Raw genomic sequence first — 288,358 nt, 5'->3', positions numbered from 1 at the left:
ACATATCGTCAAAACCAATTGCCTTTATGACGATATCCATTTTTCGACACCCAAGTCCTGTGAGGCAATGACACGACACATCTTGTCGACTAATCCTGGTGGAACTGTCGATGAACTCATGTCGACAACCAGGCGCTAAACCATCTCAATTGAGTGCCATGAAACCATAACATTACCTGTACAACCTGATCCATGACCAACATTGTCGAAGCTAAATTGAATTGACGATGACACTGAATACTGATGACGACACTTGAATACCGATGCAATGAATCAACGAAATCCTCCTGGATCACTAGTGTATGGCATTGTCAATATCTGGTCACCAGGTGCGGATAATGGCTTTCAAAGTAACTAAAAAGAAATAAAATAATTATTACTTATTTCTCTAAAGTATAAACTAATGGATGGGATACTGATACTTCCAAGGGTTAAAAGGTGACCCTGTCAAGGCTATGGACGCCTGCTGGTAGCAGCGGCACCACCTATGACATTCGAATATATCTTTAAGTTGAACTCATAAAAAACTTTGTTTTCTTTAGTTTAAGCTAACATCTATACATAGTTGTCTAAAATATGATTATACTCTTACATATAATATAAGAGATTTTATGCAAGTGTTGAATTCTAAATGGTTTTTACATAGATATTTTTTAAAGGAAAGGTTGAGTCCTAGCATCTTATCTTTATTCCTTTTTCTTTGAAATTCCTTGGTATTTTCCCAAAGATAATTGTTTTTCCAAGTGTGTCGCCAATTGTTGTAGTACCCAAAAACCCCCCATTTAGTTTTTATTTTAGCCATATAATACAATTATGAGGACCCTTTTTGCATTGCATGTAGGCTTTGAGTGTGTTTACTTCATTTCAAGTCTAATGTGCCTTTTATTTACATTTGTTTTATTTTTATAGTTTGCCTAATTTTGATTAAGTTTGTTTGTTAATAGAATTTGTAAAAAAAAAATGTTTTAAACATCTTAATTATTTAGATTAATGAATAAAACATATCCCCGGAGACCAAGCTTTTGTTACAACATGTGGCAATGACTCTCTACTAAACAAATAGCTGAACTTTAAGTTACTAGAGTATTCTTTTGGAAACCTTTATAATCAAAGTTTGGTGATATATATTATAAAGTGGTTGTAGTTTATATGAGAGAATTCCTTATCAGAGTTTTGTTATGTGTCACCATTCAAAACCTTTGATCTCTGATATGCGATGAGCATTAAACTCCAAACTCCAATATCATATTTCCCCGATTTCCACTTCCTATGGTTGGCGATATCCTCAAAGGCCTCCAATTTGTGATAATCCAATTACCTTAGATCTCCCATAGGCCTTCGCTCCAACCTTCGATACGCTCCAATCTCCGATATTCGGACCCGATTTGATTTAAATTTTTGATTAATTATAATATCATATTCGCTCCCATATCAGAACTTTTGAAGTGACATGTTATCACAAAATCAGGTACTGAAGGCTGCCTATCAGTAAGATAATGTGTAACTATTTCAAACCTAGCTTTGGACTAAGGCTTAGCCTCCTTAGTCTGAGAGGGCTCTCTCACAGATTATGAATGTTAATCACTAACAAGGAAAGATGGCTAACTCTTTAACAAACACATGAAAATAAGCTGGTTGGACAAATATCAGATTGATTCCCATTGGGCTTATGGAGTCTCACGCATCTCAGCAAACCAAAATACTATTTTTCATGGAAGTCAGGGCTCTTTACATCTATGCTCAAACATAACTAACATAAAACACAGTCTGCCATAACATACAGGAAGTCAGAGCATGTGGGCATGAGTTCTGAGTGATTATGCAATAACATAACTGTAAAAGAACACTAAAATAACAAGCCACCATACATTTGAACAATGAGATCTATTGAGAATCCTGAGGGAAAAACAACAGTCATTTGTATTCCTGAAACATGCTTTACATAAACCCAAAATAGACTTGTTCTCTATCAAAGTATCCAACCCCTATTACATCCAAGTTTAATCCATATATAGGAATACATGCTTAACCACCTCGAGCTTCCTCCTCCAGCATGAGGGGAGCATCGAAGGTTGCTATTAACTATCCTTATCTACTGTATAACTAATTCATTAATTACATGATTGCTGAACTGTAATTACAAATGGTCTTAATTTACTCAAAACTCAAAACCTGTCCTCCTCGTAGCATGATGCTTTTCTGACTCTTGACACATGTCCTCTATCTGTTTTGGTTGAGGTATCTTGGAGGAGAATACACTGAACGAGCTGACTTTGGATTCTAGTTGCGCAGATGGCTCATTAATTAACCAAGAGAAGTGCTCTGTTTTTACGGTCCCTGTTTCCCATCATTCTTCATCACTTAAAGAACATGTCCCCTGCTCTCTAATTCTTCATAAACAACGCATATCACCATACTCTCCAATGAGCTGGAAGCCTTGTGAGCTGAACAAGTGTACAAACAAAAATCTCCGATAACCTTAACAGGAACCCTAACAATTCGGTCATAAAGTACCTTTAACGAGACTTGAGCTAGAAACAAAATATTTCACCTTTTCCAAAATGCACATCTGTCATTCTCTGAATAGCTAGGAGAGTCTTTTAAGGTTTCCCTTATGTCTTTGAGGCTTTTCCTTCAAAAATTTGCTGACCTCATCATTAAACTCCTTGTTTTTCTTATAAAACAGAACCTACAGCAGTTTCGTAGCGTGCTACGAAACTGCTGTTTTTGCTAAAACATAATGCATTTGCACTAAAGCTTCCTTTGCTTGAACTTTTGACTTTTCAAACTTCCTCTACAGGTGTCAAAGACTTAGATGACTTCAAAATAGTGGAACTCAAACAAAATTGACCAAAACTGAAAATATCACCTTTTCCTCAAATCAATGAGCTAGCTGACCTAGCAGTATCTTCAAATTTGAAATCTCCTTCTTTAAAGCTTTGTTTTTAGCTCTCAGGGTCAGGTTCATTTTTCTGAGGAGTTTAGCTTGCTTGAGGGCTGGGACCGTCCAGGTATATACATTAGCCACGGAATCTGTCTGACCCACTAGGTTTTTGCTGCCCTTTAACACAGCTCTTTTATAGTTGGCATACCTAACTGCACGCTCCTTAATCACATTTTTGGCTTTGACAATTTCTTCTTTGGTTGCTCCCACCTGATCTTTTATGGCTGTTTCCACTTGACTCTTTATGGAAATCACATTTCCTCCTTGGGTGATGATGACCTTCTTATTCTTGTCTTTATGTTTGACTGCCTCCACTGTTTTTGTCAATACTTCAATTACCTCTGTTCTGAGTGACTTTACAGCTTTCTTTGCTTTATGCACTTTCTCCTTTACAGCTTCTTCTCCTTTATGCACTTTCTCAGCCTCTTTAATTTGTTTCCTTGTAACTGGCCTTCTTGGCTTGAACATAAACTCCTCACTAGGCTCATCAAACCTTAATCTTTTCGAAGCTTTTGATTTCTTAGTGCTCTCAAGAGAAGATTGGGTCAAATCAATATGCATGGGTTCAAGATGCACTGGTTCTTCCTGCTCAAATTCAATAGCCTCAAGTAGGTCACTTAGGCTGGCCTTTGAAATTGGACTTTCTTCCACAGCTACTGATTTACCTTTCTCCTTGCTTAGTTGACCCCTAGTTTTAACTCTTGATGCTTTTTCAGATTCAGCTGATCCATGAACATCCTTCTTTTGCTTGACCTTTTCCTTTGATGATGACTGTGGTGGCTGTGGTGGCTCTTTAATAACCAAGGGTTTGACTGGTTTGTTCAACTGAGATTTAACCTTCTTTTTCTCCCTAGCCTCCTTTCTAAGCTCAGCAATAGTAGGTTCCTCCATTAATTCTTCTCTTCCTCTAAGTGGCTGTGGGGTGAGGCCTGTCTTACTCTGGAAACCGGCCATATAGATGAAAGAATCCCAATCCCTACCAATCTTCTACAAACCATCCATCACTAACAGTTTAACTAGGCCATGATGAAACAGTGATGACTCACAATCATCCTTCCTCAATTGAATTTTATCACACATCTTACTGAGGCTTCGAAACAAGTAAAATGGGAGATCTATAGATGCTTTACCCGTGAAATGCAGCAACAACTTGAAATGATATGAATAAACTTTGTTATATCTGCCCTCACAAGTTAAATATTTTTTAATACAAGTAAGAAGCATAGCATAACTCTCCTTAACATAACTTCTAGGTACAGCCTTGGTTAAATCTTCATTCACATAGGCTTCCTTCAAGAATACTTTACAGGGGCTCATATCAAATTTGAAATTTTTGAACCACTCCTACCCTCCTCTAGGAATCTCAGTTACCCTAGCAATAACCTCTGGAGATACTGGGAATTCTAACATAGATACCTTGGAATTTAAGCCTGTAAAATTCAAGGCAAATTCTTTTGTTACCTGAGTGTGTCCTCCCTTCAGCTTTTCACAAAAACTCCAGCAACCAGCGTCTTTGAAGGCCTTTTTAACACCTTCCTCCCTTAATGCCAAGTCCAATCCTTCGGGCTCTGCCCTTTGACACCTTCCGGACCGATGCTCCTTCTTCTCCATTACACCTTGAAAACTTTTGCACAGAGAAACACCGGCAGCTTCAACTCGAAAAGCAAATTCAAACTTTAGAACACAGGCTCGCTTGCAATGCAGCTCTCTTGAAGAAGAAACTCGGGCTTATTTCAATTCAAATATCTTAACATATAAGCTGGCCACTTCATGTAATAATAACAGAACATCATGACACAACCATGTATGACAAAAACATTTGAATGAACTTAATGTGCATGACTATGAACCTATTGGTGGAATGATGTCTCGTAAGTGCTTGGAAGGTACATTAACTAACAACAACCGACCGGACACAATGACTCATCCCCGGACATGACATTTCAAAGATCTGTGCTGCAAAATCACCGAATCCGCGATTTCGTAGCGCAGACAGTTATAACTTAGCGACATGTGCTGCGAAATGGCTGGCGCTACGAAAAGGCTAAAACATTATTGTGCATCAAAATCAGCCAATCAAACTGCGCTACGAAACTGCGAAAAGGAAAATGACATATACGAGATAAGACATGTCTTAATCAATCACGATGGAGGATGACTAACGGTTTTGAAAATGATTCTCATCAATATCATTGAAAAACATGACCCCTAAGTAGTAAACATAGGATAACAACCATTTGACATCCATTTTTAACAATGAAATTTTGGACTCAACTTATATACATGTGACTGCAGTTCTCAGTGATAACATGACACATCGATATGACTTAACCCTTCAATCATTGATTTAGTTATAGATCTGATAGTTATTAAAACGAATTAATTATGATTTTGCATTCGCTACATATCAAAGCTATCCATATCGCAAATATTTCGTGTTGTCTCATTTTAAAAGTTGCGATGAGCTTACCTCGGATTCCACTTAAACATTGACATGTGTCACTATTTGGTATGGTTGTAATGTTTTAATAAATAAAATAAAATAACCATTTAATTTTTTTAATTCGGTCTCACGGCTCATATTTTTTATTTTATAGTTTGCTTATATTTTTTCTTGTTTTTCTTCCCGATTTAGACTAATTTTGGTCTGTATTGGCAGAGAAGCTTCTAGGATGAAATATACTAAAATATCCAACAAATGATCCCTAAAATAACTCCTCCATGTGGCAAAGTCGATCTAAAATGGGCAGAAAATTGCTATCATTGTGGAAGCAATTGAATGTGGTATTATTCGACCATGAGCTAAATTTTGCATCTCCTCAAGCCATAGCCATTCATATTCTGCCTAAATTTGGTCTAAAGGAATAATTCAACTCTATTTTACCTTTTCCTGCTCAATGTGTTGAGAAAATCAAGGAAGACTAGTAGTATTCCCATCATGTATAAATACCATATTTGGGCTCTGTAATAGGGGATTTGAATCATGAAAAAAATGCCTTCTCTACTTTGCAATTCAAAATTCTAAAAGCACTACTGTAATAGGGATTTAGGGTTGTAGAGGAGAGGAGAGTTTAATCTCAGATATGAGGAATAAAAAGATTTATCTTTTGTATATTTGAACTGTGTATGTTGACAAGAGCTTGCACTATTCCAGCGCTTATTTCATCAAAAGAGTTTATGTGTTGTAGAGGACTGTTGGAGATCAGAGAAAGGGAATTGGACTCAATAAATTGGTATTCAAGATACTATTGTTTTAAATACTAGTTTCATTTTATAATAACATATACTTGTGATTTTCAATCATATTTGTGCACTATTATCTATGTGAGTGATTTATTGCAATCATTTGTTGTTTATCTCTCCTCTTATGTGTTGAACTATGATTTTTGAGTAACTACTTACTCAGAGATCAACCTTTTAATTATGTCTTAACAAACAATAATATTATGTGAACTATTTTCTTGTATTATTGTTTAATCATTCAAATTGTTGGATTACTAATCATCAACATTTTTTTGAACTACTTCCTAAATGTTGTTGATTAGTAATTTTGGTTAAAGGATCTCTGAACAGGATATGTTTGGTAATCATAATATCAACTAATTGAACTTATTCGTTAACTTGATATTCACTCTAAGCCAGACATATTTAAATCTCAATTCAATTAGTTATCTTTCTCTCGATTGGATTAGATCTACATCTTCCTAATTGAGATAGCTTTAGGTTTTCTATCCTTTTTCTTGTATTCTAGTATTAGCATTTAGATTCAATTCTACATTCCTAGAAGTCCTCTTATCAAAGAGGAAAACTTTAGCTTTGGCTTAGTTGAGCCCCAGATCAGCTTAAGGATCACTTTATTGCCTAATCACCAAGAGGGTTGATCTGATGTCTCTTCTCTATTGGTAGGTGAATGTCATATTTTAAGACAGTGGAGATAGAGAGAAGGTAACTGGACCTAGTTTAGCCAGTAGGAACCACCATTTTAATGAAAAATGAGTTGCTCTAAGTTCTCGGCGAGGTGGTCTCCCTTATAATTTTGTAGACAGAGATTTTCGAGCTTTCAACACTACCCTAACTCGATAAGGAGCAAAGGCAAAATATTGATACCTAGTCAACTTTTGGAAATCGGAACATGAGGTAGTCGAAACAACTATAGATAAGGCTACTAGTTTAGCCAAGAAAATGTGGGCCTTTTCTACAAAGCTAATAGAGGAATGGATTACCTCCAACCCAAAGAGGATTTCCCCAATGTCACCCCCATCAAGCTAAACTTGAAGATATCACCAAGGCCCAGAAATCCATGGTTATGGAGATTGAACAGATTTCAATGGTAAATGATGATTCAGTGGACAAATTCATCATTGTTCCCATCAAAGTGCCAATCCAACTTGTCTGCTACACCATCGGCGTGAAGAAATACATTGAAAGGTTAGCCAACCAATTATTAAAGGACGAGTGATAGTTACAGAAGATGGAAAGTTCCTGAGCATCTGAAATCTTGAATATTCATATAGCCTAGAAGACATATCAGCAAGATATACCATTAAACAATATTTAACGCCATATTGGTAATGAAGGAGTTACCAGTATATTGAATTTTGCAACTATAACATAATGTATAAAAAAGGAAGCTCCTTGTAACAAGGGAGGGCGGATGAAAGCTAAAAGGTTGAATATTCCTTACTTGGACTCTTTTTTGCAATATTTTGTAAAAAAATGTTCTACCTACCAATTAATGCAATTAACTATTTCCACAAGACATATGTGTCTTTTTTGCAAGTTAACTAGTCATGTCAATGGTTTATGAATCTTATATATTTGCATAAATTTATGAAAATACTATGATTCTATTATTGTTGATTCATCAATCTTATTGTAAATACACTTATAATGGTTGTATATCAGTCAATATGTTGATAAATGTGCAATTATTTAATGCTTTTAGTTATTAAATAAAAGTAATCCTTATACAACAATTTACCTTCATCCATATTAGTAGTTGACTCCCATAACTCTAAAGAATTAATATTCAACATATCAAAATTAGAGTAGGTAGATACATGTGTAAGGATTGGAACCTAGCTAGAAAGGAGTAGTACTATCCATAAGTCGTAATTTACAACTTTAAAAAATTAAAAATAAAATTAAAATTAAAAAATCCTTACCCTCTGAGTGGTAACTAGACCTACATTATAGTCGAAAACTTCCACACCAAACAAGAGCAAGTCTAGTTAGGACTTGTTTCCCTCATTTACAATTTCCCCATCAGTATACCCATAAAGAGTGTTAACAAAACTAGTGCTAGAAGGAGGGAAACCTCCAATAAATTTTGAAGTAATATTCCGACTCTTTAAGTGAGGTGATAGCACAATCAGATTTTGAAAGCATGATTTTAAGAGATATTAATGGCTTGTAAAGAAGTATTAACACCTATAACGCCAGTTTCAACTTCTTCTCCACATATGCAAACCCATTTCTTTCTTGAGATTCAAGTTCAAGAACCGTTGAATTCTCTAGTGATTCTTGCTCAAACCCTAACCAAAATTGTATTAGAAATTTTTCATGGTCATGCTACTAGACCTAGTAACCATAAAATTTCTAATTTACACCAAATTAATAGACCAGTCACCCATGCCATCGCACGTGATATGGGAATAATACCATTAGAATACACCTAGAGGGCTAGACAAATGAGATAGAACTTATTTGTTAGCTCAATTTAGTCAATATATTTTTAATCATTGACAATGAGAGTGTCAGCGTTTGTAATAAACAGATTTAAAGTGTTGACAACTAGAGTAGTAGTGCATTTTTGTACAAACAGTTAGTTAAAACTCTGTTTTTTCTTGTAAAATATAGTAAATTTTGGCATTGTTTCTGAACAGATGGAAATGGAGTTTTGAAAACCCAAAGAGGTTTTATTTGAAAACAGGTCCATTAATAAATACCTCTTTCATTTTTTTCACAACTATCACAGTTTGATATATTCTAATTTATATCTCAAGCCTATTTTTCAAGAAGTCGCTAGAATTAGTTTTTTCTATCTTTAGAAAAAACACCTTATCAACTTCGAATTAGACGCCACCTCGTCAAATTCGATTTGGGGATCCTTAGCCTCAACCATGGCTCCATTAAAAACATGATATTTAGATACATAATATTATTTCTTTTGTTTTACAATTAAAATATGTAATGTATTTAGTTTTTAATTAGAGAATTGCTCATCTAGTTTTAGACTTTGTAATTAAATCTTTGCTGGAAACTTGTTTACAGTGTGTGAGTATTCTATAAAGATGGAGACTTTGTAATTGAAAATGGTTGGAATATTTTGAAAGAAATCCTCTTCATGTACTATGCATGTATGTAATCAGTCAATATTACAACAGTTTATGTGAGCAGTTTGTATAAATTATTGTGTTTTCAATTTCCTGTTTGTTTCTAAGTTTCATATCTTCTTCAATATTTGAATACCAGGTTGTTGAATTGGAATTCATATCTTTGTGCTCCAAATTCTTTTATTCATATATTTATTACTTGTTTTCCACCTAAAGATCACACTAATTTCTTTACTATTCTTTGATTTCCTAAACTTGTCAAAAGAGTTGTTACTATCTTGGTTTTGTGATATTTTCTCACTAAACTTGTGGTATATATAAAATTGATTGGGTTAGACTCCATGCCCAATGGTTAAGTTTTCCTACAGACCAACCAACCTTAGTTTCTTTCTCAATTAATATGTCCATAGAACATATTACAAACCTTCTACCATTGTGACCTTAGGTAGTTGATTTTATGGAGAGATCCCTCTCCAGGTTGAAGGGCCAACTTTCAGCCTCAAATCGGTTGAGGTTACCTTAGATTTTTTTTTCCCACATCCAAGGTTTTCTCTAAGTGATAACATTATATATAGGATCTAAAACCCCAGAGAATGACACCTTGAATTACTCTTTAGTGAGTCCCCAAAGAGTACTGAAAACTATATCAACGAACGATTGGTAAACCATTTGGCAAGTGGCTCAAGACCACCAGCTCAATACCACCAAACTCACCACCTTGTTCTATGCATGATTATTTGCACTCACAATCTATAAACCCTGTCAAATCATGCTCTTCTTCAAAGGAATCATCACCTCAAACTTCAACACATCATCAATGAAATCTTGTGAACTTAAACATGCCAAATAGACTATGGCTAGCCCAGGATGTCGTTTCAGTGCCCAAAGATATTCATCCTTTGTCTAAGCACCATGATAGATTTCTCCCAAAGTTTTATCCCAATAAGAAAGATGCACTTGAAATAATATAAATAAATTCATGTTAGTTGTGGGGCTCATGAACGTGGAACACAAAGATGTGGTTTGTTGGTTATTCCCATATACATGAGAGGAGAATGCTTCCTCATGGTGCTTCTACTTAGCTCCTGGGTCGATTGCAAATTGGGGTAATATTGAAACCATGTTCCTTAAAATTTTTGGAGAAGATAGAACTCCTACAAGCCTTCTTCAAGAGTTATCCCAGATGAAAATGGACCCCAAGGAAAGAGTTAAAGATTTCAATAAAAAAAAAATTGTTGCATAGAAAAAAATCCTTCAAGCTTCTTAGCCTACAAATGAAGTAGCAATTGAATTTTACACCTCTGGTTTTCCACCATCCATAGCCATGTTCATGAAACGAGCTAAGAAAATCACCATACAGGAAAATTTTCAAGAGGTCATTAAATTTGAAAAATATTTATTAAGTGTTCATTGGAAAATGAGTGTTGATGAGGATATACCATTAAATTTTGCTAGGAAGTAGGGAAATGAAACAAGTAATAGCACCTATCTAAAGGATTCAACTTTTCCCGACCTTTCAAACATGACCAGACTTATAAAAAAATTGACAAACAAGGTCATTGATCTAAAAAGTGAAATGGTAGAAGCTCAACTCAAGTACAAAAATAAACCCTTTTTTAATAAAATATAATCTTTTGATGAGTAAAACATGCACTCCTCCTAAGGTAACACAATTACAGCATATATTGACACTCTAAAATCCCTAGAGATTATCCTGAATTATAGATAAAAAAGTCACAAAGGGAATGAATTAGGTATGAAAAAGAAGAATATCAACAAGGAAAGCAAAAACATTCATCAATAAAGGGATTATGGGACAACATGCTTGCCCCAAGTCAAATAATAATACCTAAAATAAGGGCCTTATCCCGATATATAAATCTATTTCGTCCATCACTACAACCCAAACTATCAAATATTCCCTTTCGAAAGCAAAGACATATATCCCTTAAAGCATTCCCTCATATATATATATATATATATATATATATATATAATTTTATTTATGATCTTAATATGTCCAAAGTTAACATATCATTGTACAATTCACTCACTTTGAACAAACTTGAACTATTGAAAGTAATTGAAAACATTGTCAAGGCCTCTGAACTAATTGATTCATCTAATAAAGACTCCCAGGATGTCATCCCTCTCATCAATGAATTAATAATCAATAATTTCGCTCTAAAAAGATAAAGGTCCACTTTCAAATATCCTCCCTATATCTTGACCTTTGAAATTTTCAATAAAAATGTCCAGAGTGTATGCTTGATTCAGGAGCTTCGGCAAACGTTATGCCCCTAGCAGCTACAAAAAATATTAATGCTCAGCCTCAAAAATGTGATACTAAGATTGTAGAGTTATAGAAACCTAGAGTTTCAGTGCTAGGAATCCTCTTAAAAGTTCTCATCAGGCTAGCCTCCAATCCTAAGGTTTTGTAAACCATTGATATATTCATAGTAGATATCCATGATCATTATGGTTTATTACTCAGTTGTAACTGGTCATCAAAATTAAATAGATATTTTGCTATTTTTGGGTTTCATCTATGGTCACTGTATAAAGGGAAAGAGAATAAGATACAAGTAGATCGAGAGAGATATATGAAGCCTGTGGCGTTGATTTGGAAGCCCGCAATGTTCTTGTATTTTTTAGTGACACCATACTCAAAAAAAAAATGTGTGGACACTTTTTTTGGGAGACTTTCAACCTAGTTTCTCCTCATATGCAAATTCATTGAGACAGTCGGAAATGATCGACTGTATTGAAGTCTAAAGCTCAGAGTATCCCACACCAGATTCAAATGTTGTTGATATAAAATCATATGTTGCTTTATGGTCCTTATTTTTTGTGGCTTTGAATATAAACATGGTGGGGGTGTTGGTTGCATTCTCAAAGATACGAAAGGAAATAAAATTCTCATCGCTTGGAGTTTTGTTGCATGAACAACATCGTTGAATATGAGGCCTTGATACAAGGACTAAAGAAAGTATTTGATATTAATGTAAAATTCCTTAAGGTATTTGGTGACTTTGACATTGTGGTAAAACAAGTACGCAATTCAATACATTGTGTTTCGAGTCATTTAAAGAATTACCAGCATGAGGTATGGAACCTGAATAATCATTTTTTTGCATTTAATATTTGTTTCATTCCTCATTTTCAAAAAAATTATGCAGACATATTAGCTAGTTACCTCCAGATTAATTCGCTCTAAAAGTTTCTTCACTAACTCATTCTATGTGAAATTGATGTGGCAGGCCCATGGTCCTTGATAACATCACGAGTTGGAAAGTTTTTTATGATGATGACCATGTCCAAAATTTCTTCCATAGGGAGGAAACTTTCAAATATTCAATTATTGATGAAGAATTATATGAGTAATCTGTAAAAAACTAATCATCTCATTTAGTGAAGATATCAGAAAATGCGATACCAATGTCAATAACCAGATTAGAAAAGTTGTATGACTTCCAAGACCAATTCAAGAAGGTGAATAATTATAAGACGAACAACCCAACCATGATATATGATGTCATAAATATAGGGACCAAATAGTATCCAATGAATGTAAATTTGGAAATAAGTTGTACCCATACTAAAAGATCAACTTTTATCCAATTATTCAAAGAATACAATGATATCTTTGCATGGACCTATGACGATTTTAAAACATTGAATACAAGGATCACCAAGCATGTGATACCAATGAAGAATGGTGTTAAACTAGTTCAACAAATGTTGTGGAAAATGCATCCTTCCCTAAAACTAACATTTAAGAAAGAATTAAGGGCTGGCTGTGAAAATAATTTTTCCCATTAGGCACACTGAATGGGTCACTAATATGGTTCCAATCAAAATAAATAACGAAACTATCCAACTAAATGTAGATTTTAGGAACCTAAATAGAGCTTTATTTAAAGATAACTATCTAGTCCCAACTATGGAGCATATCCTTTAATTTGTAGCCAATTCTGAAATGATTTCCCTACTAGATGGTTTTTGAGATATAATCAAATTTTGGTGTCACACCTTTATCGACTCAAGACTATGTTCAAAACGAAGTGAGGAATGTACGCATATTGAAAGATTCATTTTGGCCTCATTAATGGAGAAGCTAGATTCCAAAGGGCTATGGACATATAATTTAGAGGAATGATCAACCAAACATTGGTTCTGTATCTCGATTATGTAACAATCTATTCCAAGAAAAGGGATGACCATTTGTCTAACATAAAATAGATATTTTATAGATGTTGAAAGTATGGGATTTTCTTAAACCCCAAAAATCCATTTTTGTAGTCACTGAAGGCAAACTCCTGGGATTTATCATGTCTAAATCATGAATGATGATCAATCCCAAGAGAATTGAAGCAATAGCCAAGCTAGAACTTTGGTGTAGTAAGAAGGTGATGCAGTGTTTTCTAGGAAATATCATCTTTGTTGGGATATTTATCCCCAATTTTGCAGAAATAGTAAATCCCTTGTAATAAATGGTTAATAAATATGTGGAACTCAAGGGGAATCCTAAACAAAGAGAGGACTTTTCAAAAATAAAAGAGGCAATAGTTGAAGCATCAACCGTTTTGACCCTAGAATATAACCAAGATTTCATTCTCTACACTTTTACTTGGGAATAATCATACGTTGCAATCCTAACCCAAAAGGATCAGGAAGGCATTGAATTCCTAATCGCTTTTATGATTTTAGAAATCTGAGGGGTAGAACTTAGGTATTCAAAGGTTGATAGACGGGCCTTCACAATCTTAAAATAAGTAAATCATTTTAGGCCTTATCTTCTCAAATAAAAAATCAAAGTGATTGTTACCTACCCAATAATCAGGAATTTGCTTATCCAAAAGGACCTAGGGGAGCAAAGGGCGCATTGGATGATGTCATTAAAATAGTATGATCTGGAGATAAAACCTTCCAAAAATTGTTAGAGGAAAAGGCTTGTGTAAACTAGTGATGTAAAATCAAAATGTCGATGAAAGATGGGAAATGAAGCATCTCATGTTGAAGAAGGAAAATTCTACACTCTCCCTAACCGGTTCTTGGTATTATGAGCTTAAGTATTATCTTACTCATGATTCTTCTCCTACTCACCTTACTCCTACACAACAAAGGGCCCTTAGACTCAAAGTCGCTTCATATCAACTTTTCAATGGAATAATGTTTCATTGTAATTATAATGATGTCCACCTTATATGCTTAAAGAAGTCAGGTTCAAAAAATATTCTAAAGGAGCTACATGAAATACCTACTAAATGACATTTCGGAGGAGATAATATAGCTCATAATATTCTTCATTCCAGTTACTACAGGCCTACCTTGTTCAAAGATGCACATGATTATGTTCATAAATGTGAAATGTGTCAGAAGGCCACAGGATGAGAAAAAAAACATGTACTCCCTCTCCATATAATAGAATTGAAAAGGTCCTTTCAACAGTAGAGATTGGATATAATTGGGGAAATAATAAAAAATTCCTTGCAACAACATAAATACATCTTTACAGTGATAGAATACTTCATGAAATGGATTGAAATTGTGCCTCTTAAAAAAATGAAAATCAGGTGATCTCCTTCCTCATGTAGAACATTGTCACTAGGTTTGGGGTCCTTGACTCATTAGTTTTTGAGAATGCTACATATTTCTCTTCTTTAAAGCTCACTTAATTTGCAAATCAAATAAATATTAAGTACTTAACCAATTATTACCCACAAGGGAATGGTCTAGTTGAGTCATCAAACAAGAATTTAATTACTATTCTTAAAAATATTGTAGCACAATATCAAAGAAACTGACATAATATCCTTCCCTATGCCCTTTGGGAAAACAGAGTCACCCCCAAAGATTTCATACATAACTCCCCATTTTTCTTGTTTTATGCTCAATAATCCATCCGACCTTCAAAAATCTTCCTACCATCTCTACAATTGTCTCAATATGTCTTGGAGATCAAATTCCTTGTCATGAAACAATGCATCAACACATTTCTTAAATTATAAGAAGGACATCAAAGGTGGCAAGCATTGGTTCCATGAAAACCAAACCATTGTAAAGCATTGGTTTGATAAGAAGTTTGTATATAGTAAAAGGTTTCAAGTAGGAGACCTAGTCCTAAAGTGGGATAATGATAAAGAGCCAAAAGGAAAACACACCAAATTCCAAAGACTCTAGCATGGACCATTTTATATTGAGAAAACTCTCTATCCCAACACTTTAAAACTCAAGTCTCTAGATAAAAGGTTAAAAGATCTCCCAATCAACGGAAAAATATTAAAACATTACTTCACCTTACCACTGGTGTGGTCTTGAAGTTTTTTATATAATAGATTATCCTTTTTTCTCCCTTTTACTATAAATATAGAATCTTTCTTAAGAGTTGATACCACTAAGTCAACCAGTTTTTGTTTTTCCACGATACTAAAGTCTATCATAGAATCTTAAATCACTAATTCTACCAATCCAATTATCACAACATGACTATTTTTCATAGTGGAATAATATACAACAGTAAATATACTAGTGCACAAAATATATACAACTTTTTACAAATTTATACAACAACCCAACTTTGTTATATTAATCAAACTGATAATACAATAGTCTAGGGTTCTCGTACCAGGGATAATGGCCCTCATACATCCACTAGTACAAGAATACAAGATACAAGATACATTGATGGTTTGGCTAATGTAGCATGCAATCACATGCTTTGTCATATCCTGTACACTGCAAGTCCTTCGCTTCCATTCTACAACATTGCCTCTATCAATGCACCAAATTTTTCAGGCCACTAAACTTTGTCTCTACAATCTGCCATCTATCTTATCACAAGTCCATATAAAACCAGCACATAGGGTCTTCACACTGACTAGTTGTGTCTTAGTCCATCAAGGACACAACACTTTGAGACTTCTTACCCATTGTTGCTCTGCATCTACTCAGGGACTTCTTCCCACTATAATCTTCTTACGTTACTCCAATGAAGAATAACTTAGGGCGAGAGGGTTGCCACCTATCACTGTCAAATTTAATTTCTCCAGCAATGAACATGTGATATACCAAACTACTCCTAGTTGGCCAAACCTTGAGCTCCACTTCTTTTCCTCTACTAACAGCCACCTTATTCCATCAAGATGTTGCACTCCAACTGACCACAAATGCCTAAACAAATTAGTCCAACCCGGACACTACATCCATCTAACAACAAATGAACTTGAGGACATACCATTTATCAAATTTGGGATGATGTATATTATTGTAGGTGTTGTTGTCTGGTTAGGGCTTCCAATAATGCTTGGTAGTCCTCTCCTTATGCTCCCAAACACCTCTTCTCAGCTTCTATAAATATCAAACATCATCTTACCTTCCCTTATTTCCTTGTAGAGCTAATTTTCACCCCCATTAAACCTCTTGGCCCCCTGATCTAGGGAGGTACAAGTCTTGTGGTCCTTTTACTCAAGAAATTCAAAAAAGTGGCCTTATTCCTCAAGTTTGTTCCACACAAAATAAGCACCAAAAACTGCCCATCACTCTTCAATACAAATCGGTCTACATAGAAAATACTCACAGCCTCCAAACAGCCACAATAGAACACAAGAATGGCTCCTCTTCCCTTCGTTGAAGTTTCCTCTAATCTGCGACCCCCCTAAAGATGTCCTTCTTGTAATTTCTTGCACTTCAAATGTGCTCAAATGCCTCCAACAAACCTTATATTTATACCTTTCCTCAAGGGCTTCAATGACTACCTTTGTGGGATTCTACAAGCTGTCGTAAGGCCTCCTAACAACTAGATGACTTGATCTGTCCTTGTGCAAGCCCAACAATCACATACAAAAATTGATATCTCGAGTTTTAGAGATCAGAGTTGAGTGATTTTCACTACCCCTTTCTCCTATAAGGGTCCTATAACACCTCCATGTGTCAAATCACTCAAACACCTCACGGTTTCACACCCACCATCTTGGGTACAAAACCCACACCTTGAGTTCCAAGCACACGAATCAATTTTGTTGTGCTCCAACCTCCAAACCTCAAACCCTAGGGCTTGGAGTCCTGAGCTACCGAATATCAACAATAGACACATTTTTCTCTAAGATGATCCTTGGAACTCAAAGGTTCTCTTACTGGTGGAACACATCATACAATCCTAATTATTCTTTCAAATAATACCAAAAGGGAAAATATTCAACTATTGAAACCAGTCCTTGAAATTTCTCCTCATTTAGCGGAATGTCACCTACCGCTAGAGTTAGAGCATTGAAAAATATTGATATACTATCAGAACCCTTCCATTCTTATCTGATAATATCCTCCACATTACACTTATAAAAAAAATAAGTCCAACCATTCACTCTAATAGTTTTCACACAAGCATAATGCATAGGCCAGAGCACCTGCAAATCAAAGAACTCCAAAATACTAGCCATCTGGTGCCTTTAAGGGTCTTCTTGATATACCTCACCTCCCAACCAACTCACTAGGTGGTCTCCCTCAATAGATCATAAAACCTTTAAAAAAATGGATATATATATATATATATATATATATATATATATATATATATATATATATATATATATATATATATATATATATATATATATATATATATATATATATATATATATATATATATATATATATATATATATATATATATATATATAGATATATATATATATATACACAATATTTTTTTCTTGAAAAATACCACATATAGTGACTGGGACATGGGTGAAAAGGGTTTAAGAAGCAACCCTATTTGGGGAAATGTATGCCTATGGGTAAGAGGGCTATACTTGTGGCAATTTGGATACAAGGAACACAGATCATTTTCCTCACTTAAAAGTGATATGATTTCTCTGTGGGGTCAAGCCTAGGATTATTACGTGTCAACCTAAATAAGAAGAAATAAATATCATATCCTAGTTCATGGATCATGCCTAAAGGGTCTACCTACATAAATTAGGATTGTAGTTCAAAATATTTTTAAAAATAAATATATGGTGATGCAATACATAAATACAAGAAAAATTGAACTAGTTAAATCTTACCTTCATCTCGAAAAGGGTACTGAATCAAAAGGCTAAATTGAAGTGATGGAAAAAATAACTAGTGTTCCCTAGTAAGTCATGACTTTTTATTCCCAACAACCTCACAATTAGTAAAGATCCAACAATCGTGGTAGGGGGCCTCCATATTTTTCTCTCTATAAGGTTAAAAGTTGCTATCAAACCATCTCTAGGAGAATCCTCGATTAGGTTCTAAGGTTTCATCGATATATTATCGTGTTCCTTTAATATGCCTTGTATTGAAAGTCGAAAAGTAAACCATTATATCAATCGTCAACCATTTCCTTTTTCGACTCCTCGATACCAGAAATGTATTGATACATTCTCCCATCCCCTTGTTACTCCATGTATCAAAATTTGAATATCTGTAATCAAATTATTATGGCACTATGAAATCTATATTTCCCCCTACTTTCTAGTGCCGGCGATGTATCAGAAAGATTTTTCCTACCCTCAAGGTCACCTATATCAGGCATCGGAGGATAGAAAGAATTCGTTGTAGTAAATTTTTAAAATTCTTACTCATTCCAATTTCCTGACGTCGATGCCATAGTGGTAAGCCTTAGATTAGAATAGTCCTTATATTCATCTAGGTGTTCACCCCAATCAAGCATTCTCAATAATGACTCTTACACATTTTGCACATCGATTTTGGTCTTCCATTAACAACCATTCCCTCTATAGGACGTTTCCCATCAAACACTTTTACAAGGGGGGAATAGCTCATTATTTCTTTGAAGCCTTTCTGATGGACTCCCCTTGATTTACCATCAATGTACTAAAATCCATTGGCATGATATCATTGTGCTAATAGTGGGATTGTTGGATCACAATCTCTTGATCCCCACATGAACTAGACTTTATGATGAAAATTAGTGTGTCAGCTTTGTTGGGTTGCATTAAGACCTTCTTGTAGTTACCATCAATTTTTATACAAGAAGACTTCAAACCCTACCCTCACTCATTTTGAGATGTGTGTTTGTGTAATTTCTCTTTAGCTCTTCCTCCTTATCGTAACAAAGCTACCCTCCTAGCTCAAAGTTGATCGGTTCTAGTCTGATTTTGTCAGAGTAAGAATCTCTATTTGCATATGATTTTAATGAGGAATAGGTTACATGTCTTGAAACTCATATATTTATTGCTTGCAGGTGCCAAAGAAACATTAATTTAGAAATATGTCAAAGACACGCAAAGGAAAGGGGAAAAATACAGATATTGTGGAATCCATTATAGTGGACCTACCTATGAGTGAAACCCACTTCATAGATACTGGAGTCTTCGATGAAGCCGATGTGTACCCAAATTGGGGGGAATTTACAAGGCATATTTCAACTTGCAATTTACTGTAGATGATGAGGATTTTTGGGAAATGTGTAATGTAAGGAAGTTTGAGATATACTTTATATCTACAAGACCACCCATTGTGCCATAAAACGACATGACCAGATGGGTAGTGTTGCATGTTGATTTATAGAAATAATCCTTGGTCAACAGCATAGGGGAAGTCATGGACTCCCTGAAGGTTGAGACTTTCAACAAAATTTATCATCTACAGCCTCTAGAAATCAAGTTGAATAAGCAGTTATTGGACAATTTCTTCACCAATCATATGAAATTCATCAATTTTTTTAAGGAATGGTGGTGGGATAGTGACTCATTCAAAGAGTGCGTTAACAATAAGTATCCTACTCAGCGCTTATAGAAACCATTTTTCCATCTCATAATTATGATCAGCAGGTTATATGGTGAGTTTAGCACCCATCACTTTAAATTTAAATGTTTTCCATTAGCGATAGAAATAGTTTCTACTGGTCGCATATTCAATTTGTCAAACATTTTCTCAACAAGCTTAGTAAAGGCTCTTTTAAATGTAAAGGAAGCCATAATGAATCATAGCCCCTCTTTTTATATCCCATCCTATATAATAGATGTTTTAAGTGTTGCCAAATAGTTCCCTGGTATGAATTGGAAATGGACACCCAAAATGCCACCCATCCATATATATTTTCAAGAGTTGTGGGCTTACCACTATCCCAAGTTATTTTATGAGATTTGTGACCATTTCCTAGCCCGAATGCACCACATTCATTTCATTTCTCCGACTCCTAGAATATCTAAATAAACCAAAAAAATCCCTCAAAGGATTGGGGAATTGGTAGTGCAAAGAAAACTACACATATATCCGACTGTATGGTTGTTCTAAAACCCCTCACCTAATGACACAACTAGTCCTCGGTTGATTAATGATTAGGGAGATTGATTTTCAAACTATTAAAGCTAGGATAAAATTGGTTTCAACCAAGAATTAAAATAGGTAAGGCCAAGATTTCCTATTAGAATTAGTTGTTATCCACTAACCAAATTCCCATAGGAAAATAAGGTAGAAGATAGTCTTAAGGAGATTAAGCTCCCGACTGGTATTTTTAGGAGACACGACACTCACAATAATCAAATAACATTGCAGATTAACGAATATTTCACAAACCTATGAACATGACTCCCTTCCTGATGACTCATTGTTTCAAGATGTATTAACATATGAGGAGGTAAAGTAGTGGATGGAAGAAAGAGAAAAAGTAGACTTGTCACCAACCTAATATCTTGAAGAAGGCTATAGAGAAAAGGAAAGAGAACAATGCTCTTTAGAGATAAAGCCAATCCAAAAATCCAAGGATGAGGAGGGAAAGGATAAAATCAAGGCCTTAAAAATAAGTAGCTTTAAGTCAAAGCTAGAAGAGAATAGAAAAGTTTGGCCCATGCTAAAGCCAATACAAGAAAATAGATTGATATTGTCGAAAAATAACTACAAGGAGAATTGGACATGTTGAAGAAGGAGGTTATTAAGTGAAGGGAGATAGAGCATTCCTCTAAATTATCCCAACAAGGCAAGGCCCCTGAGGCAATAAATCTAAGAAGCACCCCAATACAAAGCTCCATCATTTCTCATAAGCATATCTCTTTTATTCCTTTGATCCCTAGGAAAATAGGAATTATATCTATTATTGATAATCTCAAGGATATCAACAATTAATCAATTTAACTAGGGGACTATTATTATAGAAAATATAGAAAAGTCATCATTTGCAATGTTCCCAAATGGAGAAAAATAAGAAAGACGAAGGAAGAGGCGGTTATTTTGGAAGGCCCCGAACAAAAGATAGCATGGAGTATCATTGGTCAAAGCAATCAAAAGGCCATCGTAGACAATGCCTTTAATTTAGGATCCCTCACCATGACAAACAAGGTAACGACTCAAAGCATATCCATGGATGTGGAATAGTTAACCCAAGTGGTCGCAACACTATATGAACAAATAAAAGGGAAAAAGTAGAAAATGGATATCAAGCACCAAGGCATGCTAGAAGAACATTGCATCACACTTTTGGAGTCCTTTGAGGCTCAATATGAGCAACAAGTAGCACATTTGAAATAATCTCACACCACTAAGCTAAAGTTATTAAAGGAGAATCATAGGAAATAAATTAACATTAAGATTGAACAAGCCTAGAAATCCCAAGCCCACATTTAGATGCTTATAATGTAGGCTTCTTAAAATGAACACCAACCTTCAGAAGGCTCAATTTGGGAGAAATCCAAGACTATTATGGACAATTATATTTGATAAACAATGAGAACAATGCCCAATCAGAAGCCCAGAATACAACTAGAAAGGCTCTATACCAAGGTATTGAATAGAAAAAGAAACACTTGGATGCTCCAGATTCACTACCCCGAGTTGATAAGAAGCAAAAGGCAAAAGACCAATCCTTGGTCACTATATGGAAATCGCAATGTGAGGTAGTCAAAACAATTGTGGATGAGGTTACTAGTTTTGCCATGAAAATGTGGGTTTCCACCATAGAGTTGATAGAGGAACATGACCTCGAGCCCATGGAGGATTTCCCCATCTTTTCCCCCATCAAACTAAAACTTGAAGAGATCACCAAGGCCCAGATAGGTGTGGTTACAGAGATTGAACATATTTCATAGGTAGATGATGAATCAATGGACAAACTCATCATTGTTACCATCAAATTGGCGGTCCAACTCGACTGTTACACCACTCGAATGAAGAAATAAATTAAAAGGTTAACTGACCAAACATTAAAAGAGAAGCGATGATTACTGAAGATGGAAAGTCCCTAAGCATTTGAAATCCTAGATATTCGTACAAAATTGAAGACATATCGGCAATAGTTACCATTAAAGAAGCTTTAGCACCACAATGGTAATGAAGGAGTTACGAACATATTGAATTTTATAATTGTAAGAGAATGTATAAATAGGGAATCTCCTCATAACGAGGGAGGGGGTGAAAGTTTAAAGGTCGGATGTTCCTTGCTTAGACTCCTTTTTGCAATATTTTGTAAAAAAACCTTTGCCTACTAATTAATGCAATTAATTGTTTTGGAAGACAGATGTGTCTTTTTTGCATGGTAATTAGTCATGTTAATGTTTTATGAATCTTGTATATTGTCATAAGTTTATGAACATACCATAATTCTACTATTATCAATTGATTAGTCTTAGTGTAACTATGCTTATAATAGTTGTATTGTAAGTTAATATGTTTATAAATTCGCAATCAGTTTTTTTTTTTTGTAAGTAAGCATTTCTAAATTATATGAATTGAGCTAGATTTACAAGATGTACAATCCTGAGTTTCTTCTCTACCTCGGAGTGAGGAAACTAGAGAGATGAGACAAGAGTTCTCTGCTCCTAAAAGGGGAAACCAGAATTAACATTGTTTACATTGTTTTTCAAAAATATAAAACCATAGAAACTACAGAGGAGGGTGAGGCCTTGTAGTGCGTGGATAGTGGACTAGTAAAAAATGACAGTTTCACAATGAGGCAGAGCCAGAAGGTCCTTAGTCTCCAAATTGGTACTCTTTGGCCAAGCAGAAACTATGGTATTGAGATGGAAATTTTTGAAGCAAAAAGGTATTCCAAAATCCGTAGATAAAAAGAAAAAGAGAAACCAACCTAGGTATGATCAGGAATTTGGTAGGTGATGAGAACTACTATGAAGCTAGATAGAGGCCAAGCTGGAGCCATCTTGCGCTTGAGAAGTGCCATGTGCCGCCCTCCTCTGGGATATCCTCCAGAATGTAACAATTGTAAGGGAAATTCTTGGGTGGGCAAGAAGATGGAACATTGGGTGCGGTGGGAGGCAAGGGAGATCTACGATGTGGAGGGGGGGGGGAGCAAGAAAGAGGGGAGTATGTGGGAGACCCAGTCGGTGAAGGAATAATGGGGGGTTAATCAATGTGAATGTCCCCCTAGGAAGGTCGCTTCAAGGTGGTGGACGAGTGACTAAGGAGCATCGAGAGCTCTGCAATTCGATGCGTTGCTTTATCCTTGGTATCTTCCTAATATTTTAGCTTTTGAGCCAGAAGGTTGCACAGATCCTAGAGGTCTAAGCATCCATGGCACATTTACTCTTCCTCCATGGCCACAACTTTCTTGCGGATGCTCTCACAGATGGAATGATCGAACATGGTAGCGATTGAGTGGTCATCTAAGGTGGTAAGGGGTCTCCCTCTGTCGTGGCCTCAACCAGGGTGACATCCCTGTCCTCTATTCCCGCTCATGGTTGGGGTACAAAAACTAGTGGGCAAAGTGGTGTTGGGAAAAAGGGTGAGCATCCAAAGGAGGGATGGCATGGAGTTTAGATCAAGGCAAGTGAAATAGACTAGAGAAGACACAATGTTGTCCTTGCAAATCGAGGCAAAGGGGTGCATGGAGTAAATGTGTTGGGTTGGATCCATATGAAGCCAAATTATGTCTATGTTCCACAATTTGTTAGTTGGATGGGGCGATCACCACCTAGTCACCCATATCTAGAGAGTGGAGATCTCGCTAAGCCAACTTTGAGAATTGAACAAACCAGTTTAGGAGGTTCTCCACTATGGGTGACCAAAATTCTAGTTTTTTTTTATCTTCGATGCCTTTGTTGGAAACAAATTTCACGAGGGTGTTGGATTTGTGCTTGACATGTGATAATATGATAGTTTTGACAGTTCTGGACTCACCAACATTCAGGGGATCTCCCCTATATGAAGTCCCAACTAGACCTCACACCATTTGGTGTAGGAGTCTCATCCTGTACAATGGCCTGATTGCCATTATCTTAAAGATATTCCTTAGCTATTGCTTATCAACACATGCGAGTGGTATACTTAGACTTCAAACAGTGAGGTTCGTGTGCCTAGTGAGTGCTTAGTGTCGCTTGTGTCAAAAGTCTTTCACTGTAGAGGGAGAGGTGAGAGTGAGTCTCAAGTCAAAAGGGAATAATCCCAACTCAATTAAAGACTCACAACACAACAGGATATGCACAGCTTCTGGAGGATTAGTCCACACGGATGCGGCAGTGACAATACAAAGTGAACAAATAGCATGTACAACACCTAGCAGAGTAGTCCACATGAGTGTGACAATTGTTATAACAAGTTTACAAGAATGAATTTGTCTAGTGTCCAGCGGAGTAGTCCACACGAGCGAGACATTGGTAACAATTGATACAACACATTTCCAAAAACATATGTGATGAGGTCCAATATTGTATCAATAATGCTGCAACTCCCGGGGCTTCCTTCTTTACTTTTATCAACCCAGCAGTTCGTAACAAACTTGGAAGCGATGGTGTTGTATGCACAAGTACTAGCTTTTACTGCAGGTTGTCACTTGATCAGCTAGCGCAAGTTTTCTAGGAGCTTAAGCCAACTTCTATGAGTTCTTAGAAGAAGCTTTAACTATGATGAAAGGAAACTAACTCTACAGGGGCTATTCTACTTGCAGAAAGAGAATGAAAACTGAAATGAAATGCAAACCCTAGCAAACCCTAGTTTACCCACTAACCCTATTTTTGCAAGAAAAGAGATGGAAAATAATGAAGCGAGTTCCATTGACTACTGAAAAGGTAAATTTCATTTATTCAAGCTACTTCTGAGGAGAAATGAGAAGAAATCATCTTTTTGTACTTTTGAGTATTTTTATGTGGAATTATTATGCTTGTGATTTGACTGGTTGTGACTGTGCAGAGGTTTGGTGGCAAAGGAAGATGGAGTTGGCTTTTGCAAATGGTGAGGAAGGTTTGGAGAGGTCCTAAAAATCCCCTAGTACCCTTCTGAAGACTTCCATTGTGATCAGACTTCAAAAAATCACTCACAGGAAATTCTACAGGAGGCTAAAAGAGGTTCTACAGGAGGAGGCGGAAAGTGGTTTTTGGAGGTTTGAAGGTGGAAAAAATGATGGGAAATGGGAAATGAAGGTTGAATGAAGGTGTTGAGGGGTCTATAAATTGTCAATGAGGATCAGGGACGAAGGAGATGGTTGGATTTGCTCAAATGGAAAGAAAGCAGCTTTATGGAAGAACAACGCAGAAATTAGGGCAGATTGGCGAAATGTGGCGAATGAGCTGGGAGAACTACAAGAAGTGAGCTAGTGCTGACTATTTTATGGAGGAATGATGAGTTGGGATGTCCTACAAGAGATCTGCACACTCACTTCTCGAAATTGACCAAAGCAAGAACTAAAAACAGAGTTTTGTCTAGCTTAACCTAATTTCTAACCTAAAAACAGAAAAATGTTGAACAGTACCTTATGAAAAGAAAAGCATGTGAGATAAATATGGTGAAAGGACATAAAATGATCTAAGAAATTAAATCTAAACCAATATCAACTTTTCCAAATCAAAGTATCACACTAGCAGTTGCATGGAAGAGCAAAAACAGTGTTTTTGGTGGCAGCAACAGTGCCTTCACCTCAAATCATAGTCCCAGGAAGGGAGAAAGGAGATCAAGACCTGTTGTTAGCCTTTTTGGATCTTTTTTTGTCACTAAAACAACTTACTTAAGCAACTTGAAGCAAAAACAACTATTCTAACCATCAAAAGCAACCTAATATAGTGAAGTAAAATGAGTATATGCAACAGAAATTAACTCATGAATGGAAAAAAAAAATATATAAGTACACAAAGGAGGTGTTGGGCAGCTTGGGTTGGGCCCTAACCCAAGAGCTTCAGCCCTCTGAAAAAGATCAGTGCTAGTTCAAAACTTGGTTCATCTTCATTATCAAAAATAGCAGTTACATCACATCAGTTGTTCTCAAAAGGAGCTCGAAAAGAAGTTGAGTACAATGTTGCACAAAAGTGCGAAAATATACCAAGAACTGGCTAAACTACTAAGGCTCGAAGCCTTCTTATTTATGCAAATGGGGACTCCCAACAGTCCTCCTATAATTAAGGAACTCAGCTTCCTAGAACTGAAGATAACAGCAGTCCTACTTGACTTGCTCAGCTGCCCCTTGGAATCATCAATGTGGGCCTTTGTACTCCGAGTTGCTGATGGAGGATTTGAGGAAAGGGGTCATTAATGAAGGAGACACCCCTCCTACAAGTCCTCTTCCTTGTTTTCCTCGATTTTGGCTACCATTTGCTCATAAACTCCTTTCCTTTGTCCAAAATTGTCCAAAAAATCTGCAATAAACATTCATTAGACTACATGGCAAAGTGACTAACTCAATTCACTCTATTGAAATAAATATATTCAAAAACATGCACAAAAATATTGATAATGGTGGATTAAAACGAATGGGTTGCTCATCCTCTGAGCAACTAATCTAGCTCTTCATCTTTAATAGCTCTAACAGATTCCCTGACATCCCAAGCCTCTGATGTGATGTCTTCCTTTCTATCATGGAAACCCGCTTTCATGTCCACTTCCTCCCATTGTTTCTGTTCTTCCTCCTCTTTAACTCCTTCCAACAGTCCTAATAGCAGTGGAGGACTGAATTTAAGACCAATCCAGTTGGATTTCAAGTTTTGCATTGAGTGTTTATATAGGGGCACCCTCCTCATGGCCTCCCTCATTCTGTTTAGGGAGTGATACTCCCTAATCCTTAAGCTATGTGGCAATGTATTCCACCTTCTCATGCAGGCATGAAGGCAGTCATCGCCAAACAATCTCTCCATATCTTCAAAATGAGTAATGGCCTATGCTTGCTTGTCAACATAGTCAGGGAGAAATTAAGGATTGGATGCAAGGTGTTAATGGGCATAGATGATAGCCAATGGTTCTGCTAGTTCTGCCCTTATCATCAGGGGCTCACTTAGCTCTTTTGCCATTATTTTATGAATTTCAACTGCTTTATTTTCTTCATGGCTCATCCAAGAAGCCATAGCCATTAGCTATAAGTCCCCCAAAGCAGCATTTGGATCCCATAAATTCATATCAGGAAGTGCCATGTTGTGTAGGTAAAATTCTGCTAGCTTTGCTTTATCCTCGGCTGAACTATGATCACATAAATGCATGAACTGACCATAATCTTGAAATGGGATTGTGCCCCTCTAGGCTAATGTCTTAATATGGAATTGGAGCCACTGATCTTTGAGATACAATGCATAGGATTTAGCTGATTGTCTACACTACAATGCCTCCATTACCCAGCTGGCCATGCAGGCTAACTCGGCTTCTTTTTCCTGCAGCTGCCTTTTCAAAATCAACACTTTAGTTGTTGCATGAGATTCTCTTTCTTGTTGTTGTTTCATCAGTGTCTCACTATCTGTCTATGGTTCTTCTTGTTTTTGTTTCTCTGCTGCCGCACTATCTGCCTGGGATCCCTCTTTTTTTTGTTGTCCTTCCAAGATTGGCATCTTACTTCCTCCTTGAGGTTCCCTTTCTTGTAGCTACTTTTTCAACAGTTCATTTTCTTCCTGTAGTTGAGCTCTTTTGATGCTCTCTGTGCCTTACCATGCTTAACTCCTTGCTCATCTCTCTCAACTTATTTTCCATGTGCCCTATATCTTTGACTCCTTTAGATTTTGCAATCTGCATCCAAGTGTGGGTCCTGGCTCTTTCCTTTTCTAGTTCGAAGAAAATAGGTACTGCGAATTTTTGTAGGATGATCTTCCCACCCTCCAAAAGATTGTAATAGAAGCCTAAGTTAGGCTGAGGTCCAGGCTTTGGTATTTCTTTTGCCTTACCTTCCTCTTGGGACTGTTCATCTACCTTCCTTTCTAGTTTTTTAGTTTCTTTGAGCTTGGCCAGTGTCTCTTGTAGAGAGTTTTGTGCCTCCGATAGGACTGCTTTAGAGTCCATCAATTTGATCATTTCCTTCAAGGTGGAGGTCTTAGAACTCCCTCTCTCATAGGTGATGGAGATTTTGGAGGGAGATTCCTCCCTTGTCGCAATAGGTGCATCCTCAATGATAATGGGTTCTTTTGGTGGTGACTGGGGCTTGCCCACCTTGATTTTGGTGCACCTCTGGGTTTTGAAATACATCGATGTCTATCTTTTTCTTTTCCCCTTTTTCTTAGCTGGAGTGCTCAACGCAGCAAGAACAGTTGCTGCTTCCCTTGCTAGTGTCTCAGGGGACACTTCCTCCTGCTGCTTTTCTTCTTCACCCTCTGTAGTTTTGCTTGTGTCTGTTGTTTCCGTTTTAATTTCTACTATCTCTAGTGGTGTTTTCTCCTTTTCTTGTCGAGTTTCTGCCTTTCTAGTGGCAATCTTTTTCTGAGCTGTCTTGGTCTTCTTTTTCTCAGCTTTTGTCCTCTTCCTCTTCTCTGCTTTTGATGTTGTTTCCTTCTCTGCCTTAGGTTCAATTGTGGTTGTGTCATTTTTCTCTTCTTCTCTCTGTTTTTCCTCTTTTTCTTCTTCTACTTGAATATTTTGTGCCTCCTCATGGATTTCCTTTTCAAGTTCCTCTTTCTGCTCCTCGTCTTCACTGCCAGATGGACTAAGGTCATCCGTGAGAGTTTTTATGTCATCTTCCCTAGTCATATTCCTGAAAATTTCCTAGGCTATAGGGATGGTGTATGTATGGAGGGCATCCTCTACCAACAACTTAATGAGCCCATGGTGGGCCAGTTGGTCTGGAACCCCTGCATTCAATTTGGTGCCACTCTATCAAAGACTGGAGGAGAAAATATGGAAGACTGAGTTTTCTAGATGCAGGTAGGTCCATTCCATATCTTAATTCATGCAATAATCTGAAGTGATAACCATAGACTATACTGTATCTTCCTTCACAGGAGATATATTTCATGATCTGGTAGCTGACCTCCCCCCATGTATGAGGTATTCTTGTCCTTCTGATCCCATTCTTATCCTCTACAGGATGTTCATCAGGCTAAAAAAATGTCTTTTTAGCAACCTGTCCTAGTGGTTTTTCTTCTTTGCTCCAAGGGAGCCCAAGTGGGAGACCTGTGATTCTGTTGTTAAATTTTGGTGTAAGCTCTACGGTTAGACCCCTGAAACTGACTATAGCGTGTGTTTTTTAATGGGGTCTTAAGGACATTAAGAATTCCTCTGTCATTTCCTCATCATACCCATGAATTCTCTCAAAGAAAGGCATCCAGTTTGCCTTGGTGAAGAGGGCTACCACTTCTGGGTGTTCATGCAATTTGTTGGAGTTCAAAGGCTCCTTTCTCATAAAACCTCCTGTCATGGTTTTTAGTGACTGCTAGGAATGCTCAGGTGAGGAGGAAGGTAACAAACTTTTCAAAACCAGAAACAGAGGAATAGCTGAGGTTTGTCTTTCTGGAACCAGAGAGGGAATTTTTCGTGTTCTTATTTTTTCACAACATCAATTTGCAATTTTTCCCTCCCTTCAAACCCTGTTTCCAACCTGAATTTACTTCTCGGGTTTTTGGAGGAAATCAATATCTTGACAGAACAGAGAGTATATAAAACAATGTTTTTCTTTCTCACAGAATAAACAGACTTCCTAATGCAAATTCGTTTTTTTTTCACAGGCTTGATTTTCTATGGTTGCATCCCTTTTTTTTACAGGAGAATACGGGGAAGAAAAAGACAGACTTTTAGTGTAGAGAAGAAAATGGAGAGACTGTATAGAATTCAGAAAAACATAGGCAGACTTTTGTGCTCACGTTCCTTTCTTTTTTCAACCCAATACTTGGCTTCTACTCCCACCACCTTGTATAGATATATCACATGTAGAGTGGGTTTCTGATCCTACCTCTTTTCGAGCTCGAGTTTGGCAAAAAATTCAAATTTTTCCTCTACAGAGTTGCTCTCTCGCCTTCCTGTAGAAAGGCTCATGTAGACGGTGTTCCTGCTCCTATAGAATGCGATAATGCTCCTGTAGAGCCCGATAAGCAGGAGGGTTTTGAAAATTGATAGAGAACGACTGGTTCAATGTTCTGAAGGTGGTAGGTGAGTTGCTGCAGTTGAGAACTCATTGATGCAAATGAAAACAAAAGGTGGTGGAGGCTTCGACCGCAGTGTACTTAAGCTGATGGCGTGATCTGCAGTGACGAGGTGAGGTGGCAAGATGGGTACGTTATCCCCATCCGGACCGTTGGTCCTACTCCAGTGCCATTATGGTATTTCATGTTGCCTGCCCACCATCACTTCCATTATTCCCGTTATACGATGCCACTACTACCGGTTCTGAGTTTTTCTTCCCGAGTTGATGGACCACACGTGCTGACTGTGTCTTCTGAACTGCTGTTTGAATTGGACGAAGCTTGTTTGAACTCAACGAGGGTGGTTTGAACTGAATGAGGGTGGCTAGTTAGCTGGCCACCGATTTCATTTGATCGCGACCATCTCAATGGTTCATGCAATTCCTAAATAATATTCATGCAATAGAGGAACAAGTTTAGCCACTTACCTGTTAGTCGCTACCGTGCTCTGCATGCTCAGACTTTGGCACTTTGTTTTTTATTGCTGCTACTGCTAGTGCTCGTGGCCTCTGAACTGGTGGCTTATGCTGGTGATTTTCGATCAGGCACCGCTCCTTGTACGTTGCATACATCTTGGCTGCACTGACCCTGCCTCTGGAGCTTGTTTTTTTAAAGGGATCAGTTGTTACAGGAATCCTGCAGGATTTCCTGTAGCTGCTTCTCCCTCTAAAATTTCTAGCTGATGCTTGAGCAGGGACTGAAGAGACAGCTGCAAAAGGTTCTGAAGGAAAGGAGTAATAGCTGGAATACATCAGGTAAGAAACAAGTGAAGAATGTTGTTGTTTTATTCATCATATTTTTTTTGTTTAAAAACGAAAGAAACAGAATTTCTGTGTTTTCTGTGCAGGGAAGGAAAAGCGAGTGGAAATGTGGGTGTGCAGGGATGGAATGGAGAATTAGGAGGATGAATGGTGACAGGGAGGTCCATAGGCCTTCTGGAAAATTTGTAGCCCTCAGATTCTTCTCTAAACTTGATTTTGGGTTCTTTGTAGTTTCTCTAGGAGCCTCCTGTAGAATGCACATAGTTCCTGTAGGATGCAAAATTTTCAGAACAAACGAGACCAAGGCCTAGGAAAAGAAAATGGTGATGGAGGAATGAGCTATCAAGGGTGTATGCAGCCTGGCCATGTCTTTTTTCTCTTGTGTGACCCTCCTACAATCTGCAATGCATTCAAAAGAAGTTAGTTTTTTCTGTTTTTCTTTTTTCTTTTTCTTTTTTTTTCTTTTTTTATGAGACAGCTGGGGTGCCTCCAAGAGGTTTTCACCCTCACTGCCTGCCCTGGGCACCTCCAAGAGGTTTTCACCCAGGGATATTTTATTCGTTTTCTGTTTTTCCTTTTTTTTCTTTTGTTTTTTTTGTTTTTGTTTTAGCTCAAGGTGTGGGTGGAGTGGAGGCAGAGACCTGCTCCACTACCAACACTGTTTTACTCAGATTCTCAATGAATTCCTGCTTGGAAAGGGGCTTCCTATAGATCTTCAACCTATGCCCATTGACGAGCATAGGGATGGCTTCTTCATCGATGGTCTGATCAGGACTGAACCATTTTCATTACATTTTTCTACTATGTATGGTCCCAGCCATCTTGTCCTCAATTTCCCCTTGAAATCTTTATATCTTGAATCATACAGCAACGCCCAATCTCCTTCTTGGAATTGTTTTTCTTTGAGGTGTCTGTCATGCCATATTTTTCTTTGAAGTTGGACTACCTTTGAGTGGAGAAGGGCCTGCAATCTCTGCTCATCCAATCCATTTAGCTGAAGTAACCTTTCCTTTTGTGCATGGCTGAGATCTAGGTCCAGTTGAGTTTCTATCCTTAATGTGTTATATTCAAATTCTATTGACAGCAAAGCCTTCTTCTCGTGGACCAGCTCATAGGGTGTGAACCCTGTAGTGGTTTTCCATGTGGTGTGATAGGCCCAGGTGGCCTCAACCAATCGATCTGCCCAATATTTTATGTTTTTGCTCACTACCTTAGTCAAAATCCATTCCAAAGCTCTGTTAGTGACTTCCACTATCCATTTTCTTGCAGATGATAAGGGGTGGAAGTTTTGTGCTTAATCTTGTGATGTGTTAGGTCTTCAATCAGATTGGAGGTAAACTAACTCCCTTGATCTGTGACTAATTCTCTTGGATAGCCAAACTTGTAAAAGATATTTTCCCTCAAAAACTCAGCTACTTTTTCTTCTGTTGTTGCCTTGATTGCCTTTGTTTCTACCCATTTTTTCAAATAATCAGTACACACAATGATGTAATATTTCTGTTTTGAAGGAGGGTTGATGGGACCCACAAAGTCCATGCCCCACTTCTCAAATGGCTCGAAAGTCACTTGAGGTTGCAGGGGCATCTCATCCCTTGGAGTAGGTTTCCCCATCCTTTGACATCGGTCACATTGGCTGATATATCTTCTGACATCTTGATGAAGAGTGGGCCAATAGTAACCTGCTTGTAGAATTTTGAAGGTAGTCCTTTTTGCTGCAAAATGGCCCCCACAAGGCCCATCATGATAGGTTAGGAGAATGTCAAAAACTTCCTCCTTCCTGACACATCACCTCAAAATCTGATATGGGCCAAGTTTAAAAAGATTTCCCCCAATCCAGATAAATGGGGCACTTTTCCTCACGATCTTGCTCTTCTCTTTGGAGGACATGTGTGGTGGAAACTGTGTTGAAACCAGGTAATTTGCTATATTAGCAAACCATGGAGAGAGTACTGAAATAGAAAATAGGTGTTCATCTGGCATTTGATCATCCACCATTCCTTATTCACCTGTAGGTAGATCTAATCTAGATAGAAAATCAACCACAACATTTTCCTTACCCAACTTATCAACAATGGTCAAATCAAACTGCTGCAATAAAAGTAACCATCTAATAATATGAGCATGTACATCTGGTTTATTCATCAAATACATAATTGCATCATGATCGGTGTGTACGAATGTTTGATAGCCGGTGATGTAGTGTCTCAACTTATTTAGGGAATGGACTACAACTAGGAGCTCCTTTTCAGTTACAATGTAGTTTAGTTCTGCCTTGGACAGGTTCTTACTGACAAAATATATGGCATAAAGCAGCTTCTCATCAACTTGCCCTAAGGTTGCTCCTATTGCTTTGTTCGAGGCATCTGTGTGAATGTGGAAAGGTAGGGCCCAGTTTGGACCTCTCAAAATTGGGGCAGTTACCAGTTTACCTTTCAAGGTATCCATAGCCTATTGACACTTGTTAGTCCATATGAACTCAGCATCTTTTCCCAAAAGACCAAACAATGGAGAGGCTAGCTTACTAAAATCCTTAATGAATCTTCTATAATACCCTGCTAAGCGTAGGAAACTCTGGACATCTCTTACCTTTTGAGGAGGTGGGACCCTTTGGATGATTGCAATTTTATTGGGATCCACCTGTAATCCTTGCTGAGAAATTGTATGACCTAGCACGGTCCCTTCAGTCATCAAGAATTCGCATTTTTTAGGACTGAGGGACAGGTTCATTTCGATGCACGTGGCTAAAACTTTTCCCAGGTTAGTCAAAGCTTCCTGGAAGTTAGAACCATGAGGGATAAATTCATCCATATATATTTCCACTGAATCATGAACCAGTTCAACAAATATGCTCAGTATTGCTCTCTAGAAAGTGGCGGGAGCATTGCACAACCCAAAAGGAAGGACCTGGTATGCAAAAGTACCCCAAGGACAAGTGAAAGTGGTCTTATCTTGGTCTTCCAGGCTGATTTGGATCTGATTGTACCCGCTAAACCCATATAGGAAGGAGAATAACTTCTTCCCTGCCATGCCATCTAACACTTGATCTATGAAAGGCAAAGGGAAATGGTCCTTCTTGGTGGCCTTGTTTAGTTCCCGATAGTCTACACAGATTCTCCAATTCCCATTTTTCTTTGGCACTAGCACCAAAGGAGAGACCCATTCGCTGTCAGAGATGGGGTAGATGAATCCTGCATCCAGCAACTTTTACAGTTCTTCTTTGACAATGTCCTTAAGGGTTGTATTCATCCTCCTTTGAGGCTACCTGACTGTTTTACAATCTTCTTTAATGCAAATGTGATGAGTACAGACTAAAGGGTGGACTCCCTTCATCTCCTTATAGCTCCAAGCAAAAGCATCCATGTGGTTTTCCAATAAGTTACACAGTTCTTTCTCCTAAGAGATGAACAAGGATGAGTTGATCTTCAGGGTCCTTTCTGGGTTGAATTCCACATTCTTCACTCGGAGAGAGGTCGGGTCCGCCCCACAGAGATCAACTGCAGGATTGACCTGGGTTTCTTCCACCAACTCTTCTAATGGCAACACACCGGGGGGTGGATTCTGAATCAAGTTTTCAATAAGGTCATCCTCGGTTTGTGGGCCCCCCATGGTAGCCTCTACTGTACATAATGGTGTGGAATAGACTTCATCCTCATCTTCCTCCTCCAACTAGAGAGGTAAATCATGTTCTAACAGAGGTTGGAGAGGAGGATATAGGACTAGCTGCTTGGACATATGCCCATTCTTGATTGTCATGTTCCCAGCTCGACAACTGATGTAGGCATCTGCAATAGCCAACCAAGGTCTTCCCAGGATGAGAGGATACCCGGTGAGCTTTGCCTTTGGCTGGAGAACCAGGAAATCAACAGGGTACTCCCAGGAGTCAATAGAGACCATTACATCTTCCATAATCCCCTCAGGGGTCACGGTGGAGCGGTCTACTAACTACAAGACTGTTGTGGTCTTTCTCAGGGAACCCTGAAAGTTGAGTTTGAGCATAGTGTCCCTGGTCATCACATTAATGGTAGCCCCTAGGTCAATCAAGGTATGGGGGATTATGGTGCCATTGATGTGGATATTGACTACAGGACACCCAGGCTCTAGATATTTAAAAAAGATTACCTGCCCCAACATCAGGTAGGACAATTGTCCAATGACATTGATAGTTGGAGCATCTCTCTTGCGCCTGCCTGGGTGCCTAAAGCACTTCTCCTTGATCATCTTGTTGCATATGGGCACATCCTTTATGGCTCGGAGAAGTGGTATCTTTACACATAATTGTTTTAATTCTCCCAGAAGTTCAATTTCTTCTCGGGTTGGTTGTGTGGTTTCAGTTAGTCTCTCAGGAAAGGGTGGAATGACTTTTGACTCACTTTCCTGTTTTTCTTCCTCATCCTCCTTAGGAGGGGGTTGGCTATCTAGGAGAACCTTCCCAAATCGCAGGTTAATCTCCTGAATCTCCACAGCATAGGTTGGACATGATGTTTCTCCACTATATACCTGCTGGGCCTGTCTGTTATTGGGGTTCAGGTTCGGTTGAGCAAGTATTTGGGGTTGTCTTGGTGGAGCAGGAGGCAATGGTTGAGGTTGAGTAGGTGGTGGAGGCAAAAGAGCGGGAGGATAGTTATACTGGGGCCTCCACCCCTTATGAGGTGCATTCCACTAAGGTCGTTGCTGAGCATAAGAGTGAAACGAATGAGCAATTGGTAGAACCTGGTATTGAGGAGGATACAACCAAGGAGGGGGTGTGGACCAGGAAGGATGAGCAAGGGGACCCCAAGAAGGCATGGAAGTGGCTTGATTGGGATTGTAATAAGTTTGGGACGTTCCTTGCATTCCCTGCTGGTAAGGTTTGGGTCCATGTGGCCTCCTTTAGTTCATGAAATAGAGTGGTTTAGTGGCTCCTTCGACCCCTTGATATGCAGCTTTAATTCTGGGCAAGGAAGGGCACTTGTCTGTGGAATAATTTTCTTCATAGAATGAACAAACCTCTATAGATTTCAAAGGGCATTCATTCCTAGGATGCCTCCTGGTGCATCTAGGGCAAAAAATGGACAAAGCCCTCTCTACTTCCTCTTGTTTTCTTTTGATATGCATGGCAAGAATCTGCCTCATTTCTCTCTTGAAATCTTCCAGCTAATTCTCAAATTCACTTCTAAGAGATTAGTTGGAAGACAAGGTGTTGCTCCCAACGTTTCTGCTTTCAGCCATTGGCTCCAGAGGAATGGGTTTCTTCTTCTTCTTCCCCTATAGGTTCTTCAAATATGTTTGGTTGTTACCTAAGGGTGTTTCTTGATTGCAGCCATTGAAGAAGAGAGAAGGCTGGCTGTGTGAAGTAGTAGGGGTGTTGGGCAAACATTTTTTTGAATTATCTTTGTTCCTACAAGGCATGAAAGGAAATCTCTTTTTGGGTGATTTTTGTTTTTTCTACTTGTAATTGAAAAACTGAAATGGATCGAACAACAAATTGTGACTAACTAAAATGAACTTGCTGAAATGAAATTGCAGAATTGAAATGAAATCAAGGAAATGACTAATCTACGCTTGCTAAAATTAAATTGCAGAATTGAAATGAAAACAGGAAATGACTAATCTACGTTTTCTAAAATGGAAATTGTAGAATTGAAATGAAAGCAGGAAATGCCTAATCTACGCTTGCTGAAATGGAAATCACAGAATCTAAATGAAAGCAGGAAATGCATGATCTACTTTTGCATAATTGAAATGAAACAACTACCCTAATTTTGCTGAAATAAACTACTTAGCACAATGTTGCAGTAGAAAATAGAAGAAAGCAGTAATCACAAAATACTCTGACGCTTCCTGGCAACGGCGCCAAAAAGAGTGGTGAGCTCCAGTATTGCAGCAATAATGTTGCAACTCCTGGGGATTCCTTCTTTACTTTTATCAACCCGATAGTTCGTAACAAACTTGGAAGCGATGGTGTTGTATGCACAAGTACTAGTTTTTAGTGCAGGCTGTCACTTGATCAGCTAGCACAAGTTCGCTAGGAGCTTAAGCCAACTTCTATGAGTTCTCAGAAGAATATTTAATTGTGATGAAAGGAAACTAACTCTATAGGGGCTATTCTACTTGCAGAAAGAGAATGAAAACTGAAATGAAACGCAAACCCTAGCAAACCCTAGTTTACCCACTAACCCTATTTTTGTAAGAAAAGAGATGGAAACTAATGAAGCAAGTTCCATTGACTACTGAAAAGGTACATTGCATTTATTCAAGCTACTTCTAAGGAGAAATGAGAAGAAATCATGTTTTTGTACTTTTGAGTATTTTTATGTGGAATTATTATGCTTGTGATTTGACTGGTTGTGATTGTGCAGAGGTTTGGTGGCAAAGGAAGATGGAATTGGATTTTTCAAATGGTGAGGAAGGTGTGGAAAGGTCCTAAGAAGCCCCTAGTACCCTTCTAAAGACTTCCTTTTCAATCAGACTTCGAAAAATCACTCACAGGAAATTCTACAAGAGGCTACATAAGGTTCTATAGGAGGATCTACAGGGGAGGCCGAAAGTGGTTTTTGGAGGTTTGAAGGTGGAAAAAATGATGTGAAATGGGAAATGAAGGTAGGATGAAGGTGTTGAGGGGTCTATAACTTGTCAAGGAGGAACAGGGACAAAGGAGATGGTTGGATTTGCTCAAATGGCAAAGAAAGCAACTTTATGGAAGAACAACGCAGAAATTAGGGCAGATTGGCGAAATGTGGCGAATGAGCTGGGGGATCTACAAGAAGTGAGCTGGTGCTAGCTATTTTATGGAGGAATGATGAGCTGGGATGTCCTGCAAGAGATCTGCACACTTACTTCTTGAAACTGACCAAAGCAAGAACTAAAAACAAAGTTTTGTCTAGCTTAACCTAATTTCTGACCTAAAAACAGAAAAATGTTGAACAGTACCTTATGAACAGAAAATCATGTGAGAGAACTATGGTGAAAGGACATAAAATGATCTAAGCAATTAAATCTGAACCAATATCAACTTTTCCAAATCAAAGTATCACACTAGCAGTTGCATGGAAGAGCAAAAATGGTGTTTTTGGTGGCAGCAACAATACCTTGACCTCAAATCATAGTCCCAAGAAGGGAGAAAGGAGATCAAGACCTATTTTTAGCCTTTCTAGATCTTTTTATGTCACTGCAACAACTTACTTAAGCAACTTGAAGCAAAAACAACTATTCTAACCATCAAAAGCAACCTAATCTAATGAAGTAAAATGAGTATATGCAGCAGAAATTAACTCATGAATGGAAACAAAAACATATAAGTACACAAAGGAGGTGTTAGGCAGCTTGGGTTGGGCCCTAACCCAAGAGCTTCAACCCTCTGAAAAGGATTAGTGCTAGTTCAAAACTTGGTTCATCTTCATTATCAAAAATAGCAGTTACATCACATCAATTGTTCTCAAAAGGAGCTCGAAAAGGAGTTGAGTACAATGCTGCACAAAAGTGTGAAAATATACTAAGAACTGGCTAAACTACTGAGGTTCGAAGCCTTCTTATTTATACAAATGGGGACTCCCAACAATCGTCCTGTAATTAAGGAACTCGACTTCCTAGTACTGAAGATAATAGCAGTCCTACTTGACTTGCTCGGCTGCCCCTTGGAATCATCAATGTGGGCCTTTATACTCCGAGTTGTTGATGGAGGATTCGAGGAAAGGGGTCATTAATGAAGGAGACACCCCTCATACAAGTCCTCTTCCCTGTTTTTCTCAAGTTTGGCTGCCATTTGCTCATAAATCCCTTGTCTTTGTCCAAAATTGTCCAAAAAATCTGCAATAAACATTCATTAGACTACATGGCAAAGTGACTAACCCAATTCACTCTATTGACATAAATATATTCAAAACATTCAAAAAACTATTGATAATGGTGGATTAAATCGAAATAATAGCCAAAATTAGCCCATATAGTTACCCATTTCTGGGGCTCATCAATATGCACTAAAGCAACCAAAATAGTTGAATTATCTTAATACAAGTTAAAGAAACATGCATTACAAGCGTCCAAAATATATTCTTACAAACGAATACAATACATGTGTGAAAACATGTTGGCCTGTGACAGGCTTCTGGATTAAGTGAAAGTTCCAAGACACTATGTACACCATACATCAATAACCCCAATAATGGAGTGTTGGAGCCACTTCTCACTCCTCAAAGAAAATATTACTGACCCTCAAAGCTATGTGGGAGGAGCCAAGTTGAAAAGTCTCTTTCACGTACAAATGGGGGGTATATATGTCCAAGGGTGAAACTGGCCCTTGTGACTCTTCAACTTCCATCATGATTGTTTGACTTACATGACTCTTTAACTTCCTCTGTGGATCTCTTGGACATCCATGTTACATTACATTGATTACACAAGTATGACCCAAAGTAGTGATGTGGTTGAGGGGACTCATTACACAACTCAACATGACACAAATGGTATGCACATGTTGGTCGTGTTGTTCGTATCAAGTTGTTGTGTTGTTGAGTGATGAGTGTGCTCGTGGTGTACCATAGCTTCACCTATGCATGGCAAAGTGTGTGGAATCTTCAATGGTCTAGGTGTTTTCTTGATGTTTCATGCATGTGCACGTGTCTCCTTCGCTTGCTACTTGGTATGCTTCGTGTTTTCGTCCAATCGCGAGCAAGTCTTCTAGCATGTGCTCCTTATTCATCTCATTCGTCGCCGCACCGTGTCTCATCCATGTACCTGTTTCTGCAATCACTCATGATGGGATGACATCAAATCTAGAAATCCCCTAGTCTACCATGATGCATTGTCTTTCGTTTTTAGGTACAGGTGACCAGGAGAAAGGATAAGGCTTTGAAACAACACAGAGTACATGTCAGGTTGGGATGCGAGGCTCTGGGACACTATCGAGAAAAATTACGCAAAGGTCACTGGGAGGCTGGGTTGAGCAATCCGGGACAGTAGTGACATTTGTGGGAACTGGATCAACTGGAAGGAAGAATTACACAGTTTTTTCGGGGAAGGCAGTGTGGGTAGTAGGAGGCACTAGCAGTGAAAACTACATAGAATTCCAAAGGAGGTTGGGATTGAGCTCCGAGAGCTTGCTGGTCAGAACTACGTAGATATGGGAGGCAGTCAAACAAGTTGATGTTTGCATAGTTTCTGGGCTGAATGGGGTGTCATGAAAAAAGGTGGAATTCTTGAAAAAACTAATTAATTTTCAGGAGGAGTGGCAAGCAGGTTGGCAGGGGGGATGCCTAACAAAACTGCACAATTTCCTAGGGCAGTGCAGTGACAGGAAGTGGGTGCCTGTCCCTCATGTTTGTGTAATTTCTTTAGGCAATGCAAGCAGACAAGCTAATAGGGTTTGCTCATTTTTGGGGATGATTGCATCCCTGGGTCACTACTTAAGTCAAATTCTTTGGTTGACTAGCGATAGGCTTGATAGATAGGCTTGTAGGAAGCACAAACTGAGATGGATTCTTAGGAAAATTCTACATTGTTATGGGTGACAGTTAGCCAAGTTGATTCCATGATTGTACAATGCAGACTTCTTGGAGGGAAGCCTTAAACTATGTGCAGTTCTGGGAAACAATGCTTGGTCACTAAGGGGTGAGACTGCATAGTGCAGCTCAGTGGAGGTTTGACTGATGGAGGGTGGTCTAGTCGATAGATTTTTAGAAAAACGGTTAAGTGTGTAAGCGAGTGAACACCTGTATACATGACCTTGTGAGCACACACTCAACATGACTTGATGACATGACACCTCAAATAACAAGACAATGTATGCTTAGTGTGACTGACTGCAGGACTGTCTAATGGTGAAAGCGACAAGTCTGACACTTCGGATAGACCTTCAAGCAACCGTGAAGACACTTGCACGACAGTGCTTACAACAATGTGTGTGAGTGCAATGGGTGTTTACATAGTCGATACAACTCATGCACACGAACACAAATCTTCGATATCACCATAACAAGGTCGCAAGCATGACATGGCAATCAACATGTCGGAGACGATAGTTACTCAAATAAGTGAAAAGGAAGCAAGATATGTAAAAAACACATTAAATGACTTTTTTGTGTGTTCACGCATGCATGTTACTCAGGACAGGATGATACAGGATGATATGACACTGGCAAGCAGACCTGCAAACTCAACTAAGAGGTGTACTTCGAAAGGTGTTCTTTACTTATAATACTTACCCTCGAGATGATTATGCATCTGACAGAGTGTGCATGTGGTCTTGATATTTTTCCATCACTTGGTTCCTTGGTCCTTCTCCTCAAGTCCTTGGGAGTGATCTTAGCATGTCACCTTTTCCTGTAGTCAGTGAGAGATAGATCAGTGCAACTTCAGCGGGAAGTGACTTCTGCTAGTATGAGGTCCTGGGAGGCCCCTCTATGTAATTTCTGAGTGTAGTGCAGCCCAAGCAGCTGAGAGTCAATACTACATAGTTTATGGATGCAATGCACTGCTACGAGATGGGTCTTGGGAGGACTCATCTGCATAGTTTCAGGTTACAAGGTAGACTAAGCAGCTGAGGGACAATACTGCACAATTTCTAGAGACAGTGGGTTCCGGCTGGGGAAAAGACACTAGAGGAAACCACTGCACAATTTTGGATGCCAAGGGGTGTTGGGGTCTCTGTGCACTGCGGAGTTCCATCAGGAAAGGGAGGAAGATTGATGGTTGCAGAAGCAAAGTGCACAATTCTGGGAGGTTGATTGAGGCTAAGTTTCTTGGGAAATTGGTTAAGTGTGAGATCAATGAAACATATGTAAATGGTGATCAAACTTGACTATGATCACACATGAACACATAGTGATACAAAGTAGACCATCCAGGATGTATAAAACATACTCTTCTTGATGCAACAACCTTTATGACAAGAGTGTGTGAAGTGAGTGTGAAACATGTCTATGTGATGATGACAAATCATGCACGCATGCTTTCCCTTGAAGCAAAACAACATTTCCCTTTGCATGAAAAACAACAACCCCTATGCCCAAATATGACACATGCTACATAAAGATCAGAACATGAAAAACTCTTAAGATCAAGGAGGGGAAGCTTGATATCATCAGCTTACCAACCAGTAACCAAGTACGATCAATCACAGGATCCAAGGTAGGCTCCAAAATTTGCATGCGAGCCAAAATTTTGGAGGGTGGTTGTAGCTGCTACAACATTGACGACACACTGGTAGAACTCCATCTCTTTGTATGGACCTTGTTTTGTGAAAAGTGAGTCTAACCCTTCCAGAAGTATTGTTCGATTCTTTGATCATGATGGCTTCCACACTAGCTTGTGTCAAAGATGTAGTCCCTACTATTCTCTTGATCGGTTAGCACACATTCCAAGCCAAGTCAAATTAGTTGCTTCAATTAGGGATGAGGGGTATATTGATGCACAAGTAATATAACTATCAGAGTTTAAGTTTCATCTCTGGTGTTGCTCCGCTGCCAACAGGCCTAGATAGTACCCCGACAGAGTCACGTAGGAGCACAAGCATCACTCTGCTGCCAGCGAGCCTGGTCAGTACCTCGGCAGAGTTACTTGTATCATCTCTCTGCACAGGAAAACTTCCTCTACTTTCGCCTTATTCATTTTCCATTTTTATTTTTATTTTTTATTTTTATTTTTATTTTAAAGAACTGTGCATAGGCACTTATTTATTTCAGAGGCGGAAGATGGATCCCGTCTTATTGAGAGTAGAAGAGGTTGTTCCTTCAGAGAAGTATATTATATATACCTTTGACATATTTTTTAAGGTTTTCCCCCCACCTTACTCTACTTGACTGAGCTAACAAGGGTTAACCCAAAAGAACCGATTAGATTAGGCGATACTTGTTAACAGTGGAAGTGTTGTGTTTTCACCAAGATTGACTCTGAATAGAAGGTATTTTCGATTAAGGCGTCGTCGACTGAAGACAACAATCTCTTGATAAAGAGAGAGGACAACAAATAACCAGATGTTGATAGTTGTACAAGTCCTCTTAGATTTTCTCGTCTTGTCTCAAGAGCAAAACACGATTTCATGTAAGGCTAACCTACAAACATGAGTAAGCAAAGAAGGAAAAAAGCAGAAGTAAAGTGAAAGCAAAAAAAGTAAGAAAAAAAACAAGAAAGCAAACCAAACCAAGTAAGCAAGAAAAGAAAACATGAAAACTAGGAAGCAAAGCAAAACAAGAAAACGAACACTACTCCTACTCCTACGCTAAATAGTGCATGGGCCTACTCACGTGAAGTGATATTTCTAATGTAGCCACCGGCGCATTGGTTGGCCCATTTAGTGAAGACACGGTGAACAAGAAAGGTATGCATGTAAACCAGTGAACAAGAAAGATAGATCAACGAAGACCAACATGCTCCAAGTTCTAAAGCATCCATAGAAATGAAAAGAGTGAATGCACAAAACAAACATTCTACAAACGTACCATGTTGTTGCAACATACTGCATGCAGATGGTAAGCATACACATCTTTGGACTGTGATATACGAGCGAACATGATAAAGAAAAACAGCTTATGCTTTGCAAGCGTGCTTGTTATGTAAGATTCATTCAAGGCACGAGCGATGGGATCATGTGATTCGAGTGGAGGAAGTAAACTCTGCACATTAGATTGATCTTCAATGCGAAGCAGAGAGTGATGAGGAGCCTTGGGTGTTTCAAAAATTTTCTGATCGAAAGTGGAACTATCCTCAGGACAGCAAGGGCCTAACATAACCATCAGCTTAGGGTGAAGTGCCTTGACAGCCTGCGGGGTTTCCACTTCGTCAATAGATAGATCATTGGAGACCAGTGGCTTAGAAAGATTAATAGCGAGTGAATCTACATCGTGATCAAATGAAGAAGTGTAAAGATCATGAAAACCACGATAAAAAAATTCGAGATATTCGTTGGCATCCTCATGATTTGATGAATCATGCAGAGGGGTTAATGAGAAACAACGAAGTTCACCCTCTGTCAAAAATGGAAAGTGACAGATGGGACAGATTTTCAGAGGAAGATGTGCCCTTTTTGCAATGTAATGACAGGCTAACATCTAGTGTTTCCTGTGAATGATTGGAAATAGAAACATCTGGAGATGAGTTTTCACAAGTAAAATCAAAAGTGGAAGAATCACAAGAGGTTTCAAGATAGAGCAGATGAGGCACAGATGGAAGGAAGTCATCCTTCACTGTAGGTTCTTCTTCAGACTCTCGCACAGACTCATCATGAATAATAGCGTAGGTTGGCCGCACAACACCAACTTCGTCGATAGCTTGATCCTCGTTCACAACAAGTGTGGAGTCCAGAATGGAAGAACACAAGATAGTACAATCCAGAGGATCAGCAGAACGTGGGGATGGAGGTTGATGTAACAAGTCCACATGAAAACCAGCAGGCTTGTAAGCCAAATCTATGCAGATATCAAGAGTAGGTAGGGTAGGAGGATGTGACAGTTCAATAGATGTATGTGCACCTTCTCCCACCTCGCACTTTGGAGCTAGACTTGTTTGATGAGAAGAAGATGGACAGTCACTTGTGACAATGACCTTGTCCATCTTAGATTTGGTAGCTCTAACACCGAGGTATGTTGGGAGGGGTTCGAATGATTCTAAGAATTGCAGATTTTCGGATATGTAAAGAAGATACTTAAATATTCCATCGAAGAATTCCCAATCAATTTCATCTTCAGGAAATCAATATGCAAGATTACGAAAGTGCATGTGAAATTGTTCAGTGGATTCATTAGGTGCTTTTCGTAATTTCATAATTTCTTTATTGAGTGCTTTATGGTCAAAATGATGCAAAGCACGGGTTATCTCTGCGAGCAAATGATGGAAAGAGTGAATAGATTTTTCGGGCAGCGTGGCACACCATAGTAGTGGGTGTGATCGAAGCGTGTATGTGAACAGCACGCAGGTCATGTAATCTTCATAGATTTCATGCCTTTCATAGGAACCTACAATGCCAACTGCATGTCTAAGCAAGGTTGCTTCACCTTCACTATATATGTGTTATGTGACAATTCATTCCAAAGCTCTTCCAAGATTTTAAAGTCGCTTCCATAAGACATACACTCCGGAAGAGAAATTTTCTAGTTAGTCATGATAAGTATGCGAAGATTCAAAACAAATTGCGAGGACTCGGCTTGTCATTTGGCCCTCCTTCTAGTGCCAGAAATGTTGAGGGTGTTGGACCCACCAACATTCAAGGAATCTCCTCGATATGAAGTCCCAACTATACCTCACACCGTTTGGTGTAGGAGTCCCATCTGGTACGATGGCTTGATTTCCATTATCTTAAATATATGTCTTAGCTCTTGCTTGTCAACACATGAGAGTTGTATACTTAGTCTTCAAACAGCGAGGTTTGTGTGCCTAGTGAGTGCTTAGTATCGCTTGTGTCAAAGTTCTGTCACTGCAGACGGAGAGGGTGAGAGTGAGTATCAAGTCTAAAGGGAATAGTCCCAAATTAGTTAGATACACACAACACAGCAAGATCTGCACAGATTCTGGTGGAGTAGTCCACACGGATGCAGCAGTCACAACACAAAGTGAACAGATAACATGTACAACACCCAGAAAAATAGTCCACACGACTATGACAATCATTATAACAAGTTTACAAGAATGAATATGTCTAGTGTCCAGCGAAGTAGTCCACACAGGTGAGACAATGATAACAACTGATACAACACATTTCCAACAACATATGCACTAAAACAATCGAAATAGTTCAACTATCTTAGTACAAGTTAAAGCAACATGCATTACAAGCGTCCAAAGAATAGTCTTACAAACGAATACAATACATGTGTGAAAATGTGCTGGTCTGTGACAAGCTTCTAAGTTAAGCAGATGTTCTGAGACACATCCGTACACCATACATCACTAACCCCAATAGTGGATCATTGGAGCCACTAATCACTCCTCAAAGAAAATATTACAGACTCTCAAGGCTATGTGGTAGGAGCCAAGCTGAAAATTCTTTTACATGTACAAATGAGGGGTACATATAGCCAAGGGTGAAACTTTCCCTTATGACTCTTCAACTTCCCTCATGACTATTCGACTTACATGACACATTAACTTCCTCTGTGGGTCTCTTGGACTTCCATGTTACATTACATTGATTACACAAGTATGACCCAAAGTAGTGATGTGGTCAAGGCTACTCATGACACTGTTGGTATGCACATGTTGGCCCTGATGTTTGTGTCAAGTTGTTGTGTTGTTGAGTGATGAGTGTGCTCGTGGTGTACCATAGCTTCACTTTCACATGGCAAAGTGCATGGAATCTTCAATGGTCTTGGCGTTTTCTTTATCGTTCATGCATGTGCACGTGTCTCCTTCGCTTGCTACTTTGTATCCTTCGTGTGTTTGTCCAATCGCAAGCAAGTCTTCTAGCATGCGCTCCTTGTTCATCTTGTTTGTCATCACACCATGTCTCATCCATGTACTTGTTTCTACAATCACTCATGTCGAGACGACATCCAATCCAGAAATCACCTAGTCTACCATGATGCATTGTCTTTTGTTTCTGGGTACAGGTGACCAGGAGAAAGGACAAGGCTCTAAAATAGCATAGAGCACATGTCAAGTCAGGATGCGAGGCTCTGGGACATTGTCGAGAAAAACTGCCCAGAGGTCACTAGGAGGCTGGGTTGAGCAATCTTGGATAGCAGTGACATCTATGGGATCTAGCTTAGCTAGGAGGAAGAATTGCACAGTTTTTCCAGGGAAGGCAATGCGGGTAGCAAGAGGTACTCGTAGTGAAAACTTTGTAGAATTATAGAGGAGGTTAGGATCGGGCTGCGGGAGCCTGCTCGTCAGAACTGCATAGATCTAGGAGGCAGTCAAATAGGTTGATGTCTGTACAGTTTCTAGGCTAAACAAGGTGTCAGGCAGCAGGTGGACTGCCTGACAAAACTGTGTAATTTTTAGGAGGAGTGGCAAGCAGGCCGAGAGGGGTACCACCTGGAAAAATTGTGCAATTTCCTGGGACAGTTCAGTGAAAAGCAGTGGGTGCCTATCCGTATGTCTGTGTAATTTCTTCAGGAAATGCAAGCAGGCAGGCTGATAGCTTGTGCATAGTTTTGGGGATGAGTGAAGCCCTGGGTCACTACTTAAGTCAAATTCTATGGTTGACTAGCGAGAGGCTTGATATATAGGCTTGTAGGAAGTGCAGACTGAGATGACTTCTTGGGCAACTTCTATGTTGTTATGGGTGAAATTCAGCCAGGTTGATTCCAAGATTATGTAGTTCAGACTACCTAGAGGGCAACCTCAAGCTCTGTGCAATTCTAGGCAACAATGCTTGGTCACTGAGGGCTGATACTGCACAGTGCAGCTCAGTGGAGGTTAGACTAATGGAGGGTGGTCCAGTCAATAGATTTTCAGAAGAAATGGCTAAGTGTGTGAGCGAGTGAAATCGTGTATACATGACCTTGTGAACACACACTCAACATGACTCGATGACAGGACACCTCAAATCACAAGAAAATGTATGCTTAGTGTGACTGACTGCGGGACTATCTAATGGTGAAAGCGACAATTGTGACACTTCAGATAGACCTTTAGGCGACGTGTGTGAGTGCAATGGGTTTTTACATATTTGATACAACTCATTCACATGAAGACAAACCTTAGATATCACTAATAACAAGGTCGCAAGCATTACATGGCAATCAACATACTAAAGATGATAGTTGGTCAAGCAAGCGAAAAGGAAGCAAGACATGTAGAGGAAACACATGAAATGACTTTTTTGTGTTTTCACACATGCATGTTACTAAAGATAGAATGATGTGAAAATGGAAAGCATTCCTACAAACTTAACTAAGAGGTGTACTTCAAAAATTTTTCTTTACTTACCATACTTACCCTCAGGATGATCATGCATACAAAAGAGTGTGCATCCAGTCCTGATCTTTTTCCATCACTTGGCTCCTTGGTCCTTCTCCTCAACTCCTTGGTCCTTCTCCTCAACTCCTTGGGAGTGATCTCAGCATGTCACATTTTCCTGTAGTCACTGAGAGATCAATCAGCGTAGCTGCAGCAGGCAGTGACTGTTACTGGGATGAGGCCCTGGGAGGCCCCTCTATGCAGTGTCTGAGTGCAGTGCATCCCCAAAATCTAAGAGGCAATACTGCGTAGTTTATGGATGCAAGGCATTGCTGCGGGATGGGTTTTGGGAGGACACATCTCTGTAGTTTCAGGTTGCAAGGCGAACTGAGCAGTTAAGAGACAATATTGCGCAATTTTTGGAGACAACGGGTTCCAATTGGGGGAAAGACACTATATGAAACTGCTACACACTTTTGGATGCTAAGGGGTGCTTGGGTCTCTGTGCACTGCGGAGTTCCAGCATGCAAGGGAGGAAGCTTGATGGTTGCATAAGCAAAGTGCACAATTCCGAGAAGCTAAATGAGGCTAAGTTGCTTGGGAAATTGGCTAAGTGTGATATCAGTGAAACATATGTAAACGGTGATCAAACTCGACTATGATCACACATGAACACATAGTGATACAACGTATCTAGTATGTATAAAACATACTTTGATTGATGCAACAACCTTTGTGACAAGAGTGTGTGAAGTAAGTGTGAAACATGTCTGTGTGATGATGACAACTCATGTGTGCATGCTTTCCCTTGAAGCAAAACAACATTCCCCTTTGCATGAAAAACATCAATCCCTATGCCCAAAGATGACACATGCGGCATAAAGATGAGAACATAAACAACTCTTAAGATCAAGGAGGGGAAGCTTGATATCATCAGCTTACCAATAAGTGACCAAGGACAATCAATCGCAGGATCTAAGGTAGGCTCTGAAATTTGCATGCGAGCCAAAATTTTGGAGGGTGGTTGTAGTTGCTACAACAAATGGCTTCATTGTTATTCAAAATGTGTGATAGGTTTTGAACGGGATATTAGATCCCCCAGCCTAGAGCCTGCTTTGTGGGCAATGAGCCATTCATAATTCAGTTGGTCGTGTTGATGATGATTTGAGAGTCTCCTTCGGTGATGAGTGGCAGAAGGTGATTATTATGAGAAATTTGGATTCCTGCTATGAGCACCTTGATCTCACTTACATTGTTTCTTTCAAACCCAACATCCATCCTGAACTTCCCAGAAGTTGTCAGCCCGAATCATATGCTTATTTTGATTTTCTAGCTGACATATCAGAGAGTCTGTAGATGAGTGAGATGAAAAAATCATATCACATTGAGGGAGGTCACCTGCATATTTTTAGTTCCATAGCTTGGACCAAGGTTCATGTTTGTACTTTATCCATTTCCACCAAATTTTAGAACCGGTGAATTTTTTAACCTTTTCCGGATCACGGATTCTCAACCCACCAAAACCTTTCAGAAGGCATATGGTGTCCCATTTGACAAGCACCCATTTTTTCTTGAGTTCTGCCCCTCCCCATAAGAAGGATCCATGAAATATTTTGATTGCTTTGAGGACCCATTTAGAAGTGGCTAGAATGGAGAAGAGATAGAGAGGCATGACTTGAAGAATCGATTTTAGGAGAATGAGCCTGTTGGGAAAGTTGAGATCTTTGTGTGTCCAGCAATTAAGTTTGGAGGAAACCTTGTCTAGAAGGTCCCACCAGGAGGAGTGCTTCACTACAGAGGAAGTGAGCGGGGCACCAAGATATTTTGATAGGAAGGAGGCAATGGGGAAACCGAGAATGCGCTAGATATTTCTTTGCATGATGGGAGGGGTGTTAAAGAAGAAGATTTGGGATTTATTAAGGTTAATGTTTGTACCCGAGGCCTAAGAGAAAAGGGTGAGGATGGCATTTAGCTCTCTTGCTTCTTGCACAGAGGGATGGTTCATGATAAGCGTGTCATAAACAAATTATAGATGCTAGTGAGCAGATTCATTGTGAAGCATGAGCCCTCGTAGGGAGCCAATGACCTTGGCAGCATGAATTGTGTGACCTAGACCTTCAGCCATGAGGATGAAGAGAAACAGGGAGAGGGGATCACCTTGCCTGATGCATATAGATGGGAGGAAGGTGTTGGAGGGGGTGTCATTGAAAATAATGGAGAATAAGGGTGACGTTAAGAAAGACACTATCCATTGGTTCCAATGAGTGCATATTCCAAAGGCCATGAGGGTGCTTTCAATATAATTCTAGTTTAATTTGTCAAAATATTTGGAAATGTCCAACTTCAATAACATGCCTAGTTTTTTAAGAGACTTGACAGAGTGAATCATCTCATGGGCTAAAATGATGATGTACATGATTTTTCTTTCTTCAACATAATAGGATTTCTCAGGGGAGATGAGGAGGGGGAGGAGAGGTTTAAGCATATTGGTGATGACTTTGGAAGTAATTTTAAAGATAACATTGCATAAGGTTATGGATATGTATTTATCAGGTGTGGAAACTATGTCCTCCTTAGGGATAAGGGTGAGGAAAATGGCATTGAGGGCTTGGAGAATGGATTTGGTGGTTATGGACTCTTCCACTACGTCATGGATCTCATTATCAAGAAAGTGCCAACATATTTTGAAAAATAACATTGTAAAGCCATCAGGTCTAGGGACCTTATTATCCACCATTTCGAAAAGGGCATCATGGATCTCAGATTATGAGATTGGCCTCATAACGGTTGCATTGTTATCCTTAATTATAAGCTTGGGGATGTTGGCTATAATTTTAGAAATTTTTCCCTTCTTTGGATGGGAGGCTCATGGAGCACACTAAAAAATTGATTAACCAACTCCTGCTCAATCTCCTCTTGAGTTTCCACCATGGTTCTCAATTATTTTCTCAGAAGGGAGATCTGGTTGCTAGCTTTGTGTTGGATGGTATATTTTTGGAAAAAGGAGGTGTTATGTTCTCCTTCTTTAAGATAGAGGGCTCTAGATTTTTGCTTCTAGAAAATATCTTCCTGCTTATGTTGTTCCTCAATTTGTTGGGAGAGGCGAGCCTCTTGTGCATTAGTGGTTTTAGATCTACCATGGAGTATTTTTTCTTGTTGTAGAAGTGTCATTTCTTTCTTCATGGCTTCTTTTTCCTGAAATATGTGCCCAAATTCCTCTTTGTTCCACTTCCTAATTTGGAGCTTGATTTTCTTAAGGTTTTGTTGGAAGACAAACATTTTGGAGCCTTGGAAGTGACTCATAACTTTCCACTCGCCTTCAATTCTAGGGATAAGTTTAGGGTCAGAGAGGCAGCACTGTGTGAATTTGAAGGGTTTCTTCATAGGTTTTATGTAAGTTCCCTAAGAGAGGGCTAGTGTCCAGAGGTCTTAGCCAATAGAAGGGAGGATGACAACAAATAGATTATGACCAGTGACCATGAGGTCCTCAGAGACTAGGAAACTATCAAGATGAGTGGAAATTTGGGCAGGCCCTCCTCACTTGTTGTTCTAGGTGTATAAACCATTGGTAGTTTTAACATCAAAAAGTTTGGAGTCCTCAATGAAGGCAACAAAGATGTGAGATTATGGGTCAAGTTGTCTTCACCCTCCTTTCTTCTCCTGTAGTGAGGTGATTATGTTGAAGTCTCCCCCAAGGATCTAGTTGGTGGGGGAAAGTGTTAAAAATAGCAACAATAAATCCTAATTTAATTTGTCCTTGAATTAAATCGAAATTCTATTCACATAGCAACTTTTAATAGTCAACTAAGTTAATTTGACTTAGTTGGCTCAGTAAATTCAAGTTGGAAGTCTATCTAGATTCATGTAGAGTGATTCCTAAATTTTAGGGGTCCAGGTTGAGTTCTTTTGAGTTGTAATTAATTAACTCAGTTTAACTGAGTTATAGTCAGTTAAACTAGTTCAAATTGTTGGAGGAACTAGTAGGAGGTCTAGTATTGGGGATCAGCTTCAGTGCAGCTTCACTACTCCATCGGTTAATTGAATATTCACTCATAAAGAATTCATGCATATAAGTTCAAAGGAAGACCCAGTTGAGATTAGAGTTCAGGGATAGTGTACTATCAGTTGTATAATTTTCCGAGTTGTATATATGGTGCATGCAATCAGTAGAAGGCCTATGATGGATTGTGCAGTTATGAGTGGGGAATTTCCCAATTAAATATGGGCTAGTTCTCTCAAGAATTGTGCAAGGAAGTAGGGGCTTGGCAGGAAGCAAAATTGGCTGTGTTGGGTTGAGCTAGTTTTTGAAGCAGAGAGTGAGATTGTACTTGTGAAATAATTGTTCAGGTTGAACAAGAATTGTATTTTCTTCTCATATATTTTGGCTAATGAAATATAGTTAGTCGGGGTTTTGATCAGTTTCTTTCCCCAGAGAAATAGTATATTTTGTGCAATTGAAATTGTTCCTTTTTGAGCAAAACTATGTACTTTATGCTCAAACTGCTCATTCAATTCCAAGTATTTGTGGGATTTTTACAAATCATTACCCATTTATGTCTTCCAAAAGTGGTATCCCACAATATTGCACCTCCAATTGGAGGAAAGAAGGAAAATGGCTATGCGGTTGATTTCTCATGCGAAGGTATGTGAGAAGTTAGGTTTCGGTTAAGAAACGACCGCAGAAAGTAGCAGAGGCAGCCGGCAGTCAAGGTGGTTGTGGAGGAGTGCATGGGTACTGAATCAACCTTTATTTCCCACTTTAGGTGGAGGGCTCGCTACCCGGGTTGATTTTTTCTTACAGCTATTTTGATGTCTGATTCGCATCAAGGTCCCTTTGCTAAGATGAAGGAGGAATTGGTAGATTTTTCCTCTCACTCCTTAGATTCCTTGTCAATATGGACTGAAGATCCACCTCAGAATGTCATTATGGAGACACCAAGTAATGACGAGGAACCGGTTGTTCAAGTATCATCTTATAACCCTAACCTGGACGTCGGGGAGATATCACTTTCTTCATTAGGACTTGAGCCCATTGTGAAAAACATTGGCACTGTAGTTAGGTGGGTTTCTTTATCGGAACCATTTCTAGTAGAACCTCACTCACAACTAATCCTTTCTATACCATCTCCATCATAGCTCCATCCATGGGAGCATGATCAGTGTCTGTTGTGAGCAATGGGATTTGGTGAGTCCTCAGTACATCAATCTGGAGTGTTAGGGTTAAAGGAGTATAGATTCGTCTCAGAATTAACTCGAGCGGAGGTGATTGGGCAGTCAAGGTCACATTTTTGGCACAAGCTGAGAAGGCTCCCCTCTCGGTCAAAACCTCTGGTTACTTTGAAGGACCATCCAATATTAGCCCAGAAGCTTCACAAGACAGACCTAGGGTATCAGAGGCAGAGGATAGCCTAGAGCATGGTATAGGCTTGCGGGAGGTGGGCTTCCAGAAGAAATCTAGCAAAAAATCAAAAACTACCAAGGTAAGGGAGTGGGGTCACCTGTTAGTCTTTAGAGAAGGTATTGAAATGGCACAGGTCTTGGATACTACAAACATTGTTCTAGTTGGGAGGGTATGAGGCCAGATCTATACTGCAGCGCGACTCAAAAAATGGGTGGCAGGAATTTGGGGGCAGGCTCTAGATCCCTTTCCCTCCATCATGACCATGACAAGGTGATCGTTTGCCCTGACCTTCACTCAGTCAGATCAGGCTACTTTGGTTTTATCAAAATTCTAGCATATTAAGATGTTTCCAGTCATTCTAAAGAGATGTTCACCATTTTCGACCTCGATAAGGAAAAACTGAGTGTTGGTCCTATTTAGTGAGAATTCCTGGCCTCCCTCTCCATTTTTAGTCTGAGGACGTATTCTGATGTATTGGAAATGACTTGGGGATCTATCTAGACCACAACATATCCTTTTCTGAGACTGGAAAGATGACTTTTTCACGTATCCTCATTCATATGGACACTAGGGATGGGCTGGTAGAGAGCTTGAGACTCCAATTCAGAGGACAAACCAAATTGCATATTTTGGACTATGAGGGGGTACCATTTAGGTGCACACGGTATCATGAGGTTGGCCATTAGTACAAAGAATGTCCGTTGATCGCAAAAGAGTATTGGACTGGATGTCTGATGGATGGAAAGGATGGGACACAATTGAGGGCAGTAGGAAAGAATGATAGTACCCATACCTGTCACCTGGGATCATAGGTTCCAATGAACGGCACCATAAAAGGCTCACAGGCGTTGCTAGAATATTCATCATCGATAAAGGTTACTTGCACTTACACCTCTACATCTGGTCCTCTGTCGGGTCCTACACTCTCTCTCCCTTCCTTGGATTCTCATTATATAAATTCTCTTTTGGTTAATTCATCTGCATCTCCACCTTTATCTGGAGTGGCTCTATCATTGTGTGATCTAAACCCCATTACCTGCCCCTTGACATCGGCCCTTGCATGTTGCCAGTCACCCCCATCACTGACTGCACCCTCCATTCTGACCTCCAATTGTGTGGACGAGCCATCGGATAGTCACAATAGCCATAGATACAAATTTCGTTCACATACCCTGGCCAAGACCACCCCACAGCTGCGTTGCAGCATCGGACCATCTTCCCCTCCCAAGGGCTCAAAGGCATCAAGGGGTCATCAATCTAATATCTCCAAAGTCATTCATAAGATAGGGGTGGAAGTGGCCTCCTAGAGAAAAATCCCTATTGATCGGGTTCTTAGAGAAAATAGCAACCCCCCCATGGTTTCCAAATGAAGTGGTTATCCTTTAATTGCAGGGGTATAGCTAGCCCCGATAGAAAATTAGCCCTGAAGAGATTGTTGGATTTGGAGAAGTTGGATATTATATTCTTACAGGAGACCTTGGGGGCAAGTGACATCATCACCAAACAATTGAATACTCTGATTTCTAATTGGAATTTCTATGCACTGGATGCTCGGGGTAGCAGGGCAGATCCGGTGGTTGTGCGACTAGAATTAATAATAGAACTATGAGATCTAAGGCTATGTGGGGGAGAGAAGGGGCATTATCTATTGATGTCTTCTCGAAGGAATTAGGAATTTTCATTAGGCGAACAACATTTATGGTCCCTGCCACAATAGAATTTATTTCTGGGAGTCACTATTGCATGCCTCTGTAATGTAGAATGACGATATAATCTTGGGGGAGACTTAAACTTCTCACTAGGACATGCTGAATCTTGGGGAAGTCATGCACAAGTTGATTCCCTGACTAAATTCTTTGAACATCTATTGGAACATTGAAATCTCCTTAACATTGAGTCGCCCCGAGTTCAGCCCACTTAGAGGAATAGAAGGATGGGCGATGCTTATCTTGCCAAAAGGTTGGAGTGATTCCTCATTAAGGCACTGCTTCTAGAAAGGATCGAGAGGATTAGGGAATGGGTAGGCTCAGGGGGTATATTGGACCATTCCCCTATATACCTAGAATTCTCGGGAACATATCACAAGCCTAAGTCGTCATTCAAATTTAACTCAAGTTGGTTAAAGGAGGAGGTTTTTCACCATATTGTTAAGGATACATGGATCCATACTCACCAGTTGGGCAACAGAAATATAGCAGAAGTCATTTCTAGTAATCTATGGACACTCAAACAACGAACGATAGATTGGGTTAAGGAGAAAAAAAGGAAGGATGACGAACAACTACGTAAGATTGAAGCCGAGATTGCAGGCCTGGTGGACACTAGAAATAGGGGTTTTTTATCTGTAGATCGCAAATCTCACCTCAATCGGCTCAAAGGAGAGCATCTCAAAATATTAAGATAAAAGGAGGAGGCCTAGAGATTGAGGAGCCAAGCCATTTTTCTACAAGACGGTGATGATAATACCAAACTATTTTAGCACTTCGTTAAAGTAAGAAAGGCCATAAACACAATCTGGTCTCTTAAGGATGAGGGGGGCCAAGAAGTACATTCCTTTCACAAGCTTGTTGATATGGGAATTTGACATTTTGGACAGCTGTATAGTGCCCCTCGTGAAGCCACTATTTTCGAGATACTCAGATTGGCTAGGAATTTCCCCTATTTTGTCGATGAAGAGGAGCTTGAAAATCTGAATAAACCTGTTACTTTGGGAGAGTTGGAGGTTGTGCTAAAATGGTTCAAGAAGGATAAGAGCCTGGGTCCGGACGGATGGCCTATTGAACTTTATTTGAACATTTTCGAGTTGATTGGCCATGGCCTATTATTGGCCATTAAAGATTGTAGGACCACTGGCAAGATGTATGAAGCCTTCAACTCTACCTTCATCACCCTAATCCCCAAATCTGACAATCCTCACTCTTTCGATGACTATAGGCCCATCTCACTGTGAAATTGTATTTACAAGATCATCTCCAAAATTATAGCCAATCACATCAAACCCATCTTATCCCAGCATATATCCAAGGAACAATTTGCTTTCCTAAACCATAGACAGATCCACGAAGTTGTTGGCACTGCCCAGGAAGGTCTACACTTCATTAAAATAAAGAATCTGAAAAGCATTATTCTCAAAATCGACCTCTCCAAAGCCTTTGACAGAGTTAATTGGATATATATCAGGTTGATTTTGACCCATATAGGTTTCCCCCACAACTTCATAAACGGGGTGGTGTGTTGTATAACCTCAGCCTCCTATAGCATTTTGATTAATGGAGTTGCATCAAAGTTTTTCCATGCTGAACGAGGCCTCTGAGAGGGGTGTTCATTATCACCCCTACTATTTCTCCTTGTTATGGAAGGACTGAGTCAACTTATATCTGAAAATAGATCCAATGGCAACCTTAGACGGGTACTACTAGCTGACTCCACCACCATATCTCATCTACTATTTGTTAACGATGTCCTCATTTTTCTCAATGCTAAACTTTGTGATTTGGTGTGTTTTCATAATATCCTTTCATATTTTGGAAGGCAACAGGTATGCAATCCAATCACAACAAATCCACCATTATAGTGGAAAATTTCTCACAATAGGAGCTCGATTTAGCATAACAGAAATTTCCCTTTAGGAAGTTGGCATTGGAAGAAGGGCTCAAATATCTAGGATTCCGGCTCAAGCCCAACAAATACCTAATTTCATATTGGATATGGCTAGTGGCCAATATTGAGGCCAAAATTAACACTTGGTACAATTGTTGGCTTTCTATAGTAGGGAGGCTAGTGCTCATCAAGTCAGTTTTGGAAGCCATCCCAGTGTATTGGATGGCTTTAGCATGGATCCCAAAAGGCATCATGAGGAGAATTCAACATATTTGTTGCAGATTCTTGTGGCGTGGGAACAGAGAGGGCAAGACATTCGCATGGATTAACTGGGATCAAATTCCCAGGCCCAGGAAATGGGGTGGATGGAGGATGAAAAATATTATATACTTCTCTAAAGCTCTTGCTGCCAAACTAAGATGGTAGTTACTCAATACAATATTTTGTGGAAAGATGTGGTATATGGCAAAATATATCTACCCCCTCTCCATATTGGATTGGTTTCACAACCCGATCAGAACTAGAACAAATATCTCTACCTTCTGGAGGGTTGTCTTAAATTCCATATCCATCATTAAACAAGGTCTAACCTAGCATATTGGATCAGGTGAGTTGGTACGCATCGGCAAGGATGCATGGTCAGGGTCCATCAATGCCCACACCCTTCCACAAGGACTTACATAGTTTATAGACTCAGTGGGCATCTGTTTTCTCTCACAAGTGAGAAATCCTGACAAATAATCAATATTCAGACAATCATGGAGATCAGCACATGACTTATTGATCTTGAATCAATGGGGACAGGATTGGATTTCATATATAAATGCACTCACAGAATCTCATGTTAGTATCTTTGATCGGGAGGATGAGCTGATTTGGGCCATATCATCTCATGGTAGATACACTCCCAAGGAAGGATACCTCTTCATATATTCGGATCATGAGCGGGAACACAAGCAGTGGTGGTGGGGATTACTATGGAAGCTCCATGCTCCAGCAAAATCAATGTTATTTATGTGGTGTATGTTATGTAACAAGGTGCCAACTGAGGACAACCTTTAGTGGAGAGCACAATATGGCCCTTCCAGATGTTGTCTATGCAAGAACAATACTAAATCTGTGGATCATATTTTCTTATTATGTCATGTAGTACATCACATATGGAACCAAATCTATTTGTCTTTAAATTTCAACATTAGGTGGCACGGTGAAAATCTCCCCAAGGCTTGGGAATCATGGTGGCACTCTGCACACCCTCTGAAACTTCGCAATATTCCGTTGTTGGTATGTTGGGGAATCTGACTAGGACGGAATAAATATATTTTCCAAGACACAACATCTGACTGGAATATCTCTTGTGCACACATCCATGCGTTATACAACTTAATTCTGGAGGATGATTAGCCACTTCACGCTCGCAATATATCCCCTAAATTTATTGATAAATCAATCCCTTGGACCTATTTTAACGGTTCGACACAAAATAATGGTTGTGGTGGTGGAACCATATTGTACCTCACAGAGAACCATTTTTTCAAACTTAAGATGGGCCTTGGCATAGGAAAAAACAAATTTTCAGAACTCAGTAGTATGAGACTTCTTATTTTTTCAATAGAAAAGCAATGTCGTCAAATTCAGATTTTCAAAGGTTCAAAACTTGTCATTAATTGGTTCAACTTGCAGTCACAATTCCACGTGCACACGCTCAGGAATCTAGTGGATGAGATCATCTCATTAAAGGCTCAATTTGACTCCATTGTTTGTAATCACATTTACAGGGAAAGGAACCAAATTTCTGACAGTCTTTCCAAAGAAGCAACGCAGCAGCCTCGTGGGCAATGGATGATACTGGAGCATCAGGGTCAGGATATTTTTCAATACTACCACAGGTCATTTATTGAGCTTCATCAAAATGATTTCGAGTCTCCATGATTTTATTTTTTCCAGTTTAGGACAGAACTCTACAGCCTCTCATGTTGTCGTAGAGAGATACTATTTTTCTCGTATTAGTTATACATTTATGTTTTAAACTGATGAACACTTGTATTTTTGTATGACTTAATCAGATAGTGATATGACCACATTTTGGAATCTGACGCATATGCAGCTATTACAGCATGTAATTTTCAATATATATATAATGGAAATTACGAATTTTTTCCTCGAAAAAGTAAATTCTTCCTTTTTTGCTTAGCGTTTTCATCGATCAATTTTGGTTTTCATTGATGAGTAGAGTAGATTCTTTTCTTTTGTTTTAGCATATCACATAAGTCGTTGAATCTACAAGTAAAAATCTTCATGGTATCAGAGTTGGAGACATTATAGAAGAGGAGAATACAAGTTTGTTGTGCAGGTGAAATCGAATTTGCAGGTTCATAATTCAGAGTCAACAGGATGTCATTCTATAGTTTGAAACTTGAGTATACCCTGGAGGGCACCTCGGATTACATATTTTGGAAGGACAGGATGGAGGTAGTGTTGGAATACAACGGGCTGAAGGAATTCATAGATCATGATATTTTGAAGCCTCCAACATCTGATGCTAAATATCTGGATGAATGGAGAAAGTGTGTGGAAAATGTGAGAAGGATTATCCTAGAAGGAGTTCAAGATCATATTGTCTCAAATCTCCACGTTAAGGAAACTCCATTTGCAATGTGGATGGAATTGATAGAACTGTTTCAAAATAGCAGTGAACATAGGAAGCTAGAACTGAGGGACAAACTCAAAAAGATCAAGATGCAGAAGGGTGACTCAATTCCGAAGTACTTGACCAATTTCACCCAATGTTGGGATGAGCTTGGAAGTGTCGGGATTATTGTTGCCAAATACGATCTGGTGAGCCTAACACTTCTAGGACTTCCCAAGAGCTGGCACGGTTACCATGACTTAGTTAATGGGAGGGAGAAGCTACCAGAGTGGGAGCGATTTTGGTCCAACTTGGTATAGGAAGAGATTTGGGAAACACCAGAGACGAATCCTCATCAAAGCATGATGATGATGAGAATTGTGCCTTATCTAATGAGGAAAATAAAGGGAAGGGGAATTCATACCATTCCAAATCATATTCTTGTCAGGGCGACAAGAAGAAGGACATCTCGAAAATCAAGTGTTTTCACTGTCATGAGCTGAGACACTTTGCCACAAAATGTCTGCACAAGAAAGTCGGTAAGATGCCCTCACGAGGAGCAGCAGGTGAAGCTCTTGCTTCACAGTTCAAACTGGACTTTACCCTCATCGCTTGTGTGGTGCCATCGATGATGGGTAGTGTGTGGTACCTAGAAAATGGAGCTTCATTCCATATGACCAATACAAAGAGCTCTTCAGTAACTTGGAGGAGAAGGATCTCCAAATGCATATCAAGATGGGTGATGATGGGAGGTAAAGCGCAACTTGCATTGGTACAGTTACCTTTTAGAGGGAGTCTGGTTCTCCCCTCACTTTGTGAGATGTTATGTATGTTCTGGATTTGAAGAAGAAATTGGTTTTGTTGCGATGTTGGAGGATAGAGACTATGACGTGATATTTACTAATGGAAAGGAATTCCTTCGTCACATAGCCACAAGACAGGTGAAGTGGATAGGGGTTCGAGTGAAGAACATCTACAAATGGGAGGTAGAAGATTGTGTTGCATTGAGCACTAAAACAGAGAAGGTGCGGAGCTGAGACATTGGTGAGTTGGGGCACAGGATATTGGGTCACTTGCATCACGACACTTTGAAGATATTGCAACAAATTTCTACAAGGCTTCCCAAGGGTACACTAGAGAAGAGAGACACATGCAAAGGGTGTACATTGGGGAAGTACACCAAAGCTTCATTTCATGAAAAATATAGTCGAGCACAAGCGATTCTTGATTGAGTTCGCTTAAATGTGTGAGGACTGTTCTTGAAAACATCCACATCCAAGCACAGTTATCATGTAATATTTTTGATGATTTTTCTCGTAAGTGTTGGATTTTCTTCATGCAGAAGAAAGATCAGATGTTCGCAAAGTTTTGTGAATTTAAATCACTTGTCGAGAAAGATATTGGTAGGAAAGTTAAAGCTCTGATCCAGGTGGATATTGGTGGCCACCTGCCTATTCCACTTGGACCCCCACCATTGTTCTGTCAATTTTTTTCAGTTTCCTTAATTGTAGCATAGTTTACTATTTTTGGCATTTTTTTCAGGTCCTGAACTTCCGGAGACGTTTTGAGGCCCTAAACGATGTTTTTTTGGCAATATTACTTTGGGTTATTTCATTGCAATTGCATTTTTAGTTTTATTCCTTGGAGATATCTTTCCAACGAGGTATCATGCGCGTCAAATGGAGATAATATGACCAAGTTATGATCCTGGGAAGTTGGTTGCCCAACTAACCCCAACGGGGCCCATAAACTCTTGGTGTTAAATCTCCTCGGTTTAGGGTTTTGGTTGTTTAGAGTTTTCTCTTATTGTTCAATAATAAAAATTCCCTTGAACCTCATTGTAACTTAGTTCAGAGGCATGTAGCCCTCGCATCTCTTCTCAGAGATAAGCTACCATCGCCCGAGCTAGTCTCATTTCCATTATGTTTGTAAGCATATTTCATTATTTGATATTAATGAAAGGAAGTGTTATTTCTGTTGCATCTCTGTATTTATGGTTATATCTGTAATTTGTTGTGCTCCTGTTTAAATTCAGATCAGTGGTATCATAGTGGTTTGCTCTTTCTTTCTTTTTCTTTGCATGTCCCCAACGAGGTTGGGATATAAGGAGTTAGGGCTCAAACTAGTTGAACCTTTGCAGCACCAACCTCATAAACCCCGACGGCCTCCCATGGGGGAAGAAAAGAAAGACAAGGGAGCAGGAGATCCTATCAAAATATTGCTTGAGGAGGCCCTCAAGAAACAAAGGAACGCGATGATGGATAATTTTGCCCAAATCATTCAATGGTTGCCCAACTAGGGCACATCCACATCCAACAAACACTCTGGAGGCTCCACACCTTTTAAGGTACAAGTAAACTTTGACATTCCCATATTTGAGGGCCAAATAGATGTAGACGTCATAGATAAATGGTTGAATCTGCTAGAAGGATATTGTTATGTTCAGGATTTTTCCAGCCGAGACAATATTACTTTTTCTCTTCTCAAAGTTTCCCCCCACATCAAGGATTGGTGGGAAACCTATTGTTAGCATAAGGATGAAAGTATGACCTCATTATTTTCAGTAGCTCCCACTTGGAATTCATTCTGAGACGCCATCAAGGAGCAATAATACCCTGTTGGAACCTACGAGGACAAATACATAAAGTGGACCACGCTGCAGCAGGGAAGGGACAAAGATGTGCTGGAGTTTACCAACATTTTTCATACCCTTCGTACAAAGTTCAGTATAAAGGATTCTGAGAATAATATGGCACTCAAGTATCACAGATGCCTACATAGATACATCTCGGATGAGATGGATTTTTTGGACATCTCCTCACTTGGCATGGCATATTGATACGCCGTCAAGATCGAGCAGAAGTTTAAATAAAATAAGCGAGACTTTGGATATCTGAATCCAAAGCAAGGGAAAGGTGCCCCCAAACCGCAGAACAAAGGAAAAATCCAATGCGGGATGGCCAAGGACAACCCTTCAAGGCCACAAGCAAAGGACAACACTGCGAAGCCAAAGAAGGACATGGGAAAGTGGTGTGAGTTCCATAAGAGATCCACCCACAACACAAGTGAGTGTCGGACCAAGCAGTCACTGGTGGCTAAGCTGAAGGCTTCAGAATCAGATGCATTTTCCGACTCTGAGTCAGAACCCGACAAGGGGAATGACAAATGGAAGAAGATTATTGATGCAGAGCCCAATGCCATCGTCACCACCACAAAGATCCAAAAGGAGGAACCCAAAGACCCAGAGGAGGAGGATTGTCTCTTCCATTCCCAAATGTGGGTAAAGGGTTCCCCGCTACATTTCATTGTCGACAATGAGAGCCAAAAGAACCTCATTAAAGCATAGGTAATGAAGTGGTTGGGCTTATCGAACACAACACACCCACAACCATACACCATCGGGTGGCTTCACCAAGGACGGGATCTGCACGTGAGCCAACAATGTCACCTTCAATATAGCATCAAGCCCTTCACAGATGAGGTATTATGTGACGTTGATCCCCTTGATGTTTTTTATGTATTATTAAGCCAACCATACTTGTGGAAGAGATATGATTTGTATGAGTCAAGGCCTCGCGATGTTATTGTTACATTGGGAATTAAGATGTACAAGATATTGGAGGTAGCACCACCTACCGCCATCTCTCTGTTTACTGCAATCATTTCAAAAACTAGGAAATTTGTTTTCCTGATGATACGCCCTCAAGGAAAGAAGAAGACAATGGCCATGACCTCCAAATAGGGCTGCTCCGCACGACAAAAACATATTGACAAGGTCGTGGAGGAGTACGAGGACATCTTCAACTCCCCGTAGGGGTTCCTCTGCACTGTCAGGTCAAGAACTCCATCGATCTGACCCCAGGTGCATCATTACCCAATGGACCAATCTATCGACACTCTATTCTAGAGAACAATGAAATCAAGAGGCAAATTATGGAGCTGCTGTAGAAAGGTCACATTCAGCCGAGTTCATCACCCTATGGGAGCCTGATTGTGTTAGTACAGAAGAAGGATGGGACTTGGAGACTATGTATTGACTATCGGGTGTTGAACAGGATCATTGTCTAGATTAGGTACCCGATCCCACGGATTGAAGACCTTTTGGACCAACTCAAGGGGGGGGAATATTTCAACAAGATCAACTTGAAGTCTAGATATCACCAGGTACCAATCGAACCCTCCAATGTGTGGAAGTCTACCTTCAAAGCCAAGGAGGGCCTTTTCGAATGGTTGGTTATGCCTTTCAGGTTAACAAATGCTCCTACAACCTTCATGAGGTTGAGGGATGTCATCTTGCGGCCATTCCCCAACTCCTTTGTAGTGGTATACTTGGATGACATCCTGATATTTAGCCATAGTTGGGAAGAGCACCTCAACCACATCCGACAGGTTCTCCAAACATTGTGGCAACACAAGATGTGTGCCAATTTGGAGAAATGCACTTTTGGCATGACCCAGGTTCAGTGTCTGGGATACATTATTGATGAACACGAGGTGCATGTGGATCCAGCCAAGATCCAAGTCATTCGGGATTGGCCAGTCCCAACCACTCTAACAGATCTCCGTAGCTTTCTCGGTCTTGCCAATTTCTACCACAGGTTTGTGTTGGGGTTTTCTCATATCACTTGGCCCTTAAGTCAAGTCACTAAAGGAGGAGTGAAAGAAAAATTATTTTGGTTTGAATCTCAACAAAGGAATTCGCAGAGTTGAAACACCACCTTTGCTCTGCACCAGTTCTCACATTACCATACTTGAAACAATCATTTGAGATCGAGACAGATGCCTCTGCCTATGCTATTGGGGTAGTTCTTATTCAATAGGGGCATCCAATGGCATATCACAGTGAGACACTTTCAGACACAGTCCGGAAGTATCCCACTTATGACAAAGAGATGTATTCCATTGTGCAGGCCTACTGACAATGGAAGCATTACATTTTGCGGAAGGAAACAGTCATCCACACAGACCACCGACCCCTGTAGTTCATACAGATGCAAGGGAAGTTGCAGAATGATCGCTGTCAAAACTGGTCCACATACCTGCAATATTTCTGTTTGAATATCAAGTACAAGAAGGGCAGCACAAATAATGTTGCAAACTGCCTCATCCGACCACTAATCATGGCATTAACCACCGTGCTCAACTCTTATGGGAATGAGACTTCTGATTGGCCACTTCTCTACAAAAGAAACCTAGAATTCATCCTTACATACCATATTCTCTTGGAGGGTCAGCAAGTTCCATATTTTCACCTCCAGGATGCTCTGTTATGCCATCTAGGGCACCTATGTTCCTTCAAGCAAGCATGCGAAGATGATTTGGGAAGCGCACTACAGTCGGGCCACTGGGCATTTCGGCATCGAGAAAAAGGTGGCAATACTGCAGAAGTATTTCTATTGAACGAATCTTCAACAGGATGTCAAGAAGTACATCAGATCCTACACTGTATGTGTCATTGCCAAACCGACCATCAAGAAGCAAGGTCTCTATACTGCCTACCCCTAGTCGGCCTTAGGAATCCATCTCCATGGATTACATGTCAGACCTTCCTTCTACTAAACATGGAAATGACAGTTTTTTTGTGGTTGTCAACAAATTTTCGAAGATGGCCATTATGGCAGCTTGTAAGAAGAGTATCACAACAGAAGCCACTGTTAAACTCTTCTTTGAACTAGTGTGGGTACACTTTGGGATCCCATAGTCTATCCTTTTAGATCGGGACAGTAGGTTCCTCAATACATTTTGGTCCAGTCTCTGGTCAATGTTGGACACCAAGCTCACTAAGTCCACAGCTTTCCATCCCCAAACTGATGGCCAGACAGAGGTCGTCAATAGGATGATCGTACACATTCTGCACATGTACAACTGAAAGCATCCACGCACATGGGATGAGAGCCTCCCCTATGTCCAAAAAAACTACAACTAATCTCTTCACAGCTCGAATGGCCACAGCCTTTTCAAGTGGGCTTGGGATTCCAGCCATTGTGTCCCATTGATGTGGCCATACCATTTGTAGCGACTTAGGCAGATTCGGCTCATGTCCAGTCTGAAGCCAACAAGGAAAATAGCCTCATTGATCACATTCAACACATCTGCCAACAGTTCCATGACATATTGGACAAATAAAATGCTAAGTACAAGCAGCAGCATGATCAGCATTGGGTGCCACACAAGTTCTAGGTGGGCGACAAAGTTTGGCTACATTTGCAGAAGGAATGCCTCGTTGGGACCCACCACAAGATTCGCTTGCTTTGATATGGGCCATACACCATCACCAAGGTTGTGGGAGATAATTATTTTAAGATCAACATTCCCCCATTCCTTGGCCTGCACCCAGTGTTCAATGTGGATTGTCTTTAGCCATACTTTCCATCATTATTGGACACATCTAACATTGCAGAACAGCTCACACCAATAGAGTTAAATCCAGAATGCATGGAACAAGCTGTAGCTGATCTGATCATGGACACACAGATCAAGAACACTCGCCAGCAAAAGATCCAACTGTATCGAGTTGTCAAATCCAGCCAACTCTTGCACCAAGGAAAATGGCTCACTAGGGACCAAGTTCAGCAGAAGTTTCCTCATCTCATGGAGGAATTCAACATAATGGATACCATTGCTTCCTAGGGGGGAGGAATGATCTAGGTGGATATTGGTGGGCACTCGCCTATTCCACTTGGACCCCCACCATTTTTCTATTAGTTTTTTCAGTTTCCTTAATTGTAGCACAGTTTACTATTTTTGGCAGTTTTTTTCGGGTCCTGAAATTCTGGAGCCGTTTTGAGGCCCTAAATGATGTTTTTTTAGCAATATTACTCTAGGTGATTTCAACGAAATCACATTTTTAGTTGTATTCCTCAGAGATATATTTCCAATGAGGTATCATGCGCGTCAAATGGAGATAATATGACCAAGTTATGACCCCGGGAAGTTGGTTGCCCAACTAACCACAACAGGGCCCATAAACTCTTCGTGTTACATCTCCTCAGGTTAGGGTTTTGGTTGTTTAGGGTTTTCCCTTATTTTTCAATAATAAAAATTCCCTTGAGCCTCATTGTAACTCAGTTCAGAAGCATGTAGTCACTGCATCTCTTCTCAAAGATAAGCTACCATTTCCCAAGCTAGTCTCAATTCCATTATGTTTGTAAGCATATTTCATTATTTGATATTAATGAAAGGAAGTGTTATTTCTGCTACATCTATGTATTTATGGTTATATCTATAGTTTTTTGTGTTCCTGTTTAAATTCAGATCAAGCTCTCAGAAGTGATAATGGTGGAGAGTATGTATCGAATGAGTTCAAAAAATTATGTGCATCAAAAGCATTCGACGGGAGATGATAGCACCTCATAACCCACAGAAGAATGGGGTGGCTGAAAGGAAGAACAAAAGTATTGTGGGAGTGGCACAGGCAATGTTGCATGATCAGGGCCTACCATTACATTTGTGGGTTGAAGCATGCAACACAGTTGTTTATTTGCATAACAGAAGCCCTCATCGAATTCTCGAGATGAGTACACCAAAAGATGATTTTTCAGGGAAGAAACCAGATGTGGCACACTTTAGGATCTTTGGTTCATCAGTCTACTTCCATGTTACCAAAGATGCACGGAAAAATCTAGAGCCAACAGTTGAGTTGGGCATATTTGTGGGGTACACTAATACACCTCACAATTATCAGGTGTACCTACCAACCAATAGGATGACAGTGGTTTGCAGAGATGTGAAGTTCGAAGAAGAGAAGGCCATGAGATGTTCTCTTGAGAGGTAGCTTCAGTTACATGTGCTTGAGGAGATTTTAGCTCCAAAGGAGGAACCTAGTGATGATGTGGAGCAACCAAATGCAGAGGAGCGGGGAGCGGAAACACCCACTCATGTAGAGTCTTCCAGAGATGGGATAAAGTGCACCAGAGAGGCTAACAGGTTATTTCATGATGCTATAGATAATGTGGGAGCACCAACATCATAGCATGGGCAGAGGAGGTCACCAGAGAGGTACACTAGCTACATGGCTCTGATGAGCGAGAGTGTATAGATTGATCCATCCTGTTTTGAGGAAGCAGTGCAACAACCAATTTGGGTTGATGCCATGGTTGAGGAGTATGAATCCATTATTAGGAACAGTGTTTGGGAAGTGGTCCCAAGACCGGAAAACAAGTCAGTGGTGAGTTCCAGATGGCTTTACAAGGTAAAGCATGTAGTTGATGGTAGTGTGGACAAACACAAGGCTAGGTTTGTGGCCAAAGGGTTCTCTCAAGTGGAGGGGATTGATTACGATGAGACTTTTTCTCCTATAGCAAGGTGCTCATCAATCATATCCATTGTAGCATTGTCAGTGTAGATGGGATGGAAGATACATTAGATGGATGTACATACAACATTCCTCAACGACGTGATTAAGGAAGAGGTGTATATTGAGCAGCTTGAAGAATTTGAGACCTTCAACAGAAAGTCGCATGTGTGCAGACTCAAATGAGCGTTGTATGGATTGAAATAAGCACCCTTTGCTTGGTACACCAGGATCGATAGCTATTTCACTAGGTTGGGCTTCACCAAAAGTGAAGTAGATGCGAACCTTTACCATATTGTGGTTGAAGGTAAATTTTTGATTATTGTTTTATATGTCGACAATTTGATTCTGGAATGTGATGATAAATTGATCAAGTCTTGCAAAGAGGATCTTGCAAGAGAGTTTGAAATGAAGGACTTGGGTCTCATGCACTACTTTCTAGGGATGGAAGTATGGCAAGGAGATAAGGAATTGTTTGTCTCTCAAGGAAAGTATGCCAACAAGATATTGAATAAGCTCCACATGAAGAGCAGTAAACCCATGGAGACTCCTCTAGCTAGTAACTGGAGGAAAGAGTATGCTACTTCATGTGAAGTAGTGGAGGATACTATTTATAGACATCTTGTGGGTTCACTCATGTATTTAGTGAACACACGACCGGACATGTGTTATGCATTTAACCAATTTAGTCAAGATATGGTTAAGCTGACAAAATTGTATTGGAAGGTAGCCAAATATGTGTTGAGATGCCTCAGAGGCACCACTCAGTTTGGTCTTTGGTATAGACGGACAGAGGGAGTGAAGCTTCAAGGCTTCACCGATGTAGATTGGGCAGGGAATCCATCCGACAGGAAGAAAACATCAGGTGGGATCTTCAGTATTGGGTCAGCAGTTGTTTCTTAGTACAACAGGAAACAGATATTAGTTGCACTTAGTTCAACAAAAGAAGAGTACATGGCTGCTATTCAAGCAGCTTGTGAGGCTATCTGAATGAGGAAGATTCTTTTTGGTTTGTTTGGTCAGCAGATGGATCCAACTGTGATTTACTTTGACAATCAGAGTTATATCAAACTCTCTAAGAATCTAGTTTTTCATGATTTTTCCAAGCATATTGATATATGGTATCATCATCTTTGTGATTATGTGCAGAGGAGAATCATGTTGCTAGAGTACATTCCCACATAGGAGCAGGATGAAAATATTTTTACCAAGGCCTTGTCAAGATGAAAATTAGAGTTTCACAGAGGCAGGATTGGGGTAGCAGATAATCCCTTTCTTGTTGAGAGGGAGTGTTAAAAGTAGCAACAAGAAATCCTAATTTAATTTGTCCTTGAATTAAATTAGGAATTAAATCAAAATTATATTCTCATAGCAACTTGTAATAGTTAACTAACTTAATTTGACTTATTCATCTCAATAAATTTGAGTTGGAAGTCTATCTAGAGCCATGTAGAGTGATTCCTAATTTGTTAGGGTTCGAGGTTGATTTCTTTTGAGTTGTAATTAATTAACTCAGTCTAACTGAGTTATAGTCAGTTAAACTAGTTCAAACTATTAGACGAACTAGTAGGAAGTCTAGTAGTTGGGATTAGCTTTAGTTCAACTTCACTGCTCCACCAATTAATTGAAGATTCACTCATAAATAACTTATGCATGTCATTTCAAAGGAAGACCCAGTTGAGATTAGAGTTCAGGGACAATGTACTATCAATTGCATAATTTTCTGAGTTGTACAGATGGTGAATGGAATCGATAGAATGCCTATGATGGATTGCACAGTTATGAGTGGGGCGTTTCCAAATTAAATATGGGTTAATTCTCTCAAGAATTTCATAATGAAGTAGTGGCTTGGTAGCCAACAGAATTGGCTAAGTGTTGGCTTAAGATGGTTTGCGAAGTAGAGAGTGAGATTGTACGTGTGCAGGAATTGTTTGGGTTGAACAAGCATTGTATTTTCTTCTTAGATCTTTTTGTTAATGCAATATAGATAGTTGGGGTTTTGAGCAGTTGCTTTACCCGGAGAAATATTGTGTTGTGCGGTTGAAATTCTTCCTTTCTTGCTTAGTGTTTTCATCGATCAATTATGGTTTCCGCTGAAGAGTAGAGTAGATTCTTATCTTTTATTTTAGCATATCACATAAGTTTTTGAATCTACAAGTAAAAATCTATAGCAAGATGGGTTTTCAAGGTGGATAGGTATTCCAGCATCTCATGTTTTTTAGAAGGTGCTTGAGGTTCATAAACATTAGAGATTGTGCCTCGAAGGTTGGTGCCTAGGAGGTGGAAAGATAAGGTAAGAACATCAGGGTGAGAAGAGAGGGGTTCCATACCTATAATGGAGGGTTTCCTTGTGATGCTAAGTCCACCTAAAGCTCCATCTGCATCCACTACAAGGCTTTTTTCTTACCTCCAAATCTTGGAGAGTATAGAAGCTAATTGTATGTTGGAACACTTTGTTTCTCGAATGAGTAGGATTGTAGAAAGTTCCTACTAGATATTCATACAAAGAAGATGGTTCTTTAAGGGTTTTTTCAGACCACTTATATTCCAAGAGATGATCTTCATGAGGAAAGTTTTGTTTGAGTGGTACACATCATTTTCTCACCATTAGGCAAATGACCACCAATCTGGATCTTTCACTATCCGTTAAAGTATTCCAAAGCATTCCCCTACAATGTTAGAAGCAAAACAATCACAAAGACAATAAGCATTTTGGATTACATGGTACAAAAACCCACTTTTTAGCACTTGTGCGGTTCCCTATCCATATTTTGTGCAGACGCAAATCTTACCATTATGGCCAGCGCAAATTTGCACTGTCTTCCACTATGATCTACGCAAATAACTTAACGTAAATAAAAATAAAAAGTGATTTCTAGAAGCTTTGTTTGAGGAATATTTCCCAACTGAAAGCTTTGATCTTCTACATAATTAGGCATCATCCCTTTGTTCATGGAGAAAACTCCCTCTCTTTTTGGAACCCTGGTCCATCCTTTTGAGGATCTCATTCCTTGAGAAGAGGATCCCAAACCTCCTCCTCTTGACCTATAAATTCAACATAGACCAGAGGGCTAAGAAGGACTTCTAAATGTAAACTTATGTTTTTGGAATAAGGTTGTAAAGCTTGTCATCTAACAATAGGATTGGATACCATTAAGAAGAGGCATACATCATCAAGGAAAAGGTTGTAATGCTTCTTTTTGTTTAATATTTAATAAAATAAATGTTCTTTCCTACTTGCATCTCTTCCAATGCTCTTTACAAAGCTGCTTGATCCTTTGCATGGTTTATAATTGAATATTAGTTTAATTTGGTGATTTACACTATATTGTGATCTCTATTCATGATGTGTTTTACCTTCATATACTTTGTGCTTTTATGCCTTGTTTTTTTTATGTTCAAGCATATCTTCCTTTGAAGCAGCAAGGAAATGCTTTTGAAAGCATCGAAAGGACTTTCACAATCATTTTGTAGAAAAGGTAAGAGGCTCTTACATACATCACACTTCATTCTTCAGTTATGAATTAAGAAATGGTAGCAGTCATTTGTCTATTTGTTACTAGATCTCGTCTAAGTCTAGGGAGATCGCTCTTGTCCGCAAGAGTGATTTTCCCACCATAAGAAATTGGTGACCATAATGGGGATCGATTTGTTCTTCATTATATTCTCCTGTAAAATTTGATTGCTTTTTGTAACCTGATATGATTGTGGTTTGGAACTTGAAAGATTAAGCTTCTAGATTTTGGGCCTTATTTTTTATTTTTCTTAAGTTTTCTTGGTTTGTGCATTTCCCCTTTAGCAACAGAGCGTATTTTTGCACACTTTTTCTTTAGCAACAATGCGGTTGCACACTAAACTGAACTAATTACCTACGCAAGTCTTTGGAATTTTTTTAAAATTAGGGTTTTTTATTATTGAATCCAAAAAAAAAATATTTATGTGCTCTATTGGATCTGTTTACATTCCTGGAAGTTTATTTCTCTTCAATTGGATGTTGTAGACTGTCTTTTTGAAAAATTCTTCATCTTTGCAAATTAGGGTTTGAAGTTGATCTAGTAGTTTATTGATTTATCAAAAGAGAGATTGGTAGTTGTTGAGATAGTTTTTGCATGTCTTCCTTCTCTTAAAGAAATTAGATTCAGCATTTGTTTTGCTTGTTTGTAAAATATCATTATGATAATGAAATATAGTGTTTTTCAAAGTTAAGTATGTTTCGCTTGTAAAATTGCTTCCTTTGGTGAAATTGAAATCAACAGTTGTTATTCTTACTAGTAGTGAAGCATTTCATCATCATATTTTGGAAAGATGGTAGTCTTATGTTTATAGCATTCATTTAAAAATATTCATTTTAAGTTTTTGTTGTTTTTTGTTCCTGTATTTTGAACAAGTTTGGGTGTTGTATATTAAAAGAATTTTGAGTTTTTGGGTGAATTGGTATTCAAAGTTAAATTTCTATATTTGGGTCAATCTGAAAGTGAAAAGTTTTGCATTCTTGAAAGGAAATATGGTGAAATTAGGAGTTTTTCATTTTGCTTGAATATTGGAAAGACTCTCTCTTTACCATAGCCAGAAATTCATTGAAGCGAAAGATTCATTTCTGCATATTTCTTGCATTAGAATTAGAGGAAAAAACTGATATCATTTACACCACATTTATTGAAATGAATTTAATCAAAAAGGAGTTGTAAAATCAATCAAATTTTTAATTAACCAAAGATAGTGGTTCTAAGTTAGAAGACCTATTATGGCGTCCATAAACATAGCAGTTATCATTTCTTGTGTGTTATACATTATGCGGGTAGTCAGTATTCCACGTACATAAGTATATGGGAACGTTCTCCATGTTCCTTTGGGTATATCGGATGGCATTCCACGTATGAAAAGTATATGGGGATGCTTCCTATCATACAAGCTCACATTAGATAGTGCTAACACAGGTTGTACCTCCACGTACCTCGAGTATATTTTGGAGGCCCCCTTCTAGGTTGCATACCATCCATAAGTAATCGAGTCGACCACTTTTTCATTTTTGATACACTGAACACAACATTCGGGTAGATTGCATGCCCATACGTAATTCCTTGGTTTACCAAGGCAGTATATTGCAGTTCACAGTGGATTAGTAATCCTTGATAACTAGTTACCCCTTTTCTTTTATTTTATTTATTTGATTAAATAAAATTGGAATACACCTTAAATAAAATTCATCATGGTTGATTTACCAAGGCATTCACGTAGAATGTAGGGTTTACCCCCTAAGTACACAATCAATTAGAGAAGATAAAAGCAAAGAGATCGAAATCGACAGCATCTAGAACCTCGGATCAACCTAAGACATCTGGAATAGTAGAATCAGAAACAATAGAAACTTAATGGATTCAACCACACACAAGTGAATCAAGTATAGTTCATTCTAGACCTAAACTTACTGAGATTATTGAAGGATAATTTGATACCAGAGAAATTTAAAATAGAGAACTAACTGAACCAAACATTGAGGAACCTGAATCTGATATTTCTAATCCTAAATCACCTTCATCTTTTATAGCCCCTACTCCTGCATTGATTTCACCTCGATGGAAGACTATAATTACAGCTAGTTTACCTCTTGGCCTTATAGGTATTGAAGAGATCTTTGAAGGAGAGGAGAAAGAATCACCACATACTCTTGTTATTGTTGGCGATCCACCAGTTTTTCTAGGAGTTCCTTTTGATCCTTTTCAACCAGATCCTTGGTATTTTATCCCCATGAATTATTTAGGTCAACATCTTCCTTGTTTATGCACCCCTTTCGTATTTTTCACCTAGACCAAATATGTCAAAAAATATTATAGGCCAAGCTACTAAAACTTATATGTATGAATGATCTCCAGAGTATTTACTATATGGTGGTCCTTCAGTTCCCACTGCGTACCAGTCACTTTCTGGAACTTTTTCGAGAGCTACTCCTTCTCCTCAAGTTTCTACTTGGCCATCTAATTTATCTACCTCTCATCTATAGAATACTTCTCAAGGCATGATTTCTATGCTGAAATACCCTTGGAATTAGACCAATATGTTAATATGATATCTAGTAATACAGATAATCCTCAAGTAACCCCAACTGGTACTTACTATCCACCTGGGGACCAACCATCTTTTCCTCCACCTAAAGGAAAACTTGTTGTCATAATGTATCCTACAGTTTCAGGACAACCTCTTGTCAGAACTTATACAAATTTTGGTTAGACACCTCAGGTTGGTCCAAGTCATCCTGTCATATCTCAACCTTTGTTTGGTGCTCCTTATCCCGAAATGAATACTTTTTGGAACTCGTCTTATATTCAACAGTATGTTCAAGTTGCTCCACAAATTCTTGTTTATCAACCTATTCATCCTACTCAAAGATCCATGCCACAAATTCCTTTTCAAGGTATTTCACAAACACTTGTCCAACATCCTATCCAGGGAATTCCGAAAACACCTATCTAGTATCCTGACCAGGGAATTCCGTAAACACTTGTCCAACAGCCTCTCCAAGGAATTCCGCAAACTTTTGTTCAAGGAACTCCACAAGTGTCTGTTCAGCAGCTTGTTTAGAGTAGTCCTCAAACATTTTTTCAGCCTATTGTTCAAACGATTGTTCAATAGTCGGTTCTAAGTATACTTCAAATGCATGTCCAATCTATACCATAAATGAATTTGCAAGATACACATCAAATATTGGTTCAACAACCTACGCAAATTATACCTCAAGCATTTGCTTATCAAATTGGTCCTACTTTTCAATCTACAACACAGATACATTTTGGACAACCCAGCATAGCATTGTTTCAAACACTGTATCAAAGTCAACATTTTTAAGGACAATCTATTCAAGGGAAAAATGTCCCTGGACAGCCTTTTCAAGGTCGACCTGTGCAAGGTCAACTTTATCTAATTCAGATGGTACATGGTCAATCATATCATAATCAACCTTTACAAATTCAAACATACCCTGGTCATACTTTTCAACTTCCATGTCAACCTCAACCCAGTATCTCTTACCATAGTTACCCGAGAGTACTAACCACTCAAGCTATTCCAGGATATCTTGAATATCCTCCTCTAGGAGTTAGACTTAACCCACAAGGCTATTGATATCCACAAAAAGACTTTACCTGGCAGTTACCTTTTATAGCAACTTTAGACTTATCAAATTTGTCCCGACTTACGAATGGTCTTATCTATTATTATACATTTTGTCGGCAAATCCTACCAAGATGCCAAGTGATATACCAAATTTTGAAGGAAAATCAGGAGAGGATCCATCAAATCATGTCATGACATATAATTATGGTGTTCTTCAAATTCATTAATTGATGATTATATAAGACTACGCCTTTTCCAATGAACTTTAACAGGTTAGGCATCAAAATGGTACATTGAGTTACCACGTGCATCTTTCCATAATTTCAACTCTTTAGCAACAACATTTTTGAAGACATTTTCAGTTTCCCATTCGATATGACACTGGTACCAAACTTTTGAATTCACTGAAACAATCTAAGTCTACCTATATTTCTGATCATAAACATGAATGGAGGCGTAGACGAAATCTGGTCAAAGTTTATATTCTAGACCAAATATTAGCATAATGGTTCACAAAGTCCTTACTTCCTGATATTACAGAAGATGTTTCCAAATGAGGCGTTGTAATGGAAGAGAAGGTGATTTCTTGTGCTCGGTATTTAGACCTTGTCTATTTACAATTTGGCACTTTGTACAAGAAAATACCAAATTTACCTTGCCCAGCAATTTCAGATCAATCAGATTTAACTCCTACAAGATCCCATGTCGTTGATGGTGTAATAGGTTTTGTCATTCAACAGTCAAAGAGTAAATCATCTAAGAAAATTATAAGAATTCTCAGACTTTGGCTATACAAGATTCACCCAGTGAAGATATTTCTCTTGAAATTACTTCCAAATTTAATGTAGTAGAATCATCTACTGGTAAAGCTCATCAACCTGGAAGTAAGAAAAAGGGGAAAGGGAAAGCAAAGAAAAATCCCAATCAGAAAGAAAAACTTGTGAAAAATGAACCTTCTGACGAGAAAAGGAAACCTCTTTATCCTTGCCTGATCTGTAATAAAGATCATTATATGAAGGAATGCCCACATCAAGAAGAGGTTAGTAAATTCTTTAAAGGTTCTTGTACACCTGTTGTTTTGAAGGATCTTTTCCCTTCTCAAGACAGTAACATGGTTGCACATAATCCATCCTCTTCATCCAAATTGGCAGATATCATGATGATGTTTTCACAAGTTGCATTAGTAACCAGATCTAAAGATTATGGATCAAAAACTCCTTTAAATGAAAGTGATTCTAGTCAATCCAATCAACCTTCAACATCAATCCCACCTTCTGAACATTTACAGGTTGAGAAACCAACTCTTGACATGGTGATTCGTCTGCCTCCCAAATATTTTCTTTGAAAGTTAGCTTTTTAACCCACATGCTAGTGTGACTCAAAATTACAACATCATTGAAGACTTAGCTCAGTTGCCTTCAGCAATGTGATCTCTTGAAGTGTTGCAAACATGTCCAACACAAAGGAATTTACTAGTGTCGGCTATTGGGGCGATTGATGCTCAGGATTCTAATCTCATTTTCTTTCATCTAGAAATCCATATGCCTAAACTCCCTCATTAACTGGCATTCCAAATACCAGTTTTCGTTAAAACCAAACGAGTTTTTCGTACAATAATTGGTGAAGGAGCCTCTATGTTAATCATTTTTATTGCTTGTTGGAAAGCTTTAGGTTCTTCAACTATCAATCAGCCACCTACTACTCTTAAAGCCTTTGATGGAAGAGGATTTCGACCTTATGGTATCCTGAATGACCTACCAATAGAATTAGAAGGTAAAATAGTTGCAATTGAGGTAGAAGTTGTTGATTCCCAACTCAATTACAAGATTTTACTGGGACGAAGTTGGAGTTATGCCATGAGAGCAGTGGTCTCCTCACTTTTCTGAATGACATTGTTTCCTCATCAAGGAAGGAAAGTGCAGGTAGACCAATTGTCTTATTATACTTATAACCCTAATTCCATTGGTAGTGTCCCTTTTGTGGGAAAAAATATTACCCCTTATTAAGATATTGGTGTTTGTTTGCTTAAATATTCATCATTTATGGGAACTTTTGCAATCCCTCTGTCTAATATTTCTTCTAATGTTTCCCAAGTCAATATGATCTCATCAAGCACTTCTAAATCATATGATCCTTAGATTGTTCCTTGAGAATTTGATTTGACAACATGTGGTGACCAAATACCTCTAATTCCATTTGAATTATCTTATCAGGTAGTCCAATCATTTTTAGAACCACTACCCTTTGAGAATGATCGATTGAATGTGATTGTTGATGAATATTCTTAATCTTCTTGGCTAGAACCAATATCATTTCATGATCCTTTCGATAATGTGTTTCCAATAGATGAAATAATCATGGAAGTTATGCCTGTAGTTGAAATGCCTTTGGGTGACTATCACCACCGTTCATCTTTTCTTCTCAATTTTACAAATCTTTAGAATGAATTTTCTATAATGTTTTCGCCTATTATAGATAACCCTAAATCCCCTATATCGATTTTTGAAGCTAAATCTGAAAAGAATTTGGGGAATACATCTACAACCATTCGGGTTAATATCTTAGTTAAACCTTACGGAGGACATTCACATAGGTTCCTCCTATTCACTTAAAGAAATTCAAACTTACAAAGATCTATTCCAAGAATTTCGTGACATTTTTGCCTGATCTTACTAATAAATGCCAGGAATTGACCTAAGTATAGTAATTCATAAAATTAAGACATAGCCGGATGCTAAGCCTATTAGACAGAGATTACATCCAGTACAGCCTAGGAAAGCTTCCGCCATTAAAGTTGAAGTTGAAAAACTTCTTAAAGTAGGTTGTATCTATAATGTTCCCTCGACTGATTGGGACTCCAACATCATTATGGTTAACAATAAACAAGGGACAACCAGAGTATGCGTCGATTATAGGGACATTAACAAGGCTTGTCCTAAGGACAACTACCCTACACCCTATATAGATCAAATAATTGATGATTGTGTTGGGAATGAAATCTTTTCTTTTATGGATAGATTTTCTGGATATAATCAAATTAACATACTCCCTGCAGATCAACATAAAACTATGTTCATCTGTCCATTGGGAAATTTTGCTTATCAAAAACTCCCATTTGGACTGAAGAATGTTGGCACCACCTTTCAATGGCCTATGTCTTATGCTTTTCACGATATTAAGCATATTGTACAACCTTTTTTGGATGATCTACCACCTCATTCAATGAAATGCGCAAATCATCCAATTCATTTAAGAGCAATCTTTATCAGATGTCGACATTACAATATTCACTTAAATCCACACAAATGTGTTTTTTTGTGTAGAATCTGGTCGATTGCTATGGTTTGTAGTTTCAAAAGAAGGCATTCGTCTTGACCCCCTTAAGGTAGATATTATTTGGAATCTGCCCTCTCCTTCCAATTTGTGCCAACTCCAAAGTTTGCAAGGGAAAGCAAACTTTTTACGTCGATTCATTCCAAATTACATTGAGCTAACTAGAGGTTTTACTTGACTTTTGAAAAAGGGAATCTCTTTTGAATGTGATGAAACAGCTCAAAAGGCTTTCGATGCACTCAAATATGTGTTGACTCATACATCATTGTCGCATCTACTTGATTATCATCGAGACTACTTTTTTTTATTTAGCCTGATGTTACCATTGGCATGGTATTAGTTCATGAATATGAATTAGATAATGAACATGTGGTATATTATTTGAGAAAAAATCTCACCAAAACTGAAATCAAATATTCACATGGAAAAATTGGCCTTGGCAGTTGTGCAAGTTGTCCAAAGAATTTGTCATTATATTCTTTTGCGTAAAATAATAGTGGTTTCATATTGCAACCCCGTGATTTACATTCTTAGAAGAAAATTGCTTGGGGAGGAATATTCCAAATGGATTTCTATCCTACATGAATTTGGCTTAGAATTCATGATATCCAAATCAAAGAAATCACTAGTTTTTGTTGAATTAATTTGTGACATTCCCTACTCTGAAATAGAAATAGTAATAGAGGATTCTCTTTTAGATGAATCACTCTTTCTCATCAGTACATTAGAAACATGGTATGGAGATATCATTCTCTATCTCCAAACTAAAAATTTTCAGCCTAATCTATCTCGAACTGATCGTCATTGCATTCAGTACCAATCTCCACAATACAACATTGTTGGTGATACAGTTTATAACCGTGGTGCCGATTCTATTTTTAGATGTTGTTGAACAAATGATGTAGCTGAAAAAGTTTTAAATGACTATCACTCTAGAGCATGTGGTGACCATATGTCAAGGCTTTCCACTACCCAAAAAATCTTGCGCGCTGGGTATTTTTGGCCTTCCATGTTAAAAAATTGCATTATTGTGGTCCAGAAATGTCATAATTGTCAAGTCATCATTGCAAAATGTGTTCACCTCCTAATCCTCTTCACCCAATCATCGTTGTCGGTCCCTTTGCAAAATGGGGCATCGATTTCATTACATGTAACCCTCACTTGGTCGGGGGGCATGGGTATATTATCCTAGTTGTGGATTATTTTACAAAATGGGTCAAGGTGATTCCTACATATAGGGATGATAGTGAATATGTTTCTCTTTTCCTATTTAATCATGGAATTTCTAGGTTCGAAATTCCAAAATTCATAGTCACGGACCATGGAAGCCATTTTTGAAATTTTATGATGACTGAAGTTATTGCAAAGCTAGGCTTGCATCATGATAGTTCAACTCCATATTACCCACAAGAAAATTTCCAAGTAGAAGCCATGAACAAAGTTATAACTACTATGCTTCAACAGATTATAGGAATTCACAAGCAAAATTGGCATTTAATGTTTTTATCAGCTTTGTGGGCATATAACACTTTAGTAAAAACTACAACCAGATTTACACCTTTCTAGTTGGTTTATGGCTTGGAGGCAGTCTTACCTATTGAATGTGAAATTTCATCATTAAAACTAGCAATCAAATTATTCCTGCTACTTCTGCATAGGAAGAACGTTTTTTATACTTAGCATGTTTATGTGAAACTCGTTGTGATGTTGCACTAGCTAGTGAGACTCATAAAAAACAAGTTAAGGCACAATTTGACCGAAATGTAAATCCTTGCATATATTTAGAAGGTGACTTGGTCTTGGTTTATGACCAAGAACATGATAAGTTAGGAGTTGGTAAGTTTGAACTTATGTGGCATGGTCGCTACATCATAAAACATGCATTGGAAAAGTGTGCCTATCAGCTAATTGATTATGATGGTGTTCCTTTGAGTAAGCCCAGGAATGGGCTTTGCCTAAAAAAATACTATTCTTGATTCCTACATAAGTACATTGTACATTGTACATTTTTGTAGCATATTTTTGTGTGATAATTTTGCATCTTTTTACATCCTCTTCTATTTTCCCTTCTTATCTTATGTTACACTTAATTTGTAGATGTTGACACTCCCTCTAACTTACATTGTTACGTTGATGGTGCTAATTGTAGTACTCATAATTTGTCTTCTGCAAATTGGGCCATTATTCACCCATTGATGAGTTAGGAAGCCTCCATGGAATATTCCTTGGTCGAACAACAAATAATATTGTAGAATATAGTGCAATTACTGAGCTATTATCTAAATCCATGTCATTTGGTATTTGTCGTTTAATCATTAGCTTTGATTCTCAACTCATAGTATTAAATTTAAATAGTGTTTATTCAGTAAGAAGTTCTACAATGTTAAGGATGTTTTTGTGGGTCCATCTCTTGGAGAGAGAATTCAATTACATTGAATACCAACACATTCCAAGACATTTAAACACATTAACCAATGCATTGGGTAATTATGTGTTAAATTGACATTTTCAACATTTGTAAAAAGAAAAACAATAGTCATTCACACATTGTACAAAATAAGCTAAGAAAATAGAAGTAGTTTTCATTAGTCAAAATGTTTGTAAAAATTTTGGGTTTTCAAAAATATCATCCAAGACATATGAGGCCCGGTGGCCTTTATTATCCTAATATGTCGATATATCAAAAAAAAACAAAATCTAGCTCGATGACTAGTAGCTAAGCATGATGATCATGGTAACAGACTAAGCATGAGCCACTCGTCGTAACAAATCACTGATCAGCCCAGGTACTCCCACGGTATGTCTCTAGTAACCAAGATGTGATTCATAAATCCTGACATCTAGGATATCTAGAGTCAACCTCTCTAGATTACACTCAAGCTTAGATAAAGCTTTTGCTACCTCAGGGTCTCGTATCACGGGAGTTTTTGGTTTCTCACCATATATATCAAAGCAACGCATCGTTGTTGGTCTAATTGGACCCAAATCTGCATGATTATTGTAGATTATTAGTCTTGGATGTCAAAAATAAATAAATAAATTCGAAAAAAACACCAAACAACCAAAATGTGAATTTTTACCTATGTCACTCCACTACATTTCTACAAGGAGTGGGATATCTAGATCACCAATGTAGTACATTCCCATGTATGGGTAATCCTTAATCATGATAATTTGGCATTGCATCCATCTAAAAGAGGTAGGAGTATATCTCACAATTGGACCATCACCACCTCTGTGGCAAGCCATCAATGAAACCCATTGTAACATGTGAGGATCTCGGGGTCCTCCCATATCCATAGATACATGTGGACAAAGAAGAGGAACCCTCTCTAAAGCAAATGAAATAACTATAGTGCCATATCCAAAGTTCTTTAGTTTGCCTGTTTTTGCTCTAGTGAGTTTCCCTTTGAGGTTGGCAACAACTCCTTAGCACAAGTTAAAAACAGTAGGTTGTAAACACTCCAGAGAAATTTGCATTTGGACTTTAGTAATCAAACGCAGTGCAGCGTTTCCACACAATCACACAACAGTAAAATAGTAAATGTGATGGTCCTCAATGGAAGTCTCTCAATGGTTTTAATATCAATCCTTCCATTTTTTAATTGGGACCTAGGAAAACAATGTGTGGCTAGATAAGATTTTGTTGTTTCACTGCTTGATCTATGTCTAAACAACGAAATATCGGTCCCACTGTGTGGAATCCCAATCGAAAAATAAATTTCATCTCCATCTATGGTGGGCCTTTGGTCTCCAATCAGAAAACATTGTTCTTGGACATTCCAAGATCTCACCAGCCATGTTAGCAAATCCAGTTGAGCTTTCATTCCTGGAATCATAAAAAAAATTTACAGACCACAATTTCTTAAAGCATGTAATGTTGTTGGGTCATTAAAAGCCTTTACATCTTGAGCTTCATGTTCTCTCTCTCTTCATTCCATTTTTCCACTTAAAAAGCTTGAAAACAACAATGGAGATTCATTAAAAACAATATGATTTGTTTTGCAAAAAAATTAGACATTTTTATTATTTTTTCAAAACCCTCGGCACCTTGCATGGCCCCCTGTTAGAGACAAAGCGGATTTTTTTAATTCCCTCCAATGAAAGCGCGCATATCGCATTTTCCAACAACGCAAAAAGAGTCAGGTTGCGCAGTCCCGATGAGGAGGAACTACGCACACCGAAGGTGAAATTTTAAATTATAAATACCCCATAAAAACACTAAATCTCCAATGAAATGCAAAATAAAAGTTATCAAAATGAAGAGAATGGAACGATCTTTTACCTGGAGAAAATGGTTCGTGAAATGGTCCACTGGTTTGAACGGAAACTGCTTCTGAAGTTTCGGGTGAAAATGCACTCTCAAAAGCTCTCAATGGTAAAAATGCAAATGGTAAAAGAAATTTTTACTTTTTGAACTTTTATAAGCAAATTAGGCCTATTTTGATAATATTTTTTTTTTTTTTTTACTATTTTTATAGTATTTATGATGTTTTTGTTGAGTTTAAATGTGCAGTTCACAAGTTTAATTACGAAAAAGTTCATTTTGGCAATGAGTAAAATTTTATCACTTTTTCGGGCTCTTAAAATTATGAAAAAAAAGCAAAACCCTAGAGTTACCTTTAAGCTCTTTTCTGACTCTCGAAACATGAAAATATTGTTCAGTATGCTTGTTTGTTTCGAACACGTTAAAGAAAACGAAAAATGTTTGCTTGATATAAGTTTACCCCTTTTACAGATCATGTGGACTATTTACGAAACATGTATAGTTTGACTAATCATGGTCAAAAGAGTTCTCTCTCACACTATTTTACCCTTTTCCAGGCTTGAGAGACTAAATTTACGAAAAAAATGACATTTTGGAGTTTACTTATGTTTTTCTCTTGCCACCTAAAAATGAAAAACACTGAGCTTTACTTTCTTCGGGCTCGTTAAAAATTTACGATGAAATAATTGTATGAGTTTTATTGTTTTGTATTTTTCAATCTCTTTAAATATGAAAACGACATCAAGTTACCCCTTCGCTAGACTCGTTAAACATAAATAGTGTAGGACTTGTCAATCATGACGAGACCGAACCACTCGTTATGGTTCATTAAAAATACTTTGAATGACTCATCCGAAGGATGAGCTTATAGGACAAGCATATGTTATCCTCCTCAAACTCGCTAAAAAATAAAGAGGTACTTGCCAGTAATGGTGGGGGAAACTGGAAAGAAACATTTATTTTTATATTGTAAAAGGAAGTATGTCTCTCTTGAACATGACACTCTGCCACCTTTGTGTCTGGGTTAGGAAATCCATTTGTCTCTCAGTTGGTCATACCCCATCGAAATTATTTAGTTGGTTTTGGGTCTTATTTTTTAGTCAAATGCTACCAAGTCAAAATTTTGTGTCGTTGATATGTTCAAGAGAAGTTCAACCTCAATTAAAATTACCTTGCAATTCATATCCTTCAGTCGTGTTTGCCTTCCCTGAGTCAATCTTGAATCACTCCAAATTTGTTCTTCAAAACTTAACATGAGTTTCGTGTTGTAGGCCCTCCTGTGACGAGTCGCTTCCTATTGACTTGAGCTCATTATCTAGGAAGTTTATCTAGTAACCTCCTTTAGTACTTTGCTGCCTCCATGCCTTAATGGAAGGTTTCTCGCTTTCGACAATAGGTTCTCATTATTGACCTTCGATCGAATGATTCTATGAGTGTTCGACTTCAAGACATTCAATCACACTTCATAGATTGTACTAGGGTACCTTAAGGACCATTTCCATTTTTAGTGGTTTCTCTCACACATATTAACGGTTCACATCATTGACTGGTAATCAAGCGGTTTCTACCATGTTCGACTACGAGACATTCACTCACATGCTTAGATTTGTACTATGGATCGATAGAGTTGAAGGCCAAGACCCTGGATCTAGTTACATCCATCCCGGATGCATGGAGTTTCAAAATATTCATGATTGAAAAATAGATCCATATTTGATGGTTGTGTCCATATTGTGTCTACTGTTGACATGGATCTTTGTGTATTTCCGTACTGATTCCTTGAGATATTTTTGCTCTGAGTATGGGAATGCCTACCTCAGTAATTATTATATGAAGATATTCTATTGTAACCCTTAATTGGTTATTTCGGGTCTCTAACCATGGTCTCTAATCTGAATTTTGGCATGATAAAGTGCTTCAGTCCTCAAACATCTTTTCTGACTTTGCACTTTAGGGGGGAATCTATTACACATCATTTTGTCACCATTAGGAAAATGACCACCAATTTGAATCTTTCGCTATCAATTGAAGTGTTCCAAAGCATTCCCCTACAATGTTAAAAGAAAAATAATCCCAAACAAAACAAGAATTATGGATTACATGGTCCAAAAACCCAGTTTTTAGCACTTGCGCGATGCCCTGGCCAAATTCTGTAGAGACGCAAATTTTACCATTATGGCTAGCGCAAATCTATGCTTTGTCTTCCACTATGATTTCTAGAAGCTTTGTTCGAGGAATATTTCCCAACTAAAAGCTTCGAGCTTCTACGTACTTGGGCATCATCCCTTTGTTCATGGAGAAAAGTCCCTCTCTATGTGGAACCATAGTCCCTCCTTTTGAGGATCTCATCCCTTTATAAGAGGATCTCAAAATTCCTCCTCTTGGCCTATAAATTAAACGTAGACTAGAGGGCTAAGAAGGACTTCTAAATGTAAAATTATGTTGTTGGAATAAGGTTGGAAAGCTTGTCATCTAAGGAGAGGATTGAAGACTATTGGGAAGAGGCATACATCATTAAGGCCAAGCTTGTATTGCTTATTTTTGTTCAATACTTAATACAAGTATTGTTATTTCCTACTTGCATTTGTTCCAATTCTCTTTGCAAAGCTCCTTGATCCTTTGCATGGTTTATAATTGAATATTGGTTTAATTTGGTGATTTATGCTATATTTTGATTTCTATTCATGATGTGTTTTACCTTCATCTACTTTGTGCTTTTATACCTTGTTTGCTTTTGTTCATGCAAATCTTCCTTTGAAGCAGCAAGGAAATGCTTTTGAAAGCATCGAAAGGACTTCCACAATCATTTCTTAGAAAAGGTAAGAGGCTCTTGCATACATCACACTTCATTCTTTAGTTATAGCAGTCGTTTTTCTATTTGTTACTAGATCTCCTCTAATTCTAGGGAGATCACTCTTATCCGTAAGAGTGATTTGTCCACCATAACATTGAGAGGAGTATATTTCTGATATTTTCTTGTATTGACTAGATTCCACAATTTTACACCCTAGAGTATCTAGTCTTTGTAGCGTGGATTTTCTACTACGCTTCTTGAATTATTTACCACACTTCTTATTATCCTTGTTGGTGATAGTTTGCACTCTGAGTTTCAGTTTTACCTTTACTTTCTAAAGGGCCTCTACAAGGAGGTGTATCTGGTTGTCAGGAATTGAGTTGGTTTCATTTCTTATGCAGGCGTCTTTGATAGCCATGAGGTCAAGGCCTCCTAGATCTGTGAAATATTCTTCTTCTGTCATAGGGGAATCCTCATCTTGAGGTTGTGGTTCTTTTGGATCTACACACTCCATGGGCTCTGGTCTCATTCCTTTGTCTTGGGCCTCCTATTGAGCTTTCTCTTTGTTGGGTTCCTCTACTGCATGATTAGCGGTGATATCAATATTGTCTTCTTCGAGGTTCTCGAGAACCTTGAAGTTGTTTCTACAAGTGGGATGGATGGTTTTAGTTTCTTGTCCTTTCTTCTTCGTGTGACAGTGCTTGTTTTAGACCTAGGTGAATCCCTCTCCATGAGGAGGATTAGATTTTTTGGCTTCAGGCATGGAGTCATTGAGGGGGAAATATCTAAAGAGGTGACCATGCTTATTGAATTTTCTACATCTAAATGGAACATGTTCATAGTCCAGCATTTGAAACTAGTCCTTGTCTTCAAATTCTAGAGCGATAAATTTGGTAGGGAGCCTGATATGTCCATGTAGACACACATTTGGGTGTAAGCAGCATAGAATCCCTAGCGGGTTTGTTCAAAGAGCCAAACAAAATTTCCCAAGCTATTTCCAATGTCACAGAGGGTGGCAGGGTCCCATTATTCATAGGACAGAGAATACTGGCGAACCCAGACCAGAGCCCATGAGAATTCTTCCTTTTATGGGATGAAATGAGGAGTCCATTACTGCATGTAAATCCCAACGGAATTGAGAAAGTAAGGTCCACCTTCCATAATCGACTTGAGGTCATCTTGGTGAGTGAAGATAATGGTAAAGAAACCCTTGGAGCCTACCTTGATGTCATAGTGTGTTGTTGGCTTCTATTTGAGCGATCCATTGGAGGAGTGTTTTTTCCATGGGCCAAACCCTAATCAATTTGTAGATCAATGTGTGATCCTGCATAAATTGGATGTTATTGTTTAGTCTGGCTGGGGGAATGTGAAACCTTGGGATCTTGTCTGTCTTAGCTTTGCAAGTGCTCATGGTCTTATTTCCTGGTTCAAGGTTGTCAGGGGACTTCATCATAACTTCATCAGCAGCTCTTTTTGTTACTTTGTCCGACTTTGGTAGCATTTGGAGAAGGTTTCGGGGGGTTCAGAAGATGAGAAGCAGTGGTTGTTTTGAAACTTAAGGGGGTGGAGGAGCCAGGTGCTCCTCCCCCAATGAATGCCATAACCTTAGCACTCAAACACATCTAGGTTTGAGGGTAACGAGAAGGGAGAATGAGATGCATAGGCAAGGGACTAGGAGGCAAGGGCACTGGAAGCATGCAACCTCCCTAGTTGTAGAGACAATGATATCCCAAATCTTTGAAAAGTGATGGCTGATAAGTAATCAAGACATTACATAAATTTGCAATCATTAAATTATTCTTGTTACTCAATAAAAGAAATCCTTATAACAATTCAACTTCATCCAATTTAGTAGCTAACTCCCCTAACTCTAAAGAATTAATATTCAGCATATCAAGAATAGAGTAGGTAGATACATCTGTAAGGATTAGAGCCTAGATAGAAAGGAGTAGTATTAGAAATAGGTCATAATTTACAACTAGAAAATAAGAAGAATACTTACACTTCAAGTGGTAACCAGGCCCACAATCCAGTCGAAAAGTACCACACCAAACGAGAGAAGGCCTAATTGGGGCTTGTAATCAGGTTTTTTCCCTCATTGACTACAACCCTAACAATATACCGATAAATGGATTAAAAAATATGTTAACGCAATACCATACAACATGGTTGAATTTTTTTGGCCCCAGTTGTGACATCTTTGTTAAGATGAAATCAACTATAGCTTTTTTTACAAGAACACTTAATTTTTGTGTGAGAAAGTTGTTATTACCTCACTGGACAACATAATAATAAAAAAGAGGATTATCCCACATTCTAGAGTTTTAGAAAAGTATAAAGATCACAAATTAACTATGGTAAAAATGATAACATCCTTCACAAAGGATTTCCAAAAAATTATATTAGTATGAAGCTTTAAAAGACTCCCAAAGAAAGGCCAACTTTGCAAAGCATGAGAAAATCGAAAACTATACATTATTGTTACAAGCTTCCTCTTATTCTATTGGAGAAGGATAGGGGCCATGGTCCATACCATTCGTGTCCACCTCTCTGGGCATCTAATATATAGTCTTCTCCTCAATGTTTTCCTTGACATATGAACCAATAGACATCCTATAGTCGGAGGTGGTTGACTAGGGTCCCTAGTTTAATTTGAAACCTAATAGCTTAATACACTAACTCAAACTCTAAATTCTCAAATTGTTTCTTTTGTTACAAAAGAGTTTTATTATAATTCTAATCCATTTCTATTATTTTCCTCGTGAACATGAATTTTTCCTATAAAAATAAGAATAAAAGTCCTAATATCTATAATAAGGGCCTCTTGTTGTCGAGCAACATAATGAATGTCAAAAATTTCACAAAGGGGGCATCTCCTTGGATGCTAATGGCTCCCATATATTATTGTCTCCAAAGAAAAATCCCTAAAATCACCCAATTTCAATCCTTTTTTATAAAATTCTATGTTGTCATTGAAAACCATCCTTTCAACACAAATTTAAAACAAGAGAATGGAAAGTAATGGATTCGGAGTGGGGAATTAAGAAATTTACTCGCCTCAACTACTAGTAGGGTTGTAAGACATTTTTGAGAATTTATTACAACATTGATAAGGAAATATGCAAGGGAACAAACAAAGCTACTATCCTTAGTTATTGGTTGGGTTAGGAAAATCCTTCGAGAATTCACCATACACTTGCTGCAAAGAAACACTTCTAGATTATATGCATATAGGGTTCACCGAGATAAAATAGAGGTAGGTTGATGAGCTAGACACCTAGACCCAAAATAGACTACATTATTTGAGCTTCACTCGGGGTCGCAATAAAGTCAAGTTGATAGAGTTGATCCCTCATTATTTTTTAAGTGTGTGATGGTCCAACAATTATGGTGATCCTTGCCTTTTGTCCTCTCTTATTAAATTATATGTCACTTGGTTTGGATAAAATGTCGCATTAAGAACTTTAGATTTATCATAAAATTTAATTAAAGAATTGGGGAGAAGGAATCCACCCCTTTCCCCACAAGGTTCAACATTATAAGTGAGAAGGTTTATTAGCTAAGTGATCACCCTATTGATTCATTTCTCTATCTATTTATTTAAAGTGACTAACCTCTTTCTAAATTCACTGAATGATCCTCGCTAAATTGCCATGAGACTAAGTAGAGCAATACATGAGTATAATATCATTATTGAATCTTCAATATCTAATAACTCTCTTATTCACCTTGGAAGAAGCTCTAACCCTTAATATAGGGCAAGTTCCTTGGTTGATTGTTAGCCCATTCAAAATGTACTTCATTTCAACCTAATTAAAAAACAAACCTCTCTCATACTTTCCACCCCAAGATGGCATCATCCATATTGATAACACTACAACTACAATTGTTTCTAACATGTTAAATGGTGCACTTGTAGATTTAGAACCACATCACACACACACACACACACACACACCACCCCCATCGGGGAGAAATGGTTTGAATGCTCACTTGCATATATATGTTGACCAAGGCCTATCTCATATATAGAGAAGGATGGCTAATTTAAAGAAGAAAAATAACAAAACAGAACAAAAACAAAAACAGAACAAAAACAAAAAAACAAAAACAAAAACAAACAAACAAAACAAAACAACACAAAAACAAAACAAAAACAAACAAACAACAACAAATAATTTAAGAAAAATTACAACATCATAGCCTACCCTTATCTTCTCAATATGAGATTGGGAGACATTATCAAATAACCATCATTCTCAACCGTCCACATACAATACAAGGTTCATTACTAAAATGTTGGTTTTATAGTTAACATATATCAATTAATTCTCATTCACGTAGCTAATGCGGGATAAGAGATGGTGTAAAATGTTAAACTACAAGAGTTTATCAAGTATAATTTATCTACCCCTTAGTTTCACTAGGATATGTCACATCTTTCCAACCCTCTTCTCTCTCAATAAGAAACCAAAGAACCACAATAAACTTTGGATGGATTTTCTTCCTTCACTCTCAGTGTTGGTGTAAATGTTACATCCTAAAAAGCATTGTACTACCTCTACCTACATGTGAAAATTCCCTATCTTGATGTTAATTCTATGAAGGTTTCAATTGTGATAGATCCATATGAAGCAATTATTCTTTCATTACCTAGTTATGTTACAAATCATTTGTTTCTAATATCTTGCCAAGGTCTTGCCACGCAATATGATATTGATTTTTAATGCCTCATAAGGTTATGGGAACTTCCCGAAGTGACAATGGTAGCTATCCTTGAGAAATTTGCAACAAACAACTTTGTATATGGGAGAAACGAGAGTGCATATCTCGCTAGTTTGATTGCAATTTATAATGTAGACAATGTACACCGTGAATAGTGCCACAACATGTGTATGATATCAAACCCTCTTCAAATTGATATCCTTAACTACCTTCCCAATTTGTCTATATGCTACAAATTGTATGTGTCTAATTCCCAACACTCTTTGTTGGAATTATTGACTTCTACTTGTTTGATGTGTAATCATATTTGTAGTTGTTATGGTTGTTGGTCCTTATTAGGTAAAGTTTATCTCTATGCGGGGAATTTATTTCCAAGTCTCTAAGATGTTGTTAGATCTAGATGGGAAGATATTATATCCCAAATAGTTAGCTCCTATAATGGTATGTGGTTGAGATATTCTCTCAATTGGTTGTGTGACAAAGATGGTGTGTCTATCTTGGCATAACACTCATGTATTTATATGTGTTTTATTACACTGATTTAATAGGCCACTTAACACAATGATTTGGTGTGTGTAATAATATCTACTCTCCCACTTTCTCTACATCGTATTAGAGAGGGATTGGGATTAACTCCCTCACAAGAAGACCCAGGGACATGAAAGAGATTTGAATGTTAACATAATACAAGAGTAGATTAAAGTAGCATACTAGAGTAGATTGTTTGTTGTGAGTGGATTGTTATGGCTTATTTGTAGTTATGGCCCTGGCTTATTCATGGAAATGTGATTGATTTTTCCATTATATGACAAAATTCACATAGATTGCGAAAAAACATTAGTTGCAAATGGTGCATCAATTGTGTGCTACATGGTTAAAGTGAATAGTTGCCACTACCCAAAGGAATAATGGTTGTTGACGATGTTGGAATGATTCTCCCTTCTGAAGGTGAAGGTAAATTTGAAGAGATAGTAGAAGATGTCACCCACAACCAAGTCAAAAATATAAGTTGGTGAGCATGATGTGCATGGTATTCAAGGCCCACGTAGAGCTTACACATAGCATGGAAAACCTTAGTTGGATGATGAAGATGAGGAAGGGAAAGAAGAGTTGGTATGTGGCCTCCACTGTCTATCTTGTGGCTTAGAGTTGGTCAGAAATAGCTTGTAGTTTGTTGTGGAAGAAGTAACTCATTATGATGTTCAAGAAATATTGGAGAGTCATTAGTCCAGGAACTACGCATGTGTGATTAGAGATAAACATGGTGGATGAATGCAGGTTGAAATGGCAGAGCTTATAATAGGCACATTGGACTATCTAAACCCTAAATTTTAATTACCTAACCATGAAAAGTGAATTATATTACTTCAATTTCATGTTCTTAAATATCCTAAGAGGGTAGAAGCCATCGATATGCAGTATGAGGAGGGGAATAGAGTGGAGTGGCTGATTTAGATTATCAAATCAAAACTACAAAATGTTATACAAAAAGCCTACATGGCCTGCCAATGTGTCTGTATGTGAAGCAAGGAGCACCCTTCAATGGACAAAGTGATGATGGGATGGATTTTGATGGGTTCAGTCTGTGCAGGATGACAATAATGGAAATGATTTGGTTACTTTTTTTAAGGGTATGGTCTTTGTAATTTTTTCATTCTTGCACTTAGTGAAGTTAATAAACCTATTGAGCATATCCAACTCAATATGGGAGTATGGATGTTTTGTTAGAGTTCATGACTCTAACATTTGAAAAGAGATGCATAAAGGTCCAATACAAACATTAAATAGAGATGTTGAAGAGACATCGGTTGATGATACAAACAAATACACAAGTATGTGTGTAATTCTAGAGGAGGAAGAAGGTATTTATGTCATATGTATCATTATCTTTTGTTGTTTTTTTGTGTCATTGCAATACTTTGTGTCAAAATAGTTGTTTTTTCTAACGGCTAGTTAGTTGCTCTCTTCATCTATTTATTTCAATGCCTAGATCTGATTCATCATCTTGTCCTGAATATGAACCACACTAGATGGTTTGAAATGCGTTGACGAAATTTCTCCTATGTGATTTTTTCTAAAAGAATTTTTTATGATTAATATGGATCACAAAAGTCTAAACTCAGAAATTCCTAGGTTGTTTGGTAAAGTGTGTTGTAGCTAGAATGGAGTTATAGCCACATATTTTGTTACCTCTAATTGTCCCTTGATTGAATACTTTTTAATCAATGTTGCATTATAATTCCTTATTTGAAAATGTATATAATGTAATATTGACTTGGATACATTTCATATCCAAAATGATATTCTATATAACTATCCACTATTGTGGTTGCATACCTAGGTGTCTCAGTGGATGGAAATATGTCCATTGGATGGCCAGTTGATCAACATTTATAGTCAAGTTAGTGTTAAACCCTAGAGTATAACAAGTTCCAAATCAATCTATGTGGACCCAAAGGTACAATTGCTTCCCAATTAGTGTTTATTCAAGATAACAATTGTACAAGTGAATGGAGGTGCGTGGACATACTTTCATTTTGAGAAGAAAGTGAGTTTCTTGGATGAATAACCATTGGTTGGCTATCATGGCAATTAAAATTATTATCACTAGAAAATACAAGGGTTGATTGTAGATTGAATTTTGAAGTGGAAAGGAAAGATTGCAACAAGCAGGATAGAGATGTTTTTTGGAGTAAAAGAAAGAATTCTTTTTGGAGCTCAGTCCAAGGGAAACTAGTGATAGTTCAAATGATGGTGGACAAATAAGGTAAATTTTATGAGTTGTGTTGAATAAAAGCATACATGACTATAAGGTAATGTGATTCACATCATGTATTTGAATCATAACAATTCTATGGTTTTATCTATTTGAGCTTGTATATAGACTAGAGTTGGTACTTGAGAGAAGAATTATAGTGGCATCTGGGCATTGTTTTTTAAGCTCATACATGTTATCTCCATGGGACGAAATTAATTGTATGTACCTAAATCTATCTAACATGTAAAGGGTATGTTAGTATAAGACGTATAGAGGCATGCATACCCCTCTACCATGTGTCCTTAATGATTTGGTTAACTTTCTTGGTATAATGAAAAAACCTCTATTATAGAGTTGGTAAACACTTGGAGGATTGGACTATGTGTTGGCTAGATATTCTACGAATGGAACATGTTGGTTGCAGTGATCTGAATTTATGAAGGAATAAATTAAATACATATTTAAACAAAAAAACACAGAGATATAGTGAAATTGAGCTTCAAATAATAAATAACAAATATTGAAAACTATTTACATGCAGAATGAAAGTGAACTAGCTCGAGTGGTAGTAGATTATGTCTTAGAAGAGATGTGACAATTGCATGCCTTTTGAACTGTGTTACAATGAGGCTCGGAGGTGTTGTTATCATGAAAAAACAATGAGAAACCCTAAACATCTAAAAACCTAACCCTAGGAGATGAAGCACCAAAAATTATGAGCCCCGATGGGGTTAATTGGAAAATAAATTTCTCATAGTCATAACTTTGTCATACGGTCTTCGTTTGGCACACATGATAGCATGTTATAAAGGTTTATCTAAGCACGACAAATTTTGAATGCAAACACAGATCAATCTCTTTGATCCATGTTTTCCCATTTCCCCAAAAAATGTCATTTAGGGCCTCAAATCAACTTCTCGTAGTCATAACTTTGTCATGCAATCTTCATTTGGCACACACAATAGCATGTTAGAAAGGTTTATCTAAGCACGAAATTTTTTTAATGTAAACATAGATCAATCTCTTTGAACCATGTTTTCCGGTTTCCCCAAAAAATGTCATTTAGGGCCTCAAAATGGATTTGGAAGTTTAGGAACCAAAAACTGCCAAAAATAGAAAACTACCAAAATAGGAAATTGTGCTGAAAAATAGGAAACTGATAGAAAAATGTGTTGGGAGTCCAAGTGAAATAGGTGGGTGGCCACCAATATCCACCTGGATCATACCTCCCTATAGAGTCTGAATATTTTCCTATCATGACATCCTTTTTGCCTAAAGATCCTCTCTTTTTCATATATATTTACCACTTAAATAAAGCCATATCTACCAGGTTTTGATGAAGGTATGCATTAGTATGTTTTCTTGTTCATATTCAACTATATACCTTATTTTTTTAATTAAAGTTACAATTGGCTACCGAATCAATCTGTTTCCGCAACTAGTCCAGGATTTCGTAGTTGTCTTCATTGTTCGCAAGGTTCCAAAGCTCCAGGTTAGCAGTGAAAGGTGCAGATGGATAGAGGATGACTCCCTCATGGATACCTTCCTATCCACTCGAAATCGTTTGCCAAAAGAAGCACAGGAGATCGCGGTCAAACTCCAATTCAACCACCAGATTAATGAAGAACAGAACCTGAGATCAGCTGAAACTTTGTCGTTTTGCTTTCGGAATAGCAAAACGATGATTTCACGATATAAGTTTAGATAGGATTAAGAGATATTATGCTTAAATCTTCATACAGTTATGCCAAGAGACTTGCTATAAAGCTAATGGTTGCACTGTTATTTGGGTGCGCGCCGAATGATGTGTTTATGAACAAGTCTGTGAATTTCATGTGAATGAAATTGGTTTTTGTGTGCAAGCGTTGTGTTGATTTGAAGCTCTGAACTACTATGTGGAGGGCCCCTACAAATAGTGGCAGGTTTTTAATCAAATACAATCTGATTTCCTTTAATTCTTCAATTGCTTTGTTTTGTGTGACAATGTTGCATAATGATCTCGCCAGCGAATTGTTATCTGCATAAGAACTTTAATTTGCTTTATACCTAGTTTAGACTGTTATCTAATTTGTTTTATACCTAGTATTGCACAGTTCTTTCCTTTGCTTATTATCCAAAGTAATTTAAGTGTTTTCAAGTTACAATATAGATGTTGCTTGGGTTACTTTGTTTGAGCAGAAATTGAACAAGCGAGAGGACCTCTCCTAAAATAATTGAGTTCAACAGTATTACTTCTTAGCTGATAAAATAGGTTTCTTTTTGCACTTAAGAGAATTAGGAGCTGCAGCCTAGAGATTTAAGGTCAAAAATCCCAAACAATCTAACATAAAAAAAATAAATAAATAAATAAAAATTATAAAAATTAAAAAATTAAAAAAAAAAAAAAAAAAAAAAAAAAAAAAAAAAAATAAATAAAAAATAAAAAAAAATCATTCTCATGTCATCTACAAACTAATTGGATAGAGATTAATTCCTAGGGAACTTAATCAACATCCCTAAGAATTACAACACTAATACAATTGACAAACACCACCCTATCTTGAGTTTAGATCTTAACAAGCGTAAAACAACCTAATGAATAACTTCTAAGCACATATTGTGCACCCGTACTTCATTAGTCTACGAACCCTGGTTGACAATTTATGATTGCCAAATCAAGGACATTGAATTGACCAAACATTTTGGCGTCGTTGTCGGGGAAGTACAATTAGAAGTAAAAAAAAACAAAACCATCATTAATTTAAAACATGACATGTGTAGGGATAGAGACTGTAGGGGTAGATTTGTAGGATCAGGAAGAAGTTTAATTCCCACAAATCCACTCACTCCACCACGATTTCAAGATTCCACACCACCTACTCAAACCCGAATTCCATTTGGAGGTTGACAAAGACTTCCTGAAGTATCAAGATCAGAAGTTCAATCCAGAACTTCACCTACTTCTTCTACTGAAGTTGTAATTGAAGAAAATCCTACATCACCAACCACAAGAATATTCTTTCTGTCCCCTACTGGTGAAAAAATTATGGGAGAAAAATTAGAAATTCCTAGTGAATAAGAGGAATTGGAAACTTATTCTGAACAACCATTGATAGAGGAGCCAGAAATATTAGAAGAACATTATCTTAGCTCCGAAGAATCTATCATGGCTGAAGAAGGGGAAGGAAAAGTACACAATGTCCATGGCGAAGAAGATAGGATTGGAGGTAGAGGAAGAGGAAGAGGTAAAGGGAGAGGAGGGGGTAGAAGCAGAGGAAATCAAGATCCTTCCGGATTCCCTATTCTTGATGAAGATACAACCATCACAATAAAAAATATATCACCCTCGATTCTTCCTAATTTCCATGGTAAAAGAAACAAAGATCCGGAGACATTTCTCTTCGAATTTGAAGTATTATGTAGATCATATGACTATCTACATGATGCTCAAAAGTTGAAACTGTTTCCCACCACATTAAAAGACTCAGCATTAAAATGGTTCATGAGTCTAGGAGTGCATTCCATAACAACATGGGCACAGCTGAAAGATGCTTTCTTGGGCAAGTATATAGGTTATTGTATGCCTATTAATCTTAAAGATGAAGTCTTCAAAATGACACAGAAAGAAGATGAGAATCTTGAAGAGTTGGTAAAAAGGTTTGTTTATAATGTTAGAAGAGCAAAAATGGATAATTTGGATGAAGAAACCTTAAAAGCTCTTTTACTCAGAGCCATTAAAGATGAATGGATTGATCTCCTTAAGTTAACTGGAAAAGGAGATATTTCCCAACTACCCTTTGCAGATATTTTTTATTTATGTGTACTTATCTCAAGGGGCAAAGCAAGATTTGGAAAGAGTCCTAGGGACCCTCTCTTATCAAGAATAAACAAGTTTGCAGCTGGGACAACTAGCAGGGCAGAAATAGGAAATTTTCTTAACACCTTTAAAACATATATTTTAGGGAGCCTAAGTGAAAAAATAGACACCCTTAAAATAAAAAACAGGCAAAATTCTAAAAATGTTGCATTATCCATCTTCTATCCCAAATGTCGAAAAAAGCATGCTCTGATAGAGTGTCCCTTAGACTCAAAAGCCATAGAAACCTGTGTCATATGTGCAGATAATCATGATATAAAGGAATGCCCATCCTTATCAGATCTTAAGGTTGTATTCAATGAGGAAGGAATCTCAGAACCAGTAGACCCTCTCTACTTTATAGCCAAAAGACCATGGAAAAACCCCCAACCAAATCAATCACAAGGATTTAGACCACAACAATTTTCCCGGTCTTCACAAAGTAATTGGAATTTAGCCTGGAAGCCTTGGGCTTTGCCACAATCACAACCTTGGAATCAAGGATGGCAAAGTCCTTATGGAGCCTATGTTGAATATCAACAATACTTTCCATCCTACATTTCGCCACAATTCTTAACCCCGTCCAATCAAATTCCTCAAGCTAATCAATTGCCACAAGTCCCAGTTCAGAATCAAAACCCACAACTTTCCCTACCATTTCCACAAAAATCAAATCAATTACCTGCTCAACCAATTCCAAATCCTAATAATAAGATACCATAACAACCAGTATACAACATGAAGGGTCAAAATCCTCAAACTTATGTAATAACCCCGCTATACCTAAATAATGTCCAATTAAGGTCTGGAAGAGTATTACCAAAAAACCCTCCTGTTGTCATTCAAAAAACAAAATTTGATCTTCAAAAACATAAGAATCAATCAAAATAAGGGGAGACTTCTCTCCCTCAAAAAGAAAATAGACAAACAAAAGAAATGCCAATAGATGCTCCTATCATATAACAACCTTCAATATCAGTTAAACCACCTTTCCCAGAAAGGTTTAAAATCAATGAAGGAGTAGAGAAACAAATTATCTTACCTGATTACAATATGATGGATGAATTGAGAAATGTTTGTATTAAGATTCCTTTATTGCAAGCCATAAAAGAAATACCAATTTTCGCAAAAACAATTAAGGAATTAAGTACACAACGATCAGGAAGAAGAAGAAAAGATATAAAAAGAATTCAGTTAGTTAGAAAAATTGCAAACATTATGCTGGGGAAGACAGAAATTCAAAAATATTTAGACCCAAGAAGCCCCATTGTAAAATTCACATCAATGGAACTAAAATACCGACACACTGATTGACCTATGAGTAGCCATAAACATAATGAGCAAACAAGTTATGAACACAATTAGGCTTCCTAACCTTCAATACACATCAACCTTATTGCAATTAGAAAATAGATCTGTTATTAAACCAGATGGTGTGTTAGAAGATGTTTGTGTATCTTTATATTCTTGGGAATATCATGTTGATTTCATGGTCTTAACACCCAAGAACAATCTAGGAGGACATCCATTAATTCTAGGAAGGCCTTGGTTGGCTACAGCAAACGCTTTTATCGGTTGTAGGTTAGGTGATATGTTTATCTCAGATGGAAATTCTACAAAGAAATTTACATTATACCCCCCTACAAGAACAACAATAGATACAGAAACTGAAGAATGGATAGAAGATGGAGAAGATATACAACCTATTTTTGTCACTGAACAAGTAAAAGAGGAAGACAAACTTTTGAATTTACTAGAAAATAATGAATCTTCCTCACATTATGAGCGTAGTGGAAATGAATATCTCACCTCTAAACAAGTATCATTGATGTCCATGGAAAAATTTGGGAATTCCTCAATAGAAATCTCTCCAGGAAAAACCTTGAATCTCAATGAAAATTTGGAAGACATGCAAAAGAAACAATGGATAGAAATTCTACAGAAACATTCTTCTGCTTAGCATGGGAATATACTAACATGAGAGGGATTGATCCTAAAACTTGCATACATCATATCTACGTTGAACAAAATGCAAGACCAGTTAGACAACCTCAGCAAAGAATGAACCCAAATCTAAAATAAATTGTTAAGGAAGAATTGCAGAAATTATTAAATGTAAATTTCATCTATCCAATATCTGACATGCAGTGGGTTTCACCCCTAGTGATCATCCCTAAAAACAATGGAAAATGGAGAGTATGCATCAATTACAGTGAGTTGAATAAAGCAACATTAAAAGACCACTTTCCATTACCTTTCATAGACCAAGCCTTAGATACTTTAGTAGGAAAAATATACTTTTCCTTCTTGGATGGGTTTAGTCAATACAACCAGATTCAGGTGGCCCCTGAAGATTAGGATAAAATCACATTCACTTGTCCATGGGGAACTTATGCTTACTGGGTACTTCCCTTTAGATTATGTAATGCTCCAGCAACATTCCAAAGGGCGGTCCTTGGAATTTTATCTGACCTTATCCATGATTGTGTGGAGGTGTACATGAATTATTTAACAGTCTATGGGGATTCTTTCAGTGAAGCGCTAGAAAACCTGGAGAAAGTCTTAATAAGATGTCAAGAAACAAACCTCTCATTAAGCCATGAAAAAAGTTTCATGATGTTTAATGAGGGAATTGTTTTAGGTCACCATATTTCCGGAGATGGAATTAAGGTAGACTCATCTAAGGTGGAAGTCATTTCCAAGTTATCAGTGCCAAGTTGTCAAAAGGATGTTAGAATTTTTCTCGGTTTTACCAGATACTATAGGAGATTTATAGAAAGCTTCACAAAAATTGCATCCCCACTCTTTAAATTACTCACTAAAGATTGTGAATTCAACTGAGATTCTGAATGTCAAGTTGCCTTTGAAACATTGAAAAAGAGAATTTCTGAAGCACCCATCTTAAAAGGACCTAACTGGAAATTGCCTTTCCATATCTCAACAGATGCTTCAGATTTAGCCTTAGGAGTTGTTTTAGGACAAAAATATCTCACTCCTTATGCCATTTATTATACTAGTAAAAATTTAACCCTTGCAAAGTTAAATTACACTGTAACCGAAAAGGAGTTCTTAGCTGTAATTCATGCCATTAATAAATTCAGACATTATATAATTGGCTATTAAACCTTTGTCCACACAGACCGTTCTTCCATTAGATGCCTAATGAATCAACCAGTCATTAATGGAAGAATAACTAGATGGCTCCTACTTTTACAAGAAGTCAACATAACCATTCTAGATAGACCAGGGAAACAGAACACAATTGCCAATTTTCTATTTAGAATACAAAATGAAAACAATGATCGACCCGTAGAAGATAAATTTCCTGATGAATATCTCTTTGCAGTATCTACTAAATCACCTTGGTATGCATATATTGCTAACTATTTAGCCATAGGAAAAATGCCATTTCATTTATCTCCTAGAGAAAAAAGAAGAATAGTCCACAATAGCAAATCCTACTCATGGATAAATGAGGAATTATATAAGACATTACCAAACCTCATCATCAGAAGATGTGTTCGGGAGGACGAAATACCAGATATATTAAAAGCTTGTCAAGATGAGCCATGTGGAGGACATTTTTCTAACAAGAGAATTGCTTACAAAATCCTACTTTTAGGATATTATTGGCCTTCCATTTTCAGGGACACCAAGGAATATGTTAAGGGATGTGACAGTTGTCAAAGAATGGGAAAACCTACTCTTTCAAATGAGATGCCACTACAACCATAGGTACTGATCGAACCATTCGAAAAATGGGCACTGGATTTTGTTAGACCAATTAGCCCACCTTCAAAGCAAAAGAAGTATACTCTGGTATGTACTAATTATGTCACTAAAAGGGCATAAGCTAAAGCACTTCCTTTTTCTACTGAAAATATTGTAGTTTCATTTCTTTATTAGGATATTTTTACTCGTTTTGGTGTTCCAAGAGAAATTGTAACAGATCAAGGGACACAGTTCACATCTAGACCAGTGCAGAAGCTTCTGGACCAATACAATATAAAACATCGGAAGTCAACTCCATACTATCCACAAGCCAATGGACAAGTTGAGTCCACCAATAAGGTGATCAATGCTATCCTTACAAATATTGTATATCTACACAAGAAAGACTTTCCTGTAAAATCTTCCAGAAGCCTTATGGGCCTATAGGTCTACATGGAGGAATACTACAGGAAATACTCCCTATGAACTTGTTTATGGGAAGCAAGTCTTACTTCCAATAGAATTCTAGATCTAGACTTATAAGACAGCAGTCTAGTTAGATCTTGACTTTCCAGAAGCCCAGAAGTAAAGGATGACACAATTAAATGAGCTCGATGAAATCAGACAAGAGGCCTTCTAGAGGACCAGCCTAGTGCAGCAATAGAGGTCAAGATGGCATGATAAGTACATTAAAGAAAGGAATTTTCATCCAGGAGATTAGGCATTGCTCTTTGATTCAAAATTCAAAAATTTTCAAGGAAAATTCCAAACACATTGGCTTGGACCTTATGAGATTGAGAATGTCTTTAACAATGGTGCGGTTAGAATTAGGACTATTGACGAAGAAAGAACTTCTCTACTAGTAAATGGACATCGACTCAAGCTTTACCAAAAACCATTAACAAGAGAGGAATTTGTTAAAATATTTCAGGATAATTCAGAACTGAAGATGGTCAAGAAGAATTCCTCTTCTTTTCCACCTTAGAATTTTTCATCCAGTTTGTTCTTCAAATAAATAAATAAAAAGGAAAAAAATTAAAAAAAAAAAATATATATATATATATATATATATATCCATATAATATGCATATATATATATAGACATATAAGAATATGAAAAAAAATAGTAATAAATTTTGTATAAACATGAAAACCAACTCGTTGGCACTTCAAATTTTCTTTTCAAAAGAGAAAAAAAAAACAACAATAAAGTTCATCTACTAAAGCTTTCTTTCTCTTAAGCTGCAGAAACAGCAACTTTCCGCAGCTTGGACAACTTTCCGCAGCTTGAACAACTTTCCGTAGCTTGGACAAGTTTCTGCAGCTAAACAAATTTCTGCAGCCTAAAAATTTTGAAGTCTACAAGAATACCTGGTGATCTGGATTAAAGGACAGTTGACAACAAGGCACCTGTAGGAGATTAAAGGACAACAAATAAGGTTAGCAACAGAAAATTAAAATGTATGTGCTACTTTAATTTAACAATAGGAAAGGTTATATAGCATGTATGAGTAAGAAAATATAGTACTAAAGTGCAATCATTACAACCTAAGGTTAATGGCCGCCTAAAGAAATATCATATGCCACAACTCTAAAAGTCATATCACGACCTTGTGCCAAATTTGCCAAATTAATTACCAAATCATAAGTTTGAATGTGCCTAACGGTTGAATTCATTCCCATAATCCATCTGTTCTTCCCTATTCTTACACTCCTCTGTTCTTTCACAGTCATTCCATCTTTCCACCAGCTAGCAAACCATACCAGTCCCATTTTCCTGTCAAGGCAGCCAATCTTCAAGGCAAATCATCCTTCGGCATGGGGGTAATTGTTCGAACTGAACCAGCAAGGAAGCAATTCCTAGAGGGGTACCCACAAACTAGAGAGTTGATGCAAAGAATACAATGGTTGCAGTTCATTGAGAAATTTAACAGCTTCCACAAAGACGTAACCAAGACATTTGCGCACTCATTCAATGGAATGGAGGCTGAAATTGGGGACATAAAACCCACAGTAACGGAGTCTATGATCGCTGAGGCCACCGAGTTACCAAGGCATGGAGAAAAATGGTTTAAAAACAAAGGGATTGACAGTGAGGACTAGAAGGTTTTCTTCAAGAATCCAAACATGGACACCACGGTCTGCAAAAAAGGTATTCCAAGCTCTACTCTTAAAAACAAATGAAGAAACTTATTACTTGTGCTTTAGAAGTTTATCACTTGTGAGGGTAGGTTTGGGCAAATGTATTTTTATCATTTTAGAATGATGATGCACTTCCTCGAGGATCATCAAATGAACCTACCCTATTTCCTCTTGAATAGCCTCAGGAAAATGGTTACAAATGTTTAGAAGAAAATTCAATGCATAGAAAACACCATGTATCATCATGGTTTGGTGAAAATACTAGTCGAATTTCATCTCCGAAGTATAGGAGACGACTGGGAGAGTTTCCTAATAAGAAATCATTTTGAGGAAAAATCCTCAGAAAAACCAATTAGCAGTAAGGCCCTCAGAGGGAGAAAGAGAACCATAGAAATGATAAAGGAACAGGCACCTCAAGCTCAGACAGAGGTAACAGAAGAAGAGCTGCTTATAGTAAAAATTTTGCAGAGAATGAAGAAGGGAAACCCTAGAAGAAAGAAAGCTAACCCAGGTAAAGAAGAACTCTCACAAACTAAAACCTCTCCTCTAAAAGAAAAATCAAAGAATAAGAGGAGGAAAGTGCAGAAAACACAAACCTCAGGGTTAAGAAGAAGCACGAGGTTGAGCATGATTCCACAAACAACCTCAAAGACTACAGACTACATTAACCTTGAGGAAAACGAGCCAAATTAAAAGGAGCCAACAAAGAACACTCCAACAGAGATTGAGCCAACAGTGAATACTCCAACAGAGATTGAACCAATAGAAGATGATTCAATTAAAATCCCTGGGAATTCTCCAAAAGGGTCACCAAGATCATCACCACAACCTTACAGCTCACCTTTGGAAAGCCTGATAAAGAGTCCAAGAATTGACCCCGCATAGCAGGAAATGTATGACTACATATAGTCACTCAAAAGGAAGGTGACAACAACACAGGAAACAATATAGGGCCCTGGAGAAGGAAGCAACTAGGTGAATGAACAATCGACCTCAAACATCTTGAAGCAATAAATCTTTGAACTAGAAACATTGAATCAGTATCTTAAAAATGAAAATCAAGCCCTGAAGACACAAAGTGAGATACAGATTGCCAAGAGTGACAATTCGATCCTACATCTAAGCTTGTGGTATAAGAAAAACAAGAAGCTGAAGAAAGAGAACAGAATTATGTAGAGAGAGATAATCAGTTTAAAGTATAAAATTCTAATGAGGAAGCCTAGAATGTCAATCTCTGCCAAAAAGAAGAAAACAATGAAGCAGGGAGATGACAAAAAAGAGGTACAAGAAAAAGACAAGGAAGAAGCATATGAGGACATACAACATCTCCAATCCGGGGGAATGTAGAGTCTGAAGATTGTCCTACCATGACATCCTTTGTGCCTAAAGATCCTCTCTTTTTCATATATATTTACCACTTAAATAAAGCCATATCTACGAGGTTTTAATGAAGGTATGCATTAGTATGTTTTCTTGTTCATATTCAACTGTATACCCTATTGTTTTAACTAAAGTTATAATTGGCTACCAAATCAATCTGTTTCCACAGCTAGTCTAGGATTTTGTAGTTGTCTTCATTGTTTGCAATTTTCCAGAGCTCCAGGTCAGCAGCGAACGGTGCGGATGGATAGAGGATGACTCCCTCATGGATACCTTCCTATCCACTCGAAATTGTTTGCCAAAAGAAGCACAGGATATCGTGGTCAAACTCCAAGTCAACCGCCGGATTAATGCAAAACAGAACCCAAGATCAGCTGAAACCTTATCATTTTTCTTTCGGAATAGAAAAATGACAGTTTCATGATATAAGTTTAGATAGGATTAAGAGATATTAGGTTTAAAATATTCATACATTTATGCCAAGAGATTTACTATAAAGCTAATGGTCGCATTGTTTTTTGGGTGCGCGCCGAATGATGTGTTTATGAACAAGTCTATGAATTTCATGTGAATGAAATTGGTTTTTGTGTGCAAGTGCTATGTTGATTTGAAACTTTGAACTGCTATGTGGAGGGCCCCTGCAAACAGTGGCAGGTTTTTAATCAAATACAATCTGATTTCCTTTAATTCTTCAATTGCTCTATTTTGTGTGACAATGCTGCATAATGATCTCGCCAGTGAATTGTTATCTGAATAAGAAATTTAATTTTCTTTATACCTAGTTTAGAATGTTATCTAATTTTCTTTATACCTGGTACTGCACAGTTCTTTCCTTTTCTTATTATCTAGAGTAATTTAAGTGTGTTCAAATTACAATATAGATGTTGCTTGGGTTACTTTGTTTGAGTAGAAATTGAACAAGCGAGAGGACCTCTCCTAAAACAATTGAGTTCAACGGTATTCCTTCTTAGCTGATAAAATAGGTTTATTTTTGCACTTAAGAGAATTAGGAGCTGCAGCATAGAGATTTAAGGTCAAAATTCCCAAACAATCTAACATAAGAAAAATCACTCTCATGTCATCTACGAGCTAATTGGATAGAGATTAATTCCTAGGGAACTTAATCAACATCCCTAAGAATTAAAACCCTAATACAATTGACAAACACCGCCCCATCTTGAGTTTAGATCTTAACAAATATATAATGACCTAATGAATAACTTCTAAGCACATAATGTGCACCCGTACTTCATCAGTCTACGCACCATGGTTGACAATTTATAATTTCCAATTCAAGGACATTGAATTGACCAAACACTCCCCCTTAGGAATAAATGGTCCCCATTGCGTTGAGTGCCTCCATGGGATGGGGAAAATTCAGTTGAACTTGGTCCCTGGTCAGCTAATTTCCTTCGTGCAACAACTAGCCGATTTAACAACCCAATATAGTTGGATCCTCCATTGGCGAGTGTTCTTAATTTGTGTCTCCATGATCTGATCAGTTGTGGCTTGTTCAGTGCACTCTAGGTTGAGCTCTATTGGTGTCAGTTGATTGGTAATGTATGGTGTTTCCAAAAATGGTGGAAAATATGGGCGAAGGAAGTCCCCATTGAATATTTTATAAGTATCAATCCATCAAATATCGATTAAAAAACCATAAACACATAGTTATAACCATGCTTGGTAGAAGGAAGGCCAAACATATAGTCCATAGATATAGATTTCTAAGGCTAGCTAGGAGTAGGAAGGGGGTGTACAGGCCTTGCTTCTTAATAGTTGGCTTGGTGATGGCACAAGAAGTGTAGGATTTGATATATTTTCAAACATCTTGTCAGAGTTTCGGCCATTAAAAATACTTCTATAGTACTACCATTGTCTCCTCCACACCAAACTTCCTTGCTACCTAACGTAATGTGCTTCCCAAATTAGCTTGGCACACTCACTTGAAGGGAAATAAAGGTGTCCAAGGTAGAAAAACAGTGCATCCTAGAGGTGGAAGTATGGAACTTTCTTGCCTTCCATTAGCATCGTGTATGTGGTGGAGAATTCTGGATTATTTTTGTATAGTTTTGTTGGGACGGGGTCCCTTGGGTTAATTTTGTTAAAATATTGTAAGTATCCACATTTTTAGGAGTAAAGCGCGAGTAGTTCAGTTCAAATAGGAGTCAAGGGGTTTTAGGAAGGTCAAAACCCCTTATATTTTGGTATTGTTTTGAGATTCGCACATGGTTTGCGACCATGGTATTGTAATAGAAAAGAGTATAAAAAGGTGCCTTAGTGGGTCTAAGGGAACCAATACTTGATGGATGAAATATTTTTGAGTATGAGATTGTAGATATTTCTGTGTTTGGGCAAAGGGGAAGGCTCCTACAGCTGAGTGCATGGAGACCTTGGTAAGTCCGTTGCTGATTGCACAGGCCCCTGCAACTCTGTGCACAAGGTCTGGAAAGTTGTATAAGGAAGATTTCAAGGAATAAAATATATTTGAAGTAATTATGTGTCTATTTTTATGTATTTTATGTATTTTCTAGATTTACGTGTAACTGAATGATATTTATCTATATTTTATCCTAATTACTCCTCAAAGATCTGGATCTATTGTTACATGTTAGTTTATGCATGATTGGATTTTTACGCAAAGCTTATAACTCTCTTTAACTGAAAATCACTTGAGTTTCATGAATAAGGGTTCGTGAAGGTCAAATCAGAACTAAAACTGCAAGAAACACCTTAAACCACATCGCATAGCCTTCTGGATGTATAATCTTGGTTCTAGCATCCCCTAATACTGCCTCAGATAAGATAGCAACTTACACTATGCGGGTTGTTGTCGAAAGGTCCGGTAGTGTATTGTTTTGTTGGTTAGCGCAACTAACTCCGAACCTAGGTCCAAGACCCCTCAAGCTAACAAATGGTTATGTTGTCAGGACTGGGATCTATCTGAGGGATTTATGATGTGGCATAACTGGACACCGACTAAGAAGGAAATCGAGAAGTGGATAGATGAGAAGTTGCATGGGTTTGCAGGCCAGGAGAATAGGAACCCGTGCTTACCAAAATAAAAGTGGTTACAAAGGTATCTTCACATAGAAGTAGCAAAGTTTTCTTTTCATTTTTCCCTTGCGAATTATACGAGTGATTGTCCAAATCAATGGATAGTGAACCTACCTACAAGCACGATGATCCTATTGTGTGGACTCCACAATTAGTCAAACGTCTTGAAAGATCTAATTATAAGGTTGTGAGGGTTGTTGATTACTAGATTGATAGTATCTTGGGTGGTTTCATCACTAAATTTTCAATAGATACATATGTGTCCTATAGCGAAGCCGAACAATGATTCTTTAAAGGTCCGAGAAGTAAGTATCTGTTAGGGTCCCACCCTAACCCCCTTATTTATGTCATGGGATCACGTCATAGTCAAGAGTCAATAAAGCCCATATTAATATTTGTAAGTGGTTAACCCGCAATTAATGACGGGACCACAGTTAGTTGCAAATGGGCGGTAATATTAGATAGATGGTAAATGGGCGGTAGTATTAGATAGATGGTATTAATAAAACCCACGGTATTGGCCCGTGGTATTGCATGTATGAGTCATATATAAAGGATAGAGACTCCCTGCGAGGAGTATTGTGTCTTGTTTTGTAATCGAGCTCTGCTCTATTGGAGGTTGCCCCCTCGAAGAGGCCTGTGAACATTTCTCTCTGAGTAATAAAATCATTGCTATTCTGTGTTCTGGGTATATTTTCTTTGCATATTCTGTGTTCTGGGTATCTTTTCTTCGCATATTCTATGTTCGGTATTACTTTGCAGGGTAAGAGCATAACAAGTGGTATCAGAGCACTTTCCAGGGCTCGGTGGGATCTCCAAATTTTAGCAAAAAAAATTTTGGCTAGAGACGTGTTCCGGCGTCTTTAAACCACGGGATCTGTCGTTAAGCGCATAAACCTGCGGATTTGGGGAGGCATGCACGCAAGAAATACAAGAGGTGGTCACGTCTGTTGGACTCCCTTGTAACCCCTGTGGGTACCCCTTCGAGTAGTAGTGCATTAGACAGAACCGCGCACGGACTGTCTTCCACGTACCCTCTGGGTATATAGGAAGCCCCCTAGCTCCCTTGAAGCCTCGCCATAGATAAACCTTCGGCCGTCTTGTGGCTACAGTACACCGAGAACAGCACTCGGAGAGATTACTCGCCCGTACGATAGGGTAGTCGGGTTGTACGGCTAAGGGTACGGTCGATCCTCCTTAGTTAGAGCCCTGAAACATTGGGCCGAGTACTACTGTCAGACCCTTATGTATATTGCGATCTGTAGCACCTGACACTCCTCAAGACCATAGTTCCCTTTCTATCGAGGGATCACACATCACCTATTCCAGATCAGCAAGTGCAGCAGCAGCCGACATCAGTCCCGCAGCTCCATCAGATCAGCAGCAGCAGTTGTTCCACCATTCAGATCTCTCAGATCCACCAGATCGGAGTAGTTGTGAAGGGTTCCTGTCCCTGGATATAATTTTCGCAGGACTTTTGGCGGCATTGACATTCTGAGGATTTGGCGACTGCAGTATTGATCAGGAAGGAGTAAAACTCCGTTAGGAGTTTTCCAAAAAAAGGAGTCTGAGATCTTCCGGGGCGCTTATTGGTGACCTAGCCCATCAGAATCAGGACGACGAGTTGAGCAAGGTGGTACCATTCAATTTCTTAGTAAAAAAATTTTAGGCGGTCCCAATTTTTCATCAGGTTGGTGTATGGTAGAAACTCGCGCTCAAGCGATGGCCAATGAAAGGATAGACAAAATTGAAGACCATGTGAACTCCCTCCAAACTGCGGTGAAGAATATCGAACTTGAGCTTAAAGGAATAAGTCTCCAGATACATGATGCACTCCCAAAGGGCAAGGAGCCAGCCCACGAGGAGGCGTATAATGGCCATGAATACCATGAGGGTGAGTCTAGCCACTCTCATCATGTCTGGCACACCCATCCACCACCCAGCCAGCGACCTCCCAAGTTGGATATGCATAAATTTGACGGTTCTCACACGTCCGCATGGCTAGCACAAATGGAGTAGTATTTCCAATTGAATCATATCATAGATGAGGGGACTAAGCTTATGGTGGGCACCATGTATTTGGACAATGAACGATGGCAATGGAAGGAATGGCATCAGCGTTGCAATGGACATTTTCAGAATTGGGCCCAATTTTCCAAAGCTCTTCGAAGTCGCTTTGAACAGGAAGACTCTTTTTTGGGGCGTCTCACTAAGCTCCGACAGACGGGTACAGTGGAGGAATATATTACTGCTTTTGAAGCCTTAGCCTTCCACACTAGGGGTCTCACAGATGAGTTCTACATGGAATGCTTTATCAGCGGTCTTAAAGAAGCCATCAAAGCTCAGGTTCTACTCCACCACCCTCCCACATGGACAGAGGCTTGCCAGGTAGCTCGTAAGGTGGAACATGCATTAACAGCCCAATCCAGCCGCCCCAACTTCCCCGCTAAAGGTCATCCCTCACAGGCTCCCAATACGACTCAAACACTTAAGATTCAAAAGGTGTCACCTGCGGAAATGGCTGAAAGAAGGAAGCAAGGACTATGTTACTATTGTGATGAAAAATATTCCCCGGGTCATAAATGCAAAGAGCCCAAGTTTTTTCAAATAGATGCCACTAACTACAACTCCACCGAGGAAGATCCACCACTTGAGGAACCGGAGGCGATCGAAGAAGATAACCAAAAGGAGATTGTATCTGATGAACCAATTATTTCGCTAAATGCATTGGCAGGAATTTCTTCCCCTCAAACTCTCAAAATCAGGGGTTTTCTTAAACATAGCCCAGTAGTAGTCTTGATTGATAGTGGAAGTACCCATAATTTCATCCATCAAAAGATCGATGAAGAAGCACATTGTTTCGTCAGGGCAGTTTCTAACTTCCAAGTCCAGATTGCAGATGGGGGCACAATGAAATGTGAAGGTCGTTGTGAAAATGTCAAACTTCAAATGGGGGATTATCAATTGAAAACCCACATGTTTGCAATACACATGGGGGGGTGCGACATTGTCCTAGGCGCGGAATGGCTCTGCACTCTTGGGCCAATCACAATGGATTTCCAGGAGTTTTTAAGTAGAACAACTCCACACATACCCTCCGTGGACTACAGGCGGGAGCCCCCTCTATCATCAGCTTGGATAGGATGGAAAAATTGTTAGAAAAGGGCCATCATGGAGTGGTAGCTCAATTTAATGCCATCCAGGTAGTCGACACCATGTCTCTGCCAATTCATCCTGAGATGCAACAGATTTTAAATAAACATCGGACGGTCTTTGACAAGCCTCATGAGCTTCCACCCTCGCGAAGGGAACATGATCATAGCATCACATTGGTTCTAGGGGCCCAACCCCCAAATGTGCGGCCATACAGATATCTGTTCACCCAAAAGAATGAAATAGAAAAAATCATCAAGGAATTGTTGGAAGCAGGTGTCATTCGTCCCAGCATTAGTCCTTATTCATCCCCAGTGGTCATGGTCCTCAAGAAAGATGGGGAGTGGCGGATGTGTCCCGACTTCAGGGCCCTCAATAAGTTAACAGTCAAAGATAAATTTCCCATCCCGGTGGTTGACGATTTGCTGGACGAACTCAATGGGGCTCAATTCTTCACTAAGTTGGATCTTCGCTCAGGCTACCACCAAATTCGCATGAAGGAAGTCGACATTCCCAAGACGGCTTTCAGAACTCATGAAGGCCATTATGAGTTCCTGGTCATGCCATTTGGTCTCTGTAATGCCCCCTCTACTTTTCAGAGCCTTATGAATCACCTCCTCAAACCATATCTCAGAAAATTTGTCCTTGTCTTCTTCGATGACATCCTCATCTATAGTGGCACTTGGGCGGCACATCTTCAGCATGTAGATCTACTCTTGCAACTGCTCCGCACGCATAAATTATTTGTCAAGATGTCTAAGTGTTCGTTTGGCATGGAAGAAGTTGAGTATTTGGGCCACATTGTGGGGCGTGAAGGTGTCAAGGTCGACCCCAAAAAGATCCAGGCAATGCAAGAATGGCCTCAACCTAAGACCTTGAAAAGCTTGAGAGGATTTTTGGGTCTCACAGGCTATTATCGTAAATTTGTCCGCAACTATGGCCGCATAGCGAAGCCCCTAACGCAACTCCTAAAGAAAAATTCCTTCTTCTAGAACGAGGAAGCACAACAGGCATTTACCGCTCTCAAAACCGCCATGTGTTCCACTCCCGTCTTAGCACTACCGGACTTCACCAAATCATTTGTCATTGAATGTGATGCTTCGGGAACAGGTATTGGAGCGGTCTTAATGCAGGAAGGGCGACCATTGGCCTTCACCAACCAACAACTAAGTGGGAGGAATCTGGGCCAATCTACCTACGAGAAGGAAATGATGGCCATCTTACATGCAGTCGAGACCTGGCGACCTTACTTGTTGGGGCGACGTTTCCAAATCCGCACAGATCATCACAGTCTTAAATATTTTTTGGAGCAACGCCTATCTTCCCCACAACAAAATAAATGGTTAGCCAAAATGCTGGGATATGATTATGAGATCATTTACAAGAAAGGGAAAGACAACAGTGTAGCAGATGCATTGTCGCGCCAATTTGAGGAGGAAAGTACTCTGCTCGCAATTTCCCTCCCCATTCCAGACTGGATTGAAGAGGCTCGCAGGGAATGGTTTTCACATCCAGGGCTCTCCCAACTCATTTCTCAATTGCAGGTAGATCCTAATTCCAGCAAGGGCTACTCGTGGCAGAATGATATTCTTCGCTACAAGGACAGAGTCGTAATATCACCAACATCCACCCTCAAAAGTCACATTTTGGCAGAATTGCACTCATCTCCCATTGCAGGACATTCGGGCTTTCAGAAGACGTATGCTCACACCAGAAGATCATTTTTTTGGACCGGCATGAAACAGGACATCCTTACTTTTGTAGCAGAATGTGACGTCTGTCAACGCCACAAAGGGGAAACCGTCAACACACCAGGCACATTACAACCATTGCCCATTCCGGCGTCAATTTGGACGGAGGTCTCCATGGATTTCATTACAGGTCTTCCAAAGTCTGGGAACAAGTCAGTCATCATGGTGGTTGTGGACCGACTGTCGAAGTATGCTCATTTCTGCGCCCTACCCCAACCATTTACACCAACTTTGGTTGCTCAAACTTTCATGGATCAGATCTTCAAATTGCATGGCATGCCCACTTCTATTGTGTCCGACCGCGACCCAATATTCACCAGTAATTTTTGGCAGGAGCTCTTCAGAATACAAGGCACTCAACTCAAACTCAGTACTTCATATCATCCGCAAACAGATGGTCAAACCGAAGCCGTCAACAAATGTCTAGAAACCTACCTTAGGTGTTTCACTTCAGAAAAGCAACACCTCTGGGTACAGTGGTTACCTCTGGCGAAATGGTGGTATAACACCAACTATCATGCCACCACCAAAATGACTCCCTATGAAGCAGTCTATGGTCAACTTCCGCCTTCCCCTACTTCTTATCTCACGGGGTGCTCCAAAGTACAAGCCATGGATCAACTCCTACAACACCGCGCAACCATGCTCGCCCATCTGCGCGAGAATCTTCATCAAGCTCAGAACCGTATGAAGCAACAGGCTGACCAACATCGCTCAAAGCGCCAATTTCAAGAAGGGGATCAAGTCTTTTTGAGGCTGCAACCATATAAGTAAACATCACTCAAAGACAAGGGTTTTCAAAAGCTCTCTCCAAAATTCTATGGACCATACCAAGTACTTCAGCGCATTGGAGAAGTGGCTTACAAGTTGGCTTTGCCACCTACAGCAAAAATCCACCCAGTTTTCCATGTATCGTGCCTCAAGAAAGTGATTGGGAACAATTGCCGAGTTCAAACCAGTCTACCTGAATTGGACGAAGAAGGGTCAATCTGGCTTCAACCTGAACAGGTTCTAGACACACGAGACAAGCACCTGCGCGGCCGCATGATTAAGGAGGTCCTCGTCAAATGGAAAGACACCTCTCCGGAAGATGCAACTTGGGAACCAGCCACTATTCTTCAGCAGTTTCTGCAGCTTCAGCCTTGAGGACAAGGCTAATCTTAAGGGGGAGGGCATGTTAGGGTCCCACCCTAACCCCCTTATTTATGTCATGGGATCACGTCATAGTCAAGAGTCAATAAAGCCCATATTAATATTTGTAAGTGGTTAACCCGCAATTAATGACGGGACCACAGTTAGTTGCAAATGGGCGGTAATATTAGATAGATGGTAAATGGGCGGTAGTATTAGATAGATGGTATTAATAAAACCCACGGTATTGGCCCGTGGTATTGCATGTATGAGTCATATATAAAGGATAGAGACTCCCTGCGAGGAGTATCGTGTCTTGTTTTGTAATCGAGCTCTGCTCTATTGGAGGTTGCCCCCTCGAAGAGGCCTGTGAACATTTCTCTCTGAGTAATAAAATCATGCTATTCTGTGTTCTGGGTATATTTTCTTTGCATATTCTGTGTTCTGGGTATCTTTTCTTCGCATATTCTATGTTCGGTATTACTTTGCAGGTTAAGAGCATAACAGTATCTTAAATCGCTAAAAACCTAGATTAAGATGATTTTGTGTGAAAATAGGGTTATGCCTTTACCTTAATGTTTAAGAGGGGTTTGACTGGATCTACGCGAAGTGGAAAGCGATTCAGAGTAGATCAAGACAAATTTGTCGAAAGTGAATACAGTCCCTTATTGGGAGAGTCTGAAAGTGAAGAAGAACGAAGTAGAAATAGCATGCCCAAAGGTGTGGCGTAGACTATAGATCAGGGTACTTCTGGAATTCAACATCCAATCACTCCACCTTCGCTTCCACCTCATACACCTACCCCTCCACCTCCACCTCTGCTTTTCAGTATGGCAAATATAGTTAAAATGCCTGTATTCAGGGGTCAGGAATCAGAAGATCCCAAACTATTTTGGTTCGTCGCAAAGTTTGTGTGGAAATCACAGCAGATCAATGATGATGATATGAAGAAAGAACAATTTGGTTACATTGCTACAGGACAAGGTGCTTACCTGGTATATCAAACACAACACGATTCACCCGGCTACTTCATTGGCTAATACAAAGGATGCGCTAAATGCAAAATTTATAAAGTCGAAGTTGAAAGCTCAGTGTGTGACTAAATTAAGGAGATTAAGCAAAGGGTTAATGAATCTGCGTGGGATATAGATTAGCGGCTGAAGTGCTTACTATTTCAAGCTAACCTTCAGATCTCAGATGAAAAACATAGGGACTGGTATATAGCTTCATTATTACCTCACTTAATATTACCATTATCTCAGCAAAAGATTGGGTCTCAGGCCAAAGCATTGGAAATTGCGATGAAGTTAGAAGCTTTGTCGATCCAAGATACGAATTTAGGAGTTCAACAAATCCAGGTGCACCTAGAAAGCCTGCATATGGAGTTGCAGGATCTGAAGAAGGGAAAGGAGGTTAAGTCAGAGACACATTATGAAGTTTGCTGAAAAAAATGAACAGTTGAAGGTCATAATAGGGATCAATGCCCTATATTACGGGATTATATAGTTGCAGGAGGTCCTAACCTGCTAAAACTGATGTCTTCCGTTGGATCAAGCACTAGTGCAAGTACGTGGTGTAGTATTTGCCAAGTTTTAGGACAACATTCAACCGATTATTATTCCCTATTACATAAGTTTATACAGTCTCCAAAGTGACTTTTTTGTAACTTTTGTAAATCAATTAGTCATGATGAGAGGAATTGTCGAAGCTATGAACTAATGACGGACAAAACTTCGTTGTATAGGATGCAAGTTGAAAACTGTGCGTAGAACGACCAAGGCTCACCTATAGCTTGTGGAGGATTTTAAGGATGGGGAAGAGGATGAGGGGGAGGAGTTGGAAGAGGTCGAGGCAAGATTATTTTTTACAATTGCGGAGAACTAGGACACTTTGCACATGACTGTCAGAATCCAACACAACCTTCATGTCAGTACTATCGTCAATTTGATCATGTTATAGAATATTGTCTGATCTTAATAGAGAAGATGCAGGAGAAGAAGAACCAGCAACCAACACATAATATTCAAATGATGAGATCTAAGTCGCGTGAAGACGATCCCAGTGTCAACATAGTCACGCGAAGTGATGTAGCCACTAGTGAAGACAAGGTTGAAGCAAACAACTAGAATCAGAGTCATGGTTCCAAAAAGTCGATGAGAAGAATGTTGGGTTTGATTTACATAGAGAAAAAGAGACATTCATGGAGGCAAGAAAGAATTTTATAAGTCTAGGAGATTCTACATCTCAGAACCCAATGTTGATAGTCTCGCAAAAGGAGAAACCTAAAGATACTACTGCAACACAAAATTCAGATCCCACAATGTTGAAATCGTTTTTGCATACATGCATGAAGTTACTACGGGATCAAAAGGCAGTAGAGGGACTGCAAGCACTGATAGATAATTGCGCCAGCAAGGATAAGTTGTTACCAGGACAATGCGTAGTCAATAAGGTAAACCAAAGCAAGAAAAGAATCGGTATGGAGATGTGGATGACTGCGTAGATCGGTGATTTCAAAATGGATCAGGTAATCCTAAACTTGGGCTATGATGCTAACATATTGTTGAATCAGCCTTGAGAATGAATGGGAAAGCCTAAGTTACCATGGTGACCCATTCAGTTGCACATGACGAATCAGCAAAAGATAATTCCAATGGGGTGCCTGCATGGAGTAACTGTACGTATTGAAGGTGCAAGAGCGGTCACTAATTTCGAAGTTATTGAGATCCTCGATGATAGTAATCCATATTGAGCATTGCTAAGGATTGATTGGGCCTTTGACATGAATGAAATCATTAACTTAAAGAAGCGAAGCATGGTATTTGAAAAGAATGAGCTTCATGTGATTGTCCCGTTGGATCTAGCTGAAGGTGCACGATACACCGAACTGAACTGTGACTATTATGAAGATGACAACATTGAGCACATCTATAAGTTAACTGCACAAAATGAAGATTGGATCAATCCTATTGCGGATGGAAGTATCAGCTGGGAGAAGGACATATCTTGCCATTCAGATTCAGACGAAGAGTTTCAAACTGGCAAAATCAGTTGCATGAGGTCTCTATGTTGAGATGTAATCGGCTTACAAAATACCTACATTATGTATCTACTGAGGTACGTAAGTTACCCAATTATGATGGCTTGTGTGATGTCAATATATTTCTTGAACATTTTGAAAGGATGTACCAGAGGAACATTGGTTCCAGGCCTTAGATCTAGCGTTAAGAGCTACTCCTGCAACATGGTGGGGTACGCATAGGGACAATTTCGTTGATTGAAAGGAATATTGTGGAATGATGTGATTAAGATTTGGCTACGCGAACACCTAACTCACTGAAAAATACACAAGGAAGGATGATCCGCACGAACATCTGGTGTGGTGGACTAAGGCGTGGGGTGAGATACCTCAACCTGAGTGGGTGCATGTCTTTATTCATACCCTGGATGTTATCCCGAAGAACTGGTATTTAGAAAGAGAGTTGTGACACAGGACCACTAATAGGGATGAGATGAAAGAAAGTTTCTTGTTGACATTCAATTTTGAAGATGGCTTCGCATGCATTAATGAAGTGCTTCAGAAAATTAAAGTAGCAATCTTTCGAACACCCATCAAACATATCACGTGGGTACAGCCTGACTGGAGTATGCAGCTGCAGCATGCTTTAGAATGTTACAATGTTACAATGGAAGAAGCTGATGAGGATCCGCAGAATATTAATATCCCTGAATCATAGGGACAATGCGAAGTTGGGGGACCTAGTGTGGAGATCCCTGATATTTCGTAACTGGTGCGCACAAAGCAGGTGAACATTGGTTCAGAAGAAGAACCAAAATTCACAAACATTGGCGACTATTGGGATGAAGATACAGTGGATAAGGTAGCTGAATTATTACATGAATATCAGGATTTATTTCCAACCAATTTCTCTGACTTGAAAGGGATAGTAGGAGATTTGGGGGTGATGAAGATCAATTTAAAACCCAATGCGAAGCCAGTTAAGTAGCACCCATATCGATTGAACCCCAAATACAAGGAAAAGGTATGAGAGGAACTCGATAAAATGCTCGCAGACAGAATAATCAAGCCTGTAGAAGAATCTTAGTGGGTTACTCCTATGGTGGTCCAAGAGAAGAAAACAAAAGGTGATATCAAGATTTGTGTAGATCTGCAGATGTTAAATGATGCATGTGTCTGTGATGCATTCCCTACGTCATTTACAGATGAATTTCTTGAGAATGTTGGTGGACAGGAAGCTTATTCATTTACGGATAGATTATCGGGATACCAACAAATTAAGATCATGCTGGAGGATAGAAGAAAGGCTACCTTTGCTACAGAATGCATTCGTTCCAATATATAGTTATGCCTTTTGGACTCAAAAATGCTTCTGTAATTTTCCCTAGTGTGGTTGTCACAGCATTCAAGGAGTTCATTCATAAGTTTTTGGAAGTCTAGTTCGATGATTGGACAGTGTTTGGGCTAGTCAAGAAGCATGTCTCTAGTCTACGCATGATGTTGGATAGTTGTAGTAAGTATTAGATCTCTCTGAACTTGAAGAAACGCATTTTTTGTGTACCTTATGGAATATTGTTAGGCCATGTTGTCTGTAAGCGGGGATTGATGGTAGACCCTGCTAAGATCGTTGTAATTATCAATCTAGAGCCCCCTAGGAATGTAAAGCAACTACGCGTGACATTGAGTCATACCGAGTACTATAGTAATTTTATTAAGGCATATGCACAGATCACTGCGCCCATGGAGAAGTTGTTAAAGAAGGATGTTACGTTTTGTTGGGATGATAATTGTCAAAAGAGCTTGGATACTCTGAAGGAGAAGATTGTTACAGCGCCAATCCTAGTATTTCCATATTGGAAGAAGGAATTTCATGTACATGTGGATGTGTCCTGCATAGAATTGGGAGTCGTCTTAACACAACCAGGGGTAGGAGATATCAATCACCTGATTGCCTTCGCTGGTCGAAAACTATCTAAGGCCGAAAGGACTACTAAACCACAGAGTGTGAAGGTTTGGCCATGGTTTATGCACTACAGAAGTTCAGGCATTATCTACTTTAAGATGTACACAGACCATTCTACTTTGAAGTTACTTGGTAAATAAGTCTGTGTTTGGTGGGGGGATCTATAGATGGTTTCTCCTTTTCCAAGAATATGATTTTGAAGTAATAATGAAGCCCAAGAGATTGAATGTTGGACCAGACCACCTTTCTCGAATCAAAAATGGCGAAGAGCCTACAAATATTAAGGAAGGATTACTTGACGCACAACTCTTTGTTGTCAGGGTTGCGGATGAGCATTTTGCAGACATCATTCAGTTTTTATCTACTGGTGTAGCTCCTGAAGTTTATACGATGCAGAAAAAGAAGGAACTAGTTTTTAGGGCTACTGATTTTTCTGTGATTGCAAGACAACTATATAAGATGGGATTAGATGATGTTCTATGTTGATATGTGCCTGAATATGAAAGACACGATATTCTAGATGAAGCACATGGTGGTGTCGTTGGAGGACACTATGCAGGTAAGGCTACTGCACAGAAGATACTATGCACAAGATTATGAAGGCCAACAGTACATAAATATTCCAAGGAATACTGCAGTGCATGTGATGTGTGTCAAAGGACCAGGAGACCGTCGCGAAGGGATGAAATTCCATTAAATCCATAGGTCATGTTACAAGAATTTGATAAATGGGCAATTGACTTTGTTACTCCTATTTAGCCACCGGTAAAAAAGACGGGAATGCGTTATATTATCACTACGACGAAATACTTAACCAGGTGGGCTAAGGAACAGCCTATGAAGGATTACATCACGGACACTGCGACGAATTCATATTTGAGTTTATTATGTCAAGGTTTGGATGCCTGAAGATTATAATGAGTGACAGAGGGTAACAATTCCTAAATGAGACAATCACAACTTTAACAGAGGAGTTCCATATGTACCACCAGAAGAGTACGCCATATCACCCCCAGGAGAATGGCACTGTTGAAGCTTTCAACAAGATATTGGAAAATGCCCTTACAAAGGGATGTAATGTTAATAGGAATGATTAGGACGTGCGCATACCAGTGTTTCTATGGGCAGATAATATTACCTATAAGAAATTGACTGGGAAAACACCCTTTCGATTGGTTTACGGACAAGAAGTAGTAATGTTGATGGAATACATGGTGCCTAGCCTAAGAATCACAGTAGTAACCAAGAAATTAGATCTCGACGTCATGGAGGAACACCTCGTGCAGTTGTTGGCATTAGAGGAAGACCACTTTTTGGCTGGCTTTCATCAGCATGTACAAAAATCTAGAGAAAAGGCATGGCACAATCGTCACATCAAGCAACGCACCTTCAAAAATGGAAATTTGGTACTAATGTATGACAACAAGTTTACCAAATTTCTGGGGAAGTTTTAGATGCACTAGCTGGGACCATATGTAATTAAGGACATTTCAGATGGTGGTGTAGTTCAGCTCACAAAGCTGAATGGGGAAGTATTTCTGGGCAGGATTAATGGGAGCAGGTTGAAGGTTTATAGGGATGATCCCACCCCTGTGCAATGACTACATGGACACAAGAAAGTCTTAGTGCTTATGGCAGTTGAAAGAAAGTGCAGGACTATAAACTACTCTGCCAAGGAAAAAAATTATCGAAGAAGGAAGGTTGTGCAATGTGTTGGAAGAGCGCGCAAAGGGAAGCTGCGATGAGGTAATTGTACCACAAGGAGGATTTTCGTGCAAACTGCCCAAAAAGTGACTGTTGGAGCAATTACAGTTGATTTGACAACTATTTTGTTGTTAAAAGGAGCGAGTTAAGTGCATTTAAGGCGCAAATATGGAAGAATCCACTGTCAATATCACATTTATGAGAGAGATTTACGGGGAATGGATAGTTTGAATTCGTATAGAGTTATAAATATCACACCCTGCTCCACACTTGGCCACTTTGCTTCTTGAGAATTTGTTATGTGTTGTTGCACTTAAAGAGCTGAGTGTATTGTTGTATGTTCGGTTACCTGAGTTGGGCAGAAGTTGAGCAAGAATACTTGAAGAGAGGGGTAGGAAACTCCATGACTGCAACACCGCCAGTCGCTACTACAGCACCCAGGTCACCAAGGCCAAAGCCTAATGCCTTTGCGGTAAGAGAGAAAAAGTCCAAAAAGCCACAGCAATCACGGTTTGGCAATCGTCACCAAAGATCCCAACTGAGTAGAGAAAGAAGGGTCGTATGGATAAAAACAAGCAACCTATGAAACCCTAGGACCTGGATGAAGAAGAGATGAATATGGGGATTAAGGATATCAGCGCAGAAGGCACGGAGCCAATTTCTCGGTTGCCATCGTATATACCCCCACAAAAACAAATTGCCAAAGTAACTAGGGACCCTGACTCTGTGAAATTCAAGGTATTCATGCCATTGCTGCCAAAGGAAGTACCTATTGAGGGTGACTTCATGGCTCTAGTACCATTTCTAAATATGGAGGATTGGGACTTGGGAAATCATGAGAAATTTCCACAATTGGAACCCAGTACATACTTGAAAACAATCTACTATGAGGAGGCGGATGTTACAAGACTTGAACCGATGAAGTGGGTGGCCAGTATTGAGTGTGTAGGGTTGCTCAATATTTTGTATATCCCACATTTTAGACGCATAATTATTAATACCATTTATGTGCGCCAGTTGTTGGTGTTGGTTCATGATAGGTGTCTATGGCTGGGAGGGCCCATCCCAATTGATGATATGTTGGTCCGCAAAATCACAGTGCTACGATATCAGGACACGAACCCCACAGATTCTTTTTTGGGGAAGTTACGGGAGAAAAAGCTCGCAGACCAAATGAAAAGTGACTTCAATTTGGTGAAGAATTTGTGGGGATATGTTATTAGTTCTATCTCGGATGAAGCTATGTGGTTTGCTGTAAATATCTTGGTAAGAAAAATCATGATAAATTGTCATGCCGATGAAGTATCGACACCTGTGGTATCCTTGGTTGCGCAGTGCAGCAAGGGGGTCCAATTCAATTGGGCGAAGTCCTCTGCCAAGAATTTTTGGATGATTGCGAAGCATAAGAGGAAGGAAAAGCATTCCACTACCTGTGGCTACTATTATTGATCGCACTGATAGCTTAGAGGATGCCAGAGGATTCCCAGATCCCAACGACGGATTCAGAGTTGTGCAAGGCTGCTAAATTTTCCTCGTTGTGGGAAACGAAGGACCCTACCCATGTTATTGAAAATAAGATGTTATGGGTACTATTTGAAATGGAATTGTGTATGGTGATTAACCAGAAACCACGGTTGTCACCTAGTCTATTTAAAGAGTATCAATGCATTGCAGATTTTAAGGCCGATTTCCATCATGTATACATCCGCGCGAGGCGCGATTTGATGAATAAATGGATGGCGTTGTCGTTTCTGGCCACCGAAGATGATATCACGCAGTTAGTCCTTCAATGGCCAACTGATTGGCTCCGTCCAACAAATATTGTTAAGGTATAATAGGGACTAGTGCAGAAGGCACAACAGGCACCAACAAAGAGATGAAGGAAAAGAAGATGGTGACCATCGACCTAGAGAGAAATATCGTGCTGGAACAAGAGGGAGAGCACGACGAAGAGCTGCATACAGAAGAACTGGATCAAGGTACCGAAGACCCCTTTGTAGACCTGGAGAACGTTGATTCTCCCTTTATTCTTAAACAGCAACAAAAGTCAAGTGCGGGAGGTGCATGAAAGAAGCACAAGTCTGATAAGTCCGCCAATGTGGAGGCCATGGTTCCCACTGAGGGGGGCGTTGATGAAATTGGATATACTATTAGGTCTGAGACAGAAGAAATTTGGGGCCATATTAAAGAACAGTATCAGTCTGTTTTGACAAAGGTCCAAGCGGGCCTCACAGAGTTTTAGGTTCAAGCAAGTCAGGTTCAAGTAAGCGAGAAACCAATGGCATCGGGTAGTCTACATTCAGTCCTCACTTCAGAGCTCCGTTCTGTAACCATGCCTAATGGATCTTTACATTTGAATTATGCCACGGAACGGGAGAGTGCCCAGCTGCCTAGAGACGGCAGTATTAACCTTGCGACGCTTCCCCTATCCACATTGCATAAATGAGCTTAAGGTGCAAGAGGAACAGGATCTCATGGTGATCAATGATGTGCAGATCACCAATCAACAGATGTGCAATGAAAAGAACAAAGCTATCCAGGATTTTGATGAGGCAACTACGAGAAGGGCACTGGAGCAGGCTATTTCTAGAGTTTGCAGTGAGCTCCTCGACCTCCAAATTCATTCGAAGGATGATTCTAAAGAAAAAATGCAGTAGATGGCATATGAGTTTAGAGAATCAAAGGCACAGGTGATAAATTTTTCTTCAATATGCAGCTCCAAATTACTAAGCTTCAATTGAATTTTCATCCCACCACACCACCAGAGATCCAAGAGAAACGTGAGGCTACCATCAGAACAGACAGGGCAAAGCTCAATGTTGCAGTTAAGGAGTGTAGCCAGTTGTTTAAAGAGACTCTAGAACTATGGGCCTCGCTGCAGGATGACCCACAGATGAAAAATATCGAATTCATCATTCGAGATAGGTAGTTGCATTATGACAAGATAAAGGCAACGATGCGCAGCTTAGCCCCTGTGCAACGGTTCACTTGGTTGAAAGAGGGGACATCCCTGCAAGGACAGATTGAGGAGTTGCGGAAGAAGATGCAAATCATCACTGAACAAATTCAGCCATGGGAAGAAGAATCAGGGTAGCCCTCACAGAATGTCGAAGGCACACTCAAGAGTAGGCAGCAAACACAGCAAACCATTGGCTTAGCAGCAGATGGGCCAACTATGGAAAAGATGGTCGAAGAAGTTTGACAGGTGGTCGTTCAACGCATGAAGGCGCTTCACCCAATGAAGTCTTCATTCACTAGCCTGGAAGCAAAGATCCAGAGCGTACTAGGAGAGTGACTCAAGGACGAGTCACATAATTGTGTTAGGGGCCTGTTGGGACGGGGTCCCCTGGGTCAATTTTGTTAAAATATTGTAAGTCTTTGCATTTTGAGGAGCAGAGCGTGAGTAGCACAGGTCAAATAGGAGTCAAGGGGTTTTAGGAAGGTCAAAACCCCTTATATTTTGGTATTGTTTTGAGATCTGCCCATGGTTTGCGGACCATGGTATTGTAATAGAAAAGAGTATAAAAAGGTGTCTTAGCAGGTCTAAGGGAATCAGTACTTGATGGATGGAATAATTTTGAGTCTGTAATTGTAGATCGTTTTATGTTTGGGTGAAGGGGAAGTCTCCTGCGGCTGAGTGTGCGGAGACCTTGGTAAGCCCAAAACTGAGTGTGCGGACCCCTGCAGCTGTGTGCACAGGGTTTGGAAAGTTGTATAAGGAAGATCTAAAGTAATAAAAGATATTTGAAGAAATTATGTGTCTATTTTTATGCACTTGTGTATTTTCTGTATTTACACGCAACTGAATGATATTTATCTGTATTTTATCTTAATTACTCCATGAAGATCTGGATCTACTGTTAGATGTTATTTTATGCATGATTAGATGTTTACGCAAATCTTATAACTCTCTTTAACTGAAAATCACTTGAGTTTCATGAATAAGGGTTCGTGAAGGTTAGATCATAACTAAAACTACAAGAAATGCCTTAAACCACATCACATAGCCTTCTGGATGCAGAAGCCTGGTTCTAGCATCCCCCAATACTACCTCGGGTGAGACTGCAACCTGCACTATGCGGGTTGTTGCTGAAAGGGTCAGTAGTTTTGGGTTTTGTTGGTTAGCACAGCTAACTCCAAACTTGGTTCCAATCCCCCTCAAGCCAACAAGTTTTGGACATCCAGTAATCTTGTGCCCAAAAGAGTTGATAAAATTGGTCATTGCTACATGATTGGTGCTACCTTTCTTGTATTTATTGTTCAAATGGAATTGTTGCAAATATTTGGACCATGTTTGATGGAAATCATTCTATAACTTTCCATATGTCTACATAAATTGAAGAAGTTTGTGATTTTTGTGGATAATCGTCTCCTTCCCCGAAATGTAATGTTTCCATGTCCGGAAGGACTGCGCGATGGAATACATCTCCTTATCATAGGTGGGCTATCTCTTAATATTATCAAAAAGTGTCTCATTGTGATAGGCCACTGTAAGCCCTTGCTGAGTGAGCCTTGCACCAATAGCATAGACAGAGGCATCTATCTCAATCTCGAATGGTTTTTGTAGGTCTGGCAAGGTGAGGACTAGTGCAGATAAAAGGAAGTGTTTCAGCTCGACGAATTTCTTCTGTTATGACCTGGACCAAAAAAAAAATTATTTCACTCTAACCATGGTGACCTAACTCAATGGCCAAGAAATATGAGAAAATTATAAAATGAATCTACGGTAGAAATTAGCAAGGACTAAGAAGTTGTGAAGCCACTTGGAAAATCATTGGGGCCGGCTAATCCCAAATGACTTGGATCTTAGATGGATCCACATGCACACCTTGCTCATCAGTAATGTAACCCAGATATTGGATATTGTTCATGCCAAAGGAGCATTTTCCAAGTTTACACATAGCTTGTGTTGTCACAAAGTATCCAAGACTTGTCGAATATGTTGCAAGTTGTCTTCCCAACTCTTGTTGAAGATGAGGATATCATCGAGATATACAACCACAAATTAGTTAGTGAAAGGACACAATATGTTATCCATGAGCCTCATTAAATTTGTAGAGGCATTTGTCAAAGTTAATGGCGTGACCAACCACTCAAAAAAACCCTCCCAATACTTGAAAGTAGTCTTCCACACATTCGTGGGTTCTACTGGAAGTTGGCGATAGTTGGACTTCAAATCAATCTTGCAGAGGTATTTGGCCCCCTTGATCATATCAAGGAGGTAGTCAATCCATGAAATTGGGTACTTGTTCTTGACTGTGATTTCGTTTAGTGCTTGATAATCAATACAAAGCCTCCAGGTCCCATCCTTCTTCTGCACAGGTACGATTGGGCCCCCACAAGGTGAGGAACTTGGTCAAATGTACCCTTTTTTTAGAAACTCCTAGATCTAACACTTGATTTCCTCGTTTTCCAAAAGAGAGCAATGATAGTTTTTCTTATTGGGTAGAGGTGCGTCAAAGGTCAAATTGATGGAGTGTTTGACTTGACAATGTAGAGGTACCCCTATGGATGAGGAGAATATGTCCTTGTACTTTCCACAACCTTGTTCACTTGCTTTTTCTAGGTAGAGGAGCAATGTGTGAAGGCCATGAATGTGGCCACAATCTTCCCCTTACTATGTGAGTGAATCAGGAGGAAGATGAATTTTCCAGTCTAGGAGATGATCTTACAACATTTCTTAGAAGACATCATAGGAATAGCAGTAGGTGAGGAAACCTATGGTATCCTACATAGTTTTCTGCCCAAATAAATAATTACAGTATGAGGTTTGGACTCATACATAGCATGACTCTTCCACAAGTATTGTTGGCCCAACAAAACATCACAAAATTCAAGGGGATAAACATCACACAATATCGCATCCGTGAAGGGATTGATGTTGTAATGTAGGAGACACTATTAATTGATGTAAAGATATCAACCTAGGTGGAGCCACCTGATGGTGTATGGCTGCAGGTGTGGTGTTGTTGATAAGCCCAATCGCTTAACGGCCTCTACTGAGATGAGGTTCTTTTGACTCCCGCTATCGACAATGAATTGTAGCGGGCCCCTTTACCCACATATGTGAGTGGAAGAGACACTCACCTCCCTCCGGATCTTTGTGCTCCTTATGCTAGACCTTGGTGATAGAAATTGTGCTATTGGCTTTTACATCTATGATTTTTTCCCCTTGTTAATGTCTATTTTAGAGAAGAAACTTGCATCTAACTCTGAGGCTTTCATCTCAACCACCAATGACTAATTTGTGCGACACTTATTTGTGTTATGAGTGGGGCTCTGATGGAGCTCACACCATTTTGTTGTGTCCTTATTCGTCTTCTCATTATTATTCTTTGCTTGTGACTTTAATGGGTTGTCCTAGGTTGTTCCACCTTGGCTCTATATTTTGTTTTGCAGTTTGGGGATGCCCTTGTCCTACTTTAGATTCTCAAAACAAAAGTCTCCCTTCTTTTGTTTAAATTTATGCTTAATTCGCGTATCATATCGGTATGTTACACCAAGCAAGGAGATGTCTAGGAACTCCATCTCTATTTCGATGTATTGGTGCAAAATACCATGATACTTGAGCACCAGATGTTTCTCAAATTCCTTGATACCCAAATTCATGCAAAAAGTATGAAAGATATTCGTGAACTCTAGTACATCTTGGTCCCTTTCCTGCCTTAGTGTGGTCCATTTTAAATATTTGTCTTTGTAGCTTCTAATAGGGTAATACTATTCCTTAACAATATCCTTAAAAGTGTTCCAAGAGGGTGCAACTGAAAATAGTGTAGACTCCTCCGTGGCCTTTTTCTCACAGTAAGTTTCCCACCAATCCTTGACATGGGGGGCGAATTTAAGTAATAAAAAAGTAATATTTTCTCTATTGGAAAAATCATGGATCAAAAAAAATCCTTTCAACATATTTAACCACTTATCTACAACATTTTCATCTATTTGGCCTTCGAATATAGGAATATCAAAGTTAACTTGTACCTTAAAGGGGGCAGCGTCTTTGAAGTGACTATTGGATGTATATGTGTTGCCTATTGGTAGCCACCAAAGGATTTGGAAAAATTTATCCATCATTTCATTCCTTTGTCGCTCAAGGGCTTCTTCAAGTTCTAATTTGAAAAAATCTCTTTCTCCCTCATCTTTCCTTTTTTATGCCCTGTGAGGTCATCGGGGTCGGTGAGGACGTCCTTGCAAGGGTTTAATCAATTTGAGCCCCAACTCCTTATATCCTGACCTCATTGGGGACATGCACAGAAAATAAAAGAAAGAGCAACTCGCTCTTATGCCAATTATCTGAATTTATGAATGAACGAAATGAAATACATATTTACACCAAAATAAAAGAGATATAATGAAAATGAACTTCAATTAATAAATAGCAAATGTTGAAAATCATTTACGTGTAGAATGAAAGAAAACTACCTCAGGCAGTAGTAGCATATATCTGAGAAGAGATGTGACGACTACATGCCTTTTGAATTGTGTTACAATGAGGCTTTGAGGCCTTTTAATCATGATGAAACAATTAGAAACCCTAAACATCCAAAAACCTAACCCTAGAAGATCAAGAATCAAAAGTTATGGGCCCCGATGGGGTTAGTTGGAATGTCAACTTCTTGAGGTAGTGACTATCACATATGATATTCATTTGGCGCGTACGATTGCCCATTATAAAAGTCTATCCGAGGATAACAACTTCCAACTACAAATATGGATCCATGTTTTCGTGTTTCAGCAAAAAACATCGTTTAGAGCCTCAAAATGACTCTGGAAGTCCAGGACCCGAAAACTAAAAAAAAAAATAGAAATTGTCAAAATAGGAAATTGTGTTGAAAAATAGGAAACTGATAGAAAACTGTGATATCACCTTACTTGAAGCTTTTGTTGTAAATTTTTATATATGGTTAAGTGTGATTGTGTCATAACTTTAATAGACTCATTTGGAAATAGTTTATCAATGTGATAAATTGATGAAGGTTGAATGTAAATCTTGTATTTATTATGTTGTTAATAAAAATAAAGATTCTATAAATTAGTACAGAAGTTATATCTCAATGAATGAGATAAAAGATGTAAGTTAATGTTGGTTATTAATTACCCATTAATTAAGTCTTAGGCATCTAATATAAATGATTGGATTAATTATGATTATGTATATGATTAATATGTAACTTCCCTAAAAGACAAAATGTTGTCTTTGGAAGTGGGAAGTAGAGCTTATGAATGACCTAGTAACTACCTACCACTTGTTGGGTGAGGTGGAGGTAGTTACCAACGACCAAATGATTGGTAAGTGGTAATTTGTTGTTGTCTTCTTACTTCGGTTTGAGTACACAGTGTTGAATTATGGAAGAGAAAGAGAAAGGACAAAGAGGAAAAAGAACTTGTAGACTTGTGCTCTGGTGCATGCTTTGGGGAACCAAGTATCAATGGTTGGGGAGATTTGGTGATCTTATGTAGTCCCAAACTTATATTATCAAATCAGTACCCTGAACTACTCACTTGTGGACATTTTTCTTAATGATATGAAACAATATCGTGTTTTTTTGTCTACTGATGTGTTTTCATTTTATATGCATTTATTTATGCCTTAAATACATGTGCAAAAAGATTAAGTTAAAAAATAATAATAATAATAAATAAATAAAATTGTATTGTGTATTTAATGCATACAAGTACAGTGATCTGTGTGTAAGAGTAGAAATGTAATTGAATGGAACAAAATTGATTTAGAATTTAGATTGTATCCATATTTACAAGTACAAGTCTATATAGTTAGGTTGGTTCAATTATTGTGCATACTATGTTTTAAGTATTTACTCAATTGGTGGAGTAAATAATGTTGAAAACACAACAGTAATTAGACACGAAAGTTTTGTGTATTTAATGCATACAAGTATAGTGATCTATGTGTAAGAGTAGAAATGTAATTGAAAGGAACAAAATTGATTTAGAATTTAGATTGTATCCATATATACAAGTACAAGTCTATATAGTTAGGTTGGTTCAATTATTGTGCATACTAGGTTTTAAGTATTTACTCATTTAGTGGAGTAAATAATGTTGAAAACACAACAGTAATTACACACAAAAGATTTGTATTCTAAGAAACAAAATAAGACAAGAAGGACACACACACACACACACACACATTTATAGATATACTGTAGTATCAGTATTATAAGTAGTATTAGTATAAAGACCTATAATAGACCTAAAATATAGATGTATAAATCTCCTAGAAAATAAACTTTGAATACTGCAATAAATTACAGGGTATTCCTTTATACACATATAAATTATCCAAAGTATGAACAGTGAATTACATAAAGCAAACAAGTATTTGAGCATAAACAGAGTAAGTTTTTCAAAGATGTAATTACAATATAAAAAGAAATAGATATGCTTGAAAAGTAATCTCATATATACATTCCAATATGTCAAAGTTCAATGACTTAAAAGTCGTTATGAAGAGAATACAGCAGGGGCCACATATGACCATAAAATATTAATCAATAGGAAATATATATGTTTTTTCAAAAAACAAGGGACATAGTTTTCCCATAATCCTATTACATCACATGCTTTAAGCCTTTGAATAACTTACTTCCTGATAGGACGTAACTTTTGACAAAGAAAACAAGTCTGAATAATATACAATCAGGACTGAAAACCCTAAATCTTGCTCCCAAACACTATAGAATTTTCTCTAGAAATCAGCTAGCTCACTGATATCATGTAGAAATTTCACCTGCAGATCCAACTGATATATGCAATGTACTAAAGCATAATACTAGATCTATATCTACCATAAACTTAGTGGAAGCTTAATCAAACATGAGAAACATCAAGCATGAACACATATAATTGATAAGAAGGAATCAATCACACATAACACGGAATATATCATTGGGGAAAGCACTAGCATAAAACCCCAACTCTATATTATCAATCAAGTGGAGATCCTCAACAACATACAAAAAGAATTAGCTCAATAGCTATCCTACTCTCTCTGTAATCAGAAGATCCTGATGATCTTCATCAGAAGATAAAAATCATGGACTACCTAGGCCTCATTATATAGGCTGAAAATTGGCCTAATCATACCTGCTGTCACCTCAGGTCCACCTACGTAGTCATAGAAGAAAATAGATTTCTTCCTCATGCAAGGAATACTTTCTATAAATATCCTAGCATATGATAGTACCCTGTCCTACATCTAATCTCAACTGGGTCTCTAACAGAACTGACATGCAACAGTTATCCATGAGTGAATCCTCGGTTATCTAAAATAACAGTTGTCACATGCATGCAAGAATTAACAAACTGTATTTTATTATTTTAACAACTTGTTAAAATAATCTAACTGGACTTGACTAGTTAGAACTAAGTCAACCGATTCTGTCCTTATAGAACTCATACTTATTCCCTCAATCAGTGGAGGAAATTAAGGATAAATTCCTCAATCAATGGGACATCTCATGTGCATGCTCACAATTCGAATTTCCTTAACTAATTAACTCAATTGAATTAATTAATTAATATTTCCAACTGTTGTTAAGACCAAAATCATTTTTACTTCCTATAGATAGACTAGGGACTGCTATAAATAGGAACGGACCCAGAAATGCTATTTTTAGAACTTTTTATTTTTAGCAGTTTCACCTCTCACCCAATGTGGCCAATGACCTCACTGGCAAAACTGCTATTTTTAGACATGCTATTTTTGGCAGGTCTATTTTTAGCACATTCTAAACTTAACATTTCTTGTTGCACATTTTTCAACAAACACAACAATGACACTCAAGCAGAAGAGAAAACCAAGGGTTCGAGCCACCCAACCTAGTAATCGATAGTCAAAACTTCCATAAGCGAGAAGAAGACTTTAAATTCTCCTTAGGGAAATAAAAAATCCAAAACTTTTCATAGAATTATAAATACCTGCGAGCAATTGTTAGGAACAAACACTATATTAGAATATATATTTCTGTAAATAAAAATACATAAAGAGTTATAGGAAAATTGTGAAAAAGTGTAGAATAACTATTAAGAATTTTACCTCAATGGAATCTAAGATACAAGATGCCTAACCATACACCTGTATTACAAAAGAAGAAAATTAGTAGGCTTATTTACAAAGAAATGTATAACCCTATATAATAAAAATAATCATGTGCACAATAGGAACTAAACAATAGAAAGAATTGTAAACCTTGTAGAAAAAACCCATTTTGTAAAAAATAAAAGGAACTTAACAAGGCTACATAAAGAATTATATATATATATATATATATATATATATATATATATATATATATATATATATATATATATATATACATACATATACATACATACACAAAGTTTTAGGTAAACAAAAGAAAAATAGAAAATATAACCCATGGCTACGTCCGTGTGTCTGCATGAGTTGTCGAGACCTATATTTAGGTCTAAATTCATTCAAAGGAAAAGAGTACCTAGACATACCCTAAGTGTTAGGGATTACAATTATAAAACTCTAAATTTTTAAGATCATAGAGCAAAGTTAATAAATAGTTCAATACCATAGAAGGTCTAGGGTTTCAGAAAAACCCTAGCTACATAAAATAGAAAAGTACAAAAGAAAATAAATAAAAACATTTGTTTTACACTAATATATCTAAAACAATTTTATTTTGTTTAAGTTTAAAGTATTTTAATTGTTAATATATGGATACACGCTGCTATTGCTGCTAACAGAACAGCGCAGCCCTATCTAGAGAACGCAACATGCAGTTGCCCCTCAACGGCCTCTTGCTGCTAAGGCCCTAGCTCGATAAATCCTCTAGAGGACGGAGATCCTTCCTCGGATCGCCAATAAGAAAATGAAGGAACAACAAAAGCATTCACCTCTCTCATATCTGCAATGGGTCCGACCAAGAATCGACCGTCAATAACCAAGTTTGTTAAAAGATTGGAAGACATTCTTGAAATCTCACTCCCCCCCGCTCTCCCCCGTAGAGCAGCTTTGTCCCTGGTGGAGCATGGATTAGTGGGGCAGTTTACTGGGTTATGGCCATCACCCAAGATGGTCCAGAAATGGGTGGAAAGGAACTGGACTGCGTCAATAAATGGAAAAATCTCAATCAGGTTTTGTGGAAGAGGGTATTACACCTTCCACTTCGAAACCAAGGAGGATCGTGATCTGATATTTAGGAATGGCCCATACTTCATGGATACAAGGGGACTGTATCTAAACAGATGGACACCATATTTTGATCTAGAAATGGACGTGGCCAGTGTTGTCCCAGTCTGGGTCAGGTTGTCGCACCTTCCCCTCCACTCTTGGGGAGATGATTCAGTTAAAGCTATAGGAAATGCAGTTGGGAAATACATAGATAGGTGTGAACCAAAGGAAAATATGCATGCATGTGCCAAAATCTGTGTAGAATTGGATCTACGAAAAGGGCTTCCAGAAGCAATCAAAATCAAAGTGGACCAGTGGATGCACATTCAACAACTAGATTATGAGAAAATCCCCTTCAAATGTAAGGTATGTCACGGATATGGTCATTTTGCTAATATATGTACCAAAAAAAAGAGAATGAAAATAAAAATGTTGAAGATCCAGAAAACAAATGGGAGCAGGCTCAAAGGAAGAAGACAACCAACAAACAACCCCTTCACCCTTCTTTGCAACCCCTTGCATCCTCTGACCTCCTCCCTTCATCACCAAAAGCAGATGATAATCCTCTCATTAGCCTAAATCCTTTTGGGCCACTTGATCCATCTGCCCCCCCCCCCATCCCTGAGATCCAAATCCAGATCCATCCCTCCCCCATACCCTCAATCCCATAGCAACCTCTCCGATCTCAAATACCCAATCTCCTCCTCCTCCCTTAGTAGACAGAATTCTAACAAGAAATCAGTCAAAGGAAACTCTCCAAAATGTAGAACATAAAAAAAATAAAAAATAAAAAAATAAAAAATAAAAAATAAAAATAAAAATAAAGGAAGAAAGTCAAACAAAGAACTGAGGGATGAAGCGGAAGCAAAGGAAATGGCTTTAGGAACGCAACAACCAATGGAATCCTTTCTGGGAAGAAGCTTAGGAAACAATGATAAAATCCAACAAAGAGGGAAAGGCCCCTTGCACCATCCAACAAGCAAATAATGATAGTGGTCTCCTGGAATTACCGAGGAATGGGATCACCCTTTAAAGAAAATGCCACAAGAGACATTCTGGCAAAAGAAAATCCAGACATTCTTATGATTCAGGAGACCAAAACAAATAACCAAGAAATGGAAAAAATAAATAAATAAATAAAATAAAATTATGAAGGGGTAGCAATACAGGCAACATGAGATTTAGGCAAAATCTGCACAATATGGAAAAAAAGGATAATGAGAAGTGAAAAAAATAATAATAATAAATAAATAAACAAAAAAAAAAATCAAAAATTATGAAGGGGAAGCAATACAGGCAACAGGAGCTTCAGGCAAAATCTGCACAATATGGAAAAAAGGACAATGGGAAGTGATACAAAAAAAAAAAAATATCAGCACTAGATACAAACAGATCTAAAGCAAATAAGCACAAAAGAGAAGTACAGCTTCATAAACATATACGCCCCCAATCACTACAAGGAAAAAGAGAAATGTTGGGACACCATAAAGGAAGCACTAAAAGAAATACAAACCGGGAAAATAATTCTCGGAGGGGATTTAAATTTGGTAAGAAGTATAGAAGAAAAGTTTGGAGGGACATATCACACAGACCCATCCAGGGATGCTCTAGAAGCAATAATGGAACAACACAACTTAATAGACATTCCCCCAAACAATGGAAAATATACGTGGAGCAACAAAAGAGTGGGCAAAAATAACATTAAAGAAAGGCTGGATAGAATTTTGATTCAAGAAAATATAGCAGTAGTTCATAGCTCTATTAAATCTAAAATTCTACACACCACGGCATCTGATCATAAGCCGGTGGCAATAATGATGGGCAAAATGGAAAATCAAGGACCGCTTCCATTTAGATACAGCTCAATATGGGACAGCAACATAGAATTCAGCGAACTAATCAAGGAAGCCTGGGCACCAAGAATATCAGGATCACCCCAATATATTTGGGAAACAAAATTAAAAAATTTAAGAGCCAAGCTAAAGGAATGGGCAAGAGCAAATGAAAAAAAAAAAACTGCAATAGAAAATGGACAGCATACAAATTGAAAAAGAAAGCAAAGAAGAAGACAAACAGGATTATTTAAGAGAGAAGGAGATATTTTGGGAAATATACAGGGAAAATAGAAAAGAGGAAGAAGAGGCCAGATTGAAATCTAGAAGCCTATGGCTCAAGGCAGGGGACAAAAACACCTCCTTTTTTCACAATACCATTAAGATACGAAGAGCAAGAAATCAAATAGAAAAAATACAAGTTGATGGACAAGAGGTCAAAGGTGTAGAGGAACTAAAAAGAGCAGCCCACAAGCATTTTAAAAATTTACTTTCAGCCAGAGAAGAAATGGCTGAGTATGAAAGCTTCCTACAACATACAAAAATAAAAAAAAAAACAAAACAAAACTCAGAAATTTGCAAAGAAATAATAGAAGAAGAGGTAGTGGCGGCCATATGGAGCCTACATCTAGACAAAGCCCCTGGGCTAGATGGTTTTACAATAGCGTTCTACAGATTCCATTGGAATATAATAAGAAAGGACTTCTTAAGAATGGTAAAGAATGTCTTCAAACAAAAAAAAAATTAGGAAGCAATACAAAATCCTCCTATCTTGCATTAGTCCCAAAAGAACCCAACCCTTCCACCTTCAATAGATTCTGCCCCATCTCCCTTTGCAATTCCTCCTATAAGATCATCACAAAAATAATTGCAAATAGAATCAAGGAAGTTCTCCCAACAATAATATCTGAAAACCAAGGAGGATTTGTGCCCAACAGGAAAATCACAGATAATGTAATTATTGTACAAGAAGTCATACATTCTATCATACAAAGAAAAGAAAAAGGAATCATAATTAAACTAGATATGACAAATTCATTTGACAGGGTCAGCCTTCCATATCTAATGGCAGTCCTCAAAAAACATGGATTTTCAAGAGAAATAATAGAAGTCATCCAAGTTTGAATCACTAACTCTTGGATCGACCCTCTTATAAATGGAAGGCCTAGTGAATTCTTTCAAAGTGCAAGAGGCCTCAGACAAGGATGCCCTCTCTCCCCCTTCCTATATATTATAATGGCAGAAAATTTAAGCAGAGCCTTGGAAAAACAAAGAAAGGAAAGAAATATCACTAGACTTCGAATAGAAAGAGGAGTAAAAACCATAAACCACTCTCTGTTTTCCGATGACACTTTGTTATTGGGAGGGGCATCTACAATAATTGCAAAAAGATTCAAAAGAATATTGGATGATTTCCTACAAGTTTCAGGTGGGCTCTTAAACAACATAAAATGCAGAATCTATGGCTGGAATACGCCCCCCCAAAGAATCATGCAAAGGATTTCACAAATCCTAGATATCCCCATATAGGAAAAATGGACTCATTTCTTTTACCTTGGACTCCCCATCTCAAAAGAAAACATGAAGGCAGAGATATGGACCAAACAAATTGAAAAAATGAAAAATAAAATCCAAAGCTGGGGAATGATGTGGCTAAACATGGCAGGAAGGGTGATATTAATCAAAGCACTCCTAGCAGCACTCCCAATATACCAATATGCAATAATCTTGGCTCCAGCAAGTGCCCATAAACAAATGGAGTTAATCCTAAGAAGCTTCTTATGGCAGGGAGGGAAGCAAGAAAACAAAAAATTCAGTTTGGTCAGGTGGGAGCAAGTATTACTACCATATGAACAAGGAGGCCTATCAATCCAGCTACCTGGTCTCATGAATGTTGCCTTGGGAATGAAAATAATATGGACACTGATCACAGGGAAAGAGATTTGGTGGAAAAAAACACTTGCCTTAAAATACATGGACAACTCTAGGAAAAGTTTGTTGAATGGAAAAATCCCATCAAGACAATGTACTCAAGTCTGGAAGTTGGTAAAAAAGACAATCCCTTTAATGAGAAATTATATTTGTAAAATCCCAGTCAATGGAAAAACAATATATATCTGGGAGGATAGAATTAAGGGAAAAGAACCTCTAAAAACCCACTTAGAAATTGAAGGTATTCAAAAATGGATGAGAGGAAAAAGTCTAAATACACTACACTCAATCTCTCTTTGGAATCAGAGAGATTGGTAAGAATGGCAAGCTTTAATAATCCCTGCAAATTTGGAAGTGCAATGGAGCAAATTAAGGCAACTTCTTAAAGGGGCAGCACCCATAAACTACGAGGAAGAAGATGACTTCCTTTGGGACCTAAGTGGTGGAAAGTACACAGTCAAGAACAACCAAATCAACAAGACTGGGGTTACTAGAAGACAATTTGGAAATCTGAAAGTCTGCCTAAGATTAAAATGTTCACCTGGACACTCTTAAAACGGAAGATCTTAACCAATGAAAACTTAACAAAAAATGCTTCCAAGGCCCCTCAAGATGTCCAATGTGTTTGCAAGCAGAAGAAACCATACAACATTTATTTCAGGATTGCATCTTTGCCAAAGAGTGTTGGCAACAGCTCATAAGTCCTCTTGAAATCAATATAAATTTTGAAAAGCCTCTCCTGGACTTTCTTCAAACCTTGGAGAAGGCCTATCCATACACAACAAAGAGGAAAGTGATGATACAGAGGATCTGTAAGTGCATCCCAATAGTTCTTTGTTGGAAAATTTGGTTGACGAGAAACAAATGCATTTTCAAGAGCCAAACCCCAAGAATAGGGAAAACCCTCTCAAAAACATGGGGTTTAACTTCTGAAATCTTAAATGTTAAAGGAACAACGCCGATAGACTACAACACTCTTCAATAAGAAGAGAAAAATCGGTTCAACAAAGCCATAATAAATAACAATGGTCAAAAAGGATAAAGGAGGAAAACTTCAAATCATAGCTGGAAAATGAGATTGAGTGAAGAATAATTCGTAACGAAAAAAAATCAGAGAAGACATTGTCTCTATTTTGATGGGGCTTCAAAACATAATCCTAGGAAGGTATGGATAGGGGGAATAATTCTTGATTCGGATGGGAAGGAAAAGGTTACATATGAATGGGAACTTGGAGAAGTCTCAAATAATAAGGTTGAAGCCTACAGCCTGTTAATGGGAACAATAATAATAAAAAAAGGAGTGATACAAGACCCCATTATAATAGGAGACTCAGCCATAATAATTGAGGCAATGGCTCATCACAAAAATCCCAACAATGAATTCATGAACAGAGTATACAGGAGAATCAGGAAGAATTTAGAAGGCTCAAGAGATGTGATCTTCAGACATGTTTTGCGAACTCATAACCAATAGGTAGACTATTTCGCTAATCAAGTAGTGAAAAGAACTGAAGGGAGTATTCGAGAAAACAAAGAGGAATATCACACCTCTATCCCATAAGTTCCTCCAAAAGATAATAAGCATGAATCCTCCCAAAAAAAAGGAACAGCGAGCATTCCTAAAAGAAATTAAAAAAAAAGCAGTAAGATCTCAGCAAAAAGAATATCATTGCAAATATAAGCAAAAGGTCATGAGAATACGGAGGAAAAATCAAAGAAGATCAAAAAATCGCAATTGTTCTGGCAGCAAGGACGATTGCGATCATGTTCACAGGAAACACACAGCAACCCATCCTATCAACGAAAGGCCTCGAACAGCTCCCAGCTTCTACAAATACATGTGGAATTGTAACATCTCCCATAGCTTCATCCCCAGGCAAATTTGTTTGCTTCAATCGCCCCTCATATCCCCTGCCCAGCTACAAGCATCCCCGCCTTCTCTAAATTCTGTCTCGTTTTCTTTTCACTGCCCATGAGCTCAGCATTTCGACTCCTCCTTCAAGCTTCCAACCATCTGCGTTGTGCAAACCTCCAGCCACCAACCTCACTCCTCCACTAGTGACCATTTCCGCCTCTTTACCTCCTCCCCCTCAGCGCCTCTCCTCCCTGTCTGTCACACTCAGGAATGCCAAGCAGTAAGCAGAAGGAACAACAATCAGCCATAGCCAATAGAAGGAACAACAAGCAGAAGGAACAACACAACAATAGAAGGAACAACAAGTAGAAGGAACAGCACAACAACAAAAGGAACAACAAGCAGAAGGAACAGCCACAGCCAACAAAAGGAACAACAAGCAAAAGGAACAACACAACAACAAAAGGAACAACACAAAATCAAAAGGAAAAGCAAGTAGATCAAGGGGAAAAAGAAGGAAGCAAACCAAATGGAATTTAACCCAATAGAAAAGGCAGCAAGGAATGATGCATGCCCAGCATGCAAAGCGAACAAATTTATGATTAGCAGACTCCAAGAAATGTTGAAAGACATCAAGTCTGAAATGAGAATGGAGTATAGCTACCATAAGAGGAACATGGAAATTCAGAAAGAAGAGATCATGGCACTCAAAAACAATTCCAAACATTTAGAGGAGGCAGTTACATACTTTAAAATCAACACCACGAGCCAAGAAGGTGAAAGCTCTGTTTACTATGACAAGAAGAACTAACCCTCTCAGGAGCAGTCAGTCTATAAACCATGAAAAAATACCAAAGAACAATGTTATGTAACTTTTCTTTACTAATAGGACAATACGTTAGACAGTATTCAAGAATAGCTACATAAATCTATGAATTTTTGAATATAAGCATAGAAGAAGGGATTGTGTTCCCAACACATTCTCATTGCTTAGTTTCCACTTATGCTACAATCGATTGTAGTAGGAGCTTGCTCCATCTCAACTTTTGGTAATATATCCACTATCTGATCTTGTTAAATATGTATATATATATATACCTAAAACAATTTAGTCATTCTAAAAGGAACTAAGAATACTAAACCCTGGAGTTTAAATACCAAGCCGACATGGATGCTAGCCTGGAAAACACCACAAAGAAAACTTGGGCATAAAACCCTAGAATGTACCTACAAAACGAGTCATAAAAAGAATGAATGGAATTGAAAGTAGATTAATTTGTGATGGAGCTTATAAAGAGAAACTAAATTGTCACCAAATCAAAAATGAAATTGGAAGAAAACAAGAACCCATTCGATGTAATGCTTCCAAGAATCAAATTTACCAAAATAGATTGAATTGTGTATTAGTGTTTGAAAATTTGTAACTCTGCAAATTCACAATAAATCAACAGGAGGATTGTTGGGTGTGACTTTTATACCTGTTTTCTACACTTTCTTTCCCCAATTTTGATCCTATTTTCCTCCAAGCCCATGAAACTTCACATGTTAATCACCCCTTTTCTCATTTATATAGCCTATTCCACTGTCATGTTTTTGCCATGTTTTGCTGAATATTACGATACTATATTCCTTTTTGTGGCTAGTTGGGGTGAGTGTTTTCGGTAAATTTAGTGTTTTATCAAACGCCTAACCCTCTAAACTTAGTAGCTAGTCTAGAAACAACAGTCAAAGTAATTCGCTACCTTTTCTTTAATCAATAGATAAGAGAAGTAAGAAGGGAAACCAATCTATAGCTTTCGCTCACTCCCTCTCTCCCTTGACCGATTCTGCCCCTCCTTTACTTAACTCGCTTGGAAAGTACCTTCACACAAGCCGAGATAGAAACCCATCAAAGCATACAATAAAGATCTGTTAATTAAACATATCATAGAATCCAGAATACGATATACATCATATAAGTAGATGAATGGAAAAAGCTTTGAATTCTTTATTGATAAAAGGAAAGATTACAACCCATGAATGTTCATGCTTGATTCAGTGTCTTCCTTCCAGTTTCGGTCCCTTCTCTCCTCATGAAGCAACAATTTGACATCATAACAATACTCTTACTAATCTCATTCAAACAAAATTTCCTTAGCTCAAGAAATTACAACCTAGATCAGCCTTTGAATGCTTGATCAATTTATAGCTGAATGGAGGAAGTTAAGCCATTAATGGCCCTCGTGAATGCTCTGCCAAAATTGGGAAGTGGTTCCATGGAGGAAGCGATAATGGATTGAGGTTCATTCATCCTCTTCCTCATCCAAATGCGAGCTCAACCAACCTGAAAATTTCCAGAAGTATGCATTGGACGAGGAATCCAATGGATTCATTTAAAAAATTCGGTTAATCTTGCTCAGTGCAGGTGAAACAAAGGATAAATGCACTGCAGCGCACCCAGTCAGTGCAGTTTCTGCATTGCAATGCAACCTGATAGAAGGTTACCTACGCTGATCTCCTTAGCGACACTTTTTGGATGAATGGTGTCATGGAAACTCTTGGGAGGCAAGCATGATGTAGGTTGACCTCATTAGGGAATGAAAACAACTGAATTAGGGCTTGATGGACCCTAATAATACAGATCTGGAAGTTGGGATTGATGTGCCCAAATTGACCTGTAACAGTTTCCCCCTAAAGCATGAAGTCGAAAATAAACATGTCGAGTGAAATGCTTTACCATTTGGAGAGAAGGTTTCGAAGTGGAAGGAGACCTGCATCAGTTACAATACAAATATCATGATAATTTGATTTTTTCTCACAAACTAGCTGAGGGAAGGCATACCCATGCTCAGCTTATAAACTTTCATTACATGTACAAATATAGTCGTCTATAGATATAGACCCATGAATGGATGACCATGAATGTAAGGCCATTGTACATTTGATATAGTACTCCTAAAAATATATCGCAGCCCGGATGGATGAAACTAGATCCGGGGTCTTCAATCTCATTCAATCTTCACTTAATGTACAAGTCTAACCATGTGAATAGATGATTTGAAGTCGAACATGGAGAGACATCGTCTGATTACCAGCCAATGATGTAAGTTGTTAACAGATGCGAGAGGAATCACCGATAATGATAATGACCCTCAAGGTACTGTAGTACATTTCGCAAGGTGTGAATAAATGATTTGATGTCAAACACCATACGAAGTCTTTCGGTCGAATGCCAGTGATGTCAACCTATCGTCGGAAGCGAGAAACCTTCCATTGATGTATGTAAGCCTCAAGGTACTAAAGGGGTGTTTCTAAGTCAACTTCTTGGATGATGTGCTGATGTCAACAAGAAGCGACTCGTCGCAAGAGGGCCTTGATGTATCCCAAATCAACGACAAGAAATGAGGTAAATGATTTTGGAGATGAAACATCAACTGACGACACAAGGTTCAGGAATGGCGAACATGAAAATGAAGGTTTACAGTATTGTAAAGGATGAAGTTTTGAACTAAATGACTTCTCTTGAACATATCGGCGACACTGAAGTGAATTGGTAACATTGACCTAAAACAAAGTGATGGATGGTATGGATAGACCAATGGTGTGATAACCATCAAGCTGAATGACCCAACCCAAATAGTCATGGTGATGAGGTGAAAGTGTCATATTCAAGAGCGACCTGATACCATAAAGTTTTCTCGGCTTTTTCCCATTTTCCCCAGTCATTTCTGACCAGTACCTCTTTATTTTTTATCAATCTTGAGGAGGAAAACATATGCTTGTTGTATAATTCCACCCTTCGGGTGAATCCATCACTATTTGATGTTTTAACGAGTCTAGCAAAGGTGAAACTCGGTCTTGTCTAGATGGACAAGTTTGTCGCTATTTAATATTTTTTAGCGAGTTTAACGACAAAGATAACTTGGTCCTTTTCAAATTTAGAGAGTCTGAAAAAGGGACTAAAAGGAAACTCCACAAGTTCTTTTTCGTAAATTTGTCTCTTAGGTCCGAAAAAGCATAAAACAATACCAGAGAGAACCTATTGATCATGTTTGATCGACGAGTACCTTTTTCGTAGTTAATCTATCTCATCCCGAAGAAGGGGTAAAACTATACTGAGTAGATATCGATTCTAATCCATTAACGAGCTAGAAACGACAAGCGCTCGACAATCTTTTCATGTTTAAAGAGCCTGAAAAGAGCTTAAAGAGGACTCTGCTTTGAGGAACGAGTGGTGTCTAGGGTAGCAACTCATTCCGGTGATGTTGGAACTTCTCAAAACATGTTGATTTATTTGAATAGGTTGGCTAATAAGACCACTCATTGCAATTGTTCCTCAAAAAGGTAAAACAACCAATTGAAAGTGTATGATTGGCCAAAGGATGGTGTAAGGACCAATCCTATACTATATTTTTTTTTTTCAAAATAAAATACAACCAGAAGAGAAAAACATTGGGAATTCAAATTTATTAAGCACTATCTAACACATCCCTGAAATTCATTTCACTAAACATATCATAAAATTTACATATATTTAACTAAAGCCATAAAGAAATCATACAAAAGAATATTGTAACACATAGGTACCGTTCACCAGAAGACGAGATTCCACTTGATTTGTCGTTACTTGTCTTCCTTTGTTGTCGGTCACCTTCGAGTGTGAATGACGACGTACTTGATCCAAATGCAATGACCCACCGGTTGACCTCCCAGCCTACTCCTTGGGTACTCTTCTTCCCCGCGGACCCCCGAGCTGCAATGGGGTTGTACAATGGAGGAATGTAATAGCTAGTATGATCCAGGTGGATCTTGGTGGCCACCTGCCAAGTCCACCTAGACCCCCACCATTGTTTCTCTCAGCATTTTCAGTTTCCTTAATTGTAGCACAACTTACTATTTTTAGCAGTTTTTCGGGTCCTGAACTTCCGGAGCCGTTTTCAGGCCCTAAATGACGTTTTTTGGGAAATCTACCGCCAGCGATTTTTCTGATAAAAATAGTCTTTTCCGTTGTATTCCTCGGAGAGATCTTTCCAACGAGCTATCATGCACGTCAAATGGAGATAATACGACCAATTCGCAACCCCGAGAAGTTGGCTGTCCAACTCACCCCAAAACGGGGCCCACAATTTGGCGTTTCATCTTCTAGGGTTAGGTTTTAGAATGTGAAGGGTTTTCCATTGTTTCTCAATAATATATAGGCCTTCGAGCCTCATTGTAAAGACAGTTCGGAACAGTTCAGAGGCATGTAGCCGACACATCTCTTCTCAGAGATAAGCTACCATCGCCCTAGCTGGGTTATTTCTATTTCTATTTGTAAGCATATTTCAGTATTTTCCATTAATGAAATGAAGTATTATTTCCACTGCATATCTGTCTTTATGGTTATCTCTATATTTTATTGCGTTCCTATTTAAATCCGGATCAGTGGTATCAGAGTGGTCTGCTTTTTCTCTGCTTTTCTTTGCATGTCCCCAACGAGGTCGGGATATAAGGAGTTAGGGCTTGAACTGGTCAAACCTTTGTGAGACCAGCCTCGCAGATCCCGACGGCCTCCTATGGCAGATGAGAAGAAAGATGAGGGGGCAGGAGATCCTATCAAAATCTTGCTCGAAGAAGCCCTCGAGCGACAACGGAACGCGATGATGGACAGTTTTGCCCAAATCCTTCAGCGGCTACCCAGAAGCGACGCATCGGCTTCCAGCAGCTACTCTGGAAATGCCACGCCCTTTAAGGTACAAGTTAATTTTGAAATCCCCATATTTGAGGGTCAGATAGACGCAAATGTTGTAGATAAATGGTTAAATCTGCTTGAGGGTTATTTTTCTGTTCATGAATTTTCAAGTCGGGAAAATATTGTTTTCTCTCTTCTCAAAGCAGCCCCACGTCAAGGACTGGTGGGAAACCTACTGCGAGCAGAAGGATGAAAATATTGGCTCACTATTTTCAGCTGCACCCACCTGGAATTCATTCCGGGATGCCATCAAGGAGCAGTACTACCCTGTCGGAAGCTATGAGGATGAATACATAAAATGGACCACGTTGCGGCAGGGAAGGGACCAAGATGTGCCGAAGTTCACCAATATTTTCCATACCCTTCGCACAAAGCTGGGTATCAATGATACGGAGCAGCATTTGATACTCAAATACCGCGGTTGCCTGCACAAGTACATCCAGGAAGAAATACAATTCCTGAACATCTCCTCGCTCGGCACAGCGTATCGATATGCCGTCAAGGTCGAGCAGAAGTTTAAACAAAAGAAGCGAGACTTTGGATCTGTGAATCTGAAGCAAGGGAAAGGTGCCCCTAAAACACAGAACAAAGGACAAAGCCAAGGCAGAGCAGCCCAAGACAACCCGCCAAAGCTGCAGGCAAAGAACAGCACCGTGAAGACGAAAAAGGACACGGGAAAATGGTGTGAGTTCCATAAGAGCTCCACTCACAACACCAGTGAGTGTCGAGCCAAGCAGTCACTAGTGGCTGAACTAAAGGTTCCAGAATCAGATGCATGTTCCGACTCTGAGTCAGAACCCGACAAGGGGGTTGACAAAGGGAAGCAGATCATTGACGCGGATCCCAACACCACTGTTGCTACCGCAAAGATCCAGAAAAATGAACTCAAAGGTCCAGAAGAGGAGGAGCGTCTCTTCCACTCCCAGATGTGGGTAAAGGGCTCCCCGCTACAGTTCATTGTCAATAGCGGGAGCCAAAATAACCTCATTTCGGCAGAGGTCGTGAAGCGGTTGGGCTTGCCGACCACAGCACATCCACAACCATAGACCATCGGGTGGCTTCACCAAGGACGGGATCTTCGCGTGAGCCAGCAGTGTCGCCTTCCGTACAACATCAAGCCCTTCACGGATGAGGTATTTTGTGACATTGCTCCCCTTGAAGTTTGTGATGTATTATTAGGACAACCATACTTGTGGAAGCGACATGCTGTGTATGAATCAAGGTCCCGTGCTGTTATTGTTACATTGGGAAATAAGTTGTACAGGATACCAGAGGTAGCACCACCTACCGCCATCTCTTTGATTACTGCAAAACAATGCAGTAAGCTCATTTCCAAGACTGGGAAGTTTGTTTTCCTGATGATACGCCCAAAAGGAAAGAATAAGACAGTAGCCATGGCCTCCAGACAATACCCCTCCGCACGACAACTACAGATGGATAAGGTTGTGAAGGAGTACGAGGACATCTTCACCTTCCCCGCAGGGGTTCCTCTGCACTGTCAAGTCAAGCACTCCATCGATCTGACCCCAGGTGCGCCGCTACCCAATGGACCAATTTATCGGCGCTCCGTTCTAGAGAACAATGAAATCAAGAGGCAGATTCAGGAGCTGTTGCAGAAAGGTCACATCCGTCCGAGTTCATCACCTTGTGGGAGCCCGATCGTGTTGGTACAGAAGAAGGATGGGACTTGGAGACTCTGTATTGACTATCGGGCGCTGAACAAGATCACTGTCCGTAATAGGTACCCGATCCGGCGGATTGATGACCTCTTGGACCAACTAAAGGGGGCAAAATATTTCAGCAAGATCGATCTGAAGTCAGGATATCACCAGGTATCAATCGAACCCTCTGATGTGTGGAAGACTGCCTTCAAAGCCAAGGAGGGCCTCTTCAAATGGTTGGTTATGCCTTTCGGATTGACGAATGCTCCTGCAACCTTCATGAGGCTAATGGATGACATCTTGTGGCCAGTCACCAACTCATTGTAGTGGTATACTTGGATGACATTCTGATCTTCAGCCAGAGTTGGGAAGAGCACCTCCACCACATCCGACAGGTTCTTCAAACACTGCGGCAACACAAGCTATGTGCCAATTTGGAGAAATGCACTTTTGGCATGACTCAGGTTCAGTATCTGGGATACATTATTGATGAACAGGGGGTGCATGAAGATCCAGCCAAGATCCAAGTCATTCGGGATTGGCCATCTCCAACCACTCTGACGGAGCTCCGCAGCTTTCTAGGTCTTGCCAACTTCTACCGCAGGTTCATGTTGGGGTTTTCTCATATCACTTGGCCCTTGAGTCAAGTCACCAAGGGAGGAGCGAAAGCGAAATTCTTCTGGTCTGCATCTCAACAGAAGGCATTCAGAGAGTTGAAAGATCGCCTCTGCACGGCACCGGTGCTCGCGTTACCATATTTACAACAACCATTTGAGGTCGAGACAGATGCCTCTGACTATGCTATTGGGGCAGTCCTTACTCAACACGGGCATCCAGTGGCATATCACAGTGAAACACTTTCAGACACAGTTCGGAAGTATTCCACTTATGATAAAGAGATGTATTCCATTGTGCAGGCCTACCGACAATGGAAGCATTACATTTTGGGGAAGGAAACGGTCATCCACACAGACCACCGACCCCTGCAGTTCATACAGACCCAAGGGAAATTGCAGAATGATCGCCATCAGAAGTGGTCTACATATCTGCAACAGTTCCATTTGAATATCAAGTATAAAAAGGGAAGCACCAATAATGTTGCAGATTGCCTCAGTCGACCACCAATCATGGCGTTAACCACCGTGCTCAACTCTTGTGGGCACGAGACTTCTGATTGGCCACTTCTCTACAAAAGTGACCCAGAATTTGGCCACACATACTAGACACTCTTGGGGGGTCGGCATGTTCCAGATTTTCATCTCCAAGATGCCCTGTTATGCCACCTGGGTCACCTTTGTGTTCCTTCAAGCGAGCGTGCCAAGATGATTTGGGAAGCACACTACAGTCGGGCTGTTGGGCATTTCAGGGTCGAGAAAACGGTGGCAGTACTGCAAAAGTATTTCTATTGGCCAAATCTTCGACAAGATGTCGGGAAATACATCAGATCATGTACTTCATGTGCCATTGCCAAACCAACCATCAAGAAGCAAGGCCTCTATACCCCACTGCCTACCCCTAGTCGACCTTGGGAATCCATCTCCATGGATTACATGTCAAGCCTTCCTTCCACTAAGCATGGAAACGATTGTGTTTTTGTGGTCGTCTACAGGTTCTCGAAGATGGCCATTATGGCGGCCTGCAAGAAGAATATCACAGCAGAAGCCACTGCTAAACTCTTCTTTGAACGAGTTTGGGTGCACTTTGGGATCCCACAGTCTATCATCTCAGATCGGGACAGTCGGTTCCTCAGTACATTTTGGTCCAATCTCTGGTCAATGCTGGACACCAAACTCACTAAGTCCACAGCCTTCCATCCTCAAACTGATGGCCAGACAGAGGTTGTCAATCGGATGATTGTACACATTCTGCGCATGTACAACTCAAAGCATCCATGCACATGGGACGAGAGCCTCCCCTATGTTCAGCACAGCTACAATCGAGCTCTTCATAGCTCGACGGGCCACAGCCCTTTTCAGGTGGGCCTGGGATTCCAGCCACTATGCCCCATTGATGTGGCCATGCCACTTGCAGCTACTCACACAGATTCAGCTCATGTCCAGTCCGAAACAGATAAGGCAACCAGCTTCATTGAGCACATCCAACATATTCGCCAGCAGGTCCATGACATTCTAGAAAAATCAAATGCCAAGTACAAGCAGCGACATGATCAACATCGGGTGCCACACAAGTTTCAAGTGGGCGACAAAGTCTGGTTGCATTTGCAAAAGGAACGCCTTACTGGAGCCTATCGGAAACTGAGACCACTCTGATATGGTCCTTACACCATTATTAAGGCTGTGGGAGACAATGCATTTGAGCTCAGCATTCCCCCATTCCTTGGCCTACACCCAGTGTTCAATGTGGACCGCCTTCGGCCATACTTTCCACCATTGCTAGACACATCTGACATTGCAAAACAGCTCACACCCACAGAATTAAATGCAGATTGCATGGAAAAAGCTGCAACTGATCGGATCATGGACACACAGGTCAAGAACACTCGCCAACAGAATATCCAACTGTATCGAGTTGTCAAAGCAGGCCAACTCCTTCACCAGGGCAAGTGGTTCACCGGGGACCAAGTTCAGTAAAAGTTTCCTCATCTCATGGAGGAACTCAACACAATGGGGACCATTGCTTCCTAAGGGGGGAGGAATGATCCAGGTGGATCTTGGTGGCCACCTGCCAAGTCCACCTGGACCCCCACCATTGTTTCTCTCAGCATTTTCAGTTTCCTTAATTGTAGCACAACTTACTATTTTTAGCAGTTTTTCGGGTCCTGAACTTCCGGAGCCGTTTTGAGGCCCTAAACGACGTTTTTTGGGAAATCTACCGCCAGCGATTTTTCTGATAAAAATCATCTTTTTCGTCGTAGTCCTCGGAGAGATCTTTCCAACGGGCTATCATGCGCGTCAAACGGAGATAATATGACCAATTCGCGACCCCGGGAAGTTGGCTATCCAACTCACCCCAAAACGGGACCCACAATTTGGCGTTTCATATTCTAGGGTTAGGTTTTGGAATGTGAAGGGTTTTCCATTGTTTCTCAATAATATATAGGCCTTCGAGCCTCGTTGTAAAGACAGTTCGGAACAGTTCGGAGGCATGTAGCCGACACATCTCTTCTCAGAGATAAGCTACCATCGCCCTAGCTGGGTTATTTCTATTTCTATTTGTAAGCATATTTCAGTATTTTCCATTAATGAAATGAAGTATTATTTCCGCTGCATATCTGTCTTTATGGTTATCTCTATATTTTATTGTGTTCCTATTTAAATCTGGATCATAGTAGAAGAGAGCACTCCTTAGCTCAAGAGTCCCCTCTCTAAAGTCCTCTACCTCACCAAACTCACTATAGTTCATAGTCACTACTCTAACATACTCTCATCCATCCAACAATAGGGTCCCCAAAAGTCCCTTCTCCCACGGCTTGCCCCTTATTTTATAGGAGTCCTCATAGGTGACACTTGGCATGTCATGCATAATTAATTATTTTTGATAATTCAATTGTTTGATTATTCACCCACCCATGTGTCACTCTCTCATCAAGGGTCTCCAAAATTATTTACTTAACTTTTAATTTAAAACTAATATTTTCCCCACCTCAACAAGATTCCTATTTCTTCTCCTAGTTGCCTCTTGATCCCCCTTTTTACTCCTTAATTTGTGTTCAATACTAAATGCAATTGATAAGTCAAGATTTGATCCCCCTATCTACTCCCTAATTTAACTCAAGTTATCTCTTAGATGAATATTCTTATGTTGGTTGTTGCCACATTAAGGTTCTCTAAATTTCTCTAAAATTTAATTTATTAATCTTATTTTAATTCACCATCCTTTTCCCTTAATTAGGTTTAACTATTTTAGGATTACTAATTATCCTTACATTTATGTCCCTCTTTCCCCTTTTTACCTAATTGAGCTACATTATCTACCTAATATTTTCCAGCATGGGGAGGGTAGAGTTTTTTAGGTAAAATATTTTATTTCTTCCTACAATCCTCTTAACCCAAGTTTTATTCTTGATTTAATTACCTCGGTTTCTAACATCATTTGTCGTTGATGTGAATTTACTTGGTTTTCATATCTTGATTATATTTATTAATTTATTTATTTTTAATGATTCCAAGGGTACCAAGTTTGGTTGTGCCCTTCAAGAACTTCCCTTGAAGTTCCAAGGTTGTCATGCCTAACAGTTTATTTGTGATGCCAAGGGTGCCAAGTTGGTCGTGCCCTTCAAGAAATTCCTTTGAAGTTCCAAGGGTGCCATGCCTAACATTTTATTTGTGATGCCAAGGGTGCCATGTTGGTCGTGTCCTTCAAGAAATTCCCTTGAGGTTCCAAGGGTGGCATGCCACTTGCCCTTCAAACATTCAGTGACTACGAGGGGAAAGTATAGGTGCAACGACAGAGACCACTATCATCTCTTATGTTGCCTGCTATAGTGAGACTAATGGTGTCAGGGATCAAGGAATCCACCTTGATGCGCGTCCCTCGGTAAAATCCTCATAAGCGACCCAACTTTGGGACCTACCCTCATGACATCGTGATCTTAAAGGCGAAGATTTTTCAACCTTTCCAGCCCAAGTCATGGTGGGAGTGCTAGTGGGTGAGATTAGGGACACTGCCCCACCCCTCCCATGTAGTTCCATCCAATTGTACAACCCCATCACCCATATGTGAGTCATTCAGCCAAGCAACTAATATGTGCCTACAATCACTAACATATCATCAGAATATAGATAAACATATATAGTAGGTTTCAAAATTGACTTAGAATTTCAAAGATAAAATAATATAAATTTTCATCAAACCAGGTGTCATCAACTCGTCATATGCGAGTGCCTCTGATGGTTTCCTGCCATACTCAATAATCATCAGTAACAAGGTTTCTCAGTGTTATTCATTGTCATAATAGCATCATTAACATCACCTAGTCATTCGCATCATTGCTCATTGTGAACCAGAACTAATGCAAGTAGGTAACATGGGGGGCACATCCATCATGGCTATCATCATCATAACATCAATGGAAACATACCTATCCATCAAAGTTATCATCATCATGATATCAATAGAGAGCATACATATCCTTTACTGCTATCATCATCATAAATTCAATAGAGACCAAACATAACCATTTATGCTACAATCATCATAGTATCAATAGAGAACATGCATAACCATTAATGCTACAATCATCATAATACCAATAGAGAACATGCATAACCATTAATGCTACAATCATCATAATACCAATAGATACATACATAACCATTAACGCTATCTTCATCATAATATCAATGGAGAACATACGTAAACATCACAACCACTAATATCACAACCACTAATAATAGAGTCATATGTCCAGATCCTCAACTTGAGGTCCTCAAAAAATAAAGTGTGGGCCTTAGGGCTAAATAAATGTTAATGACATATCATTGTCACAACTAAAGCGGGGCACTACAGATGGTGGCAATGGAATGAAAACAACCAAGGCTCATCTGATGGAAAAAGATGATAGGATGGCAATCACGAGGGTTGAAATGGAAATGGGTTCATTTTTAGAAAAGCTTGAACCATAGGGAACTATGCTTGGATTTGGTTTCATGTTTACACAAGCTTGAAACAAACAAACTATGCTTGGATTTAGTTTCATTTTTACACAAGATTGAAACGAGCAAACTATGCTTGGATTCAATTTCATTTTTACACAAGCTTGAAACAAAAAAACTATGCTTGAGATTGGTTTACATGCCCCCAGCATGATGAAAGGGAGAGTCTCGTGTAACCATATGGAAGTCGTTGCAGTGAAGCAGGATGGTTATCCAACACCTTTTGGCTCCGTCTAGATAGGGACAAAGGTGAATGGGGTGATTCCCTTCACATAACCTACAGGGAAACTTAAGTTTACCACTAGGTGCATGCCCCCCAAGCTTCATTACATTCACCTAAGTAGACTACTCATGGATATCAAGTGGATGGAATGAAGGTTCTTTTACGAGATCAAGTGAAAGATTCGACTGGGATTTTACGAGATCTACTCAAAGACTCGACTTGGAACTTTGCTCTAGGGGACCTTGTTTCATTTTTTAATGAGCTTGACATAAGACAAGGAACTATGCTCATTGGCCTGTTTCATTTTTTAACGAGGTTGACACAGTAAAAGAACTGTCATCATGGACCTGTTTCATTTTTTAACGAGGCTTACATAGTAAAAGAACTATCCTCGTGCTCCTTTGTTTCATTTTTTTAACGAGGTTGACACAAGACAACAAACTATCCTCATGCCCCTTGTTTTATTTTTTAACGAGGTTGACACGAGACAAAAAACTATCCTTGGAGACCCTTGATCACAACTCATAAGAGGTCATGAAGGAGAGATCTGGTTCTAATGCCCCTAGTAAATGATGTACAACATCACTGAATTGATCGTCAATTGATGTAGGTATGGAATAGGTTGCCACATAATTAACCTGTGGCGGGGATGATACCATTGGTATAAATGGCCATTTAGGAAGATGGTTGACTAGGAGCCATATTTGGACTAGTAAATGAAAGTTATTCAATGGTGACAATTCTGCCTTCATGCGGAAAACAAATCACTTGAAAGAGTGTTGAAACAATAACTCCCATGTCGTAAACATAGCCGCGCCCAAGAAGTAAATTGTAATCTAAAGGGCCTAGGACTACCATCAAGTTCAGATAAACGATTTTTCCTCACAAAGTAATGGGTAACTGACGGAGAATCCCTAATGGTTGACTTGTTCGTCTGTTAAAAGCCAACAGATTCAGGGTAACTAGCACAAATAGTGGCAAACTAAGCGCTTGCCAAGCAATTGAGGAAAGGATACTCACTGAGGCACCTTCATCTATAATGGTGCCAGACACAATCATACTACAAACTTGTACTATGATATGGAAAGGCACATAAGAAGGAAGGAGGAACCCTACTAGTCGATTCCAATCAAAGGAAGTGACTAGACTACTTGGAGGGGGTACCATAGAAACAGGAAAATTAACCCCTTGAGTTACAAGAACGGGAGGATTTTCCTCCTGTCTTGATGGAATAGGGGGATTGCCCCCAAGCTCATTAGAATCTGAAGAAACAAAAAGAACTTGAGTGGTATCATTTTCACTCCCTTCGGGAAAGGTACAATTAGCTTAAGGTGAAATCAGGTCAACTATTACCTCGACCTATTCATTTGGGTCAAGTATAGACTCATAGGATTCACTTTCAGAGAGAGTGGGTTTGACCATATGGTTGATTCTGGTCAGTCAAATCATCAACTAGTGAAGGATTTAAGGATGGTTTCCTGTAACCAGATGGAAGTCGCTACGGTGAAGCAGGACGGTTACCCAACACTTTTTTTGCTTCATCCATATAGGGACAAAGGTGAATGGGATGATTCCCTTCACATAACCTACATGGAAACTTAACTTTACCCTTCTTTCCATGAACTTTACTACCACTAGTTGATGGTGTGTCACCAACATGATCTCCAGAGGTTGATGACATAGGATGATGTGAATGAGAAGACCATTCTTCTAAGATCTGAGGAATATCAGGACAACTTCGAAGAAGATGGTTTCCCGTACAAAGTTTGCATGGATATTGAACTTTGTGAGGCTTGATGGACGGTTTCTCATCCGATGTTGCATTCAAAGCAATGGTTTCTTGGTTGGCACTCTGTTGAATTTGCTTCTTCTTATTCTTATTCCCCTTCTTCTTCTTCTTAACCACCTGGTTACTAGTACCAATATTTTCACCAGGCGAAAAGGAAGAAGGGGAGGAAGAAATAACCGAGGAAGAAGGCAAAGGGTCAACTTTAGGGTCAACTGAAGGTTGATTTTATCCAGTTGGAGGAGTACTCGATTGCGGAGAAATCACGACATTTTGAACCAAGGAGGTTGAAAACAACCATACTGGCAAACCAATGGTAAATCCCGGAAGGGACAATGTAGCCATATATGGAGCACCAATATTTCCAAATGGAGGAAAAGGACTAGGATTCCCATCAAAAGGAATTCCTTAACCGGTGGACTCTGGATTTGTCACCATATGTTTCAACCTAAGATCAACTAAGAAGTGAGCGTGGAGGATGTTATCCACAGTCAATTAATTTTTATGACACTTGAACACAACTTTGCTTTTTCATTTTTAAAGAGTCGAGAAAAAACAAAAGATTACTCTAGTCGCCTTCGATGTTTAATGAGCTTGAAAGGACAAGTGCTCAGATGATCCTTTTCTTTTAAAGAGTCAAAAAGGAATGAAAGTGACTACTCTAGAGATTCTAGACAAGAGGGTTTACCAAAAAAAATGCAAAACTGCAATATACACCTTGGTGATAAATGAAAGAGAAATGACCAAGAACTTTACATACGATAGTCAATCTTCCTGAATGTTGTGTTTGATGCATTGCGATTGATAAGGTGGCAGACTCGGCTTCCTAGGGATAAAGGATTTCAACCTATTGGGGTCTCCCACCATATACTCGACGGTATAGGGAGCACAAGTCCGTACTAGCACTTCTCAAATCAGAGAGGAGGAATCACCCAACCTCAGTGAAAACGATAGCCACTAGGTTTAAAGACGCCGGAACACGTCTCTAGCCTAGACCTCTAGATGTTTTTCGTTAAGTTCCAATGTGTTATTAGATTAATTGATGTAAATTTTAAGTTGATCTTGCTTAAAATTTTCCTTTGAAGGTTCACCACGAGATGTTTCTCGAAATTCCTAAGAATGCAACTAGAATGAGAAGCACTCTTTCCATTTAATTTCAACAATGAAAATCCTAGCTATGAGGGATAGAGCATACAAGTACTTTTTGAACAAGCAGCAAAGAGCACAAACTAATGTGATTCCCTAAACCATTCCTTTCAAGCATTCACAAACTCAAACTCTAAAATGCAAATTGCATGTATTTCTTTTCAGTTTCTCTTAATGTGAATGATGCAATAAGAAAAACTAATGCACAAATGATTCAGAACTCTTTTCATAAAAAATAACGATTTGCGACAATTTCTTTTAAAGGGAAAGGAAGACTATATGACACTTTTGATTTTAAAGAAATGAAGATTTTCGACTCTTTAAATGAAAATACAAATCAAATGCACACATCAATCAATCGATCTTTCATGACTGAAGACTTTACAACAATTCAACTTTTGAAAGAAAAGAGATTTTACGACACTTTATTTCGACAAAGATCAATCAACTAAAAACTAACTTTGACTATACACTGATAATGACAAAGAAAACATTAAAGAAACATTAATCAATCCAATCAAAGTAGGGTTGGCTGACTAAGGAGATGAAAAGATTATTTTCAGAGATAATACATCATTGATATTTAGCAAGCAAGCAATCAGAAGAATTTTGGCAAAAACCCAATCCAAAGGTGGGAATTTAACCTAAGGTTGATCAGCAGAGGTCAAAGAGGATCTAACTGCGCTGCAGAGCATTGGCTCTTACTAAAGACTACGTTGATTTCAATGATTTCAAAATTGATCAATGCAGGTCAAAGAGGGCCAATCTGCACAAATCAGCACTGGTCAAAGAGGACCAAACTGCGCTAATTAAAATATTCCAAGCTTAATCAGCGCAGGTCAAAGAAGGCCTAACTGCGCTGCAACGCACTATCTCTAAGGCTAGCCTGCACTAATTCCTGTTAGACCACTCAAGAGTCATCTAACCTCAAATTTTGACCAAAATTCAATTCAAAAGGCTGAATCACAACAAGTATGTCAAGGTGTCTAAGGAGGTGGATAAGCTACTAGAAGGGAAAACGATCCCCAGTGGAGTCGCCAATTTGTTTTGGGAAAATTTAGTGTTTTATCAAATGCCTAACCCTCTAGACTTAGTAGCTAGTCTAAAACAACAATCAAAGTAATTCGCTACCTTTTCTTTAGCCAACAGATAAGAGAGGTAAGAAGGGAAACCAACCTCTAGCTTTCACTTGCTCCCTCTCTCCCTTGACCGATTCCACTGCTCCTTTATGTACTTAACTTGCTTGGAAAGTAGCTGCACACAAGCCGAGACAGAAACCTATCAAAGCATACAATAAAGATCTGTTAATTAAACATATCATAGAATCCAGAATATGATATACATCATATAAGCAAATGAATGGAAAAAGATTTGAATTCTTTATTGATAAAAGGAAAGATTACAACCCATGAATGTTCATGCTTAATTCAGTTTCTTCCTTCCAGTTTCGATCCCTTCCCTCCTCATGAAGCAACAATTCGACATCATTACAATACTCTTACTAATCTCATTCAAACAACATTTCCTTAGCTCAAGAAATTCCAAACTAGATCAGCCTTTGAATGCTTGATCAACTTATAGCTGAATGGAGGATGTTAAGCCATTAATGGCCCTCATGAATGCTCTGCCAAAATTGGGAAGTGGTTCCATGGAGGAAGGGATAATGGATTGAGGTTCATTCATCCCCTTCCTCATCCAAATGCAAGCTCAACCAACCTGGAAACTTCCAGAAGTATCCATTGGATGAGGAATCTAATGGATTCATTTAAAAAATTCGATGAATCTCGCTTAGCGCAGGTGAAACAAAGGCTAAATGTGTTGCAGCGCACCCAGTCAGTGCAGTTTCTGCATTACAATGCTTCCTGATAGAAGGATACCTGTGTTGATCTCCTTAGGGACACTTTTTGGATGAATGGTGTCATGGAAACTCTTGGGAGGCAAGCATGATGTAGGTTGACCTCATTAGGGAATGAAAACAACTGAATTAGGGCTTGATGGACCCTAATAATACGGATCTGGAAGTCGGGATTGATGTGCCCAAATTGACCTGTAATAGTGAGCATTGGAGGAGTATTTTGGAATCTCTTCTCTTTTTCAGGTGTTGCTTGTGGGGACAACGTTAAGGAGTGAACATGTTGTGCTGATCGGTTTTAGAGCAGGGTAGAGCAGATTGATGTTACACATTGTATGATGTTACAAGCTACTGTTACACCACATGCTGATACAGAAGACCATTGTTACATCAAGGGTGATTTCTCCTAGTGATTGTTGTTACATCCTGCACCGTTGTTCGACCGCAGGATGCTATTGCACCGTAGCTGGAAAAGTCGTGGGTACTATTCCACACAACAGTTGTCGGGTGTTATGAATTGTTTATTTAGAAGCAACATACCTAAGTGGTTGCAATCTTAACCAATGTATCTGAGAAGTATTTGTATTTAGAAATAGGTTATAACTAGTTCTATTTTATGATCAGCATGAGAATCACTGATCTATTCTTGATTTCATACATGTAATAATTATAAAAGAAACTCAATTTCTCATGTACAAGGACGGAATATAGAAAAGCATTGTTACTCTGATCTTGTAACTTTGAATTATTTTTAATATTAAATTCACTACAGTGATGTTGTTACTTCGCTTCATCTGATTCATTAACTAATCTTGTGTTATTCCTGCGCCGCTGCTAGGGAGGAAGGGCCCTCTTCTTTAGCATGGATTGCAGCGGTAGAAGTAGTTGTATATTATTGTTTCTTTTATTGTCGCATGGTTTTCTGTTGTTGTATAAATTGTGAAATACATCCGCTTTTGTTCCAGATTATATTATGATGTTACACTAGTTTTATTAAACAGAATGATAGTGACTAGCTGGTGTAGTCATTAGCTTATCGTGTGGCTCGCCCTTGCTCTAGTACTTGTGAAGTGTGACTTCAATTATGTGGAGTGTTTTAATTTCTACATGAATGATTTAATTTATGCAATTGATTCAGCGACATCCTTTATTGTTTCTTTCTATTTTTCATTCTTGGTTGTAGTGTATCGGCACAAACAATGTGAACTCCATTGAAACAGCAAGACCTACCCTGGGTTGACAATTAAATGTTGCAGTCTTGGTCAATTAGGATTGATTAAAACAGCACTACATTTTGGTGTTGTTTTCGGGGATGGCAGTGGACAATACATTCAGCCAAGTCGTTTGTTTGATGATAGAGTGTTCCTAGTCCATAATTGTTGGGTGGTAAGACGAGAGGTAAGAACATGCACATCACTCTAACACACCTGGTCGGGCTCACCATTGTGATCACTAGGGCACTTAGGGTGTGGCATTTTGGTGTTTTTTCTAGCGTGTCTTTAGCTCTTCAGTTGTTGGGCGGTAAGACGAGAGGTAAGAACCTACGCATCACTCTAACATACCTAAGCGGGCTCACCACTGTCGAAGACTGAGACACTTAGGGTGTGAATCAATACACATAGGGTCCATGTTTGCAATTGTAGGAATTATAGAAATACCAAAATTACCCCCACTCTAATTAATCACAGGAAAAACGGGTCGTAAAAAGGAAAGGAAGAGTGTAGATTTGGGAAGGAAAACATTTATCCAGGAACTAATCTCCCAAGGCAAAAATCAAGTTCTCTAAGGGATGTAAGGAAAATAGGGCCACAAAAAGTTGTTACTCCCATAACAAGGACAGAAACCTCTAATTCCTCTATCTCAGGTCCATACCATTCTAAAGCTAGCAAACACACTCCCAAGATTAAGCATCCAATTAGACAGAACTTTAGGACCGAGGAACAAGGGGAAACTTAAGGGGGGCATCAAAAACCTGAGATAGGAGAGCACCTATTGGTTTATCAATATCCGGATTCAGGTAATGTGGTGAAACAGCCAACCCTGGAGTCACCTGAGCCACCAAATCCACCTGCAAGACAATCACAAGAGCAGTTTGAAGAACGTCTGTTATAGCAAGGGTTAGAAGGATTAGCAATGGGAGACAACAATGACAACAATGCTAAAACATATGCTACTATCACCACCTTTGAGTTCCCAATTGGGGATATTAGAGGTGAAGCTCCCATGAAAAATATTCCTCTATCATCCTTACCATCCTTTCAAGGGATGACTGTGGAAGACCCGGACACCTTCTTATTTGAATTTGATGTCTTATGTAGGAGTTATGACTATATCTCAAATGCTCAGAAACTGAAATTATTTCCTACTACTTTAAAAGGAGTAGCCTTGAGATGGTTCATGGGGTTAGGCTCCACTTCTATTCGAACATGGAGCGATATGAAGGAGACATTCTTATCAAAGTACCAAGATTATTGCAGAACCAGGGACTTAAGGGAGGAAGTATTCAGAATGACACAGAAGGAGGATGAGAGCCTGGAGGACTATGTAGAGTGGTTCCACTATAATTTGCAGATGTCTAAACACAATGATGTAGACCATGAGATCTTGAATACCATAATTATAAGAGGAATGAGGGATGACCACCTTGATACCCTGAACCTACTAGGAAAAGGGGACATATCGTAAGAACCATTCGCTGAAATTGTAAATCTCTATCTGAGATGCTCTAGAGGATCGTCTAATGGGAGAAGCACAATTCAAGATGCCTTTTCCCGAATACAAAAATCTGCAGGTGGTGGAGTAAATAGAGTAGAGATTGGGAATTTGTTCAAATATTTCAAGACCGATCCTCAGTACCCTATCTGCCCAGATAACAATAGCACAGATCAAGAAAACACAAGCAGAAGTTGATACACCTTTGGTTGTGTTCTACTTGAATTTCCAAAAGAAACATCCCTTGAGGGAATGCGAAATGAACAGCATCAGCTTGTGCAATATTTGTGAGCTGGAACATTCGCCAGGTCAATGTCCAGATCTTCCTAGACTGAAGGCAGTACTTAGATAATCAAGCGAAGAAGTGCAGTCCTCTTATTTCATCGCACCTAGGAGACCATGGTAGCCAGGACCTCCAAGTATGTCCCAATTTTTTTCTTCTTTCAATTCTTGGAACAATGCATATAATACTCAACAATATCCATGGCAATATCTTGCTCCTTCTTTAGCACAATTTCCTTCACCCTGGAACCAGTGGTCCCCATCTCCCTCTATCCAATATCCTCCATCTCAACCAATACCCTTGGAACCAGAAATGGAGAGGAAATGCCCAGAATATAGCTTTACTTGGATTACCAATGCAGCAACAACAACAATTACCTCATTTCCAAACTCCTACTCCTACACCGCATGTGTGACCTCAATGACCTGTGCAACCTAACCCTAACCTGAACAATAAAGCAGCCCAGGGCATAGAGGCTCTGACTACCTTCCAGACCTAACTTATTACCCCCATGGGGCTTAATGAAATTCAATTGCGGTCAGATAAGATAATTAAACCAAATCACTCCCCTATCATTACTGAGGAGGAATGTGAACCTTTGAGAGGAGGTACCGTAGATCCTGAGGCAATGGTTACACCTATAACAGGCGATAGAAAGTAAACTGTTACATCTGTAACAGCCAACCCGTGAATGATTGTTACTCATGTAATAGCCAACTCGGGTAAGGCTAATACACTTGTAACAGCCGACTTGACTACTATAACTCGGAATCCTCCGTATCCTCAAAGATTAACTGAGCTTGGAATGGCCTCACAACCCGAATCTAATTTTCTTAGGGAGTTGCAAAATTTGCATGTACGAATTCCTCTGCTACAAGCTCTTAAAGAAGTACCTATTTATGCTAAAACAGTATGAGATTTTTGCATTAAGAAACCTGGGAGGAAGCCTAAAGAACCTACTACCATACATGTGATGGGGAAATTTTCCAAATTAATGTCTGCTCAGCCTCTCCTAACCAAGTATAATGTTCCAAGAAACCCTACGGTTACTATCTACATTAATGACCAGCCCATAACTAACACATTGATCAATCTCGGGGCTACCATTAATGTGATGACAAAGGACCTCTTTACCACCCTAGGGCTACATGGGCTTAGACATACTCCTACTATACTCGAATTAGTAGACAGGTCTCATCTTAAACCTGAGGGGGTGTTAGAGGACATAGTAATCACAATAGCCTCCTAGAGGTATCCGACTGACTTTCTTATCTTACAGCCCAAATCCAACTTGGGGGGACATCCTTTGATCTTAGGGAGACCTTGGCTAGCCACTACAGATGCATTTATAGGATGCAGATCTGGATCTATGGTGATCTTGGATGGCCAGGCTACAAATAATCTTAATCTTTACCCCCCAAAACCAAATGTGGATTTATATGACCCTTGGTGGGATGAGTTTGAGCCCGAATTGGATCTTTCCCTACCGCTCCTCACTTTGGGGAAAGCCCGGTACTTCAAGGATGAGATAGAAGATCATATTGCTAATGGTTTTATTAGTAACTTGCTTTCTGTTGCTTCCATAAAAAATTCAAATGAGGAAGAGGAGGTAGAAGATATAGATTTTGAACAAATGACAACCACTCTAAATACTGACAGCAATCTAATTGAAATAGAACCAAGAAATTTTTTGAACATTAACCCCAACTTGAATGTTGAGAAAAACCAACTATTGTTACAACTGTTACAAAATTACAAAAAGGAATTTGCATGGGACTATACGGATATGAAAGCGATCCATCCCAACCTATGCACTCACCGTATTTATTTGAAGGATGGCTGCAAACCAGTCAGACAACCATAGCGCCGCATGAACCCTGCACTAAAGGAGGTAGTGAAGGAAGAATTACAAAAACTCCTGAGTGCTAACTTTATTTATCCAATATCTGACAGTCAGTGGGTGTCTTCACTTCTCATTGTTCCTAAGAAGAATGGAAAATGGAGAGTCTGTGTGGATTACAGAGAACTCAATAAGGCCACTCAAAAGGACCATTTTCCTTTACCATTTATAGACCAAGTCCTTGACACCCTTTCTGGAAAAAAAATAAAAATTAAATTAAAAAATAAATTAAAAATAAAAATAAAAATAAAAAATCTTTTCATTTCTATACGGGTTTAGTGGCTACAACAAGACACAGATTGCCCCAAAGGATCAAAATAAAATGACCTTTACTTGCCTTGGGGAGCTTTCGCATACAGAGTACTCCCTTTTGGACTCTGCAATGTGCCAACAACCTTTCAGAGGGAAATACTGGGAATTTTTTCTGATTTGTTGAATGACTGCCTTGAAATCTTCATGGACGATTTTACACCTTATGGAGATGCTTTTGAAACAACATTAGCTAATTTAGAAAAAGTGTTGGAACGTTGTGTACAGACTAATGTTGCTTTGAGCACTGAAAAATGTCACATGATGATGACTGAAGGGATCGTGCTAGGACACTACATTTCTACTGACGGGATCAAGGTAGACGCTGTAAAAATAGAGGTAATTCTAAAAATTCCAACTCCCAAGATGCAAAAATAGGTACATAATTTCTTGGGGCATGCAGGGTATTACAAAATATTTATAGAAAAAAAACTCAAAAATTGAACTGCCATTATTTTCTTTAATCATGAAGGATGTCGAATTTTTGTGAACATGAAAGTGTCAGCATGCCTTTTTGAAGCTGAAATGTTGTGTATCAGCAGCTCCAGTTTTACAAGGACCTAATTGGGAAATGTCATTTCACATAGCTACACATGCATCTGATATTGCTATAGGTGTTGTTTTGGGCCAACTAGAGGATAGGAAACATTATGTTATTTACTACATAAGCAAAAATTTGACTCCAGTTGAGCTCAATTACACAGTGACCGAGAAGGAATTCTTAGCAGTAGTACATGCCATCAATAAATTTTTGCATTATATCACCCGTTACCAAGTATTTGTACACACTGACCATTCTGTCATTCGTTTTTTAATGAATAAGCCAATTACCAATGGTAGAATTACACGCTAGTTACTGATGTTACAGGAATTTGATATCACAATTGTCGATAAACCTGGAAAAGATAATGTAGTATCTGATTTCCTTTATAGGTTAACTATTGATGATAATTGCACTCCTACTGAGGATTCTTTCCCCTATGAGTATCTCTTTGTTATTTCTACTTACTCACCCTGGTATGCAGATATAACCAGTTATCTTGTTGTAGGGAAGTTTCCACAGTATTTGTCCTCCAAGGAGAAGAGAAATATCATACAGTAGAGTGCTACCTATACCTGGATAGATGGGAATCTCTATCACACTGGACCAGATTTTCATATTAGACATTTTGTTAGAGAAGATGATATCTTTGATATCCTTAAGGCTTGTCATGAGGAACCTTGTGGAGGGAACTTTGCAGACAAGTGGACAGGATACAAATTCCTTTCAACAGCGTATTATTGGCCAACAATATGTCATGATGCCAAGAAGTTCGTGAAAGGATGTGATAGTTGCCAAAGAATGTGCCAACCACTGCAATCAGATGAGATGTCATTACAACCCCAAATTGTCTTAGAACCTTTTGAGAAATGGACCTTGGATTTTGTGGGACCAATTAATCCTTCATCCAGACTAAAATCTTACATATTGGTCTGCATTGTCTATGTCACAAAATGTGTTGAGGCAAAATCACTAACTAGAGCCATAGAGCAGGTTGTTTTAGACTTTTTGTTTGAAGACATCTTTGTCTGTTTTGGTATACCTAGGGAGATAGTCACAGATGGAGGGCCCCAGTTTACATCTCATATGATCCAGAAGTTGGTTGGAAAATAAAAAAATCCATCATAGAATCACAACATCTTATTATCCACAAGCGAATGACCAAGTGGAAAGCATTAACAAAGTCATTGAGGGGATTCTTACCAAGACTGTGGTCAGTCACCAAAGGAATTGGACCGACAAACTTCCAAAAATGTTGTGGGCATATAGGACTACATGGAGGAATACCACAGGATTCTCACCATATGAACTTGTGTATGGTAAAAATCCCTTATTCCCTATTGAGTTCGAAATCAAGACATTGAGAACAGCATTGTAGGTAAATTTGGATCTGGCTACAACAAAAAAGCAGAGGTTGAACCAGCTCAACCAATTGGAGGAGAAACGGCTAGATGTTATCTAGCAAACAAATATTATCCAGCAGTAGAGAGTTAAGTGGTATCATAGATTCATCAAAAAGAAGAAGTTCTAGAAAGGAGATTTGGCTCTCTTATACGACTCAAGATTCAAGGAATTCAAGGGTAAGATCTGCACCAGATGATTACGTCCCTATGAGGTAGATGAAGTCTTTGACAATGGGACTGTAAATTTGGTTACCATTGATAGTGCGAGGACACCATTTCTTGCAAATGGGCGTCGTCTTCGGTTATATTACAAACCTGCTTCAAGGAATTCATTTGTCAACATTATTCGAATCTTCAGATTATAGGAACAAGGGAAAGCCCCCCCGTGCTGCCAAAATTATAATTTTTCAATAAGTGTAACAAATGAAAACCAACCGTTGTTGGTGGCTGTTACACCTTCCTAAAAAAACACATAATAAAAAATGACCTTCCTGTGAAAACCTTTTTTGGGCATAGACAGACAATTTTTGTAGCAGTTGAAAACCACTTTGTGGCAGTTGTTACACACTCTATAACATCATTTGTTATTTCAAGCATAATCTACAATAATGTTGTTACATGACTTTTTTTCTTTGTTTTTATCTTTTGTGAAAATCAATAATACATAACAGTCGTCTTGGTTGTTACATATGTAACAACTGACGACTTCTAGAAATAATCTGAGTAAATTATTTATTGTAACAGACAGCATGAATCATTGTGGTTCGGAAAGTAGTTCCCCTGAACACCGGAGTTAAGTTCACGCGCCTCGCCACCAACGCCTTCTCCCCAAGTCACCAAGGTATATCATACAAAGGTAATATCGTGATACGCTTTTATTCATTAATTATGGCAATTTAACATGTTATCCCTTTTGACGACCGAGGTTGGTTGTCACATTTAAGCCAGGGGGAGAATTATATGGCGACATGACCTTTGCATGACCTGTGAGTATTTAAAAACAACAACTAAAGCATGGTGATCTAGTAATCATTATCACTTAATGATCGATCATACCAAAAAAGGGAATTGTACCTCCGACTAGACCTCCCATAACCTAGAATTAATAAGGTAACATTAATGCGCAGCACCAATCATGATTGCAAATCTTAATTTGAAATTATCACCTACATCACCCTACCATTTACCCCCTACCGGAGCATTGCATCCTCATTCAGAGTGCTCAAAGAAGTGGAGAAGAACAGTTGCAAGGATGAAATAGCTGAGTAGTGTGTTGACTGCTCCGGAACTTCTAAAGGAGCAAAAAAGAGAGGAGAACAACATTGAATTTGTGTAGCGATGGTGGAGCAGAAATTCGGCATGAACTAGGGTCAACAGATACTTTGGAGAAATACCCCGAAGCATGTCAGATTTTTAAAGATGCAGGCTGGTTTGAGTTCTTCTAGAGGCTAGAAGGATCAGACGGGGGAATTTCCATGGAGTTCGTGAAGAATTTAGAGAGAAATCAGATGGAGGTTAGGGGATTAAATTTGGAGGTTACAGAAGGGGTAATTGCCCGAGTGACGACATTAACAGTAGAAGGAAAAAGGTGGTTTAACAAGAAAGTTAATTACCCCTCCTTGAAGGAGGATTTCCTCCAAGGGGAGGAACAGCTGGTGAAGAAAGGGGAGGGATTGACAAGTTGTCACTTCCCCAACAATGGGACGATGCTGCCCTTTACCTCATCAAGTCTATCACCTGTGAGGGAAGGGAAATAATCAATTACCACTTTCTATTGCTAAACCACCTTCGGCATCGACAGCTGATAAATATTCCCTACTTTTTGCTGGAAAACATCAAGCATATGTCTGTGGTCGTAAAAATAGTTGTGCATCCAGAAACATGTGTCACAAACCATGGCCTCATCAAGCTTATTATGTTGGACGCCCTAAGTCGCCAAGGCGGGAGTTGAGAGGAATTCATGAGAAAGAAGGCCAGAACTACCTGCAGGGAACAAACTAGGATGTTTGAGGAGGCTCCGATGGCAACCAAGGAGTAGCCCCAACCCTCGAAGTAAGGGTTGGAAAGAGGCCATTTGACGAACCAATTGGTGATAGGTGGCCAAAATAGAGAATAAGGGTTAGTGGGCACCCAGACTCCCCATTCATGTCTAAGAAGAACGAGGAGACAGTAGAGCAGAAGGATGAAGAGCAGGCTCAGCCGGAGGAACCTTCCTCACCTCGCAAGAATGAAACTCCATCCTTGCTGTTAAAAATTGAAAATTTAGAAAAAGAGAATGGAAAGCTAAGGAAATAATTAGCAGAGGAGAAGGTAGAGGCAAGAGCCCCAGGGTTAGACACTTTGGCCGAGGCTATAGACAGGGCCAGGAAGGGAGATGTCCCTGGTGCTGTGTGCACGTCTTGTGCTAAGAAGCTAGTGGCAGCGGGGTATAGAGTCTATGCAGCAGACACCATCTTGAGGGAAACACAAATTGAATCCTGGGACACACAAAAACCCATTGAAGACGTTGTTGTTACACAAAGACCAGTATTTGAGACGGCGCAGTCCACAGAAATTAATTTGGTAGTTGATACATAGGAACCCTTGGTTAACACTGCTATACCACCATAACCAATAGCGGAGATAGAGTTCAACCAAGGGAAAGAAGAAGAAGTTGATATCCATGAACCTGTGGTTAACACTGCTATTACATAAGAACCATCAATGGAGATGTAAGCTTACCAAGGGAAAAATGATACACAAGAAATTGTGGATGACATTGTTATTACACAAGAACCAGCAGTGGAGTTGGAAGCTGATTAAGGAGAGAAAGAAACTCTTACACAAAAATCCATTGATGACGTCGCTGTTACACAAGAACCACCAGCCAAAATGGAGCAGTTTCACCCTCAGGAGGCTGTTACAACCTCGATTTTTAGTGCATGTGGGAGAACATCGGGTCCTGACGAAGGATGGTGCTCTAAGAGAATGTTGTTGTTACCAGAGCTACAGAAATGGAAGCAGCAAGCGCTCTCTCTACAAGAGGGGGTGATCTCTCTCAAGGCACACAAAAGGATGATGGATTCACTCAAGGAGAAATGGTTAAAGGAAGATAGGGAGAGAGAATGGGAAGCACAGATACATAAGGAAGCCATGAAGAAAAAGGACGAACAGTTGCAGTTGTTACAACGGCAGGTCCTGGATCTGACAGATGACAAGACAAAGCTTCGTGATCTTGCCTTGAACCTCCCAGCATGAAGGCGGCCTTCCCTATCGTATCCAGTGTTCCCCTAGGAACTTTATTATTTATTTCAGTTAAAAGCAGTCTTTGAGAACAGGCCTTTTTTGGGTTCTTCTACCCGAACTTTTCTTGAAATTTTTCGCACTTGCGATTTTGATGAACATAGCTTGCTTTGCGAGCTATTTTTGCATAACATAATGTGTGAGTATGTCAACACAAAAATGGTAGCAAGTGTATTTTCCTATATGGGAGATTTGTAGTTTCGGGCTTTTCTTTCATTTATGAGAAACCAAATCGAATGGCATATGGCCATGAAATCAGCCGAAAATAATGAAGAAAGGGTAGTGTTACGGGTTAGAGAAGAACCAGTGATGGTTTATGAACTCAAGCGTGAGTTTAATATGTTCCCGAGCACCCCAGGGTTTAGGGAACATTTAGCCGCCTATAGGAAGAGGATTGTGAGGATTTGCCTCAATTTACACTCACAGATGGAAATTCAAGCGCTAGTAGGGTGCCTTAAGTGCACCGAGGCTTGTAGCGTTGAGTTGCAAGAAGGAGATCCTTTTGAATATTGAAATTTTGTGGTTGTTGTTACACAGGTGCCCGAATATGCTTAGGTAGTGCAGACATTGGGGGAATTCTGGATCGGAGTTGGATTTAAATTTCCTTTGATTTGGTTACCAATAGAATAATATCAGTCAGAATACCACGTATGCGACTATGAAGAAGAATCCTGGTTGCGACAGTTCATGGCTACTCAGGGGTACAGAGCTCTAGGTGAAGACATTGTTGGTGCTTACAATTTACATACTTGCATCAGGGGTATAGCAGGGGAAGCTGAGGTTATGCATGGGGACATGCAGTTGCTTCAGTTGGGGGGAGATGTTGGGTGTGACTTTTATACCTATTTTTTACACTTTCTTTCCCCAGTTTGATCCTCTTTTCCTCCAAGCCCATGAAACTTCACACTTTAATCACCCTTTTTCTCATTTATACAACCTATTCTATTGTCATGTTATTTTGTGATGTTTTGTTGAATATTACAATACTATATTCCTTTTTGTGGCTAACTAGGGTGAGCATTGGAGGAGTATTTTGTAAGCTCTTCTCTTTTTCAGGTGTTTCTTGCGAAGACAAGGTTAAGGAGTGAACATGTCATGATGATCGGTTTTAGAGTGGGGTAGAGCAGATTGTTGATACACACTATATAATGTTACAGGTTGTTGTTACACCACGTATTGATACAGAAGACCATTGTTACACCAAGGGTGTTGTCGCCCAGTGATTGATGTAACATCCCGAACCACTATTCGACTGCCAGATGTTGTTGCGCCATAGCTGAAAAAGTCGTGGGTATTATTCCACACAACAGTCGTTGGGTTTTATGAATTGTTTATTCAGAAGCAACAGACCTAAGTGGTTGCAATCATAACCAATGTATCTAAGAAGTATTTGTATTTAGAAATAGGTTATAACTACTTCTATTTTATGATCAGCATGGGAATCGTGAGATTCTCATGACTGATCTATTATTGATTTTGGGCATGTAATAATTATAAAAGAAACTTGATTTCTCATGTACAAGGACGGCATATAGAAAAGCATTGTTACTCTGATCTTGTAACTTTGAATTATTTTTAATATTAAATTCACTATGATGATGATGTTACTACTCTTCATCTGATTCATGTATCCCTGCTAGGGAGGAAGGGCCCTCCTCTTTAGTAGGGACTGCAATGGTAGAAGTAGTTGTATATTATTGTTTCTTTCATTGTCGTATGGTTTTCTATTGTTGTTGTATAAATTGTGAAATACATATGCTTCTGTTCCAGATTATATTATGTTGTTACATTGGTTTGATTAAACAGAATGATAGTGACCAGCTGGTGTAGTCATTAGCTTCTCGTATGTCACGCCCTTGCTCTCGTAATTGTGAAGTGTAATTGCATTTCTGTGGAGTGTTTTAATTTCTACATGAATGATTTAATTTCTACAATTGATTCAACGACATCCTTTACTGTTTCTTTCTATTTTTCATTCTTGGTTGTAGTGTATCGGCACAGACAGTGGGAACTCCATTGAAACAGCAAGACCTACCCTGGGTTGACAATTAAATGTTGCAGTCTCGATCAATTAGGATTCATTAAAACAACACTACAAGGATTTCGAACGTAAACCTTAAGTTTTAACTTTGATTAAGGCAAATTTTAAAATGTCCTTGAGAAGTTAACAAATATGCCGAAGACAAAGAAACCCTTGCAAAGAAATTGTAGTCGAGGAATCAACCTAGACTTAAAACAATCTAGTTATTTTGTTTACCTACAAATAAAATACATCAAGAAGTCAAATAATTTGTTTGGAAAGGAAGAAAACATTGGTAGAGTAAATCACTATAAAAACTTTTGTAAATAAATGAAATACCTTCAAAATAAACGTGAATTGTGGTTATGAGAAACCTGGCTAGCGGCAAAGGATTTTAACCATATCTAATAACTAAAAATTTCAGAGTATTAGTATACACCAATCACAAATGGGATAGAACTTTGTCCAAATACAAGTGAGTAAATGAGTTCACATGTTGATGGATAGGATAGTCTTTGATACGAATAAAAAACCATAAATAATAATCATCATCGATCGCTCAAAAACCACCAATAATCATCGATAAGTGAGGAGAATAATATTGAGATAAGAATGATAGGAGGAGGAATTAGTAATACAAATAGTCATGAATCAAAAATCTTGCAAGTAATGTGTAGCTTGAAGGCAAATTTAAATAGTATAAAATCCAATCAAGAAAAAATGTACAAAGCTAAGGAGGAACAAGAATAAAAAATACTGGAAAGAAAAAGAGGCAGTAAGAAAGGTTAAGAAACCCAGAGGAAAATTTCTACAAGTGAATCTACATAAAGGATTGATTCTATAACTTCTCGTGAAAGTAAGATAAATGGATTTGAGGAAAGAAAAAGACAGAAATTTGATAGTAGTATTTCTATAAGCAAAAAGAAAAAAAACTACATCTCAGTTACAAGGAGAATTCAAAAAGATCAAACCTCCAAACTTTGACATAGAATCTAAAGAATGTGTAGAACCCTGGCTTCTGAATATGTCAAAGTATTTCAAGGTCTACAAATATGCTAACAACTTGAAGGCCAAATTGGCTAAACACTAGCTAATTGGTAAAACAACCTTATGGTGGGAGGAAAATAAAGCCATAAAGAGGATCAAAAGCACAAATCTAACATGGAAATTGTGTAAAAAAGAGTTTAAAAATAAATATATAATAGAAAGGTATTTTGATGGCAAGGCCAAAGAATTCCATGAACCAAGATTGATACAATCTATCATGGATGGATGAATTAGTAAACAAATTCACTAGCTTGTTGACATATGTACCTTACTTGAAAGAGGAAAAAGCAAAAATACAAAGATTTTTTAGTTGTCTACATTTTTCGTACAAGGATAGGATTGAATTCGATGATCCAAAAACCATGGATGAGACTAAAAAGAAGGAAAAAATGGGTTTTAACCAGAACAAACAGAAGAGTGACAATTCTAAGGGTTGGATGGCCAAGAAACATGAGAATTTCAATGCTAATAACAAAGGGCTTAAGGAACCTGTCTTTTCCAAAACCTTTAAAAGTAATAAAGGAGGAAATTACAATAGAAGTGTAAATCCACGGAAAAATATAGGACAAAAAGGTGGACAAGGAGCAAGAGCAGGAAATAGGAGTTTTGGTGAATTAACTAGACTGAAATGTTGGGGCTGCAATGAGAACCATTTGTGGAGGGACTATCCACAAAATCATGTAAACAAAAAGGCAATAGTAAATAACCTGCAAGAAGCCTCTATAGTTAATGATATTGCTTGCAATATCCCAAGGATTAGTGTGGCGTTGGATGGGAGACAAGCAGATCGCCAATCCACTATGGTGGAAATCCAAGGTAAATTTTATGAGAAAAATGTCATAGTACTAAATGAATATGGTTCTATTTTAAGTTATATTTCCCCTATTTCAATTGAAAAGTGTGGAATTAAAAAGGAAAAGAAAAGTAGGCCCTAGTTAGTACAATTAACCACAGGAACTAAGAGAAAAGTTACAAAAATAAGTAAAAATTGTTCATTAAATTTAAATGGAATGAACACTCATTTAAATATGAACATTTTACCTTTGGGGTCATATGACATTCTTATTGGGATGGATTGGTTGGAACCTCACAAAGTAATTTTAAATTGCCTAGAAAATTCTTTCACTTGCATTAATGATGAAGGAGAAAATTGTATAGTCAAAGGAGTGCCAAGAGTTTTTTTTGTAACGCAAATTTATGCCTTACAAATAAATAAATGTTCTTGTATAGGCTTCCAGATGTTTTTAGCTCAAATTGAAGACCTTACTAGTAGCAATCAAAAATCATCTCTAAAGGACTACCTTATATTGGAGCAATATAAAGATGTCTTCCCTAAAGATATACCAGGAGTTCCTCCAAGGAGAGATATAGACTTCACCATTAATCTTGTTCCTCAAGCAGTACCGGTATCAAAAGACTCATATCGAATTAGCATTCCTGAGTTAATGGAGTTAAAAATTCAGTTACATGAGCTGCTAGATAAGAAGTACATGGGCCTAGTGTATCACCTTGGGGTGCAATAGCCTTATTCATTAAGAAGAAAGATGGGACTCTTAAGCTTTGTATAGATTATAGACGGGTCAATAAAATGACCATTAAAAAACAAATATCCTTTGCCCCAGATTGATGACTTGTTTGACCAAGTAAAATAAGTTTCAATTTTCTCAAAAATTAATTTAAGATGTGGATACTATCAGATTAGGATCAAGGATGAATATATTCACAAAACAACATTTAGGACAAGATATGGACATTATGAGTTCGTGGTATTCCCATTTGGACTCACTAATGCACCAACCACTTTCATGTGCTTGATGAATAATGTGCTTAGTCCTTTTATAGATAAATTTGTCATTGTATTCATAGATGACATTCTAGTTTACTCAAAGAGTAAAGAAGAACATGATCAACATTTGCAGATTGTTCTTCAAACACTTAGAGAAAATGAGTTGTATGCTAAGTTTAGAAGATTCTCAATTTACCATAAAAAAAAATTAAGTATTTCGGACATGTAATTTCTAACGAAGGGATTATCATCAATCCGAAAAAGATTAGGGGTATTGTTGAATGGCCAATACCTAAAATTATAGTTGATATCAAGTCTTTTATGGGAATTGTACGCTATTACATAAGATTTATAGAAGGGTTTTCTAAATTAGGATACCCAATTACTTCATTACAAAATAAGGGAACAAGTTTTAATGGAGTTAGAAACTAGATGACCCTAACTACTGCTCCAATATCGAAACTAGATGACCCTAACTACTGCTCCAATATCGAAACTAGATGACCCCAATGAAGATTTTGTAGTATGCACAGATGCATGTAAGGAAGGTTTAGGGGGTGTTCTAATGCAAGAAGGTCATGTAATTAGCTATGAATCTAGGAAATCAAAAGATCATGAGAACTATAACACACATGACTTAGAATTAGCAGTTATAATTCATGCTCTAAAAATGTGGAGACGCTATCTCATAGGAAGAAAATTTCAGCTAAAAACGTACAATGTTAGTCTCAAATACATATTTGACCAGTCAAATCTGAATGTTAGGCAAGCAATATGGATGGCATTCCTTAGTGAATATGACTTTGAAATCATACACATTAAATAAAAGGAAAATAAGATGTTGATGGCTTGAGCAAAATATCAAATCAGATTTTTACCATTTTTATAACCAATTGGCAAACAAATCTGATAGAAAAGATTAAATCAGCTGCAAATTATGATTAAAAATACATGAAAATTAAAGAAAAAATTCTGAATTCTGAATTATTAGATGAAGGGGAAATTGATTTTTCAATAAACAATTAGGATTTGCTAATGTACATAGACATAATTTACTTGCCTAAAGATCCAAATCTAAAAACATTTATTTTAGATCGGTTATACAAGAAACCAACAATTGGGCATCCTGGTTATCAAAAGCTAATAATTGTGTTGAGGGAAGATATTTATTAGCCAAACATGAAGTCAGAAACAACAAAGTATGTGGCTAAGTGCATGGAATTTCAACAGATTAAGGCTTCACATCAACATCTAGAAGTGTTATTATAGCCTTTACCCCTTCCATAATGGAAGGAAATAATATCAATGGATTTCATTACTGGGTTACCAAAGACTAGGAGGCAACATGATTCTATTATGGTAGTGGTAGATGAACTACGTAAATCAACCCACTTTATTCTTATTAAATCTACCTTCAATGCCATTAACATAGTATATATATTCATGAAGGAGATATTTAGACTCCATGGTATGCCCAAAACAATGATTTAGACTGTGATGGCAAGTTCAATTCTAAATTTTGGAAGGTTTTATCTCAAAGAATGGGAAAAAAAATAAATTTTAGCACAACCTATCATCCTCAGACTAATGGTGAGGCAAAAAGGATCAATCATATTTTAGAATATATTCTAAGAATGTATGTTATGGATAGGCCCACTAAGTGGGAATACTATCTCCACTTAGTTGAGTTTGTCTATAATAATGGTTATTATACTTCCTTATAGATGATTTATTTTGAAGTACTGTATGACAAACAATGAAAAATACCTCTATGTTGGGACCATCTTGAGGATATATTAGCGTTCGTACATGCTCAAAAATATGGAAGAACTGGTTAAACAGGTTAAGCAAAATTTGAAAACAGCTCAAGATCGACAGAAGAGTTATGCAGATTTAAAAAGAGTTCAAAAATAATTCAATGTTGGTGATCATGTATACTTAAAAGTAAAACCAAAGAAAAGCACACTTATACTTGGAAATTGTGCCAAGCTATCACCCATATACTGTGGACCTTTTGAGGTGTTAGCCATAATTTGAATAGTTGACTATCAACTTGCTCTTTGAGCAAGTATAAAAATTTATAATGTATTGCATGTATCCTTGTTAAATAAATATGCACATGACTCATCTCATATGATTGATTGGAATGTTGTACAGGTAGAACTACAGGGAAAGTTCATTGCAAAACCTTTACGTATTCTAGACCAGAGGGTAGCCACAGTCTTGAATAGAGATATAGCTCAAGTGAAAGTTCAGTGGAAGCATTTTATCCCAAAAGAGGCAACTTGGGAGTTGGAGGATGTTTTTAAAGAAGCATATCCATCTCATTTTTAGCAAGCTAAAATGAATTCTAAAGTTTATGAGCTATCACCGAGACAATGTCAAATTCAAGCATGGGAGGATGTGATATCCACTGACTTGAAGCTTTTGTTGTAAATTTGTATATATGGTTAAGTGTGATTGTGTCTTAACTTTAAAAGACTTATTTGGAAATAGTTTATCAGTGTGATAAAATGATAAAGGTTGAATGTAAATCTTGTATTTATTATGTTGTTAATAATAATAAAAAGTCTAGAAATTAGTATAGAAGCTACATCTAGCTAAAGAGAGATAAATGTTGCAAGTTAATGTCGGTTATTAATTACTCATTCATTAAGCCCATTGATCCATAACTTCCCTAAAATACAGGATGTTATCTTTTGAAGTGGGATATTAAAAGAGTTATAGGGAAATTGTGAAAAAGTGTGGAAGAACTATTAAGGATTTTACCTAAACGGAATCTAAGATACAGGATGTGTAGCCATACACCTATATTACAAAAGAACTGAATTAGTATAGTTATATATAAAGGAATTAACCTATACAATAAAAATAATATGTGTTCACAGTAGGTACTAAACAATATAAAGAATTGTAAACCCTGTAGAAAATTCCCATTTTGTAACTTAGAAAATGAGCTTAACAATGTTATATATATGAGTGTGTGTGTGTGCACACGCGCGCGTGTTTGTAGGGTTAAAAACCCTAGCTGGGAAATCTAACAAAGTTTTAGGTAAACAAAAGAAAAATAGAAATATAACCCATGGCTATCTCCATGCATCTGCACGAGTTGTCGAGACCTACGTTTAGGACTAAATTCGTTTAAAGGAAAATACTTACAAGGCATAGCCTAAGTATTAGGGATTACAAATATACAACCCTAAATCTTTAAGATGATAGAACAGATTTAATAGATGGTTCAATTTCTCTCTGATGGAGGTGAGATCAAGGTAGCACATGGAGGTCGCCTCCCATGTGTGAAAGCAAGTGGATACGATGGGAGGGATGGGCGTCCCGCTCTCTTCACATCTTCGCATGCACCAGGAGAGATACCATCTTAATGCCATTCATTCATGTGATTAGTTATTCAACGTCTGTGTGTGGGGGTGGCCGAGTGTTAAGGCAACATGCAATGAATGCACCAGGCATTCATCTCTGCATTCGGATATGGTGTTGGGAGTTGTGGTGGATGCCGAGAAGGAGGAGGAAGCATTGGAGGTCGAAGATCATTGGAAATAGAATGTGGTTTCTCACTATGGAAATATACAGGGGGTAGTGGGCTCGTTTGACCCTTGCGGTTGGGAATCCTGGTTATTGGTGGCGAAAGGAAAGACTGGATGCAAAAGAAAAACTCCTCGCGGTCTGGAGGTAACCTGTTCTGCCTTGTTCTTACAAGGTGGTGGAGCTCGTTGCTAAGGAACCCCTGCAGCCAGAGGAGGAAGCCTAAGTGCCCCTTCTTTAATAGTGATTTCTAGTGCGACGGGGCCTTGTGGGTTCACCAATGGTTTTTGCCTGTCGATATTGGTAGGTGGTGGTCGATTTTTCTCTTGTCTTAGGACAGAAACAACTCCCCTATCGATGGGTGGCACTCCATCATTGGTGGTATTCTAGAAGGTGGAGGTGTCAGGATTATCTGGTGGGGGTGGTCCTTCATGGGTAGAAGGAGCCATCTTGGTGAATTCATGTTATTGTGGGTGGTGTTGCTTGTGTCTTCTATCTGTGGGGAGTGTTCTTTCGGGTGGAAAGTCTGGTGTTTGGTGCAAGGCATGCCTCTGTCACGGGAAGCTATGAAATCGTAGGCATGAAGGGGCTACTCTTCCTCCCCTGTTGCCCTTGCTTCTAAAGGGGTGACAAACCAGGTTCTGGTCACAGTGATGCCCTGTCGGGGTGGCAAAACGTTTGGGTGTGCGTGGAAAGGAAATGTAGGTGAGAGAAAAGGTTGCAAAGGTGGCAAGCAGGGGGCAAACAGAGGTGAAGGGTCACACGACCGTGGGAAGATTTGCAGGGGCCACGACACCCGTGGTGGCAGGGCAAAGCATGGTTCGGCAGCACCCGAGGCTCAGGAGGGGCAGGGTCTCCAACACTGTTGCTTGGAGAACTGTCGCGCTCTCATTGCCAGTTTGATGGATAGGGTGGATGTTGCAGAACAAGTTCGGTGCGAGGATCATGCGGTGTAGATGGCATATCTAGAGCAACTGCATTACTTTCAAAGTCAACTTCAGGAAAGACTAGTTGTGTTCTAGCGGGGACAAAACCAACTCACGGAGAAAGTAGAAAAGCTAGAGACATGAATGGCGCACTAAGAAGGACACATTCAGTGTGACTTTCACCCTCCTTTGCCTCCTGGAATGACCCCGGAGAACCCTGCATCTATTACATCATACAACTAGTATGATTTTTTGTATTTTTTACGTTTTAGTTGTGTTTTGGTGCCTATGGCCCAACCGTTTATGGACAATGTCCTTAGCTACTTTTTTTATTTTTGTCATTTGGTGAACTTTTTGGTCAACAAACCCAATTGGGGTGAGACCACCTGTTTTGGGACAGACTCCATGTACTCCTTTTTTTGACATTAATAGAATACTGACTTACAAAAAAAAAATAGATAGTTAAATTTCATAAAAGCTATAGGGTTTAAGAAAAACCCTAGCCAAAAAAAAAAAATAGTACAAAAGAAAATCAAGAAAAACTTTTCTTTTACATTAATATACCTGAAACAATTGAGCCATTCTAAAAAGAACCAAGAATGTTGAATCGGGATTTTAAAATACTGAGCTGATAGGGATGGAAGCCTAGAAAACAGCACAAAGAAAATTTGGGCATAAAAACCCTTGAATCTACCTACAAAACTAGTTGCATAATAGATCTGCTTGAAAAATAATTTCATATATACATTTCAAAATATGTCAAAGTTCAATGATTTAAACATAATTGTGAAGAGAATACAATAGAGGTCATAGATGACCATAAAATAATAATCAACAAGAAATATATATGTTTTTTTGAAAAACAAGGGACATAGTTTTCCCATAATCTTATTACATCACAGGCTTTAAGCCTTTAAATAACTTACTTCTTGACCAAAACTAAATTTTTGAAAAATAAAACAAGTTTAACTCATATACAATCTAAGACTTAAAACCATGGATCTTTCGAGAAAATGGTGCCCAAGTAGAAGAGAAAACCAAGTGTTCGGGCCACCTAACCTGGTAATCGACAGTCGAAACTTCCACAAGTGAGAAGAAGACTTTAAATTTTCTTAATGAGATAAAAAATTCCAAAACTTTTCATAGCACTATAAATACCTGCGTGCAATTGCTAGGAACAAATGCTATATTAGAATATAGAAGAAAACGTCAGCGGAGTAAATCACTGTAATTTTTTTGTAAATAAATGAATATAACTTTAGAATGAACACGAACTATGGTTATGAGAAACCTTGGCTAGTGGTAGAGGAGTTTAACCATATCTAATAACTAAAAACTTAAAAAAATAATAGTATACACCAGTCACAAATAAGGCAGAACATTTTCCAAACACAAGTGAGAATATACAGATGAAAGATCATAAGATCAAAATTTGGGGTTAGAAACCTTATAAGAATGAAAGGAAAACTTGGTGAGATAAATTATTATGTCTTTTGACGAGTATATCCATATTTTCTTATAAAAGAATTGGTTAGAAACTATTAAACCTAAGCAAGAATATGAATTAATAATCAAAATAAGAGTATAGAGAAAATTCAATCTCTTATTATAAACAATCATTATGAATGGTTGTGAAGTTGTGATTGATAAGAAATGAAATTTGTGCATTAACATCTTGTTGACAACCTTTGTCAGGCCATTAGTCTGGGGGTGGAAGGCAGTCGACTCGGTGAGCTTGGTATCCAATAATGACCAGAGGCCTGTCAAGAATGCATTGAGGAACCTACTATCCTGATGATATGATTGTCTGTGGGATCCCATGTTAGACCCCTATACTACTAGTGTAACCCCTTATTGTTATTAGTAAAACCCCCTTATTATGTTGATGTACCCATGTAGTGCCCATATTGTTACTATTGTGGCCCATAGAAGCCCACTATTGTTATTATTATGCCCTTACATTATTATTGTTATGTTGGTTCTGATTATATTATGACCCCTTAGACTCCTATATATAGAAAGGAGGTATTTTCATTTGTATCATCCAAGAATTGTTCATTTGTGTAATGTAAAGGAGGTTGCCCCGTAATTGATGCCCCGAGGAAAGAAAATGCAAACACCTAGAAAGCAACCTGAAAGCTCTAGCATGACAAATGAAGAAGAGGAAGAAATGCAACATGATATATCAAAATTACGAGACCAAGTGCAACAATTGTCACTTGCACAAAAAGCAACAAAATCTAAGATGGATGGTTTAAAGAAACATGTAGAAGCTAAGATGGATGGTTTAAAGAAAGGCGTAGAAGCTAAGATGGATTGTTTAAAGAAAGGCGTAGAAGCTAAGATGGATGGCATGGAAGCTAAGATGAATGGCATGGACGCTAAAATGGATGGCATGGATGATAAGATGGAAGAATTAAAGATAAATATGAATAAGTTGCTACAAGAAATGGTCACCAATGAGAACAAAAGAAATGTTAATCATGATTCCATAGACTCTAATGTTGGATCGAAGACCCACCATATTCCAAAAATCGATATGAGGAAGTTTGATGGCAAGGATCCCGCAAAATGGATATTACAGATGGAGCAATTTTTTTATCTCAATAATGTGCAAAACACACAAAAGGTACGTATTACAACTTTATATTTGGAACCAAATCAGTTTGTATGGTATCAATAACTTTGCTCTCGTAAACAAATTATCACTTGGGCAATTTTTACGGAAGAATTGACAGCACATTATGAGGATACAAAAAGCAACACTTTTTTTAGCCAATTGATAAGTCTCAAACAAAAGGGTTCAATAATGGAGCACATTGAGGAGTTCCAAAAATTGAACATAAGGGTAAAAAATATTCCAGAGGAGCATAGGATTGATGTGTTCATAGGGACTTTAAAGGATAATATCCAACATGATGTTTGCCTTTGGGAACCTGATTCATTAGAGAAGGCATTCAGGTTAGCAAGAAAAATGGAAAGCAAAATTATGGCAACCAGGAAGCATACTAGTCACAACTATAAAGATGGAAGTGTTGTTACCCCTAGCCTTCCACAACCTATAAGGTTGACACCACAACAATTGGAAGAAAAAGGAGCAAAAGGGCTTTGTTACAGTTGTGATAGCAAATACACTAAAGGTCATAAGTGTGCTGAGAAGAAATTATTCTACATAGATTGTGAAGAGGAAGAAGAAAAGGAGCAAGAAAGGTCAAAGGAAGAGGATATACTCCAAGAACAAAGCCTAGATAAAGAAGAAATGAGTCCGACCATATCTTGTAATGCATTGGCTGGAATTATCACTCCTCAAACCATCAAGATAGAAGGACAAATCAAGAAGAAAAAGGTAATAGTGTCGATTGATTCAGGAAGTACCCACAATTTTATTCATTGTAAGGTAGCAAAAGAATTGAATTGCTTCCTATATCCAGCACCAGCATGTCAAGTGATGGTTGCAAATGGAAGAATGATAAATTGCTCTGGAAAGTGCCATAATATCAAGCTATCCATGGGAGAATATGTATTGACTAGCCCAATGCTTTCCATTCCAATGGGAGGTGCTGATGTTGTACTAGGAGTTCAATGGCTACAATCCTTGGGTACAATAGCTTTTAATTTTCAAGAACTTTTCATGAAATTTTCTGCAGAAGGAAAGGAAGTTGAATTAAGGGGTATTGCAGAGAAACCGGGAAAGATAATCAGCTCTAACGGTATGACAAAGCTTCTAAAAAAGGAACAAAGAGGTGTAATTACACAATTATGTTCACTAGATGTTTCCACATCAGAATCATCTGTTTCTCCAGATCTCCAAAAAGTCTTGGACAATCATTCCAAGGTATTTGAGACTCCCAAAGGTCTCCCACCTATTCGTGATCATGATCATGCTATTCATCTGATTCTAGGAAGTGTTCCTCCAAACATCAGGCTGTACAGATATCCCTATCCCCAAAAGAGTGAAATTGAACGTATGGTTGCAGAAATGCTAGAGGCTGGTATAATTCAACCTAGTCAAAGTTCTTTCTCTGCTCCAGTAGTATTGGTGCACAAGAAGGATGGATCATGGCGCATGTGTCCGGATTATAGGGAGCTCAACAAGCTCACTATTAAAGATAAGTTTCCCATTCTTGTCATTGATGAATTACTGGATGAATTGCATGGATCAATTTACTTCACCAAGTTGGATCTTCGTTCAGGATATCATCAAATCAGAATGAAGACTGAAGACATTCCGAAAACAGCATTTATAACTCATGAGGGTCATTATGAATTTTTGGTCATGCCTTTTGGCCTTACCAATGCACCTTCTACATTTCAAGGTTTGATGAATTCCATTTTCAAACCCTTCCTTAGAAAATTTGTGTTAGTATTTTTTGATGATATACTAATCTACAGCAAGTCTTGGAAGGATCATGTTGAACATGTTGACAGGGTGCTACAACTATTGGAGGAGAAACAATTATATGCAAAAAGATCCAAATGTTTCTTTGGATTACAAGAGGTGGAATATCTAGATCATATTGTATCTCATGAAGGAGTTAAGGTAGACCCTAGCAAAATTAAAGCCATTAAGGAATGGAAAATCCCCACATCCATAAAGCATCTGCGAGGATTTCTTGGGTTGACAGGGTATTATAGCAAGTTTGTTAAGAATTATGGGAGAATAGCAGCACCTCTAACAACATTATTGAAGAAAGATGCATTTTCATGGACTCTAGAAGCAACAAAGGCCTTCGAACATCTTAAAGAGGCAATGTGCCAAGCACCGGTCTTAGCTACACTAGACTTCACAAAAACCTTTATTGTGGAAAGTGATGCTTCAGGAAATGGAATTGGTGTTGTTTCAATGCAAGATGAAAGACCCATTGCTCTTGAAAGTCGTCCAATCAAGGGAAAGTTTTTACACAAAGCTATTTATGAGAAGGAAATGTTGGCAATACTACATGCACTTAAGAAATGGCGACCCTAGCTAATGGGAAGACACTTCAAGGTAAAAACGGATCATGATAGCCTTAAATACTTTTTAGAACAAAGATTATCCTCTAAAGAGCAACAAAAGTAGGTCACAAAGATGTTGGGTTATGACTTTGAAATCATCTACAAAAAAGGGAAGAAAAATGTGGTGGCAGATGCACTCTCAAGAAAGGATGAGGATGTGGAAGCACTATTGTGCGTCGTTTCTATTATCCAACCAGAATGGATAAACGAAGCAAGGGATGAATGGAAGAAGGACGAAGAAGTATGGCCACTTATTCAAAAGTTGCAAAAGATCTCAATTCAAACAATATTGCCAAAAATTAAAGAGAAAGGAAAAATCATATTGGAACCTGGATCAGTCACAGAAACAAGAACCCAACAACTATGAAATCGATCAATTTCAAAGTACCTCATCAAGTGGAAGAACTTACCCACTAAAGATTCCACATGGGAGGACAAGAATTTTATACAGAAGCATCAAGAACTACTCAAGCGTTGAGGACAACACTTTTTGAAGGAGAGGGGCATGTTAGGCCCCTATAATACTAGTGTAACCCCTTATTGTTATTAGTACAACCCCCTTATTATGTTGATGTACCCATGTAGTGCCCATATTGTTACTATTGTGGCCCATAGAAGCCCACTATTGTTATTATTATGCCCTTACATTATTATTGTTATGTCGGCTCTAATTATATTATGACCCCTTAGACTCCTATATATAGAAAGGAGGTATTTTCATTTGTATAATCCAAGAATTGTTCATTTTTGTAATGTAAAGGAGGTTGCCCCCTTGAAGAGGCTGAATTCTAAGGCGTTGATCTCTCTTTTCTATCTTTTTGTGAGCTGGTTTCATAACATCCCAAAATGTACCCACACATGTTCAAAGAAGAGCTTGGCAATGGCCTTTTCTATGATAATCTTCTTATAGGTAGTCAATATGGCCATCTTAGAAAATTTATCAACAACCCCAAACACATAGTCATTACCATGCTTAGTAAAGGAAGCATTGACATATAGTCCATGGAGATGGTTTCCCAAGGCTAGCCAGGAGTAGGCAGGGGGTGTATGTTGGGTCCCAATAATACTAGTGATTCCCCCATTACTATTGTAGTTGTATCCCTTATTAATATTGTTGTGCCCCTATTGTCCCCATATTGTTATTACTGTGCCCCATAGAATCCCTCTATTATTGTTTTTGTGCCTTTATATTATTATTGTTAGGTCAGCTTGGTTATATTGTGAACCCTTAGACTCCTATATATAGAAAGGAGGTTTTGTCATTTGAATCATCGAAGAATTGTTCATTTGTGTAATGTAAAGGAGGTTTCCCCCCTCGAAGAGGTTGAATTCTAAGGCATTGATCTATTTTTTCTATCTTTTTGTGAGCTAGTTTCATAACATTTGGTATCAGAGCTTTGGATTCTAAGGTTTCGCTGCTCCAAATAGGTCATCGTGGAATTTTCGATATAAATTCTTTTCTGCAACATTTCAGAAGCAAAAAAAAAAACCCATTTGAGACGAAATCGCGCTGAACCTCAGGTACGAATTTCATGGATTTTTGCCCAATATTTGCAAAGATATGATCTGAGGAAGTTGGTCTTTTTGCAGACTCCTGAATTACATTCCAAACAGGTGACCTGGGGAAAATAGTCATAACTTTTGTTTTGAGCATCAGATTGAAATTTCATAAGAAGTTACAGAAAGAGGATGGACTGTAGTTTCCTGTGTATATTTTTCAGATCCTAAGCTCAAAACAGTGACACGTGGCACTTCATACAAGTTCGCTCTTCTGAAAAGGTATATAATCAGGTCATCTTGGGAGATTTACATAACTCTGTCTTGGAGAAGCTAAATTCGATCAGAATGGTGGCATTGGAAAGAGGACACATAGGAGTACTATAGATCGCAATTTTAGAACTGGATGATCCAAAATTACAGAGATACATCAAATTCAATATCGAACTCCTACAAATTGAAAAAAAGTGTGTATTTTTTTTAATATTTGCATAAGCTTGGTTTGAAAAATTAGTTTGAAGGAATTCAAAGGGCATAGTGAAGCATTATTATAGGTAATTAATGCCCTGAAGAAAGAAAATGGAAACACCTAGTAAACAACCTGAAAGCTCTAGCATGACTCATGAAGAAGAGGAAGAAATGCTACATGATATATCAAGATTACGAGACCAAGTGCAACAAATTTCACTCTCACAAAAGCTAACAGAAGCTAAGATAAATGGCGTGGAATCTAAGATGAATGACGTGGAAACTAAGATGGATGGCATGGAAGCTAAGATGGACGGCATGGAAGCTAAGATGGATGGTATGAAAGCATTGTTACTAGAAATGCTTCCTAATGGAAAAAAGGTAGGAGATGAAACTCATAATGAGAACAAAAGGAATGTTAATCATGATTTGAAGAATGACAACATAGAATATTTGAAGAAAGACATTGAAGGATTGAAGGAAGTTTGGACAAAATTGCTACAAGAAAGGCTTCTTAATGGAGAAAATGTTGTAGAGAAAACTCATGATGAGAACAAAAGAAAATTTAATCATGATTTCATAGACTCTAACATTGGAACAAAGACCCACCATGTTCCAAAGATCGATATGAGGAAGTTTGATGGCAAGGATCCCATAACATGGATACTACAGATGGAGCAATTTTTCGATCTCCATAATGTGCAAAACACACAAAAGGTACGCATTGCAACTTTATATTTGGAACCAAACCAGTTTGTATGGTATCAATGGCTTTGCTCTCGTAAAAAAATTGTGACTTGGGCAATTTTTACGGAAGAAATGATAGCACATTATGAGGATATGAAAAACAACACTTTTTTTAGCCAATTGATAAACCTCAAACAAAAGGGTTCAATGAGGGAGCACATTGAGGACTTCCAAAAATTGAATATAAGGGTAAAGAATATTCCAGAGGAGCATAGGATTGATATGTTCATAGAGACTTTAAAGGATAACATCCAACATGGCATTCGCCTTTAGGAACCTGATTCATTGGAGAAGGCATTCAGGTTAGCAAGAAAAATGGAAAGAAAAATTATGGCAACCAAGAAGCCTACCACTCACAACTATAAAGATGGAAGTGTTGTTGCCCCTAGCCTTCCACAACCTATAAGGTTGACACCACAACAATTGGAAGAAAAAAGAGCAAAAGGGATTTGTTACAGTTCTGATAGCAAATACACTAAATGTCATAAGTGTGCCAAGAAGAAATTATTCTACATAGATTGTGAAGAGGAAGAAGAAAAAGAACAAGAAATGTCAAAAGAAGAGGATATACTCCAAAAACAAACCCTAGATAAAGAAGAAATGAATCCGACCATATCTTGTAATGCATTGGCTGGAATTACCACTCCTCAAACTATCAAGATAGAAGGACATATCAAGAAGAAAAAGGTAATAGTGTTGATTGATTCAGGAAGTACCCACAATTTTATTCAATGTAAGATAGCCAAAGAATTGAATTGCTTCCTATATCCAGCACCAGAGTGTCAAGTAATGGTTGCAAGTGGAGGAACCATAAATTGCTCTGGAAAGTGCCATAATATCAAGCTATCCATGGGAGAATATGTATTGAATAGCCCAATGCTTTCCATTCCAATGGGAGGTGTTGAAGTTGTACTAGGAGTCCAATGGCTACAATCCTTGGGTACAATAGCTTTTAATTTTCAAGAACTTTTCATGAAATTTTCTGTGGATGGAAAGAAAGTTGAATTAAGGGGTATTGCAGGGAAACCAGGGAAGATAATCAGCTCTAATGGTATGACAAAGCTTCTAAAAAAGGAACAACGAGGTGTAATTGCACAATTATGTTCGCTAGATGTTTCCACATCAAAATCACCTATTTCTCTATATCTCCAAAAAGTCTTGGATAATCATTCCAATGTATTTGAGACTCCCAAAGGTCTCCCACCTATTCGTGATCAAGATCATGCTATTCCTTTGATTCCAAGAAGTGTTCCTTCAAACATCAGGTCGTACAGATATCCTTATGCCCAAAAGAGTGAAATTGAACGTATGGTTGCAAAAATGCTAGAGGCTGGTATAATTCAACATAGTCAAAGTTCTTTCTCTGCTCCAGTAGTATTGGTGCACAAGAAGGATGGATCATGGCGCATGTGTCCGGATTATAGGGAGCTCAACAAGCTCACTATTAAAGATAAATTTCCCATTCCTGTCATTGATGAATTATTGGATGAATTGCATGGATCAATTTACTTCACCAAGTTGGATCTTCGTTCAGGATATCATCAAATCAGAATGAAGATTGAAGACATTCTGAAAACAGCATTTAGAACTCACGAGGGTCATTATGAATTTTTGGTCATGCCCTTTGGCCTTACCAATGCACCTTCTACATTTCAAGGTTTGATGAATTCCATTTTCAAACCCTTCCTTAGAAAATTTGTGTTAGTATTTTTTGATGATATACTAATTTACAGCAAGTCTTGGAAGGATCATGTTGAACATGTTGACAGGGTGCTACAACTATTGGAGGAGAAACAATTATATGCAAAAAGCTCCAAATGTTTCTTTGGAGTACAAGAGGTGGAATATCTAGATCATATTGTATCTCATGAAGGTGTTAAGGTAGACCCTAGCAAAATTAAATCCATTAAGGAATGGAAAATCCCCACATCCATAAAGCATCTGCGAGGATTTTTGGGGTTGACAGGGTATTATCGCAAGTTTGTTAAGAATTATGGGAGAATAGCAGCACCTCTAACAACATTATTGAAGAAAAATGCATTTTCATGGACTCTAGAGGCAACAAAGGCCTTCGAACATCTTAAAGAGGCAATGTGCCAAGCACCGGTCTTAGCTACATCGAACTTCACAAAAACATTTATTGTGGAATGTGATGCTTCAAGAAATGGAATTGGTGTTGTTTTAATGCAAGATGAAAGACCCATTTCTTTTGAAAGTCATCCAATCAAGGGAAAGTATTTACACAAAGCTATTTATGAGAAAGAAATGTTGGCAATACTACATGCACTTAAGAAATGGCGACCCTACCTAATGGGAAGACACTTCAAGGTAAAAACGGATCATGATAGCCTTAAATACTTTTTAGAACAAATATTATCCTCTGAAGAGCAACAAAAATGGGTGACAAAGATTTTGGGTTATGACTTTGAAATCATCTACAAAAAGGGCAGCAAAATGTTGTGGCAGATGCACTCTCAAGAAAGGATGAGAATGTAGAAGCAAGGGAGGAATGGAAGAATGACGAAGAAGTGGGGGCACTTATTTGAAAGTTACAACATGATTCCAATACATCTTATACATTTAGCTGGAAAAATGATTCGTTATGGTACAAAGATCGCTTATACCTCTGTAAGAATTCCCAACTCAAAAAAAAATTCTTATGGAATTGCACACTTCTCCCTTAGGAGGGCACTCAGGATTTTTAAAAACATACCACAGGGTTAAGAAGGAATTTTTTTGGGTTGGCCTTAAATCGGATATTCAAAAATTTGTGGCGAAATGTTTGGTTTGCCAACAAAATAAAGTTGAAACAATTAAGACCCCATGTCTATTACAACCTTTATCCATTCCAAGCCAAGGTTGGGAGGAGGTTTCAAAGGATTTTATCACAGGTTTACCTAAGTCTGAAGGAAAGAGTGTCATCATGGTGGTAGTTGACAGACTTACCAAGTATGCACATTTTTGTGCATTATCACATCCATTTAAAGCCAGTACAATTGCTACTGCATTTATGGAAACAATTCAGAAGCTACACGGAAACCCAAAGATTATTGTAAGTGACAGAGATCCCATTTTCACTGGAAATTTTTGGACATAATTATTTTCTTGTCGTTGTACTCAGTTAGCTCATATCTCATCTTATCATCCTCAATCGGATGGGAAAACTGAGATAGTAAATAAATGTTTGGAAGGATATCTTCATTGCTTTGTATATGATAAACAGACACAATGGGTCAAATGGTTGCCTTTGACTGAATGGTGGTATAACACTTCCTTCCATACGGCAGCAAAAATGACCCCATTTATGGCACTTTATGGATATCAGCCGCCATCCATCACATCATATTTAAGAGAAAATTCTAAGGTTCAAGTAGTGGAACATCACATCGAGCATCAACAACAGGTTCTCCAACTCTTAAAGGATAACCTTGTGTTGACGCAGAATAGAATGAAACAATAGGCATATCAACATCACAGCGAAATAAGTTTTGACGTAGGTGACTGGGTATTCCTACGGCTACAACCATATAAACAAATGTCCCTCAAGTAAGCTAAGAAGGATAATAAATTATCACCAAAGTATTATGGTCCGTACAAGGTGTTGAAAAATATTGGTACTATGGCATACAAATTGGATCTTCTTGCAGCTTCTCAAGTACACCCATTTTTCCATGTTTCATATTTAAAGAAGGTTAGAGGCGACAAGCTCCCAATTCAAACAATATTGCCAGAACTTGATGAGGAAGGAAAAATTATATTGGAACCAGAAGCAGTTATAGAAACAAGAACTCGATAGCTATGAAATCGATCAATTTCGGTCTCATCAAGTGGAAGAACTTATCCGTTGAAGATTCCACATGGGAGGATGAGAATTTTATACAAAAGCATCCAGAACTACTCAAGCGTTGAGGACAACAATTTTTTGAAGAAGAGGGGCATGTTGGGTCCCTATAATACTAGTGATTCCCCCATTACTATTGTAGTTGTATCCCTTATTAATATTGTTGTGCCCCTATTGTCCCCATATTGTTATTACTGTGCCCCATAGAATCCCTCTATTATTGTTTTTGTGCCTTTATATTATTATTGTTAGGTTAGCTTGGTTATATTGTGAACCCTTATACTCCTATATATAGAAAGGAGGTTTTTTCATTTGAATCATCGAAGAATTGTTCATTTGTGTAATGTAAAGGAGGTTTCCCCCTCGAAGAGGCTGAATTCTAAGGCATTGATCTATCTTTTCTATCTTTTTGTGAGTTGGTTTCATAACAGTGTATAGGCCTTGATTCTTAATGGTTGGCTTGGTGATGGCCAGATCTATCTTTTCTATCTTTTTGTGAGTTGGTTTCATAACAGTGTATAGGCCTTGATTCTTAATGGTTGGCTTGGTGATGGCCAGGCAATGGGGGATTTGATATATTTTCAAACATCCTATCATAGTTTCAACCAATAAAATAATTTTTTAATACTACCATTGTCTCCTCCACGCCATAGTTCCCTACTACCCTACTGTAATGTGCTTCCCAAATTAGCTTGGCACGTTCGCTTGAACGAACACAAAGATCTCCCAAGTAGCATAACAGTGCATACTAGAGGTGGAAGTTAGGAACTTGTTTGCCTTCCATCAACATCTAATATTTGGTGGTGAATTTTGGATCATTTTTGTATAGTTGTGGCCATCTATATGTCTCTTACCCACAAGAGTTGATAGCATTGGTCAATGCTATGACCGAGGGTCGACTAAGGCAATCTGCAACATGATTGGCGCTACCCTTCTTGTATTTAATGTTCAAATGGAATTGTTGTACATATGTGGATGATTTATTATGGTGATTGTTCTGTAACTTTCACTATGTTTGCATAAATTAAAGAGGTTGGTGACCTGTGTGGATGTTCATCTCCTTCCCCAGAATATAGTGTTTCCACTTTTAATAGGCTTGTATGATGGAATATATCTCCTTATCATAGGTGGGGTATCTATGAATAATATCATAGAGTGTCTCACTATGATAGGCCATTGGATGCCCTTGTTGAGTGAGGACTACACCAATAGCATAGTCGGAGGAAATTGTCTCAATATCAAGTGGTTGTTACGAGTATAGAAAGGTGAGCACTAGTGGAGAAAAAATGCAGTATTTTAACTCAAAGAATGCCTTTTGTTGTGACCCAAACCAAAAAAACTTTGTTTTCACTCCACCCTTGGTAACTCGACTTAAAGGCCAAGTGATATGAGAGAATCCCAAATGAATCTGTGGTAGAAATTAGCAAGGCCCAAGAAGGTGTGAAGCTCTATGACACTCGTCGGGGCCGACCAATCCCAAATGACTTGGATCTTAGCTAGATCCACATGAACACCTTGCTCAGCAATAATTTAACCCAGATATTGGACCTTGTCCATGCCAAAGGAACATTTTTTTAAGTTTGCACATAGCTTGTCCTACAACAAAGTATCCAAGACCTTTAAAATATCTTGAATGTGCTCTTCCCAACTCTTGTTGAAGATGAGGATACCATCGAAACCATGAACAAGTTGGTGAAAGGCCACAAGATGTCATCCATGAGCCTCATGAAAGTTGCAGGGGCATTTGTTAAATCGAAGGGCATAACCAACCACTCAAAAATACCCTCCTTGGACTTAAAAGCAGTCAACAATGTAAACTTTGAAACAGGAACTGTAAACTCAAGACGAAAACTCTAGCCAAAAAACATGAAAAACAACCCAAAAACGAAAAGTGTGTATTCTGGAACGATGTTTTCTTTTTTGGGGGGTTAATTTTCAACATTTTTTAAAAATGGCAGCAAAACCATTTTTTGTGTGCAAAATAAATGTAAAAAACACACTAATGTTGTTGGTAGAATAACATTTTTCTTTTCCGGGTAAAATTTCAACATTTTTTAGTAATGGTGTTAAAGATAAAATAATGGGAACTTAAACACATTAAAATTCCAACAATTTTCATCCATGTCATTAAGCATATAATAACATGACACTAAAAATCGTTAAAACTCTAATTGTTTTCAACAATAACATTAAAGATTTAAAAAAAATTGACAATTTTTCAACCATAGAATTAAAAAAAAATTAAGTTTTCAACATATTTCAACCATGACATTATGAACAAATTATATGACTAAATTAATCAAAATATCAATACTTGTAGATTGAATGAAACATAAATTATTTCTCTAAGTTATTGTTGCATTGTGGATATTCTAAACAAATAAATTCATCATAATTAAAACATATAATCCAACAAACATAGTAAAGGAATGCGCTATGTGCATCTGCTTATGTAACTTTTTATAATTAATAGAAAGTTATGATTTTTCCACGGCAAAAAAATAAATAAAAAATAAAAAATAAAAATAAATCCAACAAACATAAAAATGACTCATAACTTCATGTAAACATAAAAATGACTCATAACTTCATGTAAGATCATATGGAAGTTAAAATATTTAATTCAAGTTACCATGCAAACATCATTTATATAAATTGTCTTGCCCAATTATTCAAAATCACTCATATGTTCTTGCACACCATCAGAATTCACATCTTCAGATGAATGACTGGATGCAGATGAAGATGTTCCATATTCTTCTCTTTCATCAACTAGTGCCCCATCTGAGTCAACATGCATGCCCACCATTTTAGGTTTCAAAAGTCTTCTAGATCTACGACTGGGTTCAACAGACTTCCATCTGAACATTGTTTCTTCTGGTAGTAACCTCTTTAGAATCTTTATCGTCCTAAAGCAAAGAGTTTCTCTGTTTGTTAAATTGAATTCATAAACAAATATGTCAACATCCTCCAATTTTAAGAGGTATGTGCGGCGACGATTTATTATTTTACCCTTTATTTTTCTCTTTCTGCCAATTTTTTTATCAACTACCATCTCTGGCTTGTACACACCATTGAATGGGTGTGTATTTGTGACATACCAATGTACTCCAGCACCTACAACATCTTCATTTTTTGTAATGACCTTGATAACCTTGGAAACCCATAATGGATAGCCATGTGCATCCACATCTGCTAACACTGCAATCATGTAACCCTCCTTAATATCTTGTAATAAACCCCTATAAAGGTTTTCCATGGCTTCACGTTGTGCACAAGATCTTCTGGAACCAATATAAATTTCTCTTTCCTTTACCTGTGAAGAATTAATAATACCTTGAGATTGTTGTTGTTCAATAATGTTTCTTTCCTCATGTTCATTTGACACATTTTATGGCCAAATAAATGGAGTCTTCAAAAGTATATCTTCATTTGTTGATCTTGAAATGATATCACTCTAATTATTGAAAAAAGACTCCCACCAAATTGAATCAACAACATCAAATTACTCATATGTATATATAATAGATTTTTTAGTTTCTTCCAAACAATCAGAATAATTTATATCTCTCTTCTTCCTTCGTGCATTATGAACTTCAGCAACTGATTGTAATAACAGTATATTTGACACAAATATTGGATGATCTGGAATGAACTTCATAAATGCCAAACCTGATGACGACGCTCATTCTGCAGTGGTTGAATACTTATTGCCCCATATTAGTGGTTTCCCATCAAATTTTTTGATACAAAATTGATGTTGGAAGCTAATTCATTAAGTTGTTCCATTCATTTCTCCTCACCATGCGATCCTAGAATAAACCTTCGCATGTCAAAAATTTCTTCCAACACTTGAAAAATAGGCTCTGGCATGTATGATTTCTTAATACATTCAATTAATGATGGCAAGCTCCCAATATCCCTCCTCCTCAATGTTGTTGAAAAACAATTGAACATCTGATCAATATGTTCATGAGTGTGCCCAACAAGAAGGAAACCAACCTTTACCTTCTGGAAAATTCTCAATTCAACAAACATGTTTAGATATCAAAAAACAATCTTATTTTTGTTTTCACGACAAGTGTTGTCCAATTGTAGATATAGAACTTTAGGAATATTACCACACCAATGAGAAAGCACATCATGAATTATGGTTATTGTCATATTTGCATCATTATATATTTGGAGTTGTGAAGTAAACCATTGGCAACATTTTCCCATTGAAGACCATACAACCGACCAAGTGAAATTGAATAAAAATTTTGGAACGAACAAAGTTTTTTCTTCAAGTTAAATACTCCAGAAGACTTGAAATATGTAGATCTTCATTGAGATACAAGAATATATATTAAAAATGCATGAATGGTAATGATGATACAATTGGGAGTGAGGGCCTTGTATATATAGCCAGGAAGTACCCTTTCACAAAGAGTCATGTCTGTAGAGACATGCCTCTTTGGTAAACTAATTATTATTTAATTACATATTATTATGATTATTATTTATTATGTATACTTATTACTTTTACATAAATTATGTTCATAACATTGCCTTCCCCTTCAAAAAGCTTTGTCCTTAAAGCTTGTTGATGAAAGGACTTGATATCTTTTTCGGCTACGAATATCTTCTCATCTCGAGATAGTCATATTTATTGATACAAGTTGATATGATCCTTGGAGTGACATATAAAATTTTCACACGGAGGAAGGATATGACCATCCTAAATTAATATTTTGTGAAATCTTTTGATTACTGAAAACTTGTGATGAATTTTTATCATTGGACTGGATTGTGCGCACTTCAGTATTCTTCGGAACATAAGTTTATTGTTTATGTCCTGAGTGATACGTATTCGTAGATTAATTTAGATGTGTGTTCTTGTGATTTGGATGTAGATATTAAAGGGTTATTTTGGTTTCCCTTATCATGTGCGTGACTAGATTCTGATTTACTTCAGGTTCTGATGTTGTCAATTTGGTTACAAAATATTCACTTGGAATCTCCTTCGTCTCAACATATGAGTGCGTTTTTTCTTTAACTGACGTGTCTTATTCTTGAGTTGTGATATTCACTAAATTGGTATTGATTCCATTTTCTTCAACTTAGACTGAAACGACTGGAGAATTCAATATTACTTCTTGAAGTTGTTCTAACTTGTCATTTAGTGACTTCTTGTCACGTTTAAGATTCTTTGTTTGTGTAAGGAGGTTTTGGTTATGATTCCTTAGAAATAAAACCTCTTCGCTTTCTAGATTTTTTATTTTATTCTTAGTAGCCTCATCATCTTTTAAACTTTTGATTTGTTTTAATAATTTTTTTATTAAGGTTCTTTAAACGTAAATTTTCTTCTTCTTGTTCCAACAAGTGCTTCTTAAGCTCCTTCTTTGTGGCCTTAGCTTTCTTGACTTGTTTGAGTAGTTTTTCATTGTGTTCTCCGAGGCACGAAATTTCTTTGTCTTTACTGGAGAGGACTTCTTCAAGCTCTTTCTGCTTATTTGGTATAGTTTTTTTATTATCTTGAAACATTAATTTTGAAATATCCTTAAAGTCCGCTTATGAAGGCTTTATCGGTTTTGACTTCATTGTCACATCGAAGAAAGTGATCATCTTCCTCTTGTAAGGAAACGTCAAAATCTTTTTTTCTAAGTTTAACATCAACGTACCCAATTATTTTAACCAAGGTTGACCCAAAATGATGTCAATTTTTGTCTTAAACATATTTACGGCACATAATTGAGATATGTACTCGTAATTATCAATTGTCACTTGTAAATCATTAATTTCATATTCTTTTCCGCCAAGAAGATCTTCTTGTTCGCTTATATTTGGCTCTAGAATTAATAGTTGATTTGTCAAATTAATATTAATGTAATTATCCTCGATGTTTGGATTAATAACGATACTAATCTCTTCCCTTCGGATACACTCTTTTAATGTAAATAATCTAAATTTTACAATTGGAATACTTTTATAGGAGAATCTACCTTCTTTTATTTTCGAATTAGGCTCCATTTTGCTTGTCGATAATTTTTCATCAACAATATGTGAACTGATACTTCCAATATATATATATATATATATATATATATATATATCTATATATATATATGATATATTTTTTTAATACTTCAAACCTTTTCTTTTGTAACTTTGGAACATAGGGACTTTTTAATCAACTTGAACTTTTAAAAATATCCCTTTATTAACTTTGGCTATCAGAGCCCTTCGAATTTCTGACTCTGAGCATCTGGAAGAAGAGAAGAAGCATTTAGGTTCGGTATTTAAGGGTATCGGCTACAAAGAAAAAGAAATTAAAATAGCTATAAAGAGGGTTGAAAGAAGGGTGTTATCTCAGGAGCCTAAGGCTCAAGACCAACCTCAGTGTGGTAGGGTATTTCTACCTTATATTCAAGGGGTGACAGATAAGATTGCTAAAATCCTGAGAAAGAAAGACATAATCACACAATTCTCAGCACTTGGAACTATTAGGCAAGGTATGAGGTCTGTCAAAGATAATATTGATAGACATCAACTTAAGGGAGTTTATAAAATAAATTGTTCGTGTGGAAAAAGTTACATTGGTGAAACAGGTCACTCCTTGCAGACAAGACTGAAGGAACATGGAGCTGATATTAGGAATGGAAGGTCTCGTACTTCAGCCCTGGCAGAGCATTCCTCAAAAACTAAGCACCATGTATGTTTGGAAAATGCCTCAATTGTCGCAAGGGAAGAACAACATCATAGGCGAAAGATTAGAGAGGCTCTTGAGATTATGAAACATCCACATAATCTCAACAGGGACAATGGTATCGAGATTAGTGGAAGTTGGCTTCCCTTAATCAGAGAAATTAAGACCACCAATACATCCCAGGTATAACACTCAGTAGGTAGCTATCTCCCTCTCCTATTCTAATCTTAGTTTACAAATAAGCATAAAAGTTCGTGTTATTACTATTATTGTTACTCTTAATAATAATTTTCAATACTATTAAATATGGATAATAGTAATAATTAGTATTTAATTATAACATTTATAATAATAATTATAATAATAAGTATTATTACTATTATCATTAATTATTATTATGAATTGTTATTAGTAATTATTAGTAGAATTAATATCTGTTAATAAATCATTTAACTAGCTATGAATGAATATCAATTAAAAAATTTAATAACAAGAAAAAAGTTTGTAAAAAATCCTTAAAAAAAATAAAATTAAAAATTAAAAATTAATTAATTTGTTAGTTAGCTTCTTTTAATAAGAACATAAAAAATTTCTAATATTATCAAACATTGATATTCATTATAATTAATAATTATAATGACTATAATAATTATTTATAATCATAATAATTATTATTATTATTAGTAATTGTTTATTATTTATAAATAACTAGTACTTAATTACAAGATTTATTAATCAATTAAATTGTTAATAAGAATTAACATCTAGTAGTAAATATTTATAATAATTATTACTATTATTAATTATTAGTATTATTATTAATTTATATTAAGAATTATTTATATTTAAATTAATATTAAGGATTAGTATTTAATTATGAAGTTCTATTAATCAATTGACTAATTCATTTATAATTAAATTTAATAAAAAATAGTTTTTTAATATTTTTCAATTAATTATTAACTCTTCAAAAATTATTAAAAATTACAATAAAAAACATTAAAATGTGGATAATAATAAATATTATTAAGCAGTGGACCTTCATCTCATCCTTAATTCAACTCACCTCATAACTATTTAAATCTCTCATCTAGCTCTTCTACTATCATCATTCAAGAATAGTCCTGATGATGGATTCCTGTTGGGATTTGAAACATTGACGAATATGGTTATCACTATGGGTTCTTTGGAAACTAACTCAAAAAATATAAACCATAGATGTCTAAAATCCATCCCTTTATTAACTTTTCACCCTTTTTTTTCTTAATATTCCTTTGATATTTTTTTTAATAAAATAATTATAATTATAACTTCAACATATATGCGTATAAAGGACTCTTGATATAACCCCTTTCCACTTTTCCAACACTTAAACTTTTAATAACCTTTTTCCGTTTATATACCATTTATATTTAATTTTTATTTTATTTTTTTAATCCTTTTATATATATATAACTTCTTCTTTTTTAATTTTAAATTTGGACCTGTTTTGTCTGATTATTTTCTTTTCTTTTTTAATTATGTTGACTTTCTTATTTTTATTTTTCAATATATATCGACCTTTGACTCTTTTTTAAATTAATTTTTTAATATATATTGAAAAATATACAAATATGAGTTATCTATTTACTAATTTATATTATCTAATCCCAACTTATTACAAATTGAGACCTTAGCAAATTACGTACGGACCGGACTTACCATAGAGACCAAATTAATTGGTTGTGTGTGGTCTGGAATCTATGAAATAAAGCGGTGGTTTTCTCATCCGGACAAGCTGACAGAGATGGTGATGGATAACAGGGGATCTGATTGTCGGTTGTGATGAGGACTAAACATAGCGGAGAAACAACAATGTGATTTGTTGGCATTATAATTCTGGTTTGGCTCTATGGTACAGGTGTTGTACTTGATGGCAACTCACTCAAGTGGCAAAACTCTTTTCAGGCTCTTAAAATGATGGAAAATAAGAGGTTCGCATGTGCATCGTTCAAAAGGTGTGGACCCGCAGGTTCGCCGTCCAGGGAGTGCGGACATACCCGCAGGTTCACTGTTCATAAGGTGCGGTCCCCCAGTTCACTCACTCCAATGCAGAGAAGCGCGCTCACATGGGGTATCCTATGTTTTGCCCTTGGTATTTAGCCCGTCTTTTACGATCTTATGGTTTTGGCCCGTGGCATAGGATCTAATTTATTGAACCCCGGTTTGGATCCCTTGTATTGATTTTTGATGGTTTTGTCCCATGGTGTGGATAAGGGTTTGACTATAAAAAGGGGAAGGAGATCCCTTGGCTAGACACTTGTGAAAATTGAATATCTTAAGATCTGAAATTTTGGGTGTTTGGTTTTACAAAGCTAGATCTAAATCAAGGAGAAATCTTAAGGCGAATCTATTGATAAGTCGTGAACTCTCAGGCGCATGATCAGATCTGTGGATCTGACTGACTGTGGCACATGGAAGACTGTTAATTTGGCCCTAATCAGAGGTTCGCAGGCGATCCACAGCGTAGGTGCGGGGGTACGCAGTGCAGGAGAAGACGCAGTGCGGGGGTACACAGCGCAACAGAAGGCGCAGTGCGAGGTATGCAGCGCAGAAGAAAGCAAAGTGCAGAGATACGCAGAGGCACAGAAGGAACAATGCGGAGGTACGCGGTCAGACAGACAGTGCAGTGCATATCTGAGTTGAGGTACGCAGTTCAGCAGAAGGGGAAGGTGCGGTGGTACGCAGAGCAGCAGAAGGATACAGTGCGGATCTGCGCAGTTCAGGCACAGAAAGACTGTGGATATCCGCAAGGTTATATCGGTGAAGTTGCGGACCTGTCTTGAATCATTTGTTGGCTGTCTTTTATCTATTGCTGCAGAGTTCTGGGTTTAGATTTCTGGTATTACTTTTCTGTTTACAGCATTCTGAGAAGTTGGGTGATTCATTGGTTGATTGTATAAGGAGATTGGGTGATTTGCATGTACTTGATGATTATTTGATCTTCTTGGATCCAATCTGAAAATTAATGAAACGTGGTCTTTAAAGAAGTAGAATAGCAAAGGGGGTTGTAGCTCCCTTCCAGGAGAGACTGGAAAACGAGAGAGAGTTGTAGCTCTCTGCAGGTTGCAGCCTGCGTACTGGTAAAGGACTGCACCAGTACAAAATCCTTGTAAAAGAAGTTTCTAATTGAAAGAAGATAGAGACATATTGCAGCAGGTGGTTTTCACCCACATTGGGTTTCCACCTTATATCTAGTGTTCTTTGGTGTGCTTATCTATTTTTCTTGTTCTTGTTCATTATTATATGGCGCTGACATACAAATTAATGATCAATATCTGAAGAAGTATAAATCTGGAAGGCATATTGAAAAGAATTTGATAATACTGATTCACCCCCCCTCTCAGTATTATTTCCAACAATTAGTATCAGAGCAGGTTCTTCAGAAGAAGCTTGATCGCTTGAAGAAAGATCTTGCATCATGAGCAACTACGAGAGGGAAGCATCAATCAGGCCACCGATTTTTGATGGGACAAACTTCATTTATAGGAAGGTAAGCGTTACTGCCTATCTTCAATCTCTTGGTACAGAAGTCTGGGATATCATAGATACAAGGTATACTTTTCCATCAGCAACTCCTACAGATCCGGCTGAGAAGAAGAAATATGAAACAAATGCAAAGGCGGTCACTACTCTATTAGGATGCCTATCTCAATCAGAATTTGTCAAGGTAATGCAGTTTAAATCTGCAAAAGAGATATGGGACAAGATTGTTCTGAGCTATGAAGGAGATGATCAGGTAAAAAGAGCAAAACTTCAAACCCTCAGGATTTAGTATGAAAATCTCAGGATGTATAATGATGAAAGTGTGGCTAACTATTTTCTTCGTGTAGATGAGATTGTTAATTGTATGAAAAATTTGGGTGAAGAAATAAAAGAGGTTGTTGTGGTTGAAAAAATTCTAAGATCTTTGTCCCCTAGGTTTGAATCTAAAGTTTCTGCTATAGAAGAAAAAGAGAATCTACAAAGCCTTAAAATGTCACAGCTGCACGGAATTCTAACTGCTTATGAAATGAGGAAAGGAGGTCCATCATACAGGAGATAAACTGCCTTCAAGGCTTCAGGCAAAGGCGAGTACTGCGAGTCAGGACACATGTCAGAAGAAGAAGAAGAATCAAATTTTGTCAGAAATCTTCAACGGGGTACTGGACGGTTCTGAGGTAAGTTACCTTTCAAATGCTTTGCTTGTGGAAGAGTCGGTCACTATGCTGCCAAATGTCCTCACAAGGATAAGATTGACAAAGGGAAGGAACCTGTTAGATGGAACAAGAAACAGAATGCAACTAAGAAAAGTTACTACACTCATGAAGACAGTGATGGCCTATCAAATAGTGACGAAGATGAACGAGGTAATGATTATAAACTTTTAATGGCTTTTGAAGATGATGATTATATGGATGTTATAGATGTGGATGACTTTTATGAAGAGATTTCTAGACTCAAGACATGTTTAGAAGAAAAGAATGTGATCATTGATACTCTGCAATTTCAACTTGATGAAAAAGAAAAATATCTTGAAAAGTTAGAATGTGAAATTGTTGGCCTTAGAAAAGAAATTGAGAAAACAAAGGTTCTTAATCTTAAGTTTGTTAAAGGATCTAAAACTCTGGATGAGATTATCAATGTACAGCATTCTCCTCTAATTAAGACAGGTCTGGGTTATAATGGAGAAACATCTCAAGCATCCACCTCAAAGAGTTATCTTGATGCAGCAAGGAGGAATGAGCAAAAGCCCGATGGAGATCATCAGGTAAAGCAGGGACGAATTACATCAAGAACAAACAGAGACTACTTGGTAAACCAGGGGCAATACATCTTAAGGGTGAAAAAAAGCTACAACCAGCCACAGGTAAAAACTTCTCAATTTGCTTCAAGAATGGATGACAGTAGAAATTACAATCATTTGGCTGGTAGATTTGATAATCGCAGAAGTTTCTTCAATGGCCAATGTTTCTCTTGCCATAACTTTGGTCACAAAGCAGCTCAATGTGTTGCCTATAAGACAATCATGACTAGAGAAGCTCAAAAACAAAGAAGTATGACCGGGATTACGAAAAGGACCTATAACAACTTTTCGGCCCTTGAAAATGAAATTGAATGTTCTATTTGTAATAACTTCGGTCATGAAGATTCTGAATGCAGGAGAAGATTTCAGGAAAATCCAAAGGAAACTCATCTTCAGGCAGTGAAGAGAATTTTCAAGTACCTTCAAGGAACTCAAAACTATGGCTTATGGTATCCTAGAGATATAGATCTCACACTTCATGCTTATACAGATGCAAATTGGGCCGGAAGCGTGGATGACAGGAAGAGCACAAGTGGTGGTGCATTCTTTATGGGTTCCAGATTAGTATCTTGGTTCAGCAAAAAACAGAGTTCGATTGCTTTATCTACAGCTAAAGCGGAGTATGTGGCTGTTGCATCTTGTTGCACTCAACTCCTTTGGATGATGCAAACCTTGCAGGATTTTCAAATCACTTGTACTCCACGTATCTCCATCTTATGTGATAATACAAGTGCAATCAACATTTCAAAGAACCCAGTCATGCATTCAAAGACCAAGCACATACCGATCAAGTATCACTTTCTCAGGGAACAAGTGCTTGAACAAAAGGTCAAGTTGGAGTATGTTCCTTCTAAGGAACAAGTTGCTGATATACTCACCAAACCATTGCCCAGGGAGACCTTTGAATACCTCAGGCAAAAGCTGGGGGTAGTTGATGCATCATCTTGTTGTTGAATCTCATCTATTGTTGGTTGTACATGAGGTTCATTTGGGGTATACGCGTACATTTGCTGGCTTATGGATTGGTCGAAGATCGAATGGCACAGGTTCAGGGGGAGCACATATAATGCATTGTTGGCATTATGGTAGCACAGAAGGAGAACATGGATGTTGATCTAAATATTGCTGCAATATGTCTCTATCTCTTTCTCTTATGGTATATGGAGGATTATGGTTTGTAGATCTGGTTTACCGTCAAGGGGAGCATGATCAAAGATTTAAGCATGGTCTCAGGGGGAGCATAACCCTTTGCCCTTGATGTCAAAGGGGGAGAGTGATTGGTTGTTGTTGCCATCAAGTCCAAAGGGGGAGATTGTTGGCATTATGATTCTGGTTTGGCTCTATGGTACAGGTGTTGTACTTGATGGCAACTCACTCAAGTGGCAAAACTCTTTTCAGGCTCTTAAAATGATGGAAAATAAGAGGTTCGCAGGTGCATCGTTCAAAAGGTGCGGACCCGCAGGTTCGCCGTCCAGGGAGTGCGGACATACCCGCAGGTTCACTGTTCATAAGGTGCGGTCCCCCAGTTCACTCACTCCAATGCAGAGAAGCGCGCTCACATGGGGTATCCTATGTTTGGCCCTTGGTATTTAGCCCGTCTTTTACGATCCTATGGTTTTGGCCCGTGGTATAGGATCTAATTTATTGAACCCCAGTTTGGATCCCTTGTATTGATTTTTGATGGTTTTGTCCCATGGTGTGGATAAGGGTTTGACTATAAAAAGGGGAAGGAGATCCCTTGGCTAGACACTTGTGAAAATTGAATATCTTAAGATCTGAAATTTTGGGTGTTTGGTTTTACAAAGCTAGATCTAAATCAAGGAGAAATCTTAAGGCGAATCTATTGATAAGTCGTGAACTCTCGGGCGCATGATCAGATCTATGGATCTGACTGACTGTGGCACATGGAAGACTGTTAATTTGGCCCTAATCAGAGGTTCGCAGGCGATCCACGGCGTAGGTGCGGGGGTACGCAGTGCAGGAGAAGACGCAGTGCGGGGGTATGCAACGCAACAAAAGGTGCAGTGCGAGGTACGTAGCGTAGAAGAAAGAAAAGTGTGGAGATACGCAGAGGCACAGAAGGAACAGTGCGGAGGTACGCGGTCAGACAGACAGTGCAGTGCGTATCTGAGTTGAGGTACGCAGTTCAGCAGAAGGGGAAGGTGCGGTGGTACGCAGAGCAGCAGAAGGATACAATGCGGATCTGCGCAGTTCAAGCACAGAAAGACTGCGAATATCTGCAAGGTTATATCGGTGAAGTTGCGGACCTGTCTTGAATCATTTGTTGGCTGTCTTTTATCTATTGCTGCAGAGTTCTAGGTTTAGATTTCTTGTATTACTTTTCTGTTTACAATATTCTGAGAAGTTGGGTGATTCATTGGTTGATTGTATAAGGAGATTGGGTGATTTGCATGTACTTGATGATTATTTGATCTTCTTGGATCCAGTCTAAAAATTAATGAAACGTGGTCCTTAAAGAAGTAGAAGAGCAAGGGGGGTTGTAGCTCCCTTCCAGGAGAGACTGGAAAACGAGAGAGAGTTGTAGCTCTCTGCAGGTTGCAGCCTGCGTACTGGTAAAGGACTGCACCAGTACAAAATCCTTGTAAAAGAAGTTTCTAATTGAAAGAAGATAGAGACATATTACAGCAGGTGGTTTTCACCCACATTGGGTTTCCACCTTATATCTAGTGTTCTTTGGTGTGCTTATCTATTTTTCTTGTTCTTGTTCATTATTATATGGCACTGACATACAAATTAATGATCAATATCTGAAGAAGTATAAATCTGGAAGGCATATTGAAAAGAATTTGATAATACTGATTCACCCCCCCTCTCAGTATTATTTCCAACATGATTATGTATGCATTGCTTCGATGGTGAATGGGGGCGTGGGTGGAACGAGGGTGGTTGTACTACTAACATGAGATAGGAGGGTAAATCGCTCAGATGGATAGCGTGGTCTGTGGGTGTCGAGAAGGAAGGATTGTGGTGGTTGAGGATCAATGAAGAACTAGGAAAAACTCATACTATTAAGGCAACTCGTTGGGGAGTGTGGTGGTTAAGGTGTGCATTGTAAGTACATACACAGGCGACAGTAATATAAATGGGTGAATAGTCATTGCATTTTGGAGGAATCGGATGCAAGAGGGTTACGTGGCAGAATGCTTGGCTCAGTTAAGAAGCCCGAAGGTTGTGGTGGCATAACATTGAGAACTGGTGTGAGCTAGCGATGGCAGTCAGTCATATGGCTTGTAAGTTTGATTTTTTTTTTTTATTATTTTATTTTTTTCTAAGAAATTTTTTTTTAGCTTTTAATTTTTATAAATATATTTATTTTCAATATTGTTTTTTTGTAATAAATTTATTTACTTTTTTTATTTTTTTTCCAATGATTTTTTTTAATAATTTTTTTTTCTATATATTTTTTTTCTAATATATTCCTCCCCTTTTTCTTTTCTTTTTGGTTTCATTTTTTGTTTAATAAATGGCCAATATCCTATGACGAATTAGCGACGGAGAAACTCCAAACTTGTGTAGTGAAGTGCTTCAATTGTGACGACAACAACGTTGATGCAAATTTGATGGCCAAAGACCTGGATCAGAGAGTGTGGCTTTGTGCAGCAGTGGAGCAGCTAGAGGATCAAACTGATCTGATACCAAATGAAACGAACAAATTTCATTCTTCAAGTTAAATACTACAAAAGACTTGAAATATGTAGATCTCCATTGAGATATAAGAATATATATTAAAAATGTATGAATCAAAATGATGATACAATTGGGAGTGACAGCCCTGTATATATAGCCGGGAAGTACCCTTCCACGAAGAGTCATGTTTGTAGAGACATGCCTCTTTGGTTAACTAATTATTATTTAATTACATATTATTATGATTATTATTTATTATCTATACTTATTACTTTTACATAAATTATGTTCATAACAATTTTCCTCCTATAAGTTTTTGGGTGTGCGAACAAAATGTGGTAGTAGTGTTTTCTTCTAGTCCATACCATCAAATATCAAACCCAAATATTTATTTGGATTATCATAACACTTCTTTCAATGCTTGTACAACTTTTTCCTTTCACTTTGTTGTTCACGATGCTCTTGAAGTATATAGACAATGGAATCTACACATAACATAAAAGAAACCTATTAATAAATACATTTTCATAGTTGATGACTATACAATTTAAAAAAAAAAGATATGAATGCTTACAACTTTCTACCCCTTGACATTTATCACTTTTTTATTTAAGATAAACACATGTATTGCAAACCCCAATCCTTGTATTCTTAGGAATACGTACATTGTTGAATTCTTTCCTCCATATTTTCACAAAATATTGATATGTAATAAAACGACCATTTCCTTCAACACCTTCTCCATATTCTTTATATAAGTTGTAGATTTCTTGTCTTGAGAAATTATCTGGAATATGCATTATGTCTCTATTTGGCATACACTCTCCATGCTTTGAAAATAAGTCTTGCATCCATGACATTGCAGTATTTGCTAATGGCCCAAACTCTCATTTATGATGTACTTCTAAATAAAATGTGGGATCTTTTTCCAAATTTTCTTGGATTCTTGACAAACGAAAATTACCAATTGAATGAAACATTTTGAAAATCTTTCTATAGAAAAATAAAGACCCAATATGATAATCATAACCTGACAATGTAGATTGCATGCACCCCACTAAATATGAATTTTGCATGCTTTTATTCATTGACAAATATCTCTTCCTTTTCTCCAATGCAAACTTGAAATCCATATGTTTCAAGCAATCATTTTGACAACATTCACTTGAAATGAGATCACTGATAGAACTTCTTCTCGTGAGATATTCTGCTCTACCCCTTGTATAACTAGAACATATTGGATTGATACGAAAAGGTCTACTCCTACTCCTAGATACAATATTTGTTGGCAATGTCTCCATCATTTCATCATCATCTGTATAAGCATTTTCATCATCATTAGGAGGAATATTATCCTCGCTATGATCATTTTGAACATAGTTAGGAAATTCAACACCATCATTGTTTGAAAAATATTCATTACCATCCTTAGTCGCAGGAAAATTTTCACTTCCATCATCTATAATTTTGAAACATTGACTTGGAGGATACTCTTCATCATCTTCATCCTACCCTTCATCAGTGCTACCCTCATTGTCTTTAGAATTAGGACTAGGTGGAAAATTTGACTCTCTATTTACTAGAAATTCTTCATCCTGTGCTTTGTCAGTGTTGCTCTCATAGTCCTCATGATTAGGACTACGTGGAAAATGTGACTCTTTATCTACTGGAAATTCTTCATCCTACCCTTCGTCATCGTTTCTCTCATAGTCCTTAGGATTAGGACTAATTGGAAAATGTGACTCTCTATTTACTGAAAATTCTTCATCATAGTCGCTCTCATAGTCCTTAGCATTAGGACTAAGTGGAAAATGTGACTCTCTATTTATTGGAAATTATTCATCCTGCCCTTCGTCACTACTGCTCTCATAGTCCTTAGGATTAGGACTAAGTGGAAAATGTGACTCTCGATTTATTGGAAATTCTTTATCCTGACCTTCATCACTATTGCTCTCATAGTCCATAGGATTAGGACTAAGTGGAAAATATGACTCTCTATTTATTTGAAATTCTTCATCTTGCCCTTCGTCAGTCTTGCTCTCATAGTCCTTAGGATTAGGACTAAGTGGAAGATTTGACTCTCTATTCATAGTGAAAGAATTTTCGTTATATTCATCAATATGAATAGAGTTGTTTCGCAACGAAGATGTTGATGCTTCACAAAGAGAAACTTCACTATCAGAAAAATCCATGATTTTCAAACAGAAGATGTTGAATGACACAAATGCACTCTTTCCTAGTGATAATATATAGCTTAAAGAATGAAAAATTCCCTCTAAGTTTTCCACCAAAAAAATTTTCCAAAATTTTTCCCTCCAAAATTTTCGTTTGAAGTATTTCCCTCGAAGTTTTCTTCTAAAATTCATTTGAAATTTTTCTATGAAAATTTCGACCCTAATTTCCATTCAAATGTTTTACACAATTTTCGTTTGATACATTCCTTCAAAATTAAACTAAATCTTTTAATTAAATTTTATAACATTTACTAGATTTTTTTTTATCCCACATGTAACATAAATTAGTGTATCATCATAATATTAACTATATATTAAGTTTTTTATAATTTTATTTTTAATACCAAATTCAAGAAGCGATAAAACAATTCCATAATTTCTACTATATAATAAAATTTATAATCACTATGCCTCACATCACATCAAGACTTCTTGAGGTTTCGTTAAAAGGCTTGGAGCAATTCTGTGGAGTAGATGTGTTGTCATCAACAACACATTCAACGGGAGATTGTTTCATTTCAAAGGTTATTTTCCCTTCTACTTCAACCATTCAACGAGGAATTTGGGGAAAATAGTTTGTTATATGTCATCAAAAAAAAAATTCCTTGTCTTGGGGGCAGCTCAGTTTATTAATTTGAAATTTAGAAAAATTTGAAACTAGGTAGACTTAAGTTGAAATCCCACTGAATTCAGGTCCTAAACCCCCATAGGTTTACTACTAGTTACATGTCAGCTAGTTTTTTATGTTCATCTAGGTTACCGACAAAAAACCCATTCCATTAATTATTATTTTTTTAACATTTAGTTAACGGAATATAGATTCTTTTTCAAAATAAAAAATAAAAATAAAAAATTCACATGGGTCAGGCTCGCTTGACATCCCCCTAGTAGGAAGGGGGTCACAGTGTCGTCTGTGGACACGGCAAGCTTGGTCGTGGGCATGCCCACCCGCAGCACAGAGGGCATGTCTTGTACGCCCGTTATGCACTCTTATGGCATGGGAACGCCTGCCTGGGGCACAATAGCCCCCCTACAGGTGTGCAATCTTGTACCTTGGGTGGGTGTGGGTGTGCCCGCGCCCGCTTACGGCACAACGGGCGTGCCTGAGCAATTCCCACCCGCAGCACCGTGGGCAGGCACGCCACAAACACGCCCGGCCATGGGTGTGCCCGCTCGCGGCATAGTGGCCGCCTAGAAGGCAGGGGGTTGAGGGGGAAATGTGTGTGTGTGTGTGTGTGTGTGTGTGTGTGTGTGTGTGTGTGTGTGTGTGTGTGTATATAGAGAGAGAGAGAGAGATTTGGTACCCTAGATGAGCCTAATGACAAACTTGACATGGGGGTCAGTGTGCATGTTTCTGGTGTTTTTTAGTCTTTAAATTTTATTTTGTTTTGTCTATTTACTTAAGATATTGGTTTTTTTGTAATATATATATATGTATATATATATATGTATATATATATATGTATATATATATATGTATATATATATGTATATATATATATGTATATATATATGTATATATATATATATATATATATATATATATATATATATATATATATATATATATATTTATATTTATATTTTTCAGGAAAATTGCATCAAGAAAGGTTTCTAGACCAAAGACAACAATTACATCATCTAGAGCTAGACCTGGACCCTCAAAAAATATTGTTGAATGAACCCAGCCTGAGCTAATGACTAAAAATCTAGCAAGTGGCTCCTCAAAGGAAAAGAAGTTGATTTCATACTCGAAGAAATAACAAGAAGTGAAGCATACAAAATTTGCATGGTTTGTGAAAGATAAAGAAGGTGAAGAAGATTTGCATATTTATCTATATGGTGGTATGATTTACGATGGTAGAAGTTATGAGGTGCTGGGAAAAGTACTAGACATATGTTTGATGCTGAATATTGGAGTTGTTTATGTAATTATAAAACCGACCAAGTCACATGACAAGATTAGATATCCTTTTGCATTTTCGATGTATGACATGGAGATGATTCTACAAGGATATGTAATCAAATCATAAACGACATTGCACAAAATATTATAAGTATTCTTATTTACATTTATGTTTTTTGCGTTATTGTAATTGTGTCATTATATTTTTTATAACTTAATTATTTATTGACATACTATATTTTGTTTGACAAATTTAACTAGGGGTCTTTCAATTATGTTAGGGGAAATTTATTTTATAGAGCGAAATATTATGAATTTTGTCGATTGTTTCTACTGAGGGTCGGAAGAAAATATGTCAAACAAGCAAAAAAAAGTACTTCACGATGCTACAAGACCACATACAAGGGATTATCAAAGAATGCCTATAGTGGATCAATCTAGTAAGCTACACATGTTACTTTTGAAAATGAGGAAGTTGAAGGTGAAGAATATGTTTCCATTACTAAAGATGAGATTAGAATTGATGTTAGAAAGGAGAAGAGCCATAAAAGACCAAAAACAAAAATGTCCAAGAATGTCTCCCTTCTAGTTGACGATGAGGATATTACTTATATAGAAGAAAATATGATAACCAATAGGAGGAAGAAATTAAAAGTTGATGATTCCGAAAAAATCACGGCCAACAGTGAATATTCTAGTGAAAACTCAAAAGGAAGCAGGAAAATCATTACACGATGACATGATTTAGAGGATGGCATTATTAAAACAAATTAAAATGTCATTCAACATTAGTTGACAAAGAAAAAATTAATTGAGGGCGGTCGTACATTTCAACTTAATTTGAGCCAAATCTATAACCCAAATGAAAGACAATTTAAATATCAAATTAGAAATACACACCGCATGCATATTCACAACTTGAAAACATTGATGAGGTACAATCCATATTCTCATGTGGTTGATTATGTGATTCTTGTTGATCCAATTCAAGTTCCCAACAAAGAAACATTTGATAAGTCGAAAGGTTTTGAATATAAATATTATGTACTTGGAGGGAACCATTTTGTAGAAGCTCAAAGGAAATTGATGGATAAATATCCCAATAACCTGTGTTTTGAAACAATGAAATGTATCATTTATGCTTGTTTAACAGATACATAAGCAAAGTAATTGGCATGGGATCATAATACAGATAATGAGTATAATATGTCTATGAATTTCATCCAAATGGTTAGATATATTCATAATGAATTTGAAGAAAAATGTGGTGAGAATAAGACAAATGTTAGTCTAGCCTTTCGGAAGGAATGTTGTATGGAAATATGTTATCAAATTGAAGAAAAAATCAATTCAAAAGGTGGCAAAGTAAATTATGAAATATTCAGAGGTATGGATAACATTTTCCAGTTGGCATTTAGAACTTGAGAGATATGGGAATTGATTAATGAGATTTTCGACACGTGGGATAACATTGGCATAAAAAAACCAAAAGGTCAAAAATTCTAAACCATTGATATGTACCAGCAGTAAATCAGGTCCTAAAATGAAACTCCTTCCATAAGGTATGACTATCACACGTTGGAGAGCATTGCAAGAAGTGAAGGATGAAAAAGTTTTTCAAAACAATATTATCTTATGTGAAGTTGGGTGAATTATCATTGGATGAAATGTGTGAGGAATTTCAAAAGTAAGTTTGTTGAATTGTTTTTACTTATTTCTATATTATAATTTGTTTTTAAATATAACATATTATTGTTGGTACTATTTATTATACATATCAATATATTAACTTTTTTTACTTTATTTATTTAGTCACACTGTTTATATGAATACAAGAAAAAATGGTTAAATTATTGAATGAAGATAGTTCGAATGATGTTGTGCACAACTACCCAAATTCAAGTTTTACATCAACACTAAAATATTTTTATCTTGCATTTAAAAAGGTATGTTTATTTATACATTCATTTTTGTTCATATGTATATTATTTTTATTTTATAACTTACACATATATTTGTTTATTTCATTAAAGATGAAAAATGATGCAAATGGAGCACCAGATAGTTTCAGAAGCTTTATTGAAAAAATTAAGATGGAAAGGCTGAGAAAGCAGTGTCTTAGTAATGTTGAACTTGATCCTAGTCTTACTCATTTCATTTGGAATGGGCTTGAGACTATCCAATATCAAATAATACAAAGTGATTATGAAGACATTGCAAAACTCATACCTAAAAGGGATTATTCCCTAGTTATTGCAGATATTCCTCATGGTTTCAATATATCAAACATTGAATAGGATAGCGACTCTTATAGTTATCAAGCTTTCGGTAAAGTGGTTCTAGGATTTCTAGAAGTCACAACATCACCATTTTGGAGATTTGGGAAATTTCATTTAGGCACACAATTTGCAATGTTATTGACAAGCTTTAAGGGAGAATCAAACTCAAGGATGCAGCTTACATGGCAAGACGTTGAAATTGTGTGTTTGATTAATGTTAAAAAAGTAATTTATGTACAAGTTAATTGAACTTTTACTATTTCATATTACAAGTAAAAGCCAAATCTTATTACAGGCAAAAGTCAAATCTTATTAATTATGGAGCTCAACCTTTTATAAGTGATTGTGAGTTCATCCATGTTGAATGTTCGACAAAAGTTAATAGTTATAAGTTTATGCTTCTGAATCGGGTAGATGAAAAGAGTCATAGCCAAGTACTAGTTCATGTTGTTGTAAGAAAACTAACATATGAAGATAAAGAACCAAAAGGAGAGATAGTTAAGATTTATCAAAAACCATAGTCATTGATTAACTATCTTATAGATTTATATTCAAATGAAGGAGATTGGGTTTTGGATCTATTCTCTGGATCAAGTAAGTTTTACTATATAAAATTGAATTTCAATATCTTCTTTTTTAATTTTTATGTGTTTATACTAATTTACTTAATTATTTCTTTTGTACTTGATGATTAGGTACAACACTAGCATGTTGCCTACAAAAAGGAAGAAATTGCATTGCCATTGAAAAAGACCTAGTAGAATGCAAATTTATTCAGCAAATAACTAATTCTCTTCAATTTCTTCCAGATACAATGCAAAAATTTGGTTTGAGGAAAGGAGATATTAATGAATCGTGTGTAGCAAAAAAGGAAAAGGAACCTCAACCACCATTAGATCAAATGATTGGAAAGACATATATTGGGAGATTCGCAAACATCAAAGATCCATTAGAAGAAGAAAATGACCAAACTAAAGCAGAAAATATCATGGAATAAGACAATGATGAAACTCTATAAGATGAAGAGTATGGATTACGTGATATTATTGATTAAATTTAAGTTATGCTTGGAAATGAAATTCATTTTTTGTAACTATTAATCAGTTATACTTGTAATGTTTTGACTTTGAGATTTTATGAGAAGAATAAGTATTCAGATATTGTTGTTATATGTTTAATATTTGTATTATGTGATTTTCACTTTAATTTTTATGTGAATCATTATAATTTGAAAGAAAAAAAAAATTGTAATTATTATTTTTTTTGACATGAAATTCATGAAAAAAAAATGTTATTTTTTAAACATTTTTTGTTAAATTTTTCCTATAAAAATTGTTTATTTAACATGTCATTTTTAGCAAAAAATAGTTTCAAAATGTGTTTTTTTATTATATCTATATTCAAAATGTTTATTTTCATGTCAACTCTTAAAAATACACTCTCCATGCCTTGAAAATAAGTCTCGCATACATAACATTGCAGTGTTTGCTAATGGCCCAAACTCTCGTTTATGGCATACTTCTAAATAAAATGTGAGATTTTTTCCAAATTTTCTTGGATTCTTGATAAACGAAAATTACCAATTGAATGAGACATTTTGAAAATATTTCTATAGAGAAATAAAGACCCAGTATGATAATCATAACCTCACAATATAGATTGCGTGCAGCCCACATATATGAATTTTGCATGCTTTTATTCATTAACAAATATCTCTTCCTTTTCTCCAATGCAAACTTGAAATGCATATGTTTCAAGCAATAATTTTGACAACATTCACTTGAAATGAGATCATTGATAGAACTTCTTCTTGTGAGATATTCTGCTCTACCCCCTGTATAACTAGAACATATTGGATTGATACGAAAATGTCTACTCCTACTCCTAGATACAATATTTGTTGGCAACGTCTCCATCATTTCATCATCATATGTATAAGCATTTCATCATCATTAGGAGGAATATTATCCTCGCTATCATCATTTTGAACATAGTTAGGAAATTCATCACCATCATTGTTTGAAAAATATTCATTACCATCCTCAGTTGCAGGAAAATTTTCACTACCATCATCTATAATTTTGAAACATTGACTTGGAGGATATTCTTCATCATCTTCATCCTACCCTTCGTCAGTGCTACCATCATTGTCTTTAGAATTAGGACTGAGTGGAAAATTCGACTCTCTATTTACTGGAAATTATTCATCCTGTGCTTTGTCAATATTGCTCTCATAGTCCTTAGGATTAGGACTACGTGGAAAATGTGACTCTTTATTTACTGGAAATTCTTCATCCTACCCTTCGTCATTGTTGCTCTCATAGTCCTTAAGATTAGGACTAAGTGGAAAATGTGACTCTCTATTTACTGAAAATTCTTCATCTTTCCCTTCATCATTGTCGCTCTCATAGTCCTTAGGATTAGGACTAAGTGGAAAATGTGACTCTCTATTTACCGGAAATTATTCATCCTGCCCTTCGTCACTACTACTCTCATAGTCCTTAGGATTAGGACTAAGCAGAAAATGTGACTCTCGATTTATTGGAAATTCTTTATCATGGCCTTCATCGCTATTGCTCTCATAGTCCATAGGATTAGGACTAAGTGTAAAATATGACTTTCTATTTATTTGAAATTCTTCATCTTGTCCTTCGTCGGTGTTTCTCTCATAGTCCTTGGAATTAGGACTAAGTCGAAGATCTGATTCTCTATTCATAGTGAAATAATCTTCGTTATATTAATCAATATGAATAGAGTTATTACGCAACAAAGATGTTAATGCTTCACAAAGAGAAACTTCACTATCAGAAAAATCCATGACTTTCAAACAGAAGATGTTGAATGACACAAATGTACTCTTTCCCAGTGATAATATATAACTTAAAGAATGAAAAATTCCCTCTAAAGTTTTCCCCCAAAAAATTTCAGCGAAATTTTCCCCTCCAAAAGTTTCGTTTGAAGTATTTCCCTCCAAAAATTTCATCTAAAATTTATTTGAAATTTTTCTACGAAAATTTTGACCCTAATTTCCGTTCAAATTTTTTACACAATTTTCGTTTGATACATTCCTTCAAAATTAAACTAAATCTTTTAATTAAATTTTATAACATTTACTAGATTTTTTTTTTATCCCACATGTATCATAAATTAGTTTATCATCATAATATTAACTATATATCAAGTCTCTATAATTTTATTTTTAATACCACATTCAAGAAGCGATAAAACAATTCCATAATTTCTGCTATATAATAAATTTTGTTATCACTATTCCTCACATCACATCAAGACTTCTCGAGGTTTCGTTAAAAAGCTCAGAGCGATTTTGTGGAGCCGTCGCGTTGTCATCAACAACACATTCAACAGGAGATTGTTGCATTTCAAAGGTTAGTTTCCCTTCTACTTCAACCATTCAACGAGGAATTTGGGGAAAATAGTTTTCTATATTTCGACAAATCATTTTTTTTTTAATTTATTTTCCTTGTCATGGGGGCAGCTTAATTTATTAATTCGAAATTTAGGAAAATTTTGAAAATAGATAGACTTAAGTTCAAATCCAACTGAATGTAGGTCTTAAACCCCCATAGGTTTACTAAAAGTTACGTATCAGTTGGGTTGTTATGTTCATCCAGGTTACCAGACAAAATAACCCATTCCATTAATTAATTTTTTTTAACATTTAGTTAACGAAATATAGATTCGTTTTCAAAATAAAAAATTCACATGGGTTAGGCTCGCTCGACGTTCCCCTGGCAGGCAGGGGGTCACTCTATTGTCTGTGGGCACGGCAAGCCCAGTCATGGGCATGCCCGCCCACGGCACAGAGGACATGTCTGGCACGCCCGTTGTGCACTCTTATATCACGGGCATGCCTGCCTGGGGCACAACATCCCCTTGGCAAGCGTGCAGTCTTGTACCTTGGGCGGGTGTGGGTGTGCCTGCACATGCTTGCGCACAGCGGGTGTGCCTGACCCATGCCCGCCCGCAATACTGCGAGCAGGCAAGCCGCAAGCACACCCGGTCGTGGGTGTGCCCGCTCGCAGCACAGCGGCCCCCTGGAAGGCAGGGGGTCAAGAGGAATATATATGTGTGTGTGTGTGTGTGTGTGTGTATTTGGTATGCTAGATGAGCCTAACAACTGACTTGACATGGGGGTTAGTGTACATGTTTCTTGTGTTTTTTAGTTTTTAAATTTTCTTTTGTTTTGTTTGTTTACTTAAGATATTGGTTTTTTTGTATATATATATATATATATATATATATATATATATATATATATATATATGATTTTTATTTTTATATTTTTGCAGGAAAATGGCATCAAGAAAGGTTTCTATGATTCTTTCTAGACCAAAGACAACAATTACATCATCTAGAACTAGAGGTGGACCCTCAAAAAATATTGTTGAACGAACCCAACTTGAGTTAATGACTAAAAATCTAGCAAGTGGCTCCTCAAAGGAAAAGAAGTTGATTTCATACTAGAAGAAATCACAAGAAGTGAAGCATACAAAATTTGCATGGTTTGTGAAAGATAGAGAAGGCGAAGAATATTTGTAGATATATCTATATGTTGGTATGATTTACGATGGTGGAAAATATGAGGTGCTGGGAAAAGTACTAGACATATGTTTGATGCCGAATATTGAAGTTGTTTATGTAATTATAAAACCGACCAAGTCACATGACAAGATTAGATATCATTTTGTATTTTCGATGTATGACATGGCAGATGATTCTAAAAGGATATGTAAACAAATAATAAATGGCATTGCACAAAATATTGTAAGTATTTTTATTTATATTTATGTTTTTGCGTTATTGTAAATGTGTCATTATATTATTATAACTTAATTATTATTCACATATTATATTTTGTTTGACAAATTTAACTAGGGGTCTTTCAATTATGTTGGGGGGAATTTATTTTATCGAGCGAAATATTATGAATGTTGTTGGTTGTTCCTACTAAGGGTCAAAAGAAAATATGACAAACAAGCAAAAAAAAAATACTTCGTGATGCTACAAGACCACATACAAGGGATCATCAAAGAATGCCTATAGTGGATCAATCTAGTAAGCTACACATATGACTTTTGAATATGAGGAAGTTGAAGGTGAAGAATATGTTTCCATTACTGAGGATGAGATTAGAATTGATGTTAGAAAGGAGAAGAGCCATAAAATGCAAAAAACAAAAATGTCCAAGAATGTCTCCCTTCTAGTTGACGATGAGGATATTGCTTATATAGAAGAAAATATGATAACCGATAGGAGGAAGAAATTAAAAGTTGATGATTATGAAAAAAATCATGGCGATCAGTGAATATCCTAGTGAAAACTCAAAAGGAAACAGGGAAATCATTACACGAGGAGCTGGTTTAGAGGATAGAATTATTAAAACAAAATAAAATGTCATTCGACATTAGTTGAAAAAGACAATCTTAATTGAGGGTGGTCGTACATTTCAACTTAATGTCAGCCAAATCTATAACCCAAATGAAAGACAATTTAAATATCAAATTAGAAATACACACCACATGCATGTTCACAACTTGAAAACATTGATGAGGTACAATCCATATGCTCATGTGGTTGATTATGTGCTTTTTGTTGTTTCAATTCAAGTTCCCAACAAAGAAGCATTTGATAAGTCGAAATGTTTTGAATGCAAATATTATGTACTTGGAGGGAACCATTTTGTAGAAGCTCAAAGGAAATTAATGGAGGAATATCCCAATAACCCGCGTTTGAAACATTGAGATGTATCATTTATGCTTGTTTAACAAATACATAAGCAAAGTTGTTGGCATGAGATCATAATACAGATAATGAGTATAAGATGTCTATGAATTTCATCCAAAGGGTTAGATTTATTCATAATGAATTTCAAGAAAAATGTGGTGAGAATAAGACAAATGTTATTCTAGCCTTTCACAAGGAATGTTGTATGGAAATAGGTTATCAAATTGAAGAAAAAATCAATTCAAAAGGTGGCAAAGTAAATTCCAAAATATTCAGAGGTATGGATAATATTTTCCACTTGGCATTTAGAACTAGAGAGATATGGGAATTGATTAATGAGATTTTTGACACGTGGGATAACATTGGAAAAAAAAAAACAAAGGTCAAAAAACCATTGGTATGTACCAGCATTAAATCAGGTGCTAAAATGAAGCTCCTTACATAAGATATGACTATCACACCTTGGAGAGCATTGCAAGCAGTGAAGGATGAAAAGCTTGTCAAAACAATATTATCTTGTGTGAAGCCGGGTGAATTATCATTGGATGAAATGTGTGAGGAATTTCAAAAGTAAATTTGTTGAATTGTTTTTACTTATTTCGATATTATAATTTGTTTTTAAATCTAACATGTCGTTGTCGGTAGTATTTATTATAAATATCATTATATTAACATTTTTTATTTTATTTATTCAGTCACACTGTTTATATGAGAATACAAGAACAAATGGTTAAATTATTGAATGAAGATAGTTCGAAAGATGTTGTATGCAACTACACAAATTTATGTTTTACATCAACACTAAAATATTTTTATCTTGCATTTTAAAAGGTATGTTGATTTATACATTCATTTTTATTCATGTGTACATTATTTTTATTTTATAACTTATACATATATTTGTTTATTTCATTAAAGATGAAAAATGATGCAAATGAAGCACCAGATAGTTTCAGAAGCTTTATTGAAAAAATTAAGATGGAAAGGTTGAGAAATCAACGTTTTAATAATGTTGAACTTGATCGTAGTCTTACTCATTTCATTTGGAATGGGCTCAAGACTATCCAATATCAAGTAATACAAGGTGATTATGAAGACATTGCAAAACTCATACCTAAAAGGGATTGTTCCCTAGTTATTGTAGATATTCCTCATGGTTTCAATAAATCAAATATTCAATATGATAGTGACCCTTATACTTATCAAGTTTTTAGTAAAGTGGTTCCAGGATTTCTAGAAGTCACAACATCACCATTTTGGAGATTTGTGAAATTTCATTCAAACACACAATTTGCAATGGTATTGACAAGCTTTAAAGGAAAAGCAAACTCAAGGATGCAACTTACATGGTAAGACGTTGAAATTATATGTTTGATTAATGTTAAAAAAGTCATTTATCTACAAGTTAATTGAATTTTTACCATTTCATATTACAAGCAAAATTCAAATCTTATTAATCTCGGACCTCAACCATTTATAAGTGATTGTGAGTTCATCAATGTTGAATGTTCGACAAAAGATGATAGCTATAAGTTTATGCTTCTGAATCGGGTAGATGAAAAGAGTCATAGCCAAGTACTAGTTCATGATGTTGTAAAAAAACTAACATATGAAGATAAAGAACCAAAAGGAAAGATAGTTAACATTTATCAAAAATCATAGTCATTGATTAACTATCTTATAGATTTATGTTCAAATGAAGGAGATTGGGTTTTTGCTTTATTCTCAGGATCAAGTTTTACTATATAAAATTGAATTTCAATATCTTCTTTTTAATTTTTATGTGTTCATACTAATTTACTTAATTATTTCTTTTGTACTTGATGATTAGGTACAACACTAGCATGTTGCCTACAAAAAGGAAGAAATTGCATTGCCATTGAAAAAGACCTAATAGAGTGCAAATTTATTCAGCAAAGAATTAATTCTCTTCAATTTCTTCCAGATGCAATGCAAAAATTTGGTTTGAGAAAAGGAAATATTAATGAATCATGTGTGGCAAAAAAGGCAAAGGAATCTCAACCACCATTAGATCGAATGATTGGAAATACATATATTGGGAGATTCGCAGACATCGAAGATCCATTTGAAGAGGAAAATGATCAAACTGAAGCAGAAAATATCATGGAATAAGACAATGATGAAACTCTAGAAGATGAAAAGTATGGATTACATGATATTATTGATTAAATTTAAGTTATGCTTGGAAATGAAACTCATTTTTTGTAACTATTAATTAGTTATACTTGTAATGTTTTGAATTTGAGACTTTATGTGAAGAATAAGTATTCAGATATTGTTGTTATATGTTTAATATTTGTATTATGTGATTTTCCCTTTAATTTTTATGTGAATCATTGTAATTTGAAAAAAAAAATTGTGATTATTATTATTTTTTGACATGAAATTCATGAAAAAATGTTATTTTTTAAACATTTTTGTTAAATTTTTCCTGTAAAAATTGTTTATTTAACATGTCATTTTTAGCAAAAAGGAGTTTCAAAATGTGTTTTTTTTTGTTATATCTATGTTCAAAAATGTTTATTTTTATGTCAACTCTTAAAAATTATTGTTTTTTTAGTGACAAATATTTGATGTGCATTGAAATATTAATTAACGCTATATAAATATATAGCAGATCCAAACTTTAGAATATCAACCTTTTTTTTAACTATGCAAAAGAATAAAGATCTCAATACAAAAACAAAAAAATGAAAAGAAAAACAAAAAACATACGAAGAAGGTGACTACTTCAAAAATTGTTAAATTTAGAAAATAACTATCCACACTTAATAAATTAGAAAATTTAGTCTTCTAAAAGAAAGGGTTGACGTTGCATCAACACTTTTCAAAATCAACATGAAAATCAATAAAATTTTAAAAAATAATGTGCATAAGAAAGTTTAAATTGTTAAAAATATGCTATATATATATATATATATATATATATATATATGAATCAACACTTTTCAAAATCAGATGATTTTTTTGCTACCTCAAAAAAATAAGTACTCGGTACAGTTCTCGTTTCAAAGTTTACATTGTTAGTCTTCCACACATTAGTGGGTTCTATTAGAACTTGGTGATAACCATACCTCAAATCAATCTTTATGAAGTATTTGGCCCCCTTGAGTTGATCAAGAAGGTCGTCAATCCATAGAATTGGGTACCTATTCCTGACTATTATTTTTTTCAGGGCTCGATAATCAACATAGAGCCTCAAGGTCCCATCCTTCTTTTGCACAAGTACGATTGGGCTCCCACAGGTGAGGAATTTGGTCAGATGTGCTCTTTGGCCAGCAGCTTCTATATCTATTGCTTGATTCCTTGTTTTCCAAAAGAGAGAGCGATGATAGACTTTCCCATTGGTTAGAGGTGCATTGAGGGTTAGATTGATGGAGTGTTTGACCCAACAATGTAGACGTGCCCCTATGGGTGAGGAGAAGATGTCATTGTACTCTTCTACAACCATGTTCACTTTCTTTTTCCATGTAAATGAGCCCTATCTGGAGGCCATGGATGTGGCTGCGATGTTCCCCTTACTTTAAGAGTGAATCAAGAGGAAGAAAAATTTCCGAGTTTGGGAGATGATATTACTGCATTGATTAGTAGATATTAGAGGAATAATAGTAGGCATGGCTACTTTTGGTATCCTATACATTTTTCTACCCAAAGTAATAATTATAGTACTAAGCTTGGACTCATGCACAATATGATGAGTCCACATGTACGGTAGGACCAATAAAACATCACAAACTTCAATGGGAGAAACATCACATAATACCTCATTAGTGAAGGTCTTGATGTTGTAAGGTAGGCGGCACTACTGGTTAACACAAATATCTTGTTGTTAGTGGAGCCACTATATGGTGTATGGCTACAAGTGTGGTGTTGTCGGTAGGCCCAATTTCTTGATAGACTCTACTAAGATAAGTTTATTTTGAACCCTACTGTCAACAATGAATCATAACAAAGTCCCCTTTACCCACATTTGTGAGTGGAAGAGACGCTCACCTTTCTCTGGATCTTCATGCTCCTAGTGTTGGACCTTAGTGGTAACAACAGTGGCACTGGGTTCTGCATCTATAATATGCTTCCCCTTTTTGAGGTCTAGTTCAGAGTCAAAACTCACATTTGACTCTAAGGCTTTCATCTCGACCACCAACGATTACTTCGCGCGACACTCATTTGTGTTATAAGTGGAGCTCTTTTGGAACTCACACGAATTTCCAGTCTCTTTCTTCGTCTTCCCATTGTCATTATTTGCTTGTAGATTTGATGGGTTGTTCCACATTGGCTTTTTCCTTTATTCTGCGATTTGTGGGTGCCCTTGCCTTGCTACGAATTCGCAGAACCAAAATCTCAAATCTTTTGTTTATATTTATGCTTGGTTTGGGTATCATATTTGTATGTTGCTCCAAGCAAGGATATGTATAGGAATTCCATATTCGTTGGGATGTATTTGTGCAAACAACAATGATACTTGAGCACCAGATGTTGCTCAAAGTCCTTGATACCCAACTTTGTGTGAAAAGCATGAAAGATATTTGTTAATTATGGCACATCATGGTTCCTTTCATGTCGTAGTGTGGTCCATTTTATATATTTGTCTTCGTAGCTTCCAACATGGTAATATTGTTCCTTAACAACATCCTTAAAAGAGTTCCAAGAGGGCACAACTGAAGACAGTTCAGACTCCTCCATGGAATTTCCTCATAGTAAGTTTCCCACCAGTCCTTGACGTGGGGAGCGGCTTTAAGGATTACAAAAGTAAAATTTTCTCTATCGAGAAAATCATGGACCGAAAAATAGCCTTCCAACAGATTTAACTAGTCATCTACAACATTTGCATTTATTTGGCCTTCAAATATAGGAATATCAAAGTTAACTTGTACCTTAAAGTGGGTGATGCATCCAAAGTGACTTTTCAATGAAAATGTGTCACCTATTGGTAACTGACAAAGGATCTTGGAAAATTTGTCCATCATTTAATTCCTTTGTCATTTGAGGGATTCTTTGAGCAATAATTTTAATGGATCTCTTGTTCCCTCGTCTTTCTTTTTTTCTACCATGGGAAGTCGTCAGGGTCAATGAGGGATGGTCTTGCAAGGGTTCAAAAAAACAAAGAAAGAGAAACCCACTCTAATACCACTAATCTGAATTTATGAAGGAGTGAAGTGAAATGCAAATTTAAACGAAAAACAAAGAGATACATCGAAATTGAACTTCAATTAATAGATAGCAAATGTTGAAAAATTGTTTTACATGCAAAATGAAAGCAAAGCTCGGGCGGTAGTAATTTATCTTTGAGAAGAGATGTGATGGCTACATGGCTTCTCAACTATGTTACAATGAGGCTCGGAGGCATTTTTATCATATTCCAAAATAATGGTAAACCCTAAACATCCAAAAACCCAACCCTATGAGATGAATCACCAAAATTTGAGGGCCTCAATGGGGTTAGTTGGAAAGTCAGGTTCCTGGGTTTGTAACTTTGACATACGATTTAAGTCTGGCACGCACAATAGCCCATTAGAAAGGTCTATTTGAGGACAATAATTTTCGACTATAAACATTTTTTGTTTTTTCAAAAAACATCATTTAAGGCCTCAAAACAGCTCTGGAAGCTCAAGACCTGAAAATTGTCGAAAAAAAAAATAGGGAAATAGGAAATTGATAGAAAATATTGTTAGCAGTCCAAGTGGAATAGGTGGGTGGCCACCATTTTCACCCAGATCATGCAGACTCTAGGAGGTGCTTACAAACCAATTTTTTTACTTTCAAGGGGAGTTTATCAAGAAGTTAAAAGAACCATGTACCTATAGGACATATTATTATATCAACAGTTGCAATAGTTAGGTACCATTATTGTCTAGTGGATGGTTGTTCCTTTATATGTAATTTCATAGTTTGGTGATGTCTACATGACTGAGGTACAAGGCAACAATGCTAGGTTGAACCATATATAGAGTTTGCTAATAAGGAGGTTCTTTAATTCATGATAGAACATTTGTTATATGGGTTATATGGGACTAGATGATGATGACTTAACCTGACAAAGATTAAGGCAAGTAGTCGTTAAGGGGGAGTGTTTGAATTATTAACTCATATTGAGCTTATGTGTGATCATATTTTTCATTTTTTATGATTATTAGTTATTATCAAGTAGCCTTTGCCTTTGTAAAGTGTTTGTTTCCAATTCTATAGGAATTTGTTATATCTAGTTGGGTATGAGAGGTTCTCTTTGGCTAGTAAGGTCATATATTGGGGTATGGTTAAGATATTCTCTTAACTTGTTGTTAGTGTGACCAAGATAGTGTGTTTATATTGAGTCAATACTCATGCATTTATATGTGTATTATTACATCGATTTAAGAGAGCAATCAACACAATGATTTGGAGTATGCAATAATGTCTACTCTCCCATTTTTTATCACACTTACCCTTGAAAATATCAGTTATTCTTAGCTTGTGCCCATGCCAAATCTTGTCACCATATTTACACAATGAAATAGTTCTCAGGAAAGTGTCTTACCTTAAAATTATACTAGTAAGAAAGAGAGATCACATAAGTCAAGGTTATATTGCGCAATAAAATAAAGATACTAGTCGTAACTAGCACCAAAAAGTGGCTTTCAACAAAATTTCCAAGCTTAGAATTAGAAAGAACAATAAATGGGTTGTGCTTCCTATCTCTCTATTGCAAAATCATCATTCTAGATTATACATGCCTTAAGATGCATTCATTTCTCCAATATAAATTTATAAATGCCAAAAGAATCCATAGCCATTCTTGAATGTGCTACCATAATAACTAAAGAAAGAAAACATAAATTCTACCATGTGGAAAATATATAATTAATTAAACCTATTTGAATATGCTACCATAATAACTAAAGAAAGAAAACTTGAATTCTATCATGTGGAAAATATATTTAATGAAACCTATTAGCTCCTCTATCTTTGCACAGTAATAAGAAAGGAATATCTTTTTCTTTCCCCCACTATTGTTTGCAAAAATTGTTTGGAAATCGCATTTGATTTCACATTCAACTTTCATCCCCAATCCATGTTGCCACATGCACTCTTGAACACCCAATTCCTAGTTGATAGATAAAAATTTTCATGTAGGTCAAAACCCTTCACGTACACATCGCTACTTGAAATAATTATGGAGGTACATTGTGTGAAATTTAAACCTAGATGAGAGTGGAATACACATGGGTCAATTCACAACCATTGCTCCATTCAACTTTTCCCAAGTAGGGGGGGGGGGGGTGGGGGGTGGGGGGTGGGGTGTTGATAGTGTGATTAATAGGCTTTCATTGTCATTTTAGCATAACTTGATTATATTTTCTTAAATATTTTGAAAATATTATTGACATGAGCAAAGTCAAATAGATGACTTCGCCCATGTCCATCAAATTTATGTAATATTTAAGAATTTGTAATCAACATAAGGATATATATTATTATCATCTACAATCCAATAATCAATAATCAACAATCCAACAATTAAGGGAAAACATAATCCATTGATTTTCCATATATAACTGAACTAGAGGCTTTAGAGTCTTGATTGATGATAAGGTGATGATTTTCAAAAGACATTTGTTTGCATGTTACATTGTAAATATGTGATGCAACTAAAATTTCAATCTTCAAAATCTTAAGAACAAATACTAAATTCCATGGGTGTTAAAGTGATTTGTAAACTACCGTGGATATTCCACTGGATAGTTCGTCACAACAGATCTGATAATATTATATTAAAAATTATAAATTTCTACATTATTACAGTTTTATTAACCCTCTATATTTGTAAATTTAATTGTAACTAGTGCATGCATGCGAATGGAAATTATGCAAAAAAGAAAAGAACGATAAAATAATCTCTCACACACACATAAGACACAAGATATGCTCTAGTAAAACATTTCGGGAGAAAACCCAGCTGGAAGGTGAGGTCCCTTCACTCTCTTTCTATGTTTGGAAAATAAGATTGTAGGTACTAAAAGAAATGCTTGTGGCCCGTGGGCTGCTACAGTGCATTGATCCTCTCTATCTTCTCTACCTCCTACCTCTCCTGTTAACTTTTCTCAGTTATGGAACAAAATTCTCTCGAAAGAATGGAATGCCTCTTCCTCCTAGCGGCTCGGTTATAACACAGCCCAATATCCTACTCGTGGTTAAGTTTGACAACATCAACTCTTACCTAGAGTTACAATATAGACTCTTATATGGTATTTTACATCACAAATATGTGGCTAGCCCCTCTTCCATGAATAATGGGGGTTGATGCGACATCCTCCCAAATTATAGGTGTGAAAATAGGAAGGTCAACTTCTAAGTGGCATAATTTTTGCATACAGACTCTGATTGACGCACTTTTTGCATCTTTGGAAAGATCTATGTGTGTATAATAGCATGGAAAAGGTGCACACTATATTAGAAAAAAATTTACACCCAAAAGACATCATTGGATGCGTCAAAACGCTCCTGGAAGGTTTCAGACCCCGTTTTGCCAAACTAGGTCCCGCTGGTATAAACGGTCTCATGAGACGATTGCTCCACTTTTTACACTCTGAATGAATCAAGATAGATGAAAAATAATATAATGATACAATTCAGATCACACCTTCCTATTTTGGGAGGTATCTACGGAATGAGGTGAGGAAAATTTTCCTCTACCTTCTCTTTGGTGTACCATTTAGCTTTGCATGGAAGTTGTCCCTTCAACCCAATCTGCCAAATGTCATGTTTACCTTTTCTTGTAGTTCTGGACCTCCTATGCAAAACTATATCTTCTATTAACTCTTCCTGAGCATCGGGTGCCAAATCCTCCAATGAAGGTAGGACTTGTTCCTCTTCCTGATCTAGCATGGAAGGCTCATAGAGTTTCAAATTATCCACATTCACAACTAAGTAAATGCACATATATGGTGGTAAATTGATTTGATAAGCATTATCACCCGCCTTTTCTACTATCTCACAGGGATCGTACATCAGAGCATTGATTTACTTACCAACCCCCTGCACCCTTTCCTTGTTCAACTGTAGCCATACTCTATCTCCCACCTTGAACGATTTCTACGTTCTATGTTGATCATGCCTAGTCTTATACCTCTCTTGTGACTTCTACAGTGTTTCCTGTACCTATAGATGGATCTACCTAATCTTCTCTATAAATTTTTCATCCCTCAAATCATGTCCTATCAGATATTCTCTCACTCCTCCTTATTGTCCATATGCAATATACAAAGGTGAAGGTGGAAAATATTCAAAACAAGTTTAAAATGGGGACTTTCTTGTAAAAGTGTGGACTACTCTATTGTAAGAATTTTGTATATCTACCAGATTTTTGTCCTAATCTTTGGATGCTTCTAGTTGTATCCCCTCAGAAGTTACACCAAATTCTTGTTGACTACTATTGTCTACCCATTTGTTTGTGGATGGAATGTTGTAGATATCTTCAACTTTGTGTCCATATTCTCCCATAATGTAGTCCAAAATGCATTGAGAAATCTTATATCCCTGTCTGAAAATATGCTCCTTGGTATCCCAAAGTGCACCCAGACCTATCCAAAGAACAAGTTTCTTTCTTATTTCCCACTTATGGTATTTTTACAGGGCATCAGAACACACATCTTGTTCACTCTATCAACTACCATGAATAGGTAGTCATGTCCATTCCTGGTTGTTGGTAAACCTCCCACAAAGTCCATGGAAATGCTTTCCTAAGGACGATAAGGTACAAGTAATGGATGATAGAGACCTTGTTTCATGTTGCTATGCTTGTTGGTACAACAAATCATGCATCCTCTTATGAACATAGCTACCTTCTTGCATCTTGGGCCAATACATATACCTATGAAAGTTAGCCACGGTCTTCCCTACACCAAAGTGCCCTGTAACCTTGGAGGTATGAGCCTCTCTAATCAGTTGCAATCGCTCAGCTTTAGGAACACATAGCTTATCTAGCCTGTAGAATAACCCATCCTGGATATGGTAGTCAACGGTGTTGTCGTCATCGTGTACAAGACTCTGACTCCGCAACTATTGATACACCTCCTTGAAGTCCTCATATTATGAATATGCCTCTCTGTATACATCATGGGTGAATGGCTCCATGTGCATAGAAGTCCAAAAGTTGTGATGTTTGATGTGGGTAGCCTTGAAAGCATGTCGGCCAACTTGTTTGTGTTGCCCTTCTAATATTTGATCACCAAATGAAATTATTGTAAAAAAAACCCATCCACTTGTAATGACTGGTCTATTGTAGCTTACTCTAGGCCTGCAAGTACTATAATGACTGGTGATCTATGGGGATTATTGTCTCCTTTCTGATCAAATAATGCTTCCACTTGTTCACAGCTTGTACCATGGCATAGATTTCCTTGTTGTAGGTAGGTTAGTTAAGATCTGCCCCATGAAATACCTCAGAATGGTAGCATACAAGCCTTCCTTCCTGCATCAAGACAATTGTCATAACATACCCACTCACATTTGTCTCCACTTTAAAGGGTCATTGCAAGTTTGGTAATGAAAAAATTGGTGCTTGGTTGATCTTCTTCTTCAACTCCTTGAAAGCCTTCTGCTGACATTTTCCCCACTGGAAACTCTTACCACTTGCTCTTATGGCATGGAGCGGTCTTGCTACCACTGAAAATGAGGCTATGAATTTCCTCAAGTATTATGTTTCCCTAATGAAACTCCTAACCTTAGAAACACTAATAGGCACCAACAATTCCATGATGGCCTCCATCTTGGAAGGATCTATCTTCAACTCTCCTCCATTGATCACATACCCCAAATATATCAAATATTGATGAGCAAACTCACTCTTCTAGAGATTTTCTAGCAGTTGGTGCTTCTTCAATGTTTCTAGCACCTGCGTCAAATGTGAAATATGCTCCTCCCAGGTAGACCTATATACCAGTATATCATCTAGATAGACAATAACAAATGAATCTATAAAAGGGTGCAGTACATCATTCATTAATATCATAAACATAGTTGGTGCATTACATAGGACAAATGGCATAACTAACCACTCATACAAACCTTGCCTATTTTTGAAGGTGGTCTTCCATGTATATTCTTCTTTGCCTCCAACTTGGTGATATCCAGACTTCAAGTAAAGCTTGGTGAAGTATTTTTCTTTCTGTAACTGATCCAAAAGATCATCTATCCTGGGTAGGGGATATATGTTTTTGAGCGTGATTTTGTTCAACTCCCAATAATCTATACACATCTGCCAAGTCCCATCCTTATTTATAACAATAATGATGGGTGACCCACATGGTGATGTACTCGGTCGAATGACACCCTATTCCAATAGTTGTTGCAACTATTTCTTCACCTCACTTGCTTCTATAACAGACTGCTTGTACAACCCAATATTTGGCAATGGGGAGTTTGACAACAGTTGGATCTCATGTTCCACTTCTCTCTTAGGTGATAACCCTTTAGGCTCTCGGAACACATCCATGTATGCATGTAAAAACTCCTCCAATTGTTGTTTATGTTTCTTAGTACACACCTCCAGGGATGCCTTGCCCCTCCTTGACTCCTCTTCAAACTGATTTTCTCGTAAAAACAATAAAACATACTTCTTGTTGGAACTGATCAATTTATTGGCTTGGTTGGCACTTACTAGTGAACTTTTTGACTTGCCTTTGTGAGCATTGATGATGAACGATTTTCCATCCTTGATGAACTGGTACAAATTGCCTCTCCTCATGAATATTGCATCTCACATGTACATGTATGGACTCTCAAACACGACTCCACATACATCAAATGGAACCACATCTAGATCTACTTCATCAATATAATCAACACTGATAGCAAATCCATTTTTTCACTTTTTGTTACCTTCAACTCTGCATCCTTATTTACCCATCCCAGTGGATATGGGTATGGATGAGCATGAACTTCCAACCCCAACTTCTTGACTATATTTGTTGCAATGAGATTCGCCTACGATCCTAAGTCAAACAAAGCATCAATCTTTGTCTTCTTGACATGTGTTTTTATATGGAAGAGTTTGGTCATTTCATTCTCTTCCTATTGTTGAAGGCTACTCAGATTCACCTCCCTCTGCAATTACATGCAAACAATCTTCTCATCCACATCTAAGCTTCTTTCAACTTGGTTGCTCGAATCCATGGCCATGAGATTCTTCTTCTTATTATATTTCTTCTTGTTATTCGGGCTTAGCTTTGGATGCAACTTCCAACACTTCTCCTTTGTTTGACCATCAATGATGTAGTGGTTGATAGGATCTTTGCACTGGTGTGTTGTGGCTGTCGTACTTTTATATTTTCCCCCTTTTCGCTTCTTCTTACTCCCTTTGCTTCGGTCTACTTGATTACACTCTCTTAAGGCCTATGTTCTCCAGGTAAATTGCTTGTACACAAACCTTGTCCACCAATTTTGGCTTGAACAACATCACTTGCTCACGCGGATGGCGGTGCAAACCCCCCAAATACTTGAGGAGTACATATGGATTCTTTGGAGAGATACCCAACATTATAACCATCTTTGTGGTGTACTCCTGTACACTTTGGCCAAACTTTTGCTTAAAGTAATGCCACCAGATATACTAGTCCTCCCCATACCCAATGGCATAAAAATATCACTTAATGAGGGTTTTTAAATATTACTACTTAGTCACTGGAGGTTCTCCCTCCAACCTCAAGGTTTTCGTGTGGCTCTCCCACTTAGTCAATGCGTGGCCCTCCAATTTCAGCGGTGCAAATGAGATTTTTTTTCCTTCTTCAATCTGATGGATGTTGAAATTAACTTTCAGTTGTTGCAACCAATGGTTTAGCTTTAGAGCGTTGATCTTGTCATGGTATGGCTTGATATCGAATTTTTCTTCCATTTTAAACATGGATTGTGATTGGTTCACAAAACTCAAACTAGGTTGATCTTTTTTGAGTTAATTTTTCAACTCATTCTCCGTTTATGCCCTATCTTTTGATCCTCGTTCTGATTTGTCCTCTACATTTGAACCCCCACCTTCTCCAAATATCCCCAACTTGTTATTTAAGGTCGCCATGAGGAGCTTTACATCGTGGTTGATATTTGTGACTTGTGGGTCCAGTGGCGTAAACCTCACCTCAACAGGATCATGAGGGTCGTTTATAGATTCGTCACCCATGATTAGGGTTTTACAATTTTCAGCCTCGTCGATCTAGATCCTTGCAATCTCCACAAAATACCCCAAGAAACCTACTCTGGTAGAAAATGATCCATAAACTGTCATGTATATTCCACTAGATATTTCGTCACAACATATCTGATAATATTATATTAAAAATTATGAATTTCTACATTATTACCTTTTTATTAAACCTATAGATCTTTAAATTTAACTGTAATTAGTGCATGCATGTGAATGTAAATTATGCAGAAAAGAAGAGAATGACAAAATAATCTCACACACACACATAAGACACAAGATATTCTTTAGGAAACCCTTTCAGGAGAAAACCCAACTAGAAGGTGAGGTTGCTTCGTTCTCTTTCTCAGTCTAGAAAATAAGGTTGTAGGTATAAAGAAGTAATGTCTGTGGCCCATGGGCTACTACAGTACACATATCCTTTGTCTGAGCTCTACCTCCTATCTCTCTTGGCTATCTTTTCTCTGCTATGGATCAAAATTCTCTCAAAAGAATGGAATGCCTCTTCCTCCCAGTGGCTTGGTTATAACACAACCTGATAGCCTACTAATGGTTAAGTTTGACTACATCAAGTCTTAACTGGAGTTACAATATAGACTCTTATAGATTTGTTTACATCAAAAGCACGTTCATAGCCCATTTTCTATGAATAATGGGGGTTGATGTGGCATCCTCCCGAATTATAGGTGTGAAAGCATGAAGGTCAACTTCTAAGCGACATAAATTTTGCATACAGACTCTGATTGATGTGCTTCTTGCGCCATTGGAAATATCTCTGTGTAAAATAACATGAAAATATTTATGATGATGCGACAATTTTTTATCCCCAAAAAACTTTATTTTATGCCTCAAAATGCTCCTCAAAGGTTTCATACCTCGTTTTGAAAAACTAGGTCCCATCAATAAAAATGGTCCCATGAGCTGATTCCTCCACTTTTTCCACTCCAAATGCATCAAGGTGGATGAAAAACAATATAATGATCCAATTCGGATCATATATTGCATGCAACACTGAAAGGAATGACTTAAAATTGTGTTCTCTTAAGACATTATCAATAATATCTCATTTACTGTGCCAATTCCCCATACAAAAGTCACATAATAACTATGTTAATGATCCAGGTGGTTCCAGAAAGACACACAGGAGAAAGATGGCTCAAAAATCAAAGTGTTTGGATTATGCTTGAAACAGGTTCATGTTAAGTATCTTTTCGTTGTGATCACGGAGGTGTGAATGGTTCGTCAAACCGAGCTCGTATGCAAAAGATAGAGCTCTTCAAAGTTTAATATGACAGGGGAAAAGTGGGGCCCACAGAGTGACCACATGGCATCCTAGTAAGCAGGTGGGACCCACATGGCAGCACATCAGCCATTGACACTTGGCGTTCTCTCATTTGTCTCCTAAAACTTGCATAAGAGACAAAAATCATGGAAAATGGTTATTAAATAACCATGTTTCAACATATAGTTATTAAAAATAACTATATCAAACAATCAAAACACATGGTTTCAGGATCGGCGACAACAACCCCAGTTGAACCATCCTCCACATATCCTGCATATATATATCAACCATATATATATATATATATATATATATATATATATATATATATATATATATATATATATATATATATATATATATATATATGTATGTATATAAACTGTTGTATTAAGGGGCGGGCGCGAGCCGTCAGCGATGGACTCGGCACACACCCTGAAACCATATATATATATATATATATATATATATATATATATATATATATATATATATATATATATAGCCGTATACTATATATATATATATATATATATATATATATATATATATATATATATATATATATATATATATATACCATAAGAATCGCGTTGATGTCTATGCCGACACATTTGTTAAAGCGCCGATTTGGAACGTCGATCGCCGACATATGCGCCAATCACCGATTTTGATACATCATCGATAACTATATCGGTGTAACCCCTCATATCGCTCTAATTTAATCGGCGTTGATCCCTGTCGACCGTCGATTGCGATTAATATATGCACCGATATATGTATATATATTAACGCCAATAATGTGTTAAGTGCGAGGTTTAAGGGACGGGCCGCCCAATGCGGACCCGACGCCCTACTTCAAATACATTGTTGGTTATAAAAGTTATATATGGAAGAGGAGAGATTTGATCTCTTGACCTCTCCGTAACCATATGCCTCTTTTAACCAATGCGCCAACTACTTACCTTGGTGAATCCGCCCAAGGTTTTTCTATTTAAACAGTCATTTTTACCTCTGCACACAGTTTGAGGAGGAGGAGAGAGACTGCAGGCACGGATTTCGAGGCAAAAGGCAGATTAATTAATATTTTAATGCAGGAACCATGAATTTTGCAAGAGGGCAAAATTTTCACTTTGTCAGAATTTGACAAATTTTATATGGTTTTTACATCTCTCGTCGCCACAAACACAATGGTTTTGTTCGTTTCTTCATCAAATGTCTGTATTTTCTAGCCATTTCCAGAATACACGTGGAACCATGATTTCAGCAAAAACAGGGAGCGAAACCATGAGCCATGAAATTTTCCCAAGGAGGTAAAATTTTGACATTTCAGAATATAGTCAACTTTATACTTTCTTTTCATGGTTTTCTGCAGGGATCGCAATGAAAAGATCAAATCCGCCATCTGAGTTGCATATTTGCAGTGCATCCATGGAGCATAATCTTTGAGGAATCTCGGGGGAATCTAAAAGATTCCTTGAACCCAAAATTCTCAACTTCTCAGAATTCAGATTTTGGATAGTCGATTCAGCACTACTCGATGCCACAAATCTGATGGTGTCTTCAGATTTCTTTTTCTCTCATTTCTTCTTCTAGCCACTTTTCTAAACGCTAGTGCAGATGTCCACATTCATGTGTGAGCAGCCATCTTCATCCGATCGATGCCTTAAGAGCAATGGTCCGAGCAGCTCCAGCAATGTGACATCCACTTCTTCAGATGGCCCTTGTTTGTGAGGTATATGATGTGTTCATGTACTTCTTATTTCCACATTATGTTGCACAGATCCTTGATTGAGGTTGATGCAGGATCTTGTTTATTACATGTTGTCATGATTCCTTGCTTGATTTGATGCGGAATATTCTATGTGATGTACTTGCTGTCATAACTCTTCATGTTATGTTTTGAGGTCCCTTAGTGTATGTTGTTGGGATACTCTTGTTGTCATCGTGCATGTTTTGTTTTGACATCCCTTTTGTGCCATGTCGGCGGGATGTTCATCATGCATGTTTTTGTATCATACTGATAGGAGTCTTTTGATTGAGAGTTTTAGTTGTGGAATATCTCTTAGAGCCACTCCCGCATGAGGGAATTATTCCTTGTATGATCGAGACATCATCTTTGTGTACATCACCATTATTGACAGCACTTAATGTAGTGGCCTACACCATCTTGACACCGGGGCCCGATGACATAGTCCCTCTTGGACGAACTCCGTTATCAACACTTATGTCTTCATGGACTGATGATTGTTATGTTCCTCTTCTTTTCCGCATGCAGATGTATTCATGAATGTTCTTTTAAAAAGAAATTTTAACACATAACGAAAGTAAAAGGTCTTGGAAGGGTCCTTCTTCACACCCGGACCTAGATCAGTTAAAGAATAGATCCTCCACATCTATATAAAAATAAATAGAAAATTCCATATATAAAAATGTTGAACCATTTTTCAACCTAATGAGATACTCAAGAGTGATCCATTCATATTAATAACCCACAAGACAATCTTCCCTCTTGACATGCATGCTTTTATAATTAGAAATCTCCAATGTGGAAACACATTCAACTCAAATAAAAATGATCTTATAAAAACTTTTCATAATGGTGTAGAAAATGTTGAGAGGGCAAATTGCATTATCAACGATTTCAATGGGATCTCCTTTGTATGAAGTCTCAATTAGACCTAAAACCATTTGGGATAGGAGTCCCATCTGTTATGTGGGCTCAGCTACCACCATGTTTGTTTATTTTCTCTTGGGTTTGGGTGAAGAGTTGGTAACGTGAAGGCAAGTGTGAAATACCTTGAGTGTGAATATGAATCGACTCACATATGAAAAACTTGAAACACAAGATACAAGAATATAACAATGAAATGATAAGATGAAGTATATCTCAAAAGGGATTAGTTAGTTAAAACCATCCAAGACATACAAGAGTAAAGAGGGCACTAGAAACCAATTGCAAAATATTTCATAACTAATAACTAGTGTAATGCATGGAACGAAAGAGAGAAAATCCATTAAAAAAGAATGTGAGTAATAAGCCATGAATTAGTTCATTAACATATAACTCATGTGAAAGCAAGCATGCACACATAATAGAAGTATATGACAACCTTACAACCATCATGAAAGTGCATGAGAATCGTACCAAAAGCAAAGATCTTCTCATTGACAATGATGAAATCGCAAGTACATGTACACATGTCCATTAAGATCTAATAATGGAAGGTGAGATGCTCACACCATTTCCAAAATAAGTCCAAGGCCTCACTACAACTCAATCTCCAAAATATCAAGAGTTAGAGTTTGAAGAGCTACCTAATTGCTAAAAGCCATTTTCTAGAGGCAAGAGGGTATATTTATGCAAATGGGTAGGTAACTATTTGCCTTCCCAGTGACCTTTCAACTACCCCCTGACTTATCACACTCCTAGTGACTTTTCATATTCTTATTGACTCCTAAATGGCTCTTGGTATTCCACTAATATATACAATATGAAAAAATAAATGCAATTAACTTTGATGTTGTAGCTCCATGAGACATTTGTCCTAATCATACAACAATTGATGGTGAGTTGGGATGCCCAAGACTCATTGCATCACCTTTTGTAAAAGCAAGCACTCGAGTTTCAACAATATTCTTACTAAATGGTGTTGAAGCAGGTATTTCAAATATACCAAGATCAATAGGTGATGATAAGGTTGATAATGGAGTAACTTTCCCTTGTGAAGGAATGCCACCATGATGAAGGCCCACTCCCTGTGCAACTTTACCATCCATTAATGGGCTAGAATTGATTCCACTAGACTGAGGCACTTGGGGAGGTACAACGCTACCAAATATACCAACATCAATTAGCACCCCTTGATAATTAGGAGGTGTATTTTCAAAAATTAATCTCTACTCAAAAGTAGCCATGGATCCATGACAAGTAAGCAACAAAACTTTGTTTGGATCTCCTAATAGAGGATTTGCCTTAAGTTGATCCTTCAAAGTGTTTATATCATCCCATCATATCATGAATACTAAGATAGGCCATGACCTTTTTTTCTACAAATATGGCATAAGATAACCTCTATTAGGTTAAACCCAATGCAATCAGGGGTTCAATGAGCGAAAGAATCTCGAGCCCTCACACTGTGTTTTTCAAAGTGAGAATGTGAAAGTGCATCTTGAGCAAGGGAAGTAAGTTGGCATTTCTTGTTCTAAGAGGATACTTGTTTCTATGTTTTCCACATCTTTTCTTGTCCATAATCATATACTTGGTTTAATGAAGTCAATTTATACCTTTAAATCTCCATAAAATCTTCTAAATAATGTGATCTTACGGGATATGTGAAACCTAGAGTATATACACTAGGTGATCCACCAAAACAAGACGAAATCAAATCCGCATTTAGAGTTGCATTCATCAAAATTAATCTGAGATTTGGACACCAAGGCAAAAGATTTCAACAAAATAAATTAAAAAAATAAAAAAAAACTTCATTCGTTCCTCACTCGTGAATCTCATCAACAAAAACATGTGTTACACCTTTCAAATTGCGGTCAACCAAAAATCTTCTTAGCAAAATACTAGTGGTGTAGAAAATCATGTGTGGTTTTCCCTCTCATATGTTCTAATCGGACTTTGTAGTCAATGAATTCACTTAATTATTCTCCTCTGTTGGTGGTAACCCTTTCGAAAACAATAATTATAGATATATGTCTTGATTACATGCAGATAATATTACATAATACCCCATAACCTGACTGTATATCAGATTCTAACACATATTGTGGAAGTTGTGTCATTTTTCCACAACTACTCTCACGAGAAACAACTAAAAATTTATCTTTGATGGTGTGTCATGCAATGATATTGAGTAGCCTATGATAGTAGGTTGTGTTGTAGTGCACATAGGAAATTATACAAGCAAACTATACTATGATGCGATGGGGGAAGATTATGATGTGTCACATCGCATTCCTTATGGTTGGCAGATTAAGTAGTATGCACCATTGTGCAAGGCTAGGCAACATGTTATAAAAGATAGATGCAATGCACCTAGGGGAAGTAGTTATGATGTGATGTGGTGCATCACGAACCCCTAGAGTATGGAGCTCAAGATAGACATGAGTCGAATACACTAGAATGACCATAGCGAACATACAAAATTGTTGACTCTAAAGGTTTAGAGAAAATCATCTCAACTTTAGTTTCAAAGATAAACCATAATGGAGCTCTATAATTCATGGAACTAGACTCTAAAAAATAGTTTGGATCTAATTCTTCATTACTCCTTCCTTCTTCATGAATCACTCCAAATCTTCCAGTGTGGATATGCCACATCTCATACTCTTCAGTTCCAGCTCAAGGTTATAGTTGGCTTATTTCTTATTTATAGCAACATGTCCAAAGAATGCATGTTTATGGATAGAAATTCATAGGATATATTTAATCCTCCACTAGTGCATACTTTCCTAATTATTTTTGGTCATGGATAAATTTTCTTCACGTAACTTTAATGCCAAGCGTTTCCAATCACGATCACCAATTAACCTATAAATTATTCCATTGTGTATATGAAGTAATGTTCACCTCGCTGACAAATTTCTAAGCACATCAGGCCTACCACAATATTTCTTCCAATTTTTTTGTGATCAACAAGAGAAACTTTCATTCCACTCTTGTTTCTACCATGTGACAACCATCTTTCCATTTGCATTCAGACTTAGAGAGCTTCCTGTTTAATGTGTAAATATTTTGAGCTCAAATCCCTCTTTCTTCCATTACATGTTATTTCCTTTTCATTTAAATGAGATCTCCCTAATCCATTCTTCACTGCACTTTGATGTTTTCCTGCAAGAATTCTAGACTAACCTAATATTATCTTGCAACCATATGCATCAAACTAAAAAACACCAAAGATCCCACCCCACATTGCATCTCTATTTGCTTCACACGACATTACATACAATGTATTTATCCTTATTGAGTATTCTTGGCTCTACCTTTGATGACTGAGCAATGATGCATGACATTCCAAGATGAGAATCATTCCTAATCGCTTGCCTAGAAGTAGAACCTACCTATTTATGAGGTTCATCCCCCACATCATTCTCTTTCTCCATCATATCAACTTCAAAAATATTGACAATTTTTTCAGCATGAAATCATTTTAGTCCAATTGTAAGAATATTAGGAGCTTGATGGATAGTAAGTTGTTTCAATACCTTCATGTAAGCATCACATCCATCACACGTGTATCTATTTTCCCCATCCAAAATTCAAGTGTAGTAAATTGCTCTAGCACATCCTCCAAATATGCCACATCTCCTTGAATTTCAACATTAAGATCCATCATCTTCTCATATCGATCTAAAACCTGGTAACATTGTATACATTTCACCTAAAAATATATAATATTTAAGTGTGGTCTCATGAGTGTTAGGATCTACTACCTTCTCTCCTCCAACATTATCAAGATAGATATAATGCATTGAATCAATTGTAACCCTCATGAGCATCTACTTGCCTTCCATATCCAATACTTCCACTCATTTTTGGGATACGAAAGAGTATTCCTAATGGTTAAAATGGTTCTTCACTTGCATTAACCCTTTGAACATGACGTTGATGCTCACATAAAAAAACCAACCTTTCTTACCACATGTATCTATATGGTTTGATTCTAGCAAGTAAGCTACAAGTGGCCTTGTGTATGTGAGACATTGAAGCAAAACATTTTGCAAAGCAGTTGTTCTTACAATTGGCCAGCTCACATGGTGGAAGCTTTAGCTTGCTACAGTTGAACAACTCCACGAATGTTTCATAAGGAAACAATACCTTTTTAGGCTTTGCCAATATGCTATTAGTACCTCCATTGGAGGTTGCCAATGGTGTTTCAGTGTTAGAAGCTTTCTCCAAAGCATCATTTTCTTACAAGTTCAAAATCCATTGGATCAATTGTAGGTATGATTTTTAGACTTCATGATAGTATGATCTCTAGCAAATTTACAATCTAGTTTGTGACTTTGATTCCAGTGCTTGGTTTGGCATTCTAATGAGTTGTTCCTCTTCCTTCAACATATGTTGACAAAGAGATGTCATAATGGCCTCCATGCAACAAACAAGTTTCTGGCACAATTTCATAGAACCATGGTCATTATCCTTTAAGGCTAAATTTAAAAATTTAAACACCTAATCAAATAGATCACTTTCCCTTTTATGCTCCAAATAATATGTGAGAGCCATATAATTTACATGCATATTAAAAGATGAAGAGATGACAATCACATATTGACTTGACTTAAATGAGGATCTTGATGTACTCTTGCTATTATTATCCATCGTCGGGCTCCATGGTGAGATAAGAAAAAGTTATTGTCATGACAATGGTTTATGCATGGACTACATTCGATGATGATTAGGCCATTTTAAAGAGTTTGTCTAATTAATACAATAGGAATGACCATGAAAACCTAGAAAAGAAAGGGGGGCCCAAATTTTCAAATGTACAGGGTAAACTCTAGGGAGGTTGTTGTAGGGGCTACAACAAAAAGGGTAATCAATGCAGAGGGGATACTTTTCGGTTCCAAACAAAATATAGTTATGTAATAGCCACATATGTATGATGATTATCATAAGTCGTCAATACTTAGGCAAAGGGTTATGTATTATTACAAGGCATTTTGATTGTATAGGAAGAATGAATCAATTCTTTGAAAATTATAGGGGAATCTTTAGTCATAATTAAAGACATGTTCACTTAGTGCCATTGAGGAATAATAGATGGGAAATTATTATTCCCATGATGAAGAAGGGGTCTAGTTTCTTATCTCAAACCTCCTTCCATGTCAACAAGAACTTAAACTCTAAGGTTCATAAATGGGCTAATGTAGCCATGAATCTTGAAATTGGTATATTAATGAAAAGTGGGGGAAACATTACATTTATATCCCTTAGAATCAACTTTGAAATGAAAATTTCACATCTCATTAACTATCTCATAATCAATTCGATAGGGCATCGTTCCTCTTGCTCCAATTTGAGAATTGAGAGGACACTTTACAATACTTCCAACATGAGAATATTAACACAAGATGCGACATTTGAAGACTATGGTACTTTAGTGTGCCTTAGTAGTGGAATAATGGGGAGCATATGTGATTGAATTTGGTAACAAAACAACTTTATTTTGGTCGGTATAACTCCTTTGTTATGTTTTATTTTCCTTCTTGGTTTTTTGTAATGTTTGAGTAGGCACGAGGATTGATTTTGGGTCTAGAATTTTGGTTTAGGGGAATTGCTTATCATTTGTGGAGTCAGGGTGAATCTATTTATGGTTTCTTAGGGTAAGGTGAGCTTCTTACTCTTAAACTCAACTGAGAAAAGTTCATACAGGTTTCATTTAGTGAACACTACTTCCGCTAGCTTGGCTATGGTCTCAAGGTTAAGTCATTTAACAAATTTCCCAAATTTTAAAATTGTGTGAGTGCAAGTTAGGTCAAATTCATTAAAAATTTGTTGTTTGGTAACCTTCCTTGTTCTTTGTCTCCAAAAAAAAATTGGTTATCTCTTTGATCCTTTTTTTTTTATGTTTGAATTACTCCCTTGGCTCAAGATTTTAAAATTAATTAGTGGTGAATTTCTCGAGGTGAATGGGATTGTTTATAGAAATAACTTTATTTCAAGTTCTGACATAACATCTGGAGTTCAAGAGGAGTTCCCCTCTTTTCGTATTGATTTCCATAATCTTTTGTATCAAGACTACACCCATCTAATAATCTATACAATTATACAACACAGCATGGATACCAAGGATAGCAATGAGTTTAAAAGGATATTGAAGATACATGAAGAAGGAATATAGTTTAATAAAAGATTTGTCATCAATTAGTTCAAATATAAAGGAATTGGAGCATCATTACATTTTACAACTTGCCAACATTATGTAGAGATTAATCTATTAGAAATAAAGTGTACCTTTATCCTTTAACAATTGTGTTTTTGACAACTTACCACAAGCTAATTTCAAGGAAGATGTTGTAGTCCACTACTCAAGGAATTGATGGACATGGGACAACAAAACTTCTCCTCCTCTAGTGTAGGACAAGAAGAAGCGAGTAGAAACTGGGTCCTCCATTAAAATCTTATGTATTTGAATGTTATGAGGCTCTTAAGCAATTTTGTGAAGGCCACAATAAAGAATGTTTGGAATAAATTTCATTTAGTTAGTTTTGTAATACTTTTTTTTTAACATGAATGAGTAGATTTATATAAAATTTGTGTCGGTTCACAGCAAAAAAACTTGGAGATTTACATCATATCCGACTTGCAATTAGTTTCAAGAGAAAGAAAGGGATGGATTTCAAAATACAGATCTATCAGGCTCTTCCTTGAGTACATATATTCGATAGATGCACTACAGAACAATTTACAAAATTGACCTGCCAAAAACACAATTTTACAATATAACATCAAAATTCGAGGGGAATCATCAACAAGAGAGACAATCACACCAATGCTCCACTTTTAAGATTTACTTCTACTCTAGCTGCTAACTATACTAAGTTTCTCTACATTGTGTTTCTAGGGGTGAGCATCTACAATATGCTAATGGCAAGCTTCAATCTCTTTATCTTGTTGGATCAATTTGGCTTTGACAACCTACAATTCTAGTGATAGGATGCTAGATGGTGCCACTTTGAAGGAGGACTATGTGATTTTGGCAACTAGCACTCAATAACTCGAGTTTCTGGTCACATCCAAGGAATTTAATGAACTCCTTATAAGAGTCAACCAAAGCAAGGCCTCAATTTTTCCTTTTGTTTCTCGTGCTCTCAAGGGGAGGTGCACTAACTAGAAGAGTCCAACACTTTAGATTCTTTAGCAGACTGACACCAGTACTCCTTCTCCTACCTTACATAGCTACAATTGTTCTTTGCAGGTGCCTTATTGAGACATATCGCAATTTCCCAGGCTCACCCATTCCGCCTATCTCCTCATCCTTTACCTCCATAGTCCTCCACGATCTCGTATTAATTAGTTTTTTGGATGGAGGATCAATGAAGCTACTACAGGCCTACGTTCAAGTAGCAATATCCAAAATAAAAAGCGAGACTTTACTTGCTTGCTTAACTGCATAATATGTAATGTCATCAAACAATGTCTCCATTGTGTTGACATAACCACTTTTGAGTGGTTGATTTTCCATGGAAGAATGGGAGAGATTCCAATGATATCTTATGGTTTTTTTTTTAAGTTTCTACTCCCATAATAACACCAATGCCCTTGAATAGCTGACTTCCATTCTCCTCCTAATCTCATGTGATAAATTTTCACTATTTTGTCGATGGGGGAGAGGCATCTTGCTAAGGAATTTGTTTCCATCCTAACATGTTAAATTGTAGCAATAAAAGGCTTCATTTGACTTGTGCCTTAGTCAATTGGAGAAATTTGAATTTCCACATCAACAGGATGACTTGAGTTGCATTTAACAAGAGTGACATGGCCAAGTCACTTAGTTAAGTGAATCAATTCGAGTTTGTGGGAAAGAAGTAGAGTTGTGCATAAGTTGGTTGTTAAGATCTAGAAATCTAGTAGAGTTATAGTTAGTGAAACCAGTTATCTGAGCTCTAGTCATGAATAGAGTCAATATGAGTTCAATTGAGTAGTTGTAGTTGTTGTTAGCTCACTCATCTCTCAGTTAACTATTCAATTTACTAAAAGTAGCCCTAGTCATGCATGCAATTCAAATTGCCTAGTTGACTGGAGGGAAAAGGCATAATTGTATTTATTATTGTATATTAGTGAATGTATAGAGTTTGCATGTACCAGGTGAGCTAATTTTCTCAGGATTTGCACAAGGAAATAAAATATCTTCCTATTCTTCAGGGGAAATAATTGCTCAAGGAAATAGGAGGAAGCAGGAGGTCTATTTTGGCTAAGTATTTGCCAGAGCAGACTCGGGAGAAAGAGATCAGTATTACAGTGCAATCTGAGTTTCAAGGATTGAATTTTTCATTGTAATAAATCTATTTTCTCATATGATATAATACAAACAAAGGAGGGGTTTTTCCCAGTTGGGTTCCCCGGTAAAAATATTGTGTTCGTTGTGATTGAATGATTTCATGTGTTTATATTGTATGTTTTCTCTTCCACAAATTGAGTAGAAAAATTTGTGTTTATTGTTTTCTGTTTGAATTCATTATCAATTGTGAATTTCGTGTTATTTCTACATGGTATTAGAGATATTGAAAACTACATAAAACCAGGTTCCTGATCATCTCTTAAAGAATATTCAAGTAGTAGATTTGTGGTGTAGGAATTCGAGTGCGGGAATTTCTTCAGTGCGGGAATAATGTCTTTATATGGATTGAGGCTTGAATACACATTGGAGGGCACTTTAAATTTCATAGCTTGGAAATATAGGATGGAAGTTATATTGGATGACATTGGAGTATTGGAGTACACCCTAACTAATATTCCAAAACTAATAACGTTAGATGCACAACAACTGGCTGAGTGGAAGAAAGACACAACAAAAGCCAAGAGTATTATCATAGAGGGAGTCAGAGGCCATGTCGTTTCGAGTTTGCATGGCAAGTATACTACTTATGCAATGTGGAAAACCCTCACAGATTTATTCAAAAGTAATAGTGATGCCAAGAAATTGGCATTGAAAGATAAGCTCAGGAACATACAAATGCAGGAATATGAAACCATTATTCAGTACCTATCTAGAATCACTCAGGCCATAGATGAAGTTGGGGGAGATGGTGAGACTATGCCACCGCCTGAGCTAGTGAGCTTAACACTCCTTGCTCTTCCCAATTATTGGCACAACTATCAGGATTCAGTTAATGGAAGAGACAAGCTCCCAAATTGGGAGAGACTTTGGTCTGACTTGGTGTAGGAGGAGATTAGAAGAAACACTAGAGATGGAGTCTCATCCAGAACTGATGAGGAAGAAGACTTTTCTCTAGTTGTCAAAAGAAATGATTCCAAAGGCAAGAAGGCCCAAGGCGAGGAAAAATCCAGCCAAAACCATGGGAAGAAGAAAGACCTCAGTAAAATTAAATGCTTTCACTGCCATGAGTATGGACATTATGCAACCAAGTGTCCACATAAGAAATCCAATAAGGAACCTGCAACAGGAGCAGGAGGAGATGCTCTCACATCACAATTCAAGTTGGATTTCACCCTCATTGCATGCATGGCAAGTATTGTACGAGGTAGTGTATGGTACTTAGATTCTGGTGCTTCATTTCATATGACAGGAAATAAGGAGTTCTTTAGCAGCTTAGAGGAGAAGGACCTACAATTACACATAGAGCTTGGAGATGATGGAATTTATAATACCAAAGGGATTGGCACTGTCGCCTTTAAAAGGGATTCAGACTCCCATCTTCACTTAAAGGATGCAATGTATGTGCCCAGTCTGAAGAAAAATCCAGTTTCTATAGTTGTACTTGAAGACAACGGATATGATGTGGTGTTCAGTAGAGGGAAGGCTTATTTGAAGGATGTTGTTACTGGACAAGTTAAACAAATTGGTGTTCAAGTTAAAAATCTCTACAAGCTAAAGGTATATTTCACCATGTATGCAGTTATACCTCTAAGAGTGAGATGGGATGATGTAGATCCTCAGTCCCAAAGTTTCAAAGACTTCGGTAGGGTTCATAGGGTAACAACAACAAATGCAGTATACTCTTCTTATGGATCATTACCCTTGCTACAGAGGCCCACATTATTCAGTAGTAGAAGGATGAGTTTCAGTTGATGCAGTCAAATCTTGGGTGACAGTTGTAGGCTAGTAGCAATTAGAGACTTAAGAGATAGTTACAACACAAAGACACGGTTGATTCAGTATTTTGGATGCTTCTTAGTTGTAGTTGTTGCAGTAGAAACACCAATAGTTAGAGGGAGTGTTAGTTATGTTACATTACATTCCAACAGGATTAGGATTGTGGTTGTTCATAACCCTTTTATTGCTAAGAGATAGCATTAAATTGTATCAAGAAAAGACTTCATTTGACTTGTTCCTTAGTCAATTGGAAAAAATTGAATTTCCACATCAATAGGATGACTTGAGTTATAGTTAGCATGAGAGACATGGCAAGTCACTTAGTTAATTCATCCAATTCGATTTTGTGGGCAAGAAGTTGAGTTGTGCATGAGTTGATTGCTAAGATCTAGTAATCTAGTGGAGTTATAGCTGGTGAAACTCAGTTATCTGAGCTTTAGTCATGAATAGAGTTAGTATGAGTTCATTTGAGTAGTTGTAACTATTTTTAACTCATTGGTCTCTCAGTTAACTACTCAATTTACTAAAAATAGCCTTAGTCATGCATGAAATTTGAATTGCTTACTTGAGTGGAGGGAAAATACACAATTGCATTTATTATTGTATACTAGTGAGTGTAAAGAGTTTGCATGTAGCGAGTGAGCTAATTTCCTCATGATTTGCGCAAGGAAATAAAATCTCTTCCTATTCTTGAGGAGCAAGAATTGCGCAAGGAAATAGGAGGAGCAGGAGGCCTATTTTGGCTAAGTATTTTCCATAGAAAACTCAGGAGAAGGAGATCAATATTGTAGTGCTAGTTGAGCTTCAGGGATCAAAGTTTTCATTGTAATAGATCTATTTTCTCAATATGATATAATAAAAACAGAGGAGTGGTTTTTCCGAGTTGGATTCCCTGGTAAAAACATTATGTTCATTGTGATTAAATGATTGCATGTGTTTATATTGTATGTTTTCCCTTCCACATATTGAGTAGAAGAAATTTGTGTCTATTTTTTTTTTTTTTTTTGTAGTTTGAATTCATTAATAGCTGCAAATTTCGAGTTATTTCTACATAACTCACAGTTCACATAGGTTTGTCTAGCTTCAATATGCTTGATTGGCCTAGGCATCTGCTTAATCATTGTGGAATCTAAGAATGTGGAAAATATATTTGTGAGGGAAGGAATCCAACAAGCTTCTAATTGTGAAGCAAAGAATGAATGGGTTATTGTTCTTTGGGTTGGTTCCTCTTTGAAGGTGTTGAATGGTAATTAAGGAGCCTCCAACAATAATAATTTTATGAATTTCTTTTTCTTTGGCCATTTGAAGTTCAAAGAGGAGGCAATACATACTAGTTGTTACAAATATAAATTATATAAAATAAAATGAATATAAATAAATAATAAATAATAAAGAATCAAAATAATGATTATCTTAAATAGTTATTAGTTAATTGAAAAGGCATGTCTAAAATACATGCCCAATCACGAAAGGACACTTGCCTAAGTATATAAACAAGGCCTCATTGTAACATTCAACATCTCTTGTACATTTCATATATTAATAAAATGTTATTTATAAATACATTTGTGTATTTTATATTAAAATCACAAACACTCTTAAGTTTTGTTGCTTCAGTGGTATCAAAGCCATGCAAGCCTTTGGACGTTATCCACCACACAATATGCCATTAAGTTTATGTCTTGAATTCATTGAACAGTTAAGTGAAATTCGAGAATCATTTCAGAAATTAAAAGATTTATCTATAGAATTTTCAACATGTCTAAAGAAAGAATACATTAAGATGAAAGGAACTAACAATGAAGAATGTTCTAACATGGAAAAAGATTTTGAACATGTTGGGATAGGAACTCCTCAAGGTGACATAGATAAGACTGTTGAAGAAGATGAAAAAAAGGAAACTACATAAAATATTCATGACAAATCACCATATCTTGTAGAAGATTAGGAAGAGGTTATGGAAATTTCATATTATGATGAGAATGAGGGTGATATTAAAGATAAAGATGGGATCACTAGAGAAGGAAATGTAGAAGAAAATAATAAAGATATACATAACAATTGTTGCACTCAAAATTGTCACCTTGACATTCTGTAATCTGTATGAGTCCATTACCACTCATACTTTCCTCCTTTGCAAGTTTTGAGCCTCATTTCCTCATATTAAACCTTGAAAATAAGAGAAAGCCCTCAAAGGTCTCTAAACTCTGGTTCCGCACTTTCTCTTTGCATGACCTGCGGTCCCGCACCTAATGGTCATGTCTCCTGCGCACCTGACCGCTCTGTCTCTATGTTATGGGTGCGGACCCCTGTAAAAGTTAAAAAGGCGTGAGTATATTCCAAAAAATCACTTTCAATCATTTCTAGAAGCTTCTGGAAGGAATCTTAAGGTGGCAAGTTCACTCTCTTAAGGTTCATGCATCCCATACCTTAAGGAGCTAATCCCTTGATGTGAGGAGCTTATCCCTTTGAAGGAGTATTCTATCCCTTCAGAGGTGGACCTGTAACCTCCTCCCCTGCACTATAAAATGAAGCATTGGGTTGGTTACTTGGGAGGTTAGAAGCTGAATATTTTTGAGGTGAAATGTTGTTGGAACTTAGTCTTCTTAGTTGAGTTTTATGAGGAGAGATTACATACCTCTATGATCTTATTTTGAAGAGTGCAAGGCTTGTCAAAGTAAAGGAAATTCCTATTTCGAACCCCAGGAAGAGCTTGTTCAACATCAAGGCTGAAAAGGTTGTAAGGTTCTTCTACTTCAAAGTTAATACGAATAAGTTTGTTTTTCTCAATAAGTTGTTGATTTATGGTTTCTTTGATCTGAGAAACTTGTTTTTGTTTCTGGTTTTTTATTGATGTATGTTGGCTTGGGTAGTTTTTAGCATCTGGATTTTTTTTTATTTTTTCGAAGTTTTCAGGGGACCGCACTTTCTCTTCATAAACAGTGGGGGCATATCTGCACGTTTCCTTTAGTAAACAGAGCGAGACCGCACCTGGTTCTTTTGGAAGCCTGCGGACCCTGTAAATTTTTTTGAAAAACCTAAAATATTTTCTTCCAGTTAAGTTTAGGTTCATTTAGGGGTTTTACTATCTGCCTAGATCTGCATATTTCTTGTCAAAAATCTCTTGTGAGTGAGTTCCAATGGTGTTTTTGTTTTAGATGATTTTCTAGAAGTTTTGCATGCCTGGAGTGGTTTTCACTTGGTCTCTGTAGTGACTCAAAGATTAGAAGCTTGAGAAACCTTAGATCACCCTGGTGTCTTTTTGTCTTCTTGATGAGTTTGACTTGGTTGTGAAATCTGTCCTTTGCGAGAAATAGATTTAGTTTTCTCCTTGCAAATCTTTGAACAAGCTTTGTTATAAGTTTTGAATTTCATTTTTAAAAAAGAAAACATATCTAGATGTTTTTGGTTGATTTGTTATTCTGAACAAATGAATCCTTAGTTTACTGAACAACTAAGTAAAACGTCCTCAAAAAGAATTGAAGCTTTTTATTCAATTTAGGTTTTTAAAAGTTTTTAGATCTCAAGATTAGTTTTTGTAGTTTTGAGTGTTTTCTAGAACTTGTAGATCTCTTTTGAAGCAAATTGTTTTTTGTAGTTTCGAGTTTTGAAAAGAGAAAGGGATTTTTTGTGAGCATTAATTAGTAGTCTCATTTTGAGTTTTTATTGAAAAAGACAAAAAGATTTTCTTTCCATTTCCTTGTTGAAAGAAAGAATTGCATTCTCAAACTCTTTCTTTTAGCTAGAATTTCATTGAAAGAAAAACAAATTGCTTATCATTTTAGGTGCATCTTTTTATTGTTTTTGGAGTCGAGTCTTCACACCATCAAAGTTTCATTTCCATACCTATTGACTTAAAGAACAATCGATAAAAATAACGCTTAATTGAAATTGATCTAGTAATCTTTTTTATTTCTAGGGCTCTAATCACCAATATAGCTTAGGCTAGTATCTTGGAGTAGGGAGTAATTAACTCTCCAAGATAGTTAAAACAAACAAGTAGCTACATCTTGTGGTAGGAAATAAATCCAATTGTAATTGATACATTTTGGGAAGCTTCTCTTAAGAGAGTCAATCACAAGATCGTGTCCGAACCTTTGAGACAATCAAGTCTGTTTCATTGGGAAAGATAGAATATTTGCGCGTATTATAAACGGTAAACCTCAGATTAACCATTATCGAGGAGCCTGGGGTCACTTGTTGGTAAACCTCGGATTGATCAAGTCGAGGAGCCTTCAAGGGGATTAAGCTTTGTTACTCTGCACTTGCACGTAGATCAGATCGTAGGCTGTTCCCCCAATTGTATTTGTTGATGTTGGTAACCTTAGTGTCCATAAACTTAAGATTACTTCCTAAGGTGACGGTGAAGGACGGGTCTCATTGTACCTGGAGCAGACGTCGACTAGGCTCATTTGGACTCTCTGGGGGGTTCTCTTCACTCGAGATGGTTTTGTGAAGAAACTTGTGCTAGTTTGTTTCATTAAGCAGGTTGTCGGGGTAACTGTTCCAACCGCCCTTTCTGTATTAAAATTCTACGACGTTGGATTTCGTTGGATTTCACCACCAACTAGTGTTTTTAGTATAGGAAGTTATTGTTTTTGTGTGGTTTGAACTCTCAGATTTTTTAGGCCTGTGATTCAGTTGTTTGTTTCTTTAGAGACTTTAGGTGGTTTTATTGAAATTTTCTTTGTTTGTGTGTGATTAATTAAATATTTAATCGTGGTTGAATTACTGAGACAATCTCGTAGACTTCAGGGAAAACCTCCTAAGTACACACCAAGTCAGCTTGAAGAGATACGAGCTCTTGTATCACCTAGTGACAGTAGAGTTGGATCACCAGAAGCCAGAGAGTCATCTTTAATTGTTCATCCCGATGATCAAATACAAGCAACAGAGTATATTCAAGAACCAATTTCATATTCCGAAGTTACTAGTAGTATTTCTCCTTCCAGTGAATTAGCTGAAGAACCTGAAATTTCTAAGCCTGAAACTGAACTTGCTACTACTCCAACTTCAGAATTTGCTTCTCCAACTTCTAGTGGTCCTGGTTCACCCAGAGTAGGAAATATCAGTACCCAAAATATTCCTTCTGCCCTCATTTCTTTTGAAGAACTTGTTAGCCCATCAAAGACATAACTCTCCCCAAAAATCAACCAACTTTAAATCTTAGGGAGCGTGAATCAATATTCTACAGTCCTTTTAGGAGTGACGCTTGGTACGTAACATTGACAAATTTTTGGAAAACCCGGGTCTTAGTTTTTCACCACCTCGAATTCCTTTTCATCCTACACCAAGAGGTTATTATCCTCCATCTATTATGTCAAGACAGTTATCTATGTTTTCCCAAACACCTGAAACATTTTTATATGGCGGTCCTTCTGTTCCTTTGGGGTACCAGTCACTCACTGGTACTTTTTCAGGAGCATCTCCTCAACCAATTGAACATGAGTTATCAACTGGTAATAATGGAACTCAAGCGTTGAACGCAGAAGAAATCCTTATGATGTCTAGTAGTATTCCAAATCCTCAACCTCAAGGTAGTCAGTTACCACCTGGGGGGCAACCCCAGGGTAGTCAGTTACCGCGTGGGGGACAACCCCAAGGTAGTCAGTTACCGCCTGGGGGGCAAACTCAAGGTAGTCAGTTACCGCCTAGGGGGGCAACCTTAAGGACAGTACATACCTTCAGGACAGTACATACCTCAAGGTCAACCCCAAACTCAGTACATACCTCAAGGTCAACCCCAGTTTCAGTACATACCTCAAGGTCAACCCTAGTTTCAGTACGTGCCTCAAGGTTAGTACCCAACTCAAGGTTTCCAACCACCTTCTGGTCAATCATTTTTACAAGGAGCTAGAAATGTACCGCTTAATTATCAGCTCTACGTTCAACCAAGTTATGGTCCTCCATATGCACAACCTTTTGTGGGTCCATACTCTGGCATAAATATGGCGTGGGATCCGTCTCAAACTCAATAGAGTATGCAACCTAAAATGTAGTTATCTAATCAACTTGGACAACCTTTGGTTTCTGGTCCAACCCAACAACCTGTCCAACCTACTGTTCAAACCTCTGCACCTGGTTCAGTTCAACAGCCTGGGCCTAGCACACCTCAGACTCTGCCTCAAACTCCTGTTGTAACTACTGCAACTTCTGTTCAACCTACCACAACTGTTTCTGGAGTATCTGTAGCTCCGGTTTCTACTCTCCTTCCATCAGTACAAACTCCTCAAGTCTCTGTGCCACAATCGGGACCCACAGTTCAAACTTTGGTCCAGATGCTTGCAGGGAAAGCTGGTCCAAGTACAGTTGTCACAAGTCAAACACAATTCACTTATCAACCATACTAGGGACAGTATCAATTCGGTTCTACTGTACAAAACCTAGTTTATCAGTATCAACCGTACCCTGGCTATACTTATCAACAGCCTCAACAACCCCAGTTTGGTCCGGTTAATCTTGGTTTCCCGGGAGGTTATAACATTCCTAATGCAAATCCAATTCCAGGTTATCCTGTATATCCTCCTCCTGGAGCTGGTCTTGTCACTCAAGGTTTTCATGACCCTAACCGTCAGTTACCTTTTATTGCAACTTTGGATTTACCTGATCTGTCGCGCCTTACGAACGATCCGATTTACTATCTTCCGTATTGGCCACTAATGCCTAATAGCCCAGTGATATCCCAAAATTCGAGGGTAAGTCAGAAGAGGATCTGTCAAATCATGTTATGACTTATCACCTCTGGTGTGCATCTAATTCCATCATTGATGATTCTATTCGATTACGTCTTTTTCAACGAACTCTTATTGGTCTTACCGCCAAATGGTACATTGAGTTACCACGAGGCTCTTTTTATAATTTCAGTCAGTTAGCCACTTCTTTCTTAACTCATTTTCAGTTGCCTGTTAGATACGACAATGGCACAGAACTGTTAACTTCACTAAAACAATCCACGTCCACATATATTTCTGATCATATTCATGAATGGCAACGTAGAAGGCGTTTAGTGAAAGTTTTCATTCCAGATCAAATTTTAGCAGAATGGTTCATTAAATCATTGTTACCTAAAATCACTGAAGATGTAGCTAAGGCAGGAGTTGTCACTGAAGAGCAAGTCATTGCTCAAGCTCAGTACCTTGACCTTGTTTATACGCAGTCAGGTACTTTACATGAAAAAATCTGTGATCTTCCAAAACACAGTCAAATAACTGTAGCTCCTTCAGGGTCTCATGTCGCTGATGGTATGATTGGTTCAGTTAGTACTAAAAGTAAGAAGAAATCTTCAAAGAATTCTTCTCCTATTACAACTTTACCTTATTCCCCTAAAGGAGATTCTTCCGCTGAAATTTCTGCCGACATCCACGTTGTAGAATCATCTAAGACCAAATCAAAATCCGGTGGTAAAAAGAAGGGGAAGAAGAAAAACAAACAAAACTCAAAAGAGAAAACAGATAAAAATGAATCTACTGACAAAAAACGTAAACCTCACTATCCTTGTTTCATTTACGACGAGGATCATTTTACCAAAGACTACCCACATCGAGAAGAGGTTTTGAAAATCGTTAAAGGTTCTCAAACGCTTGTTGTCTTAAAGGATCCTTTTCCTAATCAAGATAGTAAGATGATTGGTTCGTCCTCGAATGCCTCAGAAGAACCCATAATGATGATGTCTCATGTCAGGATTGTGACGCGATCGCAAGATTATGGTAGTAAAAATCCTGTTGGTGGTAAAGAAGCAGAATCCACTAATTCAAACACATCAACATCACCTCCTCCTGGTTCTGGTCCACTATAGATCGAGAAACCCAACCTTGACTTAATAATCAAACCGCTTGCTAAAGGTATACTTTGGAAATCAACTTTCAATCCACATGCGAGAGCAACTCAGAATTATAACATTGTTGAAGACTTAGCAATTTCCCCTTCAGCAATGTCAGCTTTGGAAGTGCTGCAATCGTGCCCAACACAGCGTAAATTACTATTGTCTGCTATAGGAGCTGTTGATATTCAGGATTCGAACCTAATAATCTTCGATTTAGAGAATAGTACACCCCACCTACCTCATCAAATGGCTTTCCATATTCCAGTGTTAGTCAAAAACAGACCTTGCTTTCGGCCTATGATTAATGAAGGAGCTTCTACGTGTATTATGTCGATCCAATGTTGGAGATCGCTTGGTTCTCCCACACTCAATCAGTCTCCGACAATTCTAAAGGCTTTTGATGGCCGAGGGTTCCATCCTTTTTGTATTTTGCAGGATTTACCTATAGGGGTCGAAGGAAAAACTGTAAATCTAGATGTGGAAGTGGTTGAAGCCCCTCTAGATTACAACCTTCAACTGGGTCGCAGTTGGTCTTATGCTATGACTGTTATTGTTTCATCGGTCTTTCGGCTTATCAAGTTTCCTCATAACGGAAAGATCGTTATGATAGACCAGTTGACTTATTTATCATCCTACCCAGCCTCTTCAGATAGTATTCAGCATGTCGGTAAAACAACTATCCCTTACAAGGATGTTGGAGTAGGTTTGATTAAATATTTTGGTTTACTATGAACTTTTTCCTTCCCTCCTCTTAACGTATCACCTTCTGTTGCAAATATTCATATGATTTCATCAAGCACTATTGCTTTTGATGATCCTTGGATCGTACCTTTCGATTCTGAGGTGGATTCATTTAGTGGCGCGATGCCTTTGAGTCCCTTTGAAATTGCATATCAGGTTGTACAGTCATTTTCTGATTCTTTTTCAACCGAAATTGATCCAATGAATGTGGTCCATGGGAATCACTTTCAATGTCAACCTCAACTACAACAACACTTTCTGATCTTGTTCATACTGATAAGCAGATTCGTCAACTTTTGTCTGTTTATGATTTACCATGGGAAGATCTTCATCACTGATCTTCGTTTCTACTTGAGATTGATCATTTTGAGAATGATTTTTCATCTATTTTTACTACTGACTATGTCAAAGAACCATAGAATCCATTGCAACATTCTGATTCTGAGTTAAATTTGGGAAATATCTCTCGAATAGTTCCTATTTACATTTCAGTTAAGCCCGGAATTATTGAAAACATTCATATAGGTGCTTCTTGTAAAGACAATGAAATCCAAATTTATAAAGCCCTATTTCAAGAATTTCGTGACGTGTTTGACTGGTCATATGAAGAAATGCCAGGAATCGATCCATCAATTGTTGTCCATGAAATTAAAACATACCCGGATGCTAAACCTATCCGACAACGTTTACGTCAGATACATCCAAGAAAAGTTGTTGCTATCAAAGCTGAAGTTGAGAAATTACTTCATGCAGGTTTCATTTATCCAATTCCTTTAACAGATTGGGTATCGAATATTGTTCCTGTTAATAAAAAACAAGGAACGATAAGAATATGTATCGACTATAGGGATACTAATCGAGCTTGTCCTAAAGACAATTATCCAACCCCCTATATCGATCAAATTATTGATGACTGTGCCGACAGTGAAATGTTCTCCTTTATGGATGGTTTTTCCTGTTATAGTCAAATCAACATACTCCTTGCTGATCAACCTAAAATAGCTTTCATTTGTCCCTGGGGGACATTTGCTTATTGCAAATTACCCTTTGGATTGAAGAACGCTGGAGCAACTTTTTAAAGGGCTATGTCTTACGCATTTCATGACATCAAGCACATTGTGCAGCCTTATCTCGATGATTTACCTGCCCATTCATTACGTAGAGCTAATCATCTCACTCATTTACAAGCTATCTTTATGAGATGTAGGCATTATCGAATTAGGTTGAATCCACACAAATGTGTGTTCTGCTTAGAAACGAGTCGCTTACTTGGATTTGTCGTTTCAAAAGCCGGCATTCATGTCAATCCCTCGAAGGTTGAAGCTATCGTCAAATTACCTTCTCCTTCGACTCTTCGCCAACTCCAAAGTTTGAAAGGGAAAGCAAACTTTTTACGTCGTTTCATTCCTAACTATGCTGAGATAACGAAAGGTTTTACCAGGTTGTTGAAACAGAATACTCCATTCTTTTGGGATGAGATCGCTGATAAATCTTTTGATGCACTTAAACATGCGTTAACCCATGCATCGTTACTGCATCCTCCCAACTACAACCAGGATTACTTTTTGTACCTCGCCGCTTCTCATTCCACCATTGGGATGGTTTTAGTTCAGGAAGATGAATTCAACAATGAACATGTGATTTACTATCTTAGTCGCACTCTACATCCGACTGAGCTTAAATATTCGCATGTGGAGAAATTGGCCTTGGTAGCTTTTCAAGTTGTCCAAAGATTTCGTCACTACATCTTATTACGCAAAACCACGGTAATTTCTGACTGTAACCCTATGATGTATATCTTGACCAAACAATTGCTAGGGGGCAAGTATTCCAAATGGATAGTTATCCTGCAGGAATTTGACTTGGAATTTGAAAAATCCAAGGCAAAGAAATCTTTGGTTTTTGCTGAACTGATGTGTGATTTCCCACATACTGATACTGAAATTGTGGCAGAACAGCCCATTGCGGATGAATCCTTGTTTCTTATCAGTACTCTTGACCCTTGGAATGGAGATATTATTGTTTATCTCCAAACCCAATCTTTTCGGCCTGAATTCTCATGATCTCAGCGACGGAAAATACGTTTCCAATCCCAACAATACAATATTATTGGTGATACACTCTATCGTCGTGGGGAAAATTTTGTTTTCCAATGTTGTCTAACTCATAAAGAAGCTGAAAAGGTTCTAAATGACTGTCACTCTAGAGCATGTGGCAGTCATATGTCTGGGTATGCCACAACCCAAAAGATATTGTGCACTGGGTATTTCTGGCCATCCTTATTTAAAGATTGTATCTATGCAATCCAGAAATGCCACAATTGTCAAATCTTTGATCGTAAAATGCATGCTCCACCTGCTCCTCTCCACCCTATAATTACTGTCGGTGGGGTATTGACTTTATTACATGTAACCCTCACTCGGCCAGGGGGCATAAGTATATTATCCTAGCGGTAGATTATTTTACTAAGTGGGCCGAGGCGATGCCTACATTTTTGGTAGATGGAAAAATTGTTGCAACTTTCGTATTCAATCATATAATTGCTAGATTCGGTGTTCCTCAAGCTATTATTACTGATCATGGAAGTCACTTTCGAAATATCATGATGACTGAACTGACAAATCAACTTGGCCTGCGCCACGATAGTTCTACTCCATATTACTCACAAGCTAATGGTCTGGTTGAAGCTATCAATAAAGTTTTAGTCACTATGATCCAACGAATCATTGGTATTCATAAGTCGAATTGGCATACCATGCTATTTTCAGCACTATGGGATATCGGACCTCAGTAAAAACATCAATGGGTTTCACTCCTTTTCAACTGGCCTACAGTTTGGAAGCAGTGCTACTTATTAAATGTGAAATTCGTCATTACAATTAGCCATAGAATTACTCCCAGCTACCTCTGAAGAGGAGAAACATATTTTGTACTTAGCTCATCTAGATGAGAATCGACGCACTGCTGCATTAGCAAACAAGACTCGTGCGAAAAGAGTGAAAGCTTAGTACGACAGAAATGTTACACCTCGTAATTTTTCAGAAGGAGACCTAGTTTTAATATATGATCAAGAAAACGATAAGCTAGGAGCTGGAAAATTTGTACCTATGTGGCATGGTCCTTACATTGTTAACCAAAATCTGGCAAAAGGGGCTTATGAATTAATAGATTTTGACGGTGTCTCTTTGGGTAAACCCAAAAATGGACTTTATCTGAAGAGATATTATACTTAAATTTCGGTGTGGAGATTTTTTGTTAGAATATTTTTCTTTACAGTTGGTGTGTTTTAGATTAGAAAAGTGTGCCTGGTTTAGAGATTTCTCTTATCATTATTCCTGCTTATCTTGATTTTACTCTTGATATTGCAGATGTCGACGTCTCTTCAAACATACATTGGTTTTACTGATGGTGCTTGTCGTAATACACGGAACATTTCTTCCGCATCTTGGGTTATCTATTCACCCTCTAATGAGTTAGTATCTATGCATGGGGTAAGCCTCGGTCAAACAACGAATAACATTGCAGAGTATAGTGTAGTGATTGAGTTATTATCTGAATCCATCTCATTTGGGATTCGGAGTTTGATTGTTAGGTTGGATTCTGAACTTGTTGTATTACAGCTTAACATGGTTTATGCCATTAGAAATCCAGTGTCGTTAAGATTATTTTTGAGAGTTCGTCTCTTGGAACGGGAATTTGATTACAATGAATATCAGCCTATTCCAAGACATTTTAATACAATAGCAGATGCAATTGCTTCTCGTATGATAAATAGACATTTACAATAATCAAAACAGTAAATTTAAAAGCATTCATAACACATTACACGAGATAGATGGTAATAATGATATATCATAGCATAGAAGAAGTGTGTCAAAATATACATCGTCTTCGATCATAGGTTGAAAAACACCTTATGATCGGCAAAAATGATAATACAAAAAGGACAAAAATGTCATGTGAGTCTAATGAAATCGATCATCCTATCCTTGGCGATGATCACGATAAGAAACCACTGCTCGGGCCACCCTACATAGGAACCTCCTAAAAGGGCCTGGGACCCCAATCACATATCTCTGTAACCTAAGTGGAATATCATCTATGCCCGTCTCTGGAATATCTACTGTCAAGCGCTCTAGATGATTCTCCAAGTCGGTGAGGATCTCTGTAGATTGGTCCTGTGGGGCTGGTACTGCTGCAACTGGGTGTCTCCTCTCGTAAGGCTGGAGAGCGGCTGGTCGTCATGGACCCACATCTGTATTTAAAACTTTTAATTGTCAGTTTTGGACGATTTAAAAATAATAATAATAATAATAATAATAATAATAATAATAAATAAATAAATAATAATAATAATAAATTTAATCCCGGATCAGGGTGGCACCATTGACCTTACGGTTTCCCATGCAAGGAATTAATGTCCGGTACTGCCAGTTGCAGAGCAGCGTGGCCTCCCGGGACTTAAACTCATGCGAGCTGGGGAAGGTTATTAATGTTGGATCGGTTGGCTGATTCACATTTATGCTCTGCGTTGATCGACGCAACATTCCTATTGTTATAATCATGCCGCTCCATAGCTCTTTCACCATGCCTTGTGCTCAGTCACGCGGTAACAGAACCTGGTTTGTGGAGGCTGTTGGTGATGGACTAATTCTGGTTCACTGCCGCGAGCTCCAAGCCAACTCTACCAAGGGACCTGTGGCTGAGGACGAGACTCATGGCGAGGCAGGCCATGCCATGGCAATCCCTGGCAGTGACTTGAGCGGCAATGAAGGTCTGAAGACTGGTGATATAGGTCTGGCTGAGAAGAAGAACCATGGCCCGGCAAAGGAGAAGTAGCGCCACTTGGAACTGCCTCTTTTTTGTTTCGGCTACTGTTTCAGGCTCGCGGTCAAGGTTCAGTGCTAATGTCCTACTGTTTTTGGCTTCCAAATGGGAATTTGGTGACACATTATGTGCTGGTTTGCAATGTTTTTGTGTTTCTGTGCTGGCTCAGTTCTCCTTCTCGGCAAAACATGTCTCTCTTTATGTCTATTATCTGGTTTCTTGATCTTTGTAACTAGTTTCCCCAGCTTATGTCTGTAAAGGGGCAGTTCTGTTCCGTCGAGTGCTTCCAAGCCTCGATACTATGTAAAAATATTTTGCCTTACAGTTAATAGAAGTTAGTATTTGCAGAGAAAAAAAAATAATAATAAATTTAAATTAATTAATTAAAACTTAGAAAGTGTTGAAAATGATTTTTATCTGAATCATCCCATTGCTCTCCTAGTGGAAGAGTCATGTCTGGATCACCACGATAATCCATCCCGGCATATGGAAAATCCTGAATCACAAAAAGTTGGTTGTTCAACCAACGAAAATACTCAGGCGGAAATCGAACAACCTTTGAGCCCTCATCAGGGTGACGGGCCATCAAAGCAATCCAATGCATTATCCTAGGCTCTTGAGGAAGACCAGCAGCAACAGGAATATGCTGCGGGGCTAACATGGGGATCCTCTCTAGAGCAAAGCTGACAACGATAAAACTGTATCCAAAGTTTTTCAACTGTCCATTCTTTGCTCTGGTTAGTTGGCCTTTCACATTTGCCAACACAACCTCACACCAGTTGAATATGGTGCCTCGATAACAGTCTACAGCCATCTGCATCTGGGATCCAGTAGCCACATGCAATGTTGCACTCCCGCATAGCCTGGTAACAGTGAATGCAATAACCTTAAGTTCAGGACGGTCGATAATTTTAATATCAATCCGTTTGTCCTTTGTTTGATCATTGCAAAACTCTAATCAGAGACTAGCGACAGACTGGCCACCTGGCCTAGTCCCGAAAAGAGATAATTGTTCACCTCTCTTAGGCAAACCAGTCAAAAAATATATGTCCTCTAGCTCGATTTCAAGCCAGTGGCCACCAATCACGAAACACTGGTCCTGTATGTTCCACCTGTCTACCAGCCATTGCAAGAGGTCTACTTGGGCCCTCATGCCTGGTATGGCCCAGAACTTAAACAGTTTGCATGCTCTCAATGCCTGTATTGTGGGCGAATGATTTATTGTGGCAAGATCCACATCCTCATGCTCGCGTTCTCGCCAAATAAGCATTTTGAGTGTCCTATAATGCAAAAAAGACATATTAGAACAATTTAGTTCGAAAAATTTTGGGCAAAAAATGGAGAAATTTAAGTTTTTAAAATCCATTTCGCGGGGTCCGCACCCACTGCTTAGAAATAGTGCGTAGGTCCGCACACATTGTAAGTAATAGGTACGGACCCACGACTTTTTTCTTTGTAGAAAAAAGTCTAGGTCCGCACACATTGAAAGTGATAGGTGCAGACCCACGACTTTTTTCTTTGTAGAAAAAAGTCGGGGTCCGCAGGGGCCGCATGATGCACCTGCGGACCCTCGCGGGCGATTTTCTAAACCAATTTCTCCTCCAAAAATCAAATTTAAAGCCTAAAAATGAAATGTAAATGGATGAAATGCAAGATAAGGAGGATGTGGATTACCTGGAGCTGACGGTTTTCGATTCCAACGGACGGATTTTCCAGAATCTTCACAGGAACTTTCTTACCCAAAATCTCTCACTTCTCACTCTGAAATCAAATGGTAAAAATGAAGTTAGAAAAGCCTTTTTTATAAGTTTTTTCGAATAAATGATTTTTTAATTTATTTATTTTTCACTTTAAAAAGGTAACTTTTTGAATACATTTTTATTTATCTTAAACAGGTATGAGTAATGTTTTGAGTTTTTGTGTAGAATATTGGATTTTTCGGGAAAATTGATCATTTTTCAACAAAGAGCATACTTTTATCACGAAAAAGCGAAACATTGGAGTCCTCTTTAAGCTCTTTTCTAACTCGTAAAATATGAAAAGACTACTGAGTTTTTCCCTTTTTTACTCGTTAAATGGAATTAAAAGGGCGGTCCACTTATAGCTCTTTTCTGACCATATAAAACATGAAAAGATCGCCAGACTTTTGTCGTTTCAAGTTCGATATTGGTTATAAAACGACGTGTCTTCGATCACTTTTTTAATTTTTCGGATCGGGGCCACTAATTATGAAAAGAACTCCTTGACCGTAATGGTCAAGCGGTTCTCTTGAGTATTATTTTATACTTTTTCGGGCTCAAGGGACACAAATTTACGAAAAAGGACCCCCATGGAGTTTTCTTAATTTTTTCTTTTGACTCCCTAAAATTGAAAAACACCAAGTTTTCCTATACTGGACTCATTAAAATTTAACAGTAAAGGACCTGTTCAATTTTAAACAGGAACGAACCACTCATTCTTAGGGTTCGAATTTTAAACCAAGTTGGACTCATCTGAAGGATGAGCTTATAGACAAGCAAATGTTATCCTCCTCAAGCTTGTCAAAAATAAAGAGGTACTTGCCAGAAATGGTGGGGGAAAAGAGAGAAAAATGAACCTGTTTTTTACACTTTGTTTTTTTGAAAAAGTCATTAACCACTCTTGAACACGACACTTTATGTTCACCTGGGTTGGGAAATCCTTTGCCTAACAGTTAATCAAACCATATTGAAAGTCTTCAACCAGTTTCTGGGTATTAGCTTTGGGTCAATTGTCACCAAGCCATCTGTAGTGTCATTATGTGTTCAAGAGATCAATTCAAACAAACCATTCATCTGCAAAATATCTGTCATCCATTTTGACAATCCCTGAGTTAGTCCTTGCCGATATATTTCTTCAAAACTTGATCTATGATTTCGTGTTGTGGACTTGCCTACGACAGATCGCTTTCTATCGACATCATCTCATTATCTAGGAAGTTGATCTAGAAATCATCAGTACCTTGAAATCTGCATACCATAATGCCATATTTCTCGCCTTCGACGATAGGTTGCATCATTGACCTTTGATCAAAGGATTCTATGACATGTTCGACTTCAACTCATTTATTCACATTTCATGGATTGTACAGAGTACTTTGAGAGCCATTGACATTACTAGTGGTTTCTCTCACACTTGTTAACAGTTCACATCATTGACTGGTAATCAAGTGGTTTCTACCATGTTCGACTTCGACACATTCATTCACATGGATAGAATCGTACTAGTTCGGGAAGCAAAAATCAAGACCCTGGATCTAGTTTCTACCATCCAAGCTACGACGAATTTTGTTATTCATTATACAGTGGATTTTTCATAAACAGATGGTTACGCCCATACTGTGTCTACACATGTCTATACTCTTGATGTATTACAAAATCATTCCTATATCAGAACGGTTTAGTCAGTTTTCTAGTCAGTTTTGATCTGAGTATGGGAATGCCTACCTCGGTGATGATATGTCTACATATATATGTTTTGCATTGAATGTTTTTACAGGTTCTGACTGGGGTGTCCACAGGATGATCCTTGAAATGATAAAGTACTTCACTCTTCATAGATGACAAACTCTATCTTCATCTATTACAGACTTCGCACTTTAGGGGGCAATCTGTTGCACTCAAAATTGTCACCTTGACATTCTGCAATCTGTGTGAGTCCATTACCACTCATACTTTCCTCCTTTGCAAGTCTTGAGCCTCAGTTCCTCATATCAAACCTTGAAAATAAGAGAAATCCCTCAAAAGTCTCTAAAACTCTGGTTCCGCACTTTCTCTTTGCATTACCTACGGTCCCGCACCTAATGGTCATGTCTCCTGTGCACCTGACCGCTCTGTCTCTATGTTATGGGTGTGAACCCTTGTAAAAGTTAAAAAGGCGTGAGTATATTCCAAAAACTCACTTTCAGTCATTTCTAGAAGCTTCTGGAAGGAATATTGAGGTGGCAAGTTCACTCTCTTAAGGTTCATGCATCCCATACCTTAAGGAGCTAACCCCTTGATGTGAGGAGCTTATCCCTTTGAAGGAGGATTCTATCCCTTCATAGGTGGACTTGTAATCTCCTTCCCTACACTATAAAATGAAGCATTGGGGTGGTTACTTGGAAGGTTAGAAGCTGAATATTTTTGAGGTGAAATGTTGTTGGAACTTAGTCTTCTTAGTTGAGTTTTACGGGGAGAGATTACATACCTCTATGATCTCATTTGGAAGAGTGCAAGGCTTGTCAAAGTAAAGGAAATTCCTGTTTCGGACCCCAGGAAGAGCTTGTTCAACATCAAGGCTGAAAAGGTTGTAAGGTTCTTCTACTTCAAAGTTAATACAAATAAGTTTGTTTATCTCAATAAGTTGTTGATTTATGGTTTATTTTATGGATTCCTTGATCACTATAATAGACATGATTTATGTTATTTGCTATGCAGGTGCTATTTGATGTTTGCTTGTTTGTGATTCTAGGTTCTCAAAGGTAACTCTTTCAAAGAATTGGAGGATGGCTACTACGAACAAGCGTTGGATCTAAGGTAGGGTCTTAACACCTCTATAGTATTTGTTCATAAATCACATCTGTCTAGAGAAAGATAGATTTGTTTGTCTATTTGTTGCTAGACTATCTTCTGATACTAGAGAGATCGGTCTTGTCTGCAATATCGATTTATCCGGCCAACAACAATGTAGCTATTTCAGATGTCCGGGACCATGTAAGCTCAACATTCATCTCTACCAGCAATGAAGTGTCTAAGAGCACCATTAATAAGGAAATTGTTGAATGCAATCCAGGAAATTATGGAGTTAGATACTTCTCTACACGCAAGGTATCAAATAGAAGACAAATCAAATAAACAAAACAACTGTTTATAAAAGAAGAAAGGTCAGACATTCTGAAACTCTTGTTCGAGAACATATGAAGACAACACCGATAAAAGGAGTTGCACATATAGGTAATATTGGTTCGAGTCCACTTACACAACTTGAAGAGAATCAAAATTTATTAGAAGCAAATAATAATTGCAAGAGGCGGGACAAAATAAGTTTTGTTGGTCCTGAGACATTGTATCCTGAGAAAAATGGGTTTTCAAAAATTTATCTGAATGTCAGGAGAAATGGTAAGAGACCCATTGTGAATGTTAAAAATATTCATTCAAAGGATGATGGAAACTTTTCAAACGAATCAATTCTAAAGAGGGATGATAAAATATATGTTATTCATACATCAAACATTATTATGCAACCTGGAAATTCAATGGAAAGTAGTCTTTCCAAAAGGTTTGTAAATGAGAATTGTTTAGGCAATCTTGGTGATTGTAAGGTGCATACATTGTCATTTTATTCCAATTCAGACAGAAAGGACACAAATAATGAGAATTATGTTGAAGATACTTGTGGAATCAATTTTAATACAAGATATTGTGCAACTCTTCCCAACCAAGCTATGAAGATCCACGCATTCTAGGTGAAGGCAAATGCAATAAGAAGTGTAAGGTATGTGGCACTTGGGAAGATTCAACTTCAACACTGATATGTGATATGTGTGAAGAGTCTTTTCACGGCTTGGCAATGAGCAACGGGGGTGAAATTTGTTTGGACAGATTTTTGAGAGAGAAGAAGAGGAATTGCAGGGGGCATACAAAGGCTTGGAAGCGTACTTTCACATTTCCAGAGTCATTCGCAGTGAAATGCATGGTTTTGCTAAGAATTCCTGACATGATCACACGCGAAGGTCCTTGCACCACTCTTTCCCTCAATGAAATTGTGGGCAAGCTTCCCACTGACTCGCTTGACGCCGCCTGCGTCGTCAAGATTATGCGCTTCATCATGGCAAAGGGAATTTTCAGCGCCTCAAAAAGTGCACAGGAGGGCAGTGCCTTTGAGATGATATATGGCCTCATGCCCACGTCCAAGTGGCTCGAGAAAGAGCAAGAGATTTTTATGGCACCCACGCTGGTGATGCAAAACAACGTGATAACGTTAGCGCCATGGTGCCGTTTCAACGAGTGCGTGCTTGAGGGAGGTGTTGCGTTTAGGAAGGCCAATAGTGCAGAGATCTGATCTTATGCCTCTGGTCATCCTGACTTCAACAATCTCCTCAATGAAAACATGGCCTGCAACGCCAGATTTGTGATGAAGGTTATTATGTCGAAATACCAACGATTCCACTCCCTCAATTCCTTGGTAGACATTAGGGGCGGGACTGGAACCACTGTGGCAGAGATTGTTAGAGCTTATCCTTTTATCATAGGCATCAACTACAACCTCCCTCATGTCATGGCCACTGCTCCACCTTTTCCAGGTGTGCAGCACATGGGAGGAGATATGTTCTAAACAGTGCCCACTGGCAATGCCATATCCATGAAGTGGATCATGCATGACTAGAACGATGAGGATTGTATCAAGATAATCAAGAATTGCAGGAAAGCGATCTTTGATACATGGAAGCTGAACATAGTAGACATGGTTCTAGACGTTGATCAAGGAGATATTACTGATAAAAAGAGAAAGAAGGTCGTGGATCTAATTATTGGCATAGTATTTGATCTAGTAATGGCGGCGCATAGTTCCACAGTAAAAGAGAGAACATAGAAAGAATGGAAGAGAATTTTATTGGAAGGCTAGTTTATTCGTTACAACATAATCAACATTCTAATCTTACAGTATGTTATAACTACTATGTCCACCAACAGTCAGATATCGCCACCCTCCGTCACCAACCTTTCAAACAACGACGACAACACGACCCGTAGCTCTATATTGAGTCACCCTTGCACAATTGCCAACTTCATCTCGACCCACTAACTGGTTCCATCTGACTGCTCCCCTATCTCCGCGTCCACAACCTCTGCCTCCGACTTTTCATTTTCTTCCGCTGGTCAATTAACCAAACCTTCGGTCAAATGACGTATCGTTACGCTTTTCGGGTAATCAAAAGTTATCCTAAATTAAATATATATTATTATTATTATTTAATTAATTTAAAAAATAAATAATAATAAATATTTTAATTATTAAAAAAAACAACAACAACAACAACAATTCCAAGGGAACGTCACTAATGAGCTATACATGCCGATACAATTGACGAATTATCTATATTAAGATGAAAAACACAAGGTGAAGAAAATTGTCAGCATTAAAGCTTTGAGGACAAAGATTTTGAAGGAAGGGACAATGTTACGAATATAAATTATATAAAATAAAATGAATAAAAACAAAACAAAATAATAAATAATCAAAATATTGATTATCTTAAAAGTCATTAGTTAAGTGAAAAGGCATGTCTAAAAGACATGCTCAATCATGAAAAGACACCTGCCTAGGTATATAAGCAGGGTCTCATTATAACATTCAACATCCCTTGTACATTTCATATATTGATAAAATATTATTTATAAATAAATTTGTGTATTTTATATTAAAAGCACATACACTCTTAAGTTTTGTTGCTTCATCAGCAAAATTGTTGGTCCTTCCTCCCAATCCCCAACAATACTTAAATTCATGATTTTCTTCAGGGTTGATGATAATTCCTCCCCCTCTTGCCATCCTTGGGTTCCTTTTGAAGGTGTCATATAAAAAAAAAAAAGTCCAACCTTTACGAGATTATTTCCAAGTTTCAAATTTAGAGTTCGAAAGGTGGAGCTTCCAAGTCACCCTAGAATGGAGAGGAGCTGAAGATGGAGAAGTGATTGAGCGCAAAGGCTTTGGAAAGAGATGTAGCTAGTAGATTTGGATCCTATCCAAGTAGGAATATTGTTCCTTTAGATGGCCCCTATTAAATTCAAGACAAAAATAGAGGGCTTTCAGTGCAGTTTCTCTTAGGGGAATGTTATCATTGTTTAAGACAACAGAGTTACGGGATAACCATATTTTCTAGCAAGTGTATTTTGGAAGGGAACACCAAATCCATTTGAGTTTATGTTTACCATTGAAAGAAACCTTTATGATGCTTGTGCCAATCGAAAAAGAAGGCTGAAGGATTTGTAGGCAAAACAAGTTTGTCATCAAGCAAGGCAAGTGTTAATGTCGAGACCCAAGAAGTAAAGGGGTAAGTCTGATAAGAAGACATGATGAATTGATTCAACTTAGCTAATTGACAAGTGGGAGGAGGAGGGGGGGTACATTCAAGGTTCCACTTAGACCACATCCTAGAATGATCCCACTTGGAGAGCTGAGTGAGGGAATTGATTCCTTTCCTATCCAAGTATTCTTTGAGAGGGAGGAGACTGACATTATTTTGTAGCGGGGGTCTATCCATGATAGAATCAGTCTAGATGTACATATTGGATGCATTCCCGAGAATATATTTTATATGTTTTTTAATGAGATTGACTGTAGATGCAATGAGTTTCCATGCAGATGACTTGCTCCTCCCGTGGTGAAGGAAATCATTCAGACCCTCATTATTTACCTAGATGTATTTTGCATATAAAACTTGGACCCACCATAAATTTGGATTATCTTTCATTTTTCAGGTGAGCTTTGCTCCTAAGGCCTAATTCATAAGCATTGGGTCAGGAATTCCCAACCCTCCATGCGAGCTGGGAGCTCTGACCGTTGGCTAGTTTATCCAGTGATTTTTTTTTCTGGTACCTTTGCTACCCTCCCAAAAGAATTTTCATATGTTCCTACCCAAACTTTGGAGAATGTACTAAGGAGCAAGAAAGGTTGACGACTGATATATAGGAATTGTTGAAAGCACAACCTTCATCAAGATAATTCTCCCAGCCAAATCGAGCCATTGGTCCCCCTCGATTCAAATTTGCCTTTTATTTTGGATAAGACCAAATGTCATGCTTGAGTGAATAACATTTTGAGACAAATGGGAATACCCAAGTACTTAAACTATTTCCATCTTTCCACCACACTGAATCCAAAAACATCACCAATTTGATTTCTTATGATGATAAAGACAATCCAGGAGTAGATATGAGATTTGGAAGAATTAGACTGACCTCCCGAATTCATAATGAAGTTATCGATCACGATATTAAACCTTCTAGCTATAGTCACCTAGGCTCCTCAAAGGAGTAAAGTGTCATCGACAAACTAAGAGTAGTTTGCGCTCTTGATGCCAGGGTTAAATCGAAGACCTAGAAGATGACCCATGATGCATTCATGCTCCAAGAACCTACTTATAGACTCAGCTTCCAGGATGTATAGGAAAGGCGATAAGGGGCATCCTTGCCTTAGGCCTTGAGAAGCTCTGAATAATCTAGTTGCTTTGTCGGTTAAAAGAGGGGTGATCCATGGAGAGCTTATGAATAATGAGATCCACTGAATAAACTTTGATTTGAACCCAAATTTGCCCACAATACGAAAAAGAAAACTATGCCTGACACGATCGAAAGCATTCATTGTGTCTAGTTTGATTATCATGCCCCTAATGGATTGACTAGACACAATAGCTTCCTGCACATGAATAATGTTATCTAAAATAGTGTCGGCCACAAACCCCCTCCGATTTTCTAAGATGGTTGAGGGGAGGATATTTTTAATCCTTTCATCTAGCGTCTTAGAGATGACATTGTAGGATACATTGCACAAAGAGATATGTCTAAATTGCCTAAAGGAGGATGGATTACGATATTTAGGAATGAGGGCTAAAAATGAAGAATTGATACCTCCACCTATGCAAATATGCTTTAAAGACTAACCAATCATTCTGTAGAGGCATCTTTTGATGTTGTCCCATAACAGATAGAAGTGGGTTGAAAATACATCGGGGCCCAAACATTTTTTGGAAGGAGAAGACAAATCTATGGATTTCTGCTTCAGTGGGGAAAGATGTGATGGATTTGTTTAACTCTTCTGGGATTAATTTTGGAATGTGACCCAACATATAATATTCAACTTCAAGGGATGGGGGATTAGATTGAGTATACACATTATGGAAATGGGCAACTTCTTCGTCTTTTATTTGATGGAAGTTTGTGATCTGGAGATCGTTAACACAAATTTCTTGAATGGTATTCTTCCTTTCCTGATTCTTGGCCTGTTTGTGAAAGAACTTGGTGTTCCTGTCTCCAGCGTCCATCAAAACGCTTTGTAATTTTAACCTCCAAAATTATGCTTCTTCTTTCAGAAGGGTATGATAGTTTTCAAAAAGTGATTAGTCTCTTGAAATTAGATCATGGGAGACATGTTCATTTTCTAGGGTGGATTGGATATACACTATCTCTTATTCCAAGGTTTGGATGGATTCTTGTTTATTTGAATGAGCAGTGAGAACCCAAGATTTGAGATAGACTTTAAGGCATTTGATATTTTTTCCCAAATTTGGATTGGGATTTTGTCCACCCAAACCGACCAGGAGGAGGAGACTACATTTGAAAATTTAGGGTTGTGGATCCAAGTCAGGCTGAAGTGAAATGGGGCATAACTAAAATTAAGAGGAGGGAGGAGGTCTAGTTTGAATAGGTGATGGTTAAATCCATTCCAAGGGAGGAAAACAAATTTAATAGAAATATTACACTCCATAAAGGAAAAAAACAAGGAACCAATCAAGTATGGCAGCTATATGACTAGCTCTAACCCTCATGTTGTTCTAGGTATATTTGTATTTTAGAGGTTTTATATTCATTAGCTTAGAGTGGTTGATTATATCCTCCATTTGTTCTTGGAAGGGGTCTCTGGCATGGACACCTCCTTTTTTCTCCCATCCATGCATGGTGGTATTGAAATCACCACCATAGATACTATGAAGCCCAAATTTAGAATTAAGAATATTATGAAGAGAAGTCCAACATTACTTTCTTGAAAGTTAACAGGCATATAAACATTTATGATTACACTTACCTAATTTGATGAAAGATCAAAAAAGGATGTAGCCAACGAGTGATTGGTCTTCATCGAGGAGAGAAGTTGAGATTTATTGGTGTTGTGCAAATGCCTCCAAAGGAACCTCAAGCACTTACAACACATATGGCACTACCATACCATACTTTGGAGTGGATGGTCATAATTTCTTGCTCTTAAAGTTAGGTTTCCTGAAGGAGAACCACAAAGGGTTTTTCTTTTCGAAATAAAGACTTGGCTTCTGATCTTCGTCTTTCAGATCCTAGCCCTCTGCAATTCCATGATAGGGATAACTTTATGTGTTTTTAGCTTGCCCCTTTAAGAGGGGCATGACCGATACTTCTTTTATTTCCTTTACTGACCATATATCCTTGGTGGATGATTGCGGGTCGATGACCAAGTTCCTTTTATTTTTTCTATTTGCTTAATTCAGATTTCTCTATTAGATTTCTTGCCAGAGCGTCAAGTTTGTTGGTATTTTTTCTTTATCTTCTCCTTTGATTTCTTATCTTTCGAACTAGGTATGACATGTCCTTCACCTCCACCCCTTGGGGAGAGGAATCATTCTCTTCTTTTGAGGAGTCTCCTTGAGATTATTCCTGGTGGTCAGAGGAGTGTATCATCTCCCTTGAGCCCTTATTCAACTGAAGATCTTGCTTTGAGGAGGGGGGATCCGAGACTGTGGATTCTTAATGAGAAATTTCCCACTATTTTATTTCGTTGACAAGAGATTCAAATATGTTATTGTGGTTTCCTTGATGTGCTAAGTTATTGGTACCTTCTCCATTGACTTTTACAGTGCTTTGGGTTGGACCTTTTTGTGCTTTTTTCGCTGTCTATTGGGTCATAAGGGGTTATTGTTTATTTTTATCTTTTCTTCTTTTAGCCTGATTCCAATTGTCCCTAAATTCTCCTTGTTTGTGTTGTTATTCTTGCATCTTTGCACAGTATTAGCAAAGTGGCCATAGTCATGACAACTCTTACACTTGAAAGGGAGTTTATCATAGTTTACTTCTTGAATATGGGTCCAGCTATCTAGGTTGAGGTTGATAGCTATGGGTATCCCTTTGCCTAGTTCGACTTCCACACATATTCTAGCACGTGAAAAGAGTCTGTCTCTTGGTTCTGCACAATCTATATATATTTCTCCAATGCACTTCCTATGTTCCTAAAAATGGTGTCATTCAAGTAGTGTAGGGGGAGAAATGGAAGCTTCACCCATACTGGAACTGAGGAGGGGATATGGTGGGCTGGTTGTAGGTGTTAAGGATAATCATTTAAAACTAGAAACGATTTCGTCAAGTTCGGGTGGAACTTCTTCTCAGGTTTTCTTTGGAGTATCAGTCATCAAACTCCAAATTTTAACTATTCTGCTAAAATAGCAGAATTGGTTAATTTACCCAGAATATGGAAAACTTCCACTTTTTCTACGGAATCAAAAGGAAGTAAAACTACAGTTCATATCCTTATCGCGTCCAAAATTCCACAAACCTTTAGCACATTAAATCTTTGTCATCTATCTCATTCCTCAATCTGACGGTTATCGTTTCACCTACTCGCCAACTAGCTTGGCCGATCCCCACCATCGATCAATCCCACTTAATCCAATGACTATCGTGTAATATCGCATGGATTCTTGCTTGATTGATATCCGATCAAGGGCGTGCAAGAAAAGTAGTTTTCTCGTGCTACGTGTCACCTGCTAAGGGTAATCGCGTGAAATTTTAGAATACCACTTACCACTTTGAGACAACGTGAGATAAAACTTACACCTACGAAGACCACTCTTCTATTCTGATTAACATCTATGCTTGTTGGCACACGATGACCATTATATTTGTTATATTTGTCTGATCAGACGATTCAAATCTTCTCCTGGGTTTCTTGCGAATTTATCAGGTTTCCTCGCCAGACTTAGCACTTCTGCCAAGTTTAGCCTGTCTCTAAATTATTTAAATACACAGTGAGTGAAGATTTAGATGCGACAACACAAGATTATACAAACTCAACGAAACTCAGAAAAATTTCAAAGGAAATTAAAACCTCCGGGATTTGACCATTCGTTCACAGTATTCACAAAGATATAGAGAGATTCCAAATTTTACATTCAAACCTTCTTCAACCAAAATCTTTCTAAAATCTGTCAAAATCCTATTCTACTAATTCAAAACTTACATAAATACCAGTACATACAACAATCAGATCTTGAATCAATGGATCGAATCTGCCTAATCCTAGATAACATCTAATCGGCATGATATTCTCCTCGAGAATCTCAACTAAGCTTAAATACTTGAATTAATTACAAGATAATTCAAATCCCTGAATTCTAGCTCAAATCCTATCCAGAAAGCTTTGTAAAGTGATAGCTGAAGGATCCCACTCCTTCGCTTGTAATTTTTTTTGTATTTTTGGAATAAAATTCTAAGTCTTATGTCTTCAAGCCTCATGCTCCTTAATCAGATATTGACTCAGGACCTTAATGATAGCTAAAAATTCAAAATGTTAGAAAGAGTGTCGAACCTGAACGACTGGATAGATCTCATCTTCCTGATTCCGGCACCGTGAATGGTTTGAAAAACTGACACCGTATGAAGAAGTTATCGCAATTTGAAAAAGTCCAATAAACTGCAAATTCCAAGAATAAAATGATTTTTTGGAAAATATTAAAAAAAAAATATTCCTTCAAATATTCCTTTTGGCCGACCAATCAGGAACTGACACGTGGCAATCCTGGAGGCCGCCATGTGGCCCTAGAATGGTATTGTATAATTATGTTGGGGGTCTGATGGAGTCGAACCAATGACCTCTAGCAAGATAAGACCGCGTGCTACCACCTCCGCTAACGATTGTTTCTTAACCTATAACGTTTGCGGTGTACATTTATTTTATAAATGTTTGAGGATTGGGGGTTAGGACTGCTAGTGGTCTTACCCGCCAGCGGTCCCTGAAAGCTGTCACATGCTTGTATGTAACTGCCGATTGAAACAAACCACGTGGTTTGTGGGATGACCGCTAGCCTTAACAGCCTTATCCCTAACCACCGGGAGTATACCTATCACATGCGCGCCTGAATTTTATGATTATGGTTAGAATTTGGTGATAAAGTTGGTGGATTCCACTATTTTCGAGCCTACTGCCAGATTTGGCAGCCTTAACTGGAGTTCTTCCAGATTTGGAGGAGGATCTTTAGGGAAGATTACCTAAAGGCACTCCAGGAGTAGTTTTCGACCTAAGGGAGTGAAACAAGAGGCTAGCTAGGATAATTGAAGCCTTTTGAAGCCAATGGAACAGTCCAAAGAAGCTGAAGAGGCCATCTTCAAGGATATTTTCATCTAGGGAGATTTTGGAGCTCAGGGCCACCAGGGGTTGGAGAGAGTTGCAGGAGCTACCAATATTCGTTCTCAGCAAACCAACAGTCGTTCCTGATTGTATTGAGTCTTCTGAATCCATTGCAAGCATTTACAGAAGCATCTGGAGACTTCTAAATGCCAAGATGCTATAGAAAAGTTTCAGGCAGCCCAGTGCTAACCGTGGAGGAAGGCCTAGATTGGGGATGCAATACTCATTTTGAGAAAATGAATAGTCTATTGTTGAGGTTTGATATGTGCTAGAGATAGTAGAAGAGGTTTCAAAGACAGTTGAAGAATTATGAAGGAGTTAGTGCCGGCAAGAAGCTCAGGGAAGCTCAGTGCACCTATTGAAGGAATCAAGTCTAAGGGATCATAGATCTGTTTGCAGAGTGATCACAACCATGACAGGGATATAGATGGTTTCTAAGTCCATTGGTTCAGTTCATTAATATTTGGAGTTGAGTGTGGAACTTGTAAAATAAACTTTGCCATAATCCCAAAGAGCCAAGTCAAGATGACAGAAGCTCAAGGAGACGTAGCCCACGATATTTGTGTGAACTCCTAGATTAAATTTTTTGTTATGTGTTTATGTTTATTTGTTGCATTATATGGTTTCTATGTGTGTTTAATATCAACGGAATCAAATCAACTTAAAGCACTTAAACAGTTAAAAACAAACAAAGACATACACCTATTTCAAGTACTTAATTTCGCAATTGTGAACATAAGCTAGATCATATATTTGTAAGCTTTGGAGTGAGAGGTTCTTGTAAGCATAACAAGTTGTTAAACCCTCATTTCAGATCAGGTGGTATCAGATCAGGATGCTTGATTGACAAAGCAAAATATTGCTTGTTTGACTTGATAGGTGTTTAAACAATACAAAGGATTCTACTATTCGATTGTTTGTAAACTGACTATTGTTTGAGTTTACAAAGGTGAAGGGAAAGATACTGATAAGCTAAGTCCATGAGAGGACAAAAAGGAAGAAGGGTTGAAGGCATTCTCCTTGCCCCAAGGACCTCAAGACAATCCTTAAAACATAAGAGGGTTTGTTTGCAAAAGACTGCTTGAATGAGAATTTGATTCTACTACCATCTAGTTCATAAATTTGTCATTAGTTCTTTGAAAGCTTTGTGAATTTTGTTGAAGTGAATTTGTTCATTTTGATAATGACAACTTCTACAAGTGAGTTTTCCAAATCCTCCTCCTTCATAAGATTATTTGATGAAGACATGAAGCGAGATTTGTTCATCATGATGGATATGGTGAGAGAAATGAGCACCGAACTTCGAGAGTAGTTGAATTCCATGAAGGAAGAGAAGCAGTTGCTCTTTGACAAATTGCAGGAAATGGAGAGACAACTTCATATTGCAAATATGGATATGGAAAGTGTGCATGAGTTGGAGACACAATTCCTTGCTGCTAAAGAAGCCTTAGTCAAGTATCAGCTTGAAGAAGAGGTAAAAAATTCTAGTTAGTATTCAATTTCCTCTAAGAATGTTTATGTTGGTTCTTTTGAAAAACATACAAGAGGAATAGGGTCCAAGTTGATGTAAAAAATGGGCTATGAAGGAAAAGGATTGGTCAAACATGCACAAAGCGTTGTTGAGCCAATAATGGTTGAGGAAAGGCCTAAGTATTTGGGTCTTGGCTATGGACAATCTTATGGAGAAAGTTCCAAAGCAGCCATGAAGGAAATTGAAATAGTTCCTAGAAGGAGTTTCATTTTAGGTTCCCTACCTCAAGTTTGTAAAGACTATATTCTTGGTGAATGCAATAGTTTGAAACATACTTTGCAGGAAGAAGGTGTACATAAGCATGCACTTGAACCAGAAAGTTGTGAAAGCTCTAAAACCATTGAAGGGATTGATGGTGTTCCGAAGGGAACTACTTCTTCATTTGATTCACCTCCTCATGAAGGTAATGAAGGTGAAAGAGAAAGGTATAAATCTGATTTCCATCACACTTCTTTTGATTATGTTAAGCATGGTAAATTTCCACATAAGCATTGGAAAGGAATGCATGTTCCTTTTGTGGTTTGGTTAACCATAGTGTTTCTAGATGTTGGAATAGAATTGCCACATACAAGAAACTTTTGAAGGAAAGAAGGCAAGAATCCAAATGTCCATTGGACAAGGCAAATTATGTTGTCAAGAAGATGAACATGTGTTGTACTAATTGCCATAAGCAAGGACATATTGTTGAAAGGTGTTGGACTCTAAATCCAACAATGCTTCCACTAAATTTGAAGAAAGTGGAAAAAGAGTATGGTAAGAATGGAAAGGAAGTTTCCATAATTGATGTGTTTCAGGATGATCCGTAGTTAAAGGAAGCACCTTTGGTGTGGATTTGTAAGAAATGCTTAGAGTTCTTATCCAATTAAAGTTACATGTGTTTTGATGTGAAAAGAAATGTGTCACATCTATTTGCATTTCTTTGCTCATGGAATGCAAGTTGCAGGATGGAAAAGTTGAGTATGTTGACTCGCTTTATTGCAGCAAAATTATATTCATTTCAGCTTTGAAAGTACATGTACATGTGATCAAGGATCTTGTACTTATGATTGTACTTAAGAGAAATTTGAAGAATCGAATAAATGCATGAGGATGGAATGTATGAACACAGGGATGTTAATGATTTCCATGTATTTGAACATGTATGTAATTGACTTGATGGAAAGCAATCGACCATCATATTATTTTGTTTAAACATGCATGTAATGTCATGTCGACTTGGAAGAGTTGATTTGGTCTCCAAGATTGTAAAAGGGAGATACTGATGAAGTGTTTTATCTTTGTAAAAGAATCATTAAAATTCTTTTTGTACATGCTTGACTTGAAGGGTCAATTGTTGAAAGGGCATGTTTTTGTCAGCTTGGGATTTAGTCGATCATTTGTACACAAGATGTAAAGACATGTTGATGATTCACATGATGTGAAATTTGTTTCTTTTGATGGAGGAAGAATTTATGACATCAAGTTGTTTTCTTGTATTTTGACATCTTTTGCTGAAGGAGATTTGCAGCAGCGAAGGTCACCATGGAAGTGGCTTGGAAGCGATGTTCAGCTACCTTCTGTAAATTCTGAATGAGTTCAAGGAAGACAGTTCTTAACAAGAGGACAAGCGCATCTAGGAAGGGAAGTGTTGACTACCTTCGAGTTTTGGTTCAAAGGCACTAGCCATGCAAGCAAGTGTATGAAGGCTGAAAGAAAAGGGTACCGTACTCTCATCTACTGTTTAGATTAGTATATCAGTCTTTTGGGGTCAAAAAGATTCCTAATGGGGAGGAGTGATCAGATATTGATTAAAGATCTTAATGATAGCTCAAAATTCAAAGTATTCGAAAGAGTGTCGAACCTGAACGACCGGATAGATCTCGTCTTCCGGATTCGGGCACTGTGAACAGTTCGAAAAACTAGCACCGTAAGAAGAAGTTATCGCAATTTGAAAAAGTCCAGTAAACTGCAATTTCCAAGAATAAAATGATTTTTGGATATATATATATATATATATATATATATATATATATATATATATATATATATATATATATATAATTCCTTGGAATATTCCTTTTGGCCTACCAATCAGAAGCTGACACATGGCAATCCCGGAGGCTGCCACGTCGCCTTGGAATGGTATTTGTAAAATTATGTTGGGGGTCCGACAGAATCAAACCCATGACCTCAGCAAGACAGGACTGTGCGCTACCACCTCCGCTAACAATTATTTCTTAACCTATAATGTTTATGGTGTATATTTATTTTATAAACATTTGAGGATTGGGGGTTAGGACCACCAACGATCCCCAAAAGTTATCACATGCTTGTATGTAACCATCGATTGAAACAAACCACGCGGTTTGTGGGATGATCGCCAGCCTTAACAGGCTTATCACTAACCACCGGGAGTATACCTGTCACATGCGCGCTCGAAGCCGACGGTTACGGTTAGCAGTTGGCGGTAAATTTGGCGGATTCCGCTATTTTTGGACCTGCTACCAGATTTGGCAGCCTTAACTGGAGTTCTTCCAGATTTGGAGGAGGATCTCTAGGGAAAATTGCCTAAAGGCACTCCAGGAGCAGTTTTCGGCCTAAGGGAGTGAAACAAGAGACTAGCTAGGCTAATTGAAGCCTTATGAAGCCAATGGAATAGTCCAAAGAAGTTGAAAAGGCCATCTTCAAGGAGATTTTCATCCAGGGAGACTTTGGAGCTTAAGGCCACTAGGGTTGGAGGCAGTTGCAGGAGCTACCAGTATTCGTTCTCAAGGAACGAACAGTCATTCCTAACTGTACTGAGCCTTCTGAATCCATTGCAAAGGTTTACAAAAGCATCTGAAGACTTCTAAAGGCCAAGATGTTGTAGGGAAGTTTCAGGTAGCCCAGTGCCAACCGTGGAGGAAGACCTAGATTGGGGATGCAGTGCTTATTTTGAGCAAATGAACAGTCTATTGTTGATGTATGATATGTGTTGGAGACAGTAGAAGAGGTTTCAGAGACAGATGAAGTATTTTGAAGGAGTTAGTGCCATCAAGAAGCTCAGGGAAGCTCAGTGCACCAATTGAAGGAATCAAGTCTAAGGGATCTTAGATCTGTTTGTAGAGTGATGACAACCATGAAAGGGATATAGATGGCTTTCTAAGCCCATTGGTTTAGTTCAGTAACATTTGGAGTTGAGTGTGGAACTTGTAAAAGAAACTTTGCCATAAACCCAAAGAGCCAAGTCAAGATGACAAAAGCTCAAGGAGACGTAGCCCACGATATTCGGGTGAACTCTTAGATTAAATTTGTTGTTATATGTTGATGTTTATTTGCTGCATTATATGGTTGTTATGTGTGTTTAATATCAACATAAAAAAATCAACTTAAAGCACTTAAACAGTTAAAAACAAACAAAGACATACACTTGTTTCAAGTACTTAATTCCGCAATTGTCAACATAAGCTAGATCATATATTTGTAAGCTTTGGAGTGAGAGGTTCTTATAAGAATAACAAGTTGTTAAACCCTCATTTCAGATCACTCCTGCATTAGACTCCTGAGGACAAAATTCTTCATGGGCTCCTGTCCATGAGCTCTTTTACAAAACTGCCCAACTTTTGTAGCATGGCATCTGTCATCTAGGTAGCATCCGCAATTGGTTGATCCTTCCACTTAATCAAATACTAAAAATACTCATGTCCTCTTGTCTTTTTAAACAATCTCTTGTCTAAAATCTTTTCCGGCTCAATGCCTTTGCTATAGGTAACTAGTCTACCCAATCAACCTCTTGTTCTTCTTTCCCTTCTCTTGTATCATTTGCATTTCTATTTTCATACGTATACAAATCAACAACATTGAAAATTGGAGATATTCCAATGTCAGGGGCTAATTCAATTTCATATGCATTTGCAGAAAATTTCCTCAAGACTTTGCATGGTCCAATTTTCTTAAATTTTAACTTGTTATACTCCCTTTTTGAAAATCTTTCCTTCCTTAGGTGTGCTAAAACCAAATCTCCAACCTCAAAATTAACTTCTCTCTTCTTCAAGTCTGATCTGCTCTTGTACTTTATGTTGCTATCGTGTAACTAATGTTTTACCTGTTCATGTATTACTTGAATCTCTCAAGCAAAATCTTCTCCTTTAGCACTTCTCATTTCAACTTTTCCCTAGTCTCTTAATTCAAACACTCCTCTTGGGTGCATTCCATAATCTATATGGAATGGACTCTGCCCTGTACTCCTATTAGGAGAATCATTATAAGCATATTTAGTGTGTGCCAAAATTTGATCCTACTGTTTTGGATGTTCACTTACAAGACTCCTCAGAAGATTTCCCAAGATTTTGTTTACAACTTCAGTCTGTCCATCAGTGTGAGGATGATAAGCTAAACTGAAACTCAGTTTAGTACCAAGTTTCTTCCACAAGGTCCTCCAGAAATGACCAACAAATTTGGTGTCTCTGTCTGAAACTATGCTCTTAGGTAACCCATGCAACCTTACAATCTCCTTAAAAAACAAATTAGCAACGTGAGTAGCATCACTAGTATTATAACATGGAATAAAATATGCCATTTTAGAAAATCTGTCAACCATAACATAAATTGAATCATTTCCTCTTTGAGTTTTTGGTAAACCCAAAACAAAATCCATACTTACCATATCCCAAGGTCTATCTGGAATAGGTAATGGAACATACAAACCTGTGTGTTGGCTCCTTCCATTTGCATACTAATAGACTTTACAATTTTTCACATACTTCTCCACTTCAGATCTTGTCTTCAGCCAAAAATAAAACCGACTCAATTACTCATAAGTCTTGTCTGCACAAAAATGTCCTCCAAGTCCACCACTATGTTTCTCCTTGATTAAATTTTCTCTCATAGAGCAATTTGGTATGCACAGGTGGTTTCTTTTAAACAACGATCCTTCTTGGAAGAAAAAATCCAACCACCTTTTTCTTTTTTTCTTTTTTTTTTTTTTTTTTTTTTTTTTTTTGCAACATGAAAAAAAGCGGTATGTTTATTGTATTAATAAAAAATATACAAAATAAAAAGTATACAACATTTTGATATGTCAACAGTTCAGTACATACTGACGGGCATATGAAGCTATATCAAAAAACTGAACATAGAGAGAGCAAACAAAAAAAAACAGACCTATCTATGGGAACCGTTGGTCCAAAATATAGCATAAATAACAGCATATGCGAGATTCATAAGTAGGAGAATAGAGAACTTATCTGTGGACATCACAAAATTTGGAGGTGTGTACCCATTATGGAGAAATCTTGGATCTGGCAGGGGCAGTTGTCCACATTTATCTGCAGTCTCCATATGCCCGGTGGAGATGTGAGCCCTTGCTTGGACAATAAGTCTGCTCTTCGATTTTTCCCTCTAGGAATATGGGAGATGTTGTAGTCCTTCCTGGTGCGCTACCAATCCATAATCTTGTTTAACCAGCCTGAAAGATGTATATTTCTAATTCGGCTTTTGGATAGAACATGCTCGATGGTGACTTTGGAGTCTCCATATATGTGGAGGTTTTTGTTGCCAAGGAAATAAGAGAAAGCAATGAGACCAGCGAGGGCCATAATCTCCGCTTTACTATTTGTACCGGGACCTCCGTTCCAATAGATGTCATATGATTGTCCTTCTTCCGGAATAATGTGAATCCCACAGGCACAAATGTTCCTCTAGGCTGCACCATCAAAAAAAGCAATTGGATAATCATAGAGATAATTATGAATCATCATCCTTCGTTGTTTGACTGTGGGTTGTTGTGGATGAGCGATAGCCACTTACTTATGTTTAACAAAACAGGATTTTTACAAGCTTCAAATGCCTCTTTAAAATCTAAATCTTTCTCATATAATTCTTTAATAAAATCAAAACCCAACAATTCAATTTGACTTTCTTGAACTAAAATGCCTTTTCTACTTAAGGCATCTCCTACCTTGTTTGATTGGCCATTTATATGTTTTAATACAAAAATAAAACTTTGAAGATATTCTACCCATTTTGCATGTTTCTGACTAAGCTTTGGTTGTTGCATAATGTACTGTAGTGCATGATTGTCTGAATAAAGTATAAACTCTTTAGACATCAAGTAATGTCTCCATTTTTTCAACGACTACACAACTACATAAAATTCCTTATCATAAGAAGAATATTTCTTCTTCAATTTATTCAGTTTTTCACTGAAATAAGCTACAGGTTTGTCCTCCTGACTTAAAACAATACCAATAACTTCTCCAATAGCATCAGATTTCACTTGAAAAGGTTTATTAAAATTAGGCAAAATTAAAATAGGTTTTTCAGTGATCTTTCTTTTCAACAGCTAGAAGTTCTTTTCTGTGTCAACAGTCCATTTAAATGGTTGTTTATGCTTCTGTATAGTGTCAATAATAGAAGCATTGATCTTACTAAAATTCCTCATGAATTTTCTATAAAAACTAACAAGACCATGAAAAGTTCTTACCTCAAAAACACTTTTCGATGAAGGCCACTCTATGATTGCCTTTATCTTCTCTGGATCCATCTTTAATCCATCAGCAAAAACAACAAAGCCCAAATATACCAACTCTTCATCATGAATGAACATTTCTTTAAATTTAACAGTAACTTTTCTTGTTGCAACTTCTGTAAGACATAACTAGATGTCCCATATGTTCCTCTTTAGATCTGCTATAAACTAATATATCATCTAGTTATACTATTACAAATTTACCAATAAATTCTTTCAACACTTCATTCACAAGCCTCAAAAATGTACTAGGAGCATTTGATAACCCAAAAGGCATTACCATCCATTCATACAGTCCTTCATTTGTTCTAAAGGCAGTTTTCCATTCATCTCCTTCTCTAATCCTTATTTGATGATAACCATTTTTCAAATCCAACTTTGTAAAATATCTTGCTCCACTTAAACAGTCCATCAGATCTTCAATTCTAGGTAAAGGAAGTTTGTACCTAATTGTTATTTTATTGATTTCTCTTGAATCAGTGCATATTCTCCAGCGTCCATCTTTCTTTGGGCTCAACACTATTGGCACTGCACAAGGAGTCAAACTCTCTCTAACCAGTGCTTTATCTAACAATTCCTAAACCTGTTTTCTGATTTCTTCATTTTCTACGGAAGTCATCCTGTAAGCTGCTTTATTTGGCAGATTTTCCCCTGGAATCAAATCTATATGATGACTCATTAGGCAAATCATCTACAATGATATCACAATAATTTTCCAGCATCTCTTGAATTTCAATTGGGAAATAAAATTTTTTAGTGGAAGTAATTATTACCTTGAGTTTGCAAATCAATGCAAAATTTACCTCATTCTCTTCAATCTATTGCAAATATTTTTTTCCACTCAGCAATAGAGTCTTTGGATCAAATTTTCTTGATGCATCCTCTTATTCCATAGGCAACAATGTATGATTAATATCATCTTTACCAAATTTGTATGTGTTCTTTTTCCCATCATGCATAGATCCTCTGTCACACTGCCAAGGTCTTCCTAGCAATATGTGACACACATCCATAGGCATCACATCACACAAAATTTTGTCTTTGTATCTGCCCAACTGCAACTCCACTTCGCATTGTTCATTCACTAACAACTGGTGTCCTTTTTTAAGCCATGAAACCTTGTTAATGTGTTAGATGTTTCTTTGTCTTCAATTTCAATTTTTCCACCACTTCTGTAGAGACCAAATTATTGGTGCTACCACTATCAATTACCATTTGACAACGTTTTCCTTGAACCTTGCACACAGTCCCGAACAAAGTCTTTCATTGTGATGGTTCAACAACTTCCTTTGTTGGTTTTAAGAAAACTTTGTTAACTACCAAAGATTCACCTTTCTATGGTACATTTTCTTCTTCTGGCAACTTTGCTGCTTCCTCTTCAGTCTGAGCAACAATTACATTTCTCAGATTTGTGCCTGCGTTTTCTAGGCACTCATAGGCTCTGTGTCCCAGCTTGTTACATCTATAACATCTGATTTCTCTTCCTCTGCCTCTACCTCCTCTTCCTGTGAAAAAACTCCTTCTGCCACTTGCATCACCTTCTGTGGGTGTATGCTGATTCGAGCTGCTGCTAGCTCCATCTCTAGGTGTTGTAGGTCTTCCTCTACCACCTTGAATTCCTCTTCCTCAGAAAGTACCTCTACTTCTGGCATATTGCTTCCTCATGAGTTTTTCTTTAGCCCTCAATACCATCTGATAAGCCTCTTCTACTATTTTAGGAGAAAACACACTTAACTCATCTTGGATCTCCATTCTGAGACCATTTATATATCTTGCAACCTTCTTGTCTGTATCTTGAATTTGTCCAGCTCTTATGTTCACTTTGTAAAATTCCTCTGTGTATTTTTTCACTGTCAGAGACCTCTGTCTAAGATTCTGCATCTATCTAAATAATGACTATTCATAATTACTTGGCAAAAACTTACCTCTCAACTTTGCTACCATGCTATTCCACTTTTTAATTGGATGCTTACCAAGTCTCCTTCTTTCTGCCTGCACTCCATCCCACCAAAGTGTTGCATGTCCTTTCAATTTTGTGATAGCAAAATTTACTCTCTTTCCTTCTTCCATTTCTTCATAATCAAAGAATTTATCCATGTCATTAATCCAGTCTATCAACTCCTCAGGGTTTAAACCTCTTGTATAAATTGCACCGTCAAGTCTGGGTTTAGATGTGGATCCCAATGCTGATTTAAAGAATCACATTTCAGGAGTAATTTCTGCATGTTCCTCTTCTTCTGCAGCTTTAACTTCAGGTTCACTGACATCTCCAACACTTGCATCTCCTTGATTTCTGATGAGCCCCAAAAATGGACAATTATTTGGGCTCATTCAACCTCCTAAGTTGACTTAATCCACCATTCTCATTGGTTTATTGCATGTTTTTGATTATTTTTATGTTAATAGAGTGAATTTGGTTAGTCATTATGCCAACAAGTCTAATGGGTGCTTTGTGTAGCCTTTTTGGTCCACTTGGAGACAAAATTGAAGGTCTTAATGAGCACTTGGCAGCCAAATTCGTGGGAGAACAAGCTAGAGGATTTGTAGGAAGGTGTCCCCCTCATTTATGGGCCCTTACCTCGAATTCTCCACCATCAGCTCGGAGTTCAAAGGCCACCAAATCAATGAGCACAAGGGCAGCCAAGCAAGTCAAGTAGGACTGCTGTTAACTACAAGTCTTGGGCAGCCAAGTCCCTAAATTTTAGGAGGACTGTTGGGTCCTCAAATTGTATAAATAAGAAGGCTTAGGGCCTCATTTTGGTTAGCCAGTTAGCCAGTGGATGTTAGCTAGTTAGCCAGTAGATAGTAGCTAGTAGTTAGTCATTTCATAGCCTTGTTGTAGTCATTTTGTAATTCGATTTGTATGCAATAGATTAGCTTTGCTTTCAGCTCATTCTCAAGCTCTCCTTGTGGACAGTTTTGATGTAACTCTTCATTCTTGATTAATAAAGATGAATTCAGCTTTGCACCAGCTCTAAATCTCTCTTGGGAGGCTGTATCTCTTGGGGTTGGGCCCATCTCAAGCGCCCAGTACCTCCCCTGTTTATCTTTATGTGTGTTTGCTGCTTCTTAAAATAAAATATGCTCTTTAGATCTTGCTTTGTTATTTTGGTTGTTTTTGTTGGTTAAAGTAGCTTTTTATGTTTGGGAATCGATTGGTAGGAGTTTGTCATGCATTTAGATCTTTCAGAATGTTCTTGCTCATGTGATGTACATGGTTCTCTTTCCAAACGAGGCTGCTGTTTATTCATTTCATTGACAGTTAGATTAAGTTAGCTAGGACTTAGTTTGTTTGCAGGAATTCATTGATTCGGTTGAATGTGCATTGTGCAGGGCATCTCTATCACTCACTCACATGGTCAAGCTTCATCAGAGCCATCTGATTCATCCCATATCTAGGCTTCTCGCTTCACACCCATCCTCTTGCCCACGTAACCCTACCTTCTTCTCCGTTGTTGTCTCAACTACCTTAAAGCCAAATCAGCCTTCCACATATCATCTCACCACTCCATCCATCAGTTCCTGGGTCACTTCAGACCCCCATCCTACCTCCATAACCATCCATGCATCTTCCATCAATCACCCATCCTCAAAAATCCCATTTCGAAACATCCTGTAGAAGAATTACAGAACATCCTGTAGAAACCCCTGCAGACTTCCTGTAGAAGTTCATAAACACGGTTGCATGGCATCCAGACTTTGTGAAACTCTCAGAAAGAATGTTAGGGATCCCTTAGACCCTCTCTATACCATCCCAACCTTTCCCAAAGCATTTCATCCCTTGATCCATCCTTGCACAGTGGAAAACTAGTTAGAGGCACATGCATGATAATTTCAACAACTTAAGCAAAAATACAAAAAGATGTTTTCTTCAGATAGTGATAACTTAGACACATGCATTTTACCTTCCTAGAAGTAATGGCATCTCTTTTCGTAGTTTGCATTCTTTCCTTTGCATCAGTAGGACTAGTTGGTAGAATTAGGGTTTTCTAGGGTTTGTGTTTCTTTTTGGCTTTCAGTTTCTTTTTGCAATTAGGTTAGCTTCCTTCGAGTTAGCTTTTATCCATCAATTAAAAAGCTTCTTCTAAGAGCTCATAGAAGTTGGCTTAAGCTCCTAGCGGACTTGTGCCAACTGACCAAGTGACAGCTGCGGCAAGAGCTAGTACTTGTGCATACAACACCGTCGCTTCCAAGTTTGTTACGAACTACCGGGTTGATAAAATTAAAGAAGGGAGTTCCAGGAGTTGTAGCATTATTGCTACAATAATGGAGCCCACCAATTTCCCATTTCCACTGCTTCTAATCTAGCTTGCATCTGTTGCATAACTTCCAACACTTTAGAATTTGCAACTGGTCTTCCTCTTCTTCGACCACCACCACGTCTTCCTCCAACTCTGAAAGCCATGTTGGATTTCTTTTTTCTGATCTTTGAGATCCTGCTCAGTGTTAGTAGGCTACTCTGATACCACTAATGGTGGGTTGGTTGCAGGTGTTAAGGATAATCGTTCAAAACTAGAAACGATTTCTTCAAGTTCGAGTGGAACTTCTTCTCGGTTTTTCTTTGGAGTATTAGTCATCAACCTCCAAATTTCATTATTATGCTAAAATAGAAGAACTGGTTAATTTAACCGGAATATAGCAAACTTCCACTTTTTCCATGGAATCAAAAGGAAGTAAAATTGCAGTTCATATCCTTATCACGTCCGAAATTCCACAAACCTTTAGTGCATTAAATCTCCATCATTGATCTCATTCCTCAATCCATCGGTTATCGCTTCACCCACTCGCCAACTAACTTGGCCGATCCCCACAGTGGATCAATCCCACTTGATCCAACAGCTATCGCATAATCTAGGGTGGATTCTTGTTCGACCGATATTAGGTCGAGGGCGCGCGAGTTACAACGTACACCTACGAAGACCACTCTACTATTTTGATTAACGTAGGCACTTGTTGGCATGCGATGACCATTAGATTTGTTAGATCTGTCCGATCGGACGATTAAGATCTTCTCTTGGGTTTCTCGCGAATTTATCAGGTTTCCTCGCCAGACTTAGCACTTTCGCCAAGTTTAGTCTGTCTCTAAATTATTTAAATACATAGTGAGTGAAGATTTAGATGTGACAACACAAGATTATACAAACTCAACGAAACTCATAAATATTTCAAAGGAAATTAAAACCTCCGGGATTTGACCATTCATGCACAGTATTCACAGAGATACAGAGAGATTCCAAATTTTACATTCAAATCTTCTTTAGCCAAAATCTGTCTAAAATCCGTCAAAATCCTATTCTACTAATTCAAAACTTACATAAATACCAGTACATACAATAATCAGATCCTGAATCAATGGATCGAATCTGCCTAATCCTCGATAACATCTAATCTGCATGATATTCTCCCCGAGCATATCAACTAAGCCTAAATACTTCAACTAATTACAAGGTAATTCAAAACCCTGAATTCTAGCTCAAATCCTATCTAGAAAGCTTTGTAAAGTGACAGCTAAAGGATCCCACTCCTTTGCTTGTAAACTTTTTTTGTATTTTTGGAATAAAATTCGAAGTCTTTTGTCTTCAAGCCTCATGCTCTTGCATCAAACTCCCGAGGAAAAAATTCTTCATTGGCTCCTGTCCATGAGCTCTTCTACAAAACTGCCCAACTTCTGTAGCATGGCATTTGTCATCCAGGTAGCATCAACAACTGGTTGATCCTTCCACTTGATCAAATATTGAAAATACTCATGTCCTCTTGACTTTTTAAACAATCTCTTGTCTAAAATCTTTTATGGCTGCAATGCCTTTGCTGTAGGTAACTATTTTATCTAATCAACCTCTTGTTCTTCTTTCTCTTCTCTTGTATCATCTGCATTTCTATTTTCATACATGTACCAATCAGCAACTTTGAAAATTGGAGATATTCCAATGTCAAGGGGTAATTCAATTTCATATGCATTTATAGAAAATTTCCTCAAGACTCTGCACGGTCCAATTTCTTAAATTTTAACTTGTTAAACTCCCTTTTTGGAAATCTTTCCTTCCTTAGGTGTGCTAAAACCAAATCTCCAACCTCAAATTAACTTCTCCCTTCTTCAAGTCTGCTCTGCTCTTGTACTTTATGTTGCTACCTTGTAACTGATGTTTTACTTGTTCATGTATTGCTTGAATATCTGAAGCAAAATCTTCTCCTTTAGCACTTCTCATTTAAACTTTTCCCAAGCCTCTTAATTCAGACACTCCTCTTGGGTACATTCCATAAACTATATGGAATGGACTATGCCCTGTACTCCTGTTAGGAGAATCATTATAAGCATATTCAACATGTGCCAAAATTTGATCCCACTATTTTGGATGTTCACCTGCAAGACTCCTCAGAAGATTTCCCAAGCTTCTGTTTACAACTTTAGTCTGTGCATAAGTGTGAGGATGATAAGATGAATTGAAACTCAGTTTAGTACCAAGTTTCTTCCACAAGGTCCTCCAAAAATGACCAACAAATCTGGTGTCTCTGTCTAAAACAATGCTCTTAGGTAACCCATGCAACCTTACAATCTCCTTAAAAAATAAATTAGCAACGTGAGTAGCATCACTAGTTTTATAACATAGAATAAAATGTGCCATTTTAGAAAATCTGTCAACCACAACATAAATTGAATCATTTCCTCTTTGAGTTTTTGGTAAACCCAAAACAAAATCCATACTTACCATATCCCAAGGTCTATCTCGAATAGGTCATGGAACATACAAACCTGTGTGTTGGCTCCTTCCCTTTACATACTCACAAACTTTACAATTTTTCACATACTTCTCCACTTCTATTCTCATCTTCGGCCAAAGATAAAACCGATTCAACTACTCATAAGTCTTGTCTGCACCAAAATGTCCTTCAAGTCCACCACTATGTTTCTCCTTGATTAAATTTTCTTTCATAGAGCAATTTGGTATGCGCAGCTGATTTCTTTTAAACAACATTCCTTCTTGCGAGAAAAAATCTGTTACACAAAAATATCGTCACCATGATTATTTGCAGTCAATATGGGTCTATCATCACTTGTACTGTCCTCCTAAGCAAGTCTCAGACCTCAGCTCTTCAAATCAAGCTTTGGAAATGGGAGAAAGACATTAAAAATCAATGTAACTCTGGTTCTGCACTTTCTCTCACTGTCACCTGCGGTCCCACACCTTCTGTGTACAAAAACTGCGGACCTGCCAGCTCTGTCCCTAACGGTGTAGGTGCGTACCCTTGTGAAAGTCAAAAGGCGCAAGTTTTATCTTAAAAAACTCACTTTGGGTTAATTCTAGAGGTTTCTAGAAGGAATTTTGACGTGGATTGTTCGCTCTAAGGTGGTTCATGCATCCCAAAAGAGAAGGAGCTAATCCCTTGATGAGAGGAGCTATCCCTTTGAAAGAGGGCTTTATTCCTTTGAAGGAGGACCTAGTAACCTCCCTCCATTGCACTATAAATACAGCCATTGGGCTGGTTGCTGGAGAGGTTAGAAGCTGAACATTTTTTAGGGTAAATGCTGGTGAAATCAAGACTTCCTAGTTGAGCTTAAGAGGAGAGATCACATACCTTTTTGGCTTCATTGGGGAGTGAGTGAAACTTGTCAAAGTAGAGGAGACTTCTTGCTGGACCCTGGGAGGAGCTTGTACAGCGTCAAGGCAAAGGTTGTAAAGTTCTTCTTCTTTTGAATTAATACAATCAAACTCATTTTTCTCAACAAGTATCTCATGTTATTTGTTTCATGGACTCCTTGACTTTCATGTTAAATATGTTTTATGCAATTGGCTTTTCAGGTGCTATTTAATTTGTTTGCCTTGTTTGTGTTTGCAGATTCGCAACAAATGAGCTCATTTGGATCGAAGGAGCGAGGGCATCCACAAGCTTGCGTTGGACCTAAGGTAGGCCCTAAAAACACTTGTTTGCTATTGTTTATCAAAGCATAGTTAGAGAAAGATAGTGTCTGGTTGGTTTGCTTGTCATTAGGTCTTCTTTAGATTCTAGGAAGGTCTATCTTGTCTGCAAGATCGACTTATTCCGTGTGACAAAATGGCGACCATACTGGGGACTTGATTGTTTTCCTTGTTTTTACCTTGACCTGAGAAACTGTGTTTTTGTTTCTGTTTTTGGCTTGTTGTGTGTAAAATTGGGTAGAGTTTGTAGATCCAGAGTTATTTTTCGTTTTTCATAGCTTTGGGAGAGGACCGCACCCTAGCCGTTTGACACAGTGCGTACTTAACCGCAGCTTGGCTTTTAGCACAAAGCGGGACCGCACCTGTGTCAACTGTGGGCCTGCAGACCCTGTCAAAATTTTGAAAAACCCTAAGATTTTCTCTATTAGTCAGCTTAGTGTTTGTTTAGAAATTGTTATCCACTGCCTAGACCTGCATATAACTTGTCAGAAGCTTTCCTTAGATTGATTTCGTTAGTGTTAGGGTTTTAAGTGAAATTCCTAGGAGTTTTGCTTGTTGGGTTTGTTTTTCATTTTGGTTGTGTAGTGGCTCTGAGCTTAGAAGCTGTAGAGACTTCAGATCACCTTAGTGTCTACCAGCCTTCTTATGAGTCTGACCATTTATGAAATCTCCCCTTGTTTGAGGAATCCGCTTTGAGTTTTCTCTTTACAAAACTTCGAAAAGCTTGTGTTTGAGAGTTTGGATTTTCATTTTCAAAAAGAAAACAAAATTGGTTGTTCTTGACTTATTTGTGATTCTGCATAAATTGGTCCTTAGCTTACATCTAGCTAAGTAAAACATCCTTAAAAAAGACTTTAGTAGGCTTTGACTTCAAATAGATTTTTATAATTGGTAGATCTCAAAGTTAGTCATTTTCATAGTTTTGAGTGTTTTATTAAAAAATATAAAAATCTCTTTTGGAAAAAAGTTTGTTTTGTAGTGATTGAGTGCTTTGAAACGAAAAAGGGAAATTTTTGTGAAATAACTAGTTGTCTCGTTTTTTAGTGCATTGGAAAAGGACAAAAACTCTTCTTTTAATTTGTTGAATTGAGAAATATTTGTGTTTACAAAGTATTTGCATTCTCAAACTCTTTCTTAGTTTAGAAGTTCATCGAAGAGAAAAAGATTGTTTAGATCATCTTAGGTGCATTTTTAGTGATTTTCAGTCGAGTCTTCATACCACGAGTTTCATCTCCGCACCTTTGGACTTAAACAAAAACCACTAAAATTAACGCTTAAAGTAAAATTCACCTAGTAACATTTTTATTTCTAGGGCTCTGATACACCAACTTAGCTTAGGCTAGTGCCTTGGAGTAGGAGAGTAATTAACTCTCCAAGACAGTAAAAACAAACAAGTAGTTGTATCTTGTGGTAGGGAAGAAATCCAATTGTTACATTTATGCTCTGGGAAAGCTCCTCTTAAAGGAGAAGCACGAGATCGTGTCTGAACCAGTGTGGGAATCAATCCTTCCTCATCGGGAACGACGGCAGATATTCACGTATCAAAAACGGTAAACCTCGGATTAACCATTGTCGAGGAGCCTGGGGTCACTTGTTGGTAAACCTTGGATTATGTCAAGGAGCCTTCAAGGGGATTGAGCTTGCTACTCTGCCCTTGCGTGCGTATCGGATCGTAGACTGTTCCCCCAGGTATATTTGTCTCAGTTGGTAACCTTAGTGACCATATTCTTTAGGACTCTTCCTGAGGTGACAGTGGTGGGAAGATCCCACTGTACCTGGAGCAGACGTCGGCTAGACTCACTTGGATTTTCTAGGGGGGTTCACTTCACTCGAGACGGTTAAGTGGAGGAACTTGTGCCAGTCTATTCATTAAGCAGGTTGTCGGGGTAACTGTTCCAACCGCCATTTCTGTATTGAACTCTGCGACGTTGGATTTCATCACCAACTAGTGTTTTCAGTCTGGAAAGTTACTGCTTGTGCGTGTTTGATCTCCTAGATTCTTTAGGTGTGCGATTCAAATTTGTTTGGTTCTTTAGAGACTTTAGGTGCTTTTCATTGAGATTTTACTTTGTTTGCGTGTGAAGTAGTTAAAATTTTTCAACTGTGGCTGAATTACCAAGACAGTCCCGTAGACTTCGGGGCCAGTCTCCTGAGTTTGTAAACGTGGCTGAGTTACTGAGAAAGTCCCGTAGACTTCGGGGCCAACCTCCTGTGGAAGTACCGAGCCAGCTTGAAGGCTTGAAAGTCCTCGTAACTCCTAGAGACAGTAAAGTAGGGTCACCTGACGAAGGAGAATCTTCTTTGATAGTACATCCTGATTTTCAACTGTTAGTAGCAGATTATAATCCACAGTCAGTGTCTGTTTCCGAAATTGCTGGTAGCTTTTCATCTACTGGTGATATAGGTGAGGAACTTGAAATATCCGAGCCTGAAAGTGAATTTGTTGCTACTCCGACATCGGGGTTTGTTTCTCCAGCTTCTAGTGGTCCTGGTTCACCTAGGGTAGAAAGAGTAATCACCCAAGATCTTCCTTTTGGACTTATCGCTATTGAAGAACTTGCTCCGGAAGAAGAAGTAGGCATCCCTATCCCTAAAAATTAGCCTGTTATTGAAATAAGGGAGCGTGAATCAATTTTTTGCAGTCCACCTAGGAGTAGTTCTCGGTATCTTTCTTTGACTAATTTCTTAGAAAACTCAGGGTTAAGTTTTTCACCACCTTGTGCTCCTTATCACCCAACACCTAGAGGTTTTTATACTCCCGTAAATATGTCAGGACAGTCATCCATGTTTACTCAATCGCCCGAATCCTTTTTGTACGACGGTCCTTCTATTCCCTCTAGGTATCAGTCACTTTCTGGTACTTTTTCGGGAGCATCTCCTCAACCCATTGAGCAAGGGTTACTAACTGGAAACAATGGTACTAAGCAGTTGAGCGTAGAAGACATTCTCATGATGTCAGGTTCTATTCCCAATCCTCAACCTCAAGGTGGCCAGTTACCGCCTGGGGGGCAGCCTCAGCAGCCAGTCTATCAGTATCAACCGTACCCTGGGTACACTTATCAACAACCTCAACAACCCCAGTACGGTCCGGTTAATCCTAGTTTTCCGGGAGGATACAATATCCCGAACGCGATTCCTATTCCTAGTTATCCTGGATATCCTCCTCCTGGGGCTGGTCTCATGACCCAGAGTTTTAGGGATCCTAATCGACAGTTACCGTTTATCGCAACTCTGGACTTACCTGACTTGTCGCGCCTAACGAACGATCCCATTAATTATCTTCCGTTTTGGCCGCCAATGCCGAATAAGTTGCCCAGTGACATTCCCAAGTTCGA

At 37.8% G+C, this 288,358-nt stretch overlaps 1 pseudogene; it reads left to right on the top strand.

Moving 5' to 3' along the window:
- Positions 1 to 260,482: 260,482 nt before the first annotated feature.
- LOC149170693 ((R,S)-reticuline 7-O-methyltransferase pseudogene) lies at positions 260,483 to 261,748 on the top strand (annotated as a pseudogene).
- The last annotated feature ends 26,610 nt before the right edge of the window (positions 261,749 to 288,358 follow it).

Source organism: Pinus tabuliformis, chromosome 4_2 (assembly GCF_031772625.1).
Source record: "Pinus tabuliformis cultivar Carrire ecotype Pingquan chromosome 4_2, CPIR1, whole genome shotgun sequence".
NCBI lineage: Eukaryota > Viridiplantae > Streptophyta > Pinopsida > Pinales > Pinaceae > Pinus > Pinus tabuliformis.
This window is presented reverse-complemented; position numbering and strand designations above follow the sequence as displayed.